The sequence below is a fragment of the Eublepharis macularius genome, chromosome 5 (assembly GCF_028583425.1).
Source record: "Eublepharis macularius isolate TG4126 chromosome 5, MPM_Emac_v1.0, whole genome shotgun sequence".
Lineage (NCBI taxonomy): Eukaryota > Metazoa > Chordata > Lepidosauria > Squamata > Eublepharidae > Eublepharis > Eublepharis macularius.
In genome coordinates, this window is record NC_072794.1 from 76524962 (window position 1) to 76813319 (window position 288358).

At 42.7% G+C, this 288358-nt stretch overlaps 1 protein-coding gene and 1 long non-coding RNA gene across 2 annotated transcripts; one reads left to right on the forward strand and one right to left on the reverse strand.

The window, feature by feature from the left end:
- Positions 1-3868: 3868 nt before the first annotated feature.
- On the reverse strand, positions 3869-218338 carry CACHD1 (cache domain containing 1). The gene is made up of 27 exons (XM_054981592.1): positions 217729-218338; positions 129930-129992; positions 102939-103087; positions 85277-85383; positions 72043-72169; positions 63825-63969; positions 62354-62570; positions 51530-51679; positions 51037-51270; positions 44344-44493; positions 43899-44022; positions 43346-43463; positions 39741-39909; positions 37323-37465; positions 36401-36582; positions 35037-35147; positions 25042-25164; positions 23264-23363; positions 23063-23179; positions 20226-20386; positions 18727-18813; positions 18420-18536; positions 15124-15275; positions 14295-14456; positions 13091-13168; positions 11771-11872; positions 3869-5565 (listed from the first exon to the last, which is right to left on the reverse strand). The coding sequence occupies exons 1-27, from the start codon at positions 217969-217971 to the stop codon at positions 5327-5329; spliced, it is 3870 nt and encodes a 1289-aa protein (XP_054837567.1). The 5' UTR covers positions 217972-218338; the 3' UTR covers positions 3869-5326.
- A 598-nt stretch (positions 218339-218936) lies between these two features.
- On the forward strand, positions 218937-235523 carry LOC129331307 (uncharacterized). Its single transcript, XR_008597114.1, has 2 exons — positions 218937-219027; positions 234757-235523. It is a non-coding gene; the product is annotated as an uncharacterized LOC129331307 (long non-coding RNA).
- Positions 235524-288358: the final 52835 nt, after the last annotated feature.

Genomic DNA, 288358 nt, shown 5'->3' on the forward strand with positions numbered 1-288358 from the left:
TCCACAAATCCCTCAATCATAGGAAAGGCAATATTAGCCAGATTCCCAGAATACAGGTATTGAAGGATTTTGTCCTTCAGTTCAGGTTCAGAACATATGTCTATGTCAAGGGATTTTTCTATTCTTAGCATTTGTTCTGCATATAAGCCAAAATCATCAGTTGGAAAAACTGGCTCCCTATCTCCTACTCTCTTATCAGCAGAGGGGTCAGAAGGGACACTCAGGCTCCGATCCAGGCTCCATCTCTGACTCAGTTAACTGAAAGGCCATCAAAGACTGTGAAATATAATGAGATGGGAGTCGATGGGCCCTAGCGTGTAACAATCCAAGATTGATCCAACTGACTCCAGGCGGTAGACTTCCCCCGTCAGTCTCACTTGATGGAGGCATACAGTGAGAGTACAAGGGAGCAACAACAGTACTGATGGGGTACCTGCATTGGTCCCCGTGCATTGGTTCCAGGTTGAAGTCAACCCGTTTGCCTTCCTTCCCCAAGGTATAAATTGATAGACACTTGGAATGAACAGAGTACTGCGGATCTCAATGATCTCCAGCTCACTTGCATCCAGCTCAAGTGCCACAGCCCAGTGGGAGTTGGCTTTTTGTTTGGCAGAGTGCTCCAACTTTGTTTTCATCCTTTTCTTGGGCGGTTTCTGAAGTCCTACAAGTAAATTCACTCACCTCCAGCAACTTCAATCTCTTCATGTTCAGATCCAAACGCAAACCACCTAGTGTTGGCGCTGATGATGGAGCTCTCGAGACTGGACCTGGAACATTCTCATTTCCAAGTTGGTCCCATCATGCCCAGGGCACTTGGGTTTGACATGCTTGACTGCGCTGGATCTGGTCGATCCATGAGCTGCGCCAGAGTGTACCACTTTGTTGCTGGGCTACTGGTACTGGAAGGTGCCCTTTCCCAGAGAACTGCCTTGAGCTGGCTGGTACTCTTGGTATGGGCTTGTGGTGTGAAGACTTGGCAGTGCTTGCATGCACTTACATTATGCCCTTCTAGACAGATGAGACAAAGAGAATGGCAATCTTAGTGCCGCATTGCATGCACTTTTTAATCAAGGTTTTAGCAGCAATTATCTCACAAAGTTTCTTTTCTTCTTCTCTTGTAGGTGAACAATGGAAGACACAGAAGGTCCAGAGAGGAAGAGCTCGCCACAGTTGTTCCTCTCTGACTGAAAGCGAAAGAGAAACTGAGGTTTGGGATGCTGCTCCTCCCAGAACGTGGATGGTTTGTGAGGGGCAAAAGGTGCTCTGGGAGGGTGCCCCTTTCCAATCTTAAAGGTACAGCAACCTACCAATCAGCAGGCCTGTGCATGTGCAGTTCCATGTGAGATGGCACAGATGACTGACAATGCAACTAACTTTCCCAGTTAGTACTGATTGTAGGTGCACGGTGTCAGGTTCAGTGGGTATATGAGCTGTACTGTCTCCATTTTCTAATGCTTCTAGTGTTTAAGTGCTTTCCCCACAGGTGCACAAGTTCCCAAGCAGACTTCTCACCGAACGAGATTGTTTTGTCTAACAACGTTCCATCCCAGATTGGCCTTGACAGAATCCAGCTTCCCAAGACTGAGAGATGTTGTTTTGAGAACTGTGGGGGGAGGCTGGCTCCGCTGGGAACTGTTACTTTGTACCTCATGCTTTGCTCTTCATTGGTAACAATGCTCTTGTACCATCCTGGATCTCTTATTCAGGACAGTGGACTATAATGGGTCATTTCTACAGTAAAGTTTCCTTATTCAAACAATGGACTCTTGTTTGCTTGTAGAGGAGAACCTGTAGGAAGGATATTATTTAGCCACAGTCTGACACACGGTTACTGAGGGGATCTAATAAATTTGGCAATATTACTGAAATCTTTAAATATCTACACTGACTACCATTTGTTTCAGAATTCAATCTGAAATGTTTAATTTTTAAAGTTCTTAATGAGCTGTGACCTACCTTTCTTTCTGGACTGACTTTTCTGCTATGAGCCCTTGAGAGGGCTCTACTCGTCAAAACATGGGCTGCTTAGACTCCCACCACTGAGCAAGCTGAGGAAGGTTTCGGCTTGTACTTGGGCATTTTCAGTGGAAGCCCAACTGTTGGACAGGGCTGCCTTGAGAAGCATAGAAAATGTCATCACTGGCAATTCTAAGGAAAAAAATATTAATTTGATTTAATTGGAAACTGAAATGATGTTGTATTAATTAATCTATTGTTGTTGGTTTTAATATTTTCAAAAAGGTGTGGCAGAAGATGAAGGAATGTATTATTGTCTAGAGCATTGGACTCCTATTGGTCTCTGTAGGTACCAAGGCATCTGCTAAACCTTTCCTGACGTTCATCAACTATTTTTAGAAAGTGGGCGGGGCCAGGTAGGCTCCTGCCCAGCAGAGCTTCTGATTGGCCAGTGGAGATCTGATTGGTTTTGCAGATTAAAATAACATTGGGTTGGTGGCAGCTGCCATTGTAGTGTTGGATTTTATTCTCTTACTCTTTTGTAGCAAAATTACTGCTCTTGTTTCTAACACTTGGACTTATTCTGTGTGTATGTGTGGCTCTGCCTCTCAGTGGCCCTTTTGTGGTTGCACCCACCAACCTGTGACAGAACTCCAAAGGTGCCCAGAGCCTCAAAAAGGGTGGACCCTTGATCTAGAACGATTGGTAATCTTGTATTGTTCTTTCCATCTATAAATATAACAAAATTACTCTAAGATGAATGGAGATGATTCTCACAGATATTGTCTTTTAGAAATCTGATAAAACATACACTGATACTAATATGTACCTTTGTTTCAAGAAGACAGACTTCATTAATTACCTCCATAAGCAACATGAAATGGGTGAATCCAGTTTTTAATAACTCAGAACAATTTGACAGGAGTGTGTACATGAACCTTGGGGTTCTATATTTTCCAAGTTATAGATTACTTAAATGATCAAAATCCATTCTCCTCTATGAAGGCCACATCCTATGTATATGGAAATTCTTCTTATACGTATATGCCCTGTCTATATTAAAAGGTAGAGAAAATACCCCACATAGACTAACCAACAGTGTTTCTCGGTGTATCAATAGGTGAGCTGTGACTCATGAAAACTCATACCCTACCACAAATTTTGTTAGCCTTATAGGTACAACTATAATGAAGGGTGAAACGTGGGAGTACAACAAAGACTAGAACAAAAGGACTCCCAGTATAGGTTATGCAAAAACCACTCTATGAAAACTCTTATATATATTTAAAGTGCAAAAGTGCTCAAAATATACAGAAATATATATAACCAATCACAATCAATATCAATGAACAATACATAAGCAATACATGCATGCAGTTATATGGTACGTATAGGCTGCTATTTGGCTATACCTACTGTATAACTGCATGAATTTAATTAGGACTCTGAGTGATTTCTAGCATTGACCAGTGTAATTCCTGAGCATTCATTACATGTATTGCTTATGTATTGTTCATTGATATTGCGATTGATTATATATATTTCTGTATATTTTGAGCACTTTTGCACTTTAAATATATATATATATATATATATATATATATATATATATATATATATATATATATATATATATATATATATATATATATATATATATATATATATATATATATATATATATAAAAGAGTTTTCATAGAGTGGTTTTGCATAACCTATACTGGGAGTCCTTTTGTTCTAGTCTTATAGGTGCTATTGGATTCTTGCTCTTTTCTAGTGTACAAACATGTGAGAAATGAATGACTGAGGGAAAGCCTGGCAGTGAAGAGTTTGTACAGTTGACTTCTGACTTTAAATAATTTGATGAAACAAACTTATTTTCACCCCTGTCAAGAGTAATCCATAGACCCATACTTTATATACAGTTTATTCCACTAGATTGTAATTTTATACATAGTATAAAGGGGATTCTGATAGCACATTTATACTTACTTTACCATACTGCTTAAGAACCAATTCTTTTAACATAAGTATTAAAGTACTCTATCATTAAAACAGCATTCAGAGATTTTTTTAAAAAAAACCCTACATATAAATGGATATTTATCATAAGCACAGTGCAAGAATGTTTTCATATTTTTAAAACAAATTGTGACTCCGTAACACACAAACACTGTGACTTAAAACTAGTTTAAAATTAGTCATATTGGATTAAGCTCTGTATGAATCACTAGAGAAGTGTTAAATTCCAGACAAAGATGCCAGCAGCCCATCTTTGGCTGCAAAATAAACCCCTCACAATGATAAAAACTTTACAAGGCATTCTATTTACCTCCCATTTATTTATTGTTATGTGAAAAGGGAATGAAACAACAGGATTATTATTATTATTAGCTTACTGCTCATGAATGCTATTTGAAAATGACATTACTACATTGACTGGAATCTTCTTATTCCAGCCTGAGATGGAGTTAGGGGGGAGAGAAGTAATTCCTCAGTGCTTCAGCCAAGAGGCTTGGTATCCCTCTTCCTCACAATAAAACAGATACAAAAATACTGTGTTATAAACCATCTTCAAAGTGTACAAAAATGGCCACAGAAACCAAATGTTAATAATGTAAACAAATCAGCACACAATTTCTTCATTTTCCCTTTATAGCAACCTGGAGGGCAGGGGGATAGTTGATATCTATTTTAGGGATGTCTTCTGGGGGAAGATCCACAATATCACCAACACAATTAAACAGAGGCTGCATCTGTGGAGAGTTTCTATGCTTGCTTTCTATTTCCTCTCCTTTATTTCCTTCAGAGTTCATGAAAGTTTTTGAGTTCAATAAATAGTACAAAAATAATCCTTTATTTAAAAATCTTGAGATGTACTGTCTCAGGTCCCATACAGCTATTTGTAAGAGCACTGAGTATTAAAAAAACCCTCTCAACAAATGGAAACCTCATGGCAACTACTATTTTTGGATCCAGTGCCTTCTTTGTTTCCAGCTCCAAAGATTTCTGTTCTTCCAGTTATGGACAGCAAGCACCTCTCTCTTTCTCCCTCTACTTTGTCTGAGCACACTTTTCTTGGCTCAGATTAACAGGGTTCAAAAGGTTCAGTTTACTGTGTAAACCTTTCTTCCTGTGTCTGGAGGCTGAACATTCTTACTGTTCCATTTTATTGAATGTTATGGCAGGTTCATTCATCAGGCTAATTTGTACTCCACTTCAGAGCCAACCTTACATTTCAGAAATGTAAAGTTTTCATGTGAAACAAATTTCATGAAGATCGTCAAAACCACGCCTGGTAAAAGTACAAAAAGGACTGCTCATTTTTCCTGAATCAGTGCTCATTAGCTGCATTTCCCCTCAAGGTCATTAGCATTCTGCGTCTACAGTATGTACTGTGACTGCCGCCTGTAAGTGGTGACTGTGATGAAGCGCAGGATGATGCAACCTGTAGTGGTGGAACTTGTGACTCAAGAGTGCAGCAGTCTGTGGGGGGGTATCCAGGTCTAAATCTTCATCATGATTTCCCACATCTACGCCAGCTGATAATGGGTCATTATTGCAGGGAGGGTTTTCACTGTCTTCCTGAGGACTCATAGTACTGTACCCTGCAAGGTAAAGCCACCCAGGTAAGAAGCAATAATTTTGTAACAAAAAATTCAGAAGTACATAATGTTCAACTCTCCAACCTAACATGCATCAACAAGATTATGCTCTGGTAAAAGAGCAACCAGAAACTATTCCCATGCTAAATGACACATATTATCTTCTAAAATAGTCCCCCTTCTTCCATACTCCCATTCAGCTGTTCATTGTCTCTTTAAAGGCTATCAATGAAATGACTGGTCCCCAACAAAATATTTTCCTTACACATTATGGATAGATTTAAAATTCAGAAGAGGAAATCTGTATTACTCTGAGTTAAATCACTGTAATATTCTTACACTGATTTAACTCAACTGAGCTCAACAGACCACACTAATGATAACAGTCTGAGGCAAAGGGAGCAATCCTAAACAAGTATATCCAGAAGTACATTGTTTTATTTAATGTGGCTTATTCTCAGGAAAGTCCTCTTAGGTTTGCAGCCACAGTGTCCTAACAAACCAAATCTCTGGAGAAGTAGTTCAGAGCTTGATATAATGTCACAAAATCAAATTCAAATGCCACTTTGAAAAAGGTCAAAATAAAAGCAAATAAAATGCCATTCTAATATTCAGTGCTCAATTCCTAGTAAACTGCAGGATGACCAACTTTTACAGCAAAATTATTAATTTAGTTTTCTATATTAAAACACTCCTTTTTCAATCTGTAAAATTTGCTCAACATTGCAAAATTATTTCAAGTGACAGTGTATTTCTTGTGCTGATATGGATTTCCAGTGCCTTTCTGCCCAGAATTTATACTGACCACTTCATCAGCATGCAATCAGCTTAATTCATATTTCATAGGAGGTGCCTAGACTCATAGTGCTGAAAAAATGAGATCAACAAAGGAAACACTCAAGACAGAGGTCTGAAATCTGTGCAGGGGAAGCATTAAGAAATTGGTGGATGCAGACTCCTCCTGACTCCTGTCCCTCCAGCATGCACGCATCCATCAAATTTAAATCCCACACTCTCATAAGCAGGCTCAGGGCAGGTCATAACATCATATTATAACAGTTATGACAATATATAAATACCATAAAATACTATAAAATATATAAAACGTAACTTAAAACCATGTAAAACAGTAAAATAATAAAACACAGTCCAATAAGGACCTCTAAGATGTGGCACGGTGGTAACTTCAGTACGTATCATTGTGCGTAGGCACAACAGATTTCAGGTTTTGGAAGCACAGCAAACCAGGCAAGGGACCTGCAGCACAGTTCACCAGTTCCTCAACCATTTTCATAGGTGTGGGCAGAACAATTCCATTTTGTAGGCTTGGCAGAACTGTAATAAGTCCTGCAGGGCCCAGATCTCAGCTGGGAGAGTGTTCTACCAGGCTGGAGCCAGAGCCAAGAAGGCTGTGGCCCTGGTTGAGACCAGGTGATCATCCTTAGGGCCAGGGATCAGTAGCAAATGTTGGTCTGCAGAGCATAACACCCTCCAGGGAACGTACAGAGAGAGATGGTCCCATAGATATACAGGACCCTGTCCTCTAAAGATCTTGAATTGACTTGGAATTCAACTGGAAGCCAGTGCAGCTGGCACAGTACAGGTCCTAAACAGAGTTCCCATAAGGACATGTGCCATTGCATTCTGGACCAGTTTCAGTTTCCTGGTCAGTTTCGAGGGTAGCCCTATGAGCCTTGAAAAGTCAGTGTTAAAGGTTGGGGAACCCACATGAATGAAAAGCCATGCTACATGGAAAACTGCAGTGAGGAGGAGAAAGAAAAATTCCCTATCTTCCTCTTCCACCAATGGGAACCCGTTTTCATACATACTGGAACTAGACATGGGCATGAACCAAAAAAACTCCAACCATGTGATTCATGGTTCATAGCATTCCACGAACCACGAACTTCCGACCTTTTCCCAGTTCGGGAATTGGTTCGTGGTTCGTGGCATTTCAACTACCCTGCACCAGCTGCTAAAGCCAGTGCGGGGTGTTTGAAACAGACAGCCCCATTCTTCTGCTGCCCGGGCAGCAGGAGAAAGGGGCTGTCAGTTTCACAGACCCTGTGCCTGTTCCAACACGGGGTCTGTGAAACTGACAGCCTCTTTCTCCTGCTGCCAGAACAACAGGAGAAAGGAGCTGTCAGTTTCACAGCCCCTGCACTGGGTTCAGCTGCGGGGTCTTGAAACTGACAGACTCTTTTCCTGCTGTCCGGGCTGTCAGTTTCACAGACCCCGCGCTGGAACCGGTGTGGGTTTTGTAAAACCGACAGCCCAGGCAGCAGGAGAAAGGGGCTGTCAGTTTCACAGACCCTACGCCAGTTCTAGCTGAACCCAGAGCGGGGGCTGTGAAACTGACAGGCCCTTTCTCCTGCCGCTCTGGCAGCAGGAGAAAGAGGCTGTCAGTTTCACAGACCCCGCCTTGGAACAGGCACAGGGTCTGTGAAACTGACAGGCCCTTTCTCCTGCCGCTCTGGCAGCAGGAGAAAGAGGCTGTCAGTTTCACAGAGCCAGCGCTGGGTTCAGCCGATGGGTCACAGAACCAGCCATGGAACGGCTGGAAAAATTTGTTTGTTCCGGAAAAACGCGATCCCACAGAACACGTGTTTCTCTTCAAACGAACTGGCCGTTCCGTACAGAATTTTGTTCCGTGGTTCATTTCGTGCCTATCTCTAATTGGAACACTACCCTTAGAGTTTTGGCAACAGCAGTAGGATAAACTGGAAATGGGTAGAACCTCCTACTACCTTGGAAAGGATATACAAAATCTGGAAAATTGTCTATATAATAAAAATTAACATAGCAACAATTATCTGATACTGGTTTTAGTACAGAAATTTACTGAGTGATTCACATTTTTGATTATGTTTTAGAATAATAAGCAAAGAGACAGAATATTTTTTAAAGCTATTGTAAGTGTTCTGAATGTTTTATGCATTTATCATGCCTGGTTATTCTCTTTTAAATGAAAACAATTGTAAGTTTTAACAAGTAAGAGGAAAAATCAAAGGGGTACTAAGTGGTATCTTTCAGTCCAGTGTCTGACATCTGCCATTATCTTATAAAGCTGCAGAGGATCCACAAAACAAAAACGTTGCCACAGAATTGCAACCTAGTCAGGGTGCAATAAGGCATGGTAGACTAGGATTGCAAGCATACTTATTTGGGAGTAACTCTTACTGGCAATAAGTCCCACTGAACATGCATAAAAGTAGGCTATTGATGATTCCTGCAGCTTCAATAGCCTGTTTCAGATGTCTGACAAAAAGCTGACAATGATGTAGGCCACTGCTTTCAAAACATCATGCTTAGTGATGGGAGAGGCTCAGTTCAAATCAGAAAAAATTACTGGCGAAAGGGAAGAATGTTATGCAAAAAGTTCTATTTCACCCTAAGAGTTCTAAATTATCTCATGACTGCCTGATTCAGATGGGGCTTGCTGTCCCTTTCTTACAATATTTGTAGTAACCAGCTACCAGGGTACTGAGACATGTAGCTTTCTCAGGGTAGACCACACTAGATACAGAAAGAGATCTCATTCTGTACAGTCGTCACAGTAAAAGAGTGAATGTATTGGGAGGGGCATTGAGGCAGCTACTGCCATAGTAGCAGAAATAGTTAGACAAGTGGATAGACACAACAGGTGAGCAGCACTTCTCCATCTGAGGTCAAAATCCAAACCTTGGCCTATTGACTGTTCCTCTCTTGCTGGGTTATTATTGAGGCTCTGAGGTTCCTATTTGAACCCAAGATTTATAGACTTTGGTGTCACTGCAAAAGCTCCAGCTAGGGCTAAGTGAGAACAGCTACTCTGCCTATCCTTCTCTATGCTTAAGGTGCTGTAAAAACACCTGCTGTTGCCAGAGGTGGAGAGAGAGAGTTCCAGCCAGGGCTGGAGTAGACTTGTTACTTGGCCCTGAAAGAACTATTAGCTGGGGGAAAAGACTGATTCACTTGATCCAGGTCACGTAAGATGTTTAGTGTTGTTTACTGTACGCTAACGTTCATTTACTTTTATTGTAACCTGCTTTGGGTCTTGCTTGTGGGGAAAGGGCTGCATAAAAGCATTTAAAAATAAATATAAATACAACAAACCAGATATACCACTGTCCAACCACTCTGCAAATAGCAGACAGGACTTAGAGGGTCTGCATGCAGAAATTAAGGAACCGGTGAGTGAGGAGCAAATGGTGAGCATGCCCCCTCACAAATCCATTTGCCCGGTAGGTATCCCTGGCCTTCTCGACAGGCAAAACTCCTCTGAGTTCTTTGTGAACTGCAAGGATTTGGGGGAACTTTTCTTATGTCACACTGTGCTTTGGAGTAGACAGAAGGATACACTCCCCTATTATGCACAGAATATGCAATGGAGAAGTAGGGAGTTTGCCTAGTGTGATACAAGAGACCCTCTTTTCCCATCTTAAAAAGCATCTGGCGTGTGCAGGTGGCTTTTGGGGAAAAGATTCAAGATGAGCACAAATAATGGTGGGCTACTGATCCATGACAAAACGTAATGGACTACTGATGAAAAGAAAGGGGGAGGAGTAAGGTGAAGGAGAGGGGCCAACTTGGCTGAGTTTTCCCCCTTTGTATTTCTCTTGTCATTCAGTAGTGGTAAGAGCCCTGTGGCACAGAGTAGTAAGCTGCAGTACTGCAGCCCAAGCTCTGCTCACAATCTGAGTTCGATCCTGGAAGAAGCCAGGTTCATGTAGCCAGTTCAAGGTTGACTCAGCCTTCCATTTTTCCGAGGTTGGTAAAATGAGTACTCACTTTTCTGGGGGTAAAGTGTAGATGACTGGGGAAGGCAATGGCAAACCACCCTGTAATAAAAGCGTATGCTCTATCTACAGTAGCTCCATGCATCCAGGACAACTGCAGGCACCCTCACAGACAGGAGAGAGAATATAGAGCAGAGGAATAATGCAGCACAGCAGTCTCCTTCCTTCAGCTCAAATGTCAGTGGTCCTCCCCTTCCTGTCTTTCACCACAGAGCTCTAGTGCTCTGCACTCTTCAAAGTGGCTTGACCTAAGTTTTATTTTAGGTAGAAGGCAGATTTCCTTTTGTTTGATTCCCGGAGACTTAGTGACAAATGAAAAATGTCATGTGGTACAGTCTTCTCCCATGAGTAACGTCTCAGAATTTGCATGGAAAATTAATTCTCTCTTCTAATCCAGTAGAAGAACACGCTCTCTAGATGGACTGAGACTGATGTGGGGACATACTCAAGCAAGTCCACTCAAATGACAAAACACAGCCATGTGAGAAGACGGTATCACATGAATGCTTGCCTGTTTCAACTGACTCCCAGTGTGCTGACAGCTTTCTGGGTGATGGCTTTGCCATCTAGAAACTTCCAAGCGTACCACAGAATAAAATACAAATACAAACCTCTCCCTCTCCCTACATTTAGCAACATAACAGATCCATATTTAGTAGCAGAACTGACATGAAGATGCAGCTGACATCCCTGGCACAAATCCTTGCTAAGCTTACATTAAGCTTCCTTAGTGGGCTCATCACTTGGTACAGTTTGAAGACACAGAAGCTGTGTAAACTCTTACACTGTGAATTTGTCATAAACCAATTATATGCCCCAAAGCAAAAACAATGAAAGTGGAAATGTCAAAAAAAATAACATGAATGATACATGGAATCAATTGAACCACAATGCATAACAGTGCGAAGGCATTCAGCGTTTAAAGCCAAACTGAAGCTTAGTTTAACTGGAAACCAGAGGTTAGCACATATTGCTTGTAATTAAACTCTGTTTTATAAACATACAGTTAAAAGAACACAGCTATTACTAACAATGCCAGAATAAAGAGAACAAATCTTTGAGTTTCTTCTCTCTTCCAAAGAATCTGAAAGACAATTGGATTAGTTAAAGGGGGAAAAGAGAATGAAAACTTGGTGATGGTCTTTTTCTAGGAATGCTGTATAACAATGCTGGTACCATTTCTGATTAAGAAATTGAGGAGAAAAAAATTAAACAAGAGGATTCATGTTATAAGATCACGCTCTACAAAAATAACTTCAGTGCTGGATAATGTCTTGCACTGGGACAGAATGTGGCAGCATTGTTTTAAATATGAACCAACAAGGAATGGAGTTGGGAATGCTCTCTTTGATTATTTACTTGTCAAGTTGCCAAGCAGCACAAATAAGATGACTGTGCAATGCAGATGTCAGCAGCTTCCAAGGTCTTACCATGATCACTTTCTGTTCCTGACCGCCCCCAGTAACGCCGTCTGCGTTCAGGACTATGTGCATGTCGCTCAATCACTGCTGCTATAAACCGGGTATTACTGACTAGAAATTAATGAAAAAATAAAGCCAATGTTTACTATGATTCTTATGACATTCCAACAGTGGTTAAACTTCCTAACTGCAGAACAAAAACTTGCTAAGTATGCCAGCAAAGTTCACCCACATCTATTTTAAAGATGCCTTAAACTATGATAACTGGTGGCAAATAAGTGGCAAAGGTAAAAGGGCCAACTAATTGCAGAAAGCTCAAAACAGGATATAAATTCGATCTGTCAAACTGATCTCCTGCTCCTCCTTTTCCTCAACACTACCCTTCCTCTTCTGTGCTTTGTCTTCTTAGAATGTAAGCCTCAGGGGAGGGCCCATTATCTCTTTACTTATGTGAAGTATATGAGCTTCAATCTCTTTCAAAGCTGATGAGTCATTTAGATTTTGACTTCAAATATTTACATGTTGAACTGCGTTTGAAAAGTTTATGCTATTCTTGATACCATTCTTCTATATCAGCATCCAACTTCCAGAGAAACATGATGGCTGATACAGATTTTACCTGTGATGATTCTTGCGATTGTGTGACCCAGATGGACAAAAAGCCACGCAGGTCAGGAGTCTGTAGTGAGGAGAGGAAATTGGGCAAAACTGCCTCTCTCTCTCTTCCACATGCAGAACTGTATGAGTAGAAGACGGAGAGGAACAGAGTGATCCTGCTTGATTTCTTTCCTCAGTGCATCCCCCCCACCGTGGTGCCCTTTTTGTCTATATACATTCCATGATTTCTGGGAACCAAAATGTATTGCTCGGAGATGGATCACGGGGGAAATCTGAGACGTTTGCACTTGAAGTCTGTTGGATATCATCTATTGCTTGTGAGGGCACAGGAAGTTAAAATCAATGGCAGTTCATGAATATTCAAACTAACAATTGCTTGAACTCTGGCTAAAGCTGTATTTGCCAGATGATCTGCAAGAAAGCGGGAGGTGGGATAATACAAGGAACTGTATGTCAGAGCGAGCTTCAAATGGTTATGAACTTAAGTGGGTGGTCATGGGCAACTTAATTTTCTCTTGTGGTTTCCGGGCTGTCATACTCCAAGACTGCAACATGACTCACAGGACCAAATGGCAGCAACACAGTAAAGCACTTTGCCCTCTTGAAAATGTTACACAGATGATAACGCCAGTATTGGCTGTAGGAAAGGCAAGGGAAAAGAGCATCTAGCCCTCCCCATTTCCAATTGCCATTCAGATGCTAAATACGTACTGATTCCTCTGTCTTCATGGCTGTCATCATCCCTCTCATCCCTGTCATTCTCCAGGTTGGACATGCGGACTGACATTTCTACATTACATAGCAAATGGCAAATAAAACACATGCAAATGTTAAAGAGAAACTTGTAAGAATGCAATACTTATTAATCTCTAAGTGATGTTCCTCTTCTGGGAACAAGGGATAAGAAGCATAGAAACTTTATACTGAGCTATTTTAATATTTTGATTGTGTGGACATTTACTAGAAATACTAAGAGGAGTGCAAATGTACTCTCCCCTTTTCCTTCTTGAGCTAGCAGCATGACTATCTGCCATCCCAACAACAGTTAGTCATAAGACAGAATGAGTCATCTGTGTTTGAACACCTGGTAATTCCTTTCACACTGCAAATGTTTGTCTTTTAAAATGCCTATTAAACTACAACTTACGAAGTTCCAGTTTTTTTAGCTCATTCAGAAAACAGCACCCTTTAAAAACGCTCTGCTTACCAAGTGCACAGAATCAGACAGAGGTTGTTCTGACAATCTCCTGTTTTTATAAGACAGCAGATTTTGGAGAAACTTTGACAAATTCAGATCATGTTCTTTTAACATTTTCTTGGAAAGTAACTAATTCATAAATCCTGTATGTGTGCACCTTACAGTGTGCTCTACATTCACATTGTACCTTCTTGACCTGTGCTAAAAAACAGTACAATAAAACCAGCAATAATACACTCTTCCCTTCTATTATACTGCAAAGAAAACAGAAATTTCATAATGGTGAGCAGCAAGCAGAACCGATGAATGCAACAGGCAGAAAGAGCCTCAAAAGCAGATGCTGAAAAAAATCCATGTAACCACAACACGATGCATGTGCATGCTGAAAAGCAATCCCCTCTCTAGAATAATCACAGGGGAAACAATCATATTTGGAAAGTCCTGGAAGCAGCAGCAGCACTGCGTGTTAAGGTCTAGGGAGAACAATGCAGGCTTAAATTCAGAATCCAGCAGAGGGCAGTGGTGCACATTCTATGTTGTATCATTGCAAGATGTGCATAAACTGATGGAGAGGACACAGATCAGGAAGAGAAAAATACCCCAAGAAAAGTGTTTTAACTACTGGAGCCACAAAACTCCTTACAGAGGTTTGCTTCCTCCTTAGTGCCTCTATCTGCTCTTCTCCACCCACACCTGGCCATTTTTTTTAAAGCTCACCTTGTGCAGCAAGGGGGGACATGTGTTGGTGACTTCGGCGGTGGATCTGGTGACGATAGGCATAGACTGCCAGAACAAGCACCATTATACATCCCATAATACCTCCTGCTACAGGACCAACTGGAGCACTTTTTATCATATTCAAAGCTATCACCTCATCTCCTTAATAACAGAGGAGATAAAAAAGTTCATGTAAATGCTTTGAAAGAAGTTCTACAAAAGACATCTTAAACATAAAATAAACATTTGTAAAGGGCATCACAATACCTAAGAATGAAAAGGCTAACTCCTATTATGCTAATGCAAACAGCAAATCTGGGCTATCCACAGAGAAAGGAGGATTTGGGGGAAAATCCCAGCCTGTTCATGCCCTTGATAACTAACAGGAGATTTGGGGACGTGAAGCGTACTTTCCCAATTGTTCTGTGCCCCCACAATTCCTCATGAGTCTCCCCTTTGAAAAAATCATAAAAGCTAACCATGCACAGTTGCTGCCAAAGGAGAACATGAACACATCAATTTCTAAAAAAGCTTATTGTAAAAGCAGTTTTGTCCAGTTCAGTTCTCAATGAAAGACGCACACACAGTGATATACTAGAAATCTGAATTTTATGCAAGGCCAGCTGAGAGATCCAACAGGCATGTTTTACAATTTCTTGCTGCACATATATGGTTCATAATTCTGTAAACCTATCAACAATCTTAACTGCATGTGGCTTCATTTTTATTCTGCCACACCAACTGATTGCTTCAGCTGCATAGCCAGGCCAGTTGATTTTATTTTGGATTTGAATTAAAGTATATCCATAACAACAAACATTTCACTTACCGATGGCTCCCATGTCGTCCACATATGGACTTTTGGCACCCACAATACCACCAAAGCATTCTTTCTGTGGGGCACAGTAGGATTTATCTAGATGAGTCTTTCCATCACTGTCTACCATGCACCATTCGCAGTCTAAGACACCAAAACAATCTCTGCAAGATAAAGAAATCATTTTGATGAAAACATTATCAGGAACCCTGTCTCAAGCCCCACTTGCGAAATCTCTGTCTTGTCTTAAATTTCCCAGGGTTATGTTCTTCTTTAGCCTGAATGTAACACTGTGACCAACGTTGCATCTCAGTTAACATTTGGGAGCAGCAGTGGGGGCTACATTTGACCATGGCCCTGGCAACCAGGCATTTAATGGTTCTCTCATTTATCTGGTAGATGCTCCAAGGGTCAAGCTATAACTATTAAAATATATTCAAAATAAATATTTATTATACCATGTACACAGTAATAAAATTAAAAACGAATGGTCTGAATGTCAGGCTACATAGGAAAGATTCAGATAAGTTGTAACACTCTCTGAATACAATTGATAAACATGTCAAATGACCAATATAAGACCATACACATTTTTGCTCAAGGGCCTTCCTCAGCGGTCAATAATACACACTTCTGCAATAAACAAACCCACACATCTAGAAACCAGTATGTATCAATTCTGCACTGAGGTTATCATCTGAAAATGCAAATGGAGAAAAGAAGAAAAATTTGTTATGATGAGAATAAACATAATTATACCATTAAAAATTCTTTTTGAAAAAACACAAAGTCATTTTTTACCTCATATATTGTGTGGTATGATGTAACAGCACTCACACAAAACTCTTTATTGGTGTTATATTCTATAATGCCAAAATTACATTGTGGAGGCCTATAGACAGCTGAACAACACAGCACATTACATCAGGAGTAGAGAGAATCCCCTGGAACTAATTAAGAAATAAATAAAAGAACGTATTGTCGAAGGCTTTCACGGCCGGAAAACGATGATTGTTGTGGGTTTTCCGGGCTGTATTGCTGTGGTCTTGGCATTGTAGTTCCTGACGTTTCGCCAGCAGCTGTGGCTGGCATCTTCAGAGGTGTAGCACCAAAAAAAAAAAAAAAATGATGCCAGCCACAGCTGCTGGTGAAACGTCAGGAACTACAATGCCAAGACCACGGCAATACAGCCCGGAAAACCCACAACAACCAAATAAAAGAACTATTGGAGGAGGGCATTGTAGAAGGCTTTATTGCTAAATCTACATATGACTACCTCCTAACAACATAGAAGAGAGCACCACAATTCTTTTACCAAAAATACATAAAGTCACTTTCCCTGTTCCAGGAAGACCCATAGTTTCAGGTTGTGGTTCGGTACTAGAACCTCTGGCTCAATATTTAGATCGTTTTCTTAAACCCTTTGTTCAGATCATGGGCTCTTATTTAAGAGATACTGTAGTTTTTTCTAAACCACATACATAATACACAATTACAGAAAGAGCAGTTGCTTTTTGTTACTCTTGATGTGGTTTTCTTTTATACCAATATTCCACAAGATGAGGCCCTAGATGTACCTATGGGACTGGGAGGTGTTAGAAAAAAGAAATCAGCACTCCAATCCCCCCACATCTTTTTTATGTCATACTGCAAACTTATGTTTGAAGAAAAAAAATTCAGTTTCAAGGGGAATTTTTCTGGCAAATCTCTGATAGGGCTACAGGGTGCAAATTTGCACCAGAGTTGGACAATCTATTATGAATAGATTGGAAAATACATACATCTTTCTAGAGAGCAACACATAGAGAAAGCGTATCATCTTCTATAAAAGACTTCTGGATGATATCTTTATGATTTGGAATGGAACCAAAGAATCTTTGGTGAATTTTGACTTGTTCATAAATAATATCCATAGCACATTAAATTCGAAATGACCTTTGATAAATCTAAAGTGCATTTTTGGATGTAGCAATCAGAAGGGTTGGCAATACTTTACAGGTGGATGTCTATAGAAAACCTACAGACGCCAGCTCATACCTAGCAGGAGATAAGTTTCCATCCAGGTCACTTAAAAAAGAACCTGCCCTACTCCCAGCTATTAAGACTGAGGAGGAATTGTAGTGCAGATGCTGACTTCCAGAGGCAAGCTGGGATTTTGATGAGGCAACTTGTAGGTTTGGGCTATTCTTTAATGTCTGAATGATATTGGTTTCAGTGGATGTGCCTGTGATTTCACGTTTGGCAGTGCTGATTTCTAGATATTTCAGTTATTTCCCCCCCAATTCTCTCCCCTTTCTCTCTTTTTCCTACTCCCCTCCCCTCCCCTCCATTCCCTCCCTCCTTTGGGAGCAGAATGTCACATTACATTGGAGATATTGCATCATTTTTTCATTCTATCATATAGCTGAACTTACAGGACAAATATGCCATTTAACTTCAGTTACAGACTGATAATACACACATCCAGAAATACTGGAAACTTTATACCAGGTTTGTTTGGAATTTGACTGTTTTTAGGTTTAAATATTTATGTAAAATCCAACTCATATGTAATTTTTGCTCTATAGAATATAACACCAATGAAGAGATTTGTGTGAGTGCAGTTACCACGTGAAGGGATGCACGGCCTGCTGTATTAATTTACATTATACCACACAATATATGAGGTAAAAATTGGCTTTATGTTATCATTATATTTATTCTTATTATAACCATTTTTTTTAATTCCCTTTTTTCTCTTTTTGCACTTCCAGATAATAACATCAGGGCAGAATTGATACATATTGGTTTCTGCATGTGTAGATCTGTTTATTGCAAAAGTATGTATTATTGACCACTGAGAAAGGCCCTTGGGCCAAAACACGTATGGTCTTGTGTTGGTCATTTGATAGGTTTATCAACAGTATTTGGAGAATGTTACAGCTTATCTATATCTTTCCTATGTAGCCTGACATTCAGGCCTTTCGTTTTTAATTTTATTACTCTGTACACTGTATAATAAATATTTATTTTGAATATATTTTAATGGTTATAGTTTGATCCTTGGAGCATCTACAGTATATTTCTGGTTGAGCTGTGGCCACCCCCTCGTTTCTTTGTTTGCTCTCATTTATCTCAGCACAGTGCACTAGGGGATAAGGGAAAGAATGTGTGATTGTATGGATTTGAGACTGTTCTCATCACAAACAAATGGTAGTTTGCTCACATCTGCATGCAATCCAAGGCTGCTTTCTTGCTGAAATATAAATTACAGAATTTAAAAATATCACAGAACTAAAAAATTTAAAAATATAAATTGCAAAATGTACCCGCTTTCCATTCTCTGATTACACCGAGTATTAATGCACTGAGGAAGAGCATCTTGTAGGCTGAGATCAACTGCTGTGAATGCCATTGGTTCCTGGTGGACTTCACAACTAGGATTCCTATGTTTTGGAAAGGGATAGAAGTTTCCAAGTAAGTACTTTGACAATTTTCTTAAAGTTAAAAAAAAATCTGATTTATTACCTTAAAACATAATACATGCTGCAAATCTATCACCACAGGAGAAAAATAATTCATGTGCAAATGTGAATTTGGGCAAAAAAAATTTATTATTGTGCAAGTCCAACTTACCTGCTTTCTGCATTTGTAAGATTGCCAGTGCATTCATTGACCTCCAGAGGGCACTCACAAGGACATTCACATTCATTCTGTTCCATTCTTCAAGAGGGAAAAAGAACAAAAGTGGTATTTCTTATTAGAAATCTGAGATTTTCTCCAAATTGTCCCATTAGTTAATAATCCTTGTATATCTTATGCTGGACCATGAAACAATTCTAGGGCTAGCTATAAGAAATTCTGCTTCACTTTTAACACCCCACTCCCTCCAAATAATTTTGACCAGTGCTGGTAATATTGACTTTACTGCTTAAGATATCCTCTTGCAGCTTCAAGTATGCATGAAGCAAAAGCACAGTAATGGCACACAGTATTTTAGACAATTTGACAAATCTAAAAGGAAAGCCCAATTCCAGCAAAAGTAAGGAACCCAAGTTATTTCATCATGAATGCATAATTCCACTGATTTAAATTGAACTGAATTTGCCAGCTAGATTATTTCACAAAATCCATACGTGGTCTGAAGAATACTTCTGAAAGTGTAACCAACTTTACTGTAGCATAAGCTTTCGAGAATCACAGTTCTCTTCTTCAGATACATCTGAAGATGAGAACTGTGATTCTCGAAAGCTTATGCTACAGTAAAGTTGGTTAGTCTTAAAGGTGCTACTGGACTTTTTTCTATTTTTGCTACTACAGACTAACACGGCTAACTCCTCTGGATCTTCTGAAAGTGTGGGAGTATTCAAAGCTTCTAGGCTAGGCAAGAACATCTGGTAAACAAGGATGGTATGCTGATACAAGGACCAAAGGGCAAATCTCTTGCTCCACTGCAAATGGAACACCACCGCTGCTGTTGGCTGAGAGACGGGTATCTGGTTCTTGAAGTATAGTGGTGAATGCAATGATAGCAAATGAAGCATAGTTTTTTCCTTACGTAGCTGAGCCAATCCAGATGGAAGCAGAAGTCTGACATGGAGGGTACAGTGACTATTTGCTGGGCAGGGCTGCTTAAACAGGGATCTTCTCCATTAAAGATGTAGTTAGGAGTACACCTCTTTAGTCAATGTGACTGTGGTGTGGCTCCTCTGTACTCAGGCTGCTGCAGCAGTCAAAGAGTAATATCACGTATAGAGAGATAAACAGAATGTGAGAAGAGATCTCACTGGGATGTGAATGTACAAAGAGCCTGAGGGAGCAGTTGCTGCTATTCTGGGAAGAAAGGAGAGAATATGCTAGGAGCCAGTGGTCAGACTTTAGCAGCTGGCATAACCTGGCAGTTGGAAATTTTTCCACTTCTGTTTAGACACATCTCAAAACGTAGAGGAAGACATTTGGGAAAAAAATGACAAATATGATGCTTGCAAGGGTTTTATATAAACAGTAACTAAAATATGCCCAGATGTCAGTTACTGCACACAAAAAAAGAACATTACTTGATGCTAAGGCTGTGTGGAGTCTCTGTTCTACATAAGGACAACCCCCTCATCATGCTGCATTTCAATTTCTCTTACCGATGACAGTTCAGACAGAGCCGATCTACCATACTACAGGCACAGAAGGCAAGTGAGTCACAGGTTTCATTTACTATTCCAACAAAAGCATTGGTTCCAGGTATTCTTGTCAGCTTGTATTTAGAACAGTGGCTGCCATGCACAAGATTTGTCAGATCACCCTAGGGGAAAGCAGTACATGTCAGACATGTGGCAGGGAACATGTTTCCTGGAGAGCTGATGTCCTCTACTACACCACAAATATACCTGCTAAAATGAAATTTGAAATGAAATTTACCAATGCAAAATAAGCATACAGTTTCCCATTATATATACTATGTGGCTCTCATTACTAGATTATTAATCTGATCAAAACTAATCTGACAGAAGAACAAATAATCATATAGCTAGGGATATTCCTAGGATTTTAGAGCCCTAGAAAAAGCACATTATTGGTCCTCCATACTCTCTTCCTTTTATAGTAATTATAAGGAAATGCACCGAAAATGGGTCTATATTTAACTCTATACTCAATTTTCTTTTCCCTCATCAGATTTCAATAAAATACATAATTTAAAATACAGTAGCTACATTTTGGAAATAAAGTTTAATACATCATTTTGAAACTCTTCATATAACAGGTAAGAAGTGGGGAAAGTACAAAAAGAGAGACAAATTATGTGCTGTCCTGATGGTCTGTGATTCTAGAAGCTGCCTGAAACGGTACACCAAGCTTAACTTGTTCTCTTGAGTTTTCTCATGGCTTGGAGGCAGTGAGGGCACCATAAAATACAATGGAAATCAAGGGTATTTATCTTTAATACTGGTTTCCCCCCTGTGGTGGGGAAAATCACTGCAGAGTAGGGACACAGAGATGCTATTAGCCTGATGCTATTCTAGTAAGGGGAGGGCTCACACTAATAAACCTAGCACCTCAGCAGAGGCCAGCAAAAGCCTGGCCTGGGAAAAGCTACCATGCTAACACATGTCTCCAAGCCATGGAGCAACCACTCAAACTTGCCCTTTGGGTGCTATGCCATTCCACATGGATTGAAATTGTTCTGAGTGAGACTTTTTAAAGTAACTGGATATAAGATACTATACTATTAGGATAAATGGTGGCATAGGCATAGAAGATACATATCAGTTGGCTGTCTACCACTCATTTTGTTAATAACTATTTTTGACAAAAGTAAAACAAAACTTTAGGATATCGTATCATCTGCTGTCTGGATAAAAACCTGTGTTGTAAACAAACCTGTGGGTAACAATGCATTAATAATACCTGTTGTGTAGTTCTCCCTCAAAAAGTGGACTAGGAAAACAGGTCAAGCAGAAATACAATTTATTTAAAGTGTTAACACAACTTACTTCAACTTTGGTTGTTAATACAATGAAGTAATAAACAGAAGGCTGAAGTGAGTTGCAAATACAGAGAAAGAAAAGTTCTTAGATAATTAAAGGGTCTGACTTCTAATGTTCCATTGCAGTTAAATATATAACCAAAGCATCAAATCATAGAACTGGAATATATGTTATGCTTCTTATGGAGATGCTGCCAAAAAGTCATCTCTACAGCTTGTTCTCTATTTCTCACCAGTAACGTTTGGAATGATTTACTACATAGACAACTATCATCAAGCAGAATCTCCATGGCCACTGAATGAACAATGGAGGCCCCAGAGATTCTTCATAATATGGGCAGTTGGGAAGTCATCATGAGGATTCTGTTTTTGTTACCATCCCCATGGTGAGAACAATATGTTCTCTGGTTTAGAATCTCAAGAATGCAGAGAGCATGGAGATACAGATTAATTGCAAGTGCACCACAAAATACAATGGAAATCAAAGGTATTTATCTTTTAATGTCGGTTTTCAATAAATATCCAGGTTTCAAATGCTGGATAAGGAACTTCATAGAATTAAAGTTAGCCATGGTTAATGTTGATGAACATTAATGTTGGGAGGCAGGCATAATTCATGTATGTGAGGAGATAGATTGTCAAGGAGGAAATGTACAATCTGGTGGCCTGGTTCTAATCACTAATCATAGTTAACAGACTAGTAGTCGTTGATACCCTATTGCTGAGGAAGATATGTCAGCCATTACTCTCAAGGTTCTAGCAGAGGTCTGATAATACTGCCTCTTGACCCTCCGTGTTCTTCTAAGCGTATATGTCAGGTGCTGCGGTTTCCTTGACCCTGCTGCACAATAAGAAATGAACACAGAACCGACAGTTCTAAATCTGGGTTTTTTGTGATCACCTTTCCCCAAATATCATGAATGATTCAACACACGTTCAAACTCTGTTCGACTCCTAATGTGTTATTAGAATCCACTAAACATGTGGTTCCATTACATTTTACTCACATTTTAAAAGTAATTGCTATAGAAGTAAAACCAAACAATGCCATTTCTTTTATTTTTTTAATTGGGGAGGGGGTGGGGGTGACTTTCACTACAAAAAGTTTTATCTCAAATTATTGTGTAAATATAAATAAAATACTAAGGTAATCTATTTTGCACTTTACATTTTATGTGTTATTTAGAATCCCTTCGTTTTCTTTCATTTTCTGATTTGCTTTCCTTCATGTTAAATATAGACCTTCCAACATGCAAAATACATGAACAGCTATGCAAAATAAATAACTATAATACCATTTTATATATGTAATTGAGATAATGACTTTCTTTAGGTCACCTTGGGTAGCAGGGGGCTTTCATTCAGTCTTATGGACCACCATTTTATTAATGAATTGTCTTTTACTACTGACAAAATGCCAAACAATCAACTCATGCTGTTGCCTCATATTTATACGTTTAACTATAACAAAATAAATGTTTTTTAAAAACATACCGTCAGGCTGGTATTAAACTTATAAAACCTCTGGACTGTTCTGTCACTGAAACTGTTACACAGGTTTTTCTTCACAAAGTTTGGGTGGTTTAGAATATCGTTTGCTACCAAAGGTTCCTGCAAATAAAGGGTAAGAGTTTTAACTTTTCTTCCTATTCTTACAAAGCATCAGCACCAGGCCACGTCATGACTCAAATATACCTTGTGTGTAATATGCTGCTGTTCTACTGGCGCATGGCCTTTGGGATCAATGAGCGTTGGGTGCGCCACAAGATATCCTCTATCCTCCATAATAAAGCACCTGCAAAAGACAAAATACTAGGTTAGAGTATCTGTATAAATGTATGGCTGTGCATTGAGTGCCAAATTCAGTATCTGACAAATCTCAGATAATTTCTAGAACTTCATGGCAGAACATAAAAGCCTGAGTGTGTACAGTGATTATTTAATACTGTCTAGCAAAGTTCAAATCCATGTTCAGTGAGGAAAACATATTGGGGAGACCTTGGACCAGTCATTTTCTTTCAACCTAGCCTACCTCACAAAATGGAGGAGGGGAGAGTTCCTGCTTTGAGTTCCCTGGAGCAATGACAGACTTATGTTAATGCATAAAGATGCTACAGTATCTGTCCCTCAGCAATTCTGTTATGTATATTTTGTATGATTGAATTTCATCAAAAAAAAATTTCAAACGATTTAAGCTGTTCTGATGTAAAGGCTACAACAATGCACCATGCCTAATTCTCCCTCAGTGCAACTTCTATGGCACTTAATTTCTGCTTCTGCAGTTATTTCAATATCATCTCATAATCTCTTAAAGCTATCCATCAGGGCCCATTTCTGTGCCTCAAAACTGACAAGCCGTCCTGCTTCTTCAACTCTGTTTATAGCCTCTTCCGTAGTTACATAGCTGTTCTACTGGGAGAAGACAAACGTTAATTGGCCCTATAAAGAGGCTCTACAATGGCACAATGATCAAGACGATTTGTGACTGAAGAAGGAAGAAACTGGAAGAGGTTAATAGAAACCGCTTAGCCCTCCTGACACTGGCTTTGAGCTTGTTTCCAAAATGTAGCAACTATTTATTTATTTTTATTTACTTCTTTTATACCACACCTTTCTCCAAAATAGAGATGCAAAGTGGTTTATATCATTCGCCTCTTTCCCCTTTCATTCTCACAACAACCCTGTGAGGTAGGTTAGGCTGAGAATATGTAACTGGCCCAAGGTCACCTGGCAAACTTCCGTGGCAGAATGGAGATTTGAACCTGAGTCTCCCAGACCTTCAGCTAATACTTTTAACTATTATACAACACTGTTCTTCTTCTGTGAGGACCAAGAAGAAACCATAGACCTAGCTTCAATTGTGTGATTGCCAGAGCTGATTCTAGAGTTTATTATCCACTAGTTAAATCATAAACTGGCTGCACAGTAGTGTGTGCATGAACAAGACATAAGATGCCCCAGACTCTCTCACTCTACCAATATCAACACTGTTTCCTCCAACATTGTAGCACTGCACACTCACTGGTTTACTGTGATTCCAAATCATTAAACATAAAAGGATGGAGTGAATGTAAACACAGTTCCTTGTTTCTTGACTAGTTCTCTCGCTACCAAAATCTGCCTAGTGACAAATCTAAAGTCCCAGGATTCGTGGCTTTAAAAAAAACGTCTTGTGCTGTTAGGCTCGGTGTATTTTGTACATCTGACAACAATTCTGCAGTTACAATAAATGAGCTCATTTCTAAGGTGCCACTGCACAGTATCTTCTTGCTAATATATATTCTTCTGCAATGAAAGCCAATTTTCATAAATATAACTTTTTGCTTCTGGTTTCCAATTCCCCAACAGAATTAACAAGGAAAATGAATTTAAATTGCAATTCAATTAGTTCAGTTCCAAGTAAGAACCTTTAATGAACAAAATTCTAAAATAGAACATCAAAGCAAAGACACAACACACACACAAAATCTTACCTTATTTTATTGCCTCCATCCTGGTTACAAACTGGCAACAGGTCCATTAGTACCTTGTAGAAATATCTCAGAGTAAAATCAATGCCCATCACAGCAACAGAATGGCCTGAAGACATTTGTAAACTATAAGAATAAAGAGCAGAGAGATCATGAAGGACAAGTTATCAAAAAAAAAATCACAACCCATTCATATTTCATGGTGCCCACAGAAGGATCAAGTGAAATGGCAAACTATACATTTAGACTTGGTAAGTAACAAGCCTTACCCCCTGAGCTCATCAATAATAACTAATTAACCTTAGACTTCTCATATATTTTACTCATCTCAGCTGAATTCCCCTCACAGAACCTAAAAATGTCAATTGGCTAGAAAAGGCTAGATGTAAGTGGAAAAGGAACTAATGCTATTAGCTCAATTTAAAATTCATGAGCTGGTTGTTTTGGCTGCTAAATTACATTCATTCAACCATTATCTTGTATGTGATGTTAATGAGATTCAGTTGGCAAAACAAACAATCGCTATGTCAGGGTGGGGAAGCAGTGCATATGTTAAATTGGTGTATCTTTGTGCCCATTTTGTGCCGATCACTTCATGTATCACCACCAAAGATGGAACTGTTTTTGGAAAACCGCACAAATGCTAGCTGAAAAATTTCCAGTCTTCTGGGCAAACTGACATTTTGCACAACATACATACCCCTTTGGTCATGTCACATAATCAGCACAGTACATTAACAGCATAAACTGAGGAGAGGAAGCTGCAAGTGCATCGGGAGATATGTTCCGCTGGCATATCTCTGAGATATGCCGGTAGAGCACCCTGGCCAGGCACCATTGTGGCAATGTTATGGAGCAATGCCAGCACAAACTACTATGAAGGGAAAGGTTGGACAAAGGAGCATGGCAGCAGTTAGTCAAGTCTGGCAATGCTTCCCCCCAAACTGCAGAAAGCTACACCAAAAAACATGGCATAGCCCATAGGCACCCATACAATAAGACAGGCCAAACCCTCCCCCTGGTGTGGTCCTGCCTACAAGCCTTGGAAAAACACAGGATGTCAACTACAGCCACAACTACAGCCACTGACAGGGGCAAGAATCCAGCTGCACCAACCTCCTCTGTATCTCTTGCACAAGTTTGGGTACTGCCTGCACAATGCAAGCTCCCACATGAGGCAAGTGGTGTGTGTGTACACTACGAGAGAAGTGTACCTGGGAGAGCTGACTATGAAGGGGAGGCCAGGATGCTGTCAGCTGCATACTGAGCCATTATCATACTCCTTTGTGAGGATGCCCCTCCCCCCCAGACATGGGACAGGGCACAACTGTGGTTGGGGTGCCTGGCAGCTGTTTCATTGTGCTCTGTGGTTATCAGCTGGCCAAGCAACTATGGGACTCATTGCTTTGCAGGACAAAGCCCTATGCATCAGCAGAGGATAGAGAAATTGCAGAGCTTTTTGTCATGGGATCAGTGAGTGTCATTTAGATGGCTACAGCATGTGCCAATGGGGGGAGGGCTGGAAAATGGAGCCCCACCATGGGCCCCACAGGCATGGATGTGGCTGGCATGGGTTCTGTGCCATTTATCATCTCTGTACATGTTTCTGTTTAGCATCTGGGCAGGTGGTGATTCAACAGGAAGACCTCTGGTCATGACCAGTGCAGTTCCTGTCCCTCTGTTCAGTCACCAGTTCCATTTGACTCCTGGAGCATCCTGCCTCAGGCAGCCTTCTATCCAGCTAGTTAGCCTCACTTAGGTGCACTCTGTGTCAGCCTGTCTCCCCTGCCATGCCTCTGGGAGCAGCTTGCAAAAGCACACAGGTGCATTATTGGATGGAGGGAGTTGGCAACCCAATTCATCAGTTTATTGGACCACTTCATGATTCGCTGTTCAATAAAGTCTGGAGTAACAGAGCCCCATAGCACAGAGTGGTAAGCTGCAATACTGCAGCCCAAGCTCTGCTCACAACTTGAGTTCGATCCTGGCGGAAGCTGGGTTCAACTAGCCGACTCAGGATTGACTCAGCCTTTCATCCTTCCGAGGTCAGTAAAATGAGTACCTAGTTTCCTGGGGGTAAAGTGCAGATGACTGGGTAAGGCAATGGCAAACCACCCTGTAACAAAAAGTCTGCAAGAAAACGTTGTGATGTGACATCCCCCATGGGTCAGTAATGACTCGGTGCTTGCACCTTTACCTAAAGTCTGGAGTGTTCTACAACTCTGTCCCTGAACTCTTTCTGAGAACAGCTCCATGCCCCTCCCTGCCCCACCTCCTTCAGTATCTGTGCCTTCTCCTTTATTACTTACATAATTAATAGCCCCCCTTTCTCATTGAGACTCAAGACGGATGACACAGTGTAAGTTAATGCCATCAGCAGCAGTGTCAATTGAGAGGGTGGTCTCTACTCAGGGATGCCCATGCTGGCATCACTGTTGCTTGTCTTTCTGGAGCAATGCACAGCTGCAAAATACAGCAAGGCTCCAGTGGCATCTCGAAGGCTAAGCCCACATATTGGTCATCATCCCATTCTAACACACACTTTGTCAGCTGCTGTGTGCAGCAGCTGACAGAACAAGGGAACAGGCTTGTGGCTGATCTGAGGGAGTGTATGGCTGTGTATAGGCAGTGGTCTCTGGATCCCACACTGCTGGCATCTGATAAGCCATGCAGCTGGGCAGAGCAAGAGAAGGGACCCAGGAGCTGCTACCATGAGTGCAGCATTGAGGGGTTGTGCAGTGACATCCTGGCCAAAATGCTGGATCTCCTGAGCAACCCATCAGCTGGACCATTCTGTTTCCCCTTTTGCAGTTTGCAGGGGGCCAAATATCAGCTCATATCAGCTCCAAGGCTTTTGCTGCAAGTGGCTTCACCCCATGTGGGCATTGAACCAGAAGCCACAGCCATGCTATCCCAGTGCCTCTCCACTGAGCCATTCCTGTCTGCGCAAGGGTCTTTATCTGGCTCTATATGGATTGTGGTGATGTCAGGACTGCAATGGAATGCCTACTTCCTGCTGGCAGGCCTCCTTTGAACCTACCCCCTTGGCCCAGTGGTTAGGATAATGGTCTGGTGGAGATGCTGTGAGTATGAGACTGTCCATCTTTCTTTTTTACTTTTTCCATGAGATGTGGGTGTGAGGTTTGGAGCAGGGATGGCTGTATGTAGGCAACACTTTTGCTGCCAATCAGGTCCTTGCCAGGGAAGAGGTGAATGTCCAGTTCACTGCATGGATGCTCTTGCCCTGCAGGCTGAGGGGGCACTCAGGCTACATGCCTCTGTTGAGGTTGTGCTGTTGCTGGGTCTTTCCTCCCAGCCACTAACTCTCTGAGAGGGGGCAGGTGGGTTGAGGGGCATTGACTACCTGTGCCTGTGTGTGCCATTCACAAGGGCAGCATTGGTTGCCATTTTTTGATTGGCGAGTCTTGTTGCTATTGTCTCCAGCATGCTTGCTATGCTGCCAGTACCTTGTTATTCCCTCCTGCAGAATGTTCACAGGGAACAGACCAGCTGTGTGCTTTTTTGGGGGGTGGCTGGCCACCACTGTAGAGGCCCTCAAGATTGTGCTGCCCATTGATCAGAATAGTATTCTTTGTTTCTAAGTTCACTAATATAACTGTCACACAGCTGTATCCCACATTTGTTATCTTGAACCAAGTACTATCCCAGATTTTGAGGCACCATTACTAATATAAACAAGAATTCATGAAACCTAGAAACAAACATTAAAAAGTAGATAAACAAAATGCAGGGAGCCACTCATCCTGAAGGACCTGTTTATAACTGAGGTTGGCATATCTGGATGTTGCCACTCCAAGAAGCTGCCTAGTCTGACTCTATGGCTAGGCTATTCATGACTTGATCATAAACAAAATTACCACCTGGCCATTCAACTGTGTATCTGGAGACCACAGAACAAACCACAGAAGCCTGACTATAAAAGCCAGCATGCATTTTAACAGAATTTTCCATAAGATTCTGGTTACAAAACCATAATCATAAGTACTTTCCAAAATTCCTGTTACTGCTAGGTAGGGAGTTAAGAAACAGGGCCAAGAGATACTAACTTAAGAGTGCCCTTGCATGACAGCAAACTGTGCCAAAGGGCTTTAACATCTGCATGTGTTTGGCTTCTAAGTCCAGGAAAGGCAGGCCTGTAACTTTTTAAATGTGAGCTGCAATTATCTCTTGCATTCCATGGTAGTTAAAATCAAACACCAACTGGTCACAGCATTTCTTTTTCTAGAAATAAAATCTAATCGTTGCTATTCTGAAAAAAATGTTCTTTATGAAAATACAGCCAGAACCATTATGTGATAGTGAGATGAGCACATAGCAACCAATTATCATTTTTAAAAGCAGGTCTTCATTAAAATATAACAATGCCAGTTCAGCTTACAAGCTCTCTCCTCAACTGTAAACAAAAAATAAATCCCTTGGCTCATGAGAGCCTGCAGGTCCCCCTAAAGCACTACACCCGTTAAAAAAAATGCTTCTGCCTTCTGTGAGTAGATACTGTTGAAAGGCTCAGATTCCTTTCAGCTTCTGGGGAACTGTGTGGCCTTCAGACCTTCTGCTTATTAAAATTCTTCACAGCTTTTCACTTATCCTCCCATCATGAGAAAGGGAATATGAATTCCCTGTAAAGATGCTAAATTTCCAAGATGCTGAAAGGTCATTTTTCCTCTATTGTATTTTTCTTCTAATTCCTATTCCAAAGCATTGTTTTAAAAAATCATTGTGGACATGCTATTACCTAAGTCAGAAAACATGGATTTTAGTCTGTAATCAGTTTACATTCAAGCATTCCAGTTAACAAATTAATTTTTTTCTGAAAGGTTTATTTTTTCTCATAAAACAAAAATGTCTGGTAACTTATATCTTGATTTTTTAAACAAACAATAAAGAGTAGAACAAATGCCAGGCAGCAATAGATTTCACATTTTATTTTTATTTTTTTTTAAAAATCCAACCAATCAATCTCTTTTGTAACAAGGAATGAAGACTTTGGATTTCATTATAGTTGGGTAGTACACACCTGAAATAAAATCATGCACTAACAGTGCAATCCTAAGCAAGGTTACTCCACTCTAAGCCTACTGAAATCAATGGGCTTAGACTGGAGTAACACTTCTTAGAATTAAACTGTAAATTACCTAATCCTAAACAATGTGGACAACACTAAGCAGTTTTTTGAATTAAAAATTAAACCACACAGAAAAACTATCATGAATAGAAGCTGCCTGCCATCAATGGAAAATATTTCTCCAAAAGGGGCCCACTTATCTGTGACCTTTTTGTCTCTGTGTTAAATTCACTATACAAAGCATGCTCAGGGTATGAAATTTATATCCAGAGTGGTTTCATATACAGCAAAATGAATATACATAGTGGGAAGAAACCATGTACACCACCATAAACCTCTTGGAAGAAGGGTAAGAAAAAATATAATAAATATGGTTTCCTGGCCTACTTTTAGTGGCATAAACTATCTGTTTAAAGCACCCTCAGCATGTTTTTGAACTCTGCTGGCTTGCCATGCTCGGAGCTATGATGGTTTCCCCCCCCCTCTAATAAATCAGCATGTTCAGACTCCAGTGGGGATGGGAAGCACTGCATCTAAAGACTCTGGGGACTAGAGACTAGAGATGGGCATGGACCGGCATTTGCCTACGGACTGCCGGTTCGGGGTTCGTGGGCTTCCGCGGACCACGGTCCACGAACTTTTAATGGACCAGGCCCGGTTCGAGAACCGGTTTGAGAACCGGTTCGAAAAGACCTTGGTTTTCTCACAGATTTTCACTTCAGTTGACTTTCCCCACCAAAGGTTCTCATGTAACGCTCCTCGATTATCACTTTTCCAAAGAGACAAACAACAACTTCCCCTCCCCTATTCTGACTGACCCTTGCCCGCCCTTGGGGGAAGGAGAGAGACTTGTGCTCCTGTCCAGGAGAGATGGCTGCCCACAAAACCAACCTACATGGGGCTGCATCAACAATAGATGCCCTCCCCGGGGGCGGGGAGACCAACTCTCCATGATGGGAAATGAATGGATGTACTTGAGTGAAAGCCAACTCCGCAACAGGATAATGTAGCAATTCAAAGGCCCCTTGCTGGAATGGAAGGCACGGGAGGGATGGAAAGGATGTCTTCCACACCTTGAGGGAAGGAAACTTATGCTACCCTGTTCAGAGGGAGCCTCTTTGGGCAGTGGACAACAAGTCCCACCTTAGTGACGTGGTGTGTCAGCTTGCTTGCTATTAAGCAAGCTGACCTGGGCCACTGTCCTACTTCTCACTGGACTTTGGGGATTGACCCTCAGAGGGGCCCTTGCGCTCGCAAGAGCAGGACGGTCGCTGATGAAACCCACTTCACCGAACGTGATGCAGTCCATCAAGGAAGCTCATCATGTGCCTTAGACTGTTTTGTCAGCATACAAATCATATCAAGAAAAAGAGGAGGTACATAGAAGGTGCCAGGGACAGGGCTTGTCGTCGGGAGGAGGATAATATATGTTTGTAAAGCTCAGTCATCATGTGCCTTACACTGTTTCGTCAATATACAAATACAAATCCACTATTTAGGGAGTGAAAAAGGCTTAGAAAGAAGTGAAGCAGACAGAGCCCCCCAAAACCTGCTGCCGGTCATCAGAGAGTGGGTGTTTCACAGAGCCTAATAGCACTCTTCCTCCGCTTGCATTTCATCAGCAGCCAAGAAAGAACGTGGGGGAAAAAAGGAAAGAACTCAGGCAGACAACGCTCAAAGCTGCCTTGCACCCACTGTGGGTCTGTGAGTGGGTGGCGTCAGAGCACAATAGAACCCACCAGCAACCCAGAAAAAAGGAAGAGATTTGGGGGGGAGGGGGGATTAAGCCCGAGAAGAACCCAAGGACTTGAAAAACGCAGAAAGAAAACAGAGTAACCCGACAGTGCGGTAAAAGGATTTTTTAAAAAGTGCTCTCAAGAAAACTAGAATAGAAAGGAGGAGAAAAAAATTAAACAGGAATGGAGAAAAGAGTAAGCTCTCTTGCAACTGAAGCCCCAAAGCCCCAAGGCACAAGCCGCGCTCTCACCCCCCCCCCCAAAAACCTTCCCCACAGCAAGCAGTTGCTAAGCTAACTCGCGTCCCCGCGCCAGCAAAATGGAGCGGAGCTTCGCGCGCTTTGTCTTTTATGCAGAAAGGCTGGTGATCTCTGTTTGGCTGACAGAGCTGCCAATCAAGGTTTCCTGGGCTAAGATTGGTGTGTTCCAAATGGGGAAGGTGGCTCCACACCGCTGCCAAGGAAATTGTTTGAGCGGGAATCCTGGCATGACGGGCCAACGGACACACAGACAGAAAGCCCCAATGTTCGGCGGTTTCATGAGAAAAACACGCGCCCACGGCCCGTGTGTTCGTGAAGGATGAACTGGGTAAGTTCGTGATGAAATTAGGTCCATTATGTGGACCGTGCCCATCTCTACTAGAGACCACAGATTCAGCTAAGAACTTTTTGCAGTAGGGAAAAGACAAATGAGAGAGCTGCTATCAGCAATGGGTTTTATCTCACTTGGGCTGTATCCACTGTATTATTTACTAAGATGGATTATCCAACTATATGGGATCAATTGGTGGAGGGTGCTCCCATTTCCAGATCAGGATCTTTCTTTAAGATCTATCTCCTAGTGGGCTGACAAGGAAATTTCTGCCTAGGCTGCTGACCATTTACTAATTTGGCAAAATGCCAAGAGACATGCATATTGTGGACTAGGAACTGCAATAGATAAAAAAGCAGGAAAAACATTGTGCAGAATACCCCTGATTAATTCAGTATGTTTTCCCACTAGCATTCCAAAATGTCAGTGTTCTTGTGCACACTGTCATTCGCCTAAGTCAACAAGTTAGTTGTTCTCTATTTCCATCTCTCTTTTTTTTTATTCATGAGGAGGAGGCTTTCTTTTTAAATGAGAAATTTCATTATCACCAATAGTCCCCAAATGAAGATAAATAAAATACTTTGGTCAACAAACCTTAGCTGGACACAGCCATGATAATTTAAAATGAGAGAAGCAGGCCCCTATGGGTATTTGGAATGAGTTAAAACTTAAAAGTTGTACAAGTTGCAAGAGCCGCTGAATAAATGATAACATCTTGCCTGTATGTGGAGGTCTGCCGATATCCCTATTTTGCTCTACAGCTCAAGACTACATATTGTTGCCTTAGCAACTGACACATCAAAGCCCTGTAAAACAGTCTTTGAGAGCCTATGCCAGCATATTTTTACAACAGTGTTTAGCGGGGGGGGGGAATACTTCTCTCTTTGGTTATCTAGTGCTAATAATTCATTCTGCTCACCAATATTTATATTTATATTTATATTTATATTTATATTTATATTTATATTTATATTTATATTTATATTTATATTTATATTTAGAGAGAGAGAGAGAGAGAGAGAGAGAGAGAGAGAGAGAGAGAATGTCTGTTGTTATTCCTAATAATTGTAATTTGGCAAAAATTCATTCTCCCTTTGAATATTTTAGCTCATATTCAGGTAGACCATGGTTGTCATGTCATGTGGTCAGGAATCCATACTGCATTGGTACATTTGCAATTTCTTGTGTTACAACTTGTGGATGTTAATAGCAATACCTCCATACAGCTTAGAAGGCTGAAAGTATCAGTAAAATCATACCATATAGTATCATGTTATACTGATGTCTCTTAATGTGAAAAACTGGAATCTATGTTCTTGCCAAGAGCAGCTAAGAGTCTCTTTAAACTTTTCTTGATCAAGCTAAATATTATGTCAGGATTAGATAATGGCAGAATATGCATGCAAAAAAAATTAATAAAATAAAACAAACATTTGATTGCTGTAATCTTGTTTTATAGATTTGGTAAACGAACAGGATGAGTTTTGTTATAGAACTACCAAAACTCTAATCCATGTTAGTATAATCCATATAGTATACCACTATATACTATAAAATATTTTTCTGTTGTTTGGTTCTATGAAGAACTTATCATAGAAGTATAATTTAAATAAGAAAGGTTATGAATGCAACTCAGACAAGATTTGAGCAATTCATGGATGCTAAAAAATATCAAAAAAGGGCATGATTTCAAAAATATATGGCCTGCTATTGTCCTCTAATTATTGTCCTAATAATTTTAGTTATCACACTAAATGGCATAAAGATCTTAATGAAGTACTGACATTAGACAACTGGGAAAAAGTATGGGCATCAAAATTAAATAAATCCTCAACTATATTAACTAAAATACAAAGCTATAAAAATTATACACAGGTGGTACCTAACACCCAAAAAAATCTCCTTAATTTATTCTTCAGCATCGCCCTCTTGTTGGAAGAAATGCAATAATGAGGGTAATTTTGCTCACTGTTGGTGGGAATGTCCCTTGATATCTCGATTTTGGTCAGAAATACTAAATAATATTAAGGAAGTAACAGGGTACAGTGTCCCTATGTCACCAAAAGTAATCTTCTTGGGACTGTGGTATCAGACATCAATCCCAAATGTTAGAAGAGATCTTATCAACTCTCTCCTGGTGGCAGCTAGGAGTGCAATAGCAACCAAATGGAAAGACCAATCTCCACCTACTACAGAACTTTGGTTTACAAAAATCTGGAACCATTTGATAATGGAAAAAATAACTGACAATCTACATCAGATGGAATATCAATCTTCGGGATCAAACTTCTGGGAAAAATGGATCCCATTTTACGAATTCATAGAAGCAAGAGATCTGCAACCTCCCTCTTCACACTACTCATTGTTGATGTATTAAAGTTGAAGCACTGTGTTAATATTTGTAAATGCAATGTATTATATTGGTTTGTTGTTTGATTATTGTTACAGTTCTAAAAGTGAATAAAAATATTTAAATAAAAAAAAAGAAGTATAATTTAAGGAGGCTGTCACCTAAAACACGGCTCAATTTTAACTGTAGAGTACAAAGACATGATTATGGTCATGACCCAAAACAATGAAGTTACCTTGAAGAATGAACAGTATGGCTAATGGTAACCACATAGCCAGCTCCTCCAACATCTAAGTAAGGCCCAGTGAAAGTAATCAGTCCTGGATTTGCCACTGCATGGAGATACCTAATACAAAGCACAACCAACATCTTTAAGAGGCAATAATTTACATTTGAAAAACATCTGGAACGTAGAAAATTAATCTAGTGTGTACTTGAGCAAATGCTAACCATATGCCAAGTGAGTTTAATCTTCTTATGCCCTTACAGTAACATGCACCTTTTAACTACATTTTATATTTTGTGATTTAGTTTCTAAGTTTAGCAAGAATCAATAAAAAATAAAGTTTGCATGCTTAAACTGAGAATGGATATATCACTTTATAGATTTTTCCCTGATTAGACTGCAATATATATGGTGCTTTATACAGAGAAAACTTTAGATAAACAGTACCTGCGGCTTTCTTCTCATATGATATTTCGCTGCTGCTGCAGGGACAGATCCTGGTGGGATTTTTTATTATTATTGTGAGGTGTATTATGTGAACACTCATTTAATTAAAACAAGGTTACTGCAGCAAGCCTTTTAAGATGGAGTTTTTATGAGAAAAATGCAAATATTTGAACTGTGGAGCAAAAAGAGAGCTAAGGAGTGGTTATTTCATTGCTCTCACTCTCTGCAAGAAGAAGAGGAAATGGTATGCTTCAAGAACTGACACATGACTGACAGCATGAGTAGCTTGGTGGGGGGAATCCTGCATTTGGTTATATTTACTTTGTTTCTGGCTTGATTTACTAGTTGACTTATTTGAACAGAGCATATGGAATGGAATACATTCAAGAGTTCCCGCATGCGTTTATTATCCCATTTACAATGTATACAAAACATTTTCTAAAACCATGCTTGTGCATAATTAATAGACTTCTGTTAAATTAGCATATTTGTATTTAAAATTACAGCATAAGAAATCTACAAAATGGGAAAACTGCAGCATGATATCATGAGAGGCAGGACTGCCATGAGAATCTGAAATTCATAATGAGAACCAAATGAGATAAGCTCTGAAGATTTTGCAAGAAACGTGAGTTTTAGTAGCCATATATAGGTATCTTTATTATGCAGTGCTTCAAAAAAATACAAGCAGAAGCTCTCTTTTAAAAAAGAAAAATCTTATACAATTTCTAGCACAAATTTAAAAACTAAGTATGTTCTCTCTCTCTCTCATTCACACACACACACACAATTTCACTTGGATATATTTCATGTTTGTTTAGTCAATGAAGACTTTATATAAATCCTATACAAATATAGTCTCTTGTGAAATATTATCCACCTCCAAGGTTTTCTTAAACCTTTCATAATGGGATCCTAAAACTCACCATTGTCTCCTAGTGGGATCAAATGCTTTCTCCATGAGGGAACCAGGATAAATTCTAAGCACCCCATTGGGCGTTGCTATGTAACGGCGGACAATGTAACTGTTCAAGCTACTCATTTCCATTTGTGTCATCCATTCATCTGTGACGTGACTGGTAGCCATTACTTCATTTCTGACAGAGAACTGCAAAACAAAGACAGACCTAGCAGGGTTCCTTTAAGACTTGCCTGAAAAGATAATAAGCTCCTTGCAGGGTTTCGTAAAGACCCATCAGAGATAATCTAAACCCAATTACTTCCTTAAAATCTTCTCACATCGGATTGATCCAGCAAATTTCAAGAAATAAAAATGTCTTACATTAGTGAAACATTCATAGTTCATTATATTTCAAGCTTGGACAAACCTACACTGTCCACACTTTTGTTTTTTATGCCTTTACATATGCACACTAACAAGTATTCTCTGGAATACTTGATGTCAAGACTGGTCTGATTTTTATTTTGTTCACATTTATGTGATCAGATAAATCTTTCTAATGAAAAACTGCTGGGGATTCTTTGGGGATTCTCAAATTGTTCTTAATGCACTGTCTTTGGAAATGTACTTCAAAATCCTATTGGCTAAGAATTTTTAAAATAAACTTAGTTAACAATGTTCTTTCTAGCCTGAGGGAATCAATCCTACTGTACATGTGTCTCATTCACTCATTCCATGTGCTTCTAAACAGGGTTATGGAATATTCATGGCAATGACAGAATAACAGAAACAAAATACATACCTGCACTCAGTTTAACAACACCAACTATTTGACACAGCAAGAAACCAAGAAGCCCAGCCAAAAGGCACATGTTCTACATAAGATTATCATGACAACAAAATAAAAAGGCAAAAGAGAGAGAAGGCATACATTTAAAACAACATACTTTCAGCCCAGGGTTGGCAATGAGACGTGTGTTATCACTAAGATATGCTGTATAGTGCTCCACCATCCTCTTGGTCTCAGGTTGGCTCAGATGTTCATAAGGAGAAGAGAAACTTCCTGCAGACAGCATTACAGTAGGACTTTCTAAAAAAATAACAACATAATAATGCTCTTTTACTAGAGAATATTACCAAAACTCAACCATCTGATAATCCAGTCATGTAGACATACTAGGGCAAACAGAAAATATGATAAAAATGTAAGAAGAAACCTTAAGTAGTCAAATGCCTCGATGCTAATGTTGTTGTTCTTGTGGCCACCAGGGGGAACTATTATTACAACAGTAGATAAACTCCCCCCTCCTTCTCTTCCATAAGGAAAGGAAGGATCTTGATTATGGTTAAGGATGCTGTAGGTAAAGAGAGTGCTGAAAGGAAGATAAGTATAAGTTGTTAACTGTTAATTACTGTAATGGTTTTTATATTTTTTAAATTATGTTTTACTTTGTAAACCACCTCAAGCAGGTTAACTGGAGAAATAGCATAGCATATGGTCTGAGATATAAAACTAAGAAACTTTTCACCTAACCATTTCATCCTGTGGCAGTTTCCTTACAGCACGTGCAGACTTCTAGAAGGGTCAGCTCATGGCAAGGCAGCTGTGAGGGGTCTGTTTGAATATGGCTTGTGGCCTAGTGCTATAAAAACAGTGTTTCATGAGGTATATTCTAAGAAGCCATATCAGTAGCTTCTCGTGTCTGTTTTGCCATGGGCTGATGCATGCCATCTAGCAAAGACTGGCTGGAAAATGCAACAGGAATAGGCAGAGACTGAGAGCAGGACCACAAGTGACGCCTGACACAGGTTGGACACTTGCCAGCTTCCCTCAAGTTTTGATGGGAAATGTAGGCAGCTTGGCGGAATGTTGGACAAGTGACAGTTGAAAAGTCCATTGGACAGCAGTCAGAGAGTCAAGGTGCAAGACCAGGATGCCTACATTTCCCATCAAAACTTGAGGGAAGCTGACTAGTGTCCAACCTGTGCCAGGCGTCACTTGTGGTCCCGCTCTTAGTGTGAACATGCCCTAAGACACTTGCCAAAGTTACCCGTTCAGTGAACATGGTGTAGTCAATATAGCTGGCAGGACAAATGGATGGATGGACTAAAGAATAAAACAAACTGGGGACATTTCTGTCTCATCTCCAAACTGAGTAACATTTCTTCTTAAATCTTTGAACCAACATTTATTTCCCCATGTATATTTTTTTTAAAAATTAACTGTATAAAATGCATGGGTGTAACAGGAAGCTCAGCAGAATTTCTTCCTTGAGTTATAAAGGTCTGGTATTGCTATAATGTCATTTTGCAAAGAAGGGACCATGATCATTTTTAAGAGCCAACATGGAAGGAGATGAGAAACTTTACCCAAAGAATTGAAACCTAAATTAAGATTGCAAAATACATTGTCAAAACCTTTTGCTTAATATTAATTGTTATTTTCCCCTATAGTTTCACATTTCTATTGCAGCCTAATCCATGCTATTAAAATGAATATGTCTGATTTTAACAGGTAACTATACAGATTTTTAAACAACAACAACAACAAAATGTGGCATTGAAGTTGTATACACTTTTTATAGTCTGCGAACTCGCCAATTAAAAATATTTCAAAGTATATTCTTACCAGAATTCTAACTTCTGGCTTCGTTCAGGCATTGATAGTATTAAATATTTATGGCTGGGAATAAAATCTGCTTAATTCCAAAGTCAACAGGATACAGCATGACTGGCAAGAACTTCAATATTTTCATGTTATTGCTAATGATTTGACATCCAGGAAAATCAAGCTTAGGTTTGAAAGCAAGTGTCATGACACTGTTCATACCCAAATGTTCTATTTTTAGAAAACTAGATTATGCAACTATGTGCTTATTTTAGGATATAATTATTTTGCCAGTTTTTCTGGTTTGTTAAGGCCGACAATCCCAACTATCCATGCCACTAAACCACAGTGCTTCTTGATTCAAGTCTGAAGGCCACATGAAGACCGGTTTAAAGAAAACAGCACACTGCAAGAGTAGTAAAGGTCAGAAAGAGAAACAGGTAGACGTTTGCTTTATTAGGACTCCAAAACAGTACCAAAGTCATTCAAAGATAAGTAAGTTTAAGTAAATGAAAGTCAGATACGTGTCTGAGAGTTTGGTTACAGTTTGCAGATTATTAAGAACATTCAGATCCACCCAATGCAAAACCATCCAAATATTATTTGTTTTATGTTTATTTAGTACCCCTGAATAGTTGAGATTGTGGTATCTAGATTTTAAAAATATTTTTATCCTGCCTGTATTCAAAGGGTATTTATAATCATTTTAGCTTATTATATGGTGATCAATACATGGATTTCCAAAGATTTGCTTTACCTAAAGTTGCCAGTTGTTTGAAATGTAGACAAGCGTTAGGCTGACCCAAGAGATCCAGTCGATGATAAAGTAGCTTGCTGCTAGGTACTGTGTTGAGGTTTTTAAGTTGTCTAACAGGTATCTCTGGCTGTATCACAACAATACACAAAATGAAGGATGTATCTTGAACCTAAAAAAAATTAATGCAGAAGGCATTCCTATTAAAATGAAAAGTAAATCTGATAGTTTGTGCTGTTTTTTGCAATCCCTCTCCCCCATAAAAAAAAAAAGAGAGAAGACTGCAAAATTCCCTGAGGAATTCTTTTCCCTAGCGCTTCTTGCATCAATATTTTTCCAAGTTCCTGAATATCCACTGAATAAGGCTCCAGGCCCAGCAAATGAGGTAGAATATATTAGTGTATGAGTGATCAACAAGACTGATCATGGGATTTAGCCTTTGGGATTCCCGACAGAAGAATTGCTCTCTGATTTATTTATATTTTTAGGGTGAATACTCTTATGTATTCTAATCTTAAATATTTATTTTTATTTTTAGAGTAAATATTTTTAGACTAAACATTCTCCTAAATGTGAAAATAATGATATATACAGAATAAATTATTTAGTTGCTCATTTGCAAATCTCTATTCAAAATTTGTATACACGGTGATCATAAGATAAGAAAAAAACAAGTGGAGTGCTTAGGAGTTGTTTCATAATGAACTATAGAGAAACTAGACAGAAGCCTTAAGTGCACATGAGTAGCTCCAAGTGCTTACCCAACTGATATGGATCCAAAGATCCACTCAGTACACCACATACGAGAGTATGATCCATCTCTCTTTCTACCATGTTCCTCATGAGGCAGACAACGTCACTCTTCATGAACTTATTTTTGAATGGATAGCTCGTTTTGCTAGCTGTACAGCTTCTGCATTTTTAAAAATTTATCATGCTGTCAATACATTCACTAATGGAGATATTCTCCTCCAGCACTAGGCAACTTCCATCAATCCAAGGAAGCTTCTGCCTACAGAAAACGACTCTTCCACTGGAAGAAGGCTCCACTGGAGGAAGGCTCGTTGCACTGATGGCACACATAATAAATGCAGATTAAAAAGATTAAATCTTCATTCTATTTGAACTAGTACTCTAAAATAAAAAAATTACTCCTCAATGCTGGAATTACTTTCCTCCAAAATGCAATTGACAGAAAGTGTGAAGACAAACAGGCTAAGAGTTTCAGTCAAAGCTCGAGTGATGTTTGCACAATCCTTAACCATGCATGCAGTATCCAGAGTCTGCCTGGGATTTGTCTGTACTGGTACTAAAGCATGAAGGGGAGTGTATGTCAGTACTACAGCTTTATGGATCATCAGTACTTCACAAATACTTTAACTGCATGGAAAATCAGTCCTAAGATAGATAACGAAGTGTATATTAACATTGTAAGAAGTTCCAATGTTAATATATACTTCGTTAGCTATCTTGTGAAGTACTGATGATCCATACTGATGATGAAGATTAACTATCAAAAAACAAAAATGATAACCAAAAATATGACTATACAACAAAAAACAGAGTTGACCAGAATAACAGGATTTCAACTAGATAAAAAAGTAAAGTATCTGGGGATACATTTGACAGCAAGAGGCAGCTCACTAATGAAAGATAACTATGTGAAGTTATAACAGGAAATAAAAGGAGATCTGGACAGATGGAAAGGGCTACAACTGTCACTACTAGGAAGGATTGCAACTATTAAAATGAATATACTGCCACGCGTAATATTTTTGTATCAAACCATCCCTATATGTATCAGCAAATCATATTTTGAAGAACTAAATAAAAAGTTTATCTGGCAGGGGAAAAAACCAAGAATTAAATTAAAAGTACTCCAAGGATTGAAAGAAAATGCAGGCTTCGCGCTACCAGATTGGGAAAAATATTACCAAGTGCGTGGTCTAGTGTGGATGAGAGATTGGATTTTATTGGAAAATTCAAGACTACTAGCCCTTGAAGGTCATGACTTGCAGCTGGGATGGCATGCATTTGTATGGTATGGGAAGATAGTTGGACATAAATACTTTAAAAACCACCTGATAAGGAAATCCCTTATGACAATATGGGGAAAAATTGCACCACAAATATATGAGAAGACCCCTCAATGGGTCTCCCCATTAGAAGCATTCACCCAACCAAATGTATGTTCAGCAAGTAAAATTATTAGATATAAAGAGTTGCTAGACAATAAAGGACTACTAAAAACGAAAGAAGAACTACAAAACCAAGATGTTAATTTAGACTGGTGGTCAAGAGTTCAGATTGAATCCAGGTACAATAAAGATTAAAAAATGGGGGGGCTTATATCTAGAACAAAAAGAGTTTGAAAAACTGTTATGTGACTCAGATGAAAAGTTGATAAAGAAAATGTATACCTTCCTAATGGAAATGAAAGAAAATGATGGGGTGGAGAAATGTAAAAGACTATGGATACAGAATGTAGGTAATGATATTGACCAAGTACAGCGGAGTAAGATATGGAAAGTAAATGTCAAAATAACGAAATCTGCTGTGTTTAAAGAGAATCTATATAAGGTGTTCCATAGATGGTATCTAACGCCAGTTAGACTGGCTAAAATGTTTAAAAATATGTCAAATAAGTGTTGGAAATGTAAAGAAGGTACAGGGACATTTTTCCACATGTGGTGGTTCTGTAAAGAAGTGCATAGATATTGGATAATGGTACATAGGTTATTACAAAAAATCTTACAGATAACAATTCCTTTGAAACCAGAATTTTTTCTATTAAACTGTATGTTGGATATAAAGAGCAAGAACACTTAGTAATCCATATAGTAACAGCGGCTAGAATCTTATTAGCAACCTATTGGAAACAACAAAGAATCCCCCAGCAAGAAGAACTAATAACAAAGGTAATGGAGATGGCGGAAATGGATAAATTAACATTGTTAATGAAAGGGCAAATGGAAGAAGACTTCTCCGTACCATGGGATCCCTTCTACAAATGGATGACAAATAACTATAACCGGTAAACATAAATATGATACTAAGATTAACTGTATAATGATATAATACAACTCACAATTGATGTAATAAGATGGAATATAAGAGATAAAGAAATAGATAATAGATATCGACAAGTAAAATGATAACTGTCTCATGTTTGTATATATATGTGTGTGTTGGAAAACAATAACAAATATTTTTTTAAAAAACCTTGTAAGAAGTTGTCTCTTTCCCCTCCCCCTGCTTCATATCACGTCAAAGTAATAGTAACAAAAAAAGTCACTCAAGCACTCTATGATCTAAAGAATTAGGAGACACATGCTCAACACTTACTGTAGGAAATTTATTATGCAGTATGCTTTGTGTAAAACACACCTTGTTGGTTGCAGGTATGGGGCATTACACAGTGGCACATAAACTGCTCACACCCAGATAATCTATGCGGGTTGCGTTACAGTAAATCTGAAACTGCAGTAACGCTTAGAAATATTAAGATAATTCCTCTTTTGCTGTAATTAAAACTCTCCTTCAGGTTCATTGTATTAGCATACCTTAACATGCCATGCTGCCATTCAGAACTGAACCATGTCACTTACCATTTTCCAGGCGTAACTCACGTTGTAGGCATCTTTCCCAATTTCACGCAGCTTGTTTACGTGCCAAGACAGTGAGGAGTTCACAGGGACAGTAATAAGCTGACTGCCCAGAGGGAGACTAAGTTGATAACAAAAAAATAGTAACCAGTTATTAAATGTGAAAGAAACTTCTATTATACTTTACAATGAAATCACTTAAGAAACAGCTGCACAGAGTTTGTTCTCAAAAAGAACTAAAATATAATGTTTTGCAACATTATATTTACCAGCTCTTTGCAAGGCAAAAGCTTCACCTGCCCCCACCCACTTACAAAAACAGTTGGTGGGGGCCAGGTAAAGTGTGGGTGGGCACCATGACACCCATAGGCACCATGCTAGGGACCCCTGCCCTAAACTAAACACTAAAATAGCTATACTGGGCATGAACCAAAGCAAAAATTATTTCTTATTAAGTATGCAGACTGCTCATAAAAGAAAAAAGTAAAGTTGTTGAAGATCCTGAATCTTATCCATCAAGTATTTTTCACTGGAGATTAAATGTAGAAAGTCTTACCTTAGAATGTTTTGTCGAACCAACTCAAATTTTGGAATATTTTCATAATGTATGATATCTGTGTGTAATGGTGGTTCAGAAAGCAAATATGGTCTAGTAAGGGAAGGATGCATAAGAGTATAGCCTAAAAATAAATAATAAAATGTTTTTGGCATATGTTTTGATGTATATTTCATACATTACTTTTACAACATATTTCAAAGGACATAGATTTTCATGATAAAGTTAATACATACTCCTTACAAAAATGATGAAATCACATAATAGTCAGTAAATTAACTAGATCAACACAAAATGAAATATTCCAGTGCTTTAAGGGCAAACAAAATCTAGAGTAAGAAAAAAATGACTCAGAAGGCAATTTCATTTTCAAATAGTACAGGCTTGATTGTTGGTCTGAAGCAATTGATATTTTTAGTGAATTTGGACAGTGCCATTAACTCACCTTTATTATCTATCAGAAATGTATATGAAGCTAGAGAATCTTGGTAATAAGTGACATCTTCCAAGATATATGCCAGGTTAACATCTACTCCAACAATTCCTAGTAGTAGGTTTCCAAAATAACATGGTTTGCTTACAGTCATTATTAGACCTGTGAATAAAAAGAAATATCCAGTGAGCTCCATCAGCACCCAGGTATGAAAACAGAGAAGGGATTTAATGTTTATTCTGTTTTTGCTTTTTTAAGCAAATGAAATGTCCAGTTCCATTTATGCCAGCAAATACCCTAGATGACTTTCAGAGTGTCAACACCAATAATGTTTGGGTCCATAAGCACCTGAAAGACTGATTAGATTTAAGGTGCTACAGGACCCGAATCTTCTAATGTAGACAAACATGGCTACCCACCTGAAACTGTCAACATTTATAACAGTCATTACAGTGATGTCATAAAAAGCAGTTGACTTGTATTTATCAAGATAGAGTTGTATTAGGGTGGGTGGAATGAGGGACAATTGACTCAGAAGATGCTGAAAAGCACAGCTATCAAAAATCATAGCAAATATCTTAGTTGACTAATTTTAAAACAATTGGTTAAACGTGCATTCAAACAAACACACAAATAAACAATTTCTACAGAAAAACGCTAATTTATTTGATTTTAGAAAGTGCCTACACGTTTTGTAATATAAAAGAGAATGCCTCTTATAAGGCAATATCTGCTATCCACAGGTTTTATAAGTTTGGTACCAGGCAGAACATGCATGTTATACCGATTCTGCAGTCACTCCAGTGCTTATCACCTACAAAGTCCTTAATGGTCTTGGACCCACAACCTGCAGAATAACTTCTGCTGCTATGCTTTGTGCGACAATTTTGCTCAGATGAGCAAAGGCTTCTGAAAGTGCCATGATAAAGACTGGCAACTATCAGTTTATGTGCATTATCTGCAGTGGCTCCCACCTTGTAGAATGGCCTTCTTAAAGAAGTTAGAAAGGCTCCCACACTGTTAGCATTTCGCAGAATGTGTAGAACAGTAATGTTCAAGATAGCATTATTATGATTAGATTGGGACTGTAGCAGAATGCAACAATTCAGGAGGGTGCCTTCATATTGGAACAGAATTACAGTCTACTGCAATGATTAATCTAGGTATAATCCTGTGTTATTACATTGTCTTCTGTCTTTGTAATTCGACTTATTACACTGTTTATAGCATAATTTGCCTTAGGCAGTTTGTTGTTCAAATTGTCTTTTAATTCTGTACTACTGCATTGTTCTTTGGATGCCTTATGATATATGAGCAGGGCTTTTTTTCTGGGGAAAGAGGTGGTGGAACTCAGTGGGTTGCCCTTGAAGGAAATGGTCACATGGCTGGTGGCCCCATCCCCTGATCTCCAGACAGAGGCGAGTTTAGATTGTCTTCCACGCTGCTCAGCGTTCCACCACGTTCCACCACTCCGTTCCACCATGTTCCAGCTGAAAAAAAAAAGCCGTGTATATGAGTATGTCGCTTTTATTCTGTAACCTGCCTTGAGTTTCAGTGAGGAATAAATAAAATAATTTGAACGTTTCTGCTGCCTGATTATTTATTTATTTTATTTTACTTCATTTATACCCCACCTTTTTCCCAATGGGGATCCAAGATGGTTTATATCATTCTTCTCTCTTCCATTTTCCCCCTTACAAAACCCTGTGCTGTAGGTTAGGCTAAGAGTATGTGACTGGCCCAAGGTCACCCACCAAGCTTCCATGGCAGAGCTTGCAATTGGACCTGGGTCACCCAATTCCTAGTCCATCACTCTAACCGTTACACCACACAGGCTCTCTTTATAATTGATTAAGGGGTTTTAGTTGATTTTTGTAACTGAACATAACCCTGTTCTAATGACATTTTAGATATCATGTAATCTAGGGTGTGCACACAAAAAAATCGGTATTTTTTGGATTTTGGTATCAAGAAGGCCATAAACATCAGTATTCCAAATATTCAGGTCTAGTTTTGTATTTGCATGCAGGCTCTTCTCAGGATTCCAAAATTAGTCTTTTCTGTACATTAGATCCAAGAGAGAGGCATGAATATTTTCAAGCATCTAAAGATTTGATTTAATTTTTACTTCATTTATACCCTGTCTTTCTTCCCAATGGGGACCCAAAATGGTTTACATCATTTTCCTCTCCTCCATTTTATTCTCACAACAACCCTCAGTGATACGTTAGACTGAGAATATATGACTGGCTCTAGGTCTCCCAGCAAGCTTCCACAGCAGAACAGGGAATCGAATCTAGGTTGCCCAGATCCTAATCCACCACTGCATCACACTAGCTCTCCATATTTCAGTCAGTGGGAAGAATGGGGCATGGATATACAATTCTAGAATGACAATTTAGCAATAATACCACAGAAGAAATTGTACTGTGCATAAGGATGGTGTCAATCAAGTTGATGTTTCCTATCTTGCTCTTCTCCAGCAGAAATATCAATGCTCACCAGCAGCACACAGCAAGACTCTCACCCGGATCTATTTGTAGCCTTGTACAGTTATACACAACTAGGTATGACAGAATATTCAGCACATCCCGCTGAAAATAATACAGCTTGTATTGATGTCATTTGCAACCAGTTGAACATTTGAATAAGAATGATAAAAAAGTTGAGGAACAGATACAAAAAGATATATAATCCTAGTAGAACAATTCTGCTTTAATAAATACAAAAGATACATATGTTAAAAATATAAAACCTATACAGACAAAAGAAAAAATCATGTAGACCAAACACGTTTCAACCCCAGTGTGCAATCTCCCATGTTATTCAACCTCTACGTAAAGCCTTTAGAACTCATTTGCAGCTATGGAGCTGGATGTCATCAATATGCATATCTCACTATCCAGGTCTCCACAGGACGCAGCAGAAATCTTAGATCACTGTTTGACACCTGTGGTCAAATGGCTGAAAAGAAACAAATTGAAATTGAACCCAGACAAGATGGAAGAGATGCTCGTTGGGAAGACAGATCTTAAAAGACATTGTACTCCCCACTTCTGACGGAGTTTGTCTGACCCTTGTGGATTCTGTTAAAAGCCTAGGGGTTATACTGGATCCAGAGCTACTACTAGAAAAGCAAGTTAAGGCAGCCGCAAAAAATGCTTTCTACAACCTCACTCTAGCCTGGAAAATGGCTTCCTACCTCAACAGGGCTGACCTGGCCACCTGGATCCATGCTATAGTAACATCAAGACTTGACTATTGTAATGCACTATACATAGGTCTCCTGTCTAAGGTAACTAGGAGACTCCAATTGGTGCAAAACGCTGTGACTCAGCTGTTATCAGGAGCGAACAGCAGCATGAACATCACTCCCATCCTGCAGTCACTCCATTGGCTATCTATCAGTTGCTGTGCTAAGTTCAAGGTATTGGTTATCACATACAAAGCTCTTCACGGCCTTCGTCCAGCATACCTACAGGAGTGCATCCCTCCCTATGTTCCTCCACAGCAGGTTCGCTCATCAGAACAGGGTCTCCTGCACGTGCCATTGTGCACACGGGAAAAATCTCTCTCTATGGTGGCCCCTACCCTTGTGGAATGGCCTGCCTGAGGAGGTCAGGAGACCCCCACTCTCCTAGCATTCCACAAATGATGCAAAACCAAATTATTTTCTTCAGCATTTCTTCAACTCTGCATTGGATTCTTGCTATGTCTTTGTAAACTTGTATTTATTTACCCATGGCATTATTTATGGAAATGTCCTTGATATGGATTATACTAATCTCACACTATGTAATCCACCTTGAGTCTTAGTGAGAAAGGCGGACTATAAAAAATAAATAAAAATAGTCTTCTTCAGTGCATCTCTAAAAGATGGTGCTGATTCATAAACGTATATACTCATATAGAGTAAAATATCAAGAGATCCTGAAGGGTCTATGCCCGATTAGATTGACAACATTTATTTTAGATGCAGGCATTTCTGGATTAGAGTTACTTGAGATATATCCGTGCAACCTTAGCATCTACGTGGCAACCATTAATTCTACTCTTTTGTTTTCAACTGTGCTGGAAATTATCTTTTCCCCAGTATACTCTGCCAATTATCAATAGATGGCAGTTTAATGACCTTGCAAATATATTATACAGTGGAAATATACACCTCATTTTTCTAAAACAAGACCTGTGAAGAGTTATTGAAGGGACTTAGTCTGATTATATACTGCGTTCATAGTCTTGATAATTTACTATATATGTCTGTACATGTGTATGTGCTTCTATGAGTATCTTCTTTTAAAGACCACTGGAGAAGACTATTTAGCTGAAAAGCGTTTGTCTACATTTTTTATCTATATATTTTCTTATGTTGGTCTTATGTTTTATGTTTTTATCTTGTATATTTATTAAAGCAGAATTGTTCTAGAAGGATTATATATCTTTTCTAATAAATCTTATCTGTTTCTCAACCTTTATAGTTTGGTCTGTGGGTTGTAGGTTTATTCCCCCCTTCCCCTATGTGGCTTGACTCATTTGAATAAGAACATCACAAAATCACACATTTCTTGCAATGGGATGTGGAACTTCATCCTCATTGTGTTGCCGCTGCTGGTCAAGTAACCAAGACTAGACTAATTAAGGCCGCATTAGTCCCACTGCCCTGACAATGGGACTGAATTCCTTCTCCATCCTCCCCTGGACATGCACTCTTTATGAACACCAGCAAAAATTCACCAAAAAGTAGGGCTGATTTCTGCAAGGAGGAGAGCATTCAGGAAAAAGAACCCCTCTGTTTTAGCTCATTATACTAACAATACCCCACAACCGTCCAAAGGTGCTAACTTTAGAGAGAGAGGTGCACCCAAACAGAACTAAAGCCCTTTTCTTTTTTGCAACATTCTTAAGGGCTGTATTTTGACGGGTCTTCTTATTGAACTCTGAGAATTTTGATACCAAAACCCCCCCTTTGTACATAAAATATCAGATTGCTGAATTATTGTCCCATTGGTTATAAATACAGTGTGCTACACCTTATCTTAACTGAAGCCAAATTCAGCAACTGTACTGGAAATTCAAACAGAAGTACAAAATGATTTTGGAGGATCTTGGTGCTTATAGTAAAAACACATAAAACCTATTTTCCCTCTTGAAGATTTTGAAAAGATAAAAACACCCAGCACTTTGATTTGGGCTAGGTGCTACTTGGTAACTGATGCAGTTGCTACCCAACAGGTTGAGTAAATTTCAACCTGAACCATTCTGCACAAGGTGAAACATCCAAGAGGTCTTCAAGGGCAGTCCCTAACATAGTACATAGTAGTAGTAAACCTCAGAGATTACAAAAGTGAAGACTGGCATGGAAAAATGTTATTGTTTCAGAATGGGGTCAGCAGATGGCTGACAAAAAGTAGTTTCCCCTATCTGTCTAAAAAGAAATTATGGTTCAGGGCACAATATGGGTAGGATCCATATTGCACAGGGAAACTGACACTCTCTCCTTCCCCCTCCTCTACTGTACTAGAATTTACTGCTAGCATTACTTCAGTTTTTTTCTGGATTCAGTTTCAGACTGTTAATGCCCTCCACTCAACCACAGTCCTCAAACACTGGCTTAAAATTGAGGTAAGTGACTTATGAATCATTAGTTAACACAGCACAGAACCGGGAATCATTAGCATATACATACAGATATTAAGCAGCATCAATTATACATCTGACCATATGCCAACTTCTGGGGGCTGCACTAGCATCTCAGGTAAAGTATGACAGAAAAAATAGAATTTCTCATGAGCCAAAACCAACTCCTCTCTTAGCTTTCAACCAAGATTAATTGACATACATGATCCACTGTACCTACACCACTGAGAGGACTCAAAAGCATCAAGGGAAATAGTTCTTTCTTATCAATTTATCAAGAAATAGATTATTCAGCAACAACATTAAAATACTCTCAGCCTCATTACTAACCAGAAGAAAACAAATACAGTAGCTAACGACAAGCCACTTTGAGAGGGAATATTTTTCAGCAGAGAAGCACTGTGTGTGTATGTGTGGGATAGTGGCTTTATCCTTTCCTTGCTGCAGCTTCAAGAAGCCAGTTTATTTCCCAGAAAATTCCAGTCAGATATTTACCATCATAAACATGTGTGGGTATTCCACAGACAGAAAAGGGCTGGGGAGGGTAGCTGCAGCACAAGAGTAACAAGTGAAAATTGTCCTGTCTGCAGAAAATTGCACCTTCCCCAAATAGCTTTTCTGTAACAAAAGTGGCCATTGGAGTTTGGTTACACAACTTTCAGTGCAATCCTAAGCAGAATTACTCAAGTTTAACCTCATTGACTTCAGTAGGCTTAGACTGGAGTAACTCTTCTCAGGATTGCACACCTAGTCTGTTCTGAACAGTTAGACTTTTATAATGAGTGTAGCAATAGAAACAGAGAAAGTCACTCTTAACATTGTAACTAACACATCATCATTTTTGCGCATCATATTGCATTGCCCCAATTTTCCACTTAACAAAAGTGGAAACAAAAGTCCAGTACTGCGGACAGAGAATTTTCCATAGTAGTTTCACCTGAGTATGTTTTTATTTTATATCTTCCCTAAGGGCAGACCTGTAAAAATGCCACTTACCACATTTGCTACAAATGTATTATTAATGGACAGCAGAGTAATGCTCATTTTCAGATTATTTCCAGCACTTACCATCTCCCATTTCATCTGAGAAAGGCAAACTAAAGACTGCCTCATCAATCATGTGGTTTGGGAGATTTGTATAAAACCGACCCACTGTGGTTTCTAAATTGCTCAGCTGGTTCAAGACCATCATGCTCCCTTTAATCACGGGTAAGGCAGTTTTGTCAGGCACTCCATACTTTGCTGAGTTCTGTTCTGCAAGATCTCGGAGAAATGCCAGTTCTTTTAAACCTGTCACACCCTCTGCAAGGAAGAGCATACAGTTAACTGAGCAGAGGACAAGTGTACAGTTTATATAGTGATCCTGAGAGCTTATGCACAAGAAAACATGAAAACAGTTAAAAACTGTGGTAAGAACTGTCATAGCCAACATGAAAAATACTTTGCTGGTTTAGGCCTTTGATCCAGCATTTGCTTTTTACACTTCAAAATAGTTGAAAGTATCACAACTTATTCATCCTTAGACACTTCATTTGTCAAAAATATCATAACTATCCCTTACCATTCATGAGGGCATAAGTAAGGATCATTACGGAGTTGTTAAGAAAACTATTTTCTTCATTGATAACACGAAGTGTAGCCTTTTTACCATCCTCTGATGAATCCCTTGATATTATTCCAGCTGATAAATAAATAATGACCATATCTGTATCTAAAAATAAATATTATAGGATCCATTAATTAAACCATTTTTCTGTCATGCTAGATTCCTTTTATAACAAATAAAAACACAACATTATCATAGCAATGAGAACTGAAACTACCATTGGGTATAGGAGTTTTGGTCCACTTTGAAGATCCTTCTGAGGTCTCTTTTAACAAGTTTCTGACACTTTTTCATTTGTTAGATGATTAGAAACTTGATCTGTCAATTCAGATATCACTACAACCTGTATTTAAAGGTTCTTTCATAATTTGGCCTCATGTCAATATTGGGCCATACATAGCATTATGTTATTTATTTATTTGATTTATACTCCACTCTCTTCACAAGCGGGCTCAGAGCAGATAAACAACATAATAAATACATATAATAAAAACATACAGTAAAAACACCAGTGGCAATCATATAAATAATATAATAAAAAATCTCAGAGCAGCACACATTGCATCCCACATCTCAGACATCATCAGAGTCCACGGGGAAGGGTGGCTCTATGCTAAGCTCTATATAATATCAGAATCAAGTAAGATTTTACATGCATAATTTAAAAATCATTGTCCAAATTAGGAAAGCCTTGCAAATAAGCATAGGAAAAAACTAGCATATCATTATACCCACATAGTTCTAAATGCCACAAGTGGCCTGGCAAACCATAACCAACCTTTTTTTTCCTTTTAAAAACATCCCTAAGAGATCTTGATGTACTCTGCCTTTCAACAAGGTTCAGATAATAAGTGTTCTGTGCTTCCTTTTTAGACTAAGGCCCTTTTCACACTGGGACTTTAAAGTGTTTCAGTATCTGTTCTGCTTCCCATGTTTGCAGGAGTTTCACACTTGCAAGGTAGTCATGGGATGCCGTGCCGATGTTTGACGGCGGTATCTCCGATTCCCCTCCCCCCGCAGACATACATGATGTTATTTTGAAGCCGCTGCTGAGTCGCGGCTGGCACAATTAATGTCAGTATGAACTCTATACTCCCTTCTGCTTCTCCCCCCTCTCCTTTTCCCCAGCAGCTGATTGGTCTGTGTGGAATGAACCACTCCCATCCTCCTCAGCTCTCTGAACATCTTTTCCGCCATTTTTTTCAGTAAAACAAGGTAAGGGTCATAAGGCTGCTTCTCTTTTGGCTTCCTTGCTCCTGGGTATGCACACACTCTTTTTTTTTCTGTACCAGGAACCCTGCTGCTTCTTCCCTGCTGGCTTTAAAAGCCAGGAGAGGGTTCAATGGCTGCTTTTCCATTCCTCCCTCTAGGGTATGCACACACACTATTTTTTTTGAAGCCCGAAATGATTTGTAACGTTGCTGTGTTGAAATGTTACTGCTTATTCTCTCTTGGCTTTAAAAGCCAGGAAAGAGTTAAATGGCTGTGTGGCGAAACGGGGCCTTTCCTCCCACTGGTAGACCCCGCTCTGCCTACCCCTCCCTTTTCACCTCTGGCCAGGCACCTGAAGGGGCTGTCTCCCTTTCCTGTCTCCGGGTAGTTGCTGCCACCACTGTCCCTGTATGGGGTCTTGGTTAGGCGGGACAGCCTCCTAACCCCCCTCCTCTGCTAGTGGGCCCAAGCAGTTGGGGGACTATGTGGAACAGAAGAACTTTCTTCCTTCATAAATTCCAAAACTCATTTATTTAACTTCTAACTATACACAGGCAAATATACAGAGAACGGAAGGAATAACAAAACAGAAACAGAAACCCCTACTCTTATCTCCCTCATGCCCTAATTAGATGTTGTGTAGGGCAGGTCCAATACCTGGGGTTACATTAGATCTACATCTCCCCTCAGAGCCATCTCTCCCTCCACTCTCCAGCCACCAACTGTCAACTATCAACTTCCAACTCCCACTGACTCGCTCTCCCTCCAATTACATTCTACTCCAGAACTGGCCCCTCCCCTCTGCAGCCCATAGAAAGTTAACTCCACAAACAGAATGGCGTTTCTCTACAGGCTGCTTTCCCCTTCCTCCCTCAGGGGTATGAGCACACTCAAAGAGGGCTTTTGAGCAGGGAGAAGGGGGAGGGGAATGGGATTCCACCCCAAGGAAGAAGATTTGCACTGAGGGTGCTGTGGGTGGAAGTGGAACTTCCAGGCAGGCTACCCTTCAGGAGGTTGTTCCCTCGGGGTCGGTGGCACTGCCAAACTAAAGAAATAGGGGGAGGGCTCAGGAGGCAGGCACTCGTGTAACGGCTGAGAGGATTGCCCTGGACAGACTATCTTTGTCCATTGTGGAGGATGTGGACTTTCACCGGGTGCTGCGTCATTTCACCCATGGTATAGCATCTCCTTGTGGTGGACCATTGGTTGGTGAGTCTTGCCCTCCATTTACCACTCTATGGCAGAGCTGGTCAGGAACGAGTTGTTCAGAGCACAAGGGTGGACCATGCACTTCACAACGAAACTGTGGAGCAGCCATCATCTTGGATACCTTGCCCTCCCTGCCCACTGGTGGCAACTGGAGGACCTCCGGACCACCAGGGAAAAATCAGGGCCCCGGGAGGAGGAGACATCCCCACTGCTGGGCTACAGAGTGGTTCTGCCGCAGGCGTGGGGGATGGATGTGGTCCACATGGGGAAAAACATTTCCACCATGATCAAGGCTGGACTGGGAGCCCTTGGGTGATGTTCTCTGTGGCTACATGGTCATGGATGCAGGTAGAAACATGGTGGCAGCCCTGAATACCACATCCCTTGAGGGCATTGTCTGCCTGGCGCACAAGATGCACCTGGTCATGAGGGATTCTCTTGGGCTGGGTAGCACCATCAAGCCCATCTGGGACTAGGAAATGGTAGACACACATACCGTGTTGGACAGCTGCTGGCACCTGGCTGCCCACTTTTCCCGCAGCATTAAATCTGCCCACCAGCTGCACAAGAGGCAGGAGGAGTGGGGAGCCTGAGCACCAGCTCTTCCAGGATATGCCACCTGTTGGTGCAGAATATCATGTCTTCTGTGCCTATTTTGCAAGGGGGAAAGGAGCTCAGCATTAGGTCTATGGACTGGCTAGCCCTTTCCCAAATGGTCCATGTCCTGAAGCTGTTTCAGTAACCACCGACCTCCTCTGCTCCTACAAACCCAGCCTGGGGCAAGCCATCCCCCTGATCCATGGGCTGGACTGGGCACTGGCCAAAGAACTGAAGAAGGGGAAGCTCTTGTCTCCAGGGTCTTGGTGAGGAGGCTGTAGGCAGGCATGGCCACCCGCTTGCATCTTCTCTGCCAAGAGCGGTGTACAGACTGGCCTGCATCTGCGACCCCCATATAAAGGGCATCATCGCCATATGCAATGCTGAGCTTCAGCAATGGAAGCAGGACCTCTGCAGAGAAGTCCAGAAATTGTAGGCCAAATGATGTGGATGGAGGGAAGACTGCATGGAAGAGGGGTTGTTGGTGGAGGAGGAGGCAGAGGAGGAGGTGGTGGATGAGCCCAGCACTCCAGGCTGTGAGAGCCCACCCAACCAGGAACCCTCCACGCGACTAGTCTTTGGTGGTGAGCTGGGAGGTTGGCAGCATCTGAGAGGTCAGGCATGCCCTTGTGGAAGACTCAGCAGAGGTGATGGTGCAGGAGTACCTTGCCAAGCCTCCCAAGCCCTCTGACTCCAATTCCCTGGAGTACTGGGCACGCAAAGCTACCATCTGGCCAGACTTGTCAGCTGTGGCCATGAACCTCCTCTCCTGCCCCCTCCCCCAGTGTCCAGAGTGAACGGGTATTCTTACACCTGGGAGACCACCTCTGTGCCCACCGTTCATGCATGGACCCAACTCTGGTGGATCAATTGGCCTTCAACTTCCCCTGCTGGGCTACTGCTCCCTGGGCCTTGGGAATTGAAGATCCAGGATCCCCCCCATTGGAAGTTAACCTTGCCCGCCCCCCCACCAAAATCAGTCTGGGGATATCAGGGTTCTGAGCCACCCCCAGTCTCTGTGCCACTGACAGACTCAGGGGCCAAGTGTCTGGGTGGGTCAGAGCTCTGGACCACCCCCTGTCCCTGCCAGGCGTGAATGCACCCCCTCACACTAGGGGAATTTTAACCTCCTTCCCCAAGGGTCCTTCCGTCCCCTAGTGCTTGCCAGATGCAAATGCACACACACACACACACACACACCGCAAGGGGAATTTTAACCTCCTTCCCCATGGGTTGCAGAGGTGGATTCCGCTGGTGGAAGGCTTCCCACTCGACCACCCTGTTGGGGAGATGGATTCTGGTGATTGCCCTCTCACCACGATGGGATGGGCTTCTCCTTTGTCCCTTTCCACCTGCTCCCCCAGCAGAGTGACTTGGCCGGAGCTCGGCTCCGACCCTACCTCAGTCTCTGTGCCACTGCCAGACTCAGGGGGTGGGTCAGAACTGTGGCCCACCTCCTGTCCACGCCAGGTGTGTATGCACCTCCCCGCAAGGGTAATTTTATCTGCCTTGTGGCCTAACTCCTGTCCATGCCAGGTGCAAATGCACCCCCCCACACACACACACACGAGGGAATTCTAACTGCCTTATGAACCAGCCCCTGTCCATACCAGGTGTGAATGCACCCCCCGCAACGGGAATTTTAACCACCTTGGGGCACACCTCCTGTCCACACCAGGTGCGAACTCACCCCCCCCCCCCACAAGGAGAATTCTAATCATTTTGTGGACCACCTCCTTCCATGCCAGGTGTGAATGCACCCCCCGCCCACAAGGAGAATTTTAATCGCCCTCCTCATGGCTCCTCCCATCCCCTAGTCCACCAGTGCCTGCAGCCCCAAGCTTCATCCCAGCAAAGGGACTCTGTTGCCCAGAGCCGGGCTCCGACTCCACCCCAGTCTCTGTGCCAGTGGCAGACTCAGGGGCCAAGAGTCTTGGTGGGTCAGGGCTGTGGCCCACCTCCTGTCCATGCCAGGTGTGACTGTACCCCACCCCTGCAAGGGGAATTTTAACCACCTTGTGGACCACCCTGTCCTTGCCAGGTGCAAATGCACCCCCCACAAGGGGAATTTTAACCTCCTGTTGTATTCCGCTTCTGGAAGGCTTCTCTCTTGGCCACCCCATTAGGGAGATGGATTCTGGCTGTTGTAGCAACTTCTATCTGCTCGCCGGCCCGTTGGGAAGATTTCTGTCCCCCCAACGTCTCTTCCCCAAGGTTTAACCTCCCCTCATGGATCGCCTCTGTCCTTTCCTGTCCAAAAATATCCCTGCCCCTCCAAAGAACATCTACTCCTTCACCCCAAGATTAACCTCCTCTCATAGATTGTCTCTGTTCTCTTGTCCTTTAAAAGAATATTCTTGTCTCCCCAAGCACATCTCCTTGACTGTCCCCTCAAAGAGAACTTCTGTCCTCATTCCAGCCCCAGAGCAGTTTAGCTACTGCCAGGGACCATCATTCCACTCTGGAGGCTGTCATTCCATTCTCAGAGGAATATTCTCTAACTCTACCCCATGTTTTCATTGCAACTTTTTAGTGCTGCAATGTATCTCAATGAAGCCAATGCAAGTCAATTGGCATTTGTGGCTCTCATATCTAATGGAACTTTCCTGGGGGCATCCACTTTGGGGGTCTATAACTCGGACACCTGAAATCTAATCTTTGCCAAACTTGGAGGGTGGCTGGAGGAGAGCCTGCTGAAGACTTCTTGTGAATTTGGCATCTCTGACTGTCAAGAGAGCCATTCTACGGCCTCCAAAACTGACAAACAACAAACCAGACAAACCAGTTCAAGAACCAGGCAAGTTCATGGTTTGTGCAACACAATGAACCATGAACCACCACTTTTCCAGTTCATGCCCATCTCCCGTTGTAACATTACTCCTCATTTCTCCTGGCTTTAAAAGCCAGGTAAGGATTAAATGGCTGCTTTTCCCTCCTTCCCGTGTCTTCTGCCAATGTAAAAAAAAATAAGCATTTTGCACAGCTGTTTGTAAATCAAAGTGGCTGGGAGGGAAAGAAGCAGCAGCATATTAACCCTTTCCTGGCTTGGCTTTTTTTTTTTAAAAAAAAGAGAGTGGTACATGTTTTCCCCCAGAACTCTGCCATCAATTGCCTCCCAGTGGTCAGGGGACAGCCCCATCAGCAAAAGCTGGGGGGGGGGGATGGGTTCCAACATTGCAACATTACTACGCATGCTTGAAGTTAAAAAAAAAAGTGTGACATGAATTGCAAAGCCCCAAAAGCCCAAAACTGCTCCGAGGCTTCAAAGCCCGTCTAAAATGAATAACATGACGCCAAATTGAAACTGCCTGGACAGAGTGAAACATGGGAGTGTCATGCCGAAGCCACTGCGATCGAGGCAAATGCTCATAAATGGGGATTTAAACCGTAAGTGCAAAAAGGGCCTAATTCTAACATGATTGAAATTGTTCAAAACTCTGGGATACAAAACATTGTTTTTGCATTTGTCTGTAGCGATAGCCTATGGTTTCTGGTTCAATAACTGAAGCCACAAAAATGCTCTTCCTTGCAACAGCAGAATCTTGCTTACTTTCACACACTGAAAAACACGCAAAGTACTTAAGAGCTTGCAAATCCCTTAGCCATTATTTTTCTCAGTCAACAGACTGTATTCCACTTGACTATAAGCATTGGTTTCAGTTTTTCAGCGGCTGGTCATGGAATCACAGCATCAGCTGCACAAGGGTTTATCATCTATGAAAGTATTGACAAGATCCATAAGAATGCAAATTAATTAGAGGTGGCTACTGATCTTTTAGAGAATGGCTGGGAGACTGTACACAAGCATGCATCTTTTCAGTATTATTCTTATCTCTCATACCAGATATCACTCAATAATATTTAGTGTTACAAATCTCCCCCTAAAAATCTTTTCAATGGATTCTTTGTCATACATGCTTAGCTCTGCTGGAAGAGCAGGATGTTTGAAAATTCACAATACACCAGAACAATAAGTCTTGTACTAGAAATGAAAACAAGTGAGAAGATTGTTTACAAGGAAATGGAAGAATTTTGAACATCCTCTTTCTGAAATTACTGAGCAGTCTGACCCCAAAGCATTGCTGTCTGTGAGTACTAAATGATACCAAAACCTTGAATGGTAAGATGTGATCCCAACGTCCATTTTAAAAGTAACAAAATTACATATTTTGCCAGAAGAATGGGTGTATTTGTTTATGATTTTGAGTATAACAAGTGCTTTCCATGGTCATAGATCCAGAGGAGTTAGCCGTGTTAGTCTGTAGTAGCAAAATCAAAAAGAGTCCAGTAGCACCTTTAAGACTAACCAATTTTATTTTATTGTAGCATAAGCTTTATGCTACAATAAAATAAAATTGGTTAGTCTTAAAGGTGCTACTGGACTCTTTTTGAGTATAACAAGGAAAGACACTAAACTAGGATACAGCTGTAGTTAGTATCCAAATGTTAAAACGTTTCATAAGAATCAACAAAATATTCACCAGTGGTGACCTAACATTAATACTGTTAGTTTTATGTTGTTATGTATGTACTGTTCAGCGCACTCAAACAGGCAAGTTTGATGCTCCGGGGCACACGTATGCTTGTCTGGCACTCACATTATCAAGATGTAGTTCTGTTATCTTTCTCTCTCACTTTATTAAAATAGTTTATTTACTCATGTACGGTAATTGTTGTATATACAGAATGTACAATGTAGGTTTAAGATTTATGCCTAAGTGTATTCAGCACATGTTGATGCAACATTATAAGTGCTGAATGATAAATTATGTGATTGCCATCACTGTGCAAGGAGTTCTAGCCTTTACATGCCAACACACCCACCTGTGTTAGTGTGCTGAAAGCTGAGTTCAGAACATAATGGCAGCAAACAACCCTTTTCAGTACATGCTGCACGGCCAGGAATTCAGTGCAGGGTGAAGTACTTTCCAGCAGTATCTTAATTTGCAGTACCTAATTTTTACAATAAGGGCTGCTAAAGACTGTCTCTGAATCCTTCCCTCGAATATCTTATGTGCTAAATCCTCTCTGTAATTCCTAAATGGTAAGGTCAAGGCATTCTCCACCTGGTCAAAAACATTTTCACTTATTCTAACTTCATATGTTCCATGACTGAGCCCTGATTTTGAGAGCTGAGACATAATGGGCCCTGGCACAAATTAAGTATAATGCCTTTCACTGTTGCTTTGAACACCCAAAGTTTTGATTCAGTGTGTGTGTGGCGGGGGGTGGGCATTAATTTTGGCAGAAAGCATTGTGCCAGTTAAATCTTACCTGCACCTGTTAATCTGGCCCAGTAATCTTCAGATGGGCTTTAGTTAGTGTCTCAATTTCTGAACAAACTGGGCTCTCAGTGAATTAATTTTCACTCTGAACCTGAGTTTTCCTGATCTATGTATGAAGATTTGCTGCATATGACTTGTCATTTCAACACTATCTGGAAAACAGTAGCATGCACCACATACAAGAAAGCAGCAACACCCCACGGCCAGGGAGGACACCTGGAAAAGGACCATGAAGTAGATAAGTGAGGAAGTCAGCTTCCCATGGCTGCTTCAAAGTAAGCTCACAGCAGTATGTACTGGATCGTTATGCAGCAGCATATTCTGCAAAGAAGTGCCAAAGGGACTATGATTTCTAAATTACAGGGTCCATTATTGTATTTTAAAGTGGTTGTGCAAGCTTCTAGCATGAAATAACTGACATAGTTTGTAACAAGCCTGGGGAAAATGCAGACTTCAACACAAATTGCAAAGAGCTGTTAGCCTCCTATTGCCAAGTTGAGTGGTTGTACAGGTAAATACCTAAAAGAGCTACACACTTGTATTAACTGCAGCATACAGCTGAAGATCAAGAAGCCCAGTGTTCTGGACACTGTGTATGTTACCAGTGTGCTCACAGAGACTGAATTTCAACAAAAGTAAACTCACAAACTGTTTAAAGGCATAGTGTTACTATCAACTTGCTCCCGTGATCAAACATACAGAAGATACAGCAGTCAGGTACATTCCACAGCTGTACAGAGATGCCAAAGTCCATAGGGAGACTCTAAGTGATCCTGATGTCACCTAAAATCAAGCAGCACAGAGCTCTGTCCCAAAGTGAAGGAAGAGCCTCAGAACTGTTTGTAAACATAATCATGATATCCAGGGGTATCTTTCCGAGAACCCAGTCATTTCAAGATCACAACATGTATGATGATGATGACGACGACAACAACAACAATAAAATTCAATTTATATACCGCCCTTCAGGACAACTTAATGCCCACTCAGAGCGGTTTACATAGTATGCTAATATTATCCCCACAACAAAACACCCTGTGAGGTGGGTGGGGCAGAGAGAGCTCCAGAGAACTGTGACTAGCCCAAGGTCACCCAGCTGGCTTCAAGTGGAGGAGTGGGGAATCAAACCCAGCTCTCCAGATTAGAGTCCCACACTCTTAACCATTACAGCAAACTGGCTCTCAGATGTGCTGATAATACTTGCAAATTAAAAAACAATAACAAGAAAGACCAATGACCATACTCAAGGGAGAGAGCTAACCCATAAAGAGTGATAAAGAGAATCCAGGATGGCATTTTTCTTTATGAGAACATAAACTAGGTCATGTCTGAGAGATGGGTGCCACCTCTGGTCAAGGGAAAGGTATAAAATGTCAAGGAGGGTGGCTGATCGATGCAGTCAAGTTTCCCTGACTAATGTGCAGTCTTGATCCTGTCCCAAACCTTTAGCCTTATGGAACTGTTGATGCTGCAATATTCAGGCTCCAGGAGCCTAGCTTTAACTAAGCAGGGCTGGAGTGTATTAGAGAAGTAAAATTTATTTGTATTTAGCCTCAGTTTCAATGTGTTTAATATGTACTCCCATTTTTAAACTTCTTGGGTTGCCTTTGCAATTCATGATTCATCTCTTCATTGCCCAGTTTGCCATCTACTGGGGGCTGGCAATAAACTAATGTATCACTTGTTTACCTGTGTTTCTATTCATGTATCCCCCATTTATTCATGTATCATGCATTTACAGTTCCACCTTAAGCAGAGTTGCACCTTTCAATGGATTAGAAAAGTGTAACTCTGCTTATGATAGCACTGTTAATAACCATGGTTTTCCTAATGTGTTAGTCCTAGTGCCTCAATAATCCACTTTATTCATATTGATTAAACTCTGCAGTCTTGTGTCTTCCTACTGGCAACAGTCTTTACCCACTGGAGTGAATGCAGACTCTAATGAACATTGGTTTCCTGGCTGCAGAATTTAAATAACACCACCATATCACTATGCCATCGCCAAGAGCCCAAGCTACCTATCCCCTAGTAAGGCTACTGGCCATCTTCCACCCAGGCCTGCTTAACTTCAAAACCAAAGTACATCAGATCCTTTACTCTGTTCTCTGGTCTCATCCTACAGTTGAAAATTCACTTCCAGAAAGTTTGAGCATTAATTTGTATTATTTTATTTTCTTCATGTTTCTTGTTCCTTGGGACCAATATAAATAAAATAGACTTTGCAGTTACTGAGAGACATCTGAAGAAAGAAATGGTGGCGGATTGGGCGGGGGAATCTTTTTTCTCTTTCAATACTATCTATTATATTCATTTCAAAGCAAATGTTATCTTTCCTGGAAATAATTTCGATATTTAACAAGTAACAACTTCTCATCATCTGCTAAAATGACAATTTTTTTAAAAAAGGAGAATACAAAAAGGGATAATTCAAAAATAGGGAAAATTCATTAATACTGTCTGGTAACAGACTTACTTGCTTGGAGTTTTGTGCTGTTGTTTGTATTTCGTATCAACTGAAATGCTTTTTGAAATCCTGCTGCATGCTGAGTAGAGCTGTCAGATGACTTTATACTGCTAACGAAAGTGGACATTTTCCTTTTAGTCTCACTGGTGGCAGGAGACAGAAATGTCTTATAGCACTGATCCAAGGAGCAGGTTCTTACTGTGTCTGCGACGGATAACACAGAAATCTTAAAAGAGAAAATACATATGTATTGGATTATTTTACCATTGAGAATTCTTTATATGCCACACTGTAGCACACACACCAATAAGGCAGCACAAGAGCCAATGTGCATTTAAAAATCCTATTGTATAAGAAAAGAATGCTTATAAATCCATTAAACTTCAGAGGGGATGGTTTATGAAAAAGGATTTTGGCCTTTCACTAAGATAGTTTCTGCTCTTTTGTAAACAATGACAACAGTGGTTCCTGAACACTAAATCAGGATCCACCATGAGTAGGGGAGTGGGGTGGAGTTCCATAAATGAAATGGGATCATGATTAGGGATGTGCTTTCAGTGTTTGCTCTGAGAAAGTCCTCCACAACATTTCTCAAGATGTGTGGGGAAGGAATATTGGAAGAAATCATGTCTCTAAAAATGCACTGCTCAAAACAGGAAAATAAGGCACTCACTTGCAAGTAAGGAGCCCAGTCTGTGGTTCTGTTTTCCTACAGTTAACTAGTTCTTTGCTTCAGCCTGAAGAATATTTTGTGAAATATTGCAAAAACAGGCAAACATATGATGTCTAGAATCCACTGGAGGGTTGAGTACATTTCCCTAGCGAACTAACTGGAAAAAGCAAGTGAAGAATCTGTAGGGAATCCATCACAGACCATGGTTCTAATCTGCCCCAATACTACCTCCCTATTTTTGCATTTTAAAAAATGGAAAATTTATTTTAAATGTGGTGCTGCTATTTTACACATAAGGAAATGTATTTGCTGAGATCATACAAAATTAATTACTGATTCCAGCTTTTCTCACATCTCTTATAATTAGTCAGCATTCAAGGATTCTCCCATTATTTAAAAAATAAAATTTGGTTCTTGGAAAACCCCAACACTTTTCTTGTCAAGTAGTTAAAAAGTAGATTTGCTTTAAATGACATATACATGGGGGGTGGGTTTGACATATGTGTTGAAGAGTTTTTAGCCTCTCAGATCCAAATTTGGGGCCTGCCAGTTCTATTTCAGAAGTAAGCAAGTCTTCAGTTTCTATTTCAGAATACCAGATGATGATGGAATGGAGGGAGAATAGCACAAGGGATAGGAAAATCCTACATAATAATATTGTGGCTTTGGAGTTGTTGCTTAAAGCAATGGGCACACAACCCAAAGAAGGAGCTGGTGTCCTGACTTGAGACACTTCATGATGTTAGCAAAAAAAAAACCCCAACAGCCCAATAATGAAAACTTAGCATGGGTTCATTCATCTCTCACCTTATCATGTTCATCTATTGAGTTCAGAATAACCTGGGCTGCATCTCTGGCAATCTGGAGCTGTGTCTCTGTAACTGAAGTTCCATGATCCACAATGACAACTATGTGTTTAGACTGAGGCCTAACTGAAGAGACGTAGACAGGCCTGCAATTGAAGTAACAGATAAGAGGTTACGCTACAATTTTTAACCATCTTTGAAAGAACTAGGACAGGAAGTAATTTAAATACTTGTAACAGTGTGAACTCCAGTTTATATAGATCTGAGACTGTATTCTATGCAGCATCAGTGACAAGGCTAGTAGAATTATATTTTTCTTTCCCCAGATACTACATCCATGAGCTTCAGAAATGCTCAAGGCCAAGGGCTGAGATATACAACACACGCAGCTACACTAAAGAGAGGAAAGTAAGTGAAATCATCTCACTAGGATGTTCCACCAGTGGTGCCTCCTTGGCACAAGACACTGCACTGATAGAGAAGGCAAGGCATTATTTATCTGCCTCAGTTATAAACATCAGAAATAACAGTGACACATCCAAAAGTATTTTTGGAAACTTAAACATGATAATGATTGTGCTATTGTCTGGCCAGGAATCCAAGCAGCAGGGTAGATGTGTCCACAACACTACCCACAATCCAATACTTGGCTTCAAGCATAAAAAAGAATGCTGCATGAGACTGAGACTGGTTGTCTTTTATAAGGCAAGATTTATTTGCAGATTATTACTATTGTATCTCCATAATTTCTTCCAGTACACAGTGGCTTGAATGTTGTTACTGTGTCAAAAACTAGCTCAGATTATTTTCCTGGCAATATTTTGGGAACACACATAAGGCTTGTTGTCTCATCCTCAATTAAATCACATGTGATAGTTCTGTTTTGCCAGTGTGTTAAACCTTGTGTTAAACAGTGACAGATACCCCAATAACTCCAACAGCATTCTAAGGATTTATGCCACTTTACTATAAGAGAGTGTTTGACAATCTCGCCTACAGCCTTTGGTAACCAATTTTAACCCAATATGACTGTATCCAACCCTTGCACAAGGCAGGGTTCATGATTTCTCTCTGCTACACAAACTATGCCATTTACAAAGGTCTCTTGACCCTTATAAGCAGCTTGCTAGGGAGCTAGTGCAGGAGGAAGAGGCAGGAAACTTTAATTCTGTAGGACTTATCAATCACTCAGTAATAGGAAAAAATCCTTTATAGCATTTGGAACAGGAATGATATATTTTGACAAAGAATGTTATTTTAGCATAAAACTGACCTGACATACATGTCTGCATCACCTGATATAGTGATTGCTAACCATGTAGACAGATTAGCACAGCGCAGTACAGAATACCCGATAGTTATGTGGCATGTAAAAAGTCTATGTAAGCTGTCTAAAATTGCATTAGAGCATTAGGCTTGGGTTTATCATCATGAGACAAAGTCTCTTGCCAAGATTCTCTTTTCTACTAATGCTTTGGAATGTAAGTCACACAGGCTGTGCTCTGCAAAGCTTTCTTATCTCTGCAAGTTCTTTAAAAAAGCTCTGTCAAAGACTGTTAAGGGTATTGAGTGTTTGCATGTGTTATAAGAGTTGTATTAGAAAACTGTGGGGGGCGGGGGTCCCAGAGGGCTGAGAACTAGAATAAATTTAACTAATTTGATTAAGGAAATTTTAAAAAGAAAAACAGGAACATCCACACCCTGCTCCACCTCCCTATTTGTCTAGACCAAAATCTATTTGGTATAAACAAAAAATATTTGGCTATAAATATTGCTACATCAAAAAGACCCAAAGAACTCTTACTGTGAAGAAAAGGAACACTCACACACAAAAATTGTACAGATATTAATATAAAACAGCAGGCACAATCAGGTCTTAATTTTAAAACAGTTTAGCACAACACTAACATTAAAGGACTTTGGTTCTTTAAAGCATATAATGAATGCTAACTAATTTGCAAAGGAAATAATGACAATCATCATTGCTAGCTGAAAGGAGAACAGTAGTGTATTTAAGAAAGCCAATTCTGCCTCATGCAGACTTCTTATTGCCCTCCAGAACTACAATTCCCAAAATTTCAGCAAGGAAAAAACAGAGTTGCACTTACCTGTCACTGTCGTTCATTGAGGTCTTCTGTGCAGGCACATATGGGACTGCGCATGCGCAGGCCTGCTGAACACTGAGGTTTTACAGTTTTAAATTCTACTAAGGGGCACCTGTCTCCCCAGAGCGCATGTGCGAGTGTTTCCCTCCGTGGAGACAGTGCCCCTACCCTCAGTTTCTCCCGAACTGCTGACCTCTCCAAGGTAATGAAGAAAATCTAGCAGGGCAGGAGGGAGGGTATTTGTGCCTGCACAGAAGACCTCAATGAACAACAGTTACAGGTAAGTGCAACTCTGTTTTCATTGTCAGTCTTCTTGTGCAGTCAGACACAGGTGATTAACAAGCCACTTACCATGGAGGTGGGCAGGTTCTCACTGGAACAACGATTGGAGCACTGCTTGGCCCAATGTTGCCTCTCTCCTGTTAGCCACGTCCAATGCATAATGCCTGATAAATGTATCTGGCAATGCCCATGTGGCTGCTCTGCAGATGTCCTGAAGTGGTACTCCTTTCAGGAGTGCAGCCGAGGAAGCTGGCAACCTGGTGGAGAGAGCGTGAATCTCTAAAGGACAAGTTAAGTTAGCATATTTATAACACGTTTGATTGCTTGAATTATCCATCTAGCGATTGTCTCTGATGTGGCCTTTTTTCCTTTCTTAGGTCCTGCATAACATACGAACAACTGGTCATCGATCCGGAACAGGGTCATGTGGTCTAGGTAAAATAAAAGTGCCCTACAAACATCTAGGGAGTGTAACTTTCTCTAAGTCTCAACACTGGTAGTACAATCTCTTGAGATGTGTGGAATTTCGTAACTACCTTTGGTAGGAATTCTACGCTGGGTCTTAATACTACTCTTTCCTTGCGTATTTTCATGAAAGATGTGTTAACATGAAGAGCTGCCATCATGCTTACTCTTCTGGCAGAGGTAACTGCCACTAAAAAGTCACTTTCATAGTTAGGTTCCTCAGGTGGCATGTAGCCAGTGGTTCAAATGATGGGTACATCAGTTTAGCAAGGACTAAGTGCAGGAACCATTGTGGTACAATTTTAGTCACTGTAGGAAACATATTCTGTAACCCTTTAAGAAAGAGTTTGGCTGTGTAATGAGAAAATATGGATCTCTTATTTATTGGAGCATGGAACGATGAAATAGCCACCAAGTAAACCTTGACAGTTGAATTGGAGAGACCATTTCATTTCAAATGTAGCAAAAATTCTAATATATATGCCATTAGGCATTCGTATGGGTCAAGCCCTCTGGTTCTGGCCCATTCAGTGAACTTTCCCCACTTGTAAGAGTAAGATTTTCTGGTGGTAGGTTTGCTGGCGTTTAGTATAACCTCTCCCACACCTTCAGTAAATTTTCCTATTGGAGAATTAGCCAAGCTGTCAGCCTGAGCCTGCTTATGTCATGATGCTGAACACCTCTGTAGCTGAGGAGATTGGGGGCCATTGGTAAATGTTCTTGAGAAGCTGGATCAGCTGATGGAACCACAGTTGATGTGGCCAGAACAGGGTTATTACTATAATGCTGGTCCCGTCTGTTTGTATCTTGCTGACCATCCTCGCTATAAGGGGAATGGGGAGAAGGCATAAAAGAGGTTCTCTGACCACCTTATTTGAAAGGCGTTCCCCATGGATTCCAAATCCAAACCTCCCCTGGAGCAAAAGGCAGGGGCTTTTCAATTTCCTCTGGTGGCAAAAAAGTCCACCTTTAGGAAACCCCACTGGTGAAAAATCTGCCTTATGAACTGTCCCTTTAATGACCATTCATGGTTGGACGAGCCTAGCCTGCTTAATCTGTCTGCAATGACATTGTTTTCTCCCGAGATATGTACAGCCTGGAGGGTGATGTTTCGCTCGTCGACCCATTCCCACATCCGTACCGCTTCCATGCATAGTGTTCTGGATGTCGTCCTGCCCTGTTTGTTCACATAGAACATTGCTGTTGAGTTGTCAGTGAGTATTTGGACATTCTTTCCTGTCACAATATCTGTGAATGAGGTAAGTGCATAACGTATAGCTCGTAACACAAGTACATTGATATGTAACTTCTTCTCTCCACTCAGCCACAACCCATGTGCAAGCCTGTCATCACAGCATGCCCCCCAACCTGACATCGATATGTCCATTATGTCCATCTGTTGACTCAAAGTTCATGCTTGCTAGTAGATGAGAGTCATGGATCCACCAGTTGAGTGATCTAATTACTGCCCTTTGTAAAGTGAATATTTTCTTTTGGGGGTGTACTGTAGGGCAGTATACTTACAAGAACCATAATTGGAGTTTCTTCATGTGAAGCCTGGCTAGTGGGACCATGGCTGTAGTGGCCGCCATGAAACCCCAAAGTGTCTGTATAGTAATGGCTGATTGGAATCTTTGTTTGGAAATAGTCTAACCGTGTATTTTATCTTCCTTGCTATCTCTAAGGGGAGGAAAGCCTTATTTCCTTATCCATTAAGAATTGCGCCTATGGACTCTCCTGGTCAGATACAGGTTGGATTTCTTGAAATTTATTATGAGACCAATCTTTTGACATGTTTCTACTATGATTCCTATCTGAATTGTAATTTCTCTTTCGAGCGTGCTGACATCACCTAATCATCTAAATATGGGTATATGGAGTAGCCTTGAATCCTTAAATATGCTACAATTGGGTCTACACACTTTGTAAAGACCCTCGGTGCTGTGGCCAGCCCAAAAGGTAGCACCTGGTATTGACAGATCTCACCATTGAGATATATCTCAGAAACTTCCAATAAGAAGGGTGAATAGACACATGAAAATATGCGTCTTTCAGGTCCATGTTAAGGCTGATCATTCTAAACTTTCAAATTCCAATTGATTTGTTTAGATTTCTCAAATCCAATATTGGTCTCAGTCCCCCATCCTTTTTTTGAACCAGAAAGAATCTGTAGTAAAATCCCTACTGGGATTCATGTCTAAGAACCTGTTGGATAACCTCTTTCTGCAATAAAGAATTTAGCTCCTGAGTCAGCTCAGGAGATGAAGTTTGACTGAAATTATAAGGGAGATTCAGAGTCAGTAAATGTTTAAATTCAACTTTATATCCAACTTCAATGATACTGAGGACCCAAACATCAGAAGTGATCAGCTGCCACTCGGGTAAGAATGTAGACAGCCTGTCCCCAAATACTATGGGGTGCTCCAGCTCTAGTCAGAATTGTTTGCCATGCTGAGCCATATCCTTGTTATTAGAAGGGTTGTGGCTGTGTTTTTGTTTCTGAGGCGGTCTCTGCCTTTGATAGTTGCGCTGTTGTGAATGGGGCTGATGATTCGATGGATATCTGTAAAAATGGCTCCTGTAAGGTTGCTGCTGTCTGTACTGTTGTCTGTATTGCTGGTATTGACTAGATTGCTGCTTTGGGGGTAAGCCTCCATAAGAACTTGCAATCCGTCTATCCTTCTTCTTTTGGGCTAAATATTATTCCATCTTGAAAGAAAAATCGGTTTGGCCCTCAAACGGTAAATCTTCCACCTTGTTTATTGTTTCCACAGGTAACATTGTCATGCGTAGTCAAGCATGCCTCCTAAGCACTACTGCAGATGCCAGGGTCCTCGTAGAGGAGTCAGCCACGTTCCTTCCCATATTTATTTGTAGTTTCGAGAGTCTTATAGCCTCCTCCTGGTTGACTTTGGCTAAAGATCTTTGGGTAATTTGTCATTAAATAATGCCATCGTATTCCACAGAAATATCTGGTATACCCCCATGATTGCGATGTAGTTGCAGATTTTTACATTCAGAGCTGTGGAGGTGTTGATTTTTCTTCCCAGTCCATCTAGCTTCTTCACTTTCTTTATCTGTGGGAGTTGAACGGGGCCCTTGCCTGTGTTTAGATTGCATTTCCTCTGTGACAAGGGATGACGGAGGGGGATGGCTAAACAGGAAAGGACAGACATCCTTGTTTCATACAGCCCTTTGGACTTTTTAGATGTTGGAGGCAGAGAAGCCATTTTATCACACAATGACTTCAACATCTTCACAAAGCCTTCAATAATGGGGAATGTGATGTTTTCTGGGTTCCTGAAGTATAGATGCTGGAGGATCTTGTCCTTCATCTCTGGCTCAGTGGCAAAGACATCAATGTCCAGTGACTTCGCCATTCGGAGCATTTACTCCATATACAGGTGAAACTCGTCAGTTGGGGAGAGCGACCTGTCTGATCTAAACACCTCATCCAGTGAAGGGTCTGATGGTACACTCAGGCTCCTCTCCTCTTGTAAAGACTCCAGGTCTGATTCTGGCAACTGGAAGGTCATTGAGGATTTTGGCATGTAGTATGGATTCTTTGGTAGGATAGAGTCTTCAGAGACAGATTCTTGAGTAGGTTAGAGTCTTCACAGACAGAAGAGACTCAGTTCTGTATGGCTCCCCCAGGTCAATACCATAGGCGGACGGAATGTCCTGGTGGAACCACGGGGCACATTTGTGAGAGCAGCAAGGGTGAGAGTGGCCTCGCTCTTGATCCCAGTTGAACCATTTGGGTGAAGCTCTGGGAAGTTCACCCTTTCCTTCTGTACCTCAAGCTCCATTTCAATGTCCAGGATATACTTTGTCTTCCTTTTCTTTTTGTGGCCATGACGTGACTTTGACCATACCTTTTTCTTAGGTGGTTCAGTCAGTTCCTTTGCCGGTGTATTCCTCTCGCTAGAAGGCTTAGTGAACGGATCCAAGGCGGTACTTGACTCCACACCCAAAGTTCTCTTTGATTATAAGTGATGTTGTGTTGGTTTGGATCTAACTGATTCTGACAGGCTAGGTGAAGGAGGAGTCAGGTACAAGTGTTGACTCTGAGGGCGTCCCTTAGTAGAATTTAAAGATGTCAACCCTCACCATTTGGCAGGCCTGCACATGCGCAGTCCCATGTGGGACTGCACAAGAAGTCTGACAATGAACATAAAGGATAAACCAATGTTAAAATCATTTATACTGAAGTTTGTAACCATGGACAGAAACACTGAAGAAATTAAAGTAACTGGCCCATCAACAGCTAAATGAATGGGAAACCAGAGCAGAACTTCACGTTCACAAATCAAGCATCATCTGTATAGCTGAACTTCAATAGTTTCATTTGGTAAAGTAAGCATTCTTATCATAATCAAAAGAACTCTAGTGCCTAGTGAACACATTTATAGATTGCCAGATTCTTATGCAAGTAGTCTGAGAGGTTACACATTTATAAATTAAATGCTCAGTGAAATCTGTCATACTCGTGCACTGGAAATAGCAGGTTGTCACCAAAAAAACCCCATTTCTACATGTAAAGTGCCTTTGGTAAATGAGGGAATTTACCTGGCTATATTAGATGTGCTCCAAATTGTCTGCAATCCTGTCAGCATTAGCAGTTATTTCCTTTATCCAACTTACTTAATACAACCAAATAAAATAACTGCACTAGCTACAATTTCTGAAGATTTGCAGCAATTTATTAAACTATAACTATCACACAGCAGGTTTCCTTTTAAGCCAGGATTTCTCATTTACAAAGGATGTCACATAGGACTGTTATCAAATTTATTATATGATGTATCTAAATGTCTTCTTAAGATCTACTTTATGAATTTACAAATCAATTTAAAAAGTGGTTTACTTGCCAGACATTGTATTATCAACTGTGTTTAGAATACTGCCCAGGTTCTGATATATCCTGTGGAAGCTCTTTCACCTGTCTGATTTTACAGAAAGCTTCCAGACAAAATCTCAATTTGACTGTCAGATATAGAAGCAGCTCTGTTGTATGAGAGGCCAGCCTGAGTTGAGCAGACCAGTACATGGTTTAATAGATTGTGAAGCAGTTATATGAGTACTTCACCAAACACAGAGCCTACAATTTATTTAGGTTCTTATTTGTTCATATTTAATATGCCACCATTATTGTGGTGGGCAAATGGTAGTCACAGAATGGGGGCTGGGCTTTGCAACTGATGAAACAATCACATAGCTGCCTCATCATGTACTGCACTCACATAGTTTAATTCAGATTCTCATCATGACAAACAGGTTGTGAGAAATGAAGAACTGGAATTAAAATGGTTAAACTATTATCTATCCATGTACTCAGACTTTTAAAATTCTTCAGTGAAATCATACCTGCTACGGTGTTCATAACTGCCTTTACACCGAAATTTGTGTGCAGGAAACACAGTAAAAATACCTTCTTCAGAACTAAAGTACTGCCATTTAATTCCTGGATTGGACTTCAGATTGTCAGCAAGAACTATTTAAAAAGAAGAAAAGAGAGAAATTTCAAGCAAAACATGAATTGTAAGCAAAAGAAAACCATTAGCATTGGTCTCTAAAGGTGCATTTTAAGAGCCTCTTTAAAGTAGCATTAATGTATCTGAAATCAAAACAGAAGAGATGCTTAGATTGGCATTGTTAGAAACTCAACAATGGTTATGTCAGAATAAAGTTACTTGTCTTCAGTGCCACATGACCTTTTCGTTTAACTTAACGGCTGCTGGGCTCATAAAGTTGATTATAGAGGTCTCAGACTGTTATCCTGAAGAAAAAACGTAGGCACCATTAGACAATGGAAGGTTGACAGTGTTTGTTTCTGCCTGCACATGAAACCTACAATTCTGCCACATGGCATCTTGCCTGCGGGCTGATCATTCAAGGGGTTAAATGAAAGGGGGGGCATTTCTGAAGAGAAAGTATTGGTGAGTTGCTTGTTGCAATGACCTTACCTTGCATGTTATTGCTAGATGTACAATGGAATACCCCTGTGGTTCTACTAGATCAGGGATCCCAAAACTTTTTGATCCTGCTGGTACTTTTCAAATTCTGACACAGGGTAGTGGGTACAATCACAAAATGGCTGCAGCAGGAGGCAGAACCAACCACAAAATGTCAGCAAATGAGGTAATGCACAATTCTATAATAGTAACTCTTCAGTCATGCACTGAAGGATATTCCCTTCAAGGAATGAGGTATTACGATACTTGGAACGGGGATCCCTTTAGTTTTTTATTCTAAAAACAAAGCATTTCCGGATTCACTCTGTTACTACTAAACCTAGTAATTTACTTGGTAAGACACAAAGAAAATGTCTGATCACCTATTTCATTGTTTCTCAGAGTAAGAGGTACCACCCTCTGGGGGGCAGTGCAATTACCTAGGGAGTTCTGAGAGGCAAAGGAATGTGTGTATGTGGGGGGGGGGTGCTTCCAGGAGCATTGTTTGCTTATTTACAATTGACCAGGCTAGAGTCTAAAGTAAATCATCTTCCTTGCTGCAAGTTTCTGCCTCTGCATGGTGATGAAATCTGGTGGAAACCCGACATTGGGAAACTGGTATGGACTTCATCAAGTCCATCCATCAGATTAAGAATTTACTGAACAGTGAAGCAGTTACTAAATGTGGTATCTAAGATTCTTGATAAATGACTATCAGACTTTGAAAAGCTGGTATCACTGGATCAAATTAATCAATGTTGTTGAATCAAACTAAAAAGTTATAAATGAATATGGGATAAATCTGTAATTAATTGTTACTTTTGAATTTAATTGTTATAATCTTACTTAGTGGGTCATGCAAACCGCTTTTATAGGGCAGGTTAGGGGGATGAGTCTATGGAACCAAGGGGATGGTAGCATGAAAAAGTTTGGGAACCACCAATCTATTGCCCTGGTGCCATTCACATAGGGCTTAAGGCCTCTAGGCATCTCCAAGTATTGCCACACAGTTTTTCCTTTGGGTGTACCAGGCTGGGGTAGAAATTCAGAAAGATAATTTCATGATTATTGCAATAGAAAACAGAGTTGTGTTGAGGATAAATTATGATCACTGTGCATTAACATTTGGCCGTTCTGGAAAATACATGCCTTTCTTCTAATTAGAGGGAAAACCTAACTCCCCAATTCCTTCTGAATATGCCCCCAAGAAAACAGTAATTTAAAGGAGCTTCCTCAGAAGAATAAATGAGATGGTCTCAAGATTCCCATAAGTTCTAAGGAACAGTAAAGTTCCAGATGAGGAATATATGAACAATGGGAGGGTAAAAAAGGCATGAGTCTTTTGGGCATGGGGGTGATAAGAGATGAAAGATTTGTCCTAACCTTCTAGATCACTGACCAGATTGCAGAGTATCGCTTTGGTAAATCAAGATGTAGCATGTTCAAACATGCTTGGATAAATGGCAAAACTTCAGTAATGGAAGCTGAAGTTTCCTTTATTTTCCTAAAAGTACACCACTACGTAAGATCTTCAGAACTTCTTGTAAATGAACCAAAGTTGAGTCTAGGCTATGATTAGGGGTATGCGTTTCGGGTTTCTGATTTGGGTAAAATACCCAAATCGGACCTGATCTGTGAAGATTTGGGATTCCTTAATCAGAGCCAGCATGCTGGCCCCAGTTCAGAAATCCTGAATCTAAGCTTCCCGAAGCATTCGGGTTGCTTTGGGAAGCTTCGGAGCCTGAGTTTAAAGGGCCCTTTCCCTGCCTCTTACAAGCGGCAGGTCCCTTTAAACTTCAGCTGGCAGGCTGGGCTCGAGTGCCCAAGAGGACAGCCTGGGGCCTCCTGACAGCCCTGCCCAGCGGGAGAGGCAGAGCCTGCGTTGCGTTCTCTGGTGGGCCGCTGCCTACTTGCTCCATGGCTGCATGTGGACAAGGCTAGGAGAAGCCAAGGAAGCCGCTGGGAGAAAGCCTCCCCCCGAATCACCTTGGTATGCTCCAAATCTTTACGGAGCATACCGAAGCGAATCAAATACCTGAATCCGAAGCGGCTTGCTGCTTCATATTTTGGGTATTTCCAAAAAAATTTCCTGCTTCGGGGTGCACACCCCTACAAGGCATATATACAAAGCTACATAGACATGGGTCTATGTACACCAACTTGACTTCCATGACAGCAGTGGGATATACATGCCATTAATTTATTTTGAAAAACTATAATAGTATCAGTCATGTTGGGATCATACTTCTTTGTATCCAGGTTATACCATTTAACCTCCAAAAAGTTTTCTGACTACTTTACTTTGGCTACTCCTGCAGTAATGAAAGGAATGAGAAAGCCCTTTCTGCAGCCTTTGATTGTCTTTTTTGAGACTGTGGAAAGAAAGCACTCTCGGTTTTAAGCAAGGGCTTCTTTGAGAAATTCACTAGTGCAGAGCAACAGATGTGTTAGATTTAGAACAATCACCTCTGTTCTAATGTTTCAGCTTCCTACACCTCTGGCACAAAACTGTGTGCATTTCATAGAACAGTATGCCATAAACTTTGCCACTTGGGTAACTTTGTGTAGGCCCATACATAAGTATATATTCCAAGAGTGAAGTATATATTCCAAGACAGCCAGTTTGGTGTAGTGGTTAAGAGCATGGGACTCTACTCTGGAGAGCCGGGTTTGATTCCCCACTCCTCTACGAAGCCAGCTGGGTGACCTTGGGCTAGTCACAGTTCTCTGGAGCTCTCTCAGCCCCACCCACCTCACAGGGTGATTGTTGTGGGGTAATAATAACACTTTGTAAACCGCTCTGAGTGGGCATTAAGTTGTCCTGAAGGGCGGTATATAAATCGAATGTTGTTGTTGTTGTTGTTGTTATTATTATTGTTATTATTATTAAGAATGATTTATACTGAAGGACAGATGCATAAACAAAGATAGAGTTGGTAGCGGTCATTCTAATGACTTATACAGAAGTCTCATGTCTTTTATAGAGGCTATCTTATCTTTCCAACAGTCTGCAGACTGGATCCCTCCCCCTCGAGCCATCCTTGGGAACAACTGCATTAGAGGTAACAGCTACCACTGAAGCATCAAATAGGATTCCAGTGACTTTGGTTCTAGTAGGTTCTAGATAGGCATAACTGAGGACATCAATATCAATTAGGTCATTGTTCAGAAAAATGCCCAGATATGGGATTTGGAGGAAGCAGCAGTTCCACAATCAAGATGTACTCATCAGTGAGAACAATGACATTTTGGAGGCTCAGATAAAATGTCTGAGTGTTAAAAATGCCATTAACTGTTCCTTGTGACTATATGAATACTCTCCTAATACATACATCTGTCACTAGCTACCAAATGAAAAAAATACAATTCCACCAAAACTTCACCGTAATAACTTCTCTGATTTTTCATAAGTAAGAGATTAAAGCTCAGTGGCTGCGCATAAGTTTTGCGTGCAGAACTTGCAGGTTCCATACCTGGCATCTCAAGTTAAAGGATCTCAGGTAAAAGGTATTGAGAACAATTCTTGTATACATGGGTTGAGTCAGAATAAACAGTAATTAACTAGATGGACCAATAGTCTGAGAAGGCAGCTTCATATTTTTATCACAAAGTTTAAAATATCAAAGTACACTTTAAGTTTGTATTAGCAGTGGTTAAATAAACTGTATGAGGTCTCTTCATCCTTTTTCTTCTCTACAACATCCACATCTTAATGGCTGCCATCCCTAAGTGCTTCTAGAAGGTTAGTCTTTTGTTCCAAGTGCCAGAATTCACAGAATAGAATGTGGTTAATATTCCTTATAACTCTTAGTACAATGTTCCTCTGAAGGCTCATGCTTACTTCAGTCTAACTGTTACAAGATCTTCTCTTACCTGAAAAAATGGCTTCATGGCATAATTGTGACTAGATTTAAGAACAGTAAATTGTCCGGGGTCTGAGCCCCAGCCCCCAGACTTGACAAGAGGGAACAGCAGGTCAACCGGGCTGACGGGCAAACAGAGGGGGCAGCCAGCAGCCAGCAGGTCAACCGGTCAGCCAGCGGACAGCAGGTCAACCAGTCAGCCAGCAGACAGTAGGTCAACCGGCCTGACTGGCAAGCAGAGGGGGCAGCCGGGGGACAGCAGATCAACCCCTCTCACGGGCAAATGGAGCCACAACCTGCCTGTGCCAGGGGGAAAGGGCAAAGGCCCAGGGCCTCAGGCGGCAGGGGGAGACAGAGGGAGGCCAGCTAGTCCCACTCCCCTGGGGAAGGAAAGGGGGCTAAGCAAGGCAGAAGGGAGCAAGGGCAGAGAGATTGGGGGCCCAGCAGTCACCCACCCAAAGCCCTTACCTGAGGAGGAGAAGCAGCAGCCCCAACAGCCCAAAGCCACGCCCCAGCTAGAAAATAGTAGCCTGGCCCAGGAGTTGCCAAAAGCCAAGCCACTCCAGGTGGGGCTATTGGAGGCACTCTGCAGGAAGCCCTGGGCAACCAGCCAAGGAGCCGCAGCTGGACCCACCTTCAGCCATCAACCCAACCAGGGAGGCCGGGCTGCTAGCCAGGGGACTACAGCTGGACATGCCTTCAGCAATCAGCCAAGGCAGGGAGGCTGGGCAGCCAGAGAACAAGGCACAGCTGGCACTGGTCAGTGGAGCCAGATCAGCTACCCCAGCTGCAACTGCTTGGTGCAACCCAAGACCAGGCTGGAAGAGGGGTGGGACAGTAGAAGGAAGCCCTATAAAAGCTGGCTGGGAAGAGCCCTGGGGTGGTGGGTTTGAGGAGGAGTGATGGAGCGGAGTTGGAGTGGAGAGAAGCCAAGGGAAAGGCAAGAAGGAGAGTGGAGGCTTGAAGGAGAGTACTGGGAAGAAGAGATGGTGGAAGATGCAGGGGGTAAGCAGGACAGGTTGAGCAGGCCAGCGAGTGGATTGAGAGGGAGTCAGGGTGATGTATACTGCCCCTCCTTCCACAGAGCAGGGTCCTGCAGAACCCCTGGCCCCCCTGTGATGTCAGAAGCAGACTGCCCAGTGCCACGCCCAGTGGCAGCTGCGGCAAGCCCTGACATAAATAATAAAAATCCTTTCTGATACATAATGACAAAAATAGTCATTGTATAAACTATTGATATTGTAAGTGTGGCTAGTTGTATGATTCGGATTGGGCCTTCCAAAAATATCAACATTGATTTGGAAAGCCATAGTCAGCTTTAAATAGAGACTGCTAAATTCTGAAGACCTCCCAGTTTTCATCAGATAAACAACCCTTGAACACTGTTGGTCAAAGTGGAACAGAACTGTGGATATGGAAATAAATTGATTAGGTTCATGGAAATCAAGCAATTTAACTGAAATAAGACCAACATTACTTATAGAGAAGATGGTTAAACAGGAAGAGGACTTCCTTCAAAAGAATGCTATGCAAAAAAATGCTCCCCACTCCATATGGTAATTAAGTATTCTACCCAGTCTGATCTGTCTCATTTTTTTAAAATGCTGGCAGTTCCAAAATTGAGGCGGTCCTACATGATTGCACATTGCAATGCACTGCCAACAGCCCAGATGAAGGGCCATTTCCTTAAAACACCTTCAGATAAGCGCTTTTGTGACTGTCCTTTGGTAGTGGTTGATTCATTGTCCCATACTTTTTTCTACTGTCCAAAGCATGCAACAGAGAGAGATTTCTTAGGAAATGGCTACTGAAGTACTCAGTCATCTCTGACTCTTCAAGACTAAGATTACTTCTGAGTAGCCTCTGCAATAGCGGCATTGTGGACATAGCAAACGTTTGTTTTACTGTGATTTTTAATTCTTAAATTTTGTTTTATAGTGTATGGCCTTTGTTCTCCCCCTTTGTTCAAAGAAACCTAGACAAACATGCTGTGTGCAGATGGGTCTGTATTTGTCTCGGCTTACAAATACGCAACTATGCACAGAGAAATGTAGCAATTTACCCAAGAGCTGAAAGTGAGCAAAGCAGTCAACCAAGAAATATAAGCCTCAGGGAATTTGCTCTAGCTTCAAGTTCAAGTTACTAGACCATGCTCCCTTGGTCTCTTAGACTGCAATTCCTTAATTTATTCAAATAGACAGCTTTTCACGTACATAGTTTTAATTTATGGAGTGAGAGTTGAAATTTTAAGGGATATTTAAGACAGGAAAAGAAACAGCTGTTAGGCACATTTTATCAAATAAGTCAGAACAGAAGCTCTATGTCAGTATCTTAGTCTAAATGACTTTTAACAAAACAGATTTGACTGAGGAACAGAGGTACTGCAGCGTGTCCTTGATAAGCCTGTTCCCAGTTACAGTTAAATAAACAACAGTTAGTGACATAGAATTAATATTATTGAGCAGATATTATTTTTTAAAAATTGTATGAAGTGCACCAACTCGCCAAAAACACGTTACAGAAATAGTACCATAGAATCTTGGTTTCAGCTTGTAAAATGCAAAGAATCAGAATAGAAACCCACAAAGCCCTAACCCATCGATACACATGCATGCACAAATGCACTGGACGCTTGGCAAAATCATCTTGGGGGTAAGTGCACACAACCACCGCCACCTGATCAGAGCTGTTGCTAATCCAATGAAGAGGAAGCACACATTCAGCCCTGGGTGTTGGATGCAATGACTCAACAGCAGGACTTTTGTGCATTTCTCTGTCATCTTGATTACACAGCTCATGATCCCTCAGAGATTCAGAGTATCTGCAAATCTATGTACCAGTGCATATATATGAGTCATGTCTAGTTACTACATCAATACTGTGGCATCTACCAGAACTGACCTAGTTATTTTCTGTTTCCACAAGTGTATTAACTTCACAGGACAGCCACAAATTAATGCTACCATGCTTTTTTATTTGCATGAATACAACCTTCCCTCAGGAAATTCTCCCCAGTACATGCTAGGAGTTGTTAGCATTGGTGAGACAAAAAAGGTGGATGATTTTTTTCCCTAACATTCACCTCTGTGAAAAGCAGAACATTATCTTGTAGCAGTTTGCCAGGTGGAGGTGCGGCAAAAAGTTTTTGCTGCACTAAGAGCAAGAAGCACATTTTGATCGGAATTGCTTGTCATGCTGCATGCATGGCATCATCCTATATCTAAGATCACATAGTGTGAAAAAACACTATAATTAGTTGCACTGAATGAGCTGGCCAATGGTTCTGACGATATTTCTCACACACACACACACACACACACACACACACACACACACACCACCCCCTGCCCACTGCTGTTTTCCTGGGAAAAGTTTTATATGGTAACATGTAGTACAGAGCCAGTTAATAAAGAAAGTATAGGAAGTCAGTCTTTTGGGATATCAAGGCCAGTTGCATTTGCCCTGAACTGGTCTGTCATTTCAAGGACTTTTGTAATCTTGTCACCCAAGTTTCTTCAAGTACAAATAGGAGGGGTTGAACCTGGATCATAGTAAATGCAAGGCATGTGCTCTACCACTGAGCTATGTCTCTCCTATAAATTAGCAGCTTGAAGGATTCCTTAGTAGGTATATCTGCTCAGTAATTTTCCATGTTTCCATTTTAGGACTAAAGCATGAGTGTAGGAAGATCAATAAAAAGATCAAGCCGGATGCAGCATGGCTTGCAGAAACAAGACATGCTACAGGAACAAAGCTGAACCCACTCAATATGGCCCCGGCAGTTTTTGATGTCTCAGGTTTCAGTCAAAATACTAGTTTCCCATAATCCAAACATGTATGTGGCATCAAGCAATAACCTTTTCATTAAAAACCAAATCTGTATATATTTTTTAAACTGTATAATTGATTGAGCTTCATACTGTGGTATGCAACAAAGCTGAATAATAATGATGTTAAATTTGCATAACATTATGCTATACTTTCTGCATTAATTAGTTAATTTCGATACACTTTGCACCTTGCAGGAGTTATCCACAAAAGCTAAATGTTATAATTTATGAACAATTACTGTCATGATATGGACAAGCCTGTGAAGGGCTGCATTTATTCTTCTCATTATGTGAAAAAATATAGATAGATAATCTATACATGTAATTCCTTATGCTGAGATTTATGTACTAATACTCATACAGCTGTAATTCATTCATCATCCATTTATTAAACTTCTAGCCCACCCTCCCCACAAACGAGCCCATCATGTCTTTTGTAGAATTTTATGAAATTATTCCTTTTTTCATCTCATTAACAGTATTACATCTTTTGTATCAACTGCTCAGTGTTGCTGAGGTCTTTACCAGTTGGTTTGTTTTTTGTATCATTTTCAATTCCACTTTGAAGTTTTATAAGAGTCTTCACAAAGTGTTATGTCCTTCATGTCTTCAAAGTAATTTGTAGTCACCAAGCACTAGTAGTGATTTTGCAGATTCGGGTCCAGTAGGACCTTAAAGACCAACTAGATTTCCAAGGTATGAGCTTTTGAGAGTCAGCGTTTCCTTCATCTGATACTAGTATGATTTTGTGCATGATTTTGTAAACCTTAATCTTTCTTCCTCAGTTTTGATAGTATTGCACCAACACTATACATATTGAGTATATTAATCTCTTAAACATTCATATCTAAATATCTAGCTAGAGCTATTAGATTTCTTACATTTAAAAAGATCTTAGGACTTAAATGCCAGAAATCAAGCACAGATACAAAGTATGTGCCAAATACTGAGGAACTGCAACTAGCCACCATGCATCTTGGGTGATGAGGAAGAAGGGCTTTCTGGTTAAAGCTTGCAACTTCCAAGCACTGCCCATCTTAGAAACAAGGTAACAGGTGTCTCTTTCCACAAAAAAATGACCACAGGGAGTTTTGGGTTCCTCTTTAACTGCTGTAACTCCAAAGAATGGGAACCATAGCTTTGGCATGGCAATATTTAAAATGTCGATTGGTTGATTTTATCTGGGAATGGAGGTTATAACTGAGCTTTTTTTGTTGGACCTCTCACATTAGGAATACACAGTGTGAGTCTTTTGATACTTAAGGTCTGAGACCTTGGAGAATTGCTGCCAATCAGAGTAAGCAACAGCGGCTAAGATGAACCATTGTGTCAACTCTTTATAAGGCATCTTCATGTGTTGATAGGTTTATATAGCAGCATAAGAAAGATGACAAGTATAACAGCAGGATTTCAGTCCAGTGAGTAACCATGTTGGTCTGCAGTAGAACAGCAGGATTTTATCCAGTGGCACCTTAGAGACCAAAAAGATTTTCAGGTATCTGAAGAAGGGAGCTTACAATCTGAAAATCTTGTGGGTCTCTTTAAGATGCCACTGGACTAAAATCCTGCCTGTTCTATTTCAGATCAACACAGCTACCCACCTAAACTATCCTCATGAGAAGTAAAAGCTTGTTTATATGGTAGAGTATCTACAATGACTGCTATCTTAACACATCTCATACAGGCATCCAGCATACAATTACCACTGAAAAGCTCAGCACGGTTTTATAATACCAGTTAGCTTGTATTTCTTGAACTAGAAAAGAAGCTTGACAAATGCAGCTGTAAGTTGAAAGGCAGCTACCTTGCAACACCTTTTGTCAGTCTCTGGTGAGTATGGAACTTGTCCCCAAATTGGTTTTACTTTAAACATGAGAGGATATTAAAGTCAGGAAAGCATTTTAGAGATTAAAAGGCTTGGTATGAGGGAATGTAGAGCCCCATAAGCACATCTCTTAGGGTTTGCAGCAAGGAAAAAGTAAGAAATCTCTGCAGGGAATTCATGCAGCTTTACTAGATGGAAAATAAAAGTGCACCTGAAGGGGGAGGGAAGCTTATTTTTTCAGCTGAAGGAGTTTCTGCTTATCTCAAGATTGTACGCTGTGACCATAGAAAAATAAGCAGAGGGTTATAGCTAAATTGGCAGCTCTCCCTAGGGAAAATAGCAGTGAACTAACTTGCTCAAAGAAAAGTAGTATCAGAAATTTTTGAAGATGAAGATAAGGAAGAAAGGATACTGAAGCTAGGTGCTCAATTGTGCAAGCATTTGCATTTCAGGAAGAATTCATCTATTTGGAAAGAAAGTACATTTTTCCTAGGCTTAGGTTTCTATAGATTTCTTCCCTAACAGAACAAATCAGAAATGATGAGAGGCTTTACAAACTTTTACTTTAATTGCAGGCGGGGTGTGTGTGTGTGTTGTAACTAGACATCTCAAGCAAACCACAATTGGCTTATAATGCAAAAGCTTCTTCCCTCTACCTCACACACACACTCTCTCTCCTCGCTCTGAGTTTAGGAAGACTGCAGTCTAAACACAATTCATTGTGACATCCATGTTTAGGCACTGCGAACTTGTTTTCTCCCCTTCACACAAACCACAATTTTAAACCAGGATTACCAAGTTTGAAAATTTGTTCAAGGGTCCAAATTCAGATGTCTCAACAAACTGTGGTTAGATTTCCTACATAGGGTTCATGCTTAAAGAGGAAAAGGGAAGAAAAGTTCAAGGATTTCAGGCTTATTTGCATCAGAACTTGTGGTTTGTCATGACAACTGAATGTAGTTCTACAGTTACGATAGTTTGTTTTTCAGAAACAGAAAGTAACGCTCCAATAATCAATAAAAACAGAAAATGAATTCCCAAGTGTGCAATTTAGTAGAGACCTGGTAAATGTGCTCCCATAACTTCCCTATGGTTCTTCAAACCTTAGAGAAACCATGTAGTGCATCTGACAAACCTTGCCAGAATCAATAAATTGCAAGCTCAAACAACTGTACTACCTTAGTACTTATTCCCCAGCCTAAAGACACTGGAGGAAAAATAGGTGTTTTTTGAAAAAACTTACTGGGCTTTGCACTGGAGGTCCCAATGAATATGATTCTGTCTGGTAAGTACTCTGGGGGATAGGAGCCCCCGATTTAATCAAAATATCTGTTCTAACTGGGCTTAGCACTCATCCCAATTTCAAGCATATCATAATCAAAACACAGATATTTGTATAAGATACATGTTATATTACAGTTCTCAATATTACAATTAAAACTGGTTCTCTCAGATCCCAGTCCAACATTCTAACCCGCACACCACTCTGACTGTCACCCTAGATACGTGGATCCACACATACCCACACTGGATTCAAATTGGCAAGAAGCAAATATTGCTTGGGAAGCAGCGGACCAATCAGCTGGGTCTACAACCTCTCATTAATGGATTCATCTGCCTACAGCCAGAAAAAACCCACTATTGACCACTTCTCTCACAAGAGGACGTTCATATATGCTTCTCTTTCCAGAGGACGATATCATTAACTCTTTGGCTACCTCTGTCTTCAGTGTAGGCAGTCAAGAAGCAGGCCCAATGCAGCCAATGGTAGGAGAAGAGAAAGAGCAAACAGAGGGTTGAACTTTTCCTTGTCTCTGAGGACTAAGTTACACACCAATTCAGGGTGTGCGCTTCGAGTTTCCGATTCGGGGGAAAATGCCCGAATCGGACCCGAATCAAAGCTTCCCAAAGCGATTCAGGTCGCTTCAGGGCCCTTTAAACTTCAGCTGGCCCACAGGTTCTGGTGATTCCGGAGTTCTGGTGATTCCAGATTCTGGGGTTCTGGTGATTCCAGATTTTTTTTTGTGTAAACTCGAAGCAGGAAACTCGAATCTTTTGTGGATGCAAACCCCTAACACCAATTTAATTCTTACAATACAGAAATATTCACAAGTATTCTTACATCTGTATCAAATGCACACTTCCTCTGATAATCGTGAAACACACATTTATCAGGCCTTTAACTTCCACAGCCCTTCAGTCTGTCCTCTTTCTCACCTTTTGCTTAAACAAAAAAAAGAGCTTAGTTTTCTTCATTATTATTTGGAGCATTTCTATACTGATTATCTCCTCCAAGAGACCTAAAGTGGCTTACAGAAATTTCCAAATTAATCAATTTAGATAAACAAAACAAAGACACAACAGAAATATATCCTCAGCAGTTCCTTTTGACTGGCTCTTGTAGGCTCCAGGCTGTGAGCTATGGCCCAAGGGCTCACATCACCTTGATACACTATAAATCTAAACCACCATGCACCATATCAGTGACAAAAGGAATCCTTTTGCTCATTTTTTAAAGGTTAATGCCAAATTTGTTCTTCAACAGGATGCTAAAAAGCAAGATCTGCAGCACTAACCAACCCAAGGTGAACTCTTGAGGAAAGATTTCAGAGCCTCAGGCAGTAACCACACCTCCACTCTAAAGTGTGCCAAGCAAATAGATCAGTTCTTAAGACAGATATTCTCCAGCACATATTCTCCAGCATATCAATGAAAAGAAATGTTGGAGGACATCTTCAAATAACATTGTTAATGCTGATTGCAGCAGAAGAACTGCACATTATACAAACTGTATGAAGATCAAAGACCTATCTCAGTTGCAAGACAGTAACTGCTGACAGCAGACATTACTGATGTCACAGCAGAGAGATATGTAAAACAAATGAAAATGTTATCAACCACAACAAATAAGTAATAATATAAGTAAGGAATAAGGAATAAAATAAAGCAATAATAAAATAAATATAAGTAAGGAATCAGGAATAAAATAAGTAAGGATATATATATAACCAATCTTCTGGGGTTCCTGAAATATAAATGTGTGCTGTAGTTTCAGAAAAAATAAAACTTGGTTACGTTGCTTGATAATTTTTTTTTATAACATGATTCAACAACAAACAAATTACTTACCAGAGTTTAAATCACGCCCTGGATTGAATGCTCTGCTGTTCACAGTGGTAGACAGCCTATCACAACTAATAGTTCTTGACACATTTGTGTTGAAATTTCCATCAAATCTGAAATGAAAACAATAGCAAAGTTAACAAGAGAAACAGTTTACAATGAGGTGGATACAAAGAACTGTGAGTGGAAGGAAACCAGCCATTGGTGTTACTGAACAAATACTTGGGCAAGGATACAGGTAATGTAATAGGGAGGTTCTACAGGAGCAGGTATGGCAGGCTCTACATGCAATAATACAATGCCTGACCAACATCATTTGTGGGATGTGCAAAAGACACTGGAAGCAGTGATGCAACTGGAAAGATCCTCTGTAACCAGCAGAATATTACTTGTGTTAATGAGGACATTTCATCTTGGACAATGGGAAGGAGTATTTGGAGGCTTCTGAATAACATACAAACTGGGCCATAGAAAGATTTGGTCATGGCAGCAAAAGATAGATGGCAAGAATATATAATGTTTAGATAACTGCTATTAAGTCTCTTGTACTATGTACATTTTTATAGATTATTATCTAACTTATAAAAATGTACAGAATACAAAAGACAAGTTAGCAGCAAGTACCTAAATTAAGCCAGAACTTCAGACACAGTTGTTTTTAACAACTTATATTACTTCTTCTGTGTTCCAAATGAAACTACTAGAGGGAAGGATCTATTTTTTTTTCCATTTCTTGCAAGAAGGGAAATTTAAGAAAAATAATATGGTCCCAATTCAGACTATTAAAGGTTGATTTCTACTTTCTGATATATTATTTGGTTGCAACCCGATACATATGGATCTACTAAGATGAGCATTACAATCCTAATATGTATCCATTAAGTTCATGCTCTAACTACACAGAGTTCTCATGGAAGCTGTTCCATGCACCGACAGGAATGTCCTTTATGTGCATCCTTTATGTGCATTCTAAGCATTGCCTTTTGTAAAACGAACAAGAAAGGTCTTGCATATACATGCTTAACATACTCATGAAGTTACTACAACATGGTCACTGTTTCTAACATCTCCCCCCCTTTTTTGAGTAAAGTTTTTATTAAAAAGAAAAGATATGAATAACAATAGAAAGTGCATAGGAACTTATACAAGCACTACATTTGAATTAAACTAACAAAAAAGTATATTCAAAGTATATAGCAGCACACTTAAATTATATAATAGCTCTCTTCCCCTCTCCTTAGTGTTGCTTATACTCAGACTTTAATGTCAATTATTTTTAATCAGTCATTTCTTCTGTATTTTATCTCTATAATTACCTTAATTTATCTTAGTTTTAACCTAAATAATCGAAGAAATTTTTCCATTTTTTCCAGAATTCGGATTGCTCTATTGTGCACATAGGACAATTTAGCCATTGATGCATATTCATACATCTCGTCTGTCCACTCAGGCATGTCAAGGCACAAATCTATTTTCCATTTTGCTGCATATAGTACTCTCGCGGTTGTCACCATATACTGGAAAAGATCTCCCTGTTCTTTTGTAACATTATTTGGTAAAACATTTAATAGCATGTTTTTCGGGTTTAGCTCAAACCTGAGCATAAGAATCTTTTGCTTCTCTTCATGTATCTTTATCAAATATCTCTGCGCTTCCTTGCATTTCTACCACATGTAATAAAATGTAGCATCCATACACTGACATTTCCAATACTGTCCACCATAGTCCTTACTAATTCTCGCAATATCATTTGGCGTAGTATACCATCTAAAAAACATTTTGTACCAATTCTCTCTTAATAATTGGCAATCTGTAAATTTAATATCTTTGGTCTATAGATCTTCCCATTGATTTATGGAGATGTTTTCTCCAAAGTTTTTCATCCATTTCAACATACAGTTTTTAACATGTTCCATTTCTGTGTTGTGTTGTAGTAGAGTTTTATAAATTTTTCCTAGTAAATGCTTCAAGTCATTGCTTATTAGTAATTCAAATTCTGTTTTTTCTCTTAATCTGCCACCTTCTTTGAGAGTTTGTTCTTTGAACTTAGGTATTATTTGAACCATGGAATGTTTTTTCATTGAACTTGGATTTCTTGCCAAGTTCACATTGCCTTGCTTATCTGTCATAAATTCATAGCTGAACTGATCAATTCTATTTCTAGTGGTGGCATCACAATAAGCGTTTATTGGCGACATGAGTGGTGAGATTGGTGGGCTCAATCTATTTCTGAATTGAAACCACATTTTAAGTAGTTCATCTCTTAGTATATGAACACCATCTTCCTTCGGAATGGATTTTACTGATTTCTTAAGCCATAAATAGTTATGAATACCCTCTTTAGCATTGGTTGTCTCCAATTTAATATGTCTTCTACTAGGATTTATAATTAGGGATGTGCAATTCCGTTTTTCGATTTGGATTTTTAACCCGAATCAGGCCTGATTTGTAAAGATTTGGGATTCCTGAATTGACCCGAGCAGTGCTGAGCTAATTCGGGAATCCCAAAGCAAAGCTTTCCAAATCGATTTGTATTGGCACAAAAGTGGCACAAAAAGGGGCACTTTCAAACGTCATGCCACTTGCTTCACCCGATGTGAGGCACAGCCTCCTCCCCCTCCCATCAGGTGAAGAAAATGGTACAGGGTGTTTGAAACTTAAAGCACCCCTTTTTATGCCACTTGCAAGCGGCACAAAAAGGGGTGCTTTAAGCGGCACAAAAAGGGGTGCAAGCAGCACAGTGTTTGAGATTCAGTGTGCTCTGAATCTTTACGGAGCATACCGAAGTGATTCAAACACCCAAATCCTGAAGCAGCTTGTCGCTTCGGGGTTTGGGTTATTCCAAATTGTTTTACCACTTCGGGTTTAACCGAAATGGGAAACTCAGATATTTTTCAGATGCACATCCCTATTTAAAATCCAATTGGTTATCCAAAACAATGCCGCTGCCTGATGGTACAATTTAATATTCGGTACTGCCAATCCTCCTCAGGTTTTTTTCAGCCTGTAATATATTAAATCTTATGCTTGGTTTCTTCCCTTTCCGTATAAAATCATTTATTACTTTCTGCCACTTATTTAGAATCTTTTGATCTATGTGAACTGGTACCATTGAAACAAAAAGTTCAATTTTGGTAGTATATTCATTTTAACAACAGAAATTTTTCCTAACCATGAAATATTCAATTTTGCCCATCTTTGCAAATCTTCAGTAATGCTTTGCCACATTTTTTGATAATTATCCATATATAGATGCCAATACATTTATTCCTAAGTATTTTATAGGCTTTATAGTAATAGCACAGTCCATTATTTCTCCAATCTCTTCTTGTTTTTCTGTCATTGTTGAAAGTAACATTATCTTTGTTTTCTATTTATTCAATTTATAACAACAACAACTGCACTTATATACTGTTCTTCTAGACCAATTAGTGTCTCACCCAGAGCGGTGAACAAGTTAGTGTTATTATTATCCGCACAATACAGCTGGGGACCTGGGGCTGAGAGGAGTGGCTTACCCAAGGCCACCTACTGAGCTCATGGCAGTAGTAGGATTCGAACCAGTAGAGTGTTGCTTCGCAGCCAAATCACTTAACCACTGTGCTAGTGCTGACCATATTTTGAATTAGTTCCATTACATAGATCAGAGAATTGTTTGGATTTGTCACTGATATAGCCACAACATCCGCATAGCTTTTCATTTTATATATCTCTTTCCCTCCTTTATTCCTTTGATTCTACTGTCTTGCCTGATTCTCACCACCAGAATTTCCAACACAATAATAAACAGTAACGGTGATATTGGGCATCCTTGTCATGTTCCTTTTCTTATTTCAATTTTCTCCATAAAAGAACCATTAACTAGGATTGTGGCTTGCTGGTTAGTATAAATACTTTGCATCCAATTCAAAAACTCAGTCCCACAGTTCATTCTTTGCAATGCTTTCATATGAAATTTCCAAGATACATTATCAAACATTTTTTCAGCATCCAGAAACATAAATGCAGTTTTCCCCCTTCCTTCTTGAATATTCAATTGCACTGAGGAGATATCTAATGTTATCTTTCATGTATCTCTTCGGGGCAAATTCTGTACGGTTTTCATAAATTACTTCTGAGATACACCTTCTTAATCCCCCTGTGCAAGCACCGAATCATTACTGACCCATGGGGGTGGGGGGGTCACGCCGTATTCTTGGCAGACTTTTTGTTATGGGGTGGTTTGCCATTGCCTTCCCCAGTCATCTACACTTTACCCCCAGGAAACTGGGTACTCATTTTATTGACCTCGGAAAGATGGAAGGCTGAATCAATTTTGTCGGTTACCTGAACCTGGCTTCCGCCAGGATTGAACTCAGGTCGTGAACAGAGCTTGGGCTGCAGTACTGCAGCCATGAGGCTCTTCATTCAATAAAGAAATGGGTCTATATGATTGTGGTAATAACAGATCATTCCCCTCTTTATGTAGTAAAGTTATATTTGCCTCTTGCCACATCCATGGTAGGTTCCTCCTGTCTTGTATCTCCTTCTCTAACATCTTCATTAAAAGGCAAACTAACTAAAGTTATTAATATTCCTTTAAAGAAGCATTACAGGTACAATATCTGCATCACTTCTGAGCCAACACAGATTTCATAGTTTTGTTTTTAAGCTGTGTTGGTCTGCAGTAGAACAGCAGGATTTTGAGTCCAGAGGGATCTTAGTGAGGGAGCTCTGAATCTTGAAAGCTTATACCCTGAAAATCTTAAGTCTCTAATGTGCTACTGGACTCAAATTCTTTTTAATTCTTAAAATCTATACGTTGTAGCATTTAAAAGAACATCTGTGATTTCTCTGAATCACAGTAAAACTTTCAAAAATCATACAATGAACATCCAATCTTAGATTAACAAAATCTACTGGCAATCAAGACAGGGAAAGGAGCTTGATTAACTAATTCCTCTATTTTTGTCAAATAATAGAATATAGATTAATCTCACAGGGTTCAAAACATGGCACCAAATACTACAGGAAACAATGCCACAATTTATGCTAAACAAATCCTCTTATAACTTCAGAAAAGTGTTCTTCTGGTAAATAGTTTGTACAATTAGAAAAAAATCAAAATGTGATCTTAAATTTAGCTTAAAGAAAAAGTAACACCTATTCCCATTCCTACCCTCTTCTTTTCCCTTTTCTTTTTCTACATGATATGGAAAAACCTTCCTTCTGGATTCACTTTAATGAACAACGGATCGAAACTGCATCCCGAGGGAGAAAACAGAACTGTGACTCCCACTTTGATCTCTTCCCCATGGAGAAATTCGCTCCCTGCATAGCTTGCAAGATGTTCACTTGATTGACGTTTGCTCTGATGTGCAAACTGCTTTGAACTTCAGACATTTAATTCCCATCAGGCAGCAGTCATTTTTATTCTCCTTCAACAGAATTTACAAGCAGAAGATCAGCAAATGTAGAAGATAAAATAAATTTTCCAAAGCTTTGAATCTTACATCAAAACAGTGTTCAAGTAAGCTCCAATTGGATTTCATTCAGCTTCTATTCACAAAGTAAATCAACTAGAGCTTCAGTTTTGGAAAATGAAAAAAAAGAATGTGTATATAAAAATGACATTCATCAACTGGGGTTTGAGTTATTGTATTAAGGCCCACAATTGTTTTCCTAATCTTTGTGTAGATTACTATAAAAGTAGTTTGTGTTTTTTTTCTGGATAAATGTACCACAAGACAAATTCATTCCAAATTCACTATTTTTGCCAAGTTGCTAAAACTAGCAAAGAATATTCTTGTAATCAATATTTTATTTACATACTGAGGCACTGAAATATTAATACAAACAGGGTTTTTAAAAAGTTAGAGTGGATTCTCAATTTGAACTGATAGTGGAGGCTTGATGCAGGACACTATTTTAAAGCATGTGGCTATTTTAAAGGCAAATTAAGTAAACCGTCATTAATTTGACTAAGTTTTGGCTATCCAATATGATTGGATAAAGAGAAGTGCTGTAAATAAGGTATTACATTAACACGAATCTACTAAGTATGATCCTACAATCTTCTTGAATTAATATTTATCATTAATAATAAGAATTAGGAGGCTTATGCAGAAGTTTAGATAAAGAGGATTCTGTTTATTCATTTAATTACACTTGTTCTCATCATGGAACCCAAAAATATATGCTTAAAGATCCCCATAGTTTTTCCATTTTAAGCATCAGTAAGAGTGCTGTTTCATGATGTTAGATTATAATCTGGGAGGCCTGGGTTCAAATCCCACTCTGCTGTTAAACCTGCTGGATGACTTTAGGCCAGTCACACTTTCTCAACCTTACCTACCTCACAAGGTTGTTACAAGGACAACATGGAAAAGGGGAAATCCACATACACTGCTCTGATCTCCTTGGTGGAAGCAAGGAATAAAGATACATTATTTCACTGGTTCCCAACCTGTGGGCCAGGGACCTCTAGGGGGCCACAGAGGTTTCGCAAGCGGTCTGCAAAGGCCATCTTGGGCAAGATTCTACCTTCCTCCACCTGTACCTTCCCATCAGGCTTGCCTTAGTGGCACCTCTTCCCTCCAACTCTGTGCTGGGTCTAGCTGCCATCTGGACTTCATCTGAAATCTGGTTTACCACAGTATGCCCATGCATGATAGCCAGTTTGGTATAGTGGTTAAGAGTGGCGGGACTATAATCTGGAGAACTGGATTTGATTCCCCACTCCTCGACTTGAAGCCAGCTGGGTGACCTTGGGTTAGTCAAAGCTTCCTGGAGCTCTCTCAGCTGCTCCCCACACATCACAGGTGTTTGTTATGGGGATAATAATAACATACTTTGTAAACCACTCTGAGGGGATGTTAAGTTGCCCTGAAGGGTGGTATATAAATCAAATATTATTATTATGCCTCTCCTGCTGGATATGCCTACTCCGAGCCCCCAAGCAATTGGCACTGGGCCATACTCAGCTAGTGGTCCCAAGTGTTCACTAGCTCAGCCAGAGCTGCTTTTCTACTCACCAGGAGAACCCCCTCATGAAGGCTTGGGTGGGGAATATTGGCTCCCATTGCCTATCCCTCCAGCAACAGCTGGGAATTCCTGCACCTTAAATGGAGGTGTGGGATGCAGTCCTTTAAAGAGCAACTGTTTGATTGATGTCTTTCTCATGGGCCTGTCAGTTGGCTTCCCTGGACCCTCCCACATCTATGACAGCCCGGAAAGGCCCAAAGCTGCATCAGGAAGCTGCCAGGGACCAGGAGATTCACCAAGATGCAATGTGGTCCAGTAAATGTTGGGAAGGAAGGGTAATTTTGTGTTGGGGGGGAGGAGGGGTAATTTTGTTACATGCTAAGGCATCACTGGACTTCTCGTTTATTTTGCCAACTAGGATAGTGATGATTATTACATTATTAGCTGTGGGAAAAATCTGCAGCTCAACACATGTACCCACAGCTTTGATAGTGTATCCTGGAGATAAGGCCCCCTCTTCCTTCAGTTTTAAAAACTTTTTTGTTTCATCTGGCATTCCTTCCTTTCTGCTGCATGTTTTAATTGTTGTTATGTTTTAATATGTTTATTTTAGCTGTGGTTTTAATGGTGTGTTTTTGTTTGGTTTTAATGGTTTTTAAGACATATTTTTATTACCCATATTTTGATATATAGGACATAAAGGTGGAGTGTAAATTTTGTAAATAAACTAAACTCAAGTGCCATTGCTAAGGCAGGAGACAGGGGAGACCATCCATGGATTATGCCTGGATCCAACACAATAGAAAATTTTCTACAAGAAACATTTTGTATAGCACTTTAATCATTATTTGTCTTAGAATCTTATACTTGTGAGCTCCTTTGGGAATCAACTTACCACAGAAAAGTAAAATTGAGAGAAAAATAAATAAGCATCCTCTCAGTGTTCTGTCAAGCACTGAAAGTTCTTTGGCCTTCCAAATGAATTCCCATGAGTACAGACTGACTGTTAACAGTACTAGTAAACCAAGCTAACAGTGCTAGGCAGCTACACTAGCATATGAAGGCAAATTACACATATATATGAAGCTTGCTCATACTGTGTCAAGTCATTGGTCTATATTGTGTTTACCCTTCAACCAGACTTCCAATCATCTCATTAAATGACTCAGTATAATAAATAAGCAAACTTACCATCCATAGACTGACTAAATATGTATTGCTATTTTTCAAATGTATGTAGATGCTGTTGTGATTAATAAAATACAAATCCGTTTAAAAGAGGTATTCAATTCATAGTAGCTTTTTGTCATTATGTATTTTCTCAGTCAACAGATACCAATAGTACAACTACTATCATGTCGAGGGGAGGGGATTTTTTTTTTACATAAAAAGAGGACCTCACTGGAAACCACTGCACTATTTTATTTATTTGCTTTATTTTTACTCTGCCTTTCTCTCCAATGGGGACCCAAAGTGGCTTACATTATTCTCTTCTCCTTCATTTTATCCTCAGAACAACCTTGTGAGGTATATTAGGCTGACAGCATGTGACTGGCCCAAGGTCATCCGGCAAGCTTCCACTGACAAAATGGCAATTTGAATCTGGTTCTCTCAGATCCAGCTTTTTTACCATTACACCACACTGGCTCTCACATTATATACATGGACAAATAGTATGCTCAAACTCCCTCAAATGGGCAGAAATGAAGTACAGATCTGTGGACTCAGTGGTGCAAATGGATGATGCAGTCCACTACTCTCAGAGTTCTTCAACATGCTCAACCCTCCTGGCTTTCCAGCCCACAAGCTTCTCCTCAAAGTGGGGGCTCCAGTGATGCTGCTCCAGAACCTTAACCCACCTAAACTCTGCAATGGTACCAGATGATGAGTGAAAGCCCTCCACAGGAACATCATAAGGCTATATTGTTCACCAGCAGTGCTGGGGCAGGGGAGTTGGTGTTCATACCATGCATTCCATTTGTCAGGTTCTGCCTTGGGCATCACCCGGTGAGGCGCCGGCATTATGCAGGCTCCCACTCCGTGGAAGGAGGGGGCGGTATACCTCACCAATGCACTCTCTCAATCCTCTCACAGACCCGCTCAACCTGACAAAGTCCCGGCTGCCTTTCATGACAGCTGGCCCCTTCCGTCCTCCGGACATACTCTTCCTCTTCTTTCTTCCACCTCCTATCTGCTGCTCTCTCATTCTCACGCTCTCCCTCTCTCTCCTAAACTCCTTCACACTTCTACACAACCCACCATGCCCTGTGGGTGGACTTCCCTTTTATCCCTTCACCAATTCCCTGTTCCACCTGTCAGCCACGCCCTCCTCCTGCACTCTAGCCACAGCCTTGGCTGACTCAGGCAGCTGCACCTGGGTTTGCTCTGCAGGCTGCCCTGGGCAGATACAGCTGTTCCTCCTTGGCTGGCTGACAAGCTTTCTCTACTGAGCTGGCTGCTTGGGGCAGGCACACCTGTGCCTTCTTGGCTGGCTGCCAAGCTTTTCCTATAGAGTGCCTCAGGCAGCTCCACCTGGGGTTGTTTTGCTCCCAGCTTCGCCTGGACCAGGCTACTGCTGTGTAGCTGGCCTGCAGGCTGGGGCGTGGCTCTGTGCTGCTTTGGCGACCTATCTTCCCTGACTGGTAAAGCTTCTGGCTGACTGCCCTTGCTTCCTGGGCCTCCTCCCTCAGGTCTACTCCCCGCTGGGGGTCCTCACTCTCCCTGCCTGGCCCCCTGGCCCCCCACTGGAGGATGGGGCTAGCTGGCTTCCACCTGCCTTGCCTGACTCTCTGAGGCTTGGGTGCTTCTCTGCCCTCCTGTGGCTGGGATGCCTCCTTTCCCCCTTCAGTTGTTGGTCTGTTCTGGTCCTGGGTGCCCATTGGGGTGGCTGTGTAGCTGTCTTCCAACTGCCTCCCGTCCCCTCCTCCTGGTAAGTCCGGGGGCTGAGCCTCAGATCCTGGACACCATTCATACCACCAGATAACCGCTTCAAGAGACTGCAGTTCCCCCTCAAGGACTGCTTTGCTATGATGATCAACAAGTCCCAGGGGTAGATACTGAAAGTGGCAGGAATTGTCTTGAGGGAGAAGGGGGTCTCTCAAGATGGCATCATCGAGATAAGCACCTGTTGGCATTCTCTGCAAGTTAACTTTTATTTACTTACCTTTTCATTAGACTCCACTATTTTCTTGTTCAGCTCTCCAAACTCTCTCTACTCTCTTTATTCTTGCCTTCAAAAAACTGCAGTCAACACAGGCTCTGAAATCTTATCTTAATTCTTATGTGGGAGTAAACACCCAGCGTTTCAGAGGCTAAGAAATGCAGAGGCTGAAACGTTGAAGCTGCTGCAAATTAAAGCCACAAGCTATACTCTTAAATAATCAATCTCCTAAAAGCAACATTAGTTGCAACATTAGTTTTTCGCAGCTTTTATGCAACGTATTTTGTCAATAGAAGAAACCTGTAAACTATCTAAGGCTGAGTTCTAGTAGAACAACTAACCACCACCAGCAAGGTTGCCTGGCAGTCTAAACTAGCAATGAAGACATGCAAGCATCCGCGGGACTCAGAGTACAAAATTATAACCCCTGCATGCAAGCAAAAAAGAACTGAAGCCTACTTCCCAACAAAAGAGACTGCTGTATTTAATATCCCCACTGCTAATCAGTATGCACCCCTGGCCGATGCATCTGCCCTTGAAGAAAAGCAAGACGGAGAAACAATGGCAGATGACAACATTCCACAAGCAGAGGGGGGGGGAATGAGGAAACTGATGATGTTTTGAAAGAGCTTTTAACGTTGACTGCTAAGACAGTGGACTATATATTCATATTCTTGCACCAAATTAACTCCAATATTGAGCAGCTTACAAGGGCAGTGACAAAGGTATGTGGACTAAGGAGCCCAACAATGGAGACGTCTAACGAAGTCCAGACTGATAGCAGCCTAATATCAACAGGATATAAGCCAGGAGCAGGCCTGGGACAACACATCTTAAGGGAGATGCCATTTAAAATGATTTTACAACCAAGAAAAGTCTGTCTAACCATCTGCTGATACAAAAGCCAGTCTATCATTTGGAGCTCCAAAAGGCAAGCTGTTAGGCATCTGAGAACGCTCTTTCCAAAATGCATGATTCCAATAGACCTAACTGCAGTGGAAATGCTAAACAGTTCAAACCAGATGCAGAGGGTATTACTCACCTTCAACAGCCCACAAGTACCAGCACTACTCTTCCAACAAAATCATTTCTTGAATTCCAGAGGGATTTTTCCAGTGAGGATTTTTGCCAATACCATCATAACCCCACTGTTTCAAGATCTACAGCAAGCCAAAATGCCAGAAAAGGTGAAGGAGCTGCCTATCAAAACTCCACCTACGAAGACTTCTGCACCTGAATGACACCAGACTGCAGGTGGCCTTTTAGCCACGGCTTATAAATCTCCAGCTGATAACCACTGCTTCCACCTGGAAAACTATTGAAGAAGACCTAATTAACTCCTTTCTAACTCCTCCCACCCCAGAACAAACTGCAATAACAGTCTATAAGCTTAGGGTAGTATTTACGTCATTACGTTTCCAGTCTATGCCAACTGAGATGCTACTCGGGCAATTCCAAAAACCATCGATCAGCGGATATGTATCTGTGGAACCTCAATTGAGGACTTACCACACTGTTTTGAACTGTCCCTTATACCAAGAACCAAGGGGAAAATTTCTCATGAATATTTTATCTAGTCGCCATCTTCTGTCTGACTTTGATAAATTACATTTTATTCTTTAAGATACAGCCCCTTTTATTTTGAACAGGATGGCCCTCTATGCCTTGGCTGTTAAGAAAATAAGGGCAAATGTGGAAGCCAGGAGAGTAAATACCTGACATAGATTAGAAACCGTTCGGTTTTAATGTTGTTTAATGTTTACATAAAATGCAAAATGCATTTTATAGTAATTTTATTTATATCTATGTAACTATATCTGTATTTTTGTATTTTTGTTTTGTTTTTAATGAATGATTTTAGATTGTGAAGGCCTATGGCCACATACAATAAATTCTGATCGTCTTGAGGGAGGACTGCTTCTCACATGCGCAGTTCTTCGTGGTCTGCTGCAGAGTAAGCTCACCCAGCAGCCTGGTGATCCTAGCACCTGAGGGGAAAACCACTAATGAGATGTACAAAGAGGTCCTTAAGTGGGAAAAAAGGCTGTACGTATTTTTCACTTTATTTATTGCACTACAATCTTTTCCTTTTAAAATCTCTTCAATAAATGTTACATTTCAATTCACTCCATCAGTTTTCAGCATCAACACACTTCGCTTTATTCAAACACCTTTGTGAAGCTCGAGTACTATGCTATTATACTACAAAACCAACTAAAAAAAACCCCCACAAACCAAAAAATGTTACATACACTTAAATATTATAACTGGATTTAAAGTAGTTAAATACTGTAGCGAAGCACGGGCATCAAGCTAGTCTACATATTTTTACTAAGGGGGTAATAAGGGGTCAAATGTGTTTTCCCATAGGGATACAGCTTCCCTGTGTGGCTGGGAGGCTGCTCATCGCCTACCCCCCTGCCAACTCAGCCACTCTGCCCTGAGGTTATTTGCATATGCAGCCTTGATTGGTCATCATCTCAACATTCTAAACAGTCTGCAGGACAAATGCAGTACTTAGGAAACATTCAATGACTCCCAGTCATTGAACCTGTCCTGAGGTAAAAACACACCTCCTAGTCTAGGGTTGCCAATCTCTATGTGGGGCCTGGCTTTCCTATGTGGCTGGCAGGCTGATGGGTCAGCTGTGGAACTCTGTATTCTGAGGTAAAAATCAGGGAAAGGAAATTGCAGACAGCTGAAGAAACATTACAAGACTCCTGAAAAGGGATTTTATATAAAAGTCAGTATGGCAACTGAGTTCTTAAATGTACATGGGGAGATGGTGCACGACCTTTCTAGGGGCCATTTCAACGCAAACTTCTCACATTAACCTGTCAAAGTGCCCACCACCCCACCCCTCCCACAGTCCAACCACCTCACACCTCTGGCAGCCATCACCTCTTACAGCCCCCAAGAAGCCTCCTGGAAGACGTTGTGCAAGATATACCAATGCTAAAAAGAGGAAGCAACTTAGAGATGTGGCAAAGAAATATGCACATCATACTCCTGTGGTGCACTGAGCAGCAGTGGCCAAGTACCAGCAAGTCCCGAGTCCAAGGGAAAGGTGGCCATCCCTGCAGGCCTGGGCACAGTAGTGATGACCCTAGCAGACCTAACAGCCACAATATACCCTGATATTGTCACTATCACTAAGAAGTCCATGGACAGGCTGTGCAAGCATGCCATTCTGACCCCCCAAGAACGACAAGGCTGCCATCATTAATGAAACACAACTTAACTCCCTTGAACGGGCAGAAGTGGAGTTAAGATCTGTGGACTCAGTGGTGCAAATGGATGATGCAGTCCACTACCCCATGGAGTTCCTCAACACGCTCAACCCTCCTGGCTTCCCAACCCACAAGCTTCTCCTCAAAGTGGCAACTCCAGTGATGCTGGTCCAGAACCTCAACCCACCCAAACTCTGAAATGGCACCAGACTGCAAATGAAATCCCTCCACAGGAACATCATCGAGGCCACATTGTTCACCGGCAGTGTTCGGAGGAGAGGGGGGAGACAGTATTCATACCATGCATACCACTCATACCATCAAAGAATCCCTTCGAATTCAAGAGACTGCAGTTCCCCCTTGAGGCCTGCTTTGCTATGACAATCAACAAGTCCCAGGGGCAGACACTGAAAGTGGCAGGAATTGACATGACGGCAGATTGCTTCTCACATGGGCAGTTCTACATGGCCTGCTCCACAGTGAGCTCACCCAGCAGCTGGGTGATCCTAGCACCTGAGGGGAAAACCACCAATGTGGTCTACAAAGAGGTCCTTCAGTAGAAACGAACTGGTTATACATATTTTTCACTTTATTTCTTGCATTACAATATTTTCATTTTAAAAATCGCTTCAATAAATGTTATATTTCGAAACTCACTTCATCAGTTTTAGGCATCAACATGCTTCATTTTATTCAAACACTTTTGTGAAGCTCAGATACTATGCTATTATACTACAAAACCAACTCAACTCTCGCACACACAAACCAAAAAAATGTTACATACCCATAAATATTATAACTGGATTTAAAGTATTTAAGTACCGTAGCGAAGCACGGGCATCAAGCTAGTATCTAAATAAATAAATCCCCAAGACTTACAAGTCCAACAGACTTCCATTTTGCTATCACTGTAAATTGCTTAAACTCCATTAAGTAAAGCTGAATCCAGTTTAGTATTCTTGCAAATGCAAGTCCAGTTGAGCAATCTGAAAGATCAGAATACGGATCCCTTTATCTCCCAACTTAACAATGTATGAAAGAACAGGTAAACAAAAGAAAAGGCCGTGATAATGGCTGAACTGCAAGAGCAAATATTTAAGCAGTTATTTGAAGAGGAGAGCCAGACCACTTCTAAAAGAATTATCATATTCATAAAGTAAATGATCTTCAAAATTAGATCTCTATGTTTACCTGTGTAAATATTACATTAATGAATGTACAGAAGTGTGTCAATTAATATGTTAGTGATAAAATTTTCTCCAATGAGATAAAAGCATTTCTTTAGGTATTTTCTTTTAAATTAGGGCATAGCCAACAAATACCAAGCAACCACACAATGGGATTAAACATATTAGCAACCAAGTATTAATCAATCTACCAACTAGGACTGCCAGACCCCCGGACTCCCACCCTCCGACCCCCACCCCCACCTAACTGGCCAGCAGCAGCAGCCAGCATCAGGCTTGTTTTGGCCTGGATCGGGGCCCCTGTGGAGCGCGGAAGCATTCCTGTGCTCCGCAAGGGCCCACAACAGACCCAATCCACGCCAAAACGGGCCCGATCCACAACAAAACGTGCGCGGATGGGGCCCGTTTTGGCATGGATCGGGCCCGTTGTGGGCCCCTGCGTAGCACAGGAACGCTCCCATGCTCCACAGGGGCCTTAAACGGGCCCGATCCGCACAAAAACAGACCCAATCCATGCTAAAATGGGTGCGGATTGGGCCCGTTTTGGCATGGATTGGGCCTGTTGTGGGCCCCTGCAGAGCGCAGGAACGCTCCTGTGCTCTGCAGGGGCCCACAATGGGCCCGATCCGCACCCAAACGGGCTGCATGGTGATGTCACTAAGTGACGTCATCGCGCTTGCAGGAGCGCGCGCGGGCATGGAGCCCGCGCGCACCCCCCCCCCCCTCAGGTAAGAGCCAGGCCCCAATCTCCCGCTGGGAGATTGAGGGGGCCTGGCAACCCTACTACCAACTATTAAATAATTCACTATCTACCTCTAAAAGTAAGTACTGAGGATTTAAATATACTTGTATTGTATATGCCTACAGATATCCCTGTTACTCACATCAAGGAGCACATTCCACCAGGAACCTACCTCATGCTTCCTGGACCACACTGATGAAAAAGTTAGGCTTGATAGCCCTCTGTCTCTCCCTGCTGCCTCCACTCACCTTGCTCGGGGGGGGGGGAGGCACTGGGTTGGGGTGGGGGGAGAGAAGCATGCACACACTCCCACATTTCCCCATTGTGCCGGAAAATGACGTCATTTTCTGATGCAACAGTGGAGCTGTGGGTTGTGCTGAAGCCCAGTTCATTAAAAACAGCCCACTTGTAGGCGGATTTTAATTAATTGCACTTCAGCATGACCCGCAACTCCCCCTTTTCAGTGAGACTGGGGAGCTGCAGATCGTGTTGAAGCCCAATTCATTAAAAATCACCTCCAAATGAGAAACTTAATATACTGGGCTGAGCAAGCGAGGCAAGAATTCCAGAACATTCTTTTTTAAAATGTCTACAGATTAGCAGTATAGCATTGTAACAATAGGTGTAGCAGGTTCTCTTCATTCTCATCTTTCATTTTAAAAAAGTGAAGGCTTTAGCCCCTTCTGTTGTAGGTATGCCTTTTTCCTTATATCTCTATAATGGAAGAGGCTAGAGGCTTTTAAAAAATAAAGCTGAAGATTCAAAGAACCTGCTACACTTATTGTTACAACACTATAGAGCTACAGCTATATTTTTGTGCCAATTTTTTTTAAAAAAAAAATACAACAGCTCTGGTGGCCCGGGGTGGGGGTGGGGCAGTGTAGCCATTTCCCACTCCAGAAAAAGCAGTGCTGTTTGAAATGGCCACAGGATTCACATACAGTTCATAAACAGATGTAAATACCATTTGAAACTGCTGCCTCCACATCTCATTTCACAAAATCAGGGCACTAATGTAAAACAGAAATGTGAAAATGTCCACTTAAGACTTTTTAATGAAAAGAATAAAACCAGGTAAGTTTCAATTCAGCCCAGGAAAAGAAAATTACTACAATCTAAATATGAATGCAGAAACAAGCACTAATAAATTACAAAACCATGAACGGTTTTTTCACAGGACCTGCAAGTCAGTCTTTTTTTCCAGGGCTTTCTCATATTAATGGTACCTGGTTTTATTGTGGCCACTGGCAAAGGGGAAAAGTTGTTTTTGAAGTTTACCAGTCTTAAAAATGATGTCCTTTTAAGATTGTTTCCATGATTATGGCAGCCATCTTGAAAGGTGGGGGTATGTATGTTCAAAGCAACAAGACAATCAATGTCAAGATAAAAAAGACAAATTGAAAATAATTGACAACAGTCCGTAGGTTTCAAGTACACAGTGCCCTTTGTCAGATTAAATTCCGGCACTGCTCAGTTTAGAGCTCATATAAGACAACCATCAGGGAAATGTCCAACTACAACAGCTCTGAATATCCAAGGGATCCTACCTCTTTGTCTCACTGCCAAGTGCCTACTCATCACACACCCTGCAAGCCAATGCTGCTTATTCTCATTCAGCACAACACTCTGAAAAGCCAGTGCTCCTTCCATTCTGAAGAACAGAAGGAAGCAGTGCTGCTCTATAAAAGGCACCGCAGAGGCATCCTGTCTCCCTTAGGCAGTCGTTTCTACCTTGGAGAAAATCCTGGGCTGGTCCTCCATTGTTCCAAAAGCTGGTAGGTACCCAATAAACCTTATTGATTTGCCTCTCGTAGTAAACTATGCTATTGCTCTTTCTGAGTCTGAGGACTAATGAAAAAAACATTTTACGTAAGTTGTTTCTGTCTCGTAGAATACATTTGCTGGTTGTTGAGTTTTATATGGGTTAATCAAGTTGAGCAAACTAAGCACTTTATATATAAATGTTATGAAGGGACGGCAGCATGGTATAACCCCTCTTATCAGATCTTGGAAGCTAAGCAGGGTGGTACTTCAATGGGGGACTGCTAAGGAAGACTCTGCAGAGGAAGGCAATGGTAAACCACGTCTCTCCTTCTTGAAAGCCCCTTTCAAGTTGCTGTAAGTCAGCTGCAAGGTGACAGCACATACGTACGTAAACTGGTATGACCATCTAAACTTTTGGATTGGCAATATAAAAACAGCAGCACTATACTCATTCTAGTTAAATAATGCTTTCTTTCACATTTATGAAGGAGTTTAAAACCTGCTTAATCCGTTAATCATTCTCTACAATACCTTACTGCCTTCTGCTAATATTAGATCCAGATAAACTCAAAGAAATTAGGTTTCTCCACCACTTTTGATGGGATGCCCTTTAAATACTTACTCCATCATAGAAGGTGGAATGGTGCAGCAATCTTGAATTGCAGTCAGGGGTGATGTCAAATGAGCAGTATACGATGCTTCCACTACATGCTTGTTTCGATTTACCACATCCAAGTAACGGTTAAATTTTTCCCGGATTTTTTTTGCTAGCTAGAAAATGTAAAGAAAAGAAAATCAAATATACTTCTCAGCATACATATTTTAAATACTTACTTTGCAAGCCATACAGGGATGACAAAAATAATGGAAAAGCAACAAATATTTCTTAGTTATCATTCTATAGCATGAGCAAGATTTCAGTTGCACCTGAGAGTCAAACTGGATTTCCAGGGTATGAGCTTTTAAGAGTCTTGCTGCTCTACTACAGACCCACACAGCTACCCACCTGAAACGATACTATGCATGGTTAGCTTTAATGAACACATACATATACAAATGATCTTATTTATAATATGATGAAAACCCTCTGCAAAATCTTGTACTAAATTGAACAGGAACACAAGTTATGTAAAATCAAAAAGAGTCCAGTAGCACCTTTACGACTAACCAATTTTATTGTAGCATAAGCTTTCGAGAATCAAGTTCTCTTCGTCAGATGCATAGTACAGAAACTGATGAAATATAGAAGAGGAGGGGAGGAGAGAGAAGATGCAGTTGGGGGGGAGAGGGGAAGGGTGCAACCAAAACATTCCTTTGCTAGTAAATGTAAACATCTCCTTTTGGTGTCCTTTCAGGGTCAGTTGGCTTGGGTGAGGCTTCAAGGGAGCTTGCCCTGTTAGTTTGCAGCAGTAAAACAGCTAGACCATCCAATTCCTATGTAGTATAAGCCTTCGAAGGCTTATACTACATAGGAATTGGATGGCTCTCTCCCCCAACTGCATCTTCTCTCTCCTCCCCTCCTCTTCTATATTTGACCAGTTTCTGTACTATGCATCTGACGAAGAGAACTTGATTCTCGAAAGCTTATGCTACAATAAAATTGGTTAGTCTTAAAGGTGCTACTGGACTTTTTGATTTTGCTACTACAGACTAACACGGCTAACTCCTCTGGATCTATGAACAAGTTATGTATACTCTTTGTGCTGCTCAGTTTTTCAAGGATTTTTTTAAGAGCCCCTTGTGTAGTTTCAGAAGGATTTGAGTCCAGTGGCACCTAAGAGACCAACAAGATTTTCAGAGTAAGCTTTCGAGAGTTACAGCTCCCTCCTAGGGCCATTTGTATAGTTTCAGTTCATCATGAATTCTGCAGAACAATACGAGCCAGACCAAGCACACACTTCCATCCTCCATTAAACTGAATATAATCTGATCCTCTATACATCACTCGAGACTCTATGACATACTCTGAATAGACTGGCAATGTCTAGAAATTTACCACTACTAAATTCCCGTTCATTTACATAATTCCATGTACTATCCCAACATGCACTAATCAACAGGAAACAACAATGAAGATGTGTCATATGGAAGACACATCAGTTATGATCCTTAAAGGATGTGTGGAAAAGATATGCTGAAAATCTAAATGTGCCTTGCAGTGCCTAAAATGCAATATTATTAGAGTAACTATTGTATCATAACTGTTTGAAGCACAATAGAACTGTATTCGATACAATACAAAGCACATTTGTGTATAAATTTTCAATACGACTTTACCATACACATTTTTAAAAAACATAAATATAGTTCACAGTGCTTTTGCTGTCATGCATCTAATATTTATTAGTGATAATCAGAAAACTAGAGCAAGGTAAATCTACAGAATACTGTCACCTAGCTTTCAGACTGCATTTCGCAAATGATTGTTTCTTCACCTGCATTCAACATTTTCAGATTACCTATTGTTGCTATTCCAGACAGTCTGATTAACACAGGTTTAGAACATACAATCTCTTAACTTTAAAACAACTTCTCACTCACAATAATGTACTTCCTAGCACTGACACAGGCTCTAGGACCAGGGCGTGCAATAACCCAAGATGGCAACTGTCCTCATATTCACTCCGACAATCGCTGGATCCATCAACACCAGTTATACCATCTCAGGTTCATTCTCTTGTTCATGTTCCAATGTTGCATATGCCATCAAGTGTAAGCAATGCCCTTTCACTCTATGTTGTACAAACAGGATAGTCCTTATGTAAAGGAATAAATGGACATAAATCTGACATCAAAAAATCACAACACTAAAAAAATCAGTGGAAGAACATTTTAATCTTCCAGGATATTCCACTGCTCACCTAAAAGTGGCTGTCCTCAAACAGAAAATGTTAAGGGGAGATAACAATGTGAGACTGCTGAAATGGAATCCATTCACAAATGGACCAACCCCACCCCAGGGCTGAATATAGACACAGAATTCTTATCTCACCACAGATGCAAATTTCTGCTGTTATCAAGCCGCACTGTACCTTTACATACTGACATCCTCCTTTGCTACATCCTTCCCATCTAATAAAGCTGTATATTATCTTCCCATCCTCATGCCCTTCCTGCAACCCCGCCCCTCCACTTTCTGGCTGGGTTATTAAGATGCAGGGATCTTCATTTCCCACTTTTATGCTCTGACTCTCAACAGCTTATACCCTGAAAATCTTGTTGGTCTCTATGGTGCCTCTGGACTCAACCCCTGCTGTTCTACTGCAGACCAGCATGGCTATCCACCTAAAGCAGCTCTAAACCCCTCCCAAATCCTAGCAAATTATCTAAGAAGAGCAAGCCAAACAACTCCAGTGAATTGCTATCTAACTCCTTTATTTGTGCTTTCAGAATCCAACCCAAACTCCCTGAAAGTAAACAGTTTTCCAATTAAACTTATGTCCTGGGCTATTCCAGTGAAGTTCAGTTTTGTTCAGTATACTTCAACTTTTATTTTCTATCATTTTATTTTTACTAGAAAATTCCCTAAAGCTTGAACCTCAAATGAAGAAACAGAATAATCTTTCACCAATTTACAGCTCAGCAAAATGTTCAATGTCACATTTTAATGCATTCTGCCTTCAGAGACAGATAAAGTTCTTTAATTAATAATGTCTAGCTGGTTCCTTTTCAACACCTTCCAATCGCATTATACACACATACAAAATTCCACCTTTCAGTGGAATGACCTGACAACACAACTCAATTTGTGTACTGAAATATGTAATTGGTCTGTTTATTAGTCTCTGGGACTGACAAATGTCCTTCCTAACTATTAATAACAGGTCATTTCATCATGATTTATTTCCTTATGTGAATAACGAAGCCGACACTGATAAGACTTTGGCTCCACTGTTTCCATCAAATTCTGCAGCTCAATTACAAGCCTCCAAGGAACATAGTTTTTAACAATACGTTGTTCAAATGAAAAGACTATTTGAATTATATCTAACTAGTATCATAGAATGATTTATTAGTAACACAGAGGACTGCTAAGGGTCCAAACTAAGATATGGGTCAACACCATTAAACTGCTGTCAACTGCTATTTAATATAGACCCGAGTCAGTTAGCTCTTTCCAAACCAGTATTTTCACTAAATTATATTCATTATTTATTTAAACATTTATACCACGCTTTATTCCTAAAACTAAAGTCAGCTCACACAGGAAAACAAGGCTGCACTTACCTGTAACTGTTGTTCATTGAGGTCTTCTGTGCAGGCACACATGGGACTGCACACGGGCAAGCCTGCCAATCAGTAGGTTCTATAGCTAAAAAATCCTCTAGGGGGTGTCTGCCCCTTCCCAGAGCACAGGAATGATTTGTTTCCTGCCGAAACAGCCCACTCTCCAGGAGGAGCAATGCTCCCAACCATCAGTTTCTCCACAGCCGCTGGACCCTCCAGGTAAGTAGTGAAGAGCACAAAGCGGGGAAGGAGGAAGAGTATGTGTGCCTGCACAGAAGACATCAATGAACAATAGTTACAGGTAAGTGCAACTCTGTTTTCATTTTCAGTCTTCTGTACAGTCCCACATGGGAGATTAACAAGCCACTTACCCATGGAAGAGGGGTGCACCCTTCATGAGAACAGCACTTTCAGGACCGCTTGATCCATGGCTGCTTCTCTCCTGTTATGTACATCTAGGACATAGTGCCTGCTGAAGGTATCAGCTGACATTGATGTTGAGGCTCTACAGATGACTTAAAGAGGAACACCTTTGAGCAGGTGCATGAACTAGGACTCCCAATCTCCAGATTCTGGGTGCAGATAACAGCCACTCCCAGCAATCAGAAAGGAGAGGAATACTTGTTCATTTATTTGTGGGACTTTTCAGTCTCTGGGTTCACTCTGGGTGTATCCACATGCAAACTATAAATCCAGACACGGGCTTAAATAAAACTTCAGCTTATCGACTTAAGAAGTGTTTGCTAAGCATGAAGCTCTCTCAAAACACAGGCAACATATCCAAAACAAATAAATCTTTACTGTTGCTAGCTAAAAGCTTGCTAATTGAGCATCTCTGGTTAGTGTTCTTCATAGCTGGTCTCACCCATTTGTTAGTATGTTTGCCGTATCCCATGCCAGGCTGCACAGGACATGCTGAAGCAATGAGCAGTGTAGAGCTCCCAGCTTCTCTCTTACATGATGATACGGAGTAGAGCATGAAATAGAAAGGCTAGGAATAGGGAACAGGGTGAGCTGAGAAACCATCTTTCAGGCCTCAACACATCAACTTACCAGCCGAAAGCCAATCAGGGCAATGTTGTTAATTGGCATTCCAGCTGTATGGGAAACTGGGGAGGAGGGGTGCACCCTTCATAGTGGCTCTGTGAGACAGTTTCTCAAGGCCGAATCTCTAGGGGACAAATACTGCTCTGGAGGTGTCTTCAATTAGCTTAGCCAGCACATTCTTAATTAGACCAGAATATCACCAACACAACTCTTGAACTGAGGTTTAGCCATCTTAACAGGAGTTAGCCGTGTTAGTCTGTAGTAGCAAAATCGAAAAGAGTCCAGTAGCATCTTTAAGACTAACCAACTTTACTGTAGCATAAGCTTTCGAGAATCACAGTTCTCTTCGTCAGATGCATCTGGCGAAGAGAACAGTGATTCTTTTTTTTTAAGTAATATTTTTATTAACATATTAAAATCAGTGAACAGAGTTAACAAAGAACAACAAAGTCACAGATGGCACATAACACCAAGAAAACTCTCACTAAAAACTAAAACAAATCCTCCGCTCTGCTGGAAAGAGTGTGGAAATATAGGAACATTTAAACATTGCTGGTGGGAATGCCCCCGAATAGAACCTTTTTGGAATGATATATTATGCTATATAAAAGAAATAACGGGCTACAAAATGTATGGGATACTTTCGAAATTCCACAAATAAGAAAAGATCTAATTAGCAACCTTTTGGTTGTAGCTAAGAACTTGCTAGCTTTACATTGGAAATCAAAGACGGTTCCCACAGCAGAAAAATGGTTAGAAAAAATATGGGACCACTATATACAAGAAAAAATACATGACGAATTATACCAGAGTGAACACTATTTGAAAGAAACTGATTTTATTGCAAAATGGTTACCATTCATTGAATTCATTTCCAATACAAATCACTCTCCACCTAAGCATTTACTTTTTGTTACTCAGATTTGAAGCAACGACTGTCAAATAATTGAAAAAAAATGCTAGTTGTCTTTGTTTTAACTATATTGGCATGTTTATTGTATATAGTTCACTAAGACTTTGTTGTTGTTCTATTTTACTTCTGTACATTGTTTTTGTTTGTTTGTTTGGTTTAAAAAAATAAAAGAAAAAAAAAGAACAACAAAGTAATAGTTGGTTGTTGGGGGTTTTCCGGGCTGTATTGCCGTGGTCTTGGCATTGTAGTTCCTGACGTTTCGCCAGCAGCTGTGGCTGGCATCTTCAGAGGTGTAGCACCAAAAGACAGAGATCTCTCAGTGTCACAGTGTGGAAAAGATGTAGGTCATTTGTATCTACTCAGGAGGGGTGGGGTTGAGCTGAGTCATTCTGTAAGAGTTTCCCAGGGTGTGGAATGCTAATGGCGGGAGGCTTCACTGTGTCCTGAGGCGGTTCTTTTGCATATGGATTGGTGCTTGATGTGCTAATCTTCTCTGCAGGGCTATTGTCGGGTGTGGAGTGTTTTGTTGGCCTGGTGTTTTTCAGAACTGGAGCCCATGCTCTGTTCATTCTTAAGGTTTCTTCTTTCCTGTTGAAGTTTTGCTTATGCTTGTGAATTTCAATGGCTTCCCTGTGCAGTCTGACAAAGTAGTTGGAAGTGTTGTCCAGTATTTTGGTGTCCTGGAATAAGATACTGTGCCCTGTTTGAGTTAGGCTATGTTCAGCCACTGCTGATTTTTCAGGCTGTCCAAGTCTGCAGTGTCTTTCATGTTCTTTTATTCTTGTCTGGATGCTACGCTTTGTGGTCCCGATGTAAACTTGTCCACAGCTGCAGGGTCAGGATCTACAATGCCAAGACCACGGCAATACAGCCCGGAAAACCCCCAACAACCATCGTTCTCCGGCCGTGAAAGCCTTCGACAATACATCGAACACCTCTACGGGGAGGAAACATTCCAACAGACCCGAAGATTGGAAACACTTCGGAACAAGAAAGCACATCTACTCTGTTCTTTGACCTTTCTTCTACGCTGCAGGGACACAAGAACCATTCCATCCTTTCTCACAACTAATAGAATCTTCAAAACCACACAGGCGAACCGCATTTATGACCGTCTAGAACAGGCCCTCTTACGTGAGAGAATCCACACTACCCGCAGAGAACTTGCTGCCACAGACAAGGAGCTATTTTGCTTGCATATCAACCCCAGCCATAAAATGAGAAGTCAGGATTGGGACAAGGTCGATAATCTCACCTACAGGAAGATGGAACAAGTGTTTACCAACCACACATCCAGACAGAAGCAGAAGTTTAACAAACTACAGGAAAAAAGACAGACAAGCCCAATGCTCGACAATGCACGCATTGTCATCAATCTGACAGACCGTCAACTCTCACCAGAAGAAACCTCCATCTTGGCAAAGGGAGGAAACTTTGCAGTCACCCCCACCAGAATTCCTGTGGAAGACATCATTGCAAATGTAGAAGCTGCCATCCGTCATCTACCTGAAGAGGAAGCTGAGGAAATAAGAGGAGAGACAGCCAGGATTCTACGAAAGGCAAAGCTTCCCACCAGCAATATAACACGCAAGGAGAGAAATGCCATCAAGACCCTCAATGCAGATCCAGACATCATCATTCTACCAGCTGATAAAGGCAATGCTACAGTGATCATGAAAACGGAGGAATACAAAAAGAAGATTAAGGAACTCCTGGACCCCTCCACCTACAAAAAACTAAAACGAGATCCCACTTGCAAAATCACCAGGCTAACAAATGCGCTGATCAAGAATTCCTCACTACATCCCGACACGCACAGCAAACTATGCAAGACAGAAGCACAGCCACCTAGACTATATGGACTCCCTAAAATACATAAAGATTCAGTCCCACTCCGACCCATTGTGAGCGCCATTGGTTCACCGACATATGAATTAGCTAGACATCTGGCAGATCTCCTGCAGGACCACATCGGGAAAACCTCGTCTTACATCAAAGATTCAGCAGATTTCATCAACAAAATCAGTTCTCTGAAACTCAATCCACAAGACATACTTGTCAGTTTTGATGTTGTATCCCTGTTTACCAAGGTTCCAGTAAAAGACACTATTGCACTGATTAATCGGATTTTCCCAGAGGATGTAACAGCCTTATTCCATCATTGTCTGACAACCAGTTACTTCCAATGGGACAACGAATTCTATGAACAGATGGATGGGGTGGCCATGGGGAGCCCACTCAGCCCAGTTATAGCAAACTTCTACATGGAACATTTTGAAAAAACAGCTCTAGAATCAGCACCCCACAAACCCAGTGTATGGTTCCAGTTTGTGGATGATACATTCATCATTTGGAGCCATGGGGAGGAAGAATTGAGGGAGTTTTTGAATCATCTCAACAACATCCACCTGAACATACAATTCACAATGGAGAAAGAAGGTGAGGGAAAACTCTCATTCCTGGATACCTTGGTCATCCGCAAAGCAAACTTTCAGTTAGGTCACAAGGTCTACAGGAAACCAACTCACACTGATCGGTACTTACACAAAAACTCCAATCACCACCCCCGACAGAAAAGAGGCATAATGAAAACATTAGTGGATCGTGCAAGACGGATATGTGAGCCGCGCTTTCTCAATGAGGAAATTAATCATCTAAACCACGCACTTCAGGCAAATGGCTACTCCAGAAATGAAATCCGAAGAGCAATCAAACCCAGGATGAATCAAACAACCAAAGAAAAACAGTCTCCCACAGGAAAAGTGTTTTTGCCATATATCAAAGGAATTACTGATCAGATGGGAAAGCTTATGAAAAAGCATAACCTTCAAGCAGTATTCAGACCCACCCGAAAAATACAACAGATGCTACGATCAGCAAAAGACAGCAGAGATCCCCTCACCTCTGCAGGAGTATACCGTATACCCTGCAGCTGTGGACAAGTTTACATCGGGACCACAAAGCGTAGCATCCAGACAAGAATAAAAGAACATGAAAGACACTGCAGACTTGGACAGCCTGAAAAATCAGCAGTGGCTGAACATAGCCTAACTCAAACAGGGCACAGTATCTTATTCCAAGACACCAAAATACTGGACAACACTTCCAACTACTTTGTCAGACTGCACAGGGAAGCCATTGAAATTCACAAGCATAAGCAAAACTTCAACAGGAAAGAAGAAACCTTAAGAATGAACAGAGCATGGGCTCCAGTTCTGAAAAACACCAGGCCAACAAAACACTCCACACCCGACAATAGCCCTGCAGAGAAGATTAGCACATCAAGCACCAATCCATATGCAAAAGAACCGCCTCAGGACACAGTGAAGCCTCCCGCCATTAGCATTCCACACCCTGGGAAACTCTTACAGAATGACTCAGCTCAACCCCACCCCTCCTGAGTAGATACAAATGACCTACATCTTTTCCACACTGTGACACTGAGAGATCTCTGTCTTTTGGTGCTACACCTCTGAAGATGCCAGCCACAGCTGCTGGCGAAACGTCAGGAACTACAATGCCAAGACCACGGCAATACAGCCCGGAAAACCCCCAACAACCATCGTTCTCCGGCCGTGAAAGCCTTCGACAATACAAAGTAATAGTTAACTATATACAATTATGTACAGGAATACTTAATCACGATTGGTTATAGCTTCGAACAAGAAACAAGGATAACAGATAATAGTCAATAAGTCAGCTTTGTTAAGGTTCATATAACTAGATCTTCTTTGGGAGCTATTACTTCAATCTTGAGTAACAAAAAGTAAATGTTTGGGAGGATGCTGATCTGTGATAGAAATAAATTCAATAAATGGTTGCCATTTTGCCATAAAATCAGTTTCCCTTGGGTAATGTTCAGTTTGATATAATTTATCATATATTTTTTCTTGTACATAGTGATCCCAAATTTTTTCTAACCATTTATCTTTTGTGGGGATTATTTTGGATTTCCAATATAAAGCCAGCAAGTTCTTTGCCACAACCAAGAGATTGCCAATGAGGTCTTTTCTGATTTGTGGGATTTCAGTTGTATCCCATAAATTTAAAAAAATGATCTTCGGGTCTAAAGGAATTTTATAGCCTGTTATTTCTTTAATATAATCTAAAATTTCATTCCAAAAAGATTCTATTTTAGGGCATCCCCACCAGCAATGTTTGAACGTTCCTATTTCACCGCACTCCTTCCAACAAAGTGGGGAGTTTGTTTTGGTTATAAGTGAAAGTTTTCTTGGCGTTAAATGCCGCCTGTGAATTATTTTGTAATTTTGAATTCGAGATGTAATCGTTTTGGTATTTAATATATTTGAAGTCCAAATTTCCCCCATTGTTCTTGTGTTAAATCTATGTTGCAATCTGAGTGCCAGTTTGTTTGACATTTTAAAGTGTCAATTGGGTTACGGGATAATAGGATGTTGTAAATTTTAGAGAGAATTGTGATTCTTGAGAAAGCTTATGCTACAGTAAAGTTGGTTAATCTTAAAGGTGCTACTGGACTCTTTTAGATCTTATCAGGACTTAGACCTTAAATTTAGGATTTCCTTATGACAGGGCTGCTGAAGATATCTATGACCTAGTGGAATGGGCATGGACTTCCAGCGGACAACGTAAGTCAGTTTGTTCATAACACAACTTAATGCCCACTCAGAGCGGTTTACAAAGTATGTTACTATTATCTCCACAACGAAACACCCTGTGAGGTGGGTGGGGCTGAGAGAGCTCCAGAGAACTGTGACTAGCCCAAGGTTACCCAGATGGCTTCAAGTGGAGGAGTGGGGAATCAAACCCGGCTCTCTCTCATAGACAGGGTTCATACTGTCTAATCTGATGTCTGTCTAGATTTGGTGCATTGTCAAATCCAAGGAACGGTTGAAGCCGATGAGCTCGGAATGTTTGAGGCCTGATGGTGTTGTTGGATCTGTGACTTTGCCAAAGGGATCAGGGTTTCCAAGACAGATCCAAGAAGGAGTCGGATCCAATGAGCTTGGTACACTCAAAGTTGAGCAATGTTTCCAGATCTGAGATGAAGTGTTCACATCTCAAGAGCTTGGAGCCTCCAGCAGCACGACAACGGCTGGTGGTGTTGGATCTGGTAGATCGGCACGTTCCGTGAGGGCAGAATACTTAGCCAATTTAGTAGATGGGCTAGTTGTAGCTGACAATGCTGTTCCTATAAAGTTTACTCCAATTCTTTAAAGTGGCGTAATGCTCACACTTCATACATATCCTCAGTGTCTAAGGCTACTTTCATATTACATAACAATAACCCAAGGACATGACTTCCTTTAAATATGTGGGTCCCAGGCCATGAAAGGCATTAAAGATCATAACCAGCATCCTGAATTGGATTCAGAAACAAATTGGCAACAAATGTAGCTTTAAAAAACCTTTTTATTGGTAATGTTCCCATCAGCTAGCCTTTGACAATAACTGGCTGTCACATTGTGAGCCAGCTGAAGTTTCCAGTTTGATTCCAAGGGCAGATGAACATACAGCCCATGACAGTAGTCCTACCAGCATGGATCAGCATGGTCAGATTAGCTGAGTTTGAAGGGTATGAGCTGTTAAACCCAATGCTGATGGCAGAAGACACTCTTGGGTACAGCAGCCTGCTTTTCAAAAAGCAATTTTGTATCCATTTCAGCATCTGGAATGTTATGAGCAGTTCTAAGAGTTCTTGGATGACACATCAGCCTTTGATCTTTTCAGTCTAGGTTCTGAGATACCTCAGAACTGAGGTAGCTTTAGCTGCATTGGTAGACAATCTTCATTTAAAGCAGATAAAAGACAGTTATCCCTATTGACACTTGGAATATAGAGTTGACACTACAAAAGTAGTTTTTTTGTGGTTATGATCTTTTCTGTCTAACGGGTTACACAGAGTTTCCACTGGAACAGCAGAATCAATGGGTTCAGATTTGTCTTGTGGAGTGCCTCAGGGTTCCATTATCTTACATGTCTCTGAATAAACTCATCCAGCACTCTAAGGTTGTACATCATCAATATGCAGATGACATCCAACCTTACGTTTCATTATCTAAGCCTTCAGGTGTGTCTATCTTGACTTTGAACCAGTGCTTTAAGTCCATGGTCAGGTTCTAAGGCAGAACAAGGTGAAACCGAATCCAAACACAACTGAGGAAAAGCTGGTTGAGAAGATTGATGTGTTTGAGAGACTAGATCAACTTGTGGTGTACAGTGGATTGGAACTGGCATTTGCAGATAAGGTTAAGAGCTTGGGGGGGTGCTCAAGGACCTAGTCTTGATGTTTGAAAAGCAGGGTGATATAGCGGCCAAAAGAGCCTTCCCAGTGGCATTTGGTTCACCAACTGTTTTATTTCTTAGACCCAGCTGACCCAGCTGTGGGAATCAATGCATGTGTAACCTTGCAGTCAGGTTACTGTAATGCACTCCACATTGGACTGCCCTTGAAGACAATCTGGAAACTACAGTTGGCTCAGAATGCAGTGACCCAGTTATTGTCAAGGGCTAGCTGACAAGAACATATCATGCTTATTTTAAAACAGCTGAGCAGTCTGCCAGTTTGTTCTGGGTTCACTACAAGGAGATGGTTGTCTCTTGATTAAGTATCTACAGACAGCCACATTGAGAATTAGAAATATTAACAAGCAGGAGACTCACGTGGACTTACAGAGGGATTTCATTTCCCCCTTCTCCATTATTTCTTCTTTCCCTCCCCAGAAAGACCCATAGCCTCTCCAAATTTCTTGTCTTCCCTCCCCTGGCAGCCATTCTGAGAGAACAGTCTGGCCTAGTTGTGTGGCACTAGCCACTAGGCTGGGCTGAATTGTATGGTGCCAATCAGGCTGAGCTCAGTTCCATGATAAACATGTAAGAAATTGCAGGGGGAACCTCACCTTCCCCAGTATCCCCCTTCCCACACTGTCCTCTTCCCCTCCTCCTGGCAACCCCATATCCACAGCTTTCCCAGTTTACTCGTCTCCTTTCCACCCACCACCAACCTACCATTTATCTGCCCCTCATTCTTCAGTTATATCTGTTATCTATTTTCTTCATTTATATTCTGCATTTCTCCACAATGAGGAAGCTATACAGCTTACATTGTTTACTTTGTATTCATTTTTTCTTCAGAAACTTGTGAGGTAGATTAGGCTGAGTGTGCGTGAACGGACCAAGGTCACCATGTGAGCTTCCATAGCAGAGTGGGGATCTGAATTAATCTGAAACACTAATCACTACACCACATTGGCTTTTGTGGAGTAGCTGTTGTTGAATTGTAGCAAGCAGGGTGAGTCATACAGGTTGGGTGGCAGCAATTAGTCTTATGGCTGCTTCTAGGCCTGGCATTGATTTGTTCTCCCTCAATGGCTCAAACACTTCTAGAAAGGGTCCTTACCCTCCCCTCTGCCTTGTACTGACAGAAACCAAGCCTTGGAGGCTGCCAATACTGATTCAGATTTCAGATTTTTCTGCAAACTTAGAGCTTTTAGGTTTGTAGAAATATCTGTCTTGTCTGTCCTTGGCTCCAATTTCTGGATTTAAATATCCAGAGAGTCACAGTGAGAGTTAGACATACTGATGATACTATATTTGGTTTTAGGAAAATTAAAGTCAACTGATGAAACATTAAGTAGCCCAAACAACATGATCAATTTGATGTCTTTGTATGGATAGCAAGAATGCAAGCCACAGATTTTGATTTCTATGCATGAATGCTGAAGAAAAATATCTGCTTGCATATTATTTATACTCATGTGTAAAAGCACTTCAAATGTTACTATTCTTACTGACAATATTTTATCATAACTTCAGTGAATCTCTCACTTAATGTCCTCAGAAGCAGCTCACTCATTTACATACAGCCCTAGAACTCTGAGTGCTCCTTTTATTGCTATACTCTCTCTGACAATCCCTGCTACCATTACTGATAGAGAAATACATTAAAATATGCTTTATTAATGCAATAAAACTGTACTCAAAATATGTATCAATTAATCTGACGTGAACTTGATATAACAAGTAGACTGAAGTTAAACCCTATTCTTCCAGAAATAAAATTTCACTAGTAAAATGGATTTTTGGAATTTTAAAAATTATTTTAAAAAGTATTATGAAGATTGCAAGGAATCTGACACAGCAACATAAAAATGTAACCTTTCATTGACAGTGTTCCATACTACACTGGAAATATTTTGTTACTGTGAACATATCCTCCAACACACCACCTCTGTTTCAACAATGGTCTGATATTGCTAGCTGGTTTTCTTGTATAATTCAAATGAGGGTGTTTGCTCCATCCACAGCAATTTTATTATATCCTCTTTAGAAACTATTTTGTATGTTCTATTGCCATGCTGTATCTGATATCCTAAATCTCTTAGTTGGATTTAGGAAGTGTCTGTCATCTTCCCCTATCTGATGACAGGTTGAATTACAAACAGGAGATCTATGAGAATGCCTGCTATCTATCAGCTGTTTCTTTCCATATGATACAATGCTAACACCTTCCTTAAAGCTATAGTTAAGCCTACTATGGTAACTTGTTTATTCAGCAGAGACACTTTCTGACACTTTCTCTCAAGCAGACTTTTACAAGTTGCTGCATGCAAAATTACTAATAACTACTTTGGTATTATTGGTCTGAATGTTGCCCTTCTCAGTTATCTCTGTCACTATATCCTAGGAAATTGACAACAAACAAATGGACATTTTTAATGGGGCTGCATATTTAACAATAGAATAACTCTGCAATGAAGACACACAATTCTCTCTGTAGCTTAAATAAACTGCAGGCCATCTGAAACTCTTAAGAATGTATCAAGTACCAAAGTCCAAATCACCCATATACCAAGAACCATTTTCAGGCAAAGTTAATGCCTTTTCACTATTGATTTGAAACACAGAAATCAGGAGGGAGGAAAAATATATTCCAAGAGAAACAATGGACATTTTTTTTATTCTAGGCAACAAAATTTCCAAAAATCTACTCCATATATCTCTCTTCTATCTGTCAGCTATTACAAAAATATTCAAGCCATTTTTTTCCAAGCAGTATACTTTCAGAGACAAACTGGCAATAATTATGATGGGATGCAACTGAACAGATTTTATTATTAGTCTCATAAAACGGTCATTTTATAGAATTGTTTCAAACCAGACATTGTACTTTCTATCCCTTATCTTATTTTACTACATGGATATTTGATATTGGCAATTTAGTTCCATATTTCTTTTTCTTTCCCCAGATTAGAGGTGTTATATCCAAGGGATCATTTGCCGGCATTCTTCATACCTTCTACACTCAGCTTTATTGTGTATAGCCTGCATAAAGTCAGCATCTAACAGTGAGTCAGAAAAGTTTTAAAGATGAAAAGGATGGGAATATTGCCACAGAGAAAGGAGCAAAGGAAGGACTGCATCTACCCGCAACGATTGTTCACTGAATGGTCTTCTGTGAAGGCACATAATGGAATTGTGCAGATCAACTGTAGAAACGAACATTTAAAAGCTTTCTAGACCTTTCGATAGTTCAAAAGGCCCTCCTACTTGAGTGATAGCACTTTCTGCCAATTTAGTCACATGACATAGAAGAGGGAGTGCCCCTCTTTCCTCAGGGCCCAATCATACAATAGAGCAAGGAGGGAGGGAATGTGTGCCTGCAAAGAAGATCATTCCATGAACAACAGTTTAAAGCAGGCGCAATCCTGTTTTCATCTTCAAGTCTTCTGTGCAGTCCTACACTGGGAGAATAGTAAGCTATTGCCATGCTGTAGTAATAGTATAGCAGGAGATAAGTACGATGCAATCCAGGAATTTATGATTTAAGTTTTCAGGTTTTTCTTCAGATTGCACAAATCTTTCGCCTTTTACTAAAGAAAGATTTAAGTTTTAATACTTAATGAAGGTGGAGGCAGAACTTGCTGCTTTTGACAAGTGAGACTCTCTGGAGAAAGGCAGTAAAGATTCCCAAGCACTGCTGGAATGAACTGTAATCTGCAATGACCAAGAGACAGCAGCGATAACATAATGTTTAATGGTACCGACAACCCACCTAGAGAGGGCCCAGGAGGACACTGCCTGACTTGTTCTGGGGCCTGTATATCAAATAAAAAGATTTGAATCTCACTGGAAACTTTGTCCTGTTTAAAGAGGAGAACTGAGAAAAGGGAACTGCACTCTTTATTTGCATTGTTTTGACTGAATCGGCACAAACATTGTGGCACAAGAAGTGAGCACCCCATGCGCTATCAAAACTTCTAGAAAGCTTTTAAAACTTTCATCTCCAGTAGGACCAATAAGAAGACTCAAAGATGAACCAAGCCATTATGAACATTTAGAAAGGTTTGGGGGCTTCACACATCTGATCTCAGCAATCCTTAAAAGTGTTAATTGCACTGTAAGGCTGGCTAAGTCCACTCAGTGAGTTCAAAACTAACATGAAAACTTACTAGTTCATTCTTTCAAAAAACTGTCAGGTTCCGCTATGGCAGCCGCGGAGCCCTGGACACAAGTATCTGTGGGAGGGGCCTTGGGCACAAGCAAGCTTGGGATTGTCCCCTGGATAGTGGAAGGAGGAGGGGTATACATCACCTTCGCACCCTCTCAGCCACCTATCCTTCTGTAGCCTCTGCTCTTCCCTCCTGCTCTTCCCTCCTTCCCTTGCCAAATGAACTCCTCCTCCTCCTCCTCCTCCTCCCTTCCCCCAAGGGAACTCCTCCCCCTCCCTCCCTCCACTCCTACACAACCCACCACAACCTCCCTACTGAGCCTGCCTTTATAGGGCTTCTTCCAACTTCCCTCTCCCCTCTTCCCAGGCTCCCTCCTATCCCTGGGCAGCCTCCCAGCCCTGGGCGAATTGCTTGTGATGCTATCCAGCTGGGGATGCTCCAAGGTGTTCCTCCTCCCGTTCCAGTCCCTCCCTGCTCTCCTATCCTTTCTTGCATGGTGGGGCTAGATGCCGTCCAGCAAGGGATGCTTTCAGGTGTTCCTCCTCTCATTCCAGTCCCTCCCTGCTCTCCTATCCTTTCTTGCAGGATGGGGCTAGCAGGGCCTTTCCAGGTGAGACGGCTTGGCCACCTCTGCCTCTGTTTGCGAGGCACCATACTGGCTTCCTGGGTTCTGGCCAGTCCCCTGGGGTGGACGTCAGGCCCGCCAGCCCCATCTGGGGCAGGTGTAGGGGCTTCTAGCCTGTCTGGCCAGGTATCAGCGTCCCAGGCGTGCATGTGCATTTCTTGCCCTGTGGGGCCTGGTTTGGCAGCACCCAGGCTGGCTCCGTTTCCCCTTCACTCCCTGCTGCCTGGGGCTGAGTCACTTCCCCCAGGCTCTCTGTGCCTGCAGCTGGGGTGCTCAGGGTCCTCTGTGGCAAGTCTGGGGTGCTCGGGGTGTTCGCCCCCAGACACCAACGCACTTCCACAGTGCTCTAAAGCAATTGCTTAAAGGAATAAAGAATGGAAGCCAACCTGAAAAGAATCCAAGTCGGAGAAGAATAAATCAGAATGATTTTCATGAACTGCATGAGATTTAAATAAGATAATTCATTACTATTACTGCAGCTACACTTAGCTGTTTGTTTTGAAATGCTGAGCTAGCGTCCATGGCTTTAATTCCTTCCTCACTACATGAAATCATACTTCAAGTAAAACATATCAAAATTATTTGCAATGATTTTAATTGTTTAATTTTTAAAAAAATGTCACCTCCATATCTCAAATTGTGTTTTCTAACCCACAAAATCTTGATTCCTCCTGAATCTGTAAGCAACACATTTGTTAAAACCTGTTACAACCAATTTTATTATTCTGTGTTGTAACTTGGCCTCTTACAATTCTTTCACAATTCTCAGGCAAGTATTGAACTGATTTCCTAGTAGTAAGCAAACAGGCCAACTTCTACCCAAGAAAGTTTCCAAATGAAAAACCACTGTAAAATGCAGACAGTAAAGTTTCACATTTTTCCCTTAGGACACTCATTGTGTGTCATGTCAAGAAATTTATTACTTATTTGTTTGTTTGTTTAGATTTATATCCCACCCTCCCCGTGAACCGGCTCAGGGCAGCTAACATCAACAAAACATCAGTAAATACAATCTTAAAAACATATAGACCTATAAAAGTTATCACCAATCACAGTAATTCAATTCCAGGCATCATTAAAATAAAGGTATAAGCTCAAATTCTACAGGGTGAACTGTGGAATGGCACCCAGAGCAGGACAGAAAATGGGACACAGCAGTCAGGAAAAAAGATGGAAGAGGAGACAGATGCTGGTCCTCAACCAAAGGCCCAGCGGAACATTAACATTTTACAGGCCCAGCGGAACTGCAACAGATCCCACAGAGACTGAATGTCCAATGAGAGTGCGTTCCACCAGTCCAGAACCAGTGTTGAGAAGGCCCTGGCCTTGGTCCCTGGCCCAAAGGCCTTGGGCCAGGCAACACCAGTAATTGTTTGTCTGCAGAGTGCAAGGCCCTACAGGGGACATAATGGGAGAGATGGTCCCATGGGCATGTCAGCCGCAGTCCATTGAGGGCTTTAAATACCAGAACCAACACCTTGAACTGGATCTGGAACTCAACTGGAAGCCAGTGCAGCTAGCACAGTTCTAGATGAATATGCACTCTGAATGGGGTTCCCGTAAGGATCTGTGCCGCTACATTCTGGCCCAACTGCAACTTCTGGGTCAAGCCCAAGGGCAGCCCAGTATAGAGCAAGTTGCAGTAGTTCTTTGCTCCTCATAGCCAGCTGCTGTATTTTTTCATTTCTTTGGCTTATACATTAAAAAAAATCGTAACAGATCAGTAACCTCCCAGAACTAATGAACTAGCAACAAATGCTTTTAGGATGTCAATTATAAAATTGATAATGAACAACATGAAGAATGGCTGATGGATGATTAAGTTTGCTTAGAATTTGTATCATTTGTTTTAATATGATCCATTTGTATACATTACCCTTACTCATAAAATCCCAGTACTCAGGATTCATTAGCACTAAAAGGCCTAGTTATTATTAAAGCAGAAGTATTCACTTACTCTTTCACACTCTTCAATACCAAGCTTTTAAACCATGGTAGTTATATTATACACGGCGGTCATCAGTCTTCTCTGACAGCCAAGTATTCATCATGATACTTAGAATGTTTAGACATTCATTTATATCCAGTTAAGAGTTAATGTATGGATGCTGAGCTGTGGTGTAAGCAATACCTGTGGAAGTCTTTACCAGTGAAGTGTCTATTTATTTTTGAACTCTACTCTCTCCTTTATACCACTCTCTTTTCCTAAAAGCCATTGTATAGTTTAACCCGTATGATTTTTAATGGCATGCTGACCACCCACAAAATAGTAGTAAAAGGCATTATCCTACAAATAAAGCCAATGAAATTGTCTTTGAAACAATCAAGATGGCCTACATTTTACACTGACTTTGGTAACTGGAAAAGGATTATTATCACAGTCACACAAAGTCCACCTCCCAGCCCTTGATGGCGTGCTATTAATGCCTGCGCCAACAGTGAGGAGCTTGAGTGTGACCCTGGATGCCACACTTAGATGGAGGCCCAGGTTGCTACAATTGCCAGGTCAGCATTTTTCCATCTTCATCAGGCCAGGCAGCTTGCCCTCTACCTCTCCTCTCATAACTTAGCTACAGTGATCCATGCAACAGTCACCTCTAGGCTGGACTATTGCAATTCACCCTACACAGGGCTGCCCTTGAGCCTGATCCGGAAATTGCAGCTGGTTCAGAATGCAGCAGCATGTGTCCTTACTGGGACATCACTTAGGACACATATACATCTGGTGCTGTGTCAGTTGCATTGGCTCCCAGTTGAGTTCCAGATCAAGTTTCAAGGTTTTGGTTCTGACCTTTAAAGCCCTTAAAGGACTTGGACCAACATATCTATGAGACCGTCTCTCCCAATACATCCCTCAGAGGACTTTACACTCCTCTGATAAACACCTACTGGTTGTCTCGAGCCTGAAGGATGTCTACCTTGCCTCAACCAAAGTCAGAGCTTTTTCAGTTCTGGTGCTGGCCTGGTGGAACACACTCCCAGTGGAGATCTGGGCCCTCCGGGCAGGGGCGGCGCAAGGGTTTGAGGCGCTCGTAGCCAGGCACCCCCCCGCGCGTGAATGCATGCGCACACTGGCCTGTGTGATGACATCACACGTGTTGTCATCACAGGAGCGTGCGCACCTGTGCGCGCCACCACCACTGCTGGCCCGACTGCTGCGGCGGGCAGCCTCCGAGCTCTCCCGCTCGGTTGCCTGTGCCGCCGCAGATGCCTGCCCGTGGTGGCTGCGCCTGGCCGGGGGGCTTGTGCTGGCGGCAGCGGCAGCAGCATGGGGCAGGAGGGATAGGAGGCTGCTGCTTTGGGGCGTGTGCTCCCGCCCCCCGCACCTCCTCCAGAGCTCCCTCCAGCACCCCGCACCTGAGGCCACCGCCTACCTGGCCTCTATGGGCGCACCGGCCCTGCCTCCAGGACTTATTACAGTTCCACATTGCCTGTAAAACAGAGATGCTCTATTGGCCCTATGGCTGAGGCGATCTGTCCTTCCTGGCCTCCCTTGCTCTACCTTGCCTGCCCCGGATTTCTTAGGTGGGTATCCACCTATCTGCATTGTTTGGCTTCCCTACAGCCATCTTACTTAGATGTGTTAGCGGATGCCTTCAACTGATTGTATTTATTTAAGCTTGTATATTGTAGATTGTTGTTCTAATGTAATTTAATGCTCTGATTTATTTATATTATACTTTATATAATGCTTGATATTGTAGTAACCCGCCCTCAGCCTGCTTGCAAGGAAGGCGAGCTATAAATTGAAATCCTGCAGGCCTCTTCTGGTGGCCTTGGCTTCTTAAGAAAGAACAGAAAAATTCACTCTGAAAATTTATTTTTTCTTTAAAAAGAGAGAGAAATGGAGAAACTTCTTTAAAAGATCCTACACCTTTCTTTCTTCTGGCAATTTCCCAACAAAAGAAATTAGCTTTAAAAAATTCTCTTTGTTGAGTGATTATTTTTGAGTACCTGCCCACCTTTTACATTTATTTAATGAAACCTAACATCTCAGAGGGTGATAAATTATTGTTGTTGTTGCAACATAAATGCACATCGTGCTTTGCAGTGTGAAATGAGCACACACACACACTTCACACACAACAACTTAAGGACAGATCTCTGCCAAAAGGAGCTTATAATCAAAATGCAGACATTGGGAGAAACAACAGATAGTAGGGGAAAAGCTAGAATGAATAAAAATGTGTGCATGAAACAACCTTTAAAATCTGAACTGCACCATGCATGATCCTATGCTTATTTATTGTGAAGTCAGTCTTACTGTTTTAAACAGCCTCATCTTAACTGAAGAGGTTTACTTTCAGTAAATGCGCTTATGATGATAACCAATCTCCCTGAGCCAATCTCCCATGCTTACTCAAATGTAATTCCCAAAGTTCATTGAGGCTTACTTCAAAGTAAACATGCATGGGCTTAGGCTAATACATTCATGCTTCAATCCCCAAACTTTGCTGTCTTTAACTCCAGCTCTTGAGCCTAGCTAAACATTAACTCTAAAAGAATAATGGGGATAATGACCTTTTCCTCCAACCCCTCCTCTCTCTTCCTCCCTCTCACTATAGGTGCTTTTCGCACTTGGTTTTTAGAGCGTGTTTGTATCTGTTCCACATCCCATGTCTGCAAGGTTTTCACACTTTCAAAGCAGTCATGGGACGCAGTCCCGCTTTTTGTCCACTGTATCCCCGATTTCCCCCCCTGCGGACATACCCCGATGTTTTTTTAAGTCTGCTGCCAACTGGCAGCTGGCCCACATTTTGCTAATGTGAACACTTTTGCCCCCTTTTTGCTTCTCTCCCCCCTCTCCTTTTCCCTGGGAGCTGATTGGTTTGTCCAGAATTAACCACTCCCACCCTCCTCAGCTCTCTGAACTCCTTGTCCGCCATTTTTTTAGTAAAGCGAGGTGAAGGTCAGAAGGCTGCTTCTCCGTTGGTTTCCTTCCTCCCGGTATGCATGCTCTTTTATTTTTTTTCCAAAGCCAGGAATGATTCCTAAGCTTGCTGCTAATTCCCTGCTAGCTTTAAAAGCAAGGAAAGGGTTAAATAGCTGCTTTCTCCTTCCTCCCTTAGGGTATGCACACACACACTTTGTTTTTTAAAGACAAGAATGGGTTGCAAGGTTGTTATGTTACTGCACTTTCTGCCTGGCTTTAAAAGCCAGGAAAGGATTAAATGGCTCCTTTTCCCTCCCTCCCAGGCATGTTTCAAACTTTGCCAAAGAGAAAAAAAAAAACCCAAGCATTTTGCACAGCCCTTAGGAAACAAGCCTCGGCTTGACAGGAGGGGATGAATCGACAGCATTTTAACGCTTTCCTGGCTTGATTAAAAAAAATGAGAGTAGTACATGTTTTCCCCCAGAACTCTGCCACCAATTGCCTCTCCAGTGGGCAGGGGACAGCCCAATCAGCAAAAAGGGGGGAAGGGTTCCAATATTGCAATGTAACTACGCATGCTCAATTTTTTTTAAAAAAGTGTGATGTGAATTGCAAGGCCCCGAAAGCCTGAAACTGCACCAAGGCTTCAAAGTGGGTTTGAAATGAAGCACAGACACCAAATCGAAATTGCAGTGGACAGCGTGAAATGAACGGGTGCAATGCCGAAGCCACTGTGATCAGGGCGAATGCTCATAAATGGCAGTTTAAACCGTAAGTGCGAAAAGGGCCATAGAGTCAACTCCTGCCTCTCTTGAGCAGCTCTGGGTTGTGATTTGGCTCTTCCACTGTTGTCAGCCTCTATCACTTCCACTGTGAGCTGGCATTCACCAGCCTTCTCAAAGACAAGGTGTGGGAGGCAAATGGCCGCCCGCCACAGTAGCAAGCCAGGGGGCAAGCTAGGGATGAAGGCTGGCAAATGGTGGCAGCAAGCCAGGGGACTTGCATTAACTTAAACTCTTAAAAACAAATAAAACAATTAATAAAAACATTCATAACATTATTGCCTGCTTCTAAGGCTTTTCATTGCTTTCATTGCATCAGGTCTTGGCTATAGTCTTCATTAATACTCCATATAAATTCTATAATCTCATTGTTCTCATGCCATTCATTCCTTCAAGACTGTCTCACACATAGTGCTGGAACCCGAGAAATATCGCAGAGCTCTGCTGGAAGATCAGATTTGCCTGGCTTTCCACAATCTTTCTTAAAAAGCTGCTCATTTGGATCTGGAAATCCTCTGGTACACTGTGGGATGGCAGTGGCAAGGTGAATCTCTTAGGAGAAAACTACAGAAATTGCAGACCCTTATTTGTGCAAGTAGAAGTGCCTTCCACTTTATCAAGGGCTACTTTGGAACCTACACTCAATAGCAGGCTGCTCTGATGTCATCAAGAGCCTGATGCAGGCACTTCAGCTTGTGTTCTTTTTTCATTCCACTAGCTCAGTGGTTCTCACTTAGTGACTGGGGAGCCACATGGGGCTCTTTGACGTCCCTGCTGTGGCTCTTCTGAGCACTGTTCCCCAGTATGGCATCTGCCATATGTTCCAGGGAAGTGTGCAAGACCATTGGTTGGTGGGGCTTATGGTTGGCACATGGCTACCACATTGAAAGAGCCGTTACTGGAGGGATTGGAAAATAGGTAAAGCCATAACCCCCCCTGAGGTGCAGTCCTCATGCTAGGGATGTAAGTAAATGAAGCCCTTTGGAAATAGGGAAAATCTCATCATTAATATAATCCCAAGATAAAATTTAAGAGTTTTATTTTTAAAAACACACAACCTGTCCATGATGACTGTATCATGGCTGTGGAGATGCAGAAGTTCTGTACATGAGGCTGGATCAACATATGCCACCAACAGAACAGCCAGTGTTGTGCAGTGGTTAAAGTGCTGGATTAGGATCTGAGAGAATCAGGTTCAAATCCCTGCTCTGCCATAGAAGCCTTCTGGATAACCTTGGGCCAGTCATGCACTCTCACCCTAACCTAACTCACAGGATTATTGTGAGGAGAAAATGGAGAAGAGGAGAGGAGAAAGGCAGGGTATAAATAAATAAATAAAAATTATATTAATCATTATATCTTATATTATTGCATGCATGTGTTTGGTGGGGCGTACAGTAGTCACGTAGGTCTTTTTGTTTATGGTGATTGTGCAAGGGAATCTTTGTGAGCTGAGGAGTGAGTACTACTGCACTAGCCTCTCCTGCATCAGAAGTCTGTTTTCCCTACATAAGGGGACAAAAACTACTTTCATTTACCCCTCTCCATTCCAAGCAAAGAAGCTGAGACTTTTTGCACAAAAACAGGCAGAATTAAGGATGGTGGGAAACAAGCAGAGTTAGATTGCAGTTCTGTGCTTACTCGTAGATTTGTCCCAACCCCAATGACAGTGTAACATTACACCTTCAAAAAAGTTGCATCAATTCAAACAGTTCCATTAGAGTCAACAGAGAGCCTCGCACAACTTTTCAGCTGTTCTTCAGTATATCAAAAAATAGAATTTTGGTTAACCCAATTACAGCACACCAAGAATATAATATATACACCCAGAAGGAGAATACAGCTCATATAACAAGAGGCATGACCTAGAGATATATCACTTAGACATCAAGTCTAGATAACAAGGAGCACATATAGGGGGACTATGGTAATATGGCATTTTGGTAAAAGGGTACACTTAGTACTCCTCACACAAAAAACAGACATCCAACGCTAATAATAAATATAGGAATGGCAGATAATTATCAAATTTTTCTTTTTACAGATAACATCACCTAGAACTCCAGGGACAAACATCTACCAAGAATCCCAACATGACTACTGGACTTGAGACAGCACTCACAATAGTATGCAAGGGTGGGACTCACCATGAGACATACCATACATGAAAGCAGGACTTCTTGCAGTTCCTACACTAAGAACACTGGGAAAGTATGCATTGTGCGGGTGAAGATTCCTGTTAGCCCTTCACCCAACCCACACCACCTAGGCTGTCAGTCTACCTCTTGTCCACAAACTAACCACTAGAGAACCAGCATGGGTGAGGAGGAAAAGGTCACTATTCTTCTGATCCCTCCTCCCCCACGCTTATGATACTTGTAGTATAATAAAGCATGCAGTTGGGGGAAACAATTACTAGGTATTGGCCAACAAAAATTGGAACAGCTGTATAAAATAAAAGGAAATGCAAAAGAATTCTGTAGCTGTTGCCAAATATTGGCCATGCACTATTCAATCTTACTGGCTACAGCAGTATACTATTCAGGGGTTTTCACATGTCTCTTCATTAGAACATAAGAAGTGCCCTGCTGGATCAGATCATCTAGTCCATCCTGGCTCTTCCTCCTGGGAACCCATGATCAGGAGTGCTATGAGCAGGCTTTCTTCCAAGTATGCACCACTGCTTCCTACTCAGCCGTTAAGCCCTAGCACAGGTTAGGATACTAATTAAGTCTTCTGCCAATCAGAGCCCTCCTAAGCACTATATAAAGCAGGACACTTAGATAATAGGGCACATGGCATCAGCTATCTCACTTTGTTCTCTTATCATATATACTTGGAAAGGGTACTTAGCGCAAAAAGAGAAAGAAGAACTCTTTCTTCACACTGCCTGCTCACACATACACCTGGTTGTGGAAGGGGAGACTGAATGGAACTTGGGACTGGGGTAAGAACATTAAAAAGGAGAGGAGTCATTCTTCTTTGGCCTAGATTGCAATCCAAGTAACAGAAGCTTTCAAGTTGTAATGTTTATTTTGGACTAGAGACAAGCATTATAGGGTAGAAAATACTAACTACAGCAACATCTTTATAAGTGATCATTACAGATAACCTTGGGTACAGTCAGTTGCCACAAGCTGATACTTAAACCCAGAAGACTTCTTCAATGCCCCCATATGAATTGCATGTGCTCCCTAGCATATGTTAGACAATACAGAAGGTTCCTCCACAGACAAGGCCTTTTAGAAAGTGATCCCTCAAGGAAGAAAGCTTTAAATATACTGCACTATTTTACAGAACAAAGTTCCAAACTATTTCCCTGACCATCCTAATCAATGCAGAATATCAGCTCTTGAAGTCTTTTGTTTATATCATCAATGTTAGGAATAACGGACTCAGTTGCTTCTTCTTTTTTAAAGCCTGTTTGCTTCCAAATGGTCTTTCTCTGTAGGCCCACATGGCACTGCTCATACCATCACCCTTTGATCTACTTCCCCCCTAGGCAGAGGACAAGTGAAAGTGTTTCCAGATGAACTAACTTGTTTTGTTTTTTTCTTATTTACACTTCAGGAGGCTGAATGATGTTTTCTTTATTTAAGGAACTTTACTGGAGAATCACTGGTCTAGTCTAAATGCAGCCTTATACAGGCAATGAAAGGAAGACAGAAAAAGAGACAGAACCCCCCCCCCCTCAATGTTTAGTCAATTAAAAATTACTAGTTGGAAAAAAATCACAGCACTTATTATACATACAACTGATACCTTAAAAGCAACCAATTTAAAATGGAATGAGGGGGAAAAAATCAAATCCACAAGTAACTGAAATCATTTAGTGCAGGTGCAGAGTATTTGGGTGAAATGGAAATACTCTGAGTGAACTTGCTCCCTGGTTGTACTTTTTTGGTAGGCTACATACAGAAGTGGCTGTGTAATTTTGTCCTCTTAGGATACTTACCTTTACCGTAGTAAACAATATATTTCTATCAACCTAAAATGTACTCTAGGTATAAAACAATTCCAGCAATCTATGCATCTTGCTATTGAGGTACTTTTTATCCCAAGTCCATTTAACATATTGGGATTAAAAAAATATCCCATGAGTTCATTAAGAAAACATTAATCCAAGGAACAATTTTTATATGTTCTGGATAGAGACATGCTTTAACAATCTGATGACCCTTCCTGATAACCGGAAAAATATTTACCTCATCACTGACAAGAGATATGCATGGGGAAGAAAAATATCCAGAGATACAAAAACACAGAAATTATCCATTTTAGATGTTTTGACATGATGAACATGATGAACAAAACTGATGAACATTTATGTTAGTTGACCAATATCTTAAGTTCAAAATATAGTTTGTGTTGTTTCAAATATTTTTTTAAATACAGCTTTGTAAAGGAAACATACAGCTTTGAGTTATTCAGTATGCTAAAGAGGATGGGGGATCCACACAAAATAAACATTCTGTCTCATACTGAAGTATATTTTCAAGCTCTGGATGCTTCAGTACTGTGAACCACAATGCTATCTGCCACCATAAACATTTTTGTTTTTGTGGGAATGTTTCTACTACAAGATACATTGGAATTTGGCTTGGGACACAAATATACCCATATACACTATGTCTATGCTTTCTTAGTTATTTCTAAGACAAGCAACAATATTATTTAACTAACTACTGTAGCAATGTTCAGCAAAACAATTCTTACCTGCTGAACTTCACTTTCTCCATTTGAGATTTTTTCTGTGTACACGAAGGAGTTGAATATTCGCTGTAATAAAAAATAAGGAAGGGTACTTAGACATTCACACAATAATAATGAATGATCATATTTAGAAGAAATAACACCTATGTACAGATCAAATAATAAAAGACAAGAGACTTAACATTAAAAGCATTAATGGTAATGGAGACTGAAAAACCACTCCAGTTTCACTGAACACACACATGCTTCCATAATTGAATTAAACAGATGTTTGTGTTTTGAAGAAAAGCAAAGGATATTGCATCCAGAGTGCTGCTGTTGGATCCAAGTGGTATGAATTTAAAATAGCTATGCTTCACGTCTGAAATCTGGTTTTCTCTGAATACAGAAATTGTTTATACATACCATACATTTAATGCAACACAGCTCCTTCAAAAAAGACTTTTTTACAGTCTAACTTTCTTAAACTTGTTAATTCATCAGAAATCTGCCTAGATTTTACCAGCAGTACTGTCCTTATTCAATGTACAGAAAGAAGTAGGGCACCACAATAATTTGTAGCGGTGTAGAGGGATGTTGCCATAACCAATCTGCCTCCATTTTGTGATTCCAGTAAGCAGCCCATCTTGGTTCTGCCATCTTAGAAAGGACTGGCAATTCCTTGGCTAAGCATTATTTATTATTGCTAAAATCTGGCGCGCTTTAGTCAGAAGATATATGTGCAAGACAAAAGAGGCTAGTTTGGCTAGGAGATTAAGCAGGAGCCTGACTGAATTTTAACCTTGGAATACAATGTCCAGCTAGTTCAGTCACAGAACTGACACAAAAGAAAAATCCAGACATAACTGATTCAACTGGGTGCAGTCAGCTCTATCACTATTCTTCTAAATATTCCAACCCAATCAAGGTGCTTTCAGGCACCTCATTGTTTGGCAGTAGGCTTGCCTAATACAAAGGACTTATAGTGATTTTGGTTTGTAATATAAGTGGGTGTGTGTGTGTGCCATCAAGTCACTTTTGATTATGGCAACCCTATGAATTAACGACCATCAATAATAATAATAAAAGTAGGCTCTTCCAAAACAAGACCTAACCGTCTCCTATTTCTGATGCTCTTATTTGGAAAGCCTTCACCTTAGAAAGCTTCTCTTCTCCCACTCCCCGCCCTGATCCCTCCCACTTCCTCCTCTCTATGGCAATACAAGAATTTACTTCTGAATTTATGTTAACTTCCACTGTCTCCTTCCAAACCCAAGAAAATCAATCTTTTGTCCCCATTATTCTCCAGTCCTTGTTTGAAGAGCTGCCTTCATCATTCCAAATTGTCCTCTGTAATCTGATCTTGAGGTCCTTTTCTTCTGCATACTTCAGATATCTTGCTCAGCCCCCTTCTTACAAGGCTGTATTTACATGCTTTTCCTCGGTACTCTTTCCTCGGTACTTCCAATTTTTAAAAACCTAATTTTGGTTTATTGGGCCAAGACCCTTTCTGTAACTAATACCAGGTTTGATAGCATTCATTCTGACAGCAAACGTGTGTCTTTATAGAATATATTCCAGACTCTATTTCATTCCAAGCTTGTTCTAGAGCCCCATCATTTTGTCATAGATTCCATAAATAGACTGCAATGGTCTAAGTCCAAGTTTCAGGCACATCTATTTCTGGCTAACAGTTAAAGCTCAAGACAGCAACTACTGCCAGGCCAGGAACTATGGAGGGGAGGTTTTGCCTCAATGCTTGGCTATTCTCATGCAATTCTGACTTCAGTTTGGGAAGTGGACTTATTCATACAAGATAGGTGTATAATTGACAATCATACAGAGCACACACAGTAAGAGGGGACAGAGTAAAGTATGCTTGCACTTCTCTCTTTACACTACAAACAGGCATGCACACAAAGAGAAACACACATATTAAGCATAAATATAATTCACACACATTCCTTTGTTTCTCCCCTCCATTCACACACACATGCATAGAGACACACAAGGTCCTCCACCTTCTGCCTGATCTCTCCCCAAAGCTACCTACGTTTCCTTTCTCCAACTAACTCATGCTATTCTTTCTCTCTTCTATCTTCACCCAACTAACATGTTAATCTCCCTCCTCTCCCTTACCACAGTTGTGAGGAAAGTAAGAGATTCTGATAATGACTTTGGGAAACGAATTTCCTCAGCTTCAAAGGTTTTTCACTGGGCGTAGGCACAAAAGTGTCCTCAAGTCAAGCAGAATGTTTGACAGTTGTCTTGAGACAAAAATCTCTTCAGCCTCCTCTGCCTCCAAAGTAGGCTTTTAGTAGGCTTTACTTGGTCAGTGAGGATGTATTCATTCCTTCACTCTAATGAGGGACTTTAATGATCCCCTCATTAGTGATTGGCTGTTCCCAAAGCTATAGGAGAGGAGTTATTTTATGGAACCATATGATAAATTATGAACTTTCACTGAAGCCATCCCATTTCTCCAGATTAGCACATGGTAAGTGATGCCTAGACACCAGAGGTGCTGAAGCTAACCGGAATTGTTCCCAGCCTGGTCTGATGAGTGGAACTTTGGTCACTGCTACCTGCTCAGATTTCATCTTTGGTCATTTATATGATGCTTATTTGTCCAGCTGAGGGGGTACCTTTCAGCTTGTTCATTCCATGGTTGCGGACAGGATACTTTGAAGTTCATCACTTCCTTGTACAACTCTTGCTCCTCTTGGCAGCTTAAATCTGTTGTTGGAGGCTGGTGGACTGAGTCTGGGAGACAATAAATGCTTCCCCGAGAAAAGACATGGAAACCCCTGTTCTGAAGTGGGCCAAGGAGAGCTGAATGACTACTGTCCAGTCTCAACAGTACCATTCTTGAGCGAAGTGATTGAATAAGTGGTGGACTGGGCAATTTCAGGATTCCTGAATGAAGCAGATTGTTTGGATCTATTCCAGTTTGGTTTCAGGCTTTATAACAAGACTAAAACAGCCTTGGTCACCCTGGCAGATGCACCAAAAGATGGACAGAGGATGTGTGACCCTGTTAATTCTACTGGACTTCTCAGAGGCTTTTGATATCATTGATCATGGTACCTTTCTGAACCATCTTTTGGGGCTGGGGCTGAGAGGCACTGTTTTGCAGTGGTTTTTTGTCCTATCTCGAAGGTAGATTTCACAATATGGTGCTGGGGGACTGCTGCTGTGTCCCCTGGCCTCTGGCCTACAGAGTTCTGGAAGATTCTCTCTTCTCCCCCATGCTTTTCATGTAAAGCCACTGAATGCGGTCATCTGGAGATTTGGGCTGAGTTGTCACCAATATGAAGATGACAATTCACCTCTATTTTGTGCTTCCAGCAGATCCCAGAAAAACTGTGCAAACAACGAACAGGGGCCTAGAGGCAGTTTTAGAATTAATGAGAGATAACAAGTTGAAGCTTAATTTCAACAGAACAAAAGCACTGCTTGGGGAATTGAGATACCACTTGTTTTGGAAGGGGTTGTGCTCCTTCTAAAGAAGCAGGTTCATAGCACGGGGATCAGGGTTGAATCAGCTGGTGGGTGAGAAGGAGAGAAGAAAGGAGGAAAGGGGAAGAGGTTATGGGGGCTTTCAGGTAAAGGAAAGATGATATAGTGGAGGAGGGGTAAATGATATACCCCCAGCAAGTCCTTGTGGGTCCCCTCATTTGTATCTTTTGCATCAAGCAGAAATATCCTTCTGCATGTCAGGAATAAGATTTTCACCAATGCACCCTTCTCCCTGTAGCCTCTTGTCATGCCATTCCCAATAGGCCTTAGAAATGGTTATTCAGCACTTGTAGCAGGAAGTAGGAAACTCATGTTTTCAAGCTGCAGATGGTTTGTTGGAGCCAAACTAATTTCACAATTCATGCCCTTACCACTAAGCAGACAGCAGCTTCACAGCTACAAACTTTGGGATACTCTCATGGTTGTATAAAGAACTTATTTAATTAAAAACCAATGTATTTTAACTGTTAGGGCAACTAATTAGTATGTGCAATTATTCAGGAAAAACATAAACTGGAAAATGGGCAACTGGACTTGGATCAACTACTTAACAACTGGTTAAAAACCCTACACTGTATTTATTGCAACATTCACTTTAGTCTTCACCTTGCAAGCAATGCTGCACTGTTGAGTAAGCAAAGATAATATATGCAAATAACCACATTTTATTCCTCTAAGAACTAGAATGGCAACGGAATTCCATGCTGTTGTCACTATTCAGAGAAGAGTAATGGAAGCACTCTAAAATAATCTTATATTTTGTTCCACTAAGCTAAGTACTGTCACTTTCCCTTATTCCTTTCCCTCTTGGGGACTTAAGGAATTTCAGAAATTTGAACTCTTAATTCTAAGGCCACCTCTGGAAAGGGCGGCAGTAAATCTTCTGAGTTTACAAGTCCCGGTGAGTCTAAAAGGATTTAAAAAGCAAAATGCAACTATTTTGAAAAGCCCAACATGGAAACATCCTCTTGTTGTAAACCTTTATTAAAATCTCTGATCAGTTACTATGCCTACAAAGATCTTTTTTGCACATTTACATGAAAAGATAATTAAACATCAGAAGAAATTACATTAAAAGGTGTCATTTTGATACAGAAAGAAATGCATTTTCTTTTTTACTCACAAATTGCTGGATCTTTGGACATCAAAAGAAACAAGGAAACAGTCCCTCAACTAAAATGAATGTTTCTGTCCATAATACAAAGCTGGCCTTTCACCTAAGCTTTCAAATATAGCTCTATGAAGGAGCATTAAAAATAATGAATACCATTATGAACTAGAAAGGTCAGAATACTGATAATCTCCTATCTGGCTACTTCATTTATATTTTTAAGAGCCATTCTTATACGTTAGCTTAAATTTTAACTGTAAAATCTTATTACCTTTTTTTTAACCGTTTTAATTGTTCTAAATAGAGTGTCTTCTTATAACAATAAATGAATTACGAAGACCACATCAAAAGAAAAGAATGTATTGTCGAAGGCTTTCATGGCCGGAGAACAATGGTTGTTGTGGGTTTTCCGGGCTGTATTGCCGTGGTCTTGGCATTGTAGTTCCTGACGTTTCGCCAGCAGCTGTGGCTGGCATCTTCAGAGGTGTAGCACCAAAAGACAGAGATCTCTCAGTGTCACAGTGTGGAAAAGATGTTGGCAGGTCATTTGTATCTACTCAGGAGGGGTGGGGTTGAGCTGAGTCATCCTGTAAGAGTTTCCCAGGGTGTGGAATGCTAATGGCGGGAGGCTTCACTGTATCCTGAGGAGGTTCTTTTGCATATGGATTGGGGCTTGATGTGCTAATCTTCTCTGCAGGGCTATTGTTGAGTATAGAGTGTTTTGTTAGCCTGGTGTTTTTCAGAACTGGAAACCATGCTCTGTTCATTCTTAAGGTTTCTTCTTTCCTGTTGAAGTTTCGCTTATGCTTGTGAATTTCAATGGCTTCCCTGTGCAGTCTGACAAAGTAGTTGGAAGTGTTGTCCAGTCTTTTGGTGTCCTGGAATAAGATACTGTGCCCTGTTTGAGTTAGGCTATGTTCAGCCACTGCTGATTTTTCAGGTTGTCCAAGTCTGCAGTGTCTTTCATGTTCTTTTATTCTTGTCTGGATGCTACGCTTTGTGGTCCCGATGTAAACTTGTCCACAGCTGCAGGGTATACGGTATATTCCTGCAGAGGTGAGGGGGTCTCTACTGTCTTTTGCTGATCGTAGCATCTGTTGTATTTTTCGGGTGGGTCTGAATACTGCTTGAAGGTTATGCTTTTTCATAAGCTTTCCCATTTGATCAGTAATTCCTTTGATATATGGCAAAAACACTTTTCCTGTAGGAGACTGTTTTCCCTTGGTTGTTTGATTCATCCTGGGTTTGATTGCTCTTCGGATTTCATTTCTAGAGTAGCCATTTGCCTGAAGTGCGTGGTTTAGATGATTAATTTCCTCATTGAGAAAGTGCGGCTCACATATCCGTCTTGCACGATCCACTAATGTTTTCATTATGCCTCTTTTCTGTCGGGGGTGGTGATTAGAGTTTTTGTGTAAGTACCGATCAGTGTGAGTTGGTTTCCTGTAGACCTTGTGACCTAACTGAAAGTTTGCTTTGCGGATGACCAAGGTATCCAGAAATGGGAGTTTTCCCTCGATTTCTGACAACTACTTTGTCAGACTGCACAGGGAAGCCACTGAAATTCACAAGCATAAGCAAAACTTCAACAGGAAAGAAGAAACCTTAAGAATGAACAGAACATGGTTTCCAGTTCTGAAAAACACCAGGCTAACAAAACACTCTATACTCGACAATAGCCCTGCAGAGAAGATTAGCACATCAAGCCCCAATCCATATGCAAAAGAACCTCCTCAGGATACAGTGAAGCCTCCCGCCATTAGCATTCCACACCCTGGGAAACTCTTACAGGATGACTCAGCTCAACCCCACCCCTCCTGAGTAGATACAAATGACCTGCCAACATCTTTTCCACACTGTGACACTGAGAGATCTGTCTTTTGGCGCTACACCTCTGAAGATGCCAGCCACAGCTGCTGGCAAAACGTCAGGAACTACAATGCCAAGACCACGGCAATACAGCCCGGAAAACCCACAACAACCATCAAAAGAAAAGAAGCAAGAATATAAACACATTAAAAATGTAAGCTTAAACTGTAATTTAAAGCAGTGCTCATTTATTTGCAGGATGGTGGTCAAGAAGTGATTGTTTTACATGAACTTAAATAACAATACAAAGAATACCAATTTTTCCCTGTCCAGTAAACTACAGCTTTAACCTGCATACTGTTTAGTGTGATTAATTCTGAGAAAATTTCATCCTATGGAGGGAACTACTGAGTTAGAACCATTGCAAAAATTGCATACTTGTAAAAGCAGAAATGCAAAAACATCAAAAAAAGACTGGTAGCTGTTTGCTCTAAGTCAGACATTGTATCCCCACTCGTGTTTACACTTGCATCAGATCTTGCACGACCAATTTCAGGCAATGTAATATGCAGGGAGGAAAGCACTAGGTGTTCTTGTGCAAGTGGAACTGTGCTAAATTCATTTATGTTTGTGCTCATCACTGGATCCAAGCCATCATTTCTTTAAGATACCATTTAGAGATAGTAATAATGAAGGAGAGTCAGTTAAATAAAATATTGCTACAAAAGATTAGAATAACAAACAATGCATAACAGATTGTAGTTACATTCAGTTACAGTTGATACCTCCAAATTAGGTTGTGCTCAGAAGTTCCACAAACCTAACCCGCAGTTTTCTGTCGATCTAGCCCTTACTTCATTTATGTATGCTCCATGCATCACTTGCATAGTCATTTAGACAGGCCATTACAGCATCTTATCCATATTAGCCTTTACTTATTATTAGCTATCAAAGCAGGGAAGCCAAGGCACACCATGTTCAGAGAGTTTCTTTGCTTGCTCTAATTCATGTATTAGACTCTGTGCATTGCCTCCCATTTGCAATGGCTAAAAGAGAACAAGACCCTCATTCTCTGTAAAGAAGTTAAGGGGGGAATAGTAGCAATAAACAGCTACTCATTTATACATACATCTCTCCCAGCTAGAGTTGCCAGGTCCCCTGGAGCCCAAACCAGGGGCCAGGGGTGTTGCCAAGTAGGCCCCCTCCCCTGCTTTGAAGCCTGCTATGAACTGTGTTAAAGTTTCCTGCATTACTGTTTTACTGCTGCACCAAAGACTGCTTTGCACGTGTGTGCTCTGATACATGTGTCAGTTTCCTGCCTGCGTGTCAATTACCTTGCTGCTGCAATAGACTGTGTAGTTTACTGACTCCATGTTTGGTTGACTGCACAAAAAGGACTCTCTTCCTGGGCAAGCCCTGCCCTGGCCTATATCTGGAATTCCCTGTGTGCGTTTGGACTCTGTTACAAGTGTGCCCCGTGCCTGCATTGCCATCTGCCACGGACCGTGCCTGTTCCCTGCTTTGGACTGTGTTTTAAAGTGTTGTTCCCGCTGCCTCCATGGAAGCCTGCCTCATATGGGCCCAAGCCGCTGCTAGCAGCCGGGCGCCTGCCGGGGAAACCTCCAGCGAGCCTGGCTAGGCGCTCCCTGGTCAGTTCCCGCCTGGAGCCTCCCGCGAGCCGGTCGCCGAGCTTGCCCTCGCTACCGGGCAGCCTGCTATCCAGCCCCAGCTATGCCCAGCCGGCATCCATGTTCTCAGGCAGCCAGAAGACCCTGGGAAGAAGACTGCTTTGAGAAGCCATTTCGGCGAAGCGGGCACACCACGTCCGCAGCGAGAGCCCCTCGCCCCGCTCTGCATATCTTAGGAGCCGCCCCGGAGAAGGAACTAAGTGCCGACCATCCCCAGCACTTAGAGAATGCATCTCAAAGAAACCTCCGCATTCCAAAGCTGATGACATCAGGACAAGCCCTGTCCGCTGGAACATCCTTTCAGCCCACTTGGATTTCCCCCTCCCTCTTTTGTCCCCTCTTCCTGAGGTGTCACTTATCACAATCTGATTACCAAAGTGGCCCATCCAAGCCATTCAGTAGCCCATTAGAACCTTTGTTTTAATCTGTGAGAACCACCAAGTAAAGCACCAGCCCCAGGGTACGTTTTGGGGTATTTAAGCTGGTCTCTCAGACCACTCGGTGCCTCGGCCATTCCCATCCAGAACCCCTCGCTGTCTGTGGCCTCGGCCATTCCCTATCCAGACCTCCTTGCTGTCCGTCTGTGGTCCCAGTGCTGGCATTGGGCCACCCTCGCTGCCGTGTCTCTGCTTCGCTCCAGGATTGTGAGTATTTCCCTTATCATCGTTGGGAACCAGCTAATGCGAACGTCTCTGTATTTCCTACTCTGTATTTCTTAGACCTTGTATGTTCTTTGTATGATTGTGCAAGCTAGGCTTACGCTACACTCAATACACGTGTTTGGACCTTACTCCTTGTCTGCCTCTTTTTCACTAGAATGTCTGGGATCGGGACCTCCGTAAACATAGGTTATGATCCTCGCTTAATATTAATAGTTACAGACTGCTACAGCTAATTCCCCATTATAATAAAGAGCAGTTCTGGTAACAGTTTACTGGTGGAGAATATGCGGGCATAACCCGGTTCGTGTGAATACACGTGAGTCGACACGCGTGTCTTCAGTGAACTGACTTAGAGGAAAATTTTCCAGACCTCTGTGTAAAGAGTGCAATTTAGCTCAGGGAATTAAAAGTGTGAGTGTGTGTGGCTCTAGTGAGCATTTCTATCTTGTGGGTTGGCTTTTCCCCACTTCCTCCTTCAGCCAGCTTTGGACTACTTGCCTTTTGTGGTGCACCGCGAGGCCCTCCAGCCGTTATAACCGGTGTACTGTGGGTGAGGACCTCTGAACTGGTGAAGTTCCTGGCCACCTTCCGGGCCGCCTAAACGCGTCTATGTGGGTGGGATCCCAGAAGTAGGCTCTATAGATATATATATCCTGAAGCAGCACATATAAAATTATCTTCCGCCCTCCCCCGTCTCTCCTAAGTCCGTCCAAACCCCCCGTTCCTGCCAGCACTTAGGCTTCAATCCCCGCTCCGGAGGAAACGTGAAGGGATCGTTAGTCCGTTTGGTTAGTTAGCTTTGGGAATCTAAAGCCAGGTTCCTGAAGCCCCGCGGCAGCCGGCCGCACCGTGCTTAAGAGTTTTAAGTTAGACTCTTGGGCGCCTTTCCGCTTGCGAGTTTTAAGTTAGACTCGTGGGCACACCTTGCTTGGGAGTCAGTGGGACTCTTGGGCACACTTTTGCTTGGGAGTTGTTAGAACTCTTGAGCGCACCTCGCTTGGGAGTACAGTAAATTTACTCCTGAGCACTTTCGCTTGGGGACTTGCAGAGGCGGTCCTTGAGCGCTTTCAGTCTTTTGGTCGAGGCTTGGAGACAGTTTAACCGTTTGTCTCTGAGCTTGAGGCCTGGGGACTTTTTGAGTTTAGTTCTTGGGCAGAGAGCTTGAGAGCATTTTGGCTTCTGAGCAGAGGCTTGGGAGACCCCTTAATTGCAGCTTCTGAGCAGAGGCTTGGGAGCATTTCTGGTTGCCTGAGCAGAGGCTTGGGAGACCCCTTAATTGCAGCTTCTGAGCAGAGGCTTGGGAGCATTTCTGGTTGCCTGAGCAGAGGCTTAGGAGACCCCTTAGTTGCAGTTTCCGGGCAGAGGCTTGGGAACACTTTTCGGTTTTCTGAGCGCATAGGCTTGGGAGACCCCTGAGCTTTGGTTTTCCGAGTAGAGGCTTGGGAGACCCCTGAGCTTTGGCTTCTGAGCAGAGGCTTGGAAGCACTGAGCGTTTTTGGTTCTTGGGCTTAGAGAGCTTGAGAGCACCCTCTGAGCCAGTAAACTTTTCCTGGTCCCGTGGCTTGTAGGCAAGCTTGAAACGGGAATAGGAATTTTCCTTCTCCCCTGGTGGAGAAGAGCCGAGTGTAGAACCCTTAAAAATCCCCTTGAAGTAGAACCTTAAAACCCCCTGGTAAAAACCCTTGAGGACCTGAGGGAAGGATAAACCTTCCAAAAGGAACATAGAGAGGAAGAAGTTGTTAAAACCCTTGAGCAGCTTTAATCGCCCCACCCCTGGTGTCGCTGATCTACTCTTTAACCTCCCCCGAGATCAGCCTTAAGCTAAAAAGGAAAATGTACCGGGCAGCCCCCACCGTGCCCCGCCTGGAGAAGTGGCTAGTGAAGAAGGGAGATTGCCCTTGGGAAGCCGGTTCCTTCAAGGGACCCGACCCACTCCAGATAGTTAGAAGCGCCTTCCAAGATTTTTGCGAAAAAGAGAAACCTAGGTCAAGTAAGAAGGATAGGTATGGAGCCTGGGCACTTTTCACCGCCCTACAGGACAGCGTGTCCCTAATTAATAAGCTACAGATAGCTCAGGAAGAACAGGAACAGGAGATAGAAAAACTAAGGGGAGAAAAGAAGGAACATGAGGAAAAAGCAGCCGAGTGGCGTTCAGAACGCGTTAACTTCATGCTGGAGAAGCAGGGACTAGCCGCTGCCCTCCAGGACGCCCAGCACAAGGCTGAAGTAGCCACCGCTCGTGCTGATATGGCTGAGCACGCAGTAATTGAAGGTCAGGAGAAAATTGCAAAATTAACCCATGCTGCCCAGTTCATGGCAGAGCAGAAAGTCGCAAAGATAGCCGCAGCAGACCACTCTGCTTGTAAGAGGGAGCTAGAGGCCCTAAAACAGCACCTGGGAATGCAGCAGGCCGTAATTTCCGCCGTGCATCCCGCAGCCCTCTTGGCCCTCCCCGAAGGTAGTACCGACAGCTGGTCACCTCCTTCATCCCCGCCCGAGGAGGCTCCACAGCCCCTCCATCCGATAGCTACCAAAGAAATTGTCACCACAGACGATGATGGCCGGAAGACAGACCGAATAGTTAAGGAAACCCGCAATTGGAGGCCCGATGAGCTCCAAGCCATAGCGGACCGCATGGGACCCCTGAACCGAGATTCAGCTATACAATGGTTTGCACACGTGACCATGTCCCAGCCCTCTGCCAGTGGCTCCGATGTAGCTCAGCTGGCTCGCCATTGTGCCAGCCCCGAAATAGTCACCTCTCTTAACGCATATATTTCCAACCGGAGACTAGCCACTCGCAGTCAGTATGGTGCCATGAAAGAGTTGTGCGCCTTCCTGTGGCCCACCAAGAGTTTAAAGGCCCTATATATTGCCGAATCTCAAAAACCCGGAGAGGATCCAGAGGCATATTTAGCCAGGAAACAACTCCTAGCCGAACTAGCAGACGAGGTAGATTTAGATTTAAGTGACATGCCGGACTTCGACGACTTAGAGTTCAGGAGAGCAGTCATAGATGGACTCAACAGCACCACTCGCCTAGCCCTAGCAGGAGTAGAGCCCGGGAGCATTACATGGGGAGAGCTGGAATCCCGCATCAGGAGCATTGCTGGCCTGTTGCGAGAGACCGGCGCCATCCGCCATGTGAAGTCCCCAGCCTCTCGTAGGAAGGAAAGCGAGCCGATTAGCGCGGTTACCTATGCCAATCATGGCCCCCACTCTCAGTACCGACCACAGGGACGCAGCCCGTATCCGGAGGCAAGGGGAGGAATCCTGAGGGGAAGGAGCAGTAGCTTTAACCGGGGAAGAGGACCGAGGGACTACCGCCCGGGAGTTTCCTTTGCGCCTACCCCGAGTTACAGTTCCTCCTCCCAGCAGGGACCCCACGAGCCCCGACTACAGGATGCACCCATAGCCCCTTCTCACTCGCGAGCATCGCACCCGTACCACCATCAGGTCTACCCGCCTCCAGATCAGTCTAATGCTTGGGGAGCATCGCAGGGCGAACACGAGGGCTACCGGGACCGAGGCAGCACGCCCCAGTCCAGGGACTCCCTCCGTTGGGAACTTTGGATGCGCCTCAAAAACCTTGGAGCGAACATGGAGCTCTTCGACGGAAAGCCCACGTCCGTTCTAATGAAGGCGATCATGGAATGGGAAGACCAGCAGCAGCCCCCAGTACCTCCGTCGGCGCCCCCTTTGCCGCCAGACCCTCCCTTCTCGAGTCCCCCGATAGCTGCGGTCCGGGAACGCCCGAGCCCCAACAACCCCTTTAGAGGAAGCGCCGCTTCCACCGATCAGGATGCAGGATCAGCATAGGGTTGCCCCGAGTCCCAGTCTCCTTCCGTGGGCATAGTTGCCAAACTAAAGCCGGACACATGGGGGAGACCGACAGTAAAGGCAGGGATCGGGACTCCCGGGGAAAAGAAGAAGCCTGCCACTCTCCTCATAGATACCGGAGCTTCACTTAATATACTCCGGCCCACCTTTGTCACAAAGGGAACTCAGACCCCCACAACCATGCAGCTCGCCGGTTTTGGAGGCGGCACGCAGGAATCCCCGGTCTGGCAGGATATCCCCCTCTCCGTTGGGAGCCTGGCCACCCGGATTTCGGCGTGCGCAAACCGGGGAGAAGACGATGGACTTTTGGGCATGCCATTTTTCCGTGCCGAGGGACTGACCATTGACTTAGCGAACGGGCTCCTGTGGCGCATCCCGGGAGGCCCAGACTTTGTTAATGCGGTCCATCGATGCGCAGCCCTCAAGGCCCCCCTTCCTCTCGCCCCCATCACAGGAGACCCCTGGGTTCAGGACTTTCCCGAAGTGTGGGTGACAGACAAGGCCGAGTGTGGGATAGTGAAGGGCGCCTGCGTCCTGATTGAAGGAAAGGACCCCCCTCCCCAAAGACAGTACAAGTACCCAGCGGAAGCTGAGGCAGGGATAGCCAAGACTATAGAAGGACTCCTTGAGTGGGACGTCATACTCCCGATGCAGTCCATCTGCAACGCCCCATTGTGGCCAGTTCTGAAAGCAGATGGAGTGACCTGGAGAATGACGGTCGACTTCCGTGCCCTGAATGCCACCACCCCTCCAGTTGCCCCGGTTGTGGCCAAGTATAATGAGATCCTAACGGCCATTGCCGCTGGGTCACGGTTCTACTCGGTCATAGACCTGGCCAATGCTTTCCATTCCATCCGGTTGCATGAGTCTTGCTGGTACAAGTTCGCGTTCACTTTCCGCGGCCAGCAATACGCATTCAAGCGGACCCCCCAGGGATTCCACTCCAGCCCCAGCATTTGTCATGCCCATGTAGTTCAGATGTGGGAACGCCTCCAACCCTCCTCGAGGCCCCATGTACTGAGCTACGTGGATGACATTTTAGTCCACGCCCCCACAGAAGAATTAGCCCGCCAAATCACCAGGGAAGTCCTGGAACTCCTCCGCGAGACTGGGTTCAAGGCAAGCAGGGAAAAGGCCCAATTGGTTCAGACCAGCGTCAAGTACCTGGGTCTGACCCTGGGACCCGAGGGTCGCACCCCGGACGCCCAGCGAATGGAGGTCATTTCCAAGCTGCCTGCACCCACCGATGTCCCCTCCCTCAGAGCCCTTCTAGGAACTTTCAACTTTTCCCGAGACTTCATCGAGTCCTTCGCGGACAAAGCTCGCCCCCTTTATGCTCTCCTCAAGAAGAATACTCCCTGGGAGTGGGGACCGGAGCAACAGACAGCCTTAGCCGAGCTAAAGCGCAGCCTGGCCGCAGCCCCGGCCCTAGCCCATCCAGATGTAACTCAGCCATTCCTTATCCAGTTAGCAGTATCAGACAAGAGCATAGGAGCCACGCTCACCCAGCAGCAAGCGGGGACCGCTAGAGTAGTAGCCTATGCCTCTCGCAACCTAACCGCAGTAGAAACTAAGTTCAGCCCCTGCGAGAAGACATGCCTTGCTCTAGTTTGGAGTCTGACCCATTGGGAATTTCTCATAGGAGGCTCCAGCACAATAGTTCAAACTACCCACACGCCTCTCAAATATATCCTGTCGGGAAAAATACAAGACGGACAAGTTTCAAACGCCCGCATAGCACAGTGGACCCTGGCCCTGGTCAACCGCGGAGTAGAATTCAAAAAGGAAACCACTGAGCCACCAGCCCCCTATGGCCTATTGGTAACCGGGACCGAGCACGAGTGCCCCCTGGACCCGCCACCACAGGTTGTCTGGCCAGTTACTTGGGGAGTCCCGCTAGAGGAAGCCCGACAGAACGGCTTCACGTGTTGGTTCTGTGACGGCTCCTCCTTTCACGTTGGAGGCTCCCCTCGGACAGGCTACGGCGCCGTGCGAGTGAGCGACGCCCATACCCTCAAAGGTCCAGCCCGCCCCCATTCCAGCCAAGCGGCTGAGGTGCAAGCGCTTCTGGCAGTGCTTGAGTTTGAGCCCCCAGAAAGCCCACTTGCCATTTACACAGATTCGGATTGGACGGCCAAAGCCGCCACGGTCTGGCTCCCGGTGTGGCAGAATCAGGGGTGGAGAGCCAGCGATGGGAAACCCGTAGCCCACCTACAGCTATGGCAGCAGGTAGCAGCACTCCTCCAGTCCCGCTCAGGCCCAACACAGGTGACCCATGTCAAGGGACACCAGAAGACAAATTCAGAGACCGCTTACTGGAATGACCAGGCAGACCTTGCAGCCAAGGCAGCCGCCACCGAAAATGCTCCCCTACCGGAATCAGCCACCGACTGTCCCCTCCGCCCTGTCACCACTCGGGCACAAGCCCGCAGCCAAGCCCAGGGAACCGCAGGAACACTAGACCTAGCACGACTGCAACTATCTGACCCAGAAATAACTGACCTCCTAGCCGCAGGAAGGGATCAGACAGGGAGACTCATGATCAGAGAAGAGGAAGACGTAGTTTGGGCAGTAGATGCAGCCGGCGAACGCCATTGGGTAGTGCCATTGGAAGTTAGGGCTGACTTAATTCAGTTTGTCCACGAGCAGGGACACCGAGGCAAGGATCTGACTCTGGAAAGGGTAAAAGAGGTTGGTTGGTGGCCTGGCATGCGCACCGAAGTAGCGCAATGGGTAGACAACTGTCTGTCCTGCGCTATGGTTAATGCAGACCCCACCGGACCTAGAGCTCCCCTCCAGCATCAGAGAATTGACGGACCCTGGGCTCGCATACAGATTGACTTTATCGGCCCCCTTCCCCCCACTGCTCGCGGCAATCGCTACTGTCTCACTGTCATTGACCCCTTTAGCAAATGGGTCGAAGCGTTTCCGTGCAAGCGCAACAATGCAGCCACCACCGCCAAACTACTGTTCAACAATGTCTTTTCAAGATGGGGCATTGTGAGAGTCATGGACTCCGATTTAGGCTCACACTTTATCGGAGAAGTTACACAGGAGCTTTGTAAAGCACTAGGCATCCAGCAACGGTTCCACATAGCCGGCCACCCTCAAGCTTCGGGCGCCATAGAAAGAACCAACCGGACCCTCAAGGAGGCTCTCCGCAAAATGGTTCGCTCCTCCGGGAGAGACTGGGATGAAAAACTCCCCATAATCCTAATGGCCATTAGAGGCACTACCGCAGTTCACGGGCTAACACCCCATATGGTTATGACAGGGCGAAGAATGCAGCTCCCGGAAGCCTTCTGGCTAGATACGCAGCTCCCTTCCGATATGCAGCCCGTAGTGATTAATGACGCTTGGGTCCAAGACCTGCTCTCATCCATACACGCCGTCCACATGCAAGTGGCCCAGAAGTTGGGCACAGCTCAGAAAGATATGGACCGCAAATTAGGATGGGTCAGGAACCCCAGGCAGTGGGAGGAAGGACAGCTCGTTCTGTACAGGAAGTTTTCGCAAAAGGCGCATTCACTAGCAGCCAAATGGCAAGGCCCAGTCCCTATCACAAAAAGAGTCTCCCCAGCTGTCTATCAGGTAGCCATCCAAAGAAAGACAGGAGGAACGTGGCTAAAATACTTTCATGCCTCTCAATTAAAAGAATGGAAAGGGAAGCCGCTGCAAACCGCCCCCCCTGTGTATGACCCTGGGGGAACCACCACCAGCCCAGCCCCCCTCTGCCCAGTGATTCGCCAGATATCACTCCACCCTGGGCCAGAGATACCGTGTGTCCCCTTAGATCAGACTTTTGTAGCTTTAGAATAAAAGAAACAATAGAATATGTAGATATCGGTGTAAATGTTAAAAGTTTTTCCAGTTCTATTCTTTCACTTCATTAGGCGGGCCCCACAGTTGGGACCCTTAGGAGAAGACACGGCAATCAAAGCCAAATAGGACCACCACCGAAAGTGATTCTTAATTGGATTTTAAGCCGCATGTTCGGAAAAAAATTGCACAGGCAAAAGAGATTTGCTGTGTGTGAAAGTGGTTGGAGAGGCTTTAGCCCAAGAGTGAATGCATTTCCAATATTGGAGACACACCAATAAAGGTGATCTCTGTATTTGAAAACATTTCACCCGCCGTGCTGGTGAAGATCCCGCATCTACGTAGATTCGGGGTCTCACCTGCCAGACCCACGCTTTCGCATGATGGTCGGCTTTGGCTTTGAGGGCCATGCCTCCCCTGGAAAAGGTCCCCCAGATAGCCCAACACCTCTCTTTTACTAATGTTCATATTCGTCATGGTGAGTTGCTATACGGCGCCACCATCTAGTACGCTTTAGTGCAAAAGTAAAAGACCCGCCAGTATTTTGTAAATATGTTACCTCTGGAATATGTTATTGGGGTGCGTTCGCCACGCACAAGGGGCAGCGTGCCTCATTTACATAGCCAGGATCCCCTGCGCCAAGATGACCCCCGATTCACCCAGACTCAGTGGCGCCGGCAGATCTCGGCCGCCTCCGCCGCTTTTCGATAAACGCCGCCGAGCGCCCTCGGCTCCACTTCGGCCCTTTCCGCCAGCAGCCGCCTGCCCCACGTAATCTTTTCCCTTGCCCGTACCGTACAAAGGAAAAGAAGGGGGGGAGACATGTTGAAGTCATAATGAAGCCCTGCCAGGCCTTCCAAGTGAGGGCAACCCGAAAGTACCCCACACCCGTATGCCTCTTGCTCCATGTGTTTTTCTTTTTTGCTCAGTGCATTTTTCGTTTGCTCAGTATATTTTTCTTTTTGCCCGGTGCACCCTTTTTTTTTTAAACCAGAAAATGGGGCCTCCTGAGGAAGTCCCTCCAAAAATTGCTAGTCCTGCAAACATATGACGAAGGCCTATTTTTGAAAAATTAAAGCGAGGGCCCCCGTCTGCAGCAACCCTTATAGTTAATGGAAACCGCTCTTTAGTTTTCTTTTCTTTTTAAAACGGCAAGGACAGGCCGAGCCGGACCGATAGCTCTCAGCCCGCAAAATAAAAATAGCCCGCCACCGAGCAAGGGGCACCTGAAGGCCACATAGCCTAGGCACCCAGGGACCCCTGGGGCGAGTTTGCATAATCCCGCCTAACGCACAGCCGACCCTTGCCCGACGTAAAGACGTCCCCCCTGAAATATACACGCTTTAGAAAGAGGCCTTCGCACAGGAGCTCCCCAGAGCAACAAGCTGGAAGGCTCGCTTAGTGCTCCGGGACTTCTCGTTCGAACCCCGCTTAATAGACAGTGCTGGCAGAAAAACGCTCTCCCTTTTTCTTTGTCCCCCTTTTACTTCATTCATTTTTGCTGTAAGAAACTCAGGGAACCTGTACTTATATCCGCAGGTCTCCCCAGGAAGGAAAAGGAAGGCCAGGAGATGAGGCACCTGGCTACTCTGTGTTTGCTCGTGCTGACAGGCACCCTAATAGAGGGACGCCCGTCCAAATTAATGCCCTACCCCCACTGGAGATGTATTAATACCCTGGCAGGAAATGAAATGATGGTCTGCAAAGTTGTGCAGCAGAGCAATATGACCACCCCCACGGATCGCACTAACTTCCGCAGTTGTGAAGAGCAGTGGATCCGACCCCCAGAGCTTGTTATTTTATGTGTGGGAGTAAAAACTATGTCCCAAGAACTAGTGTGTTACTCGCCCACCGATACCGTGTCACCACTTGCTCCGATTCCTTGTATGCTTCTTCCCCGTATCAGGCCAGCCCCCACCGCAGTCCCGGTGGTAGACAAATATACCACCCCTGCCAACTTCGAAACCTCGCCATTTGTCACTGAGGCTTTCGGACCATACTGTGAAGTTGTTTTAGTGTCGGCCGCAGTATGGAAGGCAGGAGACCCCTTTAGAATGACCATCCTACTAGGCACCACTGCCACTGAATCTGCATCGGTCACTATCACGCCCCCTTCAGGCGCAGTTCTCTCCTTTGCTATAGAACGCTGGGAGAACCTGACCTGGATTGTAAAGGAGGAAGACCTAGCCAAACACGGCCCACCCGATTGGATTCTGGTTCAACAGACGCCCGAATGCCAAACCAAGCCCCTAGTAGAGAAATTTCACCGGCTTGGGCTGCTCTTTGTAAATTTGACTCACGAACCAGGCAATTATTCCCTGCTGATCCGGACCCAGGAGACCCACACCATCCAAATTGACCCTTTGATTGCCAGCAATGAACAATTGAGCCAAGGCGGCACGCATATAGTGGGCTCCCATGTTTTGAAAACTGACATTCGAGAGAGAGTTCTAGTCCGCCCGCAAATGTCTTTAAAAGAGATCCGCATAGACTTAGCTGAGCTAAATATAACCCAGAGGCTGCCGCAGTGCGCTCCCTATTTGGAGGCCGGTAGCAAGGGTTGGAATGCATGGCTACAACTGTGGATCGATCCCTCCCCCTCTCTCTCGCGTGCCAGACGAAGCATTGCCGACTGGACCGCTCCTGCAGCCGGAGGCTTAGCAATCATGGATTCGGTCAATATTGAGACTCTCGCTAATAAGTTTGCCCATGTTACGACTAGCATCTCTGACTTAGGTAAACCGGTGGTGCAGTCCCTAAATTCCATTTCGAATGGGCAACACGAGATCAGCTCCATTTTAGTTAACTGGGAGAGTCAAATTGAAAGAGACTTTTCTCTGCTGCTCAAAGGGACACAGTCTTTTGAACGCAACGTGTCAATAGCCATGGCATGTATGCAAGCCCAACAATTAAATCAGGCTGTGGCCATGGGGCTAATTCGGCAAGCCATGGACGGGCATTTGCCCCTGGAAATTAAAAGATTGATTATGCCCAAATTGTCACCCATAGAACTGGAGCTTGAATCCTGGTGGTCTCTCGTAAATTCCTCATTCTCACCGACCACCCAGGAGCTTAAACTATTTTTATTAACGGCCAGTGCGCACGAGTTATTCCACGTGTATCCAGTCGTGCCTCTGGGACTCCAAGTCAGCAACACCGAAGTCCTCTACGCCCGCCACCCCGACCATTGGGCCCGCTTCACCCCGACCGGATGGCAGCTCGTCAGCCTACAAGGGTGCCAGCATCGAGACCAGACCGGCTTCATTTGCCAGGACCAAGCCTTTGCACCTCATCACCCCTGTGTAGCCCCGCAAGTCGACGCCCTCAACGAGTGCCCTTTCGAGGTCGTCCGGGAGAACAGCTCCGCGGTGGTCTACATTGGAAAAGGATGTGCCTGCGTGCGAACGGCCTGCGACTTTGTGATCCTGAACTCGTTCCAGCTTAAGCCCGTGATCCCGGGAGTCAACCGCTGCTTTTGCAACCTGTCTTCGGTGGCAGCCTGCGACTTCACCTACACGGTACCGGTCTGGACCCAAGAAGAGATCCTGGTGGCACCCTCCATCTATCGTTATGTGAAGCCTGCCTCCCTTGGCATCGGTCTGGAGCTAATCCACGAGCTCCTGGCCCACCCGCAGCTCCACCGCACCCTCCAGAGCATCCAGAGGGACGGGGATACTACTGCTTTGGTTGTGTCCCACAACGGAAAGGAGATTTTGGATCTGGTCCAGCGGATTAAGACCACCGGAGAGCACTCGTGGTGGGAAACCCTCTTTGGCTGGAGCCCCACTGCCACTGGGATTTACAATTTGGCTTTGCACCCGATCATCGTTATTTTGGCCTTTCAAGTTTTGTTGTGTGCCTCACTGCTTTATTTGGGCTGTTGGAGCCGCCGACAGCTCCAGCAACTCCAACTATCCCACCGTCTGGACCATTACAATCCAGACCTACTCTTGCCCTAAGGGTGATTCTTGGCGCCCTCCTTTAACCCTTGTTTATTTGCTTACGTTGTTATGAACTGTGATTATGTTTTATTATGTGTACGGATCCTGCACCGGCCCCATGGACGCTTTGCTGCCGGACACCGCTCCAAGGCCCTCTTGTGGACTAGGGGGGGCATGTTTCTCTGCCTCCCAGCCCACGGCCCGTCTCCAAACGACCGCCAGCAGCGCCACCTCCATGAGGACTAGAACTGTGTGCCTGAAGCCCTTCTCGCCGCTCACCGACCCTGCTCTGCGGATTGACGCAGACAGCAAGGGGGGGTGGAAGTGTGTTTTGGGACACATGGACTAAGTTTGCTTGTTCCTGTATATATGCAACCCAGTCCAGCAGCTGTACTGCGGACTGAGCCGTCTGTGATCTTTGTAGCTCTATTGTTTTATGCATTTCTTCTCATTGCTTTTATGAATTTTAACTCCCATGAATTTAGCCCCGAACTAGTCCCTCTCTCTATCTATTGCAAGTGCGCCCATGAACTTCATCCCGATGAATTTGATTTTAACCTTCTGAATTGCCTTCTTAACCCAACTCCCTCCGCCGAGGCAGTTCTAGTCTATGAATTTGATTTTAATCCAGCCATATTGATTTGGTTTTTAATTGCAGAGTGTATTTTTCTGCCCCCATGAGCCCTTCCGCCGCTCACCCCTCATGAATTGTTTCCACGCACTTGCTTTTACTCTTGCTGCTTTATTGGTTTTAACCTCCCGAATCATTGCTTTTAATCCTATGTATTTATGTATTTATGGTTTTAATTATCTATGAATTAGCCTACCCTCAATGAATTATGCCTTGCTTGCACATTCCACTTTACCTTGTATGAATTGCTTTTAATTGTCCCTGCTTTTAATCCTATGTATCTATTTATGATTTTAACTATCCATGAATTAATCCATGTATATTAATTGCTCCTGGTTTTTAATGCTTTTAACCCGTCATGAATTCCATATGAATTACCTTCATCCATGAATTAATCAATGTACCCAATTATGAATTATTGCTATTTATATGCATGAATTGATCATTGCTGCCTATTACTATGAATTACTATTGCTATTTATTCTGACGATTGCACTTAGCACACCCCCTGGTGTGAACCCAGAGACCTGCAGCCCATTGGCTGATCTAAATTGCACTTATTCGGTTAGGTGGTTCTCCAAACTAAATTTTTGAGTGACGCCTCCTCCCCCTTCCCTTCCCACTCCTTTTCCGCTCGAAGCTCGACCACTGGACATTGCCGACCACCTCGCCTTTGAAGTCAAGTTCGGAGACCCGCGCGCCTGACGTCCCGGGGTCTCCGAGGGGGGGAATTGTTGCCAAGTAGGCCCCCTCCCCTGCTTTGAAGCCTGCTATGAACTGTGTTAAAGTTTCCTGCATTACTGTTTTACTGCTGCACCAAAGACTGCTTTGCACGTGTGTGCTCTGATACATGTGTCAGTTTCCTGCCTGCGTGTCAATTACCTTGCTGCTGCAATAGACTGTGTAGTTTACTGACTCCATGTTTGGTTGACTGCACAAAAAGGACTCTCTTCCTGGGCAAGCCCTGCCCTGGCCTATATCTGGAATTCCCTGTGTGCGTTTGGACTCTGTTACAAGTGTGCCCCGTGCCTGCATTGCCATCTGCCACGGACCGTGCCTGTTCCCTGCTTTGGACTGTGTTTTAAAGTGTTGTTCCCGCTGCCTCCATGGAAGCCTGCCTCATATGGGCCCAAGCCGCTGCTAGCAGCCGGGCGCCTGCCGGGGAAACCTCCAGCGAGCCTGGCTAGGCGCTCCCTGGTCAGTTCCCGCCTGGAGCCTCCCGCGAGCCGGTCGCCGAGCTTGCCCTCGCTACCGGGCAGCCTGCTATCCAGCCCCAGCTATGCCCAGCCGGCATCCATGTTCTCAGGCAGCCAGAAGACCCTGGGAAGAAGACTGCTTTGAGAAGCCATTTCGGCGAAGCGGGCACACCACGTCCGCAGCGAGAGCCCCTCGCCCCGCTCTGCATATCTTAGGAGCCGCCCCGGAGAAGGAACTAAGTGCCGACCATCCCCAGCACTTAGAGAATGCATCTCAAAGAAACCTCCGCATTCCAAAGCTGATGACATCAGGACAAGCCCTGTCCGCTGGAACATCCTTTCAGCCCACTTGGATTTCCCCCTCCCTCTTTTGTCCCCTCTTCCTGAGGTGTCACTTATCACAATCTGATTACCAAAGTGGCCCATCCAAGCCATTCAGTAGCCCATTAGAACCTTTGTTTTAATCTGTGAGAACCACCAAGTAAAGCACCAGCCCCAGGGTACGTTTTGGGGTATTTAAGCTGGTCTCTCAGACCACTCGGTGCCTCGGCCATTCCCATCCAGAACCCCTCGCTGTCTGTGGCCTCGGCCATTCCCTATCCAGACCTCCTTGCTGTCCGTCTGTGGTCCCAGTGCTGGCATTGGGCCACCCTCGCTGCCGTGTCTCTGCTTCGCTCCAGGATTGTGAGTATTTCCCTTATCATCGTTGGGAACCAGCTAATGCGAACGTCTCTGTATTTCCTACTCTGTATTTCTTAGACCTTGTATGTTCTTTGTATGATTGTGCAAGCTAGGCTTACGCTACACTCAATACACGTGTTTGGACCTTACTCCTTGTCTGCCTCTTTTTCACTAGAGTGTCTGGGATCGGGACCTCCGTAAACATAGGTTATGATCCTCGCTTAATATTAATAGTTACAGACTGCTACAGCTAATTCCCCATTATAATAAAGAGCAGTTCTGGTAACAGGGGGCACAGGAGGAGATGCGCGTAGGGAGAACTTGCCTCACTTGTGTGCAAAGTGTGCACATATTCTGGAGCTCCTGGGCCCATTCCCTGCACTTTCCCCCCTATTGGCCAGGTGAGTGGGGGTGGGGGTGGAGGCTGAGAGAGGGGATGCACTGTTCCCCCTGGGGAACTGGTAACCCTACCCCTATCTCTTTATCTTCTGTTTGGTGGAATAAAACAGTTGTTAAGGAACCAAGGACTGAGGAAGAAAGTAAGGCAGAAAAATGCCAATAATGTAAACAGTAACCAAGTAAAAGTGGAAGGGCACACTGTAGCTCCTACAAAACAGAACTAAGTCTGGAATTAGAGCTAGGGAATGAGTCACTGTAGAGGATACGATCTGCCTCATATCGAGTCAGATCATTGGTCTCTCAAGGTCAGTACTCTCAACTCTGGCAGCAGCTCTCCAGGACCACAGGCAGACACCTTGCATATCACCTACTACCCGATTCTTGCAAATGGAGATCCTGAGGCTTTAACCTGGGACCTTATGCATGCAAAACAGTGCTATGCCACTGAATCAGGGCCTTCCCAAGTCCAATTCCTTATGTTTCACTATGGCAACCTAGAACCATCAAGGAGGTATGGAGGTATTTATCCAAGGAAGTATGCCACACTTGGTTTCAATACTGCTGGGCAGGTTAATATACTGGTAAATCTAGTAGTTTACCAACCTTGTCTTCTAAAAAACAGAAAATGACAGGCGAAGTAACCTCTGGCTAATAACACCTTTCCTTAACCCTGGGCAATGTGGAACATGCTGCCAAACAGGTCATATGCTAGGGCATGTACGTGTGCCTACACAAAAGGAAGTAAAGAAGAGGGTGCACTACACATACATCACAGCTTTGTTTACAGTTGGTGTAAAACACACAGAGCTAATGTTACTGTCAGTTGACAAGAATCTAAACTTAGCCCATTTTCTGGATAATCCAGGACAAAAAGAGGCTTAGGGAAGCAGAAGATTCAAGATCTAACAAGATGTGCATAGTCCACAACTCCCAAACTTTTTCAAATATAATTATCATACAGGCCGGATTTGAATTGGGACAGTCAAGCATAATGCAGTTACGAGTTTCCAGTGGCAACTCCTGTGTAAAAGTACAGCGGGGAACTGATTTATGGGAGAAAGAAGGGGCTCCCTCCCCCATTTTTAGGAACCGAAACAGCCTGGGGGCATTGTTTGCCCCATCAGGAGTCCATTTGTGGGAGGCAGGGGGAAGACAGCATCCCCTCCTCTCCCCATGCCACAATCCTGATTTGAATCAGGTCCCTGATGCACTTTTACACAGCAGTTGTCACGGGGACTTGCAGCTGCAGTATGGCTCGAAATCCCTGTAGTGAACATGTAAAGCAGAATGTGCAGCTTGGCCCTAAAAATCAAATGAAAAAGAATCACAATAAACACCAGAACTGAGCAGAGAACCATCTGAATAGAATGGTGTAGAATGGACCATGAAGCACAGTGGGCTGGATCCCACAGAGGATTTCCACAAACAGATGGAGGGGCCATATTAACCAATTCCCCACTCCAGGGGCCAACCTCTGATTCCCCTTCATGCCATTGCAGGGAAACCAAATTCAAGGGATGTTGGGCTGCAGTGGAAGGGGTGAAGAAAGAAAGCAACTCTTTGCTGAAAGTAATCCTTACATCAAAAGATATTTTCAGAAGGATCCAAGCCATAATCTGGGATTTGAGATAAAATTTGGTTTCTTCTGAATTAAGCCAAAGTAGACATCAGATTTATGACTGGAAATATTTAAACTTCTATGAATACCACAGGATCATCTCTTCCTTACGAAAAAAAGGTCATTTGGTGATGTTACTTGACTCAATAGGGAAAATATAAGGGAAAACATGTAAAAGTAAATATTAAGATTCAATACATAGGCTTAGGCAGGATATCTAGAGAGGATTTCTCTATAAATGCAAGTATCTACCAAGTATTTGAAGCAAGCAATTATCTGTAAGCAATCATCTTCAAGGATTTGATCTTCAAAAATTTTGTGAAACCCCCCTAAACAATATAGAAAGGACTGGCAGGTTTTTTTGGATAATAGGGTGTAGGTTTTGTATCCTGGTTCCTAATCTCTTTGCTGGCCCATCCCTTTCCTTCCTTTCATGGCACTTGTCAACCCAGTCCTTGCAAAAGCATTAGAAAACTCTTTAAATTAGATTATTATTACAATAGATTGTCAGGACTTTCTTCATGGCTCCATTTAAAAAACTGGTCTGGTGGTGACCCAACTGCTTTTATCAATTTATATTTAAAGCAAGAGGAATGTGCTAGGTGGTATATTCACATTGAAAGACCTGTTAGTCTGAGACTATTAAAACCAGAGTGAAGGCTCAATAAGGGCACTGCATTTTTAGACACACATATGTATCCCCAAGCAGAAAAGAAAGAAAACTGGAATACTACCAAAATGTCAACAAGGTACCTTTTTTAAAGCCAATGAGGGGAGGGGATAAAGCAAGTAAATTAGTTCCACATGTTAAAGCGATTCAGCATTTAGTCTATGTAATTTGACTAACATTATACTCATGACAATGTGCATGGCAACCTTTCAGAAAACTAAAGTTGATGTTATGCAACCTCAAAATATAAAGCAGATGGTGGAAATAAACCACCACGCACCATGATTTTTCTTCATCTTCAGCTTGGGAGCAGGGGACAAGTGCAATTTATTCATTATGATCTACAATAAACTAGTAATAATTCTTTAGTAGCATTCTAATATTGTTAGTAGATAAATGCAAAACAACACTAAGAGCAGAGTAACAGCCAGAGCTAAACACAGTCCAAACATACGTTAACCAAGAGTGCAAATTCAGCTTGCTTTAATCATGGGAAAAAAAGATTCCAGCACAAAATAATTTAAAAATACCTTCTTGTATGCAATTGTATTTAAATCAAACTATCTTGTATTTAAATTAAGCTATTTAAGAAAAATCAGATCTTTTTTTTTTACTTTGAAACACACAAAGAGGCTTAGTGTCATCCTTTAAAACAATGACATGGAACCACAATAAAATATATAATACAATGGATTGGGTTATAAATGCCGTTGTACAAGCAGAACATGCTTGTGCAAGGGAAGGAAGAGATCTCCTATTTCTACAGATTTCCCTCTGCATATATAATCTTTCAATGGTGTATCCCACACATTTGCTTAGGATTGCCTACCATAACAATTGGCTTTGGCTTTGTGGGGAGTGCAGGCCAGCAGCTGTATGAGAGGTGGGAAAATCTGTTCTGCAATCAGCAGTTCATAGAATACAACCTAATAAGACCAACCCAATACTATCCAAAAAACAGAACATAAGGCAGAGAAATGCTAGAAGTTATTAAAACTTTAGGAAAATAGGACAGCCTTCGCTTAGCATCTCATTCGCAGCTATGGAGTTGGATGTCATCAATATGCAGATGATACCCAACTCTATATCTCGCTGTTCAGGTACCCACAGGATGCAGTAGAAATCATAGATCACTGCCTGACAAGTGTAGTGAAACGGATGAAAAATAACAAATTAAAATTGAACCCAGACAAGACTGAAGTGATATTTGTTGGGAAGTCAGAGATCTTGAAAAACATTGTACCCCCCCACCTGTCACCCTCAGAGTTCGTTTGACACTTGCAGACTCAGTTAAGAGCCTAGGGGTTATACTGGATCCAGCACTACTACTAGAAAAACAAGTTAAGGCAGCTGCAAAAAATGCTTTCTACAACCTCACTCTAGCCTAGAAGATGGTTTCTTATCTCAATATGGCCAACCTGGCCACCTGGATCCATGCTATGGTAACATCAGAACTTGACTATTGTAATGCATTATACATTGGTCTCCCATCTAAGTTAACTAGGAGGCTCCAATTGCTGCAAAATGCTGCAGCTCGACTATTATTAGGAGCGAGCAGGAGCTTGAGCATCACTCCCATCCTACAGTCACTACATTGGCTACCTATCAGTTACTGTGCTCAGTTCAAGGTATTGGTTATTATATACAAAGCTCTTCACAGCCTTGATCCAGCATACCTACAGAACCGCCTCCCTCCCTATGTCCCTCCACGGCAGCTTCACTCATCTGAACAGGGTCTTTTGTAGGTGCCAGCCTGTACACGAACAAAATCAACAACCGCTCATACATGGGCTTTCTCTGTGGTGGCCCCTACTCTATGGAACGGCCTGCCTGAGGAGGTCAGGAGAGCCCCCACGCTCCTGGCTTTTGCAAACAATGCAAAAACGAATTATTCAAAGAGGCCTTTTTCTCAGCTAAGAGAGCAGTATTGTAGGAAAGGGGACCCAGATGTTTCACTAATGAGTTAGGAACCATAGATCTCACCATTATGTTGCCTTACATATTATCTGTTACTTTAAATATATACTCCTATATACTACCTGTACTTCATGTTATTTAATCTTAGTCCTAAAACTGATTATGTTATGTTTCAGCAATTCTTCAACCCCATATTGGATCCTTGCTAACACTGTCTTTGTAAACTTGTATTCATTTACCCTATGACATTGTTTATGGAAATGTTCTTGACACTGTATGGAAATGCTACTTGTCCTTGCTACTGATTGTACAAATCCCACACTATGTAATCCATCTTAAGTCTCAGTGAGAAAGGCAGAATATAAATGACATAAAAATAATAAAAATAATAAAAAATAAAAATAAAATAAAAATAAAATAAAAAATAAAAATAAAATAAAAATAAAATAAAAAATAAAAATAAAATATGTTAACATAGACAAGAGATAAATCTGAATGGAGAGAAAGCCACAACCGAAGTGCCACAACAGAGAAACCTCTCCAATTAATGTATCCTAATCATCCACATCAATATATTGAATTCTCAGAATGGTCAAATCTGTGGATACTTAATACAGATATTGGGACCACAACTGACAAATCTGAAAAATGCCCTATGTTCAGGTGTGGGGGCGGGGAGGGATGACATTAAAAAGTATATTGGAGGTTTAAAACTGCAAAATGATAGAACTAGTCCTGCAGCTTTAAAGAACAAATGTCCTCAGTGACTGTTACCAGGCAATCACAAAAGTATTGGCTGTCTTGGTTTCTGTCACTAAAAGGCAGGGGAGCAGGGCCCTTTCAAGAACTGTTATGGCCTCTGAAGGACAACTCAGCAGGGCCAGACCTAGCAGCAACCATCACACGATCTGATACCATGTGACTTGCATGACTGATTCAGGACTGGCTGCTTCCTACTGTTCAATAGCAGCCACCTTATGAAAGCCATAAGGTGCTGCAGCGGTTAGAGTTTCAGATTAGGATCTGTGAGACCACTCTACCATGGAAGCTCACTGGGTGGGTGATCTTGGGTCAGTTACACATTCTCAGCCTCACTTTCCTTACAGGATTGTTGTGAGGATGAAATGAAGAACAGGAAAATTATGTAAGCTGCTTCTGGTACCCATTGTGGAGAAAGGCCGAGTATAAATCAAGTAAATAAATAATATAGATGAAGTTAGGTAGAAGTAAAAAGAATACCATAAAATCATTAAAAGCATTATACATTATCAATACAAAAATAAGTCAGAGGCATAAAACCACCACTGAGCAACCTAAAAAAAATTCTGTAATACAGACCTGAGACCTGAAACAGATAATAAAAAACACACACCGTTAGTTAAAGTCTAGGTAAGAAATGTTTTAGCATGCTGTCTAAAGAACAATATATTATTTGCTGGGCAGCTTCAAGGGCTGATGCTGAAATGGCTAACTAAACCTTCAGTTTCCAATATTGATGATGATGATATGCAATTTATATACCACCCTTAAGGACAACTTAAGGCCATACTCAGATCAGTTAAAGTGTGTTACTATTATCCCTGTGAGGTGGGTGGGGCTGAGAGAGCTCTGAGAGAGCTGTGACTGACCCAATGTCACCCAGATGGCTTCAAGTGGAGGAGTGGGGTTCTCCAGATTAGAGTGCTGCCACTCTTAACCACTACACCAAGCTGGCTTACTATAGCAGTAAAGGTGAGCATAAAAGAAGGCTGCAGGTATGACTCAGCTGCAAATATTACTGAGTGACAACTGAATTATGAGGACTAGTGGTTGTTGCTGGACAGATAAGGGTGAGCAAAGAAATGCAGGTAACATCACCTGTGCATTTGTCTAGAGATCTTTAACCTCACCACAACAACCAACCAACAGCTTCTGGACACCCAAGTCTCACTCTACAGTGATGTGGTGGTTAAGAACAGCAGGAATCTAATCTGGAGAACCAAGTCTGATTCCCACTCCTCCACTTAAAGCTAGCTGGGTGGCCTTGGGTCAGCCAGTTTCTCTGATCTCTCTCAGCCCCACCCACCTCACAGGGTGATTGTCGTGAAGATAATAATAACACACTTTGTAAACCTCACTGAAGTCAGCGTTAAGTTGTTCTGAAGGGGGGGGGTATATAAATCGAATGTTATTATTATTATAAGTTACGAACAGAATACTAGCAAGTAACTCAAATTCCTTCCACCCCTGAGGTATGAACCAGCACTTAAATTTCATAACAGGAGAAACCATGACAACTGGGGACTTCTGTTTTGTCCTTCATGAGTTTTAATAAAAAGACAGAAATCAGGAAAAATCATACTAGAATTAAACAAACAGGAATGTTGGTCTCAGAAGTATACTGTTGATGCCAAGAAAGGTTGATTTCACTCATGGTGTGACTGCTGTGTTTCTGTACTTTCCAGATCCATCAATCGAAAGAAAGCCCACAACACATACTTCACAACAGTGAATATTTCAGCTAAGCCTGTGTAAAACCATACTACAGAAAAATTCATTTAATACATATGATATTGTGTGTGTTAGTCAGAAATCTGATCAGCACAGTCAAGACTAGAAATATATTTTTTTAGCAATCTGCCAGCACAAGAATACAATAATAAAACTGGATTCGGTTTCGTTTTCCCGGCCATGTCGGACACTCCTCTCCGCAGGTCCGGGAGAAAACGTCCGAGCAGCCTGACCGGGCGGTTGACCTGCGAGGGTTAACCCCCACGACTCCCAGTGAGGGGGCCAGGGTCCGGAGCGCGGCGGGAAGAACCCCCTGAAAGCAATGCAGGGGGTAAATTGCCCGTTTGCTCCAATGGAGGCCAGCAGACTTGCGCAGCACATCGCGTGCCACCAGGCCATGGAGAACGGCAATAAGCAGATTTAAGGTGAAAACCTGTAAGTAAGCGAATCCCTTCTGATTTCTAAGCGTTTGCGAAAGATTGGTGGGAGTTGAAGCTAAGAAGGCTCGAATTTCTTCCCCTTCACGGAGTTTCGGAACATAGCTGGCGCCCCCCCCCTAAGATGGCGACGAAAAAGCAGAGCCCTGTGATGAGTAAATCGGTGATGGCGATGTTACAGGGGAAGGGGGAAACCCTGGAAGAGATGGTCAGACGAGCGGTCTTTGAAGCTATGCAGCCCTTTGCAGCGAAGTTAAATGAAATGGGGCAAAAGGTTGATTCAGTGGAAAGTGAAGTGAAAACCATTAAAGAAACAGCGTCTGGAGCAGAGCAGTCTGCACGCGAAAACGTAGTACTCATGAAAGCAACAAGTAAAGAAGTAAAGCTCTTGGAGAATCAAATAATAGGATTACAAGTGGACCGTGCCCAAACGGTACTGCGTCTTCAGAATGTAATAGAGGAGCAAAGTGAAAATTTAAAAGATTTGGTGTCGGAACTTTTGGTGTCATTCGCAAAGGCAACTAAAGAAGAGTTAAAAAGCGATATTCTGGAAGTCCGTCGGACATCTTCAAAATATGCAATGAAGCGTCAGCTGCCTCGCGAGATTATTATTGACTTTTCATCTAAGAAGACTCGGGATAATTTGTATAATGTGGACTTGGACTACCTGGGCAATAAGGTTAAGATATTGAAGGATGTTCCATTTTTGGCTCGTAAAAGAAGATTTAAATATAAAAGACTGCGGCTTTCCTGAGGAAATGTGAAGTAAAATATAAATGGTTGTTTCCGGAAGGCATCTGGTTCAGATACAAGGATCAAACCTACAAGATAACATCGGAAGTACAGCTGAGGGACTTTTTGTTTAACCATCAGGAGTTTCAGCAAGAAGAAAGTCCAAAGTCTGAAGGGGAGAGTGGGGGGGAGGAGGGAACGAGCGCAGCTATTGTAGCTGCGCAGAGAGAACTGAGACCAAGACGCGGGGCAGGGGGGGAGAAGACCTGATCCTGAATGTAGTCTGTATTTTATAAGATCTACCAATCTGATAGCATATTAGAAAGTTAACTTTAAAGAAAAATTGCAGTATGAAGGGAATACAAGACATGTAGATGTAGTGTGTGTTTTCTGTTTATATGTTGCTCTTCCCTTTTCCCCAGTCCCCTTTTTTCCTTTATATTTTTGTAGTTTTTTGTAGTTTTCTATGTTAGAAATTAAAATAAATATATATATATATACACATTAAAAAAAAGAATACAATAATAAAACTGAAGAAGCAATAGAAACAATTTTTTAAACGTATGGCTCATAAACAACATAGTGATGCTACCTTTTGGCATGAAGGTTAAACACTTTTAATGCCATCCTTTCACTTAAAAAGTCACCCAGTTCAATTCAAATTAATTTTCTCTAGACTAGATGAACATAGCCTGAAAGACTTCCTGGACACAATAAGTGAAATAAAGGCCTGCAGTAAATGTAATAAAAGGTTTGCAGTATATTAGGTTAGGTTTATTAGACTTGGATCACACCCTCCTCGCACACAGACTCGGGACAGCTCAAAACAAAGTTTAAAATACAAAGTTTAAAATACATATTACACATTAAACAACTAAAACCAATCCATAGAGACATAAGACATCAATAATCATATCAGAGGCTGTACTAAAACCCATAAAGTGCAAGTAGGAGAAAGATGAAAAACAATCCTTCTCAGCGGGGCCAGGCAAGGGCATTAACAGTAGGAGTAGGGGAGATATTATCAAGCCTCAACCATAGGCCCAGAGGAACATCTCCATCTTACAAACCCTGTGGAACTGCAACAAATGCAGCAGGGCCCAGATCTCCACTGGGAAAGAGCTCCACCAGGCTGGAGCCAGGGCCAAAAAAGCTCTGGCCTGGTTAAGGCCTGATGAATGTCCTTGAGGCCAGGGACCACCAGCAACAGCTTATTGGCTGAGTGCAAGGCTCTCCAAGGGACGTATTGGGAAAGGCGGTCCTGCAAGTATGTTGGTCCCAGTCTGTTAAGGGCTTTGAATGTCAAGGCCAGAACCTTGAACCAGATCTGGAATTCAACTGGGAGCCAGTTCAGCTAGCCTAGCACCGGATGGATATGTGCCCTAAACACTGTCCCCATAAGGACATGCACCACTGCATTCTGGACCAGTTGCTATTTCCGGGTCAGGCCCACAGGCAGCCCTGCGTAAAGCACATTACAGTAGTCCAGTCTAGAGGTGACCATTGCATGGATCACTGTAGGCCATGGGAGAAGAGATAGGGGGCAAGTTGCCTGACCTGCCAAAGACCAAAGAACGCAGACCTGCCAAATGCTGCAACCTGAGCCTCCACTGAAAGTATGGCATCTAAATGACATGCAGACTCTTCACCATCGATGTAGGCATCAACTATACTCTGTCTAGGGTTGGGAGATGGATCTCTCTACCCATCATCTCACAACTCAGGTACAGGATCTCCTTCTTCAGAGGGTTCAACTTTAGGAGGCTCTGCTTCAACCAAGTCACCACGGCATCCAGACTCCTGACCAAGGTATCCAGTACAACATCTGGTTGGTCGTCCATCAACAGATATAGCCATATGTCATCAGCATATTGATGGTAACCCAGCCCAAAACTACAGACTACCTGGGTGGGCGGGTGCATATAGATGTTAAACAGCATCGAGGATAGACTCCTGTGGGACACCACACACCAAAGAATGGCGTGATTACATCTGCTCCCCAAGCGCCACGTACTGTCCCTGACTGTGGAGAAAGAAAACTAGCCACTGTAAGGCTGTCCCACATATCCTCATGTCGGCGACGCAGTGAGTCAGAATATCATTATCAACCACATCAAACGCTGCTGTAAGCTCCAATTAGAATAGCAGTGCTGACCCACTCTGATACAGATGTTGCTGCAGATCATCTATGAGGGTGACCAATACCATTTCTGTCCCAGGGCCAGGGTGGAAGCCGGACTGAAATGAGTCCAGGACAGAGGAATCCTCCAGGAATGCCTGGGCCTGTTGGGTCACTGCCCTCTCAATTACCTTACCTGGAAATGGAATATTTGAGACTGGGCAGTAATTGGCTGAATCAACAGGATCCAGAGACAGTTTCTTTGATAAACTGTTGAAACTCTTTTAACGAGTCTGGAAAGATTCCCAAATTCAATGAGTAGTTAATAATGTCACCCAATGGGGCTTGTATGCCATCTCTGCTGGCTTTCATCAGCCAAGATGGGCATGGGTCCAAGGGGCAAGTGGTGGGCTTCACAGCCCGCAGGATCTTGTCTACCTCCTCCTAGGAGAGTCACCTGAAATCTAATATCAGCTCTGAAGGCGGTTATATACTGTATCAATCGTGGGCAGCAAGTCCTGGAGGAATGACAGGATCTTATCTGCAAAACAGCTACCAAAAGCCTCACAGCTGATCACCCTGTGAGAGGAATGTCAATTATTCTAAACAACTGGGTGAGAGCTTGTGGATGCAATGGAGGCTGCATAGCATTCCCTCTTCACGGCCTTCACTGCAACCTCATAGGCTTTCATAAACATCCTATAAGATGTTCTTGACACTTTGTCACTGAGTCGTCACCACACACACTCTAGTCATCTCAGCTCTCGTGTCATACTTCATAGCTCCTTGGAATACCACGGAGCTACTCTGGTACGGGAGCAAAGAGGATGACGGGGTGCGATTTCGTCAATTTCAGCTTCAGAGAGACAGACATGCCAGCTCATCCAAGGAGTCGCCGGGCGTGTCAGATCCTGCAGTGCATTCTGCAAAGTATATGAAAAATCATACAGCTTACGATGTTGGTGCTAGCTATGCAGACACCCATTAGCCAATCTGGTATGGCTTTGGTAAAGATAATACTTGAAAAATTTATTCTCCAATACTACTATTCCATAATGCCTAAAATACTGCACAACTTTGAATCTACTCCCACCTGCCCTTCCTGCTTTACTGTTTCACTGAGTATATCAAGGAGCATTTTAAAGATAACCAGATTCAGATTTATAGTGGTATAAATTGCTGAGAAAAACTACACACGTCTTCTGAATCTGACATGCATCTGACGAAGAGAACTGTGATTCTCGAAAGCTTATGATACAGTAAAGCTGGTTAGTCTTAAAGGTGCTACTGGACTCTTTTCTACTTTGCTACTACAGACTAATACGGCTAACTCTTCTGAATCTAACTCTGTAAAGAATAATTATATAAAGAACTTGGAAAGAATACAGAGGGGAGGATTTATTTTTTATTTATTTTTTCTCTCTCTATATAGTGCATGTGTGCACACATGCACACACACACAAAAACAACGCAGCATTTGCTTACTTTCACATAAGCAATATCCTGGCACAGCCATTTTGTTTTCATTATTTAAAAAACCTGTATAATTCCTCAGCATGCGATCAAGCTTCCTGTAGCAGTACTGAAAGCCATCTATCATCACCTGTTAGTTCAAGAAATGATCATTTACTTGACCATTCCAATTCTTCCACTACTTATACTGAAGCATTGCAGGCGAGTGCTGAGTGGGGGAGGAGAGTGGAGAGGAGGCACGGCGACAAAACACACAGACACAGTGCTGGAGGTAAAGAGGCCACAACTTTATTGAGATTACAGCTCAGGGAGCAAAGGCGCGCATAGGGCACAGATCCGAGCATCGGCTGACCCGTCTGCCAAGCCGATGACCCACACGCCCCCTCAGACCCGTGCTGAGGGGGGGAACCATGGGATGACAGTCAGTGGGATGCCACGTGGGTGTACACCCCTCTGTGAACCATCCCCTGCCACCTGGGAGTGAGGTGGACTGACAGCCCCCGACTGGGCATGCACCGGCCATTCCTCACTCCCCAGACCCCTTATGGGGATCCCCATAATAGGGAAACTGAGCCTGAGGGCCCTGTTTCCCCCCAAACGGATCGGTGCCCAATGCCCAATACGCCACAAGAGCCACAAAACGGCTCACCGCCAAAGCCCCTAGAGCTGCAAAACCAAACCAAGAGGGCCCCTCAAGAGCCCTGCAACCACATGTCCAGGCCCCAGTCGGACAGGCTCCACCAGGTGAGAACCATTGTTGTTCCACGCTAGCTGACCAGGGAAGAAGCACCCTGCAGGCTCCACCGGCCACCCCATGGGCTCAGCCCCCAGCATCCTGTTCAATCAAGTCTGGGCACTGTGATCTGCTCCAGCCTCTTGTCCCAGGAGGCGCATCCCAAGCTGCAGCCCCCTGAGGAGCTCCCCTCTGTTGGTCCTGAAGAACTGCAGGATTCCCCTGAGGCCACAGTTAGGATCCACTGTGCTGTTGCATCCCTCGAGGACCTAGCCACCTTGTCACCACTGGACCTGGCAGCCGCATCCCCTCTGGCAAGTCTGCACTGGAACCAGCAGAACCTGCAGCTAAAAGAGAGAATCAGCAAAGAGCTTGGTCTTCATCAATGTAGCTTGGTTCCTCCGGCTATACGAATCCCCTATCCACAGCAGGGGGAACCCCAGATCATTCCGCCGGTGACCATCTCTCCCAGGAAATAGAGGAGAGGATGGACCACCCCAATAGCAAGGACAAGCCATCCATGGTGACTCCTGCTCTCTGCCCAGAGGAAGGCAAAAAACCTCCAGGACCCCAGAGCCAATCAGGCCTGGAGGAAAATTCCTTCCTGACCCCAAATTGGCGATCGGCATTACCCTGGGCACGTGAGAAAGGGCCACATGTGCTAGACCCTGAACACACCTCTTTTGATGTTGGAGGGCAAGGCCCCATGCCCTCCCCCGGGAAGATCAGCACATGCATAGATATGGCTATGGACATTGGGTAACTAAAGCCAAATACTAAAGCCTCATCTTAGAGGGTTGCTGGGTGGAGGAAGCAAACAATCCAAGAACCCTCTTGCACCCGCGAGTGGTTACAAATTCTGCCGTTCCTTGGCAAGTCCCGCCCATAGCTCCGCCCAGGATACCCTTGAAGAACCAATCCCTCAGGCTTCCAAAGTGCGGATTCTGCGTCCTGCCACAAACTGGACTGAAGAACAATTTTGTTAGCTGACAAAGTAAGATGCACTTGCGCACAATGTGCCTGAATAAGACTGCAGGGCTACCTCCTTAGAACGCTTGATACAGTGAGTGCACCATTGAACAGCGTCAAATTGTTCCAGACTCCCTGAGAACATTTTGTTACCATGATATCCCATTTCAAAAGTAGATAATTTAATGCACGTTGAGCCTGCATATCTCTATCTACATGTATCTATAATTATATATCTTACTGCCTATACAAAGAGTAGACTGATCCACAAAGGAATCTTGGAGGTAAGAGAAGAGAAAGCTGGGCATTATTTACTTACGCTCAGAGAATGAAGAGAACTGGCAGTACAAGGAGGGGAATGAATATGGTGGCATATACTACAAACTACGTACCAAATAGCAAGCGCCTTCACAGTAGGCTTTCTGGACTGCAACCTGGTGCTCATGATCCCAACACCAGTTTACAATTCTGTGCCTGTTCTGCCTGGAATCTGTCCATGGAATGGAATTAAGGCTGAAGTACTAGCTCGCCACAAGTTTTATGTTCTACTATGGAGTGCAGATCGCAGAAGCGCCTAATGCTGGATACCTAAAGGGGTATGGGACATGTTAATCTATTATTTCCCTTTAACACAGAGGCAAAACATGCTGTGCCTGATTGCAATGGAGAATCGGCCCTTCCAGCCAAGGTTACAAGGATTTCAAACCCTTCCACAGCAGCAAATACTGAGCCACTTTACATAGAAGCTTACCATAATGCTCCTGACCAGTTTGGAGAGCTAGCAATGTGCCATTACTGGCCACCTCCACGCACCCCGGAGATCAAGAGATGCATGCTGAGAGTAACTGAGTTAATCAATGTGCGTTAATTACCCAGCACCGAACGTGTTCTCTTATTCAGGGTATTATATTGTGACGTAAGGAAAAATGAGAGACTATGTCACTGTAAAATCTGCAGAGACAAGATGGAAATGTGCGTTGGAAAAACCATGATCCATTCCCCATGTGGGAATGTGGCTGTGGGTGCAATAGAAAGAGAGAGGTCCCCCTAGCACCAAGCCGCCAGGCATGGGATCATGCCTAGCCTAAATGGTAGCCCTGCAATGAGTTCCATGCACAACAGTACAATCTAATCACTTGTGAGCATGCTTATGCTTCCTGGCCTTCAGTTAGTGTAGCCAGGGAACAAAACAGCAGCACTAACTGCCTGTATTGAACCTCTTAGGTAGGTAACCAGCTTGGAATCTCTTCTCTAGCCATCTGCCCAATAGGATACAGAAACCATGCCAGACATTTTAAGTGAACGTGTCATAACAGAGGGACAGAGATACTAATTAGATACTGCAACTTTAATAAGAAGCTCGGCAGCACCTTGGTCCCCAACCAGATAATTCCAGCATAACTCTGATTTTTTTTTTGCTTGTTTGTTCCTGTCTGTTTGTTAGTTGCTATTTATTTATGCTTTATCCTAATTATTTAATTTGTCCCAGAACTCCCTTCACTGGGCTGTACTCTCTAACTCACATGCTGGAAGTTGAAGGTGCCACTGGCTATCAGTTTCACTTTATCTGTACAGCATGCCTGCATTTAACTCTGCCATTTCCTGGTCAGCATGACTGCAGATTAATTATTTTAATAAGTGCTGTTCAGCCTGCCTTCCCAGTTGGTGACCTGAGAATTAAACCCCCTCTGAATGTTGGTTACAGGTTTGACTCACATTATAGCTAATCCGAAGAAGCGAGCCATGGATTACAAAGGCTCATACCCTACCGCAAATTTTGTTAGTCTTATAGGAGCTACTGGACTCCTGCTCTCTTTACTGCTACAGAGACTAACACAGCCACCCATCTTGCCAAAGCCGTGTGAGTGCATCTATCCTCCCCTGGGAACCACCACGGTTTACCTTCCTCATTATCTGGGACACAAAGCTCTTTTCCAGCCTGTGCACGAGTGTCAGATCTCTCTAATGTGACTAGCGTTGTAAGTAACTGCAGCAAAGTATACGAAATATGTGGGATACCGAGCACTAGAAGTGCTGAGCCTGAGCAAAGTCCAATGCCCCACAGCCAGTTTCCAGCAGCAGCGATTTACCTAGGGAGCCGACCCTGTACCCTGAAGGTCAATTGTAATACCAGGGGATCACACAGTTACTACCTGGGAACCAGCTGTCTCACCATAAAGACCAGCCTAACCAGAATAAAGCCAATGGCTGCTTCTCATCAAATAATGACTCCCAATTGTTTGAAAAGCCTTTCCCTTTTCAGTACTGACCCTTTAGCTACCAATTGGGAAGAATAAGAATGTGAGGATGTGAGACAGGAGCGTTCTTCTAGCTGTTAACCCCATAGTTGCCAGTGGGTGGCTAGAACAAGCAGGGCATATACCCCAATACTAGATCTCACAAAGCATGTCTCTCTGTCCGTGTGAGAGCACGCACGCTCCCTCTCTCTCCCACAGTTACCCCTTTCAGGTTGCAACTTCCAAAACAGGAAGTCGCCTGGCACTACCAGGGGTGGGGGCAGGGGTGGAAAAGGGGGGTTGGCCCTTCCCCATGCAAATGGGAAGTTTACTGGCTAGCTTAGGGAGAAAGGATAGTAGCCATCCCAAGCAGCTAGGAGGTCCACCAGGAGAGAATCCACCTCCCTCCCCTTATTTATTTATGTATTTTTTTTGTAATGCAGTCCTTTCTTATTGTGACTCAAGCTGAACTATACAAAGACTATTTCTTGGATGCATGAGGCAGGAGGAGGGACACCCTTTTCATACAATGGCAGCATCCCTCCCCCCCCCCCAATGTGATCTCTTCCCTTCCAGGCTCCCAGTGAGGAGGGGGAGAGGAGAGCCGGCGCTGGGCAACTGTAGGGCTATGATTATGCTTTGGATGCCAGAATGCGGTGCTGCTGCTCCTCCTCATCGCACCTTCCCCCACCCGTCCATCAAGCCGCAAACACTGAGGGGAAGCTGGGTTGAACAGGGCTCAGAGGCCGCGACAGTGCGAGGGGCCGGGGCCGGAGCGCACACCAGACCCACCCCCCAGGGAGGTCCCCCCTCCCCCCACCAAGCTGCACAGGGCTCTCCACCCGAGAGGGATGAAATGTGATAGCGGCGTGATTGAGCGCACGCCACCCCCAACTCCGGGAAGTTACCTCCAGCTGGCCCGTGCCTGAAGGAACAGAAGCAGGGAGCCCGCCTTACCTAGCATCCGCTCCCTTCCTTACCACCAAGGGCCAGGCACACGTAAAGCGCCTGGCCCCGCTTCCCTGCTTCTGCACGATGGCCCTCTGGTCCTCTTCCCATCGGTATTGCTGGTGCTGCCTAAACGGCTTTGTGCGGCCCGCATACTCCTGCTGCCGCCGCCTCGCACAGCCCGCTTGTGGCCGCCTCGCCTCGCGGCCTGTTCAGCCTTCTCGCCTCGCAGCCGCCTCGTCCTTTCTCGCCTCGTGGTCTCCTCATCTCGCATTCGCTTGCCGCCGCCGCCGCCGCCGCCTCGCGCAGCCTCCTTTCCCTTGGCGCCGAGACCTCGTGGCATTTGCGCGGCACTGGCAAGCAGGCCCCTGGCACATCCTACCTCCCTGCCGCCATGGGCCAAGTGCTGAAGGGCGGGGGCCAGCTTCCCAGGCCTGGGGCTGCACCGGATGAACCTGGGCATGACCCCTGGCCCCTGGTCTTTCCCCGCCCCTCCACAACATGGCGGCCACCATGCCCTCTCCCCACTCGCCTCCCCCGCAACGCCCGCAATCCAGTCCCCCAGGTGAGTCTGGGAGCCGTTGCTTCAAGAAGAAGAACTATAGAATTGTTTCACAGCATCTTCCACTTTTCTGTTCCACTCCCCCAAAAGCTTTAAGATCTGGTAATATTAGAAATCTTTCTTGCCACCATAATGAACACAAACATAAAAATAAAAACACATTCCCTCCAGACTTCAAAAATGGCACCCATTCTCCTCCGCCTCCCCAACCAATAAGTGGCATAAGTAAGAAGGAAGTGGCAAGGTTTGCAAACATAGTTAATTTTTCACCATAAGATGTAGCCAAAGTTTTAAAAACAATATGTCTAACTACAATATACAGGCTATATATTATTCAAATCAATAGTGAGAAGTTATATTTTAAACGTCAATTAGAAAGTGAAAGCATAAATAGAATATTTCCATTAATTGTCAACTATATTCAACCTTTCTCCCAGTCAGTTACCTTTAATTACCTAAGAAATGCTCCTTTAGACAAATGGCAACAATTTAAAAAAATATATATGTCACTTGTAACTTGGCCTGTGAAGACACATGTAGGAAAAGGTTTGTTACTCTCTGGGAAATCTTATTAATTTACTCAAAACAAACCTTTGTTGCTATTTCCTTCTGTATATCCTACTTGCATATTACCTTAATTATTTAAGATATGTTCATGCCTGTCATAGGTACAATTGCCTTTCTCGTTCAAAACAGTTTAGATTCTCCCTATGACGACTCCTGAAATCATGAAACTTCACTATACCACAGAGGAAGGCTCTCTTATACTCATTCATATTTAATTTTTGAGGATGGTTCACTGCTCATAAAATATTTATCAGTCTGAAGGTTTTTGAAATTGGAATACTAAATGGCAGCCTCCCTCTCAAAATAGTTTTCATTTTACTTATTTTGCAACTGCTGGAGCAGGAATAACACAATACAAACTATGGCTACTATCTCCAGTGTTAATTGCAAGAAAATGCAGAAAGAACACAGATGATTTTTAAAGGTGCCAATTAAATTTATCTCGCTCTCACTACCAGCTTTTTCATCAACTAAGAGATTCTTTCACTTCCTCCTCTTACAATAATATGGATTTTAATTTTAAAAAATTAAGCAGTGGCAACAGGCAAAGCACTTGCTAATGTAACTTGCATGTATAAATATAAATGTTCTTACCACAGAAGCTAACCATGCATGTGTTGAGCTAGGTAGTATGCCAGCAGCACATCCAACCAGGATTCGAAAGTCTACACATTCATAGATCAGCTCACACATGATCATATGCATTGTCAAGGATGATATGATGCCTTACCTATACTAAGGTAAATAAAAGGTATTGACTAGAGACTGTAGTTCCCTAAATTGTGCACATGTGTTTGTTGCATGCCATCATGTCCCTTCTCAATTATGGTGACCCTATGAATTAACAACCTCCAAAACAAGCTTTCATTAACAGTCTTGCTCAGGTCTTACAAACTGAAGGCTGTCTTCCTTTATGGAGTTAATCCATCTCACACTGAGTTGTCCTCTTTTCCTACTGCCTTCAACTTTTCCTAGCATTACTTTTTCCAATGAGTCTTACTGTCTCAGCATGCAACATTGCAATGTATGTATGATAACCTCAGTTTAGTCATTTTAACTACTAGGGAAAATTCAGGCTTGATTTGATCTAGAACCCACTTATTTGTCCTTTTGGCCGTCCATGAGATCCATAAAACACTCTCCTCCAATACCACATTTCAAATCAATCAAATTTCTTTTTGTAAGCTTTCTTCATTGTTCAACTTTCACATCTATGCATAATAATGAGGGATACCATCATATGTTTTATCATGATCTTGGTTCCCAGCAATACTTTCTTATCCTTAAGGATCTTTTCTAGTTCCTTCATGGCTGCCCTTTCCAAGCCTTAATCTCCTTCTGATTTCTTGGTTGCCGTCTCCCTTTTGGTTGATAACTGAACCAAGGAACCAAAAATCTTTTTTTTTAAAGAATTTTATTTAAAAGAAAAGAAAGTATAGTAAAGTAAGTGCATAGCAAAAAGATTATACAGATTCTAGATTAGACATTAAAATTGAAACTTATACAATCTTATACAAACAATAAGTATGTAAGCAATACAACTATAATAGTTTTGGGAGTTAAACAGACAATACACTTAAACTTCTTTGATCGAATAAAGAAGAACATTGCATATCTGACTTCCCTTAGCCTGAATACATAACATTTCTCCTTCCCTCTCTCCCTCTGAACTTCTATATCAATTAATTATATCTAAATATTCAAAAAGATCCAAAACTCACTTAACCGTCTATTATGTAAATAGGTAGTCAATTTAGCCATTGAAGCATATTCGTGAATCTTATCTCTCCCTCTGGAAGTCCTGGACAGGCATCAGTTTTCCATTTTGCTGCAAATAGTACTCTCGCTGCCGTCAACATATAACGGAAGAGACCTCCTTGTTCTTTTATCACATTAATTGGTAAAATATTTAAGAGCATACTTTTAGTTCAAATCTGAGTTTGAGAATCTTTTGCATCTCTTTGTGTATCTTTATCCAAAATTTTCGTCATTCCTTACAAGTTCACCACATATGGTAAAATGTTGCGTCCATATTCTGACATTTCCAATAACATCCACTGTAACCCTTATTGATTCTCGCAATGTCTTTGGGAGTAATGTACCATCTAAAGAACATTTTATACGAATTTTCTCTCAATAACTGTTCCCTGACGGGGGAGGTGGTGGTGGGCACTGGGGATCGCAGCCTCCCCATTGGCTGAGCCCCTCGCTCATCTGGCAGGGGAATGGTGTGGCCACTGGCTGGTGTAGGCAGGGTTGTCAGGGGAACGGCAGGCAGGTGCTCTTGGCAGCAGCCGTGCCTCTACCTTGCAGAGCTCTTGTGCCAGCATGGATTGCCTGCAAAAGTCCATAGGGAGTAGTGGAGCAGCACCACTTTTATGTCGAAGCACGGGTGGGGGTGTTGACTCAGGGCTTAGGATTGTGCTGTAAATCATCTAAACTGTAATCATCATCCCAGAAACGAAAGGAAAACAGTTAAATGTAATCTTGTTAAAAACTCTAGAATTCTACTCCATCCTTGCCTAGATAGGATGGATTGCTCTGAATAAAAAGTAAGTTTAAATCAGCTATACAATTTATAATTTATAAAAATGTTGAATTAAATAAACATTTTTATTATTTAGATACTTCCCAAAAAATGCATACTAAGTTTAAGCTATAACCATAACAACATAGGCTTGGATCCACATTATTCAAGCAGTTCTATGTGCACAACATCTTGTGTAATAATATTTAGGGAACTTTGCTCCCTAAATATTATAGTGCCCCAAAATTGGCTGTGTAAGTAGAAATAACAAGAATGGTAGAAAAGGCCCTCCTGAATCCTCAGAGGTGCTTTTCTTTATGGAGGGTGAGAAACGAGAATTCAAAAGCGGGGGAGTGAGTCCTCACTGTCCAGAATAGTGATGCCACCACCAGCCTCTTTGACTAACCCTCTGTTCGAGACCAAGAGGCAAATCTCAAACCCTAAAGGGTATAAGCAAACAGAAGTCAGCCCTACAAGGTAGGACACTTTACAGTCTGAGTCTAGAAAACTATTACTTGAGTACCTATGGCAAACTGGCCAAGGTGCTGGATTCAGTTGAAGCACTGTAACGCCCAAAGAACTCTACCAAGTATAATGAATAAAGTTTATTAAAAGAAGTGCAAGTAAATACAAATTATAAAAGTGTGCAAAAATGAGAAGAAAATAACAGGCTTATTAGCTAAGCTAGCAAACACTGTAAAACTTTCAGTAATAAACCAGATATTGCCTTTTAAGTAGGTCTTAAAGTTCAAAAAGAAGTTTCACAGTCTCCAGTTCAGAGAACAATGACAAGATGGCATATAGATACAAGCCTCCTCCTCCCATAACTACAGCATTCAGAAGCAGAAGACTTGATTGTCCAGGTAGAAGTTACCCCAAGAAGTACAAAAATTAGAAGAAGGATCCAAGCATTAAGGTTACCTGACTGCAGTGTGGCCTGACCAATTTGACCAATTAATAAAAGCATTTGACTTGTGTGACAACACACTTCTGCAGCTAGCTTGTCTTTACAGGTGATGGGACTAATCACTCCACTCCCAGAATGCCATGCATTAATAAGATGGAACGCAAGTGCTAAACTCCCTCCAATATTCTGGCCTTGAAGATTCTGTGATCTTACACCTATGGCACCATCTCAGTCCCTTATCTAGCCGGGACCTTGTAACGTCATTTCAACAGCACTCTCCCAAATAAAGCTTCCATTTGCTTCTAACTGCCTCTAACTAGGCCAAGAAGCCTTAACCAAAGTACGAACAGGACAAGAAACAAGCTAGGCATAATCGGTGAACCAAGTCAGTGTTGTTAGTATCCCCATAATACAGAAGAGGAGCTAGGGCTGAGAGGAGCGGCTTACCGAAGACCACTTACTGAGCTCATGGTAGTAGTGGGATTCAAACCATCAGAGTGCCGATTTGCAGCCCAACCACTTAACCACTATGCTACAGCAGCACAGTGTAATTGGCTACTATGGTCTTTTACTTTTGTTTCCATTTGTGCAAGGGCTCTAATGAAACCAATAAACTATAACTGGATAGTGCCTGCATCCACCCTCAGAGAGTACACTATAACTTCCATAAATATTTAATCTTTCTTACCAGTTTAGAAAATGAGATTGCTTACTTTATGTAATGTAATACTTACGACCCCAGTCTCTCTTTTACAATAGGCATGTCCAGATTGGTATCAATGCTAAAAGCAGCTGCCTCTTTTCAGTGTTCCTTTCTTCCCCTTCATCTTTGTCATATAACTATCCTGCACTGCCCTAGGGCCACCCTACAAAAGTAAATAATTACAACCAGAAATATGGGAGTGGTGGTACTTTCTGGGTGGATCAGGAGTAAAAGATCCCTCACCTATCGGTGACACCTATGCTGCATATGAAGCCATGAACTACTGTGCTATATGATGACTTCTCCTGCAACAGTTCTTCCTTTGGAAAGAAAAGGCAGCTTTTCAAAGTTCGTACGAGGGTCATAAATTCCGTTTTAATATTATATGTATACCTTGAATTCAGATTTCATATTAGACTAGATTATTGCTGAAATACAAAACAATTAAAATTGATTTAAATTAATTTTAAAAACAGATATTAAGAACCCTTTATTTTCTTATTCTCTTAGACAACTATCATTCAGGGTGGGTGAGAACAGTGGAGGAGAAATTACAACGTTATGGTTTCCCCCACCCAGCCATGCAGCATCTTGGGTACTCGGGAACCAGAGCATTAATTAAACAGTAAATATGGGCTACAGCCCTTCAAGTCAACAAAACACAGGCCCATTCTGCTCCAGCAGCTGGGAACTGTGGTAAAAATTTTGTCCGGGCAAATTACCTTGACACACTAGATCTCCCTAAACACTGTAGAGCTTTTACCTTGACCCTTACTGAAAGGAGGTATGCACGTATTCCATACTTCCAACATTTTTGCCCCTGTCAATCCAGCATGGTTGAAACAGTCAAATATGTCCTTTTACACAGTTCATTTTATAAGGTCATTCAGAAAATTTGCATCACCCCAGTCATATCCAACTGTCCAGGCAGACCCAACTACTTTTATCCTTTCTCGTTGTTGACTGTTTTAATGAAATCACCCTTAAGATAGCAAGATTCTGTACACTGGCAGTCTCTTTTTTCAAGCCCAATGTCTGCTATGGAAAGGGAGACCAGGATGGGTATATATACAATCTTGGAACTTTAGTTAGCAAGCAAACTGTGTTCTCCTTTTGTATTTGAAATCCACTGCTGCCTGCAAACTGATATTACAGAATGATGACAAATGAAACAGCGCAAGTAATAAACTGCTATCAGCCCTCTGCTTTCACTCTCTTCTCCCTCCCGCCAACAAACTCTCTGAGATACTTTAAAAGATGTGACAAAGTGAAGTATTTAATTTTATCATGGCTGGAGTACACAGAAGGTTCATATTAAGGCATCTTTCCCTGTCAACTGTCATATAGCAGACAGGAAATGCCTTGGGGTTAAGGAGGGCAGTAACATGGAGCAGAGTCCACACAGCTCTGCAGAGGAATGCTATTTTTCACATTTTCTCTTTCTGTCCTTTCTGGTCAGAACCACCTATAAAAACCATTTCTCTTTATATCAATAAAGAACCGTATTACTAGCACAAAGGAGTCACTATTTACTTAAGGGATTTTTAACTCTAGTATTAAGCAACTTCATACTAGCCGTTAAAGGTTACAAGACATTTTTTAAACGCACTCACTCATACATCCTTCTCTCTAAACTTTTGGATATCACACTGATCATTCAAATTTGAAACGTGGCACTATATTATCTCAAAATGGATCCTAAGAATCTAGCAGAAACAACTCATCGTTTTTCATTCTCCCCTAATTAGAGCAATAAATGTTTTGTTTTATAAAAGGAATAAATGTGTTTCACCAAAAGTTACCAGTCTCTAGTCTACAAAGCTAGAGCTTGTACGAACCACTGCCAACATCACTGATTCCCTGTGCACCACTGAAGAAAAATAATACAGTAAGCAGTGGGGGTGCCTTTTAAGTGTTCAGCTATATCATTTTACACTCGAGCTTTTAAAGAAAAAAATTAAAATGGAAACATCAAGTACATTTACTTGGGTTAATGTTATCATGTATACAACTTTTACAACTCAAATACTTTAACAGTATTTTATTTACTACTTTAGGCTTGCTACATTTATATAAGTACGGCTATAAATTAATGTTAGTTTTTCTATGGACTGTTTTAAAATGTACAAAGTCTTGAATATGCCTGCACCAAGTGGAATTTGCAATAATGGTATTATCTAATAAAAACAATATATCTACAGAAAAGCACCACCAAGGACTTAGGAACATTCTACATGTGTTATGAATTATGAGGTGGTGACCTTCAGAGTAAATTATGAAGAAAAAAACAGAGTGGAATACTAGCCAAATCCTTCATAGCTTTTCCACAGATGTCCAACACTCAGATACTGTGTCCAATCATAATTCCAAAAGATTAAGTAATTTCAGAGCTACTGTATTTGATCAACACTGCAGCCACCAGTTGCATAAGCTACCACAAAATGTCTTCATAATGTTTGTATCCAATTTCTGTGCATTCACAACTCAAATGCCATTATTCATACTGTCAAAGTGAACTGGATGGTGTGTATCTCACACAGCAAGCTGCTCTTTTATGCAGATGAAGAATGAGGGACTCAATGTTTTCTCTTCAAAGTATAAAAAATCAGAGAAAACCCTTTAGAATCCCTTTCAAAGTCTGGGCTTAATTTGCATGACAGAGTTTAGCAGTTATGAGGATTTGGATTTTTTTATTATACTAGTAATACCAAGAATGAAGAATAGGATAATTTCCAGATGGTGTCCTATTTTGTACTGATTTCTCAGCTTGCTATTGTTCTGAAAGCTTTAGTTTGATTCCAAAGTTCCAGAGATTCAATGATTCTCGAACCTCACTCCAAAATAAGAGTTCCATCTTTTTCCTGCCTCTGTTTTCTTTGTCCTTCTCTTTAAAAACACACATGTATACAACCAACCCACATTCTGTTTTTGTCTCTAGAGAATGGATCAATGACACCATCTAAGGTGAAATTTTCATTTATTTGGAGGGAGGCTATATTTTGTCTTGATTCCTGGGAGAAGAATGCTTAACATAAAATTCAGTTAGAGGCAATTGGACACAAGATGTGATTCTGTAATATAAAGGCAAGAAAACTCACACATTTATATTCCACACAAAATTTCCACAAATTCTACAAGTACACTATACACAACTGAAAAAATCTATAACTTATACACTGAAAAACTGCTAAGGAACAGTGCCAACAGAAAACAATTGGCAACCAACATTTTCCAGTGAAACACATTTTTTAAAAACATTTGTTCAGATGTTTGATTTAACATTTCTGCTAGACTTTTGATCATTTAGTAATTGATCATTTAATAATTCCCTACTTGAGCAGGGAAACAAAAATAGGGAAAGAAAAAAGTGGTTTTATTCAAAGATATAAACATTTCTTAACTATAACTTACTACAAATCAAGCTAATGTGAAGCTTTTGGATAAGAATACATAGAAGTTTAGCAACAATCATACTGTGGAGAGATCTGTGGGATTCATAAACATAAAGTTATGCTGATAAACCTCAATGGCAATTATAAGAGAGCAGATTACCAAAGAAAAGGATGCATTTCAGTGAATCTCTAACAAACCTGGCATGAACTGCATGTAGGAAATCTCAGTTATCCAGGCTTTATATCTCAAGCCACATGCATTCCCTCCGACCCCCAAAAAGCTTCCAGCTGATAACACACGACTTTTTGTAGGAGTCCTTCCAACATGAATATTTTTCTCTTGGGAACTACACACTTTGGTAGATTTAGCATTAATCTGAGCTGATATCTAAGTTCTACTTTAGTTTTCTTTGGCTTCGATCATCAGTACATTTATATGAAAAAGTAAGCACCCCACTGAAACCAATTTAAATTGCTTTGAAGTAAAAATAAACCTGCATTCAGTTGATGTAGGTAAACAAGTAATTTTTTTGTTTAGCTTTACTCTAAAGGCAAGCAGTTCTAGTATTGGGAAGGTCCAGCTTTTGAAACATCAATTTGAACACTTGGTTTGCGAACTCACCATATCCCTGACTTCTGTTTGTCAGCTGAGTCATTGTTCCAAAGAATCTGCAAGCCTTGTAACATGATCTGCACTTCAGAACTGAATACTGTGTTTTGCTCATTTCAGTAAGGGTATCTACGAGTTAGAAGAACCAGGAGTTCTCCCCACGCCCACCCCCAGATTTGACAGTTTATCTAATCTGTTTCCCCCCGCCCCAACATCATGATGCACTTCAGAAATCTCAACAAGGCTAAGTGATTGGCTGCTTTGTTTCTTCAAATGAAATATGTGAAAAGCCTTAGGAAATAGCTCTGAAGAGGGATAAAGGTAAAGGTGCAAGCACCAAGTCATTACTAACCCATGGGGGACATCACATCACGATGTTTTCTTGGCAGACTTTTTACGGGGTGGTTTGCCATTGCCTTCCCCAGTCATCCACACTTTACCCCCAGAAAACTGAGTACTCATTTTACCGATTTTGGAAGGATGGAAGGTTGAGTCAACCTTGAGCCAGCTACCTGAACCCGGCATCCGCCGGGATCGAACTCAGGTCGTGAGCAGAGCTTGGGCTGCAGTACTGCAGCTTACCACTCTGCAACATGCCCTACCAATATCTGATCCCTTGGAGTTCCTCTGCTAAAGATTCATATTCCACCTTGTGCAAAGTAGCTGCTGATATACCCCAACCTAAAGTGAAAAGTCTAGGTCAAGCAGAAGGAGGCTAGATTTGGGGATGATTTTGCATGGTACTTTGGATATTGTCATGTGGGCTGTGAGGTTTTGTTCAAAGGAACGGAATAGTGGAGGCTTCTTTCTCTTTTTGAGCCCCTTCTTCCAAAGTGAAACAGCCTGAATCAGAACAATAATGCCTAGACCGCTGCAACCCAAATCTATGAGCTGAGGAGAGAGAATGCTGTTTTCTGGACAGCGTCACCTTGGCCTTGCATATATGTATTTGGACCTGGATCTGTGGGAATAGATTCCAAGCATGCAGAGCTATGGGATTTCTCATGTCTTGTTCTAGATCTGAATGTCAAGGGGAACCATGCTGACTTATCTCTGCAAAATCTAGAGCCTTGGAAGGGGATCTTTTTCCTTTGTGTCATTCTGTTTGCAGACAACATTTAGATGGATAGCTACGTTAGTCTACAGTAGCAAAATAAAACAGGATCCCCATCTCTCTGCTGATCCATTGTGAGCCCTAGCTGTAGTGGAAAGAAAGGAATGGTATTTGGGTTTTTTCTATATTAGGAAAGTGTCATTCTTTTACATTTTCCCATATATCGCTTACTCCACCAGTGTCATGCCCACGTACTTGAGGGCAAAACCCATGCCTTCCAAAAGGGGCTTGCGCATGTCAGCCCAGGTCTCTGGGAGTTGGTGCCGGTGCCAGCGAAGGTGGGAGACGCCCAGGCGGTGCCAAGCAAGGCTGGGGCTCCTGAGCACCGCCTGTCCCACCGCCCGCAGCGCCTCCATTGTGGAAACGAAGGGAAGAGAAGCTAAGTGAGCGAGGCGACTGGGGCGGGATTTTGGCTGAGTGGGCCCATATATAGCTTACTGTTCAGCCATTCTTAGGTGTCCTTTCTTCATGTATGAATGTAGTGGGTAATGGCATGCTGTATGTCTCACAGCTTCCATCTCTACTGAAAAGGGCACTGCCCAACTGAAACATGTAGGCTTTTCCCCCCTTAAAGATATGGCTCTTTGGTATTGCCGCAATGGGATTAAAAAATCTCTAGTGAAGGGACAACACGATCCAGGTTCAGTAGCACTTTAAAAACCAAAAAGATTTCCAGGCTATAAGCTTTAGAGAGACGAGAACTTGACTCTTAAAGGGTTATACCCTAAAAATCTTGTTGGTCTTTAAGGTGACACTGGACCCAGATCCCGCTGTTCTACTGCAGACCAACATGACTACCCACACGAAATTATCTTATCAACAGAGTAATTCAACCCATAGGATGTTGCCACACCTAGCTCAGAAGGCTGTGGTGATCTTATTGATCTTATTGCTTTACAGGAGATATATCTGTACTAAGGAGGGGGTGTAATGAAAATCATGAGCTGTAAAAATCACGAAAATAACTGTTTCTGGCTTTTATTTGTAATTCTCCAGAATGGATACCGCTAGTCCTGGCTGTTTGGTAGACATGAAACCCCTTCCTGAAAAAATCCATATTTTTGGGTGAGTTCCTGCATTTATTAGCAATGCAGCATGAACCCACATTTCACTCTGAAACTGTACTGATTTCCTGGAGAATTCCTCCCTTTCTATCATATCATTATAAGGGAGGAACAAAGAGCACTCCCAGCCAGTTCCAATTATTTTAGACACTGTAAGACTAGGGAAATGAAATAAATGCACACAGGACTTTGTTGCTGTTTTTAATGCTGGGGGCCAGGTGGAGCTCTCCTGATGGCTGCTACTTGATGGCCATTTTAGGAATTACTTTAGGTGGGTCTGTGAAGTCCCTCCCCTTTGTTCAATCTGCTAGAAATTTAGGCATTCTATTAGAAGGACTGTTTTCTGTGCAATTTTGGTACCATTAAGTGCAAAAACAGCTGCCCCAGAGCCTCCAACTGCCTCCCGATTGTCTTCCTCATAGAAAAGAATAGCCTGATTTCAATCTCAACCTGACAATGCCCCACTGGAAAACTACTCAATCACATTAAACATTTCACTCAACATCCCCGGATCCAAAACCACAATGAAAAATTTCTAGATACAAGCCCCTTAATCCGCACCTTGTTTGAGGCATTAGCCTGAGAACTATTGTGTGATTCTGCCCAAAGCAGAATCCTGTGAGACAGGAGCTCCTGTTCATTGAGATGTTAGTAGATGGACTGCAAGGAGCAGTATCCCAGACTTCTAAGAACACCATCCCAGGAATGGAGGGGAGAACGTATTGCTTTACTGCAGAAACAAAAGAGTTTGCTCAGTGACGATCACAGCATGGGTATGTATGTTTTCTATATCCCACTTAAATCACCTCTTTGAATGGACTAAAATTAAGCACCATTTCTTTCCAACCATCAACATTCCTTCTACATGGACCTCATGTTTATAGCAGGATTTGAGTCCAGCAGTACCTTAAAAGACAACAAGTTTATTCAGGGTATAACCTTTTGAGAGTTAAAGCTCCCTTCTTCTGATGCCAAGGAAGCTTTGACTCTCAAAAGCTTATACCCTGAAAAATCTTGTTCATTGTTCTGAAAGGAGCTACTACATTCAAATCCTGCTGTTCTACTGCAGACCTACACAACTATCTATCTGAAACTATCCCCATATTTATATACTCTTTCCCCCCTGAATTTGATCAATTTCATAAGCTTGCTTTGCATGAAATATATATATATATATTGTATAAAAACTAATCAAGTGTTCCCTACCTCTGGGCAACTGTATTTGACAGATTTAGTTTACTTCCCTTATGGTTCTATTCCTCCATCAAGAGAACTATTTTAAACAAGGCATTGATTTACATTCAAAGTTTACTCCTAAGTAGAGACGGGCACAAACAGGAAAAAAATGAACCCTGAGTTTCGTGGTTTGTCGCATTCCACGAACCATGAACCACGAACTTTCATGAAATTGTCCTATTTTGCTAAACAATTCATTAGGTTCATCATCTGTCAGATCCCAGGGCCCTACAATGGCCGTCTTCATACCCAGAGATGCCAAACTCGCAGGGAGACTTCAAAGGCACACTCACTCAACAACCTTCCCAGCAAGGACAAGAGCAGAAAATGTCTTTTCAGTTTCTTTTGAAGCAGCAGCAAATCCAGCCCAAACCTCCCAAATCCACTCTCACACACTCCAAATCCCAGCAACAGCTCCTCCCTGTCCCTCTGTCTACTGGAACTGAAAGCACGAGGCAGAGAGCTGTGCCTTATGTAAGAAACACTCACATAGAGTTGAACAGGAGCTCTCTGGTTGGCAGCCAGACCTGCCTTACAGGGTTTGGAGGGATGAGATTGGTGTTCCCATGGCTACAGAAGGCCCATCTCCCCCTTGCTCATTGCTCTCATAGAACAGAATGGGAGCTCTCAGGTTGGGGGGAGAGCTGCCTATCAAGGTTATGTGGGCTAGGATTGGGGTTTCCATGGCAACAAAAGGTCTGCAAACATTCCGGGCCTGTGTTGCCTAGGGAATCAATGGATCAGTACCAGCCTGTCTGGAATCACGAAGCATTCACAAATTGAACAAATTGGCCCCAAAAGTTGTGGGTTTTGTGAAAAACACGGCCCCACGTGATGCGTTTTCGCAATACATAAATTGACCCGATTCGTCACAAAATTTGATTCATATTTCGATTTGTGCCCATGTCTACTCCCAAGACATGCTTGCATTCTAAAACAGCTGTATCACTGAAAAAGCATTGAAAACTTATATAGTGCCCACTGCAATTTCAACGTGCACATCCCTGTCAAGATCTTTTCTGTGACTATACTACTTTGTGTCTTAGTCAAAATCCGATTTCGGCACTTACTCTATACTTCAGATACTTACAACACAACTTTTATTTTGCAGCTATAGGCATGCTGAAGATTGTTTTACAGCTCTTATTCTGATTTAAATCCAAATCTACTAAATCTTGGATTCAAAGATTCATCTGGTTATCATGCATGTTTCAGCCTACTGAAGATTCAAAAGCTTTTCAGTTAGTTTACAACCTTCATTTAGTTTAAACACAGCAACATAAATCTTTACAACAAGCATACTGCTACAACACATGGATTGGAAGGGAAAGAAACTAATTGGTAAATTATTAAATCTGATTGTTGCTGTGCACTAAAATACATGCCTGTTGCACTGAGTAACAACGCACATTTAAATTAGCATCTAAATCGTCATATTTAATAAGCCTGGTTCTCCACATCCATTTTTACATTGGAATATCCTCTTCCAAGGTCCCCTCCTGAAGCTGTCATAGTAATACAAGAACATTTCCATACCATTCAATTAATAATGGAAGATCTAGTTTGGTGTAGTGGTTAAGAGCAGCAGGACTCTAAACTAGAGAATCGGGTTTGATTCCCCACTACTCCACTTGAAGCCAGCTGGGTGACCTTGGGTCAGTTACAACTCTCTCAGAGCTCTATCAGCCCCACCCACCTCACAGGGTGATAGGCTTTCCACAAAAGCCCAATTTGTAAACCCCTCTGGGTGGGTGTTAAGTTGTCCTGAAAGGCAGTGTATAAATTGAATGTTATTAATGTAACTATGCAGAAGAAGACCATTATGTGAGTTCTTTCCATGTCTGAATTCCCCCATTTCTAAGAGGATAACACTAATGCAGGAAAAAATTGTAACATACAATCCTCATAGCAAGGAGAAACTGAAAAGGGGCTCTAACAATTATTTGTGGTGGCAGTACCTGCTATTATTACTGAAAACTTCACATATGAAACCAAAATACAACTGGCAGCCCACTGATTCCCTGAACTGTCTTCTTCCATTTTTGAGCACAGCCAATTATGGAAATGAGTGAAATATGGCAATGATCATAATGCACGTTCCACAAAAGCCTCATCTTTATCTATTCTGCTGTGTCCTATAAGACAGATACACCTAATGTTTTGTACTGAGCTGTCTATGGGATCATTGGAACATAGATAAATTTCACCTGCAAAATACCTTTTTATTCTTGTGATTTTGTTTGTTTGTTTGTTTGTATTCCGCCCTCCCTGCAAGCAGGCTCAGGGCGGATAACAGCATTAAAACATTTAAAACATTTCATATAAAACATTTAAAAGCATTGTACAACTCTTTTTCTTGATGGCGGCAATACCGTTAAATAGCGCAACAGTGCAGTTCAACATAGCAGCAGCTTAAGAACAGTGGTGGGCAGCTCTCATAGGGAGGGGAGTAGATGTTGTATCCTCCAGCCAGTGGAGGCCCAGCCTCAGCCATAAGCCCAGCAGAAAGATAGTAAATCGTGCCGGGCCCTGGTCTCGGTAGACAGAGCATTCCACCAGGTAGGAGCCAGGACTGAGAAAGCTCTGGCTCTAGTCGAGGCCAGGCGGGCCTTCATGGAGCCAGGGACTGATAACAATTTCTTTTCTCCTGATCGGAGGGTCCTCTGGGGAATATACGGGGAGAGACGGTCCCTCAGGTACGCTGGCCCCACTCCGCACAGGGCCTTATAGGTCAATACCAAGACCTTGAACCTGATCCAATACTCCACTGGCAACCAATGCAGCTCGTGCAGTATTTGTGTAATATGTGCCCTATTGGGTGCTTTCATAAAGATGTGCGCTGCTGCATTTTGCACCAGCTGTAATCTTCAGGTCAGGCACAAGGGTAGGCCCGCGTAGAGCGAGTTACAGTAATCTAACCTAGAGATGACCGTTGCCTGGATCACTGTAGTTAAGTCACAGGTAGACAGGTAAGGGACAAGTTGCCTGGTCTGCCGCAGGTGGAAAAAGGAAGACCTGACAACCGCTGTGACCTGTGCCTCCATTTTCAGGGAGGCATCTAGGATCACCCCCAGGCTCTTAATTCTTGGCACTGGCACAAGCTGTGCCTCATCGAGGGTCGGGAGCCGGAGTACTGAATCCAGTCCTCCATGACTCAAGTAGAGGACCTCTGTCTTTGTTGGGTTCAGTTTCAGTCGACTCTGTTTCAACCAATCAGTCACGGCTGCAAACGCATGTTCCAGGACATCTGGGGCTGAGCCGGGCCGGCCGTCCATCATCAGATACAGCTGGGTGTCATCTGCATATTGATGGCACCCAAGGCCAAAACTTCACACCAGCTGGGCAAGAAGGCGCATGTAGATGTTAAACAGTAAAGGGGAGAGTATTGCCCCCTGCAGGACCCCGCACACCAATGGGTGACGGGGTGACAATTTCTCCCCAAGTGCCACCCTCTGTCCCCGACTGTGGAGAAAAGAGACAAGCCACTGTAAGGCAATCCCTCGTATCCCCACATCAGCGAGGCGGTGAGTCAGAAGATCGTAACTGACTGTGTCAAACGCTGCTGACACAGCTTATGATGATACAGCTTATGATGATACAGTAGCAGCTAGTGACAGACGGTTTCTTGGCACTATCATGAAAACAAACTGGTAAGCAAGAGCTGAAGATTAAAGACATGCTGTTAGTCACTGGCAGACCACTAAATGCCTATCCCTTCACAATGCCATGGATGCTAAAAGTTCATACTACATGCTAGTCTAACAGGTAAAATGCAGGTTCTCAAACTAGATACATGTTAGGGCACAAAAATTATTCTAAATCTCTCTTGAACAAAGGAGTTTCACCCAAATTACAGAAGTTAGTGTTAGTGTAAGAACACAACCATGTCTCAAAACATAATGTTATGTTATCCTCAGCAGCAAATATGATCCACATGAACACCTAAGGACAAACTTGAGTGATAGATCTGATTTATAATCTTATAAGTAATGCTAAAACATTACAAAATCCTTGCTTTGAAAACTCTGAGGAAACATTATTATGGAAGTTAGCAACTGATGCTCTCTTCCTAAAATAGTGAGTTGTATAAGGCTTTTAAGCAAACAGTTCTACTTAAAATTAGCCAGTAGATTAAGAACCTATTGCTGGGCTCCAGCAGTTCCTGTGACATGGCAGGACATGTATGCTTACATCTATTATCTTCAGAACTTTTCATCTTACCTGTCAATAGAACTAAAAGTTAGTAGGAAGCCCTTGTTCACTAACATATGACAATAAAGTCAAAAGGATTTAATTATGTTATTGGTCTTCTCCACAGTAGGCTTTTTCGTAGCTTCTGGTCCATTGCTACATCAATTTCTGCATGCATGATCAGTCTCCAAACTGCTTTCCAGACTTTTTTACATTCTGTACAGTGAAAGGCTGCATCAGCTGCAGAGTTGATTTTTCCCTCGGGTTTTGTGCAGTTTTTCTGCCTGCGCACATAACCTAATTTTTTTTCCAACAAAGTCAAACCAGGGCTTTCTTAAAATGCAAACTGTTTTCTTTGGTGTGAGGAATGGCCCTGGCCTTGCCTTTCACGCTTCCCTTTATTTCCCTGTTTCCTGATTTGTTGAACAGCAATCAATCCAGTTTTTTCTTTAATTTTTTAAAAAACAATGTGCATTAAAAAAAACCCTTGCAATTTTCCTAACAGTGCAATCCTAAGGAGACCAATTCTTAGGATTGCACCTTAAGCCTATCAGCTGCAATATGGCTAAGAGAAATTTTAAGAATAGACTAAAAAGTATGTTATATGTGCATGTTAACTTCGGCAGTAAGAAGTAAACCTCTTATTTTTAAAAAACAGTGTTGCAAGGTTGATGCATTAACAACAACAACAAAAAACCTTGCAAGTTTCCTCAACCCATCAACTGATAAAACTGACGAGACTTCAGCCAATCAACTGACAAAACAGGAAGCCTGAAGCAAAAACAGGGTAGAAAAAATAAACAGTGAAAAAATAAGCAGACATCAATTTGAATCAATTTCTCAAGTCCGGAATTTCAGAGGCCCAAAGTGGATCCAATCCTTTTGGATTGAATACCCAGAAAACCCAGTTGAAGTGTGTATGCAGAAAACACCATTGTTTACCTGGATTACATTTTAATGTCTTTTGAGTACTGTATGCTGTTTTAAGCAGTGGAAAGACAAGATACAGGTTTTTAAATGAATAAAAAATAACTTCAAACATAAGAAACTCATGTAAACTACCTGGATTCCTATAGATCAACAAAGCATACCACTAGATATAGCTCTCTCTCTTCAGCAACGGATTGCAAATTGTGCAAAGACTACATAGAAGCTGACCTGTGGTGATGATTTCCAGGCCATTTATTAAAGAAATCCACAATGAAATTTTGTTTGGCCTCAGGATCTATCTTCTTCTCAGTTGGAAATCAAAGGAAATCCCTCTCTTTGTGCTCCTTATCCTCTTTGTCCATAAAATTCTGGATAGTTTGCAGAGCTATATGAAGATTTCTATGGCACACTGATGACTCCTAACAAGTCTGTATCTAACAGTGTGTACTCCTATGTACAACCATCGCTCCATGCTGTCTAATGTTAGTCCTAGAATTGATTATGTTTTGCTTCAGTATCTCTACTACGTCTTGGATCATTGCTAATGCTATGTCTTTAAACTTGTATATGTTAACCTTATGGTATTGTATTGAAATGTACTTACTTGATACTGATTGTGAGAAAGTCAGACTCAGTGACTTACTCAGTGAGAAAGGCGGACTATAAAGGACGTAAATAAATAAATAAAAATATATCACATAAGAAAGCTTCTATTCCCCAATCACGAGATTGCAAGTCTTTGCTCATACACTGATTTTGTGATTTGTTCATCCATTAAGACTGATTATAATATATGAAAAAGAAAATGCAACACTTTTTATGTAAAGAATTTAGCATGTCAGTATAAATACTATGCCCATTGTGAAAACAGAATCATAAGAAGAGGTGGCATTTGTATAATGGAGCGGATTTATCCTTCCAGAAAGAACTTGCACAGTGAACCGTGATTTCAAATATTACAAGTCATGTGCTTCCTGGGCACAGCTCACCACTGATCTTGTATGACATAAGAGACATCACACTGAGTTGTACAAAGGATTAATATGGGAAACAACGTATTTAAATCCCTTTCACTTCTTCAGACAAATAAACAGAGTATTCATATACAGGTGCACCAACTATGGAATGCCTTCCAAGCATGACCAAACAAGATTTAAGCTCATCCTTCAGGAATGCCATGCCCCAATCACTTGACAACTGTCTGGGAAAATTATTTAAGCAATAATTACAAGGAAAACGCAACAGCTGTGATACACATTGTGTATTACAAAAACAAAAGAAATTGTTCCACAGTTGCAAATTTACTACTGCCAGATGTCAAGCTTTGACCCAAAGTATTGAGGTTTGTACCATTTTACTACAGTAAAAATCTAAGACAAACTTTCAGCCTTGTTGCTTGGCTTACCTTCCAGCTCTACAAGCTACTATGGTTTGATTTTGAAAAGGTTCACAAAATAGAACAACATACCAGTAGCTGTAATCTAAGAGATTTTATTTATATATTCACAAGTGGGGAACCCACAAGGACTTGTGGGTGGCATCTCATTTCCCCCCCCCCACCATGTCCTCTTTCCTTTTCTTACTCCCCATAGCCTCAACTCCTTTTCCTGCTTCCTTCTCACCTTCCTTACTACCTTTGTCTGCTCTCCTGTCTTCACCTTTTCCCACCCATCCCAGCAGCCTCTCCCCTATGGCCCAGTTTTGTGGTGACAGCTGAGTTGGGTCCAGCTCCATGGTGGGGAACCTGCAAAGACTTCACTTTTCTCTGTATTCCTTTCCCCACTCTATTTCCTTTTTTCTTCTTCCTGTCAGGCTCCATATGCTCACTTTTCCCTACAGCCTTCTCTCCTTCAAACCCATTAAATACCTTAACTTTTATCTGCCCCCATCTTCATCTTTATTTCTTAATTTACTCCATTTATATACTGCCTTTCTCCACAATGGGGATATAAAGTAGCTTACATCATTCTCCTTGCCAGCATACTATCCTCACAACAACCCTGAGAGGTAAGCTAGACTGAGACTGACTGGATCAAAGTTGTCTAATGAACTTCCACAGCAGAGCTATAATTTGAATCCAGGTCTCCCAGATCATACTCTGGAACTCTAACCTCTATACTACTCTGGCGGGGGGTGGGGGCAGCTGTTATTGGACAGTAGCAAGCAGCCAGGCCTGGGTGAGTCATACAAGTTGTGGTATCAATTCGTTCAGTGGTTGAGTTCTCCTTCAAAGGCCAGACAAGTCCTGAAAGGGCCCTGACCCCTCCCCCTGCTTTTTACTAATAGAAACCAAGCCTGGAATTCTGGGTAAACTGTTATGGGTACCCAGCAACCACCATTGAGGGTATCTAGTAAAGCTACAGACACCTCCTTTATAATTTTGGATTTTTTAAAAACCTCCAATGATTTTTTTTTTTTAGATTTCAGGTTTTTCTGCAAACATGGAACATTTTTCAGGATTTTAAGAAGATCTGTCTTGTCCATTGACAGCTCCAGTCTCTGGATTTAAATATCCACAGATAAGGACCGCTTGGCTATTAGTATATAAGATTGTATGTGTCTCCATATGTAAGCACACACATATGTTGTTTTATATCAAAATCACTGTGATTTTACAGGATGTTTGAATGAAACAGTACATGCCATCCACCTGAATATACATCCAATTAAATCTTTACATTATTTGCTTTGTTACCTAAATGCAGTAATTTTTATAGAAAACCAACATACAGTAAAAAATGAAATGATTGCATTCTACTCTCTTTTCTGATATCATGATAAAGAGATGAGAGTAAGCTTTTTAAAAAAGTTTGAAGTTTAAAATGTTTTTGCAGATTAAGAATCTACCATCATGAAATTGTTCACTTATATATCAGAATCAGTGCTTCCCAAAAAGTTTTGCATGGTTAAATGTTATACTATAGTAAAATGACAGGTGAACCTACCTCTCCAATTAATTAGTATTCAACTGAACTATCAGCTGTCTATCTTTCAAATGGATGGTCCTGGTTGTTTTATTTTGATCTATTGTCTTATGATTAAAATGTTCCTATCCTGCTTCTCATAAGACTATAGATCAGAACAAAACAACCAGGACCATCCATTTGAAAGATGGGCAACTGATAGTCCAGGTGACACCTGGGCGATACACCACATGAAAATATAATGGTTCCTTGTAAAAAATTTCCCAGATAGATTTAAGCCCTACTTCTCTAGAAAATGAGCACTGACCCCACTTTGTTTGCCGTCTGAATATAACACATACATTATGTTCCCATCCACATAACAGTTTAATCGCTTTCCTTCCAGCAAAAATTGGTTCCATCCTCATTGTATTGTTGAAGGCTTTCACGGCCGGAGAACGATGGCTGTTGTGGGTTTTCCGGGCTGTATTGCCGTGGTCTTGGCATTGTAGTTCCTGACGTTTCGCCAGCAGCTGTGGCTGGCATCTTCAGAGGTGTAGCACCAAAAGTCTTTTGGTGCTACACCTCTGAAGCCAGCCACAGCTGCTGGCGAAACGTCAGGAACTACAATGCCAAGACCACGGCAATACAGCCCGGAAAACCCACAACAGCCATCCTCCATCCTCATTCTTCTTGTTATTCTCTACAAAGTAGAGGTGCAGCGAGTATCAATGGTTATTTCCTGAAAGGAGTAATAATATATTTGCAGTTTAGCAGTTGACATGATCGCCCATGGTAGAACAGCAAAATATGAGTCCAGTAGCAACTTTGAGATCAACCAGATTTACAGCTTTCTAGAGACAAAGCCTCCTTCATCAAACACATACTTATACTTGCAAATAAATATACCAGAAAAAGCAACAGGTTCCTTAACAGTTAATAAGGACATGTAGAGCAACAGGAAAAAGCTGCAACTTGTATAAGACTTTGTGAAATTAACATGATGTGACAGAATGAGGAATAAATACTAGGTTCACCAGACTGATATACAATAGCTTGCTGGTCTTTGTTTTGTATGGGGAACACTGGCTGTTAAGACAAAATGCATGCACTATAGTTCGTCAGTAGAGCTGATAGGGAACCAGCATAACTAGTTAGACCATGCTTAGCTAGCTGGTTTCTGATTTGAATGGAGAACATGATGGGAACCAGTTGGAATGGATCCAACTTCAATATTATCATTAAATGTAGAATAATGTGCAGTGAATTGAGGACCTGAACAACTATTTGAAATAATTCAGAACTCCAACCCATATGAAAACTGCAGATAAGAGTAACTGTCCTACATACAGTTTCATTTTTCAGCAACAACGTTTTGTACTATCCTACATATAAGACAAAACTTGTCTCAGAGGTCCAGTATGTATGACTGAAAAGCAAAGGTACATTCTAAATATAATTAATATCGTTTTAGACATGAACACACATTGTTGCTCCAACCAGAATACAACTATGGCAACTTAATGAGTTTTACTCAGCCTGCTTTAATAACCAGAAAAAAGTAATTCAAAAATTCACATGAAAATTGGTTTAGGAGAGACAGAAACAAAGAGATAAGAGAAAGTTTTTTAAAAATCCCATTAAAGTAAAGTGCTTTATGATCAATGATCATTTAGTTCTCATTGTAAAAAAATGCAATTTCTTTTGAAAATACAGCCCTGTGCTTTCAGAGGTGTTTGGATTTTTTTTTTACATGCTCTGGGCTCTATTAGGTCACCTTGTCCTTAGACTATTGTAACTGAGGATTACAGGTGTATACAAAACCACAGCTGTTCCACTTTTCCTCCCTCTCTCTCTCTTTCTCTCTTTTGCATTAAATCTCTCCCACTTTCAACCATCCAATTAGTTGTTCACTATCAAAAGACAGCTCTATCCTTTCATCTTCTTGAAAACTGGATAGGACTGAAGGGTGTCATGGAAACTGTAACTCAGGTCATTCCCCATTTCAATTGTTTTGCCACCCAGCGGATAAATAAAATATAGTTTATCATGGAACAAATGTATAATGTTATTCCATTCTACAGAGTGCACAAATACATCACAAAAATAATATAATGGTTTACTTTTTTCCCCAGGTAATACCTGGTAATGCGTATAAAAATATATGTAATAAAGGGAATGTAAATATATAAACTGATTGGATAAAACTATAAAAAAATGGTCTGGTGTAAGACAGTAGTAGTAGTAGTAACATGACTATTAAATTAAACTATACATGTTTAAAGCTATCATTAATGTTCAAATTGTGGTGTCCCTATGAAATATCTATTTCTAAGGAACAGATTATCTGGAATAATACATGATAACCACAACACGCCATAAACGAATTAACATATCAACCATTAAAACAGAGGCAACTAAAAGAAAGTAACTACTTTGGTGGTTCAATGGAGAATGAATTCTTCAGCAAATCAAAACATACAAAAGTTTTTTAAAAAATAAAAGGAATTGTATCTAATTCTGAACCCAGCCATAGTGTGGAATGATAAACCCAGAGAACGGGACCAGATAGAATCAGGAAAAGAAATTTTTCCCATTCCTGGAAGAGCCTTCAGGTTTGCAGAAGAAATTCCAGAAGTTTTTTAGAGTGTGTGGGGGGTGATTAAATGGAGAACAGAGAAGTGATATCCATGCTTGGGCAGACAACATCACAGAAACAGCACGGATCGAACCGAGGGCAGGCACCAAGGAGAAGGCAACAGTGAAAGAGAGTGGGCAAGCAGTTGGGGTTGGTAGGGTAGACAGATGACAATGTCACTGCAGCAGATGAAATTAAAGGAAAGCTGGGTAAGGCAATCAACAAGGCCTTCCTTCCTTCTCCATAGACGAAAGAAATCAATGAAGGAGAAACTGCATCTGTTGCTGTTCTCTCTTTCCTCCCCCTTGCCTGAATGAGAAAAAAGATGATGAAAAGAAAGATGTGGTGGCCAGCTAGAAGAGAATGTGTCAACTCCCCTTCCACCTCCCACACATTTCTCAGAAAGGATCTAGAGAAAGAGGAGAAGGTGGCAGGGAGGGAGGGTGAGCCAGGCAGTCAGAGCCCGGAGCATTGCAGCCTAAAGTCACCCAGCAAGCTTCCATAGCAGAGTGGGGATTCAAACCTAGATCTTGCAGATCTTAGTCCAGCACTCTTACTGCTACCCCATACTATAATGTATGAAGCAATTTTTATTTAAACAAAAATGCTGGATAAAGGGGAAAAAAGAGAGCAAAGAAAATTACAATGGGGAAACTGAAGAGACACTGAAATGATACCAAACACATATAAGAGCACATATATCCATATAGTTCTTTGATAATGAATGGGTGGCAGTATTTATTTTAAAATTGCCCAACACACTACAACTCTTATAACACAAAAACAATATATGACATGATGCCACTGTACAAGAAAATACAACAAAAATTAAGAATGAAGAATACAAAAGCATGTTCTCGACATAAGAAAGCAAATATTGTATTATTTAACTAGGCCAAAATACTGTGCCTCATTATTTTCATTTAAATGACATCATTTATTACACATTTTGTAGAATCTAAAAATAGCTCAGCCATTTCTTAATGGGGGGCTACAATTATAGTATCTTGTGTTGAAGCAAAGGCAACCCTTATGAAAACAGACATGTGACATACATTTTGTTATATCATGGCAAGTTGTGAATTTGGTGATGTTCCCTTATTGAACTGTTTTCCCTTATTGAACTGTTTAGTCAGGCCCTGCTTTTGTTCAAATAAAACTTTTAATATTTCAGGTACAGTGTGCTTATGGAATTATTACACTGACGACAAAGATAAAGCTACAGTGACCATAGCAGTGTATAGTGTGATGCTGAAGTTTGATGAAGTCAGTGACTGGTCTGAGTATGCAGAACGGTTGGAACACTATTTTCTGGCAAATAAGATTGATGATTCAGTCCATCAACAATCTATTTTTTTTTTTACTATTTGTGGGCAAAAGACCTATTCCCTACTGAGGAAGTTGGTGACACCACAAAAGCCAGGTGAGAAAACTTTAAAAGAATTATGCAGTTTGGTACAGCAGTATATAAGCCCATGGCCTTCACCAGTGGTACAGTTCCTCAGGTTCCATGGTCACCAACATAACCCTAGTGAAACGATTGCTGACTTTGCGGCAGAACTAGGTCTTTTCGCAGTTTTAGTGAACACAAACCAGTTCCTGCAATAGCTTCTAGCATGATGCAGCAGTGGGCTCTAACATTATCGGCCTACCAGTATGAGATTCAATTTTGGCATGGTGGACTACATCCTAATGCAGATGCATGCAGTAGGCTTCCATTACCCGATTTCCCAGCACAAGTACCAGACCCTGGAGATATGGTCCTGCTTGTTGTTTTGCTCAGTGGCTCGCCTCTGACAGCAGAGTGCATCAGCCGTGAAACCTATAGGGATGGGCAGTTGGCATCTATTGTGGATTGAGTGCACCCACATGGGTGGTCTACCCATGTCCAGGAGGAGATCTTTCAGCCATTTTTTCACAGATGATTGGAACTAGGATTTCATGCTGGATGCCTCATGTAGGAGAGCAAAGTGGTAGTTCCCCATAAACTGAGAGGGCAAGTCTTGAACCAACTTCATGACACACACCCTGGTATTTCCAGGATGAAAGGAGTGGCCCATGGGTTGGTTTGGTGGCCCAGCCTGGATCATGACATTGAGCAGTTGGTGGGGTCCTCTGCCTGTTGTCAGGACAGTAATCCAGCACCACCACTGCACTGACCCACCCTTGAGAATGGCCAGTTCAACCCTGAGCTAGGCTACATGTTGACTTTGCAGGCCCAGTTAGGGGCAAAATGATGGTAGTGGTGGATGCCTATACTAAATGGTTGGAGGTATGGGTAATTTTTCCACTGCGGCTGAGGCAACAGTGGGACAGCTGAGACAAATATTTGCCACTTTCAGCTTGCCAGAAATCTTAGTCACTGACAATGCACCAACTTTCACAGGGGTCACATTCAGGGAGTTTATGGAACACAAAGGTATTTGACACATCCATACTGCCCCATATCACCCCTTCTCTAATAGGTTGGCAGAACAGGCAGTGCAGTCAGTGAAACTGAGATTGCAACGCATGGGGCAGGTACCTCTAGAAACTCATCTAGCCAGATTCCTCTTGTGGTACCGAATAACTCCCCAAACCACAACTGGGAGCTCCCCCGCAGAGCTTATGTATGGTTGGTCCCTCCTCTCACATTTAGATTTTTTGCAACCAACAGTAGGCACTAAAGTGCATCAGGGCCAAGCAGCTATGCATCATGGACGGTCCCCTCAATCAGTTCCCCATGCCTTCCAATTTTTGGGACAGGGAGCCTATGGGAGTTGGGGGTGATAAGGGGGCAAATGGGGCCAGTATCCTTTCAAGTAGGGACTTGTTGATCATCATAGCAAAGCAGGCCTTGAGGGGGAATGGCAGTCTCTTGAATTCGAAGGGGTTCTCTGATGGTATGAGTGGTATGCATGGTATGAACACCAACCGCCCCCTCCGAGCACTGCTGGTGAACAATGTGGCCTCGATGATGTTGCTGTGGAGGGCTTTCACTCACAGTCATGTGCCATTGCAGAGTTTGGGTAGGTTGGGGTTCCAGAGCAACATCACTGGAGCCCCCACTTTGAGGAGAAGCTTGTGGGCTGGGAAGCCAGGAGGGTTGAGCATGTTGAGGAACTCTACGGGTTAGTGGACCGCGTCATCCATTTGTACCACTGAGTCCATAGATCTGTACTCCATTTCTGCCCCTTCGAGAGAGTTATGTTATGTTTCATTAATGATGGCAGCCTTGTCATTCTTGAGGATCAGAATGGCATGCTTGAACAGCCAGTCTATGGTCTTCTCCATGAAAGTGGCAATATCAGAGTATATTGTGGCTGTTAGGTCTGCTTGGGTCATCACTACTGTGCCCAGGCCTTCAGGGATGGTCACCTTTCCCTTGGACTTGGGATACTCTCCATCACCTATTTTAGTAGGAGTTCAGAGAATTCCCCAGCAGACACCTTGCCTCTCAAGTGGACTCTCATATTCTTTCTTAGTGAAAGTTTCCTGATGAGGGGCCACAGATACAACGCCTTGACACATACAGTAACCTCGTCAGCTCAAGTTCCCCTTGGACTACTGGCAGAGTGACTCCCCCCATTGCTCTCTCGTTGCCCCTAACATCTTTGAGGGTTATGCTCAGTGCCTCAAAACACCCCTTAAGCACCATGGTGCTCTCACTCCAAACAATGAGCTTGCAGTTCCACAGCATTTGGGCCATGTTGCTTTGTTTTGAGATGCTGAACAGGGGTGTTTCTGCATGGATGAGTTTAAGAGGCAGCTTAAAGGTAGCGAAGGATCATCTGCCATGCCTGAGTAAGCCTTGACAATCCATGGAAATGAGTGCCTCTCTACTCGTCTTCCAGGATTGCTTTGTTCATAGAGAGACTCTGCCACTCTGTGCACCTTGGGGTGATCTTGCTGGTACTTGGCCACTGCTGCTTGGTGCACCGCAGGAGCACGACATGCATATTTCCTTGTCGCATCTCTAAGTTGCTTCCTCCTTTTAGCATTGGTGTATCTTGCATGACATCTGCCAGAAGGCTTCTTGGCGGCAATAAGAGGTGATGGCTGTAAGAGGTGTGAGGTGGAGTTGGACTAAGGGAAGGATACTTTTATATAAAATCCTTATTCAGGAGTCTTGTACTGTCTTTCTTCAGCTGTCTGCAGTTTCCTCATCTTGATTTTTACTTCAGAACACAGAGTTCCACCAATCAGGCCACGTATGCAAATGACATCAGGGAGGAGTGGTGGAGTTGGTAGTTGGCAGGGGGAGGGGAATGAGCAGCCTACCAACCACACAGGAAAGTTGTATCCCTATGGGAAAACACATTTGACTCCTTTTTACCCCCTTAGGGGGCGAATTTCTTAAAATCCCTTCTTAGCGAGCCTCTACATCACAAAACGAACATTTCCCCCAAATTTCACGTTTCTAGGTCCAGGGTTTTGGGCTGGGTGTTGATGAGTCAGTCAGGACACTTGTCTTTATAGATATATAGAAGATTTACATGCATGTTTGCCTAACATACAGTTGGAAAATTGAAGAATTAAAAAATTCTGACACTATAAAACCTCAATTAATTTATATTCTGGAACTTACATTTTTTGTCTAAATCTATGTAGCCTAAGAAAACTCACTTCCACTTCATAATCAAAATGGATCTTACTGCAAATACAAAATCTCCATTAGTAGAAGGAAAAATGAACAGTATTAAATGACGATATCAATCTCCATCTCCACTGCATTGCATACTATCAGCTCCCATCCCCCAACCACACCACCACTACCCTCTCCCCCACCCCTCAATTATTCTCCATTCAAGCTTAAAATCAGAAGGATTTTTTACTGGAGTTGGAGAGACTTGGGAAGCTCCCCAGGAACTGCACTGAGATCCAGAAATTGACAATAGCTTCCCTCCACAAAGCATTCTTTTATCCAGACAGTACTTCTATTAAACACATCCCATTAATGGTCACACATTTTATAAAGAAATGATGAAGTGTAGACTCGCTCACTAAATCACCCACCTAATTAAGATTTCAATTTCAATACTAAGGAAAAAAATGATACAAGGCTTATAACTAGTACATATAACAGGTCAGAAATTGAGATGTTTATTCTCTTATATTACTTGAGGGTGTTCCCAGAGGGTTCAACTGTCTATACACATCCAAAATCCCAGTTGCCTGATTCTCCAGTGTAGCACTCTGCTAGTATGACCAAGACATTTATTCAAATCTCACATTTCAAATTTTAAAAGCAATTTCATTACTCCTCATGGAGAAAATGTCTGTGGGTCATGATTATGATATGAATCATAAGCCAACACGTGCAAAATAGTACACTGGGTATTATTATCAATATATCTAATCCTCAACATGGCCAAAGCTGTGGATACTTAAATCCAGAGACTGTGGCCATGAATAGACAAGATCTTTCTATAAACTTGACAAAACAAAAGCAAAAACTGAAGGTTTAAAAACCCCAAACTAATAGAAGTAATACCTGTAAGCTTTAAGAAAACAATGCCCTCAGCTGCTGTTGCTAGGCAACTACAGCAGTATTTCCAATTGAAGCCTTTGTTTCTGTCAGTAAAAGGCAGTGGGAGGGGGCAGGGCCCTTTTCAGGACTGTTTAGGCCTTTGAGAGAGAATCAGGGCCAGGGTCAGCAACAAACACCAGGTGACTTGATACTAGACATGTAACATTACTGGATATTTTGAAGCCACCAGGAAAATAAAAACAGCAATTCTAAGTGGGAAAAGAAAATATTGGCGTTTAGCTTTTGTCCTTCCAAGCTTCCCACCACTGTCTCCTGCTGTAGTCTGTAAGCTTCTTGGGGACAGGGCCTAGAAATGTAACATTTCCAGAAATTTTGAAGTCACTGGGGGGGAGGGGGGCATTTTTACCTGTTTTTTCCAGAAAAAAACCCAGAAATTTTACAGAAAATATAAATAGATGCAATATTTACTGTTCTACCAAACTTAAAGCAGTAAAATTAGTTAAAGCAGTAAAATTAGTTTAACAACATAAAATGCATGCTTTATACCTCACTTAGCATAAAAATTGGAATATCTGACATACTAATGGAATTTAAAAGTTATAAATACCTTAGTTTTCTACAAGAAAAACTGCAAATATACCCAATACTTGAGAGGGAACTGCAAGCTGATGCTCCCTACACTACCTTAGCACAAGTACCTTAATTTTTGCTATCTGAAAATTAGGAAAAAAATAAGAGTTAAACAAAAAAAAAATCCAAAACTTATTATTTGGTCAGACAAAGGGTCACACATATTAAAAACAAATAGCCCATTTTAATATGTACTTAAACTTTATAACATTTATATTTAAAGCACTGGACTATTCAGTAGTACATTATCAGGATACATTTTATAGTATTTTAATGATGTACAAAATTAGTCCCGTTTAAAATAAAAGTATCAGCACTTCAAGTCTCTAATCATAATCAGTTTCTGAAACTTCTAATTTTGAGACCTCATGCAGCTCTTTGGAAAACTTGAGATTTGCATGAATTGAAACAAGCTTCTTTACTCTTTCACATCTTCTAGGTGCAGAAATGCAGGCCTAAGATCTGTGTATGTTTACAGCATGTCCACCTTGCCTTGCCTACCCAGCAGCCAGGGAATGGCTCTGGGGCTGGTGCTTGCCCCTGAAGCACTAGCCTGAGCTGCTCGCAAAGGTCCTGAATCGATAATCTATTCAGGTGGAAATAGTCAAGGCAGGTACTGTCTGGGATCTGGCAGATATAGATGCACTTGTATTATTGCCTGGCACAGTGCCTTCTCTGCTGCTGACCCAAACATACAGTGCCAACAAGAGATGGAGCAGGCAGACCCCCTGGAGCGGCAGGAACGGGCACCAAGCAAGGCCTTCCTGCACAGGAGCTGCAAGGGGAGAGCAGGTTTAGTGGGGAAGCAGGGGGAGGACTGGGGCCTGCATCTCACCCAGGCCAGAGCCTGACACCCACTCTGTCTCCCTGGCCCACAACCAGAGGCCTATGAGTTTCCAGCTGCTGTAAGTTTCCATCCTATGCTTTGCTGGCCAGGAGTAGGGGAGATCCTCCCTCTGGGATTTCCCACGCTGCGCTGACTCACCTCCACATTCCTTTCTCTGGGGGCAGCATGGCCATGGAGTGCTCTGGAGAAAGCAGCAGGCAGCAGAAGCCAAACTGGACCAAGGCTGAGAAGGCACTCCTAGAGATGGAGCATGTCAGCATTACCCTCACCACAGCCAGGGGTGCCTTGGCCACCAGTCACTGTTGAGCCTTTTGGCACACAGTGGCAAAGTGCGTGTCAGCCCTGGGGAATACTACGCAAACGGAGATGTCCACCACAGATTGCTGAAAATGACTCGTTTAGGCAGGCTTGGAAACTTGTGTATACCCTCTTGGCTGGGAGCACCCCTATGAGCAGGCAGGGCAGGATAGTTTGCCTGGGCAGAGGGGGGGAGATGGTCAAGCCCGCAGTGATCCCTCCTGTCGTAGTGGGCAACCTCAGCTTCGAGGTCCTGACTGGTGATCTCATGACAGGAGGAGTGGCACAGGTCGAGCCAGATGGGTGGCCTGAGGATGAGGTCGGACCTTGCAAGCCACTAGCACCTTCGTGTCTGTTGTGCAGGTGAACCACTCAACGTGAATGCCACTTCAGGACCTTCAGGGACCATGGTTGAGGAGGCCATGGGAGAAGAAGCCATCCTGCCACGGGACCTGGCCTTGGGGCTCCCTGGACTAAGGAGAGGAGCCAAGAAAAGAGGGAGCAGACACAGAAGGTGATGGGGGTGGGGGACTCAGAGCCTGGCCAGCAGTCCAATGGCCCAAAGTCCAGTCTGAATACCTGGTTTCTCCCCCACATAGGCCTGCATGCTGGAGATCTCCGGCGAAGTACTGGCACATGTTTCAGCCATGTCCCCCTACCAATGCGCTGCAGTGGCAGGAATGGCTGATCTCCAAACTTTTGGTATTGCCGAGACCCAAGAACTGGTGACCATGGTGTATCCTGTGCTGTGGGTAGACTCCACATCCTCAGATGTGTGGTGGGGTGACACTGACAGGGGCTGCGGAGGGGGGAACTGGGGGTGGAGGCTGCAGGCTCTGGGTCATGGGCCCTGACATGGGCCCTCACCATGCACAGTGCATCGCCCCTACCCTTTCCACTATGTGGGTGGTGATGAAGAGGGAACAGCTGGAGATACAACGTGAGTAGAGGGAGGCAGTATCCAAAAGCCATTAGGGCATGGCTGGCCTGGCAGCACTGATGGCGGTGAACATGGATTACATCAGGGATCTGCAGGTTACCACATGTGAGGACCAGGCATACATGGAGGAGCTGCTTGGACAGCTTGCAGCCACGGTTCGTGACACTCCACCAGTCCCCCCTCTCATCTCACTGCCTGCAGAAGTTGCAGGGTCACACATAGTAACATGACCAGGCAGTAAGCGTGTCTTACCACCACCACCTCTCAGCAGGATGAACTTGCCTCGTCCACTGGGGGCTACTCCAGCCGGCTCCGGGGCTGCCCCATCCAGGACCCCCCACCTTCCAAGGGGACCACAAGCCCTGCCTGGTGCTTGGCCAGGCAGCCACCCCTCACTGGGCGCCCTGATGCAGTTGCTATGACCATGGGTGTGAGTGGTCACTGGCTGCATGCTCCCTGGTGGGAGGGGAAAATAGAGGCATTGGCAGGAAGTGAAGGTCATGGCCCATGCATTGACTGTGCTATTGCTTGCCATTTTCGCACCTGTCATGAGGGCGGCACAGCCATTGGCGAATGTTGGCGGGTTGTCAGGGGAACGGCGAGGTGAGCAGCCGTGCTGCACCTTGCAGGACTCGGCTGCCAGCGCAGCACTCTCACCAAAGTCCTTAGGGTGCAAACAAGCAGTGCTACAGTTACACTGGTGCGCAACTGCTATGGGCCTCAGGATTGCACTGCCCGGATACTATTACTGGTTCAGTAATTAGAATGTTGGATTAAAATCTGGAAGACCCAGGTCCAAATCCCCATTCTACCATGAAAGTTTGCTAAGCAACCTTGGGCCAATTTCTCTCAACCTAACCTATCTCACACGGATGTAATGAAGAAAAAATGGAGAAGAACAATATAAGCGTCTCTGTGAAGTATTTCTGGTTAATAGCTATGAAACAAGGGAACCCATCAATATACAAGTTTAACAACTCTTTTCTTCTATTTTTGCAGTTGTACGGGTCATGTGTTAGATACTCCCAACTACGGGTGTGCAGGAGGGGGTTGATTTGGGTTTCCTGCTTCGGGTTTACCTGAAGCGGGGAAAAAATTCGGAAATACCTTAATTCCGAAGCAGCAAGCAGAAGCGCACGGAGCCGCAGCAGCCATTTGAGGGGCAAGAGGGGCTTTTTCTGCCTCCTCCAGCCCTTCCTGCCCTTCAAATGGCCACTGCAGTGCCGGCGCACCGCGGCCATTTGAGGGGCAGTAAAGGGCCAGAGGAGGCAGCTCTGGCATTCCCCAACGCCCTGCAGGTTAGGCGGCGGCAGCTGCCGCCAACAATGTAGGTGGGGGTGGATGTTTAAAGGGCCCCGCCACTGCTTGCAAGCAGTGGCGGGGCCCTTTAAACTCAGCCCCAAAGCTTTCTGAAGGCTTCGGAAAGCTTTGATTCGGATATCCAGAATCTTTCCGGATCGGCTCCGCTTTGGGTATTTTTACCTGAAGCGAATCCAAAGAGCACAGCCCTACTCCTAACTGGAAAGTTTCTTTCAAAAAATATTTTAACTTTATTGCAACTGTTCTTTCCTTGTTTGTATTTTCCTTTTAAAATGTTCTATTAACCATGGAAGAATTGTATTGTAATGGAAATTTCTCCAAAGGGCCTTTATGAATTAGTCATATGCCTACCTCAGCTTAGTATTTTGGTTTTCACCACTACAGTTAAAAAAAAAAAAAAGTAAACAAATTGCTACAAAAGAAAGCACATTCTCCCACAAAACATGATTCAGGTATTTCATGGCTGATAGTTTAAAGTGTTGTTAAAACTAATTCCTGGTACCAAAACTAGGAAACACGGACTACAAATCTATCTAGAGCCATTCACACTTTAAATGGTGTTGCAGGCACGTACACCAATGTTTGCCACCATAAAAGTATAAAGCACGAAGAAATATAAAGCACATCTCTGCAGATCACATGTGCTGAAGCATTGCAATTGGTTGTATCTTCCCCAGTATGTCCACTGTTGTGTTTGGAAATGTGTTTGCTATACCAAACATCAGGACATGCATGGACATAATTATTACAGGTAGGCCACAGGATGCTGGGCTCCTTCTTCAGCTTGTTCCACTCTGACACAAATTCTGACTTCCGCTTCTCCCACTAACTTAACCAGAAGACCTATGTCAGCATTAATGATACCCATGGTTAGCATTATCCAGGGCTCACTATTAATTAAGGATTTGAATTTTACTTTAAATTCAAGTTTAAAATCCAATTAACAAGGAAACTTGTGAGCGCAGTCCTTCATATATTTGAATGCAGCAAAGTTACAGCATGGCACATTTCTCCCATCCCCTCCTTTTAATATTCAAAGGCATTTTTTAACATAAAAGATCAGCAGAAGTAGGTATTTTTTTGCTGATTAATTGTAGTGGAATTTGTTTTCTGATGAAAAATGTTGAGGACATACAGCTTAACAAAAAAAAAAAACACCCTAGAATAGCTGAATAACAACAACAACAAATTAAAACTGCAACAACTTTTCCCCAACTACAATATTTCTAGAACTATATTATAACATAAGTAAGAATTTTGTCCAGAAGGTGATTTAAAGAGAGAGAGACATGGAGCACAAACTCTTACCTGCCAAAATAACCTGTAGGCAAACTCTACCTTCTCTCTATTGCCTGAGACAGATAACTGGAAGGGCCAAGTGTAGGCCAGCTTTGACCCAAATGGCCATCAGATGCTGCTGACAGCGCATATTCTCTCTCAAAAGACAGATCAATATTTTATTCTCTACAGATTCCTTTTCTTCCCCAAGGAAGAAAAAATATTATAAAGCTAGTTACTGTCCCTTTATAGTTCTGATACAAACATACAAAGGTGTTTTGGTTTTAATATATTCTTTTAAAATACAGTTAACAATAGTCTTGTTTATACTTTAAAGCCAAAATAAATCTGCAAGACAGTATAAAAGTAAACTGTAAATAGGTTTTTTTTAAAAAAAGGAAATAAACTAATCTTGTTGCATTGCTGTGCATATGTAATAGCCAGGATTCCAGAACCATGAGGTCTTCATATAGAATAGGAATGTCTTGCCTTCCTCTCCACATGCAGGGAACTGTTTGGATACAGCTCACTATTTACAAATAAACATTCAGATTATTTATTTGCACAATTTATATACCACCTTTCTGCCCTCATCAGGGTCACCAAGACAGTAAATACATAAAAAACATACATAATAAAATCACATCTTAGAAACCATCAAAATCAACAAAAACATATCATTAAAATATTAATACCCTGTTAAAATACACATACAAAAAAATAAAATACACATACATAAAGCAACAACTAAAACACAGGGCAGGGTGGAAGGATCACTGATAGAAAGCTAGCAGGAAATGGCAACAGAAGGGGACAGATTAGTCTCTTCATGGAGACAGCTCCAGAGTTTCGGTGCCATGACCAAGAAGGCCCTTTTCCGAGTGGCCCAATGCCTAATCTCAGAAGACAGAGGCACCCAAAGAAGGGCCTCTGAAGATGACCGCAGTGGTTGGGTAGGTTAATATCGCCAGAGCAAATCTTAAAAAGTTATACCCTTCTAAGTCTACAGAAAGCCAATGAGCTTAGAAGGTGTAACTCTATTTAGGAATATTCATGAAATAATATTAAGATTATGGACACTGCTACTTGGCAACCTATAGAAGTATGAACAAATTGCATTTATACTGATAAAACATCTATCTGTTCTCAGATTTTCACTGAATTAAGTATTATACAACTGGAGGGAGAAACTATAGTAATCCAATAGTGCACTCTTAAACAGAGTTACACCCTTCAAAATGCATTGAAGTTAATGTGCTTAGAAGGATGTACTTTAGGATTGTACTGCAAGTACTATTTTTTTTACCTGGAAAACTTTTAACCTGGAATAAATACCCCCAACTTGCACAATGCTTTAGTTAGATATGAGGGAGCCTCTATTCTGTGGTTTCACATTACTGTTTGCTACTAAGATTTGTTTAGATTGATGGGACACTGAGATTGTTTTGCTATATAGCAAGGGATCTTATAGCCTTGCCCTTTGCCGTTAGCTGAATTAAAGTGAGTTTTTTTTAAGCTGGCAGAAGCCAGTTAACATATACTGTACTTATTTTGTGCACTTCCTTAACATGTCTTATCAGCCCTGCCACAGCTGAAGTGATTCCAAAAGTGCTTTATAGCATATTTGGATTTTATCCCAGTTAATAATTCTAGCTCTCTCTCTTCCTCAACATGACTGGCAGGGTTCTTTAGCACAGCAGTAAAATAGGACAGCTAATTATCTACGAATCCACCTTGCCGCACCACATTTGGCAACTTTTATCTGCGCAGGACAGCTGTATTTTGTGTTTGAAGTGAAATGTCAGTCTCTACTAATGCAACAAGACTTACATCACTAATGATGCCTTGACGCTTTGAAGAAACAACTAAAGCCTAATTAAAAATTCAGATTTGTTCTCCAAAGCTTCATCATATTAACTGCCTTTCTGCTAGGGCCTTGCTATATCTTCCTAAAATGTTTCATGGAAAGGGGGAGGGAGTAAAAGACGACCACGATGAAAAACTGCTGCAGTCTTGGGCATTCATAGACCCTTTTTTAAAGGACTGTTATGGTTGGAACCCTACCAACACACAATCATGTAAAACAGATGAGATTTTACTTTACTACCTTCTACTCTAATTATTGTAGTGTGCAGCATTTCTGAAGGGGAAAGGGGCCCATAAAGCATTTATCAGCTTCAACATTTTAGTTTTTCTTCTGTTTGTTTCAATTTTTGTCAAACCAGAAATCAAATAAATAATCTATTCTACATCAACTATAAGCTCAAGAATGAATGAATGATTAAATGAATGAAAAGAGTGAGCAAGGGGGAGAGGGAGAGGGAGAGAGATCTTAAACAGGTTGATTTTGTCTCAGGATGAATTTTTATTATTCAAGTAAGTAAGAAATGGTTACCATAGATTCAATTCAATTATTACAAATATTTGGATCTGATGTTCATATAACCATGTAATTTGATGTTTCATAAACTTATCTCCAGCATGGTGATCATAACGTTTAGGACAACATCTACTTGTACTGCATCTATACCCAGAAGATTCCAAGAGGCATAAATATGTTTTGCTAATGTGCCACATATTTAAGCACACAGGAATTGCCACAAAGCAGTTAAGTCTGTAAGATTTTAGAATAAATGGGAGGTATGCTCAGGCTGCCCTATCAGAACCCCACTTTCTATGTCTTGTAAGTTTCCACACCATAAACGAAAGTAATTTGAATCATGCAAAGGAGATGGCCTGAATGTGGGTATGTTCATGGGCCTCCCATTCTTCTTCCCATCATGCTGCATGCACTCATACTCGTGTTTTGGTGAGAGAAAGCAGGGAAACAGCAATCTACTGAGCCCCAGTAGAGCTCTGCACACAAGCAGAACAAACCAGCCATTACTTATGTGAACCATTTAATAGCAATAACGATTATTAGTTATTATCACCATTAGACTTTGGTCCAGAATCACAAGCCATAGCACTCAAGTAATGAAGCAGGTCTCAGGCATTAACATTCCCTTATGAGATGATGACATCCTTCAGAGAATAGCATGGCATAAAAAATGGGCCTAGGTGAATTAGATTCTTTCCCAGAACCAAATTAGAATCCAGATCTTTTGACAGCTGTAATCAAAATATCGTACTTGGATCGTTTATCTTTTTGTGAAATGTTTCAAAATTATGAAAAGAGAATACCAGTGCAATGGCTGTTGCCTAAGCATTTTAAAATGTACCTTTGCATTTGCAATAGTTAAAACTGAAATTACAGATTAAAAAGAAGAATGTGGTTAAAATATCCCTTTTTGCAGAATTACAGGTGCCAGTTATAAATCTAATTTCAACTCTTTAAATTTAATAAATTCAGCTATGAAAACCACATACAGATTTCACTGCATTTGATTGGTTGTCATATAGATGCAAGTATGGAAACTGAGTAACAGACCTAGAATACTTTCAAATGATACTTTCAAATGGTCTCAAATATTAGCAACTGCTGATACATGACACACAATTTGTCCTCACTCTTGTCTTGTCATATGACACTTCTAATAGTACTAACACCGAGTGGGTACCCACATGCATTATCATCACTGGTGGAGAGCACAGTGAGAAAGAGCTGACTGTCCTGTTTCAGAAATTGTTCAATATTTATATCCTGACTTAGAATCATCACAAAAAATCTGGAAAATACTTGAGCATCTGTTTTCAGGAACATCAGCGTTCAATTTTATTGTTCTTCTCAGCTGGCATGCTAAGCAGTTAAAAATAAGTTTTCTTTTGTGGTTTGAACAAAATACTATGTTTGGTAACAAGTTGTTCAACAAAGAAGTTGTACAAATTTTTATCAATTATCTATACTTGTTATAATTTCAGTAACTTTGTCAGTAGAACAGCAGGATTTGAGTCCAGTGGCACCTTAGAAACCAACAAGGTTTTAAGAGAGTAAGATTTCGAGAGTCAGAGCTCCGTTCTTCAGACATGATTCTCATGTCTATGACTCTTGAAAGTTTAGACTCTGAAAATCCTGTCAATCTCTAAGGTGCCATTAGACTCAAATTCTGCTGTTCTACTGCAGGCCAACACAGCTACCCACCTAAACTATTCTTTGTCAGTACTTATTTATAGCAAGGCCCCTGCAAAGTCTTGACCAGTTTTTATGAACAAATTATCAACACACAAAGTGTTTGTGTGAACTTCACTTGAAATCACTTGCATTGCTCACCACAATGAGAATCTCTTATAAGTTTAATGTCACTATCAAACTTTTCAATATATCTCAGGACAACAAAACATTGAGCATTTCAGCAATATAGGATTTTCTGTCAATCCCACTTCTCCACCATCATGACTAAAACTTTTTCTGTATACAGAAAATATACCGCTCATTGTATATTAGCTTTTGCAGACCCAGTGATATTGCAGGACTGTGAAATCCACTGTCTGTTTAAATTTTGCAGCAAGTTTTAAATTGTTTTTAGCCATATGTTATTTATTGTATATTGTATTGTGTTTTAATCAGGTTGTGATCCGCTCTGAGCCTGCATTGCAGGAAGAGCGGACTATAAGTCTAATAAATAAATAAATATTTGTTCTAATGTCATTGCTGAGAAGAAAATTTGTTTTATAAACAAACTGACCAGAGTTGAAGGCACTATGGATACTTGACAATTTGGTCTGTTGCAACATATCTTTACATAAACTGGTAACCCATCATTTAAAAGTGGTAATGTAATCAATGTTGGTGGGGAAACAGAGAACCATGTTTTTCAAACTGTCATAATATGAAGAATAACTACCAAGTCTAAGCAAATGGATGCAAACAGCAAAGACAACTTGGAGGGATGAAGCCTTGGCGCCAAACTAGATGTGACATTTTTCTAAGACACTCAGTGTTGTCGTGTAATGATTTTTAGAGTTCTTTGAAAGTGTCAATAAATATATGGAACATAATGTATGGATGCAATATTTTATCATATGTGGTAGACACATAAAAAGGCAAGAAAATATTGGACAAATACACATGAAGAGATGCAAAAAATACTAAACTTTCGCTTTGAACTGAATCCTAAAAATATGTTATTAAACATTTTACCTAATAATATTATAAAATCACACAGTGAACTTTTTAAATATATGGTGACAGCAATGAGAATAGTATATGCAACAAAACGGAAGACAGAATCTTGTCCAGATGTGACTGAGTGGATGAACAAATTGTATGAATATGCGCCTTTGGCCAAATTAACTTCTTATATACATAACAGACCAATCTTAGAATTTCAGAAATAAATGGAAGGATTTTTTTAACTATGTAGTTGAAAATTAAGAAAAACCAAGAATGGCTATTACTAAAATAGACCAACTGTAAAATTAACACTTTAAAATTTTGAATAAAAAATGTTGAGCGTATGTAAGGGATGGTTTGTAGTATAATGTGTTGTTATATACTCTGTCTTTATGTACTGTTATATATTTTGTTTATACTATTTTATGTATTGTTTATTGTCTTTATTGTTTACTTTTTTTTCCCTTTCAAATAAAATTTAAAACTTAAAAACGAAAGGACCAGTGTACAAAGGACAGCAAGGAATGTGCCACTCTGACAAGTACATTACCAAGTATACACTTTTTCTCCAGCCAATTAAGACAGTTACTATAAATAAATAAAATAAACAAACAAATAAACAAACATGTGGATAGTAATGAGCTGGCAGACACTGTTAATTTAGATTTCCAAAAGACTTTTGAAGTCCCTCACCAAACACCCCTGAGCAAACTTCACGGTCACAGGATAAGAGAAGTCCTCTTGTGGATTGGAAATGGGCTAAAAAGCAGGAAGCAGAGAGTAGAAATAAATGGCCAGTTCTCTTAATGGAATATGAGCAGCAGGGTCTTTCAATGATCTGTACTGAGAGTGGTGCTTTTCAACGTGGTCATAAATGACCTGAAGTTCGGGGTGAGTAGTGAAGTGGCCAAGTTTATGGATGACACCAAGTTATTTAGGAAAATTAATACAAAAACAGATTGTGAACTGCTCCAAAAGGATTTCTCCAAACTGGCGGAATGGGCATTAAAACGGCAAAAGAAATTCAATGTGAACAAGAATAAGGTGATACATATTGGAACAAAAAATCCCAATTTCACATATATGCTGATGGGCTCTGAGATGGCAGCAACATCCCAAGAAAAGGATCTCAGAGTGGTAGTATCTCAATGAAAACGTTGACCCTGTGTGCAGCAGCTTTTAAAAAGGCAAATTCCATACTGGCCATAATTAGACAGATAATAGGTAACAAAACTGCCACTATCATACCATCATCTATGGTGAGACCACACTTGGAATACTGCATAAAGTTCTAGTCACTCGACCTTAAAAAGGACACTGTAGAGCTTGAAAACGCACAGAAAATAGCAATCAAAATGATCAGGGGGCTGGAGTACAGTCCTATGAGGACTGGTTAAAATGTTATGGGCTGTTTAGCTTAGAACAAAGGAGAGTAAAGGGAAACATGACAGAGGTCTATAAAATTACATACAGTGTGGAGAGAGTGGATAGGGATAAACTTCTCTCTCTCTCTTTCTCTCTCACACACACACACTTACTATATGGCTTGGGACCCATTTCTAAACTGAAAACACTGTTTAGGAGCCAACTGAAAAATAACTCTATTCTACTTTTTTCCTCTCCAGAATAAAACACAGGCACCTTACATCAGTTAAATCTGAACAAGTTTATATTGTATTTTTCATGTTTAATATTTGCAAATACAATATTACTCAGGAATTATATTTATTTCATGGCCATTTTGCACATTATTGGAAATAAACCCAAATTTGTTATCAAGTCTTCAAGCATCTCCTGTCCCAGCTCCCCCTGGGACCCAGCCCACAGTCTGAGAACCACTGCTGCGGCCAAATTCTTATTTGATAAGGCCAAGTCAATATAGATATCTTTCCAAATCAGGCTAACAATGCTCATAATAAAAGGATTAGGAATGGGGAGGATATACATTTACAGCCAAAATTACCTCATCTTTAAAAGTCAAAAGACAGGCCATCACTGAAGAGAGCCAGTTTGGTGTAGTGGTTAAGAGTGTGAGATTCTAATCTGGAGAGCCGGGTTTGATTCCCCACTCCTCCACTTGGAAGCCAGCTGGGTGACCTTGGGTCAGTCACAACTTCTAGCTCTCTCAGCCCCACCCACCTCACAGGGTGTTTTGTTGTGGGGATAATAATAGCATACTTTATAAACCGCTCTGAGTGGATGTTAAGTCATCCTGAAGGGTGGTATATAAATCGAATGTTGTTGTTGTTGTTGTTGTTAGATCTTAGGGAAGGAAGCGATGCTACACAACATTTCACTGATGTAGAAATCAATTACGCCAGCCCTCTGCTAGGGTGTTCATTAACAAAGGGAGAGGGTAGCATCGAGTATGTAGATGAAGAATTCAGTGAATATTAAGTCTGATGTTAATGAAATCTCTTGGATGAAAATTATCATAACATTTTATAAACCGTAGAAACGTGGGTATTGGGTTTTATTTAACCATTCTGTCACATTCCATGAAATGCATTTTAGATAATACTCATTCTCACTCCACAGATGTCAGTAGTTTCTCGGTTTTGTCCACGTTCCCACAAAGATGGAACCTACTAAGTGAATACACTTATCTTTGCCTTATTATAATCCCAACGTGGTTTGTCTCTCACAACAGCCACCTAAACAAATGGAATCCTCTAGCTGGCCAAGTCCCATATACACTGCAGGCCACTCATTCATGAGCTCCAACAATTTTTGTCTTTAAAAGGTTATGTAATAATTACAGGGTTTTTGTCAAATTTAGGGATATATTATTTTTTAAAGAACAGTATATATATAATCAGGGATAGCTGATCTGCAATTGTATGTCAATCAAATGTATTTGACCAGTTTCCTCTACCATGTCATAAGCCCCAGCAAAAACTGCCTGTCTGATGAAAAGCAGTATAGCTGCCTTTTCTACAAATGTTTTAATTCTCTGTTGACAAAGTTTATGCCAATAGATCAGAAAGAGGATTTTATCAACTATCAGAAAGAGGATTTTATTCCTCTCATTTCTCAAATGTGTAAATAATACAGAAGCCTTTAGATACATTCAATTAGTTTATGTTGTCCTATTAAGACAAATATATTCACAATTTTATAAACATTACTGTGTTAAAACATTTCAGGAGTTTTTCAGCTTGGCAACCACAACAGTTCTTCATATGTAAAGTCTCCAGTCAGCAGACTGCTTTATCCAATTATTTCATACTCCCAATTTTGACAAGATCAACTGACCCTAGTATGGTTTTTAAATTAAATACAAAACACAACATTGTTTAATTTCATGACAGTGCTACACAGTATCATATAAGCTCTTTCCCTCCCAGACTAGGGTAATATAACCTAAGAAACATATTGTAATCTGGAAAAATGGACTATGCCTACCTCAGTTAAATGGTACTTATATGAATATAACGACACACGGTTTGTGGAAATGTTGCAGTAATGTTCTGATACTTTGCATGTTGGATTATTAATACAGAGATCATCAGATACACAGTCAAACAGTGTCCCAGGAAGATACTTTCATCAGGTGATAACATATACACATGGCTAATAATTATAGACACACATCGTTACAGAAGTCAAATCCTGCAAAAGTGGGAAATCCCTAGTCATGCACCAAATTGAGGTGCAATGTTCTTTCCCCCCATCCCTTTCTTCTGATGTTTCTTGCCTCAGCAGATATCCTAAGGGAATGCAGTATAGGTGAATCTTTGCAGTGGGAATAAACAGACTTTCCTCCATTTCATTTGCAGTTCACAGCACAGAGATTTGCTTTCCTTTGTAGCACTTTCCACCTTCAAAAACAAATGCCGAGCACCAAAATTGTGTTATTTCAGTAAGAGTTATAATACAGTGCATTCTACTGGTGTTTAGGAATCTAAACACCAGTAGAAACAAGGAATCTTCCCAAAGTATATGACACTTTGGGAAGATTCATGCTATGAGGTAGTCATATCTGCTGCCTATACCTTTAATAGTTTGACACATATATAAAGCATAAATACATACTAAAGTATTTGGGAACATGTAGCAAATATGTGCCAGACAGTCACTTTTTACCACTACTGCAGACATATTGGAAACACTCATGTTTCCACATTCTACATATACTAGCAGTGAAACACAATTGCCACATAAGTGTGAATTTGCCCTTCATGTCAGCCTGCAACCAACTCCCTATAGCAGGAAGTATGAACTTTTATCCGGGCAAATGCTGTTGTCCTTAAGACTCTTACTACCTGAAGTCTCCATAAAATACACATCACTCCATAAAATACACAATCATTAAGTATGAGCACTGCAGTTCAAAGGATGCTGTTTACAGAGTAGCCTAATGACCGTCTGTTGTAGTACAGTCACTATAGGAAAAATCAGTGGAAATGCTTTTGCACAGTAGAGATTCCTGCATTAATATGCAGGATCTGATCATCAAGCAGACTTCCAGATCACCCATGCCAGCACCACATACTCCTGAAATAAAACGAATCATCAACCCATAGGAGGTGCACGTGAATATCTCCTAATTTCTTTAAAATGAAAAACACCTGTGGAAAGCTCCTGGTTTCATTTTTTTTTAAAAAAAGACCAAAAGGGTGGAGTTGCTTATCCCTTTTCCCTCCAGCTGTTTTCCATTCCAAATTTCCTCCAACTGTTTTTCATCATCTTCTGTGGAGAGGACTTAGAAGAGAAAAAAACCCTCAGAGGAAAACAGCCCTTCCTCCACCACCACTACAGTTCTTCTGATCGAACTGAGCCATCAAATTAACCAGAACCACTGATGTCAACACAAGTTTTCAGAGAAAACCACTCACACATTGAAAATAAGTGGACCAAACACCTATTTAAATGTGCCCCAGTTCGTTGCTTCATAGGTCGCTCAAAAAAGAAATCCTCCATCATGACAGACACAAGCCCATACAAGATATTAGACCCACAGCTTCAAAAATATTCCAGCAGCAACTAATTGGCATAAACTAGCCAATAATGCTTAACACAGGAATATCAAAACCCTTCTGTGCCTGCAATTACATTCCCATGCCTATATACTAGGTATATCACTGAAAGACAGAGTGCTATGAATATTACACGTTATTGATACCTGTTATTTCACTTATGTGAACCAAAACACTCAAGTATTAGTAAATTAAAGAATACATCAACTTATTTTATTTTCAATACTTAATACTACCAATCAACTTAGCCATGATCTTCCTCTAGATTATGTAAACAGCTTCCATAAAAATGAATATTTATACATTTTATGAATACATTCATACTACACATTTTTATTTAGTTACTGCTTTCATTCAGAAAGATAGCATGAAAATAGGGCTAAAGCCTTATTTATAGCATAAAAATAAAGCTAAAGAACCATATCAGTACGCTAACTGCAAACCAATACATCTGCATTAAGATCCCCACATCCCAGCTAAAAATAATACTTATATATGCTGTAGAAAATCAAAACAACTTGTAATTGCACCTTGGTATTTAATTTAGAACGTGACCTACTACCATGCTCATTCACACTGCAGCTGATGTGTATTTTTGCTCATTATCTAATGCACGTATCTTCTCACCACTGAAATTTTTGAAGAAATTTGTTATATTGATCTAGAATTATAAATTCAGTGCTTCTTCTCAGATCTTAGAATGAAAAACTGAACAAAGAAATTAAATACAAAGATAGCTGTATTCCAGGAACAGAACCAAGAGATTGCACAAGATTCAGCATCAGAATTATATAGCATTGGAAGCACCAAGAGAATGCAGGGTTTTGTTGCTTTTTCCAACAAAAAGTTCTGCTGCTTACAAATAATGTTTTTTTACTATACTACCCATGACAGGATCTCCTGAAGTACAATATTCCTTAGGTTCTTCCTCTCACCTTTCCAGCTGCTCCTTCAGTGCCATATTTAAAAGATGGTGAGGGCAGGTTTGTCCTTCCCATTTTCTTCATGTGCTATCTTAAAAACTTCTCAGAGTCAAATATCCATCAATACGTTTTTGCTAATGTTTCTGATTATTACTTCGCACAAAATAGCCAAGTTTACTATTCCTGAAACAAGGAACAGAAAGTATCCTATGCTTTTCAACTCAACTGCTTTTGAGTTATTTATTTCCATACTGTCTTCATTTATTGGTCTCTCAGATCTGGGAGTGGCAACTCATTTCCTTATTTTCATGCTACCCTGGCTGCGTCACATCCTTTCAGTTCGTTATGTTATATGAAATCAAAAAGAGTCCAGTAGCACCTTTAAGACTAACCAATATTATTGTAGCATAAGCTTTCGAGAATCAAGTTCTCTTCGTCAGATGCATAGTACAGTACTATGCATCCGACGAAGAGAACTTGATTCTCGAAAGCTTATGCTACAATAAAATTGGTTAGTCTTAAAGGTGCTACTGGACTCTTTTTGATTTTGCTACTACAGACTAACACGGCGAACTCCTCTGGATTTATGTTATATGGTCATCCTATTCCAAACACTATGTTATGAACTGTTCCATGCTTAGTTATCACAGATCTTGAATTCTCCATTATGTTTACTAAGTGGTCAACTGGAGCATCATTCTTCTTCAGCCCTCCTTTCCCTTGACTGTAATATCTAAAGCAAGTTTTACCTCTTTACCATCAAAGAGCCTTACAATCTGGTACTAATATTCTCTGTATTTCTAGTTATTAAGCTTCATACTTGCCATTCCCATCAGATAGTGTCTGATTTTAGGCCTTCTTCCATCAAACCTCCTCTTATAGGCTCTGAATTAAGATGCATAAAGATCTGTTACCATTCTTCTAAATTCTTCATTTTTTAATATACTTCAATTACAATGTACACCCAATCAGGACCACAGGGCAACCTAGTATTATATCAGCTTTATGACTGCAGACCTCTTGGGATAAAGAATATATTTGTCTATCACATGAAAAAATGCCTAAATTAAAACACTTTTCAGGGGCCGGGAGAGGGGTCAACACAACTACCATACTGAACATTAAATATTTTCCTACAGATGGAAGTTATCTAATTGAACATGGCCCTGACTTGAAACATCATTGGTCTCAAGTGTGAAACTGATGAAACAAGACAAACGACTTCTTAAAGTGTGCAAATCCACAAGTAAATTTAAAAATATATCTTGATGGTCTTTAGCTTGACAATATGCTCTACTTAGCATTAGCATTCAATATTCTTAGTGACAGGATGCTTCTTCATACAAACTCAAACACACTGTGATGATAACATGAATAAGATATTCATGGTGTGTGCATTTTATTCGCCTTGATGAAGATGAAATTCATACATACAAGGTAATGTGATGCACACCATGAAATGAAATCATTATAAAATTTAAAAATCCATTTAAAACAATAATACTATTGCATTTCCACAATCAACAAATAATACAAAGGTTTCAGGGAGCAGTGGGAGAAATGTGCCTTAGCTTATGCAGGGGAAAGGAAGTGACTTCTAAAATTCTCCACAGTTCAGAATATCAATAATTTAATACTATCTACCTTGTTAAGCAAAGTCATTTTAATGTGTGGCTTCTTACTATAAAGGAGGGAGAGAGAAGCACTGACAAAGACCCCAGCTCTAGGAGAGACCAAAACAATAATATTTCAAAAGAGAGTAGAACGGAGTCAGTTGGAAGAAGATAAAGGGCCATTTGGACACAGACCCCTGTGGCTTCTATAGAAGTGTTGCCTTTTCAATCTGGGAGGCTATAAAAACTGCCTTTGCTACTGACCGTACCTTGCATTTGCAGAGTGTTTGGGATCCAATTTCACCTTTTGTCAGGGGAGGCTGCTGTTGGTTGCTGTAATACAGCTATTAGCCTCCTTTAGAAAATACAATAGTCAAACTGTCATTAATATGCACCCACAAAGGCAGAGATAGACTATAATTACCAATCACTTCGCTCTCTCTGAACTGGGGCAAATTATCCAGGACCAAGAAATGCGGGTGGGGAATGAAAAAAAACCTTTTAAACTGCATATCTAAATTAACAAAAATAAATTGTTTATTATCTGCACGTTTCCAATTCTGACATATATGTATTTCACCATTTTCCTCCATAAAAATGCAAGGAAAATAATAGAGCCAATTAAAACAAAAGATGCAAACCAAATACCCTTTAAAAATCTGTCCAGTTTTAACAATTAGATATAATTAAGTTACTCATCAACTTAAAAGTGTTGAATATAATTTTAATATATTTTTCCTTTTGAAAGAAAAATTTGTCATCAAAATAGTTCCAATGAAGTCTCATCAGCCATCATATCTCAGCCTTTCTTTCTTCACTCGCTCCAAAGTAATCTGACTGCAGTTACAACTTCCTATCCAGGTTTAAACTGCTCAGACCATGCAAATTTTCAAATTCGACAAAACTGGATTTGTCAGGAATCAGGATCCCTACAGCACTTCGAAATGAAGCAGGTCTTTTAAAAAGGACAAGTACGTCGAATCCCTAGTTCCCTGCCTCTCACAAAGCACCTAGGGGGCAAGAGACTAAAACGGTGGCCTCATGATTCGGCATTCATCGATGCTTTTTATATGAAATGATTCCGAAGCCGCTCTGATCAGAAGCGGTTGGTGACCAGACACGAACTCCTGCTGCTCAGAAACCCCCAGCCCATCGACGAGGACGGCCAGGAGGGCGCGATCTGGGGAGAGCCGCCAGCAAGAGAGTTCACTCTCAAAGACGCCCCGCGACTTGGGGGAGCGACGCTACCTCCAGCCACGCAGCCGAAGTATCAAACAGAACACAGACGTCCCCGAGAAGAAACACAGCAGGAAGGGGGAACGGAGGCGAGAGAAATCTGAAGGGGAAGGATCAAAAGAAAGTGGGAGGAAAACAGGAAGAAAGGATGAAGGGCCAGGAAAGACAGGAGGATGGAAAGAAAACCAGGAAGAAGGGACGAAAAGGAGGAGGAGAAACTTGGGGAGGAGAGGCGAGGAGGGAAGACTGGTTACCTGCATGGTTACGACGCCCAGCTCCTCAGCGGCCAGCTTCCTCATCTGAGTGGCTAGAACTTGCGCCTCATCCAAGATGGAAAACTCCGAGTCGGCGGCGCTGAGCCTCCAGAGAAGCGCCATGTAGACGACCCACAGGGGCCCCTGACTCGTACTGCCCCTTCTCCAGGAGGGAGTCGGGCCGCTGGAGGGACGGCCAGCCCGCCGGGCGGCCTCCTCGAGCTGTGCCGGCCTGCTGGTCATCCTTCGGAGGGCGGCTTTTGGAGCGCCCAGGCTGAGAGAGCGGCCGCCTCAGGGCGCAGAGCGCGGCGCGCAAACTTTCCCGAGCGCCTCCCAAACTTCGGCGTGGGGGGAGGAGGGTGCTACGCCTCGGCGCTCCGCGAAGGGGCGGGCGACGCCTCCATGCGGGGGCCGCCGAGCGCGCCGACCTGCCGGGCCACCCCTTCTTCCCAGCCAGGGGGCCGGCGGGGCCGAGTCGAGCTCGCGGCTGCTCCCCAAGACGGCAGCGACCGCCTCGCTCGCCTGTGTTGCAGCTCCAGGGACGCTGGGAACTGCGCCGCCGCTGCCGACTGAAAACAGCAGCGGTGGAGGCAAGCGGCAAACTGCGGAGCGGGAGGAGGAGCAGGAGCGCCAGGGCCGGGATCGGAGTCGCCGAGGGGGAAAGGGAGGCGTCTGGTGCCACCAAGCTGCGCTTTGTGCACAACAATGAGTTCATTAGCATGGAGGACTTGGAAGTGCCTCGTCGCGCTCCCGAGCCGCCCCCAGACCGTCGGAAGAGTTGCAGCCCGCCTTCCCGACCCTGCTCGTCTTGCCTGGAGGTTGGAGACAAACTGTGGCCGAGCGTCTCCAGGGCCGCTAATGTTCACCTGTTGGACTGGGAGAAAAGGGGGAGGAATTCGCCTCTGTAAATACTTCGTATCTCACCGCTGCTTACAAACTTATATGCACGAGAATTCCTGCCCACTTAGGATACCACTTCGTGGAACGGAAACCGCATGAAAACTTAGCACTGCAAGGGTGTTCCCCTTGATAATGCCACTCACACGGGACACGAAGTCTCTGATGCTGCCCTTGCAATACCAATTAGTACAACTGCCCTGGCCAGCCAGCCACCTCCTCTGTTCTCCAGGAACTTTTCTAAGGCAGAAGTAAGACTCTGAAATGCTGACCTGACTTCATGATGGCATGCACCTGTAGCTATCCACTAGATCTGGTGCCTGTTCACTTAACCAATTTCTAAGAGGCTACCCCGTCACAGTCCAGGTTGATTTTTAGCAGTTGTGTGGCTGGCTCACTCAAGTAGTAAAAGGGTATACCATGAATAATTAATGAGGCATTACGTCACCGGATGTGACGTAAGCAATGGCGCCCTCCTGTGACGTCACCGGAAATGACGCCATCAAGCCCCGCCGCCGGAAATGACGCCATCAAGCCACGCCACCGGAAATGACGTGGGCAAGCTGCGCCACAACCCCTGACGCCATCGGAAGTGACGCCAGCAGACCACTCCCCCTGCCACATCGCCGGAATTGTCGTAAGCTGGCCACCCCCACCCATGACATCATCGGAAGTGACGGGTATACCATGCATATTAATTAGGCATTTTGCATATTTGCTGTATCATCGGAAGTGACGTGTGCAGGCCACCCCTCCCCTATTACCTCAGCGGAAGTGACATGGGAAGGCCACAACCCCTGCAATGTAACTGGATCTCCTTTCGCAAACACCACCCACTTCCACGTCAGTGAACTTCCGCCTGCTGCACCCCACCCCGGAAATGGGGTAACCACCACAGCTATTGGCTGAGTATGGCCGTGTGACCCCTCTATCAACACGCCCATTCACCCCCAACCAATAGGATGCTCTTAGACACACCCATACAAGGTGGTTTTTAGGAAAGAAGCCATTTTGCGCTAGCACACACGCGGCTGGGCTCTTGCTGATAACATGGATACTCCTGTGAGGCCCCAGGAATTTAAGACACCGTTGGCACCTAAGATGTATTTTGGAGAGCTCCTCCCTATGTATTGTACTTACCGGATTCGCAACGGGAAGATTGAGGCAGGTGAGCAGGCCAAGTCTCCGGAGCTGGATCTAATTCCCCCCACTATCATAGAAAATCCAATGCTACAAACATGGGGAAACCAGCATGGAACACAGACGGGGTTAACCGGCCCCCCTGCAGATGAAATGGATTTTAGGATACCCAACCCTATGTGGTGTGTTTTCCGGACCCCTGCTGAGGAGTTTGAGGATGTGGCAGAGGACCAGGAGGAGGATGGACCTTTAAATGAATCTATGGACATAGAAAGCACAGTTCAACACTCACAGGTACTGAGGTAAATCAATATTTGTGTTTGTGAATGGGGTGGCTAATGAAGTTGGGTGGGGGGTGGCCTCTGAGGGGCCTTTTCACTGAACTATGCCTTTTTTATTCTGTTACACCAGTTTGATGAGGACGTTATCCAAGCTTTTGAGAATCTGCACATCGGCAGCCATGTGGATATGAACATCTCCTGCGTGTCATGCTTTTGCCTTAATCAGAGTGAAGAGCAGAAGAGGAGTTAGTTTGTCACAATAAAACATTTTATTTTTTACCCTGAATGGTCATAATTGTGTTAAGCGGGGTGGAGGTAGAGATGTCGGGGGAGGAGGCGATATTAAAGAATATATATTATACACCTGGAGAAACAGGTAGTTTTGGTGGGGTGACCCCTCTCTTCCACGCGGCCAAAAAGCAATCTAAAACTCTAACTCGAAATAATGTTGCTGCCTGGCTTTCAGAGCAAGATGCTTACACATTACACAAGCAGGCCAGGGTTCATTTTAAGAGAAACAAGACCATAGTTTCTGGTCTGGATGCCCAATGGCAGGCTGATTTAGTGGATATGCAGCAGTTTTCCAAATACAATGAGGGGTACAAGTACATTTTAACAGTGGTGGACATCCTGTCTAAATATGCCTGGGCTTCAGTCCTAAAAGACAAAACAGGGGAGGGGGTGTCAAAAGCCTTTAATGATATTTTCAGGCAAGGTAGAAAGCCCGCCAAGCTTCAGACTGATCGTGGCAAAGAGTTTTTAAACAAGTCTGTAAGCAGTGTGTTAAAGAAGCATGGAGTTCACCACTTTGTCACCAACAGTGAAGTCAAAGCAGCCATTGTGGAACGCTTCAACCGAACTTTAAAAACAAAAATGTGGAGGTATTTTACAGCCAACAATACATTCAGGTATATTGACGTGTTACCTCTGCTCATAAAAACGTATAATCACAGCTTTCACAGGACAATTAGGGCCCGGCCTGCAGATGTAAATTCGGCCAATGCTCAGATGGTCTGGAGAATGGTTTATGGAGACTGTTTTGTGACAAAAGAAAAGGAAGGGGAGAATCCTCTGTTTAAAAAAGGAGACCATGTGCGAGTGTCTAAAAGCAAAGGGCTATTTGTAAAAGGTTATGAACAAAGCTACACAGATGAAATATTCATAGTGGAACAGGTCATCCGTAGAGGGAAGAGGCCTGTATACCAGCTCAAAGATTTTGCTGAAGACCCCGTCATAGGGTCATTCTATCCTGAAGAGTTACAGAAAGTTAAGGCAAAAGCAGACAGGGTGTACAGAATTGAGAAAGTTTTAGCATCAAAAGGCAGGGGGAAGAGAAAGTACTATCTAGTAAAGTGGTTAGGCTGGCCTGATAAATTTAACAGCTGGGTGCTTGCTTCCCGCCTTTGCAATCCCATCTACGAAAAAGAAGATGGATAGTGGGTTCTACGTCACCCTCCCTAGCAATGCTTGCGCAGATGTATTCCCACAGAACACCACTGCTGCTTTCACCATCCGACTAGCTCGGCCATTGGAACTTCTTGGTGCTTGGGAGGTGGCGATGGTTGAAATACATTACCCACACAGCTGGAGAACCATCCCCCAAACTACAACATTTGAAATGGCAAAGGATGGGGAGAAATGGGGCTTCCCTCTGAGACAAGGATATTACAAAGACATGTTTAGCTTGGTTGATGCCATGAACATTGCTATAGAAGAACACCCTAAACCCCCAGGGGCGGTGCTGCGCTATGACCTTGTTTCTCAAAAGGTTAAGATTTATGCTCCAGACCCCCATACTATCTCAGCAAGTGGAGAGTTGGCCCACATATTAGGCTTGGTCCCGAATAAACCTGTCCAAAAAATACCATTTACTGCAGATATTACAGGGGGGTTCAACAGCTTGTACGTTTATACAGACATCGTGGAGTATCAGATAGTGGGGGACTACTACGTCCCCCTACTCCGGTGTGTCCCAGTTCGTGGAGAAAGCAATGAGCGTATTAACATTACTTATGACAAGCCTCATTACGTACCTGTCAGTAAGCACCACATAGACACTATCACTATTGAAATTAAGACGGATCAGAACAAGAACGTGCCATTTCGTCTCGGCAAGGTGATCGTGAAGCTTCACTTTCGTCCTCGGAAAGCCCTGGTCTTTTAAGCACATAAAGATGGTCATCTTAAAAAGCTATGGCGACCCAGATGTTTACAGGGATTACTACAGGAACCAAGCTGGAAACGCCCTTCCTGGATTCCAAGGAGCCCCTGTTATGTATGGGGCAGGTGTTGGGGGCATATTCCGGAGCCTTTTCCGAAAAGCCGTCCCTCTTTTGAGAAGAGGATTTGAGCTCATAAAGCCCCATGTAAAAAATGCAGCTCGAAATATTGCTAAAGATGTAGTGGGGCATGTTTCTGAAGCAGTTCTGAATAAAATGAGCCCACTTACACCACAAGAGGGGTCAGGCCTCATGTATCTTAAAAGGCAACGAGGGCTTAAAAGAAAAGCATCACGTGTTCCATTAACTGGCCCTCCACACCCCTTTAAAAGAAAAGCTGTGAAGCGCCGCGGGCCTCAGAAGCGGAAGGCAAAGAGAAGCGCAGGGAGACAGCCTCCGAGCCCTGGAGACATATTTTAAGCAGCAATGGCTTTTATTCACAGCGGCTCAGAAGAATGCACCAAATCAGAACTAGACCTGTTCCAAATAGCCCCTACGCAAACGAGCATCGAGAGGTGTCTTTTTATTGAAGTCCCACCCCTGGCGGCTTTGTCAGAATCAGCACCACTGGACTTTTTCATCGCGGGAAATGGTGAAGACTACATGGATTTAAACAACACTCTACTTTACCTGTGTTGCAGGATCGTGAAAGATGATGGTACAGACCTTGATAGAAATGCAAGGGTAAGTTTGGTGAACTACCCGATTGCCTCTATCTTTAGCCAGCTGGACGTGACTCTGGGAGACCGCCTCATCAGCCAGAGTAACAACTGCTATCCTTACAGAGCCTTTATAGAATCAGTGCTCAATTATAGTGAAGACACACTATCCACCCAATTCTCTGCAGGCCTGTTTTACAAAGATACACCTGGACATCATGAATCAACTGCCCTGGATGGAGATAACAAAGGGTTTGTTAAAAGAGCAGCCCTGACTGCTGAAAGCAGAAAAATCGACCTGCTGGGGCGCCTCCACAGTGATCTGTTTTTTCAAGAGAAGCTGCTGGTAAATGGAGTTGATGTCAAAATTAAACTGACACGCAGCAAAGATGCCTTTTGCCTCATGACAGATGGTCCAAATAGGGGGTGCAAATTACAAATCTTGTCTGCTTCCCTTTTTGTGAAAAAAGTAAGAGTAGCTCCTGGTGTCCGTTTAGGCCACGCAGAGGCGCTCTTTACAGCTAATGCCAAATACCCTGTGGATCGCGTGGGCATGAAAGTGTTTAGCATCCCCGCAGGGAGCCGTGTCAGCAACCAAGAGAATTTGTTTTTGGGGCAATTACCCAAGCTTTTAGTTATAGGACTGGTAGATAACGATTCCTTCAGCGGAGCCCATAATAAAAACCCATTTAACTTTAAGCATTATGACATCAATTTTGTGGCACTGTACCTGGACGGCGAGCAAGTACCTGCTAAACCTCTACAACCCAACTTTGAAGATGGAAACTGTGTGCGGGAATACATGCATCTGGTTCAGGCGGCTGGTAAACATATGAAAGACAGATCTTTGTTAGTTAACCGTGAGGAGTTTGCTCAGGGCTACACGCTGTTTGCATTTGACCTGTCTCCAGATCAGGAATGTGCGGACCACTACTCCTTGATTAAAACTGGTAATCTGCGTGCTGAAATACGTTTTGCCAATGCACTGCCTAACACCGTTAACATGATTGTCTATGGGGTTTTTGACAACGTTATTGAGATAAATCATAGAAGAAACGTTTTATTTGACTATATGTAACATGGATACCCTACAGCTGACATCTGTGTTATCTACAAGCCCTCACACCAAAAAGACTTTCCTTGGAGTGTTTCCAGCTGACTGGCTCCCCAAACAGAGACTGCATCGAAGGCCTGTGAGCCTAGTGGTGAATACCCACCCCCACAACCTCCCTGGAGAACACTGGCTTGCCATATACTTGACACTGGATGGGTGTGGTGAATTTTTTGACTCTTATGGACATCCTCCCGACAGCCCCCTGTTTCCCAAAACCATTGTGAATTTTTTGCAAAAAAATGCCAACAAGACTGCGTTCCAACCCAGACAGCTACAGGCTGACGACTCAGTGGTCTGTGGCTATCACTGCATATTTTTTCTACAGCTGCGCAATAAAGGACTTTCCTTTGATCAGATCCAAGAACTGTATTCTGATGACTTAGCTCAAAATGATCTAATGGTGGAAGAGTTTGTAAAAAAGAAGGGCATGCCCAAACTTGTTCCAAACCTCTTTGTGCAACCCCAGGCATGTGTATCTTGCAACGAATTCCACAATATTGAATTTCAATAAAGCGCCCCCATGTGGGCTTAAAATGTGATTTTTGTCTGTCTGTTTTGTTTAAACAAACAAACAAACACGGTATAAATTTTAAAAGGAAAATTTTTATTTTAAAGCATTACAAATTTATCCATGCAGCTGGCAAGCTGCCTCTTCGTTTTGTAGAAGCTCTACGAAAATGGGCCGGCATCTCTTTGGAGGAGACCGGGTTCTTTAGATGCTCGAAAGCTTGGCGATTAATCGGGTTTCCCACCACAGAAGATGGAACATTCAGCTCAGCCATGGCCTTCATGAAAGCATCCCAGCCTGTGGGTATGCGATGGCTAGGCAAGGTGTGTGTTTGAGTAACCCCCTTCACCAAGTCCAGCATATTGGAGCCTTGGATATTTTCTCCTTTGTACACAAAGACTCCACGGTCATCCCAAGAAGAAACACTTTTGTTTTGTCTCATTTTGTTTAACAGCACTTTTGCATGTTTCTTATATCTAACAGGCAAAGTGTCTATTATTTCTTGGAAGATCGCATCAGGAATTTTAGGGGTTTCTACAGAAGAATCCTCTGGCTGAGGCAGAAACAGGCCCAGTTTAGATTTTTCACTTTCCCCCTGTTTCACATGTGTTAAAAATTTTTGAAGCAGGGCATCGTAATGCTTGGCCTTCTCATATTCTGTCAAGTCACGCCTTTGAAGAATCCCCTTCATTTCAGCATCTAAGGTATACATTGTTGCAGTTCTGATGTTTTCCTCCTTAGGAGGAGGGGGCCCCCTTAATTGTGCTAACTGCTGGCTAGGAACCAAATACATTTTTTCTGCATATTCCATTACTGACTTGTTAAAAGCCCTGTTAAGAGAGGAATAGCAAAGCTTAACAGAGGGGCAATAAACCCACCAGACTGTTTCACCAACTGCTTCTTCCTTTTTAGAGATACTCTTTTGTTACTCAGGTTCTTGATGAAACTTCGCCTTTTCCTCAGTGTGCACACCTGCCGAGGTGATAGAGGGATGTTGCCTTTTAAAGTGTTGAGGGCGATTTCTGAGATAGCCGCGACCAGATCATCTGATGCTGAACATAAAATGGCTTTCCTCTGCTGTGGAGTAGCTTTAATGAGTAGTTTTAGGAGTGCCAAATTTCTCTTTATACGCCTGGACATGTTGTCCTTTGAAGGCCACGGGGACAACAGGGGGGTTAGAGCGCAGGCTGCTTTCTTTTGTACCCAGAGGAAGCCGGTTTTGTTTTTAAGACATACACTGCAGGCCACTCTGGTGGGAAAAGTCCTGTTCTTAACCTGTGAGAATCTGGTGTAGAGGCATTTAAATCTACAACCAAATACCCATAAGGGTTTTGTGTGGCATCCTCAAAGGCCTCCAGAAAGAACTGGGACTTCCCCGGGTACATTTGACGGGCCAGTGTTGCAATCTGTAACTTGTCTCTGGGGTTTTTAAACAACACTAGATATTTGGTATTTAAACTGATGGTTCTGTTGCTTTTTCCACGAAAGAAAATATTCTGAGTGATAAATAAGATACTCAGATTCCGATGATGCACGTATTTGGTAAAGGCTTTCTCAATTTCTGGATTTTCACAAGCTGAGTTCATCAAATCATCAACTATGATAAGATTTACTTTATTGGTGGGGAGAAGTTGATCATCATTAAGAGTTTCAGGCAGTCCTTCCACAAATTTTACAAAGGGGTATTTACAGAGGATTTCATCATACAGATTCTGCCAGCAGCTATAAAACCACACAATATTTTCAGGCATGACAGACAGTACATGTTGGGCATTTTCCAAAATGTTTTTTACAAAAAAACTTTTCCCACAGTTGCTAGGACCAGCCACTACTGCAGAAAATGGATGTTTCCAGCGTACATCCATATTAAAAACCGTATGGTAAAGTTTTGAAATCTTCCACTAGGACCCTCTTATCATAAACGACTTTCAATGTTTTTTTCAGTGGCCCTGTATGGATGAGCCACTGATTTTTGTCTCTTATGATGGAGGGCTGCTGGACTCGGATCTCTTTAGTAGTCTGCTCTGAGCCGTAGTCTAGCACCAGGTCCTTCAGCGTGTCAAAGTTTATTTTTACAGAATTGGAAACATTAAGAGTAATCCCCTTGGCTTTCATACACACCTTTCCCCCAGATAATCTGTAGCCGTATGTCTTTGGCCCAGCCGATGTGAATTCGGTAATATATTGATGTGGTGGGATCTCGCTTGTGAGGTCACCTAAGTAGTCTCCTAAAGGGGGATTCCAGTCCCCGTCTCGACTCACAAATATGACAGAATCGGTATCATGATACAAACAACGATCTTGCAATTTATCTAGCAGCTCATAAAGTTCCAGCCTTGCGTACGCAGTAGTAAAACAGGCAATCATTACATTAGTATTCCCTGATAATGTGTGCCTGTCTTTAGCGTGCTTCCAGGACACGCTTGCTGTCTCGTCATCAATTACATCAAAGCTGGATACTTCATATGCCGGAGAAAATGCATACTCTAAAAGTTTGGTTGGGTCCCTTACAATGCTAGTGTTCACCAAGTTTGACCTCTGGCCAAACTTGCCCCACAAAGAGTTCAAAAATAATTTTGCAATTTGCCTCTTTGCAGGGTTCTTAGCTATGTGTTCAGCGCGCAACTGAACACCTTCTTTCTCTAGGTAATCCTTAATATATTTCTCCCTTTTTTCCTCATCTGTACACCAGTTAGGGTACCCAGACGCTTCTTGTTTTTGCCGGAGGTGCATTTTAATATATTCTGAGAACAGTTCCTCAGAGCTTTCTTCAAAATGCCAGACTTCACTAATAGACATCACACTGTACCCCTTTTCTATAGCCTTAAGTAGCTCTATGGTACACCAGGTCCCTTCTAGGGCCCTTTCCTCAGCTGAATGAGCGCAGCGTGCTTTCAGTTTTGCCTCTGCACATGTGCGGCACAGTGGGAACAGAAGTTTGCTATCCACCTTGAAGGGTAAAACAGGGTAAAGGAGCCCTCGAGGTGGATGCACCTTAACTTTGGCAAGGCCAAAATATTCAGAGAGAGGGGCAAAGTCCTTATAAATAATGATTGGGTGACCAATAGGGTATTTCTTTGTCTTGTTTACGAAAGGGTACAGGCTGGTGAAGTCATAATAGTGTATTTTTTCCCCAGCCTGGGGCTTATAATACAAACAGACAGCATTTGTCCTCCCGCCAAAAAGGGCATCTCTAGGGCATAGAGGTGAGGGCAGTTTCTTTTCCCTTAGAAAAGCACCAAGATCCCTGTCATCCTCCATCATCTCCCACCACTCATGTTCCCACAGGGTCCTAACTGCAAACCCCTGGCTTTTCAGAAAACTGGCCTTCATCTGTGTGCGGTGGTATAACTCGCCAAACGTAGAATCAGTCAGTGGATTTCTGTCGGTTGGGCTGAAGCAGATGGGGCAGCCATGGAAAAAACACCCATTAAACTCAAAGGCTGTGGGGGCCCCACCAACTTCTGCAAAACCGTCAAGAAAATAAGGTCCTACTTTTAACTCTCCACCTTTCAGAGCATGCTGTATCTCGATACCTTCTTTATGCTGGACATACAGCATCCACTGTATAGATGGGGTGGAAAATCTTTTGGTCTGTCTGTGGTAATTGTCATGTGGCAGCAGTGCAATTGTGTCTGGTTTTAAAAACATGTGTCTGAACATGGCCATGCAAACACCAGCGAGAGTAATATATTGGAAAGGGTCAATTTTTGAGATGGAAATAATTTCTTCCCTGTATAGGAGGCAGGCCTTTCTCAGGATTTTAACATCCTGCTGGCAATAATAAGACAGCTCTTTTTGCAAGTTGAAAACACTGTCTTGGTTATCCTGGTACCAGGACAGAAATTCCGCTCTCTCACCTGGCATCATATTATCAATGCCATAATCCTCCACCCTAGGCATGGGGCCGACATACGCCCAATTTGCGGCAGTGTTAAAGAAATGGGGGAAGAAGCCCTTGCACCCCTCAAAGCCCATGGCTTGTGGCAATTTTGCAAGCTTCATAGGTAAGAAGTTTAAACTGTCTATAAACCTAATACCAAACTTTTTTGCAGTCACACACATCAGTTTTCCCCCTTGTGTAATGAGGTCTACATCCACCTTTTCAACCAACAACTGCCTAACAATAAAGTAACTATCATATCCTTTTGCGTTATGGGCTAGAAAAGTGTAATCCTTGTACTTTTTGTTGATGAATTTTTTAACAAAGTCTGAAACGCACTTTCCACCCTTAAATTCCCAAGAATCACATTCCTCTAGCCCCATAGCGAAAATGTAATTTGCAATATGTATTCCGGATTCCTGTGTACATTCAAAATCATAAAATATATATTTGCTTGTTATTTTAGTTTCTTTAATTGGGGGCATGTAGCAGCGGTGGCTGTTTATGGCCCCAACGGGCTCTTTGCACTGCTTACACCACCGCACCCTGCATGTGTGCTTCTTTGGAGCATAGGTGCGGCATGAATTGCAAAATATTTTAACTGTGCATGTTGCCAAATTCAAGTGCCTTTCCAAACAGGACCTTGATTTGCAATATATTTTACAAGTAGGGCACCTTTCCTCCTGCTGAACAACACATTTTGTCTCCAAACATAAGCGGCACCGATACTTGCAGGTGTGTGAGTGGCTATAAACATTACCACAAACAGAGCAATAATTTCTCTGGCCAAAGAACCCCTTTATGTTCCTAATGCCGTAGAAGTGATTTTCATAAAGCAGTACAAAGTATGTTTCAGGATGTATGGGATCCCCACTTCTAAAGATTTCCCAACCTTTGCCCCCATTGATAACTACTCCTATATTCACCTTTAAATGTTTCTCAAACGTGACCACATCAGATAGTAATATTTTTTTATCCTCTGAAATTCCTAGTTCTCTATACAAATTGCGGGCTCTTTCTGATAATTCCGGAATGGTGAGCATCCTCTTTGACATAACCGCCAAGAGACTACCCCCAAAGCACAAGTTACTATCAGTGTTGCTTAGATCAACTAAGTGCTGTTTTTTCTTATGGATTACCTCACTATAGAGGATAGTGCTTATTACCCGCCTTCCCCTCCCACCCCTGTTTCTAATTACTGTCATGACTAGCCGCAGGCTTCCATGAAGGTGGATTTCCGCATTACTTTGCATAAGATTGGCCATCTGGTTTATGAATTCCTCGGCAGGGAAGTCTCCAACCGGCCTTCTCACTGAGCGAAGAGGGTTACTTAACCCCCCACCCTCAAGATGGAGCTGTACCAAATCACCCTCCTGGACTCTAGCCCTCATCTCATCAAGAAGCCCCTGAATGGATTGACGAATTGCCTCCTGCACAAGTACTGGGTGGTTTAACTGTTCCAAGTTTACAAATCGGAAAAGTTCTCCATATTGATCCATTGGCAAGCGCTGCAATTGTCGTTCCCACTGCCCCACCCTTTCTAAGTAAACTTTGGGTGGATCATTGTTGGGGGACAATTCTTGGGGGCTTTCATCAATGGAGACAGCAGCACTGTCATTTGCCAGTTGGGCGATAGATGGGTGGTTTTCTTGCGGAAGTAATTCCTGAGGGTGTTCTTCAGGGGTGGCCCATATAGGGCTAGCTGCAGTGTCAATTGATGAATGGGGGGTGGCAGGTGGGGATTCTTGTGGAGGTAATTCTAGCGGGTTTTCTTTAGGGGGTGCTGTAGTTCCATTTGCTGAATGGGGGGTAGTTGGCGCCTCCTCTGAGATGAGGCGACAACCACCAGCCATGTGTTGATTTGGCTCTTTAGCCCTCTGTCTTTTACTTATCAGCTTTAAAATGGAAGCACTGCGTTTTGGACGGGAATTAATATGTTTAGCATTATTTAGGAGTTTAAGTATCACTCTTTTCCATAAGTTTTTGAATTTCAAAGATTTGCTTTTCCTCTGGTATGGGGTCAGGTGAGGCTTGACCCGGCCTGCCCCTTTTTGCTTGAACCCCCCTTGCTGCACATTTAGATTTGAGATTTTTAGATCTAATACATTGTCAACTGCGGTAGCCAGTGCCTTGATATCTTTATAACCTAGCCTATCCAAGTTACCATTTAACAGTGCAATGCTACCACATATAGCTTTAACAGCTGCAGTAGTATCAGAGACTTTTAGATCTACTACATTCTCAACTGCGGTAGTCAGTGCCTTGATATCTTTATAACCTAACCTATCCAAATTACCATGTAACAGTGCAATCCTATCACATATAGCTTTAACAGCTGCAGTAGTATCAGAAATGTCAATTTTTGGTTTCTTGCTGGGTGGCATTGAAGACCCCCCCTTTTGTGTCTGTTTAATGTCAGTTTGGTGTACGTGTTTTCTTTTTGATTTACCGCATGCTTCTGGCTTGGTTGGGTTTGCCAATCCTTTCTTGCAGGTTTGCTGTATGGTATGCGGGTTTGAAAGCCTGCTGGCGGGTATCTGCTGCTGGGTCACATTCGTGCGCTGCAACGGGGAGCTCTGCTTTGAGGACCTTTTAGGAGAGTCACGGTCTGTATGGAAAACAAAAGATAACTTTAGTAAACCTTGAGAATAGCATTTCAGAAGCCCCCTAGTTTGTCAAAAAACCTCAAAATTGTGATCATTGTGAATAATTAAATATACCTGCTTGTGGATTTTTATGTTTCATAGTGCTCCAAAGAGTCAGCTGTGGAGCTGTATTTTTTTCTTTAGAATTTCTGCACACGCATGGCTTTGATGTTTCCTCATCACCTCTTCCACTTTCAGGATGGTTATGCTGAACTAAACAGGAGACATCAAACCATAGAAAATTTCTTTCGTGCTAAGTTATAAAAACCTTTTTTTTAAAAAAAAAGGATTTATAAGAGCACGCATATTTACCCCTGCCCCCGCCCAAGGAAAAAACTTCCCCATACCCCGCCATTGCTTTATGAAAGCACATGGCCTTCAGGCATGACGTGAATACCGCTCATTCCCCTCCCCCTCCCCCTCCAAGACATGCCCAGACATGCCCCAGTAAGGGGGAAAGCTCCATTTTATTGTAAACGATTTCCTCATCCATAATGTGCTAGTTTTGTCAAAAACACCGCAAACCATAGTGCACCACAAATAATAAAATATACCTGCTTGTGTTTTTTTATGTTTCATAGCACCCCAAAGAGTCAGCTGTGGAGCTGTATTTTTTTCTTTAGAATTTCTGCACAAGCATGGCTTCGATGCCCCATCATCATCTCTTCCACTTTCAAAATAGCTATTCTGAACTAAACAGGAGACAACAAACCATGAAAATTTCTTTCGTGCTAAGTTATAAATAACCTTTTTTTAAAAAAAAGTATTTATAAGAGCATGCATATTTACCATCATTTGGATTGGCCATAGCTGGTCTCTTTTTCCAGTGAACTTATTAGTGATGCTAGAAAATTCAAGATGCTGGGAAGGCCTTCACTATCTATGGAGGGACAATTCATTTTAGAAATAAAAGCTTTCCTCGCCAGAAACCTACAATCCCTACATCACAATCTAAATAATTAACACCCCAAAAGAAAAATTGTAGAAATCTGGCTTTAATTTCCCCACTAACATGGCAATCTAAAGCTTAAAACCCAGGACACAGGTTTCAAAGGTCCAAACTTCCAAGAACACATGGTAAATCTCCCACTCAAATAGCAGCCTATAGAAACATTAAGGTGGTTTTCTCCCACAAAATGGCAATTATTTAAAAAAAGCCTCATCTGCCCCAATTTAAGTTACCAACTACCACCCAAAATGCAGCAAGTAATAGAGAAAAACTAGTAGCCCCCCCCCCATTTTCCCACATTTTCCCAAAGGAAAAAAGTTTGTATAATGGGGGGGGGGGTCAACTCACCTGGGTAAGGTCAGGCTCTGTCTTGAGTTCCAGGAAAAAGAGGGCAAGGCTAACCTAGCACAGTCTTTATGAAACCTTGGCTCCATTGTGTGTAAAGCACCTCTGTGATTGGCTGTGGCATTCAGGTGGCCCTCAGTACAATGGGGAAACTATGTGCCTGAAGGTGTGTCCCCTCCAGACATTCCAGCCATGCTTTTCTGAAAGCACATGTTGTAGGCTGGATTGAATTGCCCGCCTCCCAGACAAGTTGTAGGTAACTAAGGACCAATGAATTTCAAAAATGGTTCAATAAGGCACCTCTGTGATTGGCTGTGTCCATCAGGTGGTCCCTCAGTGCAATGGGGAAACCATATGGCTGAAGGAAACTACCTCACCCCGCCCCCACCTTCTAGCCACGCTTTTCTGAAAAGGATTCCAGTCTTGATTTACTTAGCACCCCCCTCCCCCCCCTCCCCACCCACAAGTTGCAGTAAAAAAAAAGACTACTGGTTTACAGAAAGGTTCATTTTATTTTACATTTTATATTACATAGTCTACAATTTACAGAAATGTCTTGACTTGAATATCAGGTTGTGAATATGTTCTAACACTGTTTATTTCATTTGTTGACGGGCAAAAAATGTTCTGAAATACCTGCCCTTGATTAAGCATTCAATGTGCTGCAACATTCTCTTATCAGACTCTTTCAAAATTTTTTCAAGGGCATTTTGGGAATTTACTGCATTGCCAACTTGGGCTATTAAGGAGTAAACTTCATCCATATTTTCCTGAGTGAAAACCAAGCATTCCAGACAATAGGCAAGTGAACTTATAATTAACAGAGCAGAGCTCGCACATATTTCATCACAAACAAATTTAACTTTCCTGTCCAGCTCATTTTCAGTCCATATTAAGCATTCGTGGTCTCTCTGGCCCGGGGCGTCATTCGTGCAGCCCTCGCAAGACTCAAATAAATATCCATTTATGCAGTGGCTCAGAATCCCATAAACTGCTGCTCTTACAATACTCCTCATGGCGGATTTGCGCTGGCGTGGTGGAATAAAGTCAATATCCCGGTCAATATTCAGCTGAAGAAGGCTTCTCATAGACCTGAGCCTTTCATGTGAGGTTATCATTCCCCCTGCTCCTGCAGATGTGGCCTATAAAGAAGTTTTAAATGCATTTTAGGGTTTTTTCCAAATTATAGCAACATAATTGATCCCCCACATACCCCCTCCCCCAAAAATACTAAAGAATCCATGCCTTACCTGGGAATTCTCTGCTGAAGTTAAATTGTCCTGTGTTTCTTGGTTACCCAAAGGCACAGTGGAAGTCAATTCAGGAAGTTCCAGAACATTGAAGGAAGGCCCCTATAAAACAGTAAAGATCACATTTTATTTTTTTCTTAACAGCTCTGTGCGCCATTTACATTCAGTACCTCTTTTGACCCCGCTACCCCTTCTCCTTCCCACATTCAAATTACCTGTGTTTGAGAGTTCGCTTGTGAAATCAGTTCTTGGAATTCTGGGGACACTTCCATCAGCTCATTCAATATTTGGACCATTTCATTGTCAGTTATGTCTGCGGATGTTCGAGTCTCCTCGTCGTAAACAGGTGCGGAAAACTGAAGCTTGCACGGTACCAGCTCTGTATCGTCATCAGAGCTGGTGCTAATATAACGTCTTTTGAATTTAGGCCTCACCACCGGGGGTGGGCTGATAAGTTCCAGGGGCCTCACAGGAGTATCCATGTTATCAGCAAGAGCCCAGCCGCGTGTGTGCTAGCGCAAAATGGCTTCTTTCCTAAAAACCACCTTGTATGGGTGTGTCTAAGAGCATCCTATTGGTTGGGGGTGAATGGGCGTGTTGATAGAGGGGTCACACGGCCATACTCAGCCAATAGCTGTGGTGGTTACCCCATTTCCGGGGTGGGGTGCAGCAGGCGGAAGTTCACTGACGTGGAAGTGGGTGGTGTTTGCGAAAGGAGATCCAGTTACATTGCAGGGGTTGTGGCCTTCCCATGTCACTTCCGCTGAGGTAATAGGGGAGGGGTGGCCTGCACACGTCACTTCCGATGATACAGCAAATATGCAAAATGCCTAATTAATATGCATGGTATACCCGTCACTTCCGATGATGTCATGGGTGGGGGTGGCCAGCTTACGACAATTCCGGCGATGTGGCAGGGGGAGTGGTCTGCTGGCGTCACTTCCGATGGCGTCAGGGGTTGTGGCGCAGCTTGCCCACGTCATTTCCGGTGGCGTGGCTTGATGGCGTCATTTCCGGCGGCGGGGCTTGATGGCGTCATTTCCGGTGACGTCACAGGAGGGCGCCATTGCTTACGTCACATCCGGTGACGTAATGCCTCATTAATTATTCATGGTATACCCTTTTACTACTCACTCAGCTCCTAGAGGGCATCAGATTGTTGTGCTCAGTGACAGTCACCCCCAAAGCAGAAAACATGCCATGAATCAAGGCTTCTGAAAAGCAAGGGAGTAGCATGACAAAATCCTGGAGGGCCATGGAATTGGGCAATTCACACACAATGTTGGGTTGGGTCAAGATGGTGTGAGTGAGACCCAGAAGCTTTCTGGATTATAGGCAGGCCTGCTTCCTTTCCAATAGTCAGAACAGGCAGATGCTTGGGTATAATGAGTCAAGAGAGATCAAAGAAACTGAATTATTTAAATATATGGTGACCATGGCGAGAGTAGTATTTGCAGCAAAACAGAAGGCAGAACAATGTCCAGATCTGACAGAATAGAAGAACAAGTTATGTGAATATGCATTAATATTGTATATACACAAGAAGCCAATCCGAGAATTCCAGGAAAATGGAAAATATTTTTGATTATGTAGCTGAAAACTAAGAATAATTAATATTTATTATTAAATATGGTGATAGATGGAAAGATAAATAGAAGTAGGAAAGGAATATATATGGGCAAGTTCTATATAGGTATATGATTTAATTAATGACTATTTGATTTAATTGATATTAGTGAATCCATTATATTTCTCTCATTTAGGATTTAGATGCTGTGCTTATTCATATATGATCCAGATGATTATTGATGATTTAAGTAGTGGATGACTGTAGAGAGATGATTCGGATGATTATATGACATAGTTATGCTTTTTATCTCTATTAAAAATAGAGATAAAAGAAAACTCGAAGAGGAAGTATACTATTGTCTCTCCTACCACAAACATTGGGGTAACTGTTCAGAGTAGGAGCTGCTGCATCCCCCCCGCCCCCCACTCTTATTTACCAGTTGTAGCTTGCCTTCACTGTAGACACACAAGGCAGGGGTGGGAGCCTGGAACTGAGGAAATCGTTGAACGGGAGCATATCTTCACCCATCTCCTCCTGGACCTCCGTGTGCAATGAGCTGCTGGAAGTAGCATCAAAGTTAATGTTTGCCTGGCTCAGCTTGAGTGAGTTGGTCAGGTGATTGCTATGAAGTTAAAATGGGACTCTGCCCTTCTTGAAGAAAGGATGGGCCCCTCACATGTTGTATGCAGTAAAATTCAGGTATTTGAGGGGGGGGATTCAGTACAGGGGTCTGGATGCACTCACTCAAGATGCCAATTCCCCCGGCAAAAATAAATACTTTTAGTACAAAAAAGCTGCTAAGATTTTTTCCAGCATTAATTAATTAATCATTGTGTCTAATATTCTAACAAATATTCTTGATGTCCAAGCTTTGACAGACAACCACCAAACATTTGTAAGTAGCCAGTATGGTTTAGTGGTTACAGTGTCAAATTAGGATCTGGAAGATCCAGTTTTGAATATCCAGTTGAATGGAAATTGGCTGGGTGACTTTGGGCCAGTCACTCATGTTTGTTTGTTTCTTTGTTTACATTATTTATAGTCTGCCTTTCTCACTGAAACTCAAGGCAGATTACACAGTGTGAGTTAGTAAAGTCAATTTCAAGGACATTTGAATAAACAATGTAATAGTGTCTATAAATGCAGATTTGCAAAGATTTAAAACCAGCAAAAATCCAATACAGAGTTGAAGAAATGCTGGAACAGAGCATAAGCAATTCTAAGAATGATACATTAAACACTATTAAACAACATAGAACTACCCAGTAGGATTATAGCCAAAGGAACAGATAGCATAGAGTAGCACATAGTAGTAAAGTCTATGGTCCCTATCCTTCTACTGATGCATCTCTCTGAAACCATTTCCTTACCATACAGCCTTCCTATCTGAGTAAAAAAAGCCCTCTTGAATAATTCAGTTTTGCTTTGTTTGTGGAAAGTCAGGAAAGTGAGAGATTTTCTAACCTCTTCAGGGAAGCTGTTCCATAAGGTGGGGACCACCATAGAGAATGCATGTGTACAGGTAGCTGTTTTTTGCCCATGTGCAAAGTGGCAACTGCAGAAAGCCCTTTTTGGATGAATGAAGCTGCTATGGTGGAATATAGGGAGAGAGGCAGTCCCGGAGATATGCTGGACCAAGGCCATGAAGGGTTTTGTATGTGATAGCCAATACCTTGAACTGAACCTGGTAACTGATAGGTAGCCAGTGGAGTGATTGCAGAATAGGAGTAATATTAATTCGTCTTCTGCCTCCTAACTGAGCTGAAGCTTTCTGCACCAACTGGAGTCTCCATGTTAGCTTAAAGGGGATATCTATGTACAATGCATTACAGTAATCAAGTCTCAATGTTACCATGGCATGGATCCAGCTGGCCAGATTGGCCATATCAAGATAGGGGGCCATTTTCCAGGCTACACTGAAATTGTAGAAATCATTTTTTGCAGCTACTTTAACTTTTCTAGCAGTAGCGCAGGATCCCAGTATAACCCATAGGCTCTTAATTGAGTCTGCAAGGGTCAGATGAACTCGATTGAAAGAGGAGAGTACAATGTCCTTCATGTTGCTGCCTTCCCACTGAGCATCACTTCAGTCTTGTCTGGGTTCAATTTCAATTCGTTTTCTTTCAGTCATTTGTCCACAACTGACAGGCAGCAACTCAAAATTTCTACTCTATCCTGAAGTATTTAGATAGTGAGATACAGAGCTGGGTGTTATCTGCATACTGATGGCATCCAATTCCATAGCTACAAATGAGTTCTTCTAAAGGCTTTATAGAGGTTAAAAGCAGGTGGGATAAAATGGCTCCCTGTGGAACCCCACAAGACAATTCCCACTTTGGAGATGGCTTGTCTCCGACAGCAACCCTTTGAGTTCATTTCATGAGAAACTATTTAAACCAGTCCAAGGCACGTTCTCTGATACCCACTTCTGCCTGCAAACACCTAAATAAGATGATATGGTCTACTGTATCAAAGGCTGCAGATAGATCCAGAAGAGCAATAACGAAGCAGAGCCTTTGTCTATAGTCAGGCAAGGATCATCCACTTAAGCTATTAGAGTTGTTTCCATCTCATGGCCTGGCCTGAATTCAGACTGAATAGGGTCCAAAACACTAAAGCAAGGATAAAGAGAAGAATTATGTTGTAAACTGCAAGTTAGAATCCCTGCTCTAACCACAAGCATGTGTTGCACAGTTCAACCTTTTACTGTTCTTTAACTATTACGTCCAGTCAGCAAAACCAAGAAGTAAAGCTTTTCCTGGACTATAATACTTCAGACAATATGTGGGAAATAGTATGACAGAATAGCCTTCCATATTTTTTTAAAAACCTCCTTTGCTTTATTTTCTGTATTCTATATGGATGGCATCATTCAAATGATGAGTATGTCCCCATTTCCATTGCCTGAAGCAGCAGAGTCCAAGAAAAAACTTTGCTACTTGGGTCTGGTGATTGTATAAATTGTCAGCAAGTCCACCCAGAGTTAACTGGTGTATTTTATGTGGTATTGAATATATTCCCTGAAGCTAGAAACTCTTTTAAGCATATCCATATCTGTTCAAAACTACCACTGTTCTTTGTTTACGATGAACTGCCCTGTATAATAGAACTGGAAACGCACTGGAATAGTTAATATTCTGAGAATGTAGTTCATTGTTAAAAGAGGAATATTCTTAAATCTTCCATGCATTTTCACAAGAGGCTGCTTACTCTTGAGCAAACATTTACAAAGCCCCAGAAAAAAATACAGGAGCACTTGTAAAAACCTAACTGTTTTAACTACAAACAGTGACAGCTTCTATCCTGAGACAACCAACTTAAAAGAAAAAGACTATGAGAGGCCAAAAAGTGTAGAGAAATCTCTCTTTGACGTCCAAATGGTAAAAGACTCTCCTGGGAAGCCAATAAATAATTTGCAGCAATGCAGAATAACCTCTTTAGATATGTATTATCTACCCAATGGTAAATATTGGAAGCAATGAGTAACCCCATGACAGATTACTTATGATATCAAGTTTGGCAACCAATGCAGAGCCAAAAAAAAGCAGGCTCCCAGTAGTCCTTCTAGATATAATTATGATAATTAAATATGTTACAAGTACATCATTATGTTACCTTTTTCTGAAGAATATAGACAGGTCTTCACTTATTTGGCTACTCCCCATTTAGTGTAAGCATCCCTGAAGTGAGCATAGGGTTGTGATTTCAAACTTTAAAAAATATTTCATGGAATATTTTGTTTTCAATCAACTTACTTACCAAGCTTTAGTTTACATTTGGGCCCTAGTCCAGCTAAAATTATTTATGACTCTGACTGCAATCCTACACACAATTATTTGGGAGTAAATGCCACTGAAAACAGGACTTATCTCTAAGTAACTATGGATAGGATTGTTCTGTGAGGCTGTAACCCCATTGGATATTTACATTAGAGAAGCCCCACATGGTGGTGCTTTCTTCTGAGTAAATATAGATAGGACTGTACTGCATATCTCACCGACAACCATGGAAATAATATTAATGTTAATTATCCAATGATTTCAAAGTTAGTCATAACTAATTTCAGTTGGATCAGAGCCTGAATTTGTAACATGGCAATGAGAGGAAACTTGCCTACAGCTGTACATTTACCAATATTTTTTCCATGAAACAATGCACTGCTAAACTTTATTTTTAAAGCCAACCACAATGTTTTTCTAAACATGTGGGATTTCAACTTATTTGTGGTACTGTATTGTACAATTTTGGCTGAAAGATTGTTAGCAGCTTCTCTGGCAGCACCTATGGTACGATTTTCTCTAAAACAGCTTAGCTTTTTTAATTTGGCATGTTATTATACTATTGAGCAGAACTGGCAACTCCTTCACTCCCACCATGCATAAAGCCTCTCCAAAGCACTGGATCATGTACACACACACTCTCTTTGCTTGTCTTTTTTTTAAAAAATATATATTTTAAACGTATTTAAAAAATTAAAAAGTATTTTTGTTTGTCTGTGGATCATGATCTAGCTCATTACTGAGTTCTTGAAACTAAGGCAACACATTTTGGGACATGATTAAAATAGAGTCAGATGTCAGATGTGTGGACATACCCGGACATACATTAGAATGGCAGAAGCCTTTCCTCATCTGTACTGTCATGCACGCCCAGGTCAGCATTGAATTTCTTCAACCCCACTCCACACTATTTGATACATGCTATCTGTTTCTCAATTACATCCTGAAAGTGTAGTGACCATGCCTTGCTTGTGAGAAAATTTAAAATAACAGTATCTAGCCCAGTATGAAGAACATAATTATGGTGTCTGTACTATGGTGCATTTTTTAGATCGATCTGGATGCTTGCTTTTTTCAGTATGAGTATATTTGCCTGTATCATAATTGTCATAAGAGACACACATAACACTTGAAAAATCCAGAGTGTTGTACAACATAAGCCATCACACACACCCCTCATGCCGATACCAGGGATTTGCTAAGCCTTCACAGGGGTCTGCTAAGGAATGCTTGAACATCTGCTGCAAAAACCTTGAACTTCGCAGGAGATTCTGGTGAATGTTCTAGGATGCACACTGATTTCACACAGGATGCTAGCCAGAGTTTTTGTATGTGAGTTAGTACTGTATGAAGTGATTGTGTGCTCTAAAACACACATTCCTGTACAAGGTCTACAACAGTGCTGTCTTTCAGGGAAGCTTAGTTGGGAAAGCCCAGATAAGCTAGAGAATACCAGCAGTCCCCAGAGTACAGTTTGAAGTAATCAACATATACTATAATTAGCCATGCTTTTTGTGAAAGTGTATGGTAGGAAACAGAGATCAGTCAATCAGCGCTGGACAAATAAGTACTATAGTGGATTGGTCCATGACATCCTTGTACAAGCATGAATCTTGCACCATTTCTGCTCTATGGTGACTTGATAATACTTTAGCTCCAGCCTAATGTTCACCTCTTCTCAAACCAGCTTGATTTAAACATTAATCAACTGGCTAATTGGCTGGATTTAAACATTATGCTCTCTAGTCCAAAAAGAGTTTTCTTGTGTCATTTCATATAAGCTCAGAATATCATTTAAACTGTGCTACAATCCATGCAAAGAAATCACGTGTGCTTATTCTACACAATATCCACAGGGTCCATGGATACCTAACTGTTCAGTACAGGTTTTAAGTTAGATCATGAGCTTTTTTTGCCTTGCAAATGCCATATTTAAACCAGGTCTGTACCTAGATACTTGGCTTTCTACACCCTTGCTTTAATACTCTTCTGCCTATAAAGAGGCTATGGACCTGATTACATTTCATCCATTATCTCAGAATTAATGGCAACTTAAAGACAGCCATAAACCTCCTTGAATTCTTTCCCATTCATGCCACAATATATTCACATTTCAAGAGTACATATTCCTTCACACTCCTATACCATTCTTCCGTCAATTATCTTTTATCATAAAAATATCAATAGCTTTAATATAAATTCATTTTTATTACATCATTATTTGTTTGATTATATCACTAAATTTTGAACTCATAGTCAAATACAAGTTTTTAAAAAGCTGGGATTATTCAAGCAGTTCTCAGTATTCATTCCATGACTGACATTCCAGAAACTAAAGAATCCATCTCTCATGGAAGTTTAGCTTTTGTCTCCTCTTTTTATGTAGACTCTAACTATTATCTCTTAATTGTCTTTTAATATTTTAATAATTGACTATCTGACAAGGTCATTGTAAAATTACTGAGGTGCTGTGTGCTTTAAATGCTCTAATATACTAGATAAAACATGAAGTAGTAGCTATTATCACCTACAGACAGCACCACAGCTTCCTGCCAATTCTCCTACACATTATATTAGCCATGTGGGAATTTTACTAACCAACCTCTATAATGTTATGAATACCATAATAATGCCACCAGATCCTTCCATATCCCTTCTGATTCATATTCATAATAAACAAACATGCTGCCTGGAGGAGCCCATGGTAGACCTCTTGTAAAGATATCCATGGTCCTATAGGTAAGGAGGCAGAAATAAATGCCTCCTGAAATGCTTCCCTCAGACAGCATTCAAATTCCTTAAAGTGCCCAATGCAGGCAAGCAGTCTGCAACTATCCCATTTACCAGAAAAAGATAGGAGCAGACAAAGAAGAGAGAGGACCACATTCCAGTCATAGCAGCCAGTAATCTCCATAGTCCTGTAGATAAATAGACATTGTCCATAGTCCTGTACATAAATTAACAACCTCACATAGATTCTGTGGGTCACAGGCTTATCAGGAAAATGGTTCAGAATCAGTGATTCCACACTATGTTCAGAATACTGCACACATATTTTTAATATTCCTTGTGTGAAAAGAAGAGCTTTTCTCAAGTTCTCCTTTTGCTGTAAGTAGACAGGATTGTTTTTGAAGGGCCTGAAAAGGCAAATGGCTCACAGGGGAGTTGATACAAGTTTGATGTGCAGAATTTCTTTTTAAATAATGTTTTGGTGGATGATGGATGGGGGGGAAGCAATCCTAATAGGTCTACTCAGATGTAAGTCCCATGTTATTCAATAGTACTTACTCCCAGGAAATTGTCTTTAGAATTGCAGCCTATGATTAAAGTTTGCACATTCTGCCTTCCAAACATTTCCAAAGCTGAAGGGTGAGAAGGGTTCTTTCCTTGTGAGGACCTACTTGGCAGGGAGACAATGCCATTGCCTGAGTAGCAACATGAAAAAGATGCTCTCATGCACATTCCCTCTTCCAGCCAGCAGAGTTAACTGATAAATAACATTAAGGAAAACAAGATGCTCTCCTGTGAGCCCAGTGCCCGCCTGCCTGATTCTGCCGCTGCTGTGAGGTAAGAACCGAAATACAACACAGAAACTTTTTGGTGGGTGTTATTATAATTTGGTTTCCCAAATTTGGTTCACAGTCCCAGAAGCTGCTTTATTGAGATAAAACAGAGATTTCTGGGTGCATTTCCGGCTCATTTCTTCATTTTGCACACCCCTAATGGGCCTTAGCAGATATCCTGTGATACAAACCTAGATATTACACTATTCTGACTACTTTACCCCCACTATATCTCACAGCACAAATGTGTTGCTGTGCTAGCATATACAAGATTTACTCAAAAGAAAGATAACCCTGAATGCAAGACTACCCTCCTCCCCAAAAGTTATACACATTTTTTAAAATTACTAAATATATATGTATGTGAACTTAAGAAGACCTCCTCTTTTTATGGCATACCTGAAAAAAACAGCCTTGCATTTGATTAAATACATTATTAACTTTGCCAACATATCTTTCAGATTCAATAACATTTGGGAATTTGGGAAAAATCATTCCTGCCCACTGAGCATAAGCCAAAGATTTATCCCACTCTTCCTCCAATGAGCTCAGGGTAGTGAGCTCATTGGTATGGCTGTCCTGTCTGCCATCTTATCCTTACAACAAGAACCCTGTTTGGTGGGTTAGACTGAGAGAGTGTGTCTGGTCCAATATTACCTAGAAAGTTTCATGCCTGAGTACAGATTTCAAACAGGGTCACTCCAGTTCTAATCTGACATGTTTACTGCACCTCAGAGACTTTCAAGGATAGGATCATGCTGTGAGCCGTTTTAACCCTAGAAACATTTATACCCTATTTATTTTTCTCTTCAAGACAGAATCCCCATCCCAGGAAATCTGGGCTTAGAATATTCTGCTTAGAATATTCAATTTCTAAAAATAGGGGAGGTCTTACCTATGTTAAAGATACAGTGATGTTCTATTAACAATTAATGTGTTTATGTGTAAAAAATTTCCTACAGAATCTTTTTGGCTATTAACAATTCAATGGATTATTGTTACAGAATTAAAATTACAGTTAAATATGTAGTGCAACAGATTTCTAAATTGTATAATACAAAGTCATTTAGATTTAATTAAAACAACAGAGAGTTGCAAATGTAGGCAGATAAATTCCCTGCTGATTTTCTTTTCCTTCTTTCACAAATAGGATTAGAATACTTATTAGTTTGGCTTTGCAGTATAGATTCTTATCACAGATTTTAACTTTCACTAGGTAATGAGCCCATGAAACGGTAATTTCCAATTACATGTACCCATCTGTGTATAAAGGGGAATGCAAAGAACAGTTTTCAGATGCAGTATAAAGAATACACACACACACACACACACACACACAACTATACAGTACAAACTGAAGACTTCACCCTCACCTTTTATGGTTATGATGTGTGCAAAAGAAACTATTAGAAGGTGCTTAAATATATAATTATATATGGAACATGTATCAAATAAAATGAGACAAAGGCAAATGCCAGAGGGGTAGCTCTGTTAGTGTGTGACAGCCAAACTAAAGAATTTTACAACACACTAAAAACTAACAGATTTATTACGGCATAAACTTTTGGGAGCCAGAGTCAAGGATGAAAGTAGGCAGTAAGTATGAAAAGGCTGGTAAGAAAGTGACAAAAGTGGTAGCTCCCTTCTTCTGCTCTGAGTTCCCCTAGAGAGATGTTACCAGTAAGAAATGTAAGTTACTTTCATCTCAGGCCAGAGCCCACTTCATCAGATCCATGACATGGTACATTCAGTTGGCAGAGGGGTCATTTCGTAGAAAAAGAACTGCAGGAATTCATTAGCATAACTCATTAGCATATCCCATTAGCATATGCCACACCTACTGACATCACCAGAAGTGTGTCAGAAGGCAACACCCACAGGCCCCTTTCCCCCAAAATCTCCAGGTATTTCCTGAAAATAAAGCAGAATGAACTCAAAGCAGCTTACCCTCCTCTGGAGAGTCAGCCCCGGCAGCCCTGCTTGCACTCACTCACTCTCCCTGTCTCTTGTTACCAGAACTGCTATTTTATGGGGAAATTAGCATGCCGTCTGGCTTAAGTGCGGATCTTTACCAATGTATACCAGAGTCCGTACTTCAGATTACTCACGCAATAAAGAGGCAATGACTAATCAGTACAAAACGTGTTTACTAAGGTGTTGCATAAGCCTACAATAGCACATACAAGCAAGAAACATACAAGAGCTGGTAAATAAAGAGTGGAAAAATAGAGCCGTTTGCATTAACAGGGAACCCACTTGAGATTGAAGAAGCGGGGCAATATGTTACCTGATCACGGTGAGAAGCAGAGAAACAGCAGCAAAGCGGGGTGATATCTAACGCCTGCACTAGACACACAGAGTGATGGTCGGGGGTCAGGAGAGGAATGGCGCACCCGGTTGGGGTCGGGAGAGGAATGACACGCACCTCATGGCAAGCAGGGCCTGCTTAAGTACCCAAAAACATACCCTGAGGCGAGGGCCTTCCATGTGGTTCTCAGGAGGGGAAACGAAAGCTTGATGGTCCTATAACTATCGCTAATGGGCCACTTTAGGGTCTGAATGTATGATTGTGACACCTCGGGAAGAGGGGACAAAGGAGGGGAGGGGAGTGCCAGGCGGGTTGATCGAATCTGTCAGGAAGCTGGAGTTGTCTTGATGGAATCTGTTCTGGAATGTGGTGGTTGTATTAGGTCCATTAGGTGTTCTGGACAGCCGGCACGTAGCTTCCATCTCAGGGCAGCTTCCAGCAATTTGCATATCAGGGTGAGGCTGGGCTCCGTGAACATGACAGGAGCCTGGTCTTGAAATGGCAGCCTCAGAGCAATAATAATAATAATAATAATAACATTTGATTTATATACCGCCCTTCAGGACAACTTAATGCCCACTCAGAGCGGTTTACAAAGTGTTATTATTACCCCACAACAATCACCCTGTGAGGTGGGTGGGGCTAAGAGAGCTCAAGAGAACTGTGACTCGCCCAAGGTCACCCAGCTGGCTTTGTGGAGGAGTGGGGAATCAAACCCGGCTCTCCAGATTAGAGTCCCGTGCTCTTAACCACTACACCAAACTGGCTCTCGTCCATGGTGAATTTCTGCTGCCTGGGAACATGGCTTCTTCCTTGGCACATCTTGCGGGCTGGCTAGCAGACTGCCTAGTGGTGAGGGCAGACCCAGTGACCGTCCTGCAAGGAACTCCCCTTGGGAACTGACCAGGGGGTGCCTGGCCAGGCTCGCGGAGGGTCCCTCCAGCTGGCACTGTGCTGCTAGTGGCATGGCTCTGGGCCCAGATGGGGTAGGTGTCCAAGGAGGCAGGAAACAGGCATTGGTGAACACAGTCCATACTAGTAGAGAGGTAGGAAGTAGGCATAGGCAATGCTGCCCCTAACAGAGTCTTTGGCAGAGCCTCCAACAGCAGAGCAGGAAACTGGCACAGTTCAGAGTGGGCTCCATAACAGGAGGGGGGGGCTGGCAACAATTTCTCTCTCTTATGCACAAGTCAGAATGAAAATAAAGCAGAATGAACTCAAAGCAGCTTACCCTCCTCTGGAGAGCCATTGCCAGCTGCCTGGCTTGCACTCACTCACTCTCTCTCTCTCACTCACTCACGAGTCACAAATGAAAATAAAGCAAAATGAATTCAAAGCAGCTTACCCTTCTTTGGAGAGCCAGCCTCAGTAGCCCAGCTTGTACTCACTCACTTTCTCTCTCTCTCTCTCTCTCTCTCTCTCTCTCTCTCTCTCTCTCTCTCTCTCTCTCTCACTCAGTCACGAATGAAGCATAATGAACTCAAAGCATCTTACCCTCCTCTGCAGAGCTCTCAACGCTTGCAGGCCTTGAGGATGGGCCACATGGCCACCCCTCCTGCACGGCCACCCCCCTGCACGGCTGCCCACCACACAGCTGCCTCCCGCGTGGCCATGCCCACCCCGGGTTCCTAGCAAGGAATCCAGGAGGTGGTGACGGCATGGTGGTGGTGCGGCAACTGTTGCTGCCTCCGCCACTGCCTGCTGCTAGAGACACGGGCAGTGGGGAGGCAGTGGGGAGGAAAAGGAATCACATGAGCGGGGCCAAAACCCACGTGACCTCTTTTCAGATGTTCTGGAATGCCATTCTGGTGCGTTCCCCCTTGAAATGAGCCCTGGCAGAGATATAGGAAAGCCGCAGTTAGCCTAATGTCTGTTCCAGGCAAATCAGTAGAAATGTAATCAAAGAGAGAATTATTAAGCACATAGAGGATCAAAGCCTGCTTAGGGAAAATCAACATGGCTTCTGCAAAGGGAAGGCCTGCCTCACAAACCTTTGAATTCTTTGAGAAAATGAGCAAACAGGTAGATAACGGTTACCTGTAGAAATTACATACTTGGACTTTCAAAAGGCTTACTCCTGAGTAAGCTTAGCACACATGGGATAAGAAGATGGGTCCTTTATGGATTAAAATTGGTTAAATGATAGGAAGCAAAAAGTAGGGAGAAATGGACAGTTCTCACAATAGGGGGAAGTGAGCAGTGGGTCCCACAAGGATTAGTATTAGGGCCAGTACTATTTAATCTGTTCATAAATGATCAGGAACTAAGGGGGAGGAGTGTAGTGGCCAAGTCTGCAGATGACACCAAGTTATACAGGATAGTGAAAGCCAAGGCTGACTGTAAGGAGCTCTAGGAGGATCTCCACAAATTAGGGGAGGGCAACAATGTGGCAAATGAATTTAATGAGAGGGAAAGAGATCTTCAGATAATAATGGGTAGTGTCAGTTCAGTGAGCTAAAGCAGTTAAAAAGGCAAATTCTGTGCTGGGGATTATTAGGAAAGGGATTGAAAATAAAACTGCCAGTATTATGCCACTGTATAAATCTATGATGCAGCCTAATTTGGAATACTGTGTGCAATTCTGATTACCATATCTAAAAAAAAGGGGGGGAGGGAGGTGTTGAATAGGGTTGCCAACATCCAGGTGAGGCCTGGAGATCTCTCTGGCTATGCTGGTTCAAAAGAGAGGATCGCAGATCAGGTCCAGGAAACCACATACTGATGGGCTGGATTAGACCAAGTTAATTCAATTTAATCTGGCAAAGGCTGCATGCTGGCTTCTCCAAGTTTTATTTTTCTTTCCAGGCATGGGATGGAGAGGCAAGACTGTCTCCCTCAGCCCATGCGCTCATCCTTCCTCAGGCTCCCAGCTGATTCTTTTCCAAGCCTCTCTGCCTGCTGCCTCCTGTTCTCCACTGGTCTTGCTTGTCCTGCTCTCCTACCATGGGGCTTGCCTTGGCACATCGAGCCACTTCACTCCATTGCCCTCTTGTTCTCTGCTGTTCTACCTCAGTGGCCTGCTTTTTTCTGAGAGGGCTTTGGATTCCCATCCCACCTCCACCCCCAAGCTCCAAAAGAGCCCTTCAAGCCACCACTGGACACCTTTTAAATTCCAAGCTTGTCCAGTGAGCCTCACCCCCCCCTTGTTTCAGTTTGAGATTCCTGGTTTGATATGGGATTCTCTGGTTTGACATTGGTTCGTTGCTGTAGTTTGGTTCTGTTAGGCTTTGTTGGCTCAGCTTGCTTTGAGAGTGGGACATGCAATGGGAGTGGTTTTTGGCCCGGGGTTGCCATTGCTTAAGTTTTCTCTTTCACCAACAAAGGGGGGATATACACTTCCTCAACAATTGATACCAACAAGAAGAAAGGAAGTGAACCAAGGCGTAATGAGAATACAAGATATAATTGTGGTATCAGAATTGGTCCACAATGAATACAGTACTTAATTATCAACGGTAAGCATCAAGGTAAGACATTCAAAAGGGACTCCAATATAGTACAAAAAATAATATTTCAGTTCCAATGAGACCATAATAAGTCACTGGCATTCCGAGGTGATAACAACCGTGGCGGCTACAATCGGGCCATGTAATCTTACAGCACTAGAGATAGATGATGTTCCAAGATGGTAACAACCGTTGCGGCTGTGGTACAGATGTATAATCTTCAATAGCGATGTCAGGAATTACAGTGCTAAGAAAATGGCAACGAGCATAAGCCGGCAGTTTTCACTTTCTCGTTTCAGAACAAAAATATCTTTCCTCAGGCCACAGTATCTAGAGAAACAAATTTCAAACAACACTAATGACACGCCATAAGTTAAATTTAAACATCAAACATATGCCAATCAATTACTTACATACCAAGACCAGTTAAATAATTCTCAACGAACAGTACAGCAAGTAATCCATCAATTTGCAGGTAATATCCCATTTCCTCCAGGTTCCTATATGTTTTCTCTTTGTCTGGAAAGTCTTGGAAATCCCCGTAGGAAACAATGGAGAGTGGCAGGAGGGACCTTGTTCAGGGGTCCATAGAATTAGACCCCTGGGTCCAATCTTCCTGAAACTTGTGTGTGGGGGGGTAGTGGACAGGAAGGATTAGGCTCCCTGCAAATTTGGTGGTTTGCTTGGAAAATGTCCCACACCGCAAATAGTTTTCCCTATAGGGAATAATGGCAGGCTAAATTCTAGATTCTCTAATCTTACCAAACTGACCCAGATTTTAGGGATACTGAGTTTTTATGGTATCCCTGATATACAGTAAAGTATACTGTATAGCTAATATTAATTATAAAAGAGTGTTTTTGACTGTGGAACTGGTAATATTTTTTGTTTGAGACATGGAAGAATTACAATAGTGCAGAAAACATAATAAATATTTAGAATTGCAGGACTGTCCATTTCAAGAAATCAGCCTCTTCTTTGATGGTATTATCATAAAAGCACCTTTTAAGTTTGGCTGAGATATGGAGCTGTACCACTTCCTGCTATAAACAAAGCAAAGAAAAAAACATCTCAGCACATCCTTTAGTTTAATACCAAATATGAATTATAATGGAGGAGAAAATACAACAAAATAAAGGAAGCTGAAAATGGGTATATTTTTTTGGAGCTATTCTTTGACTGGAATACGATGTAGCTAGAAAGTATATTGTGCTCACTTCAAATGTTTTAAAATCTATAACATGTACACAACCTAACCAGAGCTAAGCACTTTTAAGTCTAGTAATTGATTTCTACCTTACCCTGATATTGACTATTCCGAGATAGACAATTTGTCTGTCATGGTCAGTTCTGCCTTCTCTGAACGTAATATTTACTGTCACACACTGGCAGTAGCTCTCCATAGTCGCATGTAGAGGTCTTTCACATAACCTACTACTTGATCCTTTTTCACTACAGTTACTGTGAGACCTAATTTGACCCTTAAACTACATGTGCAGGTTTTTAAAGAGTTGGGTTGGGTTCCCTAAACCCAGCTCTGGTTCCCCACAGCTGCCCATGCACAGAATATTCCGTGTGGAGCAGCAAAAACAGAGACACACCCTGCTCACTATTTTGGAAAATGGCTTGAAGGATCAGGCAGGAGCCCTTCCCTCCCCCACCCCCTGTGTTGGTGTTCTGAGGCCATTTGGGCTGTCTTTTATTTTTTTACCAGCTATTTCCCGCAGCTGCTGTGTGCTTGCAGGGAACCCAAGTTGGGTCTGGGGAACCTGCACATCTAGTTTGACCCTGAACCTGGTACCTTTCACATATAAAGCACATCCTCTTTCACTGGGCCATACCCCTCCCCAGAAGAAAAAGAGAAAGTTGGGAATGGGCTAATAAATGGATGGGGAAACAACATTGGAGTTGAGTCATTGCAGAGTCATTCTGCAGTCCTACATAAAAATATTCATCACCATAGCCAGTGAATAACCTGGCTTCTTTCAACTGTCTTCTTCCAGACCTGATTAAATATGCTTAGCTCCCAATAAGTTGCTTACAGAAGGGTAATCCTTGGTGGCTTAATAACACTAAAATAAATAAACAATTTGCTTCTAAGGAATTGAAAACTGTACCATACTTTTTATCTCCAAGCTATTATTATTATTACTATTAGTATTACTATTACTATTACTACTTTATTATTAGACATGAAGTGGGCTTTTATCAGGAGAAAAGTGGGTTTCTAATTATTCTAAATAAATATAATAAAAATTAACATATAGCCCACTAGGTGCATACAAAGGATTTGGAAAAAAAACTCTGTGATTAAAACAAGTTAAAAGGATTTAAAAAATCTATAAATGTTGAAATAAAGTCTTTGTGCCAACCAAGATACAATATAATTCAGTCAAAGGCAGCTTTTTAATTTTATGGGTGAAAAGTACAGAAAAGATAGTCCATTTTCATCTCATGTTCTTTTCTCCTGGAATCTGTGGAATTTCTCTTTGTCACTTTATGACTAATCAATATATTATGTAACAGGATTAACAGAGACCAGGATCAAAGTAAAAACAGGTGGGATCATACAGTTCTTAAACAGAAAGTTTATAGACAAGATAGACATAACAGGGCAGGTGGACGCATGCCAATATTCAGACATAGTGTGTCGGAAGAAAGAAGGAATGTCATACAATATACAGTTTGGCAGGCAGGGTAGAAATTGTTTGGATTGAAATAAGAAGAGCAAAGAAATGATGATCGGAAATTATTATGAGACCATCTGGCTCAGATAAAAAGACCTTTGAAGTATTTATATAGGTAAGTGAGACTTACAAGAGTTCCTACACTTTGTAGCAAACCTCTGGATCTAGACTAGGGCAATAACAGACCTTTCTTGGCAAAGTCTCCTTATAATATCTAAGTTACCACAAACATTGCAGTCTACCTATGTAGGATTGGCTGCTCCACTAGAGTAGCAAATTCTCCTTTCTTTATGGATTAGATGGAAATACAAGATTTCTTGCTTTTTTAAATGTTGATAGTATTTGTAGCCTGATGTAGGTTTTATTTAAATAAAGTATAAAAAACAAATGTTTAAGAGAGAATCCCAAACTAATCGCTTGACTGCAGAAAGTACTAAGGGGTAAATTGAGGTAACATAAACATACTTCCAGCCTAATATTAGATTGGCAGAGTACACTCTGTTCTGAGTTCTTTTCACCTGTGAGCTGTGTAAGTACTTTGTTGTTCTGAATTATAACTGCTACGGGTGTACTAGCATTCAGGTCCCACTTCTAGTATCCTTCTTCCTGGCAGTTACAAAGTAGAAAAATAATATAAATACACATTTATCTAAGTCTGCATTGTTTACATAAAAATACAACAAAATGAACAGTCATAGACATACTTACAACTATGAGATACAATGTAACAAAAGCAATATCCCCAACATTTTCCAATCACTCCCTCCAGGCAAGTATAAGGTAAAGTCTGCATCCTGTAATTATACTAGCCCAACAAGGGAAATTAGCCCTCAAACCAATACATAAATTAAAGGGACAGGTTACCAGGATATGTGTATAATCATACAGAAATTAATTAGAAACATGACAAATCATTATTAATGTTTAAACCCTCTGGGGAAACAGTATTCAGTTTAAAGATCCACCAAGCCTCTTTTCTGAGGCGATCCCTCCTGATAGTTCCTGGGCTTGTGGATCTACTAACATATACCATAAAAAGCATGTCCCTGTCTCTATGCTTGGCTTCCACAAAATGCGGGACCAGAGGAGCATCAGCTATCCTACTCTGAACCCCGAAAGGTGTTCTTAGATCCTGTCTGATGACTCAGGTGGTATTGCCAAGATATAATTTACCACATTTCCTTTTAATTAAGTAAAAAACATTGTCTGTACTGCAGGTTGAAAAACAACTTAAAGGAATTCCCACATTATTAACTTCATGATTATCCATGACCAAACTGCAAATGTTGTTCTAGGGAGAGTAGATTAACATTTGCCATAGACTACACTCCGTTAGCTAATGCTAATAAATGGACAGTAAATAAGTATTGGCCACTGGTGCAGAAATTGCCAGGTATTGGTATATACTGCGTCTTTAAGGTGTGACCCTTATATAAGAACCAACAAGATTGTTTTCAATGAATTCACTTCTGCTTTATTGGGTATAAGTTTTTTTATAGTTAGTTTTTTAGTTAGTTTGTCACAGCACTAGTTACTCTTTTCTCTTTGGTTTAATACTGTGACTCTTCTTGTTGCGGAGGCAGGCAATGGCAAACCACCTCTGTTAGGCTCATGCCATGAAAACCCCCATGAGGGATTGCCATACGACTTGAGGCCCTCTCTTCCTCCTCACATACCTAATATTTTTGTACAACTGTTCAAAATTCTTCAGATCCTCTTTTTGAGAACTGGAATAATTTTTTGATTTTTTTTAAATAGAAGTTGCATATTTGAAGAAGGAGGGGATGTCCTATTTATCTTAAGGCATATTAAGAGAACGCAAGCTTCTCCAGAGCAGGAATGCTATTTACAGGAAGACTGTGAATGTGAGTACATAGGAAGTTATTATACTACTCAAAGCAATAATTCTTCAGGCATGAGAACTTCATGACAAACCAGACACCTGTGTACTAAGAATAATTTATTAATATTTATACAGTTCAGCTGCATCATTTATTAGTTGAGTAATGGCTCATTTTATAATTCTATGTTCATTTTTAGTTTCACAATGGTAAATTAAGGAGGTGACTGTCAAGGAAATAATAATAAACTCTTTTTTGAAATTGGCATATTTTTGATAACACGAAACAAAACCATGTTCTGGATTCAAGACAAAATATTTTCACTATGATCATTATGGCAGTGTAGTAGACATGATGACATTGCTAATTTGTATGCTCACATATCCATGGCTGTCCTTTGTCCCTGATAATTGGCTCATGATATGATAAATTTTCTTTGCTGATTGCTTTTAAATGGATTCAAGCGAACTTGTGTAACCTGTTTAGTTCAAGGAGCAACATCAAATAAATATATATATCTAATTTAAGAACTAGGAGAATTCATGTCTATGACAGTGTGATCCCACCTTGTGACATTTGCATTTATAAAAATAACAATGAACCAACTTGGGAAAAAATCTTATTTGGAATATTAATAATGCATATACAACAACAATCATGTAACAAATCAGGTCTGTTTTACTCAACCAGACCCGAGTATTAGTCTTTCTGACTTCTGTCTAGCCAGTCCCTTGAAATACAACTTGTAGCTCTGCTCTGTGTTGGGATGTCTTCTGTTTTTCACAGGAGTTTCTAAAACATTAATAGAGAGTGTTCATAAAAAGGAGTGCTTCTCAGGTGAGAATGCTTCTTCCTGCAGTTTCAGGCCCTCTAATCTCTCAGGGAAAATTGTGCCTTTTTTCCTTATAAGGAATACCCCAACTCTTTAACTCCCTCTAGTGGACCAAGGGTTACACTTGCAACACTGAAAATTTATCAGGTGACAACCTGTGAACCCATCTATTTTTTTCTATATTTCAGGGGGAAAACTATTGGCTAGTATCCACCATACAACTCCAAAAACTTACAGGCTCTCCGATCTTTGGAGGAATGTATGTGTTTCTGACAGTTCTGTTTGGCTGTACGGACTTCCAGGAAAATTGTGGAGGTGGGGTGTCAGTGAGCTGGAGTGGGATAGGGATGGAGGAAATTGCTCTTTGGATAAAAAGCCTTGTTTTCTGTGAGAAAACCTATGGTTATGATCAAGCCAAAGCTAGTAATTTCAAGTTTAAGTGATTTGAATGGATGAGCAAAGCACATGCTTAACTATCCCTGAATTTTTCATTGGAGCTTAGAAGTGTTTATCATTGGCTGGATTGGCCTCAATATTACTGAAGTAGACTTACAATACCGCATATCATTCGGAGCTGTCAGAAAAATATTCAGTGGCAATGGCCTGTCCAACCATTCTTAGTTCTGTCAGCCTCTTCTGAACCTTGGGATGATAATTTTGGAGTCAGAGGATCCATATGGTGAAATAAGTATATGGGTCAAGATAGTTGCGTCAAGGTGGGTCAAGAAAGAATAGTTCTTAATCTTGGTGGTTTAAGAGTTATCTCATCTTAAGGTATTTGCACAGACTCAATTACATGAAGTAATATCCACACAATTTTCCCCTAACAGAATAAACTCTACACAGAGTTAGATTCACTCAGGCCTTTCTACACAGCTTGCCTGATTTAGTTAGATCAATCTCTCAATCAGATATACACAGACTTTCTCTATCAGGCGCACCCAGAGTTTGCTTGACTTGGATAGAGTAATAACTCTCTCAGATACACTAGACTGCCCCAGGAGCACACACAGTTTGCCTGACTTAGAATACCACACAGATACTCTCAGGTTGTACACAGCTTGCCTGTTTTGACCAAAATCACATGAACAGTTCAGGCTTCACACAGATTGTCTGACTGAACTAGAATAAAACCCCATTCAGGTTACCACACAGGTTGCCTGCTTTGCCCAGAAAGATTTTTTTTCTCTCAGAAACAGATAGGGTTGCCAGGTCCCTATACCCTCCCACCAGGAGGGGGAGGGGCCTGGCACTTACCTTATGACAGCAGTGTGGTGCTCCTTTGCACACGCAGTCTGCGCAAAGCCAAATCCTTTGGTGTCCCTTCCACTTACCTGGCCTGCTCTTCTCCTACCCCGTATCTACCCCTACCCAACACACTGTAAATAGTGGCACCATCTCTCACCCCGTTCTAGTCTCCCAAGCAAATCTCTCCCACCAGCAGGCATAGGAACTAATGAACCAATAAACAGCAAAGTAAAGACACTCACAGCTAATACTCACCAAACAAAAATCCAGGCCAACTCTCACCTGGTTTTTGGAAAACATAAAAAAAACAAATCCAGACTCATTTGATACAAAGAGTTCCCAGTATCATGTCTGTTTTGGCTCTGAAAACAGGCACTTCATTATAAATTCAGACCATCTCTCACCTGGCTGTAAAAACTCTGTTCTTAAGCTCTGTAAAAACTCTGTTTTTACAGTCCTAAGAAGGTAACAAAAGTTTGAGTCCCTAACTGGCCAGTGTACATGGATGGTGGATTTTGTTTGGCTTGTTCCTAGGCTTAAAGGCAAAAGGGATGCTAGTCTCCCTGGGCTATCAGTCAATTAAATGTAAACAGTTTCTGTATATTAACAATTTATAATTTATAAAGTACAAGGTGCTCAAAAATGAATTTCATATATTCTCCTAAATATCATAGCAATAGAGCTTACGCCTAAAATTAGTATCAGTTAATAAATATATAGACTATAAGTATTAAAATTAGATAAAGCGGCACACAGCATTCAGTAAATGCATAACAATATTACAAGTTCAACTTTCATATATATTCCAATGGAACAATTGAATTATATATGTGCTTGTGATCCTTTTCTTGTATAACTGACATGAAATCTACATGGACAGCTGTATATGGTGTTGTTCCTTAGGTATGCCAATTCTCCTATGAATCTTGTTTCTCTCACTGAACAACAGAGCAAGCGGCCAAGGGGGTCATATGGTAATTGCCTGCTGCGTGCTTCCAGGTAAGTAAGTAATAGGTAGGTGATAAGTCCATCAAATATCCGTTATATTATCTTATTTCTAGGTAAAAAGAACCCAGTAGACCCAATTGGATGGCTATGCGCCTTTGGACTGCCCAGTCCCTGCTGGGACAGTTGTGAATAGAGGAACGTCCATTCAACAGGCTGCTAGCTCTGATCCTGTTTTGTTCCCTTTATCAAGGGCGTTGTGGAATAGTCAAATTCTAAAATGCACAAGCACATCATACTAAGCAATCCTGTGCCACAAATTAATACATGATGTACCTCATCATGTATCATTACTTTCGGCAATCTTCTCTGTAGTACAAATTGTCACGCAATGGCATATTCGTGCTTGTAATTAACTATTTAAAAGGGCTGTCATTAAAGCAATTAGTGCTACTGCTACAGAGATAATGTTAAAGGTACATACCATAATGATGTTAGCATCCCTTTTGCCTTTATGTCTGTACCCATGGTGGCTTCTTTTTGTGATCTTGTTCCTAGGCTTTCCAGGTGCCCTCCAGTGGCACTCAAACTCCTGATGGTTTGCTCCTCTGCCTGCCAATTGGTGGGAGGTGTAGCAAACAACAAGGCAGATCCCGGTTCAGACAAGCAAAAGAAGTGGAAACCCACCCGGGAAACTAGGAAGTATTTCTATATATTGTAATAGTATGTGATGAAACCAAAATGATCATAAATATATCAAACATTCATACAGTCATACAGAAAGTGTATTCATACAGTCTTAATGATTTCTAGACATAATACATACAAAAGTCTACAAATTTGAAAGTTTCTACACAGTCTCAATGTCCCATGAAAGTCTTCTCAATAACAAACAAATGCTCCAGGTATGTACTGCACAGTAAGTATATGTCCATATATGACAGTATTTAAATTCTTCTCATGTTCCTTTATCTGTTCTCTTTCAGGTACCTCATAAGATGTTACACAAAGGATCCAACATGAAACAGCCCTAGCTGCAACCGGCTAGATGGCAGATTTTGTCATCCCGACTTCCTCAGGGGCTGTGGGATCACTGTATCATGTGCAAACAATAAAACGTATAATACAATACATTCTTATGTCCTTCAATACATCAACTGTGTCTTTAATTGGTGACTCAAACAGAACTTACCCTGAATCAATGTGAGTACTTCTTTTTTTTTTTTTTTGATACCTGTTCCTTTTATTTTAACACAAATTTTTACAAAGTAAACTTCCCGGTATTGTTATACAGGTTTCATTTTTCCTTACCCTCCCCTCCCTCCCTCCCCTCCCCTAATCTTCTTCTGTCATTGCTTCAGCCACGGGCACAAGGTCCAAAGTTTCCAGTTCATATCCTTCTTGGCTTCTTCCTCCATGATCCAGTCAAAATAAGGTGACCACTTCTTATTAATCGAACTCTTCTTTTCCTCCCAGGTCTTCTCTTCAGTAAATAAAGCCACAGTATCTGATTGTACAAATTCAAAGAGATAATTGTTCCAATTCTCCATAGTCCATTTGTTCTCATTTTTCCATCCCAATACTATCACAGCTTTCCCAGCTAATACCATAGCTTTGAGAACCTCTTGATATTTACTCTCTATTTTCTCAGTCTTTAGGGTACCCAGTGTCATTAGATTGTTATCTATTGGTATTGATACCCCTGTCTTATCTTTTATCCTATCCAATACTTTCTTCCAAAATGTCTGCACTCTAGCGCATTCCCACCACATGTCATGGGCTGGGCCAGCCCAAGCAGGGTGGTTCAAGTCCAAACCTTAAGGCCAAAGTCAAAGGGGAGTTCCAAGAGCAAAAGCCAAGTCAAACCGGTGGTCAGAGCACGAGATAAAGCCAGGAGTGAGTCCAGAGTCCAAGAGCAAGGTCAGGCACAGTCCAAGGTCAGTCACCGATAGTGTCAGGTCCAAAAGCAGGCACGGGCAAAGTTCACGGAACACGGAGTGGTTGCAGGCAGTAGACACGTTGCTTCCATGCCCAGTGGTTCCTCCAGACTGGCTCTTATAGCCAGGCGTGGTTTTCAGCCAGCTGCTGGGGCTCTATCCTGCCACTACTCATCGTCACTCTCCAGCAGCTGGCATTGGCTCAAGAGGCGAGCACTGCGCCATCTCTCCTGCAGTTCCAGTCTCTGGCGCTGCCTGCGGCGTTCCTTGGGCGTGGGTGAACCTGGGGGGGGGGGGTGGAGGCTCTTGGCTGTGCTGCACCTGTAGAAGTCCCTGGCTGAGCTTCCTCTGTAGTATTGGAGCTAGAGGGTGCTGGCGCCTCAGCTGCTGGCTGTAAGCTCTGATCAGCCAGCAGCTGTTGCTCCTGATTACTGGCTTCTGCTGAATCAGGGCTAGGGCTGGCTACACAGGGCTCCTCTTCTCCTGAGGAGTCCTGGCTGGCTACACGAGGCTCCTCTCTTCCAGAGGAGACCTCACTCTCAGACTGGGCCATGACACCACATATGCGAATACCAGCCTTTAGCCTGGTTACAGTGCCAACAGTTCGAACTCATTCCCTGTACCATATTGGCTAATTGGGCTGTACCATTTCATAAAATATTTCAGCTCCATTTCTCTAAACTTATCCATTTTAATCTTTTTCACCCCTGCCATTAATTTTTTTAAAGTTATTTCTGAGGTCAGCCCTTCATCAATGTGAGTACTTCATACAACCCAGAGAATGACATGGAAGCTGAAGCTGAAGCCTGCGTGTGTATCTCTGAGTCACACACCGATTATATCAGGAAGCTCACCTGAATGTAATTCACAAACTCATTTCTTATTAAAGGTGCAGAGACCTCTATCTATTTCACAAGACGAGGAGTTTAACCCAAAAAACCATGATATGAAAGTTCATTATTCAAGCCATGTGGCTTGAGACAGTTTAGTTTAAATATCCATTCTGCTTCTCTTCTCAGTAACTCCTTAGTGACCATTTGAGAAGGAGTTGACCGTGCTACAACAAAACAGCAACCTTGATATCAGTTGCCATGTGTTGAGTCTCTAGAAAGTGCTGGGTCAGAGGAGCTTCCAACACTTTATTCTTAGTTCTAGAGATATGCTCTAAGATCCTAACTTTCAGGGATCTAATTGTGTTGCCTACATATACTTTAGCGCAGGGACAAATGATCAGATACACAACTGCAGGCGTTTGGCAAGTCGCAAAATGTTTAATATTCACACTTTGTTGAGAGGTTGGTATCTCTAAATGGTCTCCCTCAATCATGAGTGAACTCATGGCACAATTATCACATTTAAAGTTCCCTTTAGGCAAGCTAGAACCAGCTGCCTTTGGAATCATATCCATGGCCAAGATAAAACATCCCATTAAAATAGTTCTTAATGAAGCTCTGGCCATGGGTGAGATTGAGGAAAATGTGTACGATGCCCTCAATAAAGAATCAGGAAGGATACGAGTTTTCTATATCCTTCCCAAAATCCATAAGAATACCTTTCCACCCCCTGGCAGGCCTATTGTGTCTGGTTGTGGATCTATTCTTGAACCTCTTGCAATTTATGTAGACTCTTTTTTGCAAATGGAAGTATCAAACACGCCCTCTTATATTAAGGATACCAGAAGTTTCATTCAATTAGTGGAGAACATTCAGGTTGAAGACAACTTTGCCCTATTAACTATGGATGTTAATTCATTGTACACATCAATACCCCACGAAGCAGCTAGAATGGTGGTAGCTGATGTACTGCAAGCTAGACAGGACCATAGACCTAGCTCAGAATTTGTGCTGCAACTCCTAGACCTCATATTAGAACTTAAATATTTTAGATTCATGGACAACTTTTTCCTTCAGGTTAGGGGCGTAGCAATGGGATGCGCAACTGCCCCGAGCATCGCCAATATTTTTATGGCACAATGGGAAGCTAAATATATCATGAACCGGTCCAATCCTTACTATCATCAGATATTCATGTTTAGGAGGCACATTGACGACCTCTTTTTTCTGATTCGTGATAACTCCATTGTGGAGGACTTTTGCGCTTGGCTAAACACACAGGATGAGAACATTAAGTTCACCTGGAACAGTAACCAGCAAGAAATCAATTTCTTAGACATCACTATCTTTAGGGGAAGTGAAAATAGGCTAAACATAAGTCCATATACCAAACCCACAGATAGAAATGCCTATTTATCCTTTGCTTCACACCATCCAATACATCTTAGACACAATATTCCGTTTGGGCAATTTCTCAGGTTAAAACGGAATGCAACACAACAGGAGAATTTTGAACAGGGTTGTGTAGCTATGCAGAGGTCGTTTATCAATGGGGTTATCCAATGAAGATAATACAGGAATCCAGAAGCAGAGCCTCTTCAATTAACAGAAACAGCCTCTTTGAACACAAAACAAGAAGCAAAGAGGACAGATTATATTGGGCAATGGATTATACCCCTCTGGCTAAGTCCTTACATAACATTGTCTGTAGACATTGGGGTTTGGTATCAGACATACAGGGATGTGCACATCCACCCCAGATTAGTTATAGAACTAAGAAATGAAGGCTCCCAGACTCATCTGGGAGCTCGAGTTGCGGGCGATGCGGGGGAGGCGAGCGGGGACATGGCATGGTGGCCGCTATGTTGTGGAGGGGCGGGGAGTGACCAGGGGTCAGGTGAGCACGCCCAGGCACATCTGATGCGGGCCCCTGGTCTGAGAAGCTGGCCCACGCCCCTCAGCACTTGGCTCGTGGCGGCAGGGAAGGAGGACATGCCAGGGCTGAGCAGATGGGACTCGTGAGCTGCGCAGGGACAGCTAGGTGGCCCGCAAGCCCTGGCAGTGGAGTGCAGGCCAGGCAAGCCTCGGCAGTGAGTGCACCTCGTGAGGCAGCGCTGCTGCCGGCGAGCGGGCCACGCAGGCCTCTGTAGTGAGTGCACCTCGCGAGGCAGTGCTGCTGCTGGCGAGCGAGCCTTGCAGGCCTCCGCGGCGAGCGGGCTGCAGAAGGCAATGCCAGTGGGGAGCGGGGCTTTGGTGGCGGCAGCAGTGCGAGGCTCCATCGCAAGGCAGCTGCAGGGGGCCTGCGCTGGCAGTGGGACAGCGGTATGGAGGCTGCGTGAGCCACCGATGGCGTGAGGGCCGTGGGCTGCACGAGGCTTCATTGCAGTGCAGTGGCAAGCGCCTGTGTGGGCAGTGAGGCGGCTGCATGGAGGCTGCGCGAGGTGGAGGCAGCGGCAACAACAAGAGGGCTGCGTGCTGCACAAGACCACATTGAGGCGCAGCAGAAAGAATGTGCAAGGCGGCGGCAAGAGAGAGAGAGAGGGCCACACGAGGTGACTGAGGCAGGGCTGCTGCAGGGAGAAGAGTGTGCGAAGCCCAGTGCGTCAGCGAGTTGGCAGCGTAGGCTACAGCGTCAGCAGAGGGATTCAGGTGGGGCCAGGCACTTCACCCATGCATTGGGCTCTGGCGGTGAGTGTGGAAGCTGAGGCCAGGCAGGGTAGCCTTCGGGCATGGGCCTCTGCGGCCTGCGCTGTGCAGGTAGGCTGTAGCAGCATGAGAACCTCCGCAAGTGCAGGCCCTGGATGAGGAGTAGGGGTGGAGGAACAGGCCAGGCTGGATGGGCATATGGGGCTTGGCTCCAGACCACCACGAGCCCCAGGAAAAGTGAGTTTGTCAGAAACCAGCTTGTAGAAACAAAACAAGCAAATAAATGACATGGTTTTGTTCCTGATTTAAGGGCATTCACAGCTTTGAGCTCAGAAGACCAATTCTGCGTCTTCCTATTTGCCTGGCAATAGTTGGCCCCATAAGGAGAACATCACAGTTGGTTGTAAGCTGCTGGGAACAATATCAGAATTGATCTGGAGCTAGGTTCCACTGGCAAGTACAGGGTTAATGATGGGTTTAGCATGCCTGCCTCACCTCCTACTCTTCCCAGCCTCAGATTGGTGGCTAAGGGGAGGGGGGGCAGTAAAAAAAGAAAAAGGATATTTGAATACTTAGGAGTCATTCATTGCTTTATTGCACTGGCTTTATTGCAGTGAGACTCTTTTCTAATGATAGTACAGCCAGTTAGTAAATGAAGATCTCCTGGTATTACAACTGATTTCCAGAGGGCAGGGTCACTTCCCTAGGAAAATCATTGCTTCTTGGCTGTAGGGTATGGTACCTTGCCCAGCCCTAGCTCTTGTAGAGCTCAGTGTTGCACATATTTCATATACATTGTTGCAGTAATTATGACACTAGTCACATTAGAGAGATCAGGCACTCATGCACAGGCAGAAAGAGAGCTTTATGTCCCAGACTATTGAGATTGGAAAACTGTGGTTCCCAGGGGGAGATAGATGCAGTCAGACTGCTTTGGCAAGATGGGTGGCTGCGTTAGTCTCTGTAGCAGGTAAAGAGCAGGAGTCCAGTGTCACCCACTGGCAAAATTTGCGATAAGGTATGAGCTTGGGCAAGCCACAGTTCACTTCTTCAGATTCAGTGATGTGAGTTAAAACTGTAACCAGCATTGTGAAGGGGTTTAATTCTCAAGCTCACCTACTGGGTGGCAGGCAGTACAGCATTAATTAATTTGCAGTCATGCTGACCAGGAATTGAAATAAGCATAATATTTTTGTTAAAGTAGGTTGCTTGTCAGGGAATTCAGTTTTAAACTGCAGAGATAAAAGGTGGGCGTACTGCACGGATAAGATGAAATAGGTGGCCAGGGCACCTAAACCTTTAGCTTCCCGCATGTGAGTTGGAGAGTGCTGCACAGTGGAGGGAGTTCCAAGTTAAACAACAAGCAGGCAAACCCCAGAGTACCCTGGAATGATTTTGTCAGGGCTAAGGTGCTGCTGAACTTAGGTTTTAAATTTGCAGTATCAGATTATTATCTCTGCCCCTCTGTTATGAGGTGTTCACTTAAAATTTCTGGCATGGTTTCGATACCAGATTTAGGTCGCTGACTTGAAAAGAGATGCCAAGTTGGATAGCTGCCTAAGATGGTCAATACAGACATCTTCATAGAATCATAAAATCATAGAGTTGGAAAGGGGCCATACAGACCTTCTAGTCCAACCCCCTGCCCAGTGCAGGATCAGCCTAAAGCATCTTGAGCTACTATTTTGTTCCCTGGCTACACTAACTGCCAGCCAGGACGAGTGCAGGTGGCTATGTTCACAAGCGATCATCTTGTACTGTTGTGCGGGGGACTCATTGCAGAACTACCATTTTAGTGTCTTGGGCTAGGCATGAGCCCATGCCTGGTGACATTGGGCAAGATGGACCTATCTCTTTCTAGGGCACCTACGGCCACATTCCCACACAGGGGAAGGGATTATAGTTTTGCCAACACACATTTCTGTCACTTCTTTGCAAATTTCACGGTGGTACAGGCTCTCTCTGTTCCTTACTTTACAGTAAAATACCCTGAACAAGTGGAACACATTCAGTGCTGTGCAGTTACTGCACGTTGATTAACTCAGTTATCCTCAACTTGCACTATGGGTTTCCTGGTGTGCGAAGGTGGCTAGTGATGGCACATCGAAAGCTCTCCAAACTGGAGAGGAGCATTATGGCAAGCTCCTGTATGGAATGGCACAACATTGGCTGCTGGTAGGGTTTGAAATCCTTGTGACCATAGCTGCAAGGGCAGATGCTTCCTCATAATTGGACGCAACATTTTCTTGCCTCTGTGTAAAATGGAAAGATGGAATAGTATGTCCCATACCCCCCTCTCTTTTTGGGGATTCGTCACTAGGCGTTTCTGTGCTCTGCTTTCCATAGGAGCGCATAAAAAACTAGTAGGGAGCTCATGCCTCAGCCTTAATTCTGTTTTGTGGACGTATTCCCAGCAGAACAGGCACAAAACTTTAGTCTGATGTTCAGAACATGAGCACCAGGTTGCAGTTCCAGCAAGCCTCCTGAAAGGTGCTTGCTTTGGTACGTAGTTCGTAATATACATATAAATAAACAAAATGAAGGATGGGAGATCACACATTGGCGAGGAAACCCCAGCTATCTGCAGGGGTTTCAGACTCCACCCCGCATGGCCTGTTGGAGCGGCGGCTCCCCTCACCACTAGCTTGCCAACATACCCCTCTATCTCTATAGAACACTTAAAGTACATTGTTCCACGGTGTTGCATCCTCTCCTCTGCAGTTAGAGATCTTTGAGGGCTCCACTCGTGCGTGGATGGTAGATTCCAGTGGTAGTAGGTAGACCCAGCTTTGGGGATTGCTCCCAGTTCAGGATACATCGGGAGGGTCCCTGCAGCACTAAGTCCTCTCATTGCAGATATATTATGGTCCATAAGGTAATTCAAACTTGAGTGGGTCACAGATGCCAGCTCTCTGGAAGTCCCTTCTGGAGTTTCACCTGTTCTCGGTTGATTTATGGGAACCTCTGGTTGATTTATGGGATCCTCAGGTCAGGCTTTGACGACGTAAAGCCGGTAGCCATTCTCCCAGGGTTGCAAGTGCAGAGGAAAATTGAAGGATTCCTATCAAAATGTCAGGCTATGGGTGACAGGATATTGTAGACAGGTCCCTGCACCATTGCAACAAGAAGTCCAAGCTCTTGGTTAAATGGTTTTATTCAGAAATCCAATCTTTTCCATATATATTTCTATAGAGTTACTCAGAGGCAAAAAAGCATCTCAGCAGTACATACTTCCTTGATAGGAATAAAGACTTGAGGAAAGCACAACTCTAAATACCCACTCATTTCCCCCCTCCCAGCTAGACCACAGGTTTGCGCGAAAGGGTCTGGGAATGCATGAAAGTAAACTGTAACATTTCAGACAGTACAAGGTCACTTCAGTGAGCTTCAAAGAAACAAGATAACACAGCGGGGTTCTCAGGTTGTTAGAGAAACGAAAGTGTTAGGAAGTGTTAGAGCATTTGCAAAATGCAAACAAGGTACAGCATTACAGCATTAGCAATGATTCAACACATAGAACAATGTTATGGATGTAGGGGTACAGACATGACAGCTACAGTGGAAGAAAAATTAAAAAGAAAAATAAGGGCTCATCTACTTACAGGAAGTTCTTGCCATAGAGTTTTGGTGATTCCTAGAGGTACCTGGAAGTAACAAGGGGTAGTTCTAAGAAATGCCATATTGAAAAGCCAGAAGTTCTTACCATACTTTCAGGTAGCTGTAGGCATTGCCAGAAATCCATGATAAAAACTTCCTGTAAGTAGATGAGCCCTTATTTTTCTTTTTTAAATTTTTCTCCTAGGATACTGCCTCCCCAACCTCCCCTGCCTGGCAACTGTGATTTTATTTACCTCAACTGACAGATAGTATAGTGCAAGGCTTACTTAGTTAAAAATAATAAAATATTACATTTTTACTTACCAATCAATAATTAGTACATATGATAATGTATCTGGAGAAATTTCTATTATATTTATTATTTATTTTTAAATACTTTATTCCAACAGAAGTTAGTATAGATATGAAAATATTCATAGTAAAAATGCATGCCTGTGAAATATTAATGATGGTGTGTGTGTGTGTGTGTGTGTGTGAGAGAGAGAGAGAGAGAGAGAGAGAGAGAATTTTTTGGCATTATCCTATTATGTAAGTTTCTCTGGACATGGTGTGGCTTATAGTAATTCCCAGTGGGCATGGATGAATTATTAGACCTCTCTAAGCACCTGGAATGCATCACACCCACCCATCATAGGTGGAGGTTAAATTAAATCAGGGTTGGGGAGCAATTTTGAGAGCGGGCTGGCTATGTGCTTAAGGTGGTCTACCAAGATGGGACACATGATGGATCTATTCATAGGGTTCCCAGGTCCCTATACCCTCCCAGAAGGATGGGAGGACCCAGTACTTACTGGGAGCTCCTAGTATAAATGTGATGACATCACGTTCCATTACAAAAGTGACATCATCATGTCAGCTGTGAGAGCACTCCCACATACTGCACAGGGCTAATTCTTTGAGAATTGGCCCCAAATGAAGCACAGGAGCACTCCCGTGGCTAGTGCAACGTCCCTTCCAGAAGTGACATTGTTGTGTCCACTGGGAGAATGTGCGCCATGCGTGTTCCTGCAGTGCGTGCTGGTGGTGGGCAATCTCTGGGCTGCCCAAAAGCTCCCACTGGTCACTGGCTGGTAAACTGTTAGATTGCCGACCACTGGTGGGCACCTGGGATCCCTATCTATTCGTCATTTTAAAAATAAAAATAGCAGCCATGGAGGGCTCTGATTAAAACTGGAGTGCATCGTGGTGGGGAGTGACTTTATATCCTTTGCTCCATATGGTTTTGTCAATCAGAAATTATCCTCTGCACTATAATTAGTCCTGGAAAGGCGGGGGGACATGAGCACCACTGGATCTAAAATAATGTATTTTAAAAGTGACCATAAGCATAGTGATAACCCTGACCTAGTTAGCCCAGGCAAACCTGATCTCAGAAGCTAAGCTGAATCAATGTTGGTTAGTAATTGGATGGGAGACTGCCAAGGAAGACCAGGGACACTATGCAGAGACAGGCAATGGTAAACCACCACTGTTAGTCTATTGTCTTAAAAACCCCATCAGGGGTCACCATAAGACAGCTATGACTTGATGGCACTTTTCACCATGAAGCATAGCGATTACCATGTTGATCCCATCAGAACATGATGAAAAATAAGCTCTGTAGTAGGATTCCTCACAACTGTTGATTACTTCATTTTGATTATTAAAAGCTCAAAAAGTATCAAGATAAGAAACAATTTTTCTTTTACAAAGGTAGTATCTTGGATGTGGTAGATTTCAGTAAAAGAAGAAGCTTGAAAGCTGCTGGTGTTCTTTGGCTCTTCATGTGTTTATAGTTGCTGCAGGCAAAGAAGAAAGTGTGCAAGATGTCATGGTGAGAGTGAGGTTGGCCTTCAGAAGCTGGTTCAGCAAGTACTTTAGTCCAGCACTGACCTTCCATAGTCCTATGAATAGCAAGCAAGCCTGATGGGTTTAAAAAGTCCAAAAGACAATAGTGGCAGTTAGCAGAGCAACCCTATGCCAAGTTACTCCTGTCTAGATTGGGCTAACTCTACATTGAATTGTGCTGCAAGAGGCAAGAACTAGAGCATTAGTACTAGTCTTATTAAGTCATTTAAGCATGAATGTACAAATGCTGATGGGTGCCCCCTCTGCTGGTCTGTTCTCATTATGTATAGTAACAGCTTTTACAATGATGTAAAAATTGTTTCCATAAACAATGAATGAAAATGCAGTGATGATTCAATTTAAATAGAGTTTTGTATTAAATAGACTGTATTCAATTTAAATAGAGTTTTGTATTAAACAGACTGTATTCAATTTAAATAAGAGTTTTGTATTTTTTAAAAAATGAAGTGTTGGCATCATAAATCTGGTATTTCCAAGAAATTTTTTTTATGGTTTAAGCATGGGTATAAATGGAGCCATTTGGCTGTACCCCATAAATATTCCCCATGTCTATGTCCTTTCTGTTTCCTTTTCGATGGGAAAAAGGGAAAACCCATAATTGCCTATTTAGGCATATTGTGGAAAACTGAAAAGCAGGAGGAGGTTTTATAGGGCAATAGATTTCATTGCTAAATCATATTGGAATTCTTTCAGAACATTTCATTGTGCAGATATAAAAAGAATCTGCTACTGAGACCAGTCAGAGATCAAATGACCAGAAATGTCACAATAGGATTTAGGAGATCAGCAAAAGGGAGGAGTGGATATGTGTCCAACTATTAAACATTAGTCCTTCAACCGCTCAGTATGTGGAACTAAATTCGATCCTAAGTTAATGTGTTTTCTCCCAGTACCATATGAAGCTTTCTTTACACAGGCAAATTAGTTTTAAAAATAACCTCACCGTCTCTCTCTCAATCATTTTTAGCTAATCTTCACTGCAGGGTTCACATATCTTTTGTTAAGGACTGTGGTTAGCTTTTTTTCAAGTAAGAAAGTACCATTACTCTCACCGGTATGTCATGAAATTGCTCTCTAAAAATGCAATACATTTATTTATTCATGTTATTTATAGTCCACCTTTCTCATTAAGACACAAGGAGGACTACAAATTGCAAGTTAGTGCAATCAATAGATTAAAACAGTTACTGAGGGACTGTCACTGGCCAGCACTCCACCAGCTCTCATTGGCCATTTCCCAGGAGACAGGAACTAGTCCTGCCCATCAGAAGCCCCTCCTCCTAGACATTGTCAAGGTAACACTCTGAGACAATGAGGGTCTTAACCCCCCCCCCCCCCAAATTTCAGTCTTTTATATTTATTTCTACAAACATTATGCCTTTTGTTTTCCTGTAAAAGAAATATATTAAACACACAAACATTAAAAACTTACTTACATCTTTTCTATATTTTACAATTATTGTCCCTCCTTTTCTTTTGGATGAAGTATCTGCAGTTACACTGTTCATGTTCTCCCCTGATCAAAGTTAAGATCTGGAGCATAATGCTCTAATGCTGCAGTTTTCTGTGGCTCTCTTTTGCAGGTTGCAATCACCCCAAATGGTAGAGTCCTCCTTCCTAGGTATGACTTCCATTTATTTATTGCCCTTACCATGACCAATCACTCAGTCATCACCACAGCCTTATGTGGTTTCCTAGGAACTGTTTCATCTGCATAGATTCCAGTTACCTTGTATGGAGGGATAGAAATCAGATGCACTGGTCTCATATTTCCCCAGTGACTGGTGAGCTGTGGTTGCCCTGTGACCGATATAAAAGGATCTTTATAGTTTCCAGGAACACCCGCTACCTACTTGTCATGTTATTTCATTCCCATAACTTCCCTCCCAGGTAAGTTTTGGCTATCCTACAGAGGTAATACTTGTTCCTCCTCCCTGCTTTCCATACATTCACATAGGATTAGCCATTTCCTGTTAAAATATGGCTTTAACAGGAGAACGTGCCTGACCCTTGATATTTTTTGCTTCATATGGTATATTTTACAAAGTTAATCTTTGCTGAATCTTTTGTTGATTCTTCTTTGGTAACCTGGAGCTTGGTTATTCTCCTAGGATGCAACTCAATGACCTCATCTTCCTGGGACACTTGATGTTGTGCATGAGTGTCTTGCCAGTGCTTTTGGTTCAGCCGGGTTTCATGCAGGCCCTCTCCTGCCATCTAGATAGTAGTCTTTAACTTGGTTTGCAGTCTCTTTATCAGTGCACAGGAATTCATCTTTTTCTTGCACTGGTGTTGAACTGAACATTTTCTCTCCCCCACCACCCCAGAAACTAATAACAGTTCTCATCCTGTTTGGATTCTCATAGCTGTTAGAAGAAGAGGATTTAACACTGTCCTCCTCAGATTTTAGAAGGGGACAAACCAGAAAGTTATAAAGAGGTCAGGGCATCTGTTTACTCCTTACTGCCTTGAACTATCCTTTGATGTGTAGATTGCTAATCTCAGGACTTTCTCCTCATGACTTCCTTCTCTTCCTCTCTTTGTCATATAACTATCTTGCACCATGAATACAGAACTTGTCCTAAAACCCATGCACATCCTTAGGCTAGATAGATAGGAATCTCTCTATGTATTGTCGAAGGCTTTCACGGCCGGAGAATGATGGTTGTTTTGGGTTTTCCGGGCTGTATTGCCGTGGTCTTGGCATTGTAGTTCCTGACGTTTCGCCAGCAGCTGTGGCTGGCATCTTCAGAGGTGTAGCACCAAAAGACAGAGATCTCTCAGTGACACTGAGAGATCTCTGTCTTTTGGTGCTACACCTCTGAAGATGCCAGCCACAGCTGCTGGCGAAACGTCAGGAACTACAATGCCAAGACCACGGCAATACAGCCCGGAAAACCCAAAACAACCATCAGGAATCTCTCTCTCCTCTTTCCTATCAGAGTATAGAGTTCCTGTAATAAAGAACTCTTATTTCTTTTCTAAACCTAAGCTAAGTGTAAGTTCATTATTTTTCTCTCACACAGAGTGATTCCGCACACGTTGGATAATGCACTTCCAATCCTCTTTATCGATCATTTGGAATGGAATTTTTTGTGTGCGGAACAAAAAATCCATCTCAAACTATTGATAAAGTGCATTGAAAGTGCATTATCCAAGGTTTGCGGAATCAGCCACATTCACACCAGCTAGAAAGCTCCAAACACCCATCACATTCTTTCTGAGACTGACATACTCTGCCCAGATACACATACCTTTAATAGGTTGAGAGTCCAGTTTTTTAAAATAATAACTCCCCAGGGTTTCTGTTATTTTCTTTGCACACTTTGGCTCCTCCTTTCCACAGGAATAAAATGCAGTGTAGTCTGACCTCCCTTTTCATGCTGCTTAGGAAGATCTAACGTGGGCTTGAGCAACATTTCTCTAGCATTTCCTTGAAATGTGCCAAAGAATACTCCACTGATCGCTCTCTCCTCCATTTGTGTAATTCTCTTCTCCTCCTCCACTGCTATCTAATGTCTTGTAGATCTCCTTGTCTTCTGGTAGTACTGCTGGAAGAGGTTCTGTATGCACTTTGTTATTGCTCATATTCAAGGGTGCATTTATTGGTTTGGAATGTGCACATCCATAACTCACGTTGTCCTTTTCCCTTTCTTCCATCACATTTGTTTCATAGTCAGCAACTGGACCATTCTGAGGTACTTTTTCTTTATTGAGTTTCAGTTGTTGCTGTCCCAAGGTCTTGATGCTAAAAACTGAAGGGCAAGTCAGTTGAGATTTACTGTGAGATGCTGCATTACATTCTTTTTCTGATAATTTTGCTGTCTTCTGTTTACTTTTTGGCCAATAGAAATTTAGCTACTGGATTAGCTACTGGATGTGCATGTGTCTTTATTAGCAAGTCTACCCTATATTTTCTCTGCACTACTAATTGTTTATGTGATTTAAATATAACTTTTCTTAAGGAAATCTCTGTGATTTGCTTGATTGCATATAGATCTCACTGGCTGTTCAACAGACAGGTTGGAAGGATTTTGGTGGTTGTATTCTTTAAGTATTCTGTCATCTTGTTTGTTTCTGATATATGCTCAGTGGATCCTCCCACCCACCCTTGAAATCACGCTGTTCTCCTCCAAACAAGCCTGTTCTTTAATTCCCTCCTTAAGAGGTTTCATTATGAGATTTTCCGTGTGCCCACCTCTTGTTCTTGTAGAGATACGCCTTGCTACATTGTTATTTGTGGATTAATGTTCACATTCCTCATTTCCATATGCTTGGATAGGTTATTATCTAGGATCATAGGAACAGGGATCTCATCCAGCGCACCTACTTCTCAACATTCTTGCCTGTCTTTATATTGAATCTCGATTTCAGTCCCAGAAATTTGAGAAAGCAGGGCCTCCTAGCCCTTTAATTATCATACATTCCCCTTTCACTAGGTTCTCTGATTTCACCAAGTGGGGTTTACTGGCATTCACTTCAGATCCTGAATTTCCCCCCTGTCCCCACTAAGACTTGGGTCCATTATTCACCACCACAGATTTACTGTAATCAGAATTGACGCCTTTCTCAGGTATTTCTATCATACACACTCTAGCATGCCCTGTATTTAAAATGGCAGTTGATCTCTCTAGCACCTGGCTCTCCCTAGAAGCCTCTGCATATTTTAAGTCCTCTGTGGAAGTTGCTGTTAACTGCTGAGGCACAGGCTGGAGTTGTATTATATCATTTACTTGCTTTGTTTTTATAGGGGCTGTTTGTTTTTTCATTTTGGAGCACCATTAACTTCAGTGTCCAGTTTCGCCACACTGATAACATCTTTTCCAGGACTCCTCATCACTGCCTTGAGGTATTTCTCTAGCCATTTTGTTACCATTCCACGTGAAGGTTTTGTCATGCAGGAGAGGTTTTTTATAAGGTTCATAACTTTTAATTTTTTTTCTGAGGAGAAAATTTTCCTTCCTTGTTCTCTGCTCATCAACAAATCAAACAAGGACCTAAGTCCAAGGAGACTAAATAGTAACAATGCTTTCAAGAGACTTCCCTTTTGGTTTGAGCTCTGCTCATCAATACCAATTTATCAATGATCTCAGCAGCTTTAATTACTGTTTCTTTTTATTCCATGCCAGCCAGAAATATTCATGGAATCACAGAATCATAAAGTTGGAAGGGGCCTTACAGTCCATCTAGTCCAACCCCATGCTCGATGCAGGAACAGCCTAAAGCATCCCTGACAAGTATTCGTCCAGCCACTCCTCAGTTCTTTTTTCGCCACTGTTAGGACAGGTTCTCTTGAGCTCTTGAGCAATTTCTTCACTCCCATATATCTGTGTGATCTTGTCATGACTCAAACTCATCTTTAAGGAATTATTACAACGTGAAATAAAAATGCCTCAGACTGTGGAACATGATCAATGTCCTCAGCGTCTGGATGAAACCAAAAATGTTTCAGGAGGCAGAGTTTGCTAGAGGTTCATGCCTAAGTCAGAAGTAATGCTGCTTCTTGGTTCAAGTGGCATTATGGGAGGAGGTTCTCCCAAGCACATATATACCAGCAGCAAAGTAATCTGCCGTGATGAATCCGCCAGCCCACTCAAACCATGAACTCCAGTTCTGAGGGCCAGATCCAGCAGCAAAGTTATCTGCTGTGATGGATTTACTAGCCCAATCTGAACTGTCCACTCCAGTTCCAAGGGCCATATCCAGCAGCAAATTATTTGTTGGAAGAGGAGGAGTCAGCTATGTCCCTTTCCTCAGGTTTCAGAGGGGGACAAACCAAAGAGTTAGAAAAATAGAGAGGTCAGGGTCCTCTGTTTACTGTTCACTGCTCTGACTTTCCCTTTGATATGCAGATTGCTATTCTCAGGACTTCCTCCTCCTGACTTCCTCCCTCTCACCTCTTCCTGGCTTTGTTCCAGGCACCATCTCTCTCCTTCCCCTGCAAATTTGGTGGGTATTGGACATTGGGAAGGTCAGTTTGTAACCCCTCAAAGTAGCTGCCTTCCAACAGGCAGTCCCGTTTTTGCCACTGTGAAGAGAAAATGACAGCAAAGGGGAGGACGCATGGATCATGCCTTTTCCGAGGTGCAATCTCTCTGAAACTTGGGGGTCTTTGGAGGACAGTGAGGACTATGTCCCCTTCAAATTTGGGGGGTATTGGACATTGGGAAGGTCAGTTTGTGAGGTGTTTAAAGGGCCCTGCTCCTTGCACGTGCAGGAAAGGGCCCTTTAAATTATCAGCTGGCAGGCAGAAGGGGGGAATTCCCCCTGCCACCTGCCAGCTGATAGTTTAAAGGCATCTTTAAGGGGCCACGAACAACGAACATGTTTGTGAACAGGGTCATGTTCGTTACTGTTCATTGTTCGTTGTTCATGGATGGCAACGAACAGCTTGTTCAGGTTTTTTTCCCCGTTCGTGCTCATGTCTAGCCAAGATCCTTGAAGATAGGGATAGAATTCAATGAGATCTGAACACACTGGAAAAGTAGGCAAATTTCAAAAGTGGGCAGAACTGAATAAGATGCAATTTAACATGGATAAGTGCCAGGTTCTCCATTTAGATAACAAAAATACAAAGCATGCATAACGAATGAGGGATACACTTCCGGGTAGCAGTGTGTGTGAACAACATCTTGGGATAAGGGTGGATAGGAAGCTAAATATGAGTAGTCAGTGTGATACAGCAGCAAACAAGGTGAATGCAATCTTGGGGTGTATCAACAAAGGATTTGTCCGAGGGGTGGCCCATGGTGGCCCTCGGACTGGCCCGAACCCCCACCCGCCGACTCAGAGCCCCAGCCAGGTGGCACCTACCCAACTGGAGCTACCAATGCCAAGGGATGAGCAGAGGCTGGCGCCCCTGTCGGAGGGCCCCCAGCACACGCAGCAGCGTGGCCAAGGCTCGCCACTGCTGCCACCAAGGCCCAGGCACAGACCTCCAGGGCAGTGAAGCCTGGCCGCCCCAACAGCTTGGCGCCTGGCCCCACCAATGGTGCCATCGCCAACCAAAGAGCAGGGGCCGGAGAGGAGGCCGGCAGGAGCCACAGGAGACACTGGCGTGCAGCAAGATGCCGGCGCAGCAAGGGCGCCCAGGCCCAGCCCAGCCGAGGATGGGCTAGCCCTCCTGCCCATCAGGTGGGAGGAGGGCCGTAGGGGGAAGAAGGGGGAGGAATGAAGGAAGGGCAACCAACTGCCCAGGGTGGGTGGAGCGCACGGGTGCGGCAGCACCTGGCCCAGGTCATGGGAACGGCTCTCGGGGCTGGTTCGTGGGAAGGAGGGTGGGGGTGGGGGTGGGGCCCTCCCGAAGCGACTGGCGCAGCCCCATTGTCTTGGTTCTGAAGCCTGATGAGTCCATTCATTTTTGCGTGGATTACTGGGAGGTGAATAAGATTGCAAAATTCGACGCCTACCCCATGCCCCAGGCCAACATGCTCATCAACCAGCTCGGGTCCACCCACTACCTCTCCGCCCTTGACCTCACGAAGGGGTATTGGCAGGTCCCCATGGCCCAGGGAGACCAAGAGAAGACCGCCTTTGCTACCCCCTAGGGACTGTCCGAGTTTTGGGTCATGCCCTCCGGGCTGCACGGGACAGCAGCAACTTTTCAACAATTGGTTGACCAGACCCTTGCACACTGCCAGGGCTTCGCCACCACCTATATAGATGACATCCTCATCTACAGTCCAGACTGGCCATCCCATCTCCGGTACCTACAGCAAGTGCTCCTGGCCCTCCGGGACGTCAGTTTGAAGGCTAACCCTACAAAGAGCTGGATCGGATTTCAAGAGCTAAAGTACTTCAGTTTCCTGGTGGGAAAGGGCAAGCTAAGGCCCTTGCCCGATAAGGTGGTCACCTTGGAAAGCTGCCCCCAGCCTACGACTAAAAAACTGCTGCGGGGCTTCCTAGGGCTACTAGGCTATTACAGCAAGTTTATTGCCCAGTACGCCAGCCAGGCCAGTCCCCTTACTGATTGCCTGAAAAAGGACCAACCCAACAGGGTGCAATGGACACTCTAGTAGCAGCACGCCTTCCTAGACCTTAAGGCCACCCTGTCAAAGTCCCCCGTCCTCCACAACCCCAACTTTGACCAGCCCTTCTCGCTCCAAACAGATGCCTCCAACACGGATATCGGAGCTGTCTTGTCTCAGGACTGCGAGGGTCATGGGCAACCAATCTTCTTCATCAGCAGAAAACTCCAACCTGCTGAGCAGAAATACGCCATCATCGAGAAGGAAGCCCTGGCAGTTTCATGGGCTGTCGGGGCCCTTCAATACTACCTTACTAATAACCCCTTTACCCTCGTGATGGACCATGCTCCCTTCTATGGATGTCCCAGCTGAAGGATCATAATGCACGGGTGCTAAGATGGTACATGTCCCCTTTGCCTTTCAGCTTTTCGATATGCCACTGGCTGGGGCGGCTACACGCCAACACGTGTTTGCCAGCGACCCCACTTCCAACGCACACCCGAGGGGGGGTGTCCGAGGGGCGGCCCTTGGACTGGCCCGAGTGCCTGCCTGCTGACTCAGAGCCCCAGCCAGGTGGCATCTACCCAACTGGAGCTCCTGACGCCAAGGGACAAGCGGAGGTCAGCACCCCTGTTGGAGGGGCTCCAGCACACGCAGCAGCGTGGCCGAGGCTTGTCACCACCGCCACCGAGGCCCAGGCACAGACCTCCGGGGCACAGAAGCCTGGCAATGTGATGGGGCAGGAGCCCAACAGCTCAGTGCCCAGCCCCACCGATGGCGCAATCGCCAACCAAAGGGTGGGGGCAGAGAGGAGACCGGCAGGGGCCGCAGGAGATGCCAGTGCACAGTGAGCCACTGGCGCAGGTGCCGTTCAACCCAGCAGGCCCAGCATGCTCGGCAGCTGGCCAGCAGGGCAGGGACAGGGAGGCCCACCCCCCGCAACAGCCAAGGGCACCCAGGCCCAGCCCAGCTGAGGATGGGCTAGCCCTCTTGCCCATCAGGCGGGAGGAGGGATGTAGGAGGAAGAAGGGGGAGGAACGAAGGAAGGGCAACCTACCGCCCGAGGGTGGGTGGGGCACACGGGTGTGGTCGCACCTGGCCCAGGTGATGTGAATGGCTCTTCGGGCAGGTTCGTGGGAAGGAGGGTGGGGCTGGCCCTAAGGGTGGTGGGTACTTAAGGAGGGCTCCAGATCCAGGCCGGGGAGGAAGCAGAGGCGAAGTCTGTCCCTGACGCTTAGGGGCAGCTTGCCGGGTGGTGCCAATAAAAAGGAGCCAAGCCAGCTCAGTCATGGGCCCACCATTTCTGAGGCCTCAGGGGGAGCCCCACAGGGTCGCAGGGTACACCCCGGTCCAGGCCAGACAGGCGGCCAGCGTCAGCAGCACAGGACAGACCCACTCAGAGCATCCCTCCCAGAGTTGGACCCGCCGCCACCCCCAAGGGGGCACCAGGGGGTGTGACAGGTTTTAACATCCAAATCACAGGATGTCATTGTCCCACTATATACTGAGTTGGTAAGGCCCCACCTGTGTGCAGTTCTGGAGGCCTCACTTCAAAAAGAATGTGGACAAATTGAAACAGGTGCAGAAGAGAGCAACGAGGATGATTAGAGGCCTGGAGACCAAGTCCTATGAGGTAAGACTGAGGGACTTGGAAATGTTCAGTTTGGAGAAAAGAGTTGAGGGAAGGCATGATTATTCTCTTTAAGTATATAAAAAACTGTCACTTAGAGGTGGGAAGGGAGCTGTTCCTGTTGGCAACAGAGAACAGGTCTCAAAAACAGTGTTGCACTTACCTGTAACTGTTGTCCATCTAGTGTCTTCTGTGCAGGCACACATTGGCACTGCACATGCGCAGGCGTACTGACCGGAAAAGATACTCTAGCTCTTAAAGTCCACAAGGGGATGTTCTGCCCCTATTGCGCACACGCAGGGGTTTCCCGCCAAAATGCAGGTGGGGGGCGGAGCGCCCCTATTCCTCTCAGTTCTCCTGAGCCACTGAATGTATAATACAGTAGAAACAAACACACTCACAGCTGGGCAGGAGGGAGGGAATGTGTGCCTGCACAGAAGACACTAGATGAACAACAGTTACAGGTTAAGTGCAACACTGTTTTCATCATCAGTCTTCTGTGCAGTCCCACATTGGGAGTTTAGCAAGCTACTCACCAGTGGAGGAGGGCGTAAGTGGGTCAGCCTACCAAGGAATGCAGGACAGTTGTTCCCACTGCCAACACTTTTCTGGTATTTGTGTCGACAGGGTAGTGCTTTACTAAGTTATCAGCTACAGACCACATGGCAGCCTGACAGACGTGCCGAAAAGGGACCCTTCATGAGAAAGCTGCCAACAACGTTTGTATCATAGTCGAGTATATTCTGATCACCATGGTTCAACTGATCTTTGCCTCATTGGAGCAGAGTTTAATAACTGTCACTATCCATCCAGATAAGGTTTGGAAGGACTTGAGAGACCCCTACAATGTCCAAAATAACGCACAAGAGGGTGTTTGGGTTTGTGAACCCTTTGGTTCTTCTAATTAATACAAAAAAATCCTTCCTCATATTCAACCTGTGTAAGGTACGTTCTGCTACAGAAGCAGCATTAGGAAAAAAACCAGGTAGCATTACCCTTTTTGTTGTAGGTGAAATTTTGCCAAAAAGAGGGGGTTAGAACAGGCAAAGCTCAAGGAATAGCCAAAAAGTTACAATACAAACCTCTGGGTCAAAATCAACAAATCAAAGTTATATTCAATAGTACATTCATTCATGAAAATTGTTTACAAGTATATACATTTTCATACATATCATAAATTTGAATACATCTGTACCACCATTCAACTAAATTTCAGACCATGTGAATTCTTAGTCCATGTGTCAATTTTCCATGTAGATAATTTTGATCTCGCAGTGAATCAAAATAAAGTTATTCACCCTTAAATGTGTAGTTCATTTTTCTTCCAATTTTTTTTTTCTCCAGTGCACTGCAAGACACTAAACTCCCAACGTGCTTGAAGAGGTCGTGTGGAAAATTGTCTTTCCAGAGAAAATATCCAATTGCCTGCGGGTAGATGCCTGACACACTTCTTTGAGAAGAACACGTGGGAGAGGGGGCCGGGCTGGTCTCCCCTCCCTCTGCCCAACAAGCCACTTGCAAGAGTCGCTCAGCTTGTTTCACACTGTTTCCTCAGGGGCATTTATGTCTCGTTCTTCTATCTATAAACCTAAGAAAGCATTAAAAATCATCAGCCTACTTGTACCAATTACTGAGTGATTATTTACACAACCTACACCTTGTCAAAAGTAATGCTTACCCAATGGCAAATCACAAAATCTCAGGTGCTTCTCTCAGTGCACTCACACGCGGTCTGTGCCAATTAGGAATTAGGTCTGAAATTTAATTGAATGGTGGTACAGATGTATTCAAATTTATATGTATGAAAATGTATATGCTTGTAAACAATTTTCATGAACGAATGTTTGATTTGTAGGTGAAATTTTGACATCACCTCTAGGTGGAATTTGAGGCTGATGTGCCAGACAACTTCATTTGGAAGAATTGAGTAAATGGGGAATCGGCCAGAAGGGTTGTGAATTCCCCCAAATATCTGGCCAATGTTACAGCCACCAGAAATGCCACCTTCTGAGAAAAGAGGAAAAGGGGCAGGAAAGCATGGGTTCAAAGAGCGTTAATCTTAATTGAGAGAACCAGTGGGAAACTCCATAAAGGAACTGGAGGGATTCTCAGAGGAAGGGTATCAAAGATATTCCTTAGAAACAAAAGAAATATGGTAGGAGAAGAAATCATGTTGTTGTCAACCCTGTTATGAAAGGCTGGTATGGCAGCTAATTGTACTTTAATAAAAGAAATTTGTCCTGGTTATGAAGTGATAAAAAATATTAAAATTATTTGCCAATGGTCAAGGGAAGGGTGATAGTCCTTCAGGTTCTAACCATACTAGGAATCAACTCCACTCGTGACCGTAAGAGGTGCATTTAGGGCACTTGCAGGTATTCAAAACGTCACGGACCACGGACCCATGGCCTGTGGGTCTGTGTCCACCTCCACCTACTAGTTTCTTTATGTCTCTTTCGTTTATAATGGTTCTATTTTCCTCATACAATTTAACTGAATACTCTATCTGTTCCCTCAGAAAGCCTTCTCTCACAGTGTTCCTTCCTACCAAGATATTCTATCCCACTTAAAATATTTTCTCCTCCTCAGGATGTTTGATATCCCACCGCTAAGCCTCCACCTGTTATGAGCCCCTTTCTTTTTCAGTTAGATTTTTCCTTTAACCCTCTTCTTACACCCACTGGGTAGATTGCTGCTACCAGGAATTATATTCCAAAATAATTTACATTTCCCTTTTAATAAACATGCCCAAGTGTCAGGGTCCTTTGTGGGACTATGTGGCCCCGAGGAAAGGAATAGGATATAGGAATAACAGATATTCTGGGATTTAAAAAAAACCTTTTATTTTTACAAGAAGTATATCGGTTTCATACTGTTAATTAAGCTTGCTGGTTTCAAAGATAGTTATCAGTTTTTAAAGTTTCTCTTCATCTGCTCAGTCATACAGATATACATATACACAGTTTGCCTGTCAAAACCAGAAAGCAAGATAAATGTTCTCTTGCAGACATATACAGTTCAGGCTTCCACACAGGTTACTTAAATGAACTAGAATGAGAATCCCCTCATGCTTCCACACAGATTGCCTGCTTTGCCCAGTCTCAATATTTCTCTCATAAATGCATAAACACTCTCAGGCTGCACACAGCTTGTCTGCTTTGCCCAGACTGAATGTTCTCTCTCTGCTCAGTAGCTAAAAACTGCAGTTCACTCTGTCCATGCTCTCAGTCATCAACCAGTCATATCACTCACTCATCCCTCTCTTTCACCCACACTCTTAATCTGTAAGCCCACCAAACATTTAAAGACATGCACACACTTAAAATCACATCAGCTGTGAGCAAAGTGCAACAGGTCTTCCATTGTTGGGAAGGGCTATGGGAGCAGGAGAGAAGGAATAAAAGCGTGCTCTGCCATTAGCAGAGTTTATCGTTTAGCAGTGGAAGCGTGATTATAGGTGGTTGTGAGCTGGTTCTGCTGGCTGGTATGTGTGCAGGAGAGAAAATAACAAAGCATACACTTGTTTATATTTAAAAGGAGTTCTTTATTGTAGGAACTCCATACTCTGATAGGAAAGGAGGAGAGACAGATCCTATCTACCTATCTAGTCTAAGGATGCACATGGATGCTAGGACAAGTCCTGCGTCCATGGTTGCAAGATGGAGGGAGGAAAAGGAGAGAGCTCCTTTGAGGGGTTACAAATAGACATGGGCATGAACAGCATTACGAATGGAAAAAACCAACCAACAGCCCATTCGTCTGTTCGCAAACAAGCCATTCATGAGGCTCCATTCTAAACGAACAAGTGGTCGTTGCAAGCCTCGTTCATTGCCTTCATCAGCCGTTCATCAAGCCAGACAGTCTGGGGCCTTTCAATCAATTCCCCTGGCAACGGCAGGGACTGAACTCTGTCTGAACTCCTTCTGGCTTTCCTTCTGGCTTTAACCCTTCGAAGTACTTCCAGCAGAGAGTCAGCGCAGCATGATGCCATCCCTCGTGCAGAGGAGTAGTGGCCGCAGGCATGAGCCACCCGGTATATGTGGCGGAAAGTCCCTGACCCATCCACTGAACATGGCGGGTCACAGTCAGGGAGGGAGGAGACATTGTGTGCTCCCCTGCCCCACATGGAGGAGAAACATCCCCCGTCTGGACAGGCGGCACACAGTAATCGGTCTGGACGAGGACAGACCAGAAGAGCAGCGCAGCATGACACCGCCCCTCATGCAGAGGAGCAGTGGCCGCAGGAATGACCCACCCACTGGACATGGCAGGTCAGGGTGAGGGAAGGGGAAGACATCGTGTGCTTCCCTGCCCCGCGTGGAGGGGAAACATCCACCGTCTGGACAGGTGGCACACAATAATCGGTCCAGACAAAAATAGACCCAGAAGAGCAGCACACTAGCGCAACATGATGCTGTCCCTCGTGCAGAGGAGTGGTGGCCACAGGTATGACCCACCCACCGGATGTGGTGCAAGGTCCCTGACCAACCTGCCAGATGTGGTGGGTCATGGTCAGGGAGGGGGGACCATGTCATACCCGCCGGACGTGGTGGGTCGCACTCAGGGAAGGGACAGACATGTGCTCGCCTCCCTTGCATGGAGGGGCAACAGCCTGGCTGTAGAGGGTGCAGCAAATAAGCAGCCCGGATGAGGACTGACCCAGAAGAGCAGCGGGCAGCATGATGCTGGCCCATAACAGTGTGGAGGCAGTCCCTTGAATGGAGGGGCGACAGCCCTGCTGTACAGGCAGCACAAAATAATCAGCTCGGATGAGGGCAATCTAGGAGAGCAGCATGTAGCTGAACACCGGTGTGGAGCAGCGGAGGCTCTCGCCAGCGTCACTGACCTGCTGGCCAGCCGTGGTGGCAGCGAAGGAACCCCTTCCCCCTCGCGTGGAGGAGACTGCAGGCCCATACGGGAAGCTTCAAAGGATGCAGCCACAGACATGCCTCACCTGCCGGCTGTGGCGGTAGGTCCCTGTCAAAGAGGGGGCAACCTGGCCCTTCCCCCTGCAGGAGAGTAGAGCAGCAAAGCGACATCATGCGCTCCCCTCCCTCATATGAAGGGTGCTGGCTGGACAGGCTGGCTGGACAGGCTGCACAAAATAATTGGCCCGGACAAGGCTGGACCTGGAAGAGCAGTGTCATGAACACTGGAGGCAGTCACCTGAATGTCCCACCCGCCGGATGTGGTAGAAAGTCCCTGATCCACCCGCCAGAGGTGGCGGGTTGTGGTCAGGGTGTGAGGAGACCATGTCCCACCCACCAGACGTGGAGGCAAGTCTCTGACCCACCCACCAGACATGGCAGGTCACAGTCAGGGAAGGGGGAGACATCATGCGCTTGCCTTCTTTGCATGGAGGGGCAACGGCCTGGACGAGGACGGACCCAGAAGAGCAGCACACAGCATAACGCTGGCCCAGAACAGTGTGGAGGCAGTCACCAGCATGTCCCACCTGCAGGCCTGGCAGCACAGAAGGAATCCCTTCCCCCTGGTGCGGAGGAGACATCCTGTCCCATTGAACAGGACTCCTCCCACCATCCTCTACAACGACGTGAAAAACCGTCCCTCGTGCCAAGGAGTGTTGGACACGGACATCACTGACCCACCTGCCGGCTGTGGCAAAGGATGCCTCCTCCTCCTTGGGGGTGGGCTGTTCAAAGTCCCGCTACCCTTCCATCACAGCATGAGCAGGGGCAGCTTATATGCAGCAGGCAAACTGGGCCCTCAACGCATGCCTCTTTCAGGGCTTCAGGGCCACAACACAGAACACACTCAGAACACGCTCATGTTCTGCCCCTGTCCTCAGTTATAGCCCTGCAGTGCCCAAACCCACATACCCCTCCTCATTCTGGGCAGGCACTGCACGATAGAACGTATTCCTTCCAGAAGAAGTAGTAATTGCATGGCAACGGATGGTCACCTTCCCATTCAAGAAAGGTGCTCAAAGAAAGATGGAAGGAGAAAGAAAAGGGAAATGTGCTCCAAAGAGAAGGGGAAAGAAAATCCTATTCCTAACATGCTCTACATTGAAGGGGAAAGAAACCCCGAAAATGTTTCAGCGAACCCTCATCAGAAGTGCCCTGGAGCCTGGACTGTGATCTTGGATGTGTTGGCTTGGCTTTGTGGGCCAGAGCTTGAGGGTGGGCGGACGGTGAAAGAGAGGCAGAGGCCGGCACAGGGCTCAGAACACTCAAGATCCATGGAGAGGTAGCCAAGTATGGGGAAGTTAACCTTGATGAAAGAGAGCTGGTCGCCCAGGTCTGGATCTAGATGTGAGCATCGTGGATGAAGGAGGTTTCCCAGGTGTGAGAACACCCTCTCGCTCTGGACACTGGTGGGGGTCAGGAAAGGATGTTGGTGGCCACCATCGAGAGGTCCGGCCAAACAGCAGATTTTCTCATCCAATACTCCAAGGGGTTGCAGGGGGAGGGCTCGGGGAGCTCGGCTAGGTACTCTCTGACCATGGCCTCCACCAAGTCCTCCAACGTGATAGAAGTCCCAACCCCGCTGCCACCGACTGCCCAGCCCACCACTGAGGACCAGAATGGGGGTGCGTCTTCATGGGGAGAGCTCTCCTGCCTCCTGGTGGCGCTGGGCACTGCTACCACCTTCTCCTCCCCCTCCGTCCCCTCGCCCACACACTCTTCCCTCCCCTCCGCTCACTGGGACTAGAGCTTGCGCACCGCTCGACACAGGAGCTTCACCCATTGATGGAGCTCTCCCTGCTGCATGGCTATGCTGCCCTTGATGTGAGGGTTGCATATGCAGGCCAGTTTGTATGGGTCCTCTCTGCACAGAGGATGCAAGCGGGTGGCCAAGCCTGCCTGCAACCTCATGACCACGTCCCTGACCTTGTGGAGAAGCTGATCCTATTCTTCCATCTCTTTGGCCAGGACCTGGTCCAGGCCATGGATCAGGGGGATGACTTGCCCCAGAGCGGACTGGTAGCCACACAGGAGCTCGGTGGTCTCCTCAAATGGCCTCAGGACACGGACCATCTGAGAGAGAGAGAGCCAGACCGTAGAGCTGAGGCTGAGCTCCTCTCTCCCCTGCAAGACCGGCACTGAGGACATTATGTCCTGAACAGGGTTCTATTGCTCCACAGATGACTCATCATGTCGTAGGTGGAGTTCCAGCGGGTGGCCGTGTCCTGGAAGGGGTGTGCTCAGGATCCCCCTCCCCCTGCCTCTGGAACAGTTTGAGTGAAGACTTGATGCTGCACGAGAAGTGGGCTGACAGGTGGCGACAGCTGTCCAGCAATGCGCGCATGGACAACGTTAATTGGTCCCAGCTGGCCTTGATGTTGCTCCCTAGCCCCAGAGCATCTGTCATGACTAGGTGCAGTTTGTGCGCCAGGCAGACCAGGCCATCTAGGGATGCCTCTCTCAGGGCTGCAAGCATGTTTCTTCCTGCATCAGTGATCATGAAGCCACAGGAAACCTGCCCCATGGGAGCCCATTCCCTCAGGGCAGCCCTGATCGTGGTGGCAATGTTCTTGCCCATATGATCCTCGTCCATCCCCCTTGCCTGCAGCAGGAGCACTCTATAGCCCGGCACCAAGGGGGCCACCTCCTCCTGGGGATCCGACCTCTCCCTGGGGCAGCTGAGATCCTCTGGTTGCCACCAATGGGCTGTGATGGCAAGTTAGACATGATAACGGCCGCTCCAGAGGTCTGCCGTGAAGTGGATCATCCGTCCTTGGGCACCCTTTAGTTACCACATGACCCTCACTTTCATAGCCTGGTAGAGCGCAGGCAAGACTCACAGGCCAATGGTCCTCTGTGACAGCATTAAGAACCAGAGAGCGAATTAACGCACCAGCCTCCTAAAGCCCACCCCCTCCATGACAGATAACAGGAGTCTGTCCAATGCAATCATCTCTGCCACCGCTCCAGTGTATGCTGCCTGAGCCCTCCCCCTAACTCGTACGCTGGGCGTCAGAGACCCAAAGGGGACAACCTCCAGGAGGGTAGCCTGCCTGATCGTACCACTCCCACTCACAGCACCCTCATGGCCCGTCTTCTTGCTGGCCATCGACTCCCATCTAGGGGTGTCCACTTCAGGTATCCGATTCGGAAATAATCAGTATTTCCAAAGCTGGCCCTGATTCAGAAATACTGAATCGGGTATTTCCAAAGCAATTCGGGTCGCTTCGGAAATATTTGGAAATAAAAGAATTGCCTATTTCCTAGCAGTTTGCATTTGTAAACAGCTAGCAAATTTCTGCAGGAAGCAAAAGCTTCCTGCCAGTTCTTTGAAGACGGGAGGGGGCAAGGAGTGAGTGACTCACTACCTCCTCCTCACCCCTCCCTTCTTGCTAGAAAAGGCTGGAATCTTTGCTTTACAAGCTGCTTGCATTGCAATGCAATGCAATGCATTGCAATGCAATGCAAAGCAAGCAGCCAGAGATTCCCGCTTAAATTTCAGGTTGGGAGGGGTGAGTGATAGAGTAGGAGTACAAGGGGGAAGAGGGAGGGGGATCAGGCAAGGGAGGGGGGAGTTAGGAGTGTCCAATCCCACTGTTGTATCTTCCTTCCAGCCAATGGATTCTCTGGAAGGAGATGCAGCAGGGGATTTAAAATAGAGGCTGGACTTTGGGCCAGCTTCTATTTCTGCTGGAGAGAGACTGGGAGAGACTGCTTTTTCTCACAGTCTCTGCCTTGGCCTGACCTTTCTGGACTGACTGGAGTGGACTTCTGCTGTGGATTAACTGACTCACTGCTGGACAGCAGGAGAGGACTGGTAGGAGAGGTTTTTTTTATTTAGGGGAGAGGTGGGAGGAAGGGAACTGTGTTTGTTTCAATTTATGCTGGGCCACTCTGCTTGCCTCTGGTTAAAACGTTTTGCTGTGACAATGGCTTTGTCTTCAGACTGGACCTTGCTCTTAAGGTCTGGATTGTTTTTTTTACTTTTTGGGCCAGGGCAGCAAGGGAAGAGCATTTATCTGGAAGATGGGCCACTGCTTGCATGTTTACTCGGTTTTACTCTGTGGCCTACCTTGGCACAGTGGGCCTGGGCCTTAAGGCCTTACAGGCTCACACCAATGCCAACCAAGGCCTGGATTTTTTTATCTTTTGGGGCCAGGGTAGTAAGGGAAGAGCATTTCTCTGGAAGATGGGCCACTGCTTGCATGTTTACTGTTTTACTCTGTGGCCTACCTTGGCACAGTGGCCCTGGGCATTACTGGGTCCCACCAATGCCAGCCAAGGCCTGGTTTTTTAAAATCTTTTTGGGCCAGGGCAGCAAGGGAAAAGCATTTATCTGGAAGATGGGCCACTGCTTGCATGTTTACTCTGTTTTACTCTGTGGTCTACCTTTGCACAGTGGCCCTGGGCATTACTGGGTCACACCAATGCCAGCCAAGGCCTGGTTTTTTAAATCTTTTTGGGCCAGGGCAGCAAGGGAAGAGCATTTATCTGGAAGATGTGCCACTGCTTGCATGTTTACTTGGTTTTACTCTGTGGCCTACCTTGGCACAGTGGGCCTGGGCCTTAAGGCCTTACAGGCTGTGAGCCTGTAAGGCCTTAAGGCCCAGGCCCACTGTGCCAAGGTAGGCCACAGAGTAAAACCAATGCCAGCCAAGGCCTGGATTTTTTTTATCTTTTGGGGCCAGGGTAGTAAGGGAAGAGCATTTCTCTGGAAGATGGGCCACTGCTTGCATGTTTACTGTTTTACTCTGTGGCCTACCTTGGCACAGTGGCCCTGGGCATTACTGGGTCCCACCAATGCCAGCCAAAGCCTGGTTTTTTAAAATCTTTTTGGGCCAGGGCAGCAAGGGAAAAGCATTTATCTGGAAGATGGGCCACTGCTTGCATGTTTACTCTGTTTTACTCTGTGGTCTACCTTTGCACAGTGGCCCTGGGCATTACTGGGTCACACCAATGCCAGCCAAGGCCTGGTTTTTTAAATCTTTTTGGGCCAGGGCAGCAAGGGAAGAGCATTTATCTGGAAGATGGGCCCTGCTTGCATGTTTACTCTGTTTTACTCTGTGGCCTACCTTTGCACAGTGGCCCTGGGCCTTAAGGCCTCGGAGGCTGACACCAATGCCAGCCAAGGCCTGTTTTTTTCACTTTTGGTTGGAGTGCAGTTTTTGGATTTCTATACTAACCTCCCACCATTCTGTTCCTGGCCTAGAGAGACTAGTTACTCTCGCTGCTGTGGCGGCTTGCAGAGGCTTTCGCCTGCAGCTAAGGAGGAGAGGACTTCCCTTGTAGGATTCCTGCCTGCCTGCCTGACCATTGCTGGACTGCAGGACTGGTGAGCAAGTCTGTGACTCACTGGGATTTCCATTTGGGTGGGCTGCTCAGTCCACACACCACACACACACAACAGAATAGTTTTCCTTTTAAATAGTGTCCTTAGAAGGTAGGCCAGTTGTAGGCCTTCAGTGGCTACTTGCCTCAACAATTGATAGAGAACCAAGGTTAGTTTGTTTAACCCAGTAAATAGGGATCGGTAGGAAAAGCAGTAGTTAGAGTTAGGTTATATTCAAATTATATAGGCCAGAGGTAAATCTAGAGGGGTGGAGGGGAGGGGGAGGGGGACTGCTGCAGCACCCCCCCCATCTGAGCACAGGAGGCCTTCCCGTGTGCTGCTGCCATTCACCAGCCTGGCTTCTGGTGACAGGAAGAGGGCTCACAAGGCCCTCTTTCTTGAGGAAGCTGCTGGAGGGCCACCCCCAACCCAAGTGTCTGAGGCTGCTTCGGAATTCCCTATATTCCGAATTGGTTTCCTGATTCGGTAAACCCCAATTGGGAAACCCGAATCAGGCTGGCCCTACACATTCCTACTCTCGTCCCCCCCTCTCTTCTCTCTGCTCTGGACTCCTCACCCGCCCGCCAGGTGGTTCACGTAGTGGCGGAAGCGAGATGCTCAGGTGGTGCCTCTGCACATGTTTGTGAAGAGTGGAGGATGACAAGTGCTTGGGGTCAGTGCCCCTACGCACCAGCACCTTGCAGCACCGCACCAAGCAAGGGTCGTGGGGAAGGACTTGAAAGTGCTTCTTAATTAAGTTGTCGAAATGGGTGCTGGCAGGTGGTGTTTCGGGAGATCAAAGGAATGACTGTCGCGGTGTGGAGCTAGACTGCGAAGAGGGAGTGGGGGGGTGCTGCAGACAGGGAGAGTCCCTGGAGTTTCTGATGCAGAGGACTGGGATGATGCTCCAAACCCCAACCAATCCTCCTCAGATCCCTCTTCCTCTGCAAACAGCTTCACCAGGTCCACTCCTGGCAGCATAGGAGAGACCACTTCTGCCTCCACCACAGGCTCCGTGGATGGATCAGAAGTGAGAGACTCTGCTGCCGGACAGACTTCCCCCTCAGAACTGCTGCTGCTGGCCTCTGATGGGCCACATACTCTGCCCTTTTTCCCACCATGACCAGTCTTGCCTAGCAAGGAACGCTTCATATTGGTGCAGTAAACCAAAAGCCAAAACAGAGACGAATCACCGGGGATAAACTCAACAGTGAGGGAGTGAGGTAGCAAGAAGCGGCCCTGACACTGGGGTTGGGTGTGCTGAGCCCAAAAATCACCTCCACCCAGTTACTGTCCCAAGCTGGAAAGGGGCTCTAAATAAAACATTGTGTGCGCTGACGGTGTGCATGCGCACAGAAAGGCGAGCTGCACTAGAGAAGGGAGGGAGAGGGGGGGAGAGAGCCAAGAGGGAGGGAGGGAGCCAAGAAGAACATCCTCCTGTCGGCTGTAGTGAGCGAGCCAGCTGCTCAGCCCCACCCTCCTCTGTGCCTGGGGCACTTTATGAACACTGCCCAGGAGCCTTGTGCTGCCAGAGAGGGAGGGAGAGAGCCAAGAAGAACAAGCTCCTGCCTGCTGTGGTGAGTGATCCAGCTGCTCAGCCCCGCCCTCCTCTGTGCCTGGGGCACTTTAAGAACACTGCCTAGGAGCCTTGTGCTGCCAAAGAAGGAGGGAGAGAGCCAAGAGGAACAAGCTCCTGCCTGCTGTGGTGAGTGATCCAACTGCTGAGCCCCACCCTCCTCTGTGCCTGGGGCACTTTAAGAACACTGCCCAGGAGCCTTGTGCTGC

What these genes read in the sequence shown, in the direction of transcription:
- CACHD1 (XM_054981592.1), bottom strand. Translation starts at nt 217,971, where the DNA reads ATGACCAGCAGGCCGGCACAGCTCGAGGAGGCCGCCCGGCGGGCTGGC. An exon ending in ATTCCACCTTCTATGATGGA is followed by an intron (nt 85,384 to 102,938) that starts GTAAGTATTTAA and finishes TTTTCATTTCAG; the next exon opens with ATTTGATGGAAATTTCAACA. An exon ending in GTTCGACAAAACATTCTAAG is followed by an intron (nt 43,464 to 43,898) that starts GTAAGACTTTCT and finishes TTATCAACTTAG; the next exon opens with TCTCCCTCTGGGCAGTCAGC.